At 43.2% G+C, this 288358-nt stretch overlaps 4 protein-coding genes across 7 annotated transcripts; 2 read left to right on the plus strand and 2 right to left on the minus strand.

The window, feature by feature from the left end:
* The first annotated feature begins 38839 nt into the window (after positions 1–38839).
* Positions 38840–56425, plus strand: TAMM41 (TAM41 mitochondrial translocator assembly and maintenance homolog). The gene is made up of 8 exons (XM_066195591.1): positions 38840–39029; positions 39833–40012; positions 41315–41407; positions 43734–43884; positions 46009–46154; positions 48211–48376; positions 50422–50484; positions 55206–56425. The coding sequence occupies exons 1-8, from the start codon at positions 38892–38894 to the stop codon at positions 55280–55282; spliced, it is 1014 nt and encodes a 337-aa protein (XP_066051688.1). The 5' UTR covers positions 38840–38891; the 3' UTR covers positions 55283–56425.
* Positions 56426–66595: 10170 nt separating this feature from the next.
* On the plus strand, positions 66596–143170 carry VGLL4 (vestigial like family member 4). 3 transcript variants are annotated; one of them, XM_066195593.1, is made up of 6 exons: positions 66627–66655; positions 73654–73730; positions 119153–119339; positions 134230–134452; positions 138004–138118; positions 140269–143170. In XM_066195593.1, exons 2-6 carry the CDS (start codon positions 73667–73669, stop codon positions 140547–140549), a joined length of 870 nt encoding a protein of 289 aa, XP_066051690.1. In that variant the 5' UTR covers positions 66627–66655; positions 73654–73666; the 3' UTR covers positions 140550–143170. The 3 variants fall into 3 exon arrangements, with proteins under 3 accessions (XP_066051691.1, XP_066051690.1, XP_066051689.1); XM_066195594.1 differs by lacking the exon at positions 73654–73730 and having other exon boundaries at positions 66596–66655; XM_066195592.1 differs by lacking the exons at positions 66627–66655; positions 73654–73730 and adding an exon at positions 98730–99201.
* Positions 143171–157787: 14617 nt separating this feature from the next.
* Positions 157788–229767, minus strand: ATG7 (autophagy related 7). 2 transcript variants are annotated; one of them, XM_066195064.1, is made up of 19 exons: positions 229706–229767; positions 228832–229022; positions 228449–228503; positions 227400–227517; positions 226614–226691; positions 226019–226135; positions 225323–225472; positions 224605–224693; positions 223565–223686; positions 222490–222580; positions 221074–221218; positions 220350–220508; positions 217978–218172; positions 215571–215774; positions 215231–215346; positions 214536–214611; positions 213319–213399; positions 200410–200532; positions 157788–158076 (listed from the first exon to the last, which is right to left on the minus strand). In XM_066195064.1, the coding sequence occupies exons 2-19, from the start codon at positions 228998–229000 to the stop codon at positions 158044–158046; spliced, it is 2121 nt and encodes a 706-aa protein (XP_066051161.1). In that variant the 5' UTR covers positions 229001–229022; positions 229706–229767; the 3' UTR covers positions 157788–158043. The 2 variants fall into 2 exon arrangements, with proteins under 2 accessions (XP_066051161.1, XP_066051162.1); XM_066195065.1 differs by lacking the exons at positions 228832–229022; positions 229706–229767 and adding an exon at positions 228743–228797.
* Positions 229768–233812: 4045 nt separating this feature from the next.
* HRH1 (histamine receptor H1) lies at positions 233813–237494 on the minus strand. Its single transcript, XM_066195305.1, has 2 exons — positions 237342–237494; positions 233813–236298 (listed from the first exon to the last, which is right to left on the minus strand). The coding sequence occupies exon 2, from the start codon at positions 236239–236241 to the stop codon at positions 234766–234768; it is 1476 nt and encodes a 491-aa protein (XP_066051402.1). The 5' UTR covers positions 236242–236298; positions 237342–237494; the 3' UTR covers positions 233813–234765.
* Positions 237495–288358: the final 50864 nt, after the last annotated feature.

A 288358-nucleotide genomic window follows, 5' to 3' on the forward strand; every position in this document is an offset into this window, starting at 1 on the left:
TTGAACTTCTTTAAGCATTTTTTTTTAAAAAAAGTTTTTAAGTTTTCAAACTCCCTCTGAAACCCTACAAAACAAAACAAAAAAACCAAACCCAAACCCTGAAGCACCCAACCCTCACTGCATGGATTTTATATTAATTTATCTTCATCATCAAGCTTTCATAACTGCAAATGTTGTCCTGTGAACCATCTCATGATCTTACACTATTTAAAGATCTGAAAATATTATAAAAATATTATTATTAAAATATTATTTAAAAATACCATTTTCTGTGGCACACTGGTTCTCATCCTCCTGTTTGGATGTTTGGTGGTGGTGTTGCTGCTTTTTAAAAAAAATAAAAATGAAAAATTTGGGCATTTCAATTAATTGTGTAAATTAATAATTCATTTCTTTGGTCATTGCTTGGAATAAATTATTGATTTAATGATAGTTTCCCTAAAGGTAATTATTTCGATCCACTTAGGCTTTGATGGAGAACAACTTAGTATTTATCAGTTTATTTATTGTGACTTACTGTCCTCACCAAAGGGGCTAAATAAAGAAACTCTGTTTTATAATGGCATCCAAGCATGGACAGAGACTTTCCTCACATCTCACGCCTTTTGTCTCATAAGTATTTATTTAAATAGAAAAGCTCATCCCAGCACTAATTTCCCCTTGAGGCAGATCCACAGACTCAGGTGGTTGAAAGGGACTCAGGTAAGCTTTCAAATTTATTTTATTTTCTCCATAAAACTAATAACAGGAGACAACACACTGGTTCCCATTAGCCCAAAAGTAAATTTGCTTTTGGAGGTAATTTATTACAAATGGGAGAGGTTTAGTGGTTCTTAAGGGCAGTTATTAAATATTTATTAAATTAAAAAACACCTCAGCCTTCATTTCAATTTGTAGGTATTGACTGATCCTTACAGATTGATATTTTCTCTTGCTGGTGTCACCATGAACCCGTGAAGATTCATATCCTTGCATAAAAATAAACCCTGAGAAAGGAATTGCAATGAAAGCAGAGTGTTTGCAGGGCTGAAGTCCAGCAAAGCACTTAAACACACATCCAAATTCTCATTTACCTGAGGGAAACTCCCCCTGTGCCTCGAGCACTCTGCTGGGGCCAGCCAGGAGAGGATTTCTGTCCCCAGGACTCTGCAGAGAAATCTGTGCAGCAATCAACTCCCTGTAAATATTTAATTTCCATTAAATCCTGTTCAGTATCTACATCATCACTCCCAATCTATTCCGTGGCATTTTCCTCTCAGGAAGTGTCTGACGTGGAAAGTTTGTTTGGGAGGAGTGAATGAAAGAGGAAATATTCAAAATAAAATGTGCTGGTGGAGCTCAGGGAAGGTGTGTGGGGCTGGGAGCCTCAGAGAGCTGCAAACAGCAGCACCAGGGAGAAGCTGCCCACAGGAAAATCAATAAAAAATCAAAAATCATTGACAAACCACCACAGTCCCATCCCTTCCTTCTTCAGACACAGTGAGAGGAGCGCAGAGGAATCAGAAATTTCATCTCTTTGTCTTTTATCTACAAAGGCACTGGGTACTCCCATCCCGCCGAAATTCTGGTCTCTGCAGAGCTTGTGGAACACAACCACAAAAGCTTCCCAGTGGCTCCATCCCATGATGCTTTTGAAAGTAATTCCGTTTACTCTTGAAAACATTCACTGTGTGAATGAGCTCTCAGAAATGCTCATCCCTGAGAGGGAAAGGGGGAAATTGTTAAGAGCTGCGATAAAGGTTCTCCTCTGTCCTTCCCTCACATCTCTACACAATGAATTCATGAGACGGAGAAGAATTATGGAGGCTTTGCTCCAAGGGAAAAACAAACGAAAACGCCTTTTACTTAAACTTGAGTACTATGGATTTGTCTTGGGTTACTGAAAGAATGTTTTTCTGTTAGTCTCAGTAATGCAATCAATTTCTTAATGAAAAGCAAAGCAACAGATCTTGAATTATTCTTCTGTAGCACAACACAGGAAACTGAGCTGAGCTGGGGAAATCAGTGCAGCCAGAGTACAGGGGAAGGGTGGTGAGGAAAATCTAGGGAAAACAGTAAAGATCCAAGGGCAACACCAATGCTAACTTCACCACTTTTAATTGCATATCAAGCCTGCCCAAATCACTCAGCACTTCAAGTCCGAATTAAGGAATTCAGGATCCCTGGGAGGAGAAAGCGGAACCCAATTCACTGAGGCACCAAGAGGCTGAAGCAGGATCATGCCCTGGATTTTTATTTTGCTCGTAGTTCGGGAAATAGAACTTTAATAACCTGTAGTGGCTTTGCACGGACTCATTCAAAACTGAGCAAGATGTCCATTTGAAAACACAGTGTGCTGAAAACTCAGCCGGGTATTGATGCAGTAATGCAGTTAAATGTAACTGATTTGTTTCTGTCCTAATAAATCCAATCTCATTTCTGGTGATTTCCCCCAAGATCTTCAACTGTCCTTGCAGAGGGAGGTTCTGTCAGGCAGAAGGGTGCAGTGAAAGTGTTTTGGTTAGGAACAGACCCACGTGTGCCACGTGACATAAAAATTGAAAGCAGGGGAGTTACAAATCCCAAAACCATCGGATCCAGTGAGACAGTTCCTCTCTCTGTCCTCCATCCTCATTGTCCATCATCCTACTCCTGTCCTCCCCTCTCAGCCCTGCTCCCACTGTCCCAAACACGGGGATTTTGCTGCTCTAAACTCCCCCTCATTGCCTCCTCCCTTTAATGTCAGTGCAAGCCAGCAAATGGCAGAGTTTGCTCAGGATCTCATCCTCTGAATGACCTCTCCTGCAAACTCTCTTGCTTTGCTCCAGCCTTGATGTGCTTTTAGTCCTGCCCAAGCTTGCATGGATAAAAACCCCAAAATACTCTCCCTCCCTTGGCTCTGCAGGCACAGCTCACCTCTCAGTTGTGTTACTGCCGCAGACCTTCCCCTGCTCCTTGTATTTAGGATTTTCCACATCTGGAATTAGCCCTCAGCTTCTCTGCCCCAGTCCCCAGATATTGGGAATTGTGGCTAATTCCAGTTCTGGGCTGGTTCCTCTGCCTCCAGCTGCTCTATGCAGTGTTTCATTTCAGGTATTTTTTAATCCGTCTGCTTGTCAGGCTACTCTTTGATAAGAACATCCTCTCATTTTGTTTAGGGTTTTTCTGGGGTTTTTTGGTCATCCTCTCCTTAATTCCTGGTTTTGTTCATTTCTTCAGTGCTGATTTTCCAGCGTGTACTTATTTGACAACCTTCCCTCCATATCAAAACACAGTTTCCTTACCCAAAGCTCTCAATATCAGTGTAAAGTGGATTTATATCACCAAATTTCTGTCTGTGGCACAGGCAGAGCCCCCTGCCTGCATGCTGAAGGGAAGGAAACCTTGCCAACCCTTGCATCCCAGTTCCTCCTCCCCAGAGGAAACCAAAACCATCTCAAAATTCCTCACAGCCTTGTTGATTCCCCATTCCTGCTGTTGCCCTCTGTGGCCAGTCCTCTTTCTTTTTTAAATCTTTGTACCTTTACATGAACAGAAATTGAAACAACCTAAAAATTGAAAAGTCTGCATTGAAGTGAGTCTGGAAATTTCCATCCTCTACAGCTGATAAAGTGCATTTTACCATTGGTAGTCCCTAAAAAGTCTGCGGTTCAAAATTTACCTGCAAAATTCTCTCTGTTTGTTTTTTTTTTTTTTTTCTTATGATGTCTTTAAACTGAATTCCTTCCTCACATACTGCATACATTGCACTGTGAGAAAGTGTCATAATGCTCATGTCTCCCAGGGTGGTTTTTCCAACCCAGGCCTGCCCTGTCCTGTGCTCTGTGGATAATTATATTAAGTTTTATGAGAGCTCTTGGCTTGTTAAAAGCCCCTGTCTGGAGATGCCCACCAGGCCAAGCAGCAGCTGGCAGCTCAACAAACCCTGGCTCAAAACTTCACACAGAGTTCTTAAAGCTATTCACACTGCCATGGTATCAACGAATCTGAATAAATGGAATAAAACTCTACTCGATCAAAGCACCCTCAGCCTGTCTCCTGATTTACACATGCAGATAAACACACCAAGACGGGCTCCTGGAGAAGACAGGTGTGGGTGAAAGAGCTGGACCACAGCTTCTCTTTACACAAGAAAAAAGGATTTTAAAACATTTGAGCATTGCTCCAACAACACAATGAGAACGAGGAGGCTGAAAGCTGCTTGCTCCCATTGAAATCTTCTGTGTTTAACTCCTGAAAGTATTGGTGTTATAGCATCCTCACCATCAGACAGCAATTTGTGTTCAGGGCAAGGACGGGTTTTGTTGCTTAGTTACCCTACTTTTCATTCCAAAAGGCAAACCCATGGCTTTGTTACATAAGCAGCAGTGTTCCATCCACCCCGAGAAAAACACGAGCAGAACCTGCCTGCCTGAGGGGAGGGGCTCACCAAACAGATTTCCATAAGGAACAGGGAGTTTTTTCCCCATTTTTCAGATTTGCTCCAGATGGTCTGAAAAGGCTCTGGATGTAAATGGTACGGCAAAATATGCAGCAGAAGAGGAGATTATGGAGCCTCAGAAAATTCTGTGGTCTCTTCTGCAAACATAAAAGGGATTAAAATGCAAAGCCTTCGGTGGATCCCATCCCAAACACTCCCTGCACACCAGGAACAACTTGGTTTCATTTCCCTTGCTGCCTGTTAAGGAGAATGAGAGAACAAAACAGCAGCAAAACCCCAGCAGTGAGACAATGCCAGGAACAAACGAACCTTCCTTGCTTTGTTGTTCTTTTTTTTCTGGTAAACAAACAGCTCATTGTAAATTAAATGGCTGCTTAATTACCATCTTCCAAGCTCTGTGCACAAAACAAGATTAAAATCTTGGATTTTACCCTGAAATGCAGGGAATTCAGCTCAACTTTGAGGGAAGAGAGGAGCAAGGAGCGGTGCACAGAGTTGGGAGTGTGGTGTTCTCCCTGCCAGGGGTCGGGATGGCTCTAGATGAATAAAAAGTTGTATTTTTGATGCTGTTGCAGAGTATTCCTGTTGCAGAACATTTCTGTTCCCTTCCCAGCTCACTTTCAGCTTCAGCATCTCCTCTGCAAACTTCCTGACTTGGGGAGAGGAGACGGAAAGTGAAACAAAACCAAGGAGGGTTGATCTGCTATGTCCAACAGGAGGAGGAGTATCAGAAATACTTAAGGGAAAATATTTTTTGGTCTAGTAGAATCTTTGGATTTTGATGCATGAAAAGGATGGAGTTTTTCTGTGACCACTGGAGATGTTGCTGTCCTAACTTGGAGATGTTGTATATTCAAATTCGAATCTACATCCAGCCTGAACAGTGGCAGAAAGTTCAGATATCAGTAGACACCATTTTTTCTCCAGAGTCTGAACAGTTCATTTCCTGCATAAGACACATTTTTCTCCATCTAGCTACAAGGAAAATAAGCTGAAGTAACAGCAAAATGAGTTATAACACTCTAATTTTAGGAATGATAAGAAGTGAAAGCTGCAAAACACAAACCTTGTATTTTTTCAGTATTTTCTAATCTAGTCTAGTCTAGTCTACTCTTCTTTTAAGTTTCCTTAACGACTTCTTGATCATTAATGGAATCTTCCAAGTACCAATGAAATGCCATGGCAGTCTTTCATCACTGGGTCAAAGACCAGCACATTTAGTGCAGTAGTTAACTCACATTAAAATTTTGCTACAATTTTTTCGACTCTGCTGGCTAAAACCCAGTTTATTGTTAATTAGGCAAAGCCCATCCTTTCTAGATTAGAGGAGGAGGTGTTGTTTTATAGGGTTTTTTTGTCTTGAAAGGATCTGTGACATCAGCTAAAGTGCAAGTTTAGATGGAGGAAGGCTCAGAGCATCAGAAATAATTTAGGAGTTGCTAAGGGAAGATTGTCAGTAAATCCTCATTTCAGTATTGTCTGTCTTGTTACCTACATGGGAGAATACTCAGACAACTTATGTCAGATAGGATCAAATACACAATGAAATAGTTTTGCCTACTATTCTATAGAAAAGCTCTCCTAAATCAGACACCGAGTTATCACAAGTGAAGCCTGATTTTCCCAGGAATCCCCTCTCTCTGTCAGCACTAGGTTTGCTAATCTGGGCACTTCATTTGCCAGATTCACTTTTTAGCACTTTGCAACCTGCTCTGTGTCTATTGAGGGAAATTTAATTGCATCTTTTAGTTCATTGCATTCGACTGTGGCATTATTGATGCAAATGGGATTTGTGCTGCTGACGTAGGAAGCCAGCATCTCAGTGCCTGCAGAGAAAGGAGAGCAACCCCAAAAGCAGTTCAGCTCTTTGCTTTTTTAGCAGACAAGCCCTCCACCAGTGACTTCTACTTTTAACCTCCTCCTGAAAGGTTAGATGAAGCTCAAGGGTGCATTATCTGCGAACTCTAAATAAAAGCTGTGTGCACTGTGAATTAATGCTGCACAATATCAGTATTATCAAAGGCTTCCACACAGGAATCCCACTTTGGGCTCTGTTTTAGAAGTGATTTCTGTTTTGTTTCTAGGAAAGCAAACCAGACTTTCTGCCTGGCTGATCCTCCAGGCCTTCTCAGGATGAAACCCAAGCGCAGCACAATAAAGGCAGCGAGATAATGAAGATACCCGAGTATTTCCTCTGGGTTGGGAGTGTGTGTGTCAGATGGGAAGCAAACACTCTCAGAAGGAGCAGCCCCCAAACTGTCCCAGCATTCTCCTGAAGGCCAGGAATAGCACTTGCATTGAGCCAGAGGCAGTTTGACTTCAGCCAAGGTTGCCCTGAGCTGAAAGCCCACTGCTGCTGCTGCTGTGATTTTCCTCGGAGGGGCATTCTGGGAGCACTGCTCATTGCCATTCACCCTGTGCCTCAGTCAGTCAAGCTCTGCACTTTAACAATCGGTTTCCATTTATTATTTTGAATGTTTCTCACATTCTCACATCAGTAAAAGATGAGCTAGCAGAATTTTGCTTTGAGTGGAGTCAGAGGGGCTGAGTCATGACAGGATGTTGATAGATCACAGCCACCAGCAGCACAGAGCATGTTGTCCAAGTGCCCTCTTGCTCAGGGAAAACACAAATATCTGGAGTTTAGCCAGTGAAATAAAGAAAGATAACTCTTCAAAATGGTGGCACCTCGGTAGCTGGCAAAGTGAAACAGGAATAAGTGATATCCAGAAGTAATTTGTGCATTTGATGGCAATAATCAGGTATGAAACTGGTTCTGTTGAGTGCTGCCACGTTCAGGTTTTCACAGAGGTTATCACCCCTTCACCCTGGGGTTCTTGCCCAGGTCAGATCATATTGCAACAGAAAGTCTCCAAAAAGAGGAAGGGTTTGCCAGCAAGTCAGTGCTGGGAGAGGAAGAGAACTTTATCACTGCCACAAGGTCTGTCAGAAATGAACCCACATAAATCAGATGAGCAGATTTCAGTGATCTGTCACCTCCGAGACAAACAGCACAGCTCCTCTGGAAAGTTCCTGGCTTCAGAGTGTGGCTGGGCAATGCTGAGCCCCAAAGGAATGCAAGATGGGAATGGCTCCCTGCCAGAGGGCATTTATAGCTTTAATCCACTTTCCAACACAGCAGGAAGAGGCTCCGGATCAGAATTGATGTGTCTGCTCCCAAAGACAGCTGCAGAAACGCTGCCTGCGCTGCTGGTTCCAGAACTGCCCAGGGAATGAACAGGGAATGAGGGTCTTTTCAAAGGGATTGTTTGTGCTGAACGGAGGGACTTCGGCTGCTCCTGCATTTCCACACTGGGCATGGCCCAAAGCTACAAAATTAGCACCTGACTCGCAATCCAATGATAAAAAAAATCAGTATTTCCCTTTAGAAATGGAAAGCCAAAGTACAAGACACAAGTGAATTTACCAAGGTCGTTATTCAATGAACATGGAGCATCCCAGTCTTCCTTTCTCCAGGTTTCCTTTCCTCTGTACGAAATTGCATTCCCATTTTTCACTGATTGGGAAAATTCTGATAAAGTGACCCAGGACCACAAATGCCTTTGCTATGGAACTCTCCTAATGATTCACCATGAAGTAATTATAAATAAAGATTACTAAAATCAAATGCTGCAGCAGTAGCTTCCCAAACTGTTTCTAAACTTTCTACAGAGAAATCCACAGTTTGCTGCGGGAAATGCTTCTGCTGTGGCTCTTCTCCCCACCTGCTCTGGCACAATGTCACTGCAGACCGGCAGAGCTCAGAGAAGGATTTGCAGAAATAATAGGCATTTTCATTTCCTTTCATCATTTCAAAAGATGACTAAATGGGTGTCAAGAAGTTTGAACGAGAAAGAAAATTTGATCTTTCCTTCTGTTCCACTGAATTTCTGCAGAGGTCAGTGTAAGAAATACTGAATAATCCCAAAGAGGGAGAGCACTTTGCCTGCCTTGCCTGAGGATTCCAAACTCAGTTAAAATTTAAGTGCTGAACAAGTGTTGGACAACATTGCCATATCCTTAATCAGTTTTCATGAATGAGAGAGATAAACCCATATCTTTCATATCTTTCCTTCTCAATATTTACACGCTACCCAATGCCTTGCCCATGGCTATTTGTATCCAAAAGCCTTAAATAATTAGCATTAATTAGATTTAGCAGAGCAGTAATATTCAATGATCTCTTTATAAAAATTGGATTGTACAATTCCATTTCTCAGTCTTCTTATTCTTCAGTGTCACTCCATTCACACGAGTGAGATCAGTATCCAGCACAAGCTTTCTTCTCCCTCTCCAAATTTTTCCTGTTAGGGAGAGAAAGTGTGTGTGGTTTCTTTGTTTTCAATAATTATTTAACTTGTATAACTCAGGTTATCCTATCAGGACAAGCCATGACATTTTTTAGTTACGATGCAAACCCACACGCAGCTGGTTACAAAAGCCTATGATGTAAATAAAAAAGTGTAGGAAAAAGATCTTAATAGCCGACATACTTTTAAACAAACACAGTTTGGAACAGTTGCTGATTCTTTCTAAAGGACAAATTTATTCTTTCTTCTCAGCTATTTCCTGATACCACTGTCACAGAGCAAGAGACAACAAAAATCAGAGACAGATCCAGTTCTTATTAATGAAAGAATCCTGGAACCAGCACTGCTGAGAACCTCCATGGGAATCTTGGAATTTGGTCTGGATCTTTGGCTACAAAGCAGAAATAGTCTTTAAATGTCCTGACTGAGCAGAGTTTTAATTATTTCATTCCTGATTCTGATATAACTGCAGAATAAATGATTGGAGAGGGGGAAGGCAAACTGTGTTCACTCAGTGCTCCTTTAAACAAGCTCAGTTTAACCTCACATTATTCAACTCCTTAAACAAGAAAAAATCATGGCAGGACCAGAGAGATAATATTGATCAGATGAAAGATCCACAGTGAGAGCCAGCTCACAGGACCAGAGCTGTTCCATCTCTGGGATTTCCTGAGGAGAGCCATCCAGACCCAGAGCATTCCACCAAAAAACCAAGCTGCTTTGTTAGTAAAAAGAATAAAAGCACTGGGTTTAGGTGGGCACAGCCACCCTGAGGAGAAAAGGGGGGAGAGGAACCACAGGACAGGGGTGGGAAGGTGGAGAGAGAGGTAAAAATACACAGCATTTATATTGCTTTTATTTCAGAAGAACCACTTTGATGAACAGGAGTTTTGTTCCAAGCAAAATTGGCATTCAAGGCAAATCAATATACTTCTGTATTAGCTTTGATTTTCTTCAGCGGCAGGTTCTGAATCTTGCATAGCCACATCCATATCTACGTCTATATTCATTTAGTTACAAAAAAAAATATATTCAGGAAAGTCTACTTTATATTCCTCTTAGACTTTCCTGATGGAAATGATGTAGTGGCCTTCAAAGAGATTGATGGAACACATCTGAGGACTTTTCCTATTAACACAAATTAGAGAATGTAGAAATGATTTTCTGAAGATAAATATGCATGAAGAGGAAAATCAATCCTGTTGTTTACCTTTTTCAATGGAAAAGATTCAACAGCGGTTTTATGTAAAAGAATTTGTAAAAAAGGCAATACAAGCAAAACATACAAACTGCTGATTCTGTTTTACACTTGGCAGCAAAAGGGTTCCCTCCCTCCCTCCCCACCTCCCAATAAAAGGAAAGGCTCAGGAAGAGCTCAGCTCCAATCCTGTGTTCCAGGAGCTGGATCCTGTTGGAGGGGCTGCTGGAACAAAACAAATCACAGGGAATTGCTGGGTCAGGGTGGCTGCAGAGCCCAGAACAGGCTGTTCTCACAGGCGGCAGCAGATGATTATCTGTAGGATGATGCTCTCTCCAAAGTGTCCCTGGGGGCAGGACAAGCTGCTCCCACCTTTCTGCTCACCTGTGCCGGGCTCTCTTCTCCCCTGGGCAAAGAAAAATTGATGCATTGGAGCTGAACAAAGAACACCCTCCATAATTCACCTCTACGGTCACTTTGGCTTTTTTTTTTTTTAAGCTTTGTGTTTCTTAAAAGCAACAACCAGACATGGAAAGGTGGCAGAGGCTACACCTATGACAAACCTCAAATTTTGAATTCATGCTGCTGTTTTCCCTCAAAGCTGGCACCAAAACAAGCTTATTATTCAAGTTATCTGTTGGAAAGAGCAAACTGCACCTACCCAACAATATTAGTGGGAGCCAGCCAGGTCTGTAGTTAAACTTTCAGATTAGCCATTGATAGATAAAACAGGAGTGAGTCTCCTGCCTTCATGGGGAGCTGGAATCAAATTTTATAATGACATTTCTGGCATTCAAATAAGAAAATTGAAAGGTGAAGGGCAACAATGCAAAGAGTCTGAGCTGCCAGGTTGTCTGAGGGAGGACTGGCACCAAGGACACAGAGCTGCTCACCTGAACCTTGGGAGAAGCAGTTACCCAGGGGTTTCCTGCATCTTGTAATTATAAAAGGCGATATAAGGCAACCATATAATATGCACCCTGCTTCTTTTCCAAAGGTATCCCTTTGCCATTAAGGCAGCCTTAGGTAACTGTGTTTTCATCTGGAAGCTTTTCTTGACACAGATGAATACTTCCTTTTTTTTTTTCCCTTATTTTATTTTATTTTATTTTATTTTATTTTATTTTATTTTATTTTATTTTATTTTATTTTATTTTATTTTATTTTTTAAATAGCTTTAAGACTGGAGCCCAGCTCTCCCAAAAACGCTGAGAAACCTCCCCAGATGAAATCCCCCATCTCTAGGGCTCCAGTGACACTCACTGTTTCTGGAATATTTTGTCAGCAGTCACATTCTGATTCACATGATGTTGCTGCCTTCCCACACTGCGTGCCACTTGAAGAGACAGCGATCTGTGAGAACAAAGCCTGGTGAAAACAATCTTCGGGGCCCTTTCGTTCGTGGAGATTGTGAATGACAAACACCAGCTGGTTGTGAATCAGGCCAGTGCTGCTGCTACGTCTGCTGGATCAATCCAGGCTGGGGATGACCAGCTCCAGATCAGCCCTGGGAGGAGGATTTGGGATTGTGTGGGTGAGAGCTGGACCTGTCCCGGCCCAGAAATCCCCATCCCCTGCATGGGCAGCAGGAAAGGGATTGGGATTCTGCGCCTGTGCCCCCTGTGCTCAGGTGAGACCCCACCTGCAGAGCCGCCCCAGCCCTGGGAGGACCTGGAGCTGCTGGAGAGAGCCCAGAGGAGGCTCCAGGATGATCCCAGGGATGGAGGAAAGGCTGGGAGAGCTGGGATTGTTCACCTGGACAGGAGAAGCTTTGGGATGACCTCAGTGTGGTGTCCCAGGGCATTTAGGGGCTACAAGAAAGACAGAGGGACTTTTCTGTGAAGGGGGAATGGGTTCAAACTGATAGCGAGTGGGTTCAGATTGGGAATTAGGAAGGAATTGTTTCCTGGCAGGGTGGGCAGGGCCTGGCACAGGGTGCCCAGAGCAGCTGTGGCTGCCCCTGGATCCCTGGCAGTGCCCAAGGCCAGGCTGGACACTGGGGCTTGGAGCAGCCTGGGACAGTGGAAGGTGGAACCCATGGCTGGGTGGTACTGGATCCGTTTTTGGGATCCTCCAAACCCAGACCATCCTGTGATTCCATAATAAGGCAAAAAACCTTCAGGCTTAGTTAGAGGTTATTGATATGAATTTGCCTTTTAGTAAAAAAAAAAAAAAAACAAACCCACACTTGAAATTGAAAGTGGATCAATGCTGTAAGTGTGCATAACCACCACACTCAGAGGAGGGAGGGGATTTTTGGGGCTGGAAGGTGCAGATTTCCAGCTGCTGGAGGTGTCTGCTGCACAGAACAGCAGCAGCATGCCCTCATGTGTAAGTTACCAGTGTGTGAGTTCTTTCTTGCCTTTCACATCTACAATTTGTTAAACTTGCTCACAATTCCCTTGTTGGAGCAGGTGTTTCTATTTCACAGTATCAAACGCATCCGAAGAAAAGTAAAAATTGGGGATCATGCAGGAAATTGGACACCGTGGTAGGATTTTTCCATATTGGTCAGCAGTGCTTTATTGATCAGAAATAGATCTCGGGGCTTTGCAAAAGCTGCCCTCCTTGCAAGGCTGTGACTGAGGCAAATCCTGCCCTTGCCAGGGGAAATGTGGCCCTTACCACTCAGGTTTTAGAAGGAAAATTGAGAGGTTGAAAATAGAAATAATGTCCTCCCTTTTGTGGCTCCTCTTTTCCTCTTTACGTGGGAATTTGTGCCACCGCAACGTCAGGGGTTTGGCTCTGGTCTCCAAGCAGCCACTAAGCACAAGTATTTTCATTTTCACATTTCCAGCAGCAGTCAATCAGTGCCACAGGTGTCACCCCAACAAATGGCAAACCCAAACCTTGGGGATGTGTGGCTCAGGAATTTAATTCTCTTGAACAAAGTTGGGAAAATCTCCCACAGGGAGTGATCCTTCCATTGCTCCTGAGTGAAAATCCCATCCACAGGCAGTGACAGAGTCACTTGTGTCACAATATCTGCTCCAGATGTAAATGGAGAAGCAGTGAGCAGCTGCAAAAAATGGAAGAAATGCAACCCTGAAAATTCACCACCTCATCTGTAAGACTGTGCACAGACATGCCCAGAGAATTTAATGGTTCTATTTACCCAGACAGAGCGAAAGAAATCTCTGCTGCTTCCAGTCCAGTCAGCTTCTGTAACATTTTCAGACCTTGTTTTGAAAGCGGCATTTATTAATTGGCTTCTCTTTAAAAACTACAATGACAGCTCTCCTATTCCCACAATCGAGCTCATTCTGTGCATCCCAGATTTGCTCAAAATGATCTAAGCTATGTTATTAGGCATAATAGCTAGTGGGAGAAAACCAAACAAATAAACAAACAAACACTAAAACCAGATGAGGACACGAACTTTAGGAGAGCGGGAAATTCTCTGGAAATAATGTGAGTTAAAGCAAAAAGGGAAGATGCAGCCATCAGAGAAAGGCTAAGTGAAGTCTTGGGAGCTCATAGAAGAAATCAGTGTATCAGCTAAAATTACATAAGTGTGCTGTAATGGGAGATGTCAAAGCTCTGACATCTCACCAAAGGCTCTTCAGGAAAATAAATTCCCTCAGAACAAAAAGAAAAGCCTCTGCGTGGACTAAGCTTTTAATAAACAAAAAAGGTTAGGAATAAGTGGAGAATTTTCACAAAGAAGGAATTTTAATATTGAGGTGACCAAGCCAAATTTTTGGGACTAGTGCTGTTAAACACTTGCAGGAATGTTCTACAAGAAAGGATGAAAAACACTGAGTTTTGCAAGGGTGAAAGCCAGAGTTTTCCAGTGTACTCTAAACTAAAGCAGGCTTCAAGGATCTCACTGTGTGATGAGAAAATTAAATGGACAACGTCAAGAATTGCAAAGCAATGCATAGTCAGGGAAAAAAATACTTTACTTACTCAATAACAGCTTTAAAATCAGCCGTTAGCTCACAGAAAATATATGGAAGATATTCTGATGGCTCTCTAAGAACACAGGATTAACAAGGAAAGATACTGAAAACGTAAGAAAGTAATAGGAAAAGGATTAAGAAGAAATTGGAAGATTAGAAGGTGTTCTGCTACTTAATAACTTTCTTATAATGAATACCTGGGGGAACTGTGACTTCTATCCCACCTCAAAAAACACAGACGGATTGGACATGATGAACAGAAGGGGGGAAAAAAACCCAGTGAAGAGTACAGAGAAGTTCTGTGGTGGGAAGGTCTGGAAAAGCTGGGATTCCTCAAGCAGGAACAGCAATGGTGGGAGATGGGAAACTCGAGGAAGTCCTGCAATGGAAGTGGGAAGCAGTGACATCCAAAACCAAAAGGAAACATTTGCCGTGGGAGACAGAGGGAAAGTGCATTTGTTTTTAATGAAATGGTTTAATTGAAGATCTGCCAGTTGGTGGCTGTGAAATGCAATAACTCCTGTGGCACTGAGTCTGTTCCTCTTTAAAGTTTTCTTAATGACTTCTTGAGGTCATTAATGGAATCTTCCAAATACCAAGGAAATGCCATGGCAGTCTTTTATCACTGAGAGTCAAAGACCAGCACATTTAGTGCAGTAGTTAGCTAAGATTCAAATTTTGCTACAATTTTTTCGACTCTGCTGACTAAAACCCAGTTTATTGTTAATTAACAATAAGAGGAGAGGGGACAGAGCCGTCTGACCCCAGGTGACAGCTGCAAACACAAAACCTGAGAGGGAGCACAGCCAGGGCAGCATCCACAGCTTGGAGCTCCCTTCCCACTGACCACGAAGAAAAAGATGCTCAGCAGCCCTGCAGCCCTGAGCAGAGCCCAGTATGTCCTGGAGTGGCTCCCTAGAACAGAGGCTGGGCAAGATTCACGGAATAAAGTGGGGATTTATTAAAAGCCTTCAATAGGCACAACCTTGGACAGTCAGGGGCTGCACCCAGCATGGACAATGGGCACGAGGTTTTCAGACAGTTATCAGTTTGGTCCATTTACATATCAGGAGTTGATTCTCCAATTACAGCTTCGGGTAATGAAGTCATTTACTCCAAAGTTCGCTCCTCCTCAACTCACTTTTGTTTATACTTTTTGGAGTGTGAAGCAGTGAGATGTCCTTGAGTTCCAGGCCTGGAGAGGAATTGTTTTGTCTGATCAAAACCTGAAGACAGTAACTAACACTCCGTATGGAGCTCTAGAGTTATCCACTAAAGCAGCACAGGATCTAAACACCAGAAAAGCTAAATCCCAAGGCATCCCCAGAGGGATGGAGTTCTGTCCTGGGCCAGCTGCTCACAGCCCTGGCTGGCTCATCCAGGAGCAGGGACAGTCCTGCTTTGAGTGGGAACTTCATCCAGGTGATCTCCAGAGAACCCTCCCAGCCTCTGCTCCTCTGCTGCCTCGCTCTGCAAAAATTCTGTTCCTTCTGGCTTTTGTCTGATGGCCACTACTGGCAATTATCTCGCTGGTATTATTTGATTCCCATGAATGTTGTCACAGTCTCTTTCAGCTGTGAGAAATGCCTGAAATCGAGTTTGGTTTGTAATCCCTTGTGCCTTTCCCTGGTGAAAACGCCCATTTTCAGCAGGAAGGATTTCCTGGAGCTGCTCATGGTTCTGGCACCTTGTTTAGCCCTGCTCTCGGCCTCTGCATTTTCTGCTGGATCTGGACAAGATGAAGCTCCTACAAATAGAAGCAACACCCAGAGGACAGACTCTGGGCATGTAGTCCCATTAATTACAATTACCAGGCAGCAAAAGCATTATAACAGGAACACTCAGGGGTCCTTTCCACTCTCTGACGCTGTGAGGGAATGATAAACTGGAGTGATATGTAAAGAAATTTCCTTTGAGAATATTAAGCTTTTTTTTCCCCCACATAAAAACCCAGAATAGTACCAAAACATTAGTTTTATTTCCTATAGAATGACTAGCCACAAGCCAAATTAGCCCTTGAGAGAAAGATTCTGGTTTTTGCTCATCCAAAACACCACCATTACTAGAGAACATAAGAAATCTTTCATTGTTTACCCTCTCTCAGGATAAGAAATAAACCGTGATGTTTTTATGGCAAGATTCTCTCATTAAAAGATTCCTACATCCAACAGTTATGAAATAGATTCTGTTCTCTCAGGTCCTGTGAAGGGCAAGTGGGAGAAGGCTCCAACTCACAAACCAGCAACAATTTCATCATCCCTCCTTCTGGAAACCAGTCAGAAAAGTGGGTTGTTTCTCCTTTAATTAGAATGTAAAGGGCAGAATTGAGAAACTGTGGCACATTTATCACTCCATATGCCAGTGTAAAAGAATGCCAAAGAGATTTGAGCATTTTCAAAGCTAAATGTGTCATATAAGTGTTTGGACTGAGCTAAACAAATATTTGCATCCCGTTTTAAATCAAAACACCTATGATCATAGAAAGGTGGTTTTCTCCATCTCTTTTCACCATCACTTACTCTGACTATTATGCTTTAAAGTAATTTTAGCCTGATTTTTTTCTGTCCATAAAAAGGCAGTTGTGTCTTAAAAATGCTCCCTTGATGTTTTCTCTTTTTTTTTTTTTTTTTTTTTTTAATTAATGGCCTGCATGACTCAACATTTTCCACTGTTTTTATCGGTCTGACCAGGCAGATTTTTTTTTTTTATGCTCTCAATATTTTCAAGCAACTGGTCTATTACAGCAGGGCTAAAATCCTTTTGAAAACCATTTCTAAAATTCCAAAGAAGTGGCTATTTAGACATAGGTGATATAAATTTTTTTAACATAGGAAGGGGAAATTTAATAGTCTCTGTTTACTGTACAGCTCTGACTCATCTTGTCCAAGCTGTCAGGGCTCTCCGTGAGGTGGAGGGAGGGAGAAGAAAAACAAAAATAAAACAGAGCGTGCACAAGAGAGCAAGAGAAAATGAATGTGCTCGTGTCATTAGAGACTGCATTCTAAAATATGCACAACAGGGAGCTGAATTAAGATCTTAAATCCCCTGTGTTAAGTGTTAAATTTGTCTTGCTCAGAGAGCAAACTCATGTGCTGACATTCTAGCTGGCACTTTCGGAGGGAAGTATGCAAAGGAAAACAGCATCACTTCCATAGGATGCAAAATATTCCTCTGGCATCTTCTCCAGGCCTGTCTCCAAGCAGCACATTCATGTTTCAAAACCAAGGCACTCAAAAAATCCCAGCTACCTGTATGACAATTTGCTAGAGTTTTGATAGAATTTATTGACATCCAGCAGGTGAAAATGTAACTGTGTGCTCTGTTCTCTTCCCCCAGTACCCTGAAATCCAAATCCATGATTTCCTCTGCACCCACATCCTTCACAGAAGGCAGAACATCTGCACAGGATCTGGGCTAAGAGGGAATTGTGTTGTTCTCTTTCAGAAGTGGAGCTGCTCCCCTGCAAAGCCTCACAGGGATTTGTCTCCTGAGGTTTAAGTGACACGAAGAATTCTGTAAAATTCCTGCAAACTCCCCGGCCCTGAATGCTGTTTTGGCTCAGGCTCCAGGAGTTTTTCACTGTCAATCACATGGTTTGTCAGAGGGAAGTGACAATATCGTTTCTATCCCATCTCATCCAGTTCATGGCTAAAGGCTGCCGCTTAACTCTCAGTGCTGTGGGCGATGGATGGATGGATGGATGGATGGATGGATGGATGGATGGATGGATGGATGGGTGGATGGGGAGAAGATTATTTGGGTCACAGAACAGATGAGTGCTGAATATACACTAGGAGGAAAAACTTCTGTATTTCATTTAAGAGCAATCATTAACCTATGGAGTCAGGTGAGCAGCCCAGGTTCCAAGTAAAAATATTCCCAATTCCCAAAATACTAACTCATTAAACAGGATTTCAATTTTTAAATCCCATCAAATGTTTTTGCATCTACATAGCAGGATGCTAACTTTGAGCCATCAACAAATTCTGGCTAATGAATTAATATTAGCAGCTCAGTTAAATTATGCTCTAATCATTAACTGCTGGGATAGGAATTTCTGGAAAAGGCCATTCAGGCTGTATTTACTGTATTTATCAGAAACACTCTACAGGAACACTTTTCACTCTTACAGGTTTAAGAAATGCTGTAATTTAACACAGCACTGTTATTCTTTTGCTAGTGCTATTTCTGAAGGAGCAGAGCTTGTATTCCTGAGCCCAGTTTACTATTCTGCCTTGATATCATTGTATTGTGGCTGAATGGTGAACTCTGCCTGCACCCAAACTGGTGCAAGCTCTGAATTTGCAGGTTTTATAGTGCCAAGGCCAAAAAATAATAAAAATAAAAATAAATTCTCCAAAAGTGGGTCTTGTCTTCTGCCAGTGCAGGGAGAGCAGCCCAGGGGAATGACTCCTGGGCTTTCTGTGGGAAATACCAGTGCCAGTTAGCCCAAAGAACAGATTTTATTTAAAGCCTTTACTTATATTTGGCCAGGCAGCAACGTCCTTCAGGCTTTGTAAGAAACACCCACTCCCTCCAGGGGACAATCAGCCTGTTTTGAAGAGAGCTCCTCTCAAAATGCAGATTTGTTTTCATCGTTCTAGTTGGGGGAAAAAAAAAAAATCACTTTGTGGGTGAAGGTGTTGGCAAAACTGCCAAGCAATTCATTGTGAAGTGGTTTTCTTTGTTCACCACCTAAGGTGCCCATGGTTTTGTTAAAAGGAGTATGTTAGCTCTGACTCCCCATCGTGCAGAACCTTTCCAGTGCCTGCCCGAGGTCCTAGCAGTGTAAATACAAGAACATTCTTATATATCACTTCGAGAAAGATAGAAACACCAGGAATAACTGGCAAAAGTAAGAACTGAGTCCAAAAGAACCAGGTTCCGACTTGTTTGCAAGCATTGTTTGACACTTCTCTCAACTTTCATCATCCTAATTAATTGTTATTAATTATGCTGTTCACTCTCCCACTGCCTGAGGTGAGAGACAGCCCCAGAGAGGATCCCAAACCCTGCACCCCCCTCTGCCAGAGCCCTCTTCACCTTCAGTGCGCTGACAAAAGCTCCATTTCCTCCCCAAGGATCTGTAAATGCTCCCCAAAACACTCCTATTAGAACTGAGCAATAAATAAGTACAGAAGTGATCAATGGATGTAGGGAGATCATTTTTATCTGCCTGACGTTTCTCTGTTCCATCACCTCAGTGAGTGGAAACATAATGAAATTGCCGAACTGATTTGTAACAAATCCTTCTTTATTAACTTCACAGACTCCTTTATTCCTTCTCCTTCTGCATAGATCCTCTCCTCCCCGGAGTGATTTAGTTGTAGGAACAGAAAACAAGCACTGTGGGACTGCTGGGAATTGGAAGTGATGTTCAGCTATCAAATCCCGAGCAGAAGGTTTCCAGATATTTTTATGAGTACATATTATGAATTATTTCCCCATCTAACGCCAGAATGAGGTAGTAGGTTCTGAAAGAGCCCTGCAAAGGAGACTGATTCTGAAATTAAAGATCCAATATCTTGTTAGGCCCACTTAGATTGTCACAGAGCACCATAAAGACGTAAAGTTCTGTATTTCCCTCCTCCTTTTGATGAGTCACTGCTTGTGACACAGAGACACTGTGCAGACTTGGTGTCTTCATGAAGATTAAGTAGTCTTATGAAACGCAATTAGAATAAATATGTACCTGCCAATTTGTAATTACATTCAGCGCCAACCTCACGTTAGCAGCAGAATTAGGAGCCAGCAATAGAGGAATACAGTCTGCATGGGTCCAGCCCTTTTCCCTGGAGCGGCAGGCAGAGATTCACAGACAGCTTTCCTTTCTGAGTGCAGCAGTAATCAATTTATGCCTCAGAGCACAAAATGGGAGGCATTAGGGCTGGCTCTAAAAACCCAGGGATATCTGGTTCAGATGGGGGCTGAATCAGAGGCATCTCAGTGGCTCCATGGGACGGGTGTCTGGATAATCCAGTAAGGGAGAGGAGCTGGAACAGAAAGAGCTCTGGGAAGAGCAAAGGATCTCCTGTTTGCTGTCCATTAGCTGAGGAAAGGAACATGTGTGAGGGGAAGAGCTGAAGTTTGGGTGCCACCCTACAGAATGCCCTGCTCAGGCAATGCCACCCACACCTCCACCCAGAGATTTCTCATAAACTGATCTTTAAAAACCTAAACCAAAGCTTATTTTTGCTGTTTGCTACCCCTTGTGCCTCAGTCAGCCAACTCTGAGCTTTCCTCTCACCTAATTTTCCTCGGAAGGCACAGCTAAAAAGCAAAACCATTTAGAGACAAAATGAAGTACCACTACTTTTACTGCCATTTCTACATTTCTGACACGATGATGGCTGTCCCTTGGGATAAAAACAAAGCAGGAAAGTGCTGCAAATGCTGCCAGACTTGCCCCCAGCACAGATTTGACATCCAAGCAAAAGACAGTATTTCAGTTCTCTGAATCAATACGAAGAAGCAATCAAAACCCAGGTTTGTCTGATTTTTTTAACCACACAGAAATAACGACTGCTAATTACCATGCCCAGCACTCCGTATGTTTATTTACAGAATTTCCTCAGGAGCTCTGCACTTCACCTTGATTAAACAGTGAAATAACAAAGTTTCAGTTCTTTCATGCCAAGACGAAAACATTCAGTGTCTCCACGTGGGTATATTCACTGGTGCTGCAAATTATGTGTACAGAGTGTCTGTGAGGAGCCTGTGCTGGGGAGAGCAAAAGGGGAGCAGGGGCAGGCAAAGAGCTCCCTCAGGAAGAGCAGGAGCCCTGAGCAGCCTGACGGAGAAGGGAATTCAGTGTTCTCACTCCTGCAGGTGAGTGGCCCAGCAGATGCCGCATGCAAGGCCTGAACAAGAAGAGCACAGTCAGTCACTGGGAAATGCAGAGAGGAAACGTCTCACCCTGTTTGATTTGTATCGACCATCACACCCACTGCTCAGGGAAAGTTCTAATTAGACCTGGTGGGGAGTTCGCCAAAAGAAACTCATTGGTCTGGCGACTGTGACAATTGGCTACAGAGTGAGAACCCTTACTTTAAGTCCTTGCCCTGTCCTTCTCCCATGCTCCCAGGTCATTTTCCCTGGCCAACACTTTCTCTGTGGCCAGCTCTTTCTTAATGCACATATTTAACCTTCTGTAAATATTCGCAATTCAGACAAAGGTTTTCCAAGCATAAGTACTTAAAAGCTTGGCAATATAAATAAATAGTTACACACGGTTATACAGCTCCAAAAAGGACAACTGGGAAAATTCAACAAAATGTCAGCCATAAAGGCATTCAGTATGATGGGAAACCACTGTTTCTGGAGAGAGGAAATATATTAATATTTCAGGTTATTTATTAATTTCTTCTTACTGTTCTCAGAAGTGGTTTTGAAAACCTTGGGATCATCCCAGTGAAGAACAGGGGTTTATATTTTCCTAAGATCTTGTAGAATGAAAGAATGTTTCTGTGAACAATTTTTTATATATTGTCCATCTGTGGTTCTGCACTTGCAAGAGTCTTTTGTTGGCTCACCACTCGTGTAGTAATCAGAATATTACAAGTGCTAAAGGCTACAGATGGTGTTAAATAAAAATGAAAGATACTCCTGAACTTAGCTAAACAAAACCCATCATATTATATGAACTGATTCTCTTCAACTGCAATGCCTCAAAACCTTTGGATGGAATCCAAGTTCTTTCCCACACAGAAATTTCAGCCAGGTTGGACGCACTCAGAGCTGACAGAGTTATCAAACTCTTGTTTCACTCAGAAAAAGCAAAGGCAAACAGGATTTCATTTTGCTCACTGTCTTGCAGGAGTTTGTGTCTATTCCTGTGTTCCCCTAAGAAATTCCAGTATTTACCCAGAGCTTGCAGCAAGTATGCACAGATGAATTGGCTGTTTAACAGGACAGGGCAGGGTGCTCCTCTTCAAACACAGTGTTACATCCATAACCATCAGTTCTAATGTCTCTAACTGTGTTCCACATTTACCAGGTATAGCTCCATGGTCTTATTCCTTGGGTTTTCTTGAGGGCCTAGACCTCTGATTGAATTCCTACAGCATTGGCTTTGGTTTCCCACAATTAAGCAGCTGAATACCACCTGCAGACCAAAACGTTTCCTCTTGCCTACAGGTCTGACATACAGGTGTGCAACCTGTTTTATCCTAACTTGTAAACCTGTACAGGAATGCACAAAATAAAATTCCTACAGAAAACAGACGTTCAAGTGACTTGAAACATTTCAAAAGAATGTTCTTTTTTCTATTTTGCCTCTACCGTCCTCTCCTGTCACAGAATACTTGGAAAAATAATGAAAGCATTGCACGATGGAAAATACATTTACTCGGGCATGCGAGACATTTTTAATGCTTCTACTGCCTGACATATCAAATGAGACAAATTAAACACACACCCCAAGCATCAGCAGACAAAAAGCACAAGTGACAAACACAGACTGGGGCTGCAAGGATGTGGCTGTGGGTTTTCACAAAAAATACCTCGATAAATTTATCAAGTCAACAACTCTATTCATGCTAAGAAGTTTTTAAGTGTCAATCTCTTCGTTGAAGCCTATGCAAGGCACTGAGGGCTTGGTGAAACCTTTCAGTGCCATATGAAAAATAAAGCAAATATGATATGATATGATATGATATGATATGATATGATATGATATTTATATTATATTATATTATAAAGCAAGTACAGGCAAGTTCTCTGTACAAGCAGAGGGAAGAGAACTCAGTCTCTAATGAAAGCACATTTTATTGCAAGGCAGTTTTGGAGTAATGACACCTCTAAACGGAGCAGTTTGTCCCACTGCCCTTCAAATGTGGGACTAAAAAAGCCTTGTGTCAGGGACATGGCTCAGCATTCATTGATTATCCAAATGATCCAAATTAAACCCAAGTTAAAGTCACCCAAGTCAACCTTGTCCAAGCTCGTGTCTTCCCAAAGTCATCCAAGTTGAAGCCAATGTTGTGATTGTCCCAGACATCATTGTTATCTGAGCTGTTGTCATCATCATCATCATCATCATCATCATCATCATTCCAAGATGAGGTAATCCTTCTCTGAGCTGTTCTCATCCAAGTCGTCCTCTGAGTCACCACTGGCCATGTCCAAATCATCATTTTTGCTGTGGCCATCCAAGTGATTTTTGTCCTCTCAGTCATCCATGTCATCGTCATCGTCATCGTGGACACCCAAATCATTTTCTAATTTACTGTAACACTTGTGCTACTTGAGGAACAAATAAGGATGAAGAAATCACAAGATTTTTTCCTTCAATAAGCAGTCCAGTGCATCTCCATCACTAAATTATAGCCCTCTTTAGTATTAAACTTCAGCTTTCCCCCCTGAAATTTGGATCCTATTGTATATAATTTAATCATGTGTGTACCAAACTGGAGGTTTTCCACTACCAGAAACCTTGTTTTCTCTCAGTTTCATACTTTTTTCCCTCCTCAGCTTAGACATATGTACTGATGAAATTGCTAATACAGACTTTCAACAGAAACTATAATTTGGCGACTGTGAATTGCACTGCAGCATTTATATGAAACTTTAGAGATGCTATTAAGAAAAAAAATCGTTATTCATTTGTCAGATATTTGTGTGTTTCCAGTTATTTCTATTTGCAGTTCTGACTCTGTGCTCTCTCCAGGTGAGAGCCCTTTCAACGCTTTTGCCTGCAGCAGGTTCATTCTCCACTGATGTTGTCCTATAATGATGCCCATGAGAAAAGAGAGTTTTTCCTTGTGTGTTTTGATGTACAAGACTGGCAGACAAAGCACTGTTCACCAGGACAGCTGACCACTCACAAGCCCTTCGAGTTTGTCTTTCAACAGGAAGTCATTTCTTCTCCCAGCTATAAAAATATGAGTATAAGAAGAGACCACCTTGCTTGGAATTCAAGGCTTCAACAAACAAACAAACAAATAAACACAAAGGTAAGTCTGACTTGTCAAGGAAAAAAAACCCCAGACAACGAACGAAACAACCAATCATTTTCTAATTTTGCAGAAGAAACCTCTTGCCAGCACCTGAGTGTTTAAACACATGGCTCATGCTGTAACCTCCCCGAGCCAGGCATGCTGCCACTGCCACCATCAGCTGCTTGGCACAGGCAGCAGTGAGGTCAGGCAAGCGTTGCAATTCCTGGAACTCCTGCCAAAACCAGGCAAAGGCACCTTAATAAAGGATAGTCTAATGCCTAACACAAGCTATGTCCTCCTATGGCTCATCATAGATGGGCTGGCTCAGAATCCATAGTTTTGTTTTTATCCTGTGGGGTTTTCTAAGGCTTCAGTATCATCTCTACACCATGGAAGCTCCTCCAGACTCTCTGTGTTGCTATAGGAACAGATTATTTCACTTATGCTGCTCTTTTAAATGGTCAAATTGGGTAAATGCAGAAATCATCAGCTGCAAAACTGAGCTGATTACTCTTTTCAAGTTCCTTCTGAGCACACCAAATTTTAAGAGAAGTGAATCAGCAAGACGTTTGGCAACTGAAAGCAAAAATCAGATCTTTATTGGGTATCTTAAAAAATTTCTTTAAATAAACTATATAACATATTCTGTTAAATGAAAATTAAATCCTCTTTCATTTCTCTTGAAGTCTGCTTGCTGCTCACTGTATCATCATTTCTGGACTGCTTGTAGAAATCTAGACTGAAAGAACACACATTTCCCACCCCTTCTTAGTGCTCAATATCTTTGATCACCCCCAATTTCCTGCTAGAATTCAGCAGGGAAAGGAAACTTTAGGAGGAGAAGCATTTTAACTATTAAATCATGCTGTAATAAGGATGACATGGACTGACCACAAGGAAAAAGGCCCAAATGATATTTCTGTTGTAGTGAACACAAAACCTTCATATAGTCATCGTTTGTGATATCGTTCATATGTAGTAAATAGAGAATTGATACTAAAATTGAGGAGAAAGGGAGGGAGAATGACAGCCATTATTCCACAGCCAGAAAGTTGAAACAATCTGGAATTCCACAGAAAACTTCATTTGCAAGCAAATCAATGTTTGGGTTTTTGTGATGGTGAAGGTTATAGACACTTTTTTCAATGGATAGGATTCATACAATTGGGATTTTAAAAAAAAATAAGGAAAGGATGTGTTTCTTTAATGCACAGACATTCATCGCCTTGACTGTCCTCATACACTGGAATTACTTTATGTTATCAGTGATATATCTGGATAATAGTGTGGTATATTTTTTTCCTAAAAGAACTTTGGACCTCTGAGTATTTTTTTCATTTTGCTGGTGTCGTTCATATATTAAATGGCTTTCTATTGTCATTTAAGAGCCAGATTGCTGAAACGATCCTGAGTGAAGGAATGGGAAACCTCAGGAATATTCTACTTGGACTTCGTGGCTCACCTTTCTTCTTGGAAAGAAGAGTGCAATAATTCCTTCAGAGCACAGAGCAGGTGGAGAACACCAAAGAATTGTTTTCATGCACAGAACAGCCCTGATCATTTCTCCTGCTTCACCTTGTGCATTAGCAAAGCGTCCAGAGGGGATGGGGCCAGCAGATGGTGATGCTGCATCCCAGGGAATGCCAGACTCACCACCCTGCAGGGAGTCGCTGGGCTGATGCCTCAGGATTTTAGCTTTTATATTTCTCATTTATTTGTAGTCCTGCAGTTCTTTAGTGTAGAACTCCAAACTCCACACACAGTGGGAGCTGCTGCTTCCCCATTTTGGGCAGACACAACAATTCCTCTCCAGGCCTGGCAGTCAAGGACACCTCACTGCCTCAGGCCCCAGAGATGGAAACAAAAGTGAGTTGGGGGCAGCAAACTTGGGGTGAATGACTTCATTAGCTGAAGCTGGAACTGGAGGATTAACCCCCAATGTGCAAATGAACCAAACTGATCAAAGTGTGAGAACCCGTGACCTGTTGTCCATTTTTTGGGTGTAGCTCCTGGGGGGCTTTGTCTGCCCTGAATGTACCTGAAGGCCCTTCAATAAATAGAACAGCTTTTTATTCCCTTAATTCTGTCTGGCCTCTGTTTTTAGGTAGCCCAGAAAGGCATCAGGATGTCCTTGGGCAGTGCAGGAGGCCCTCAAGGCATGTGGAGCAGCTCCAAGTGAGCATTTCCAAAATGTGCAGGGTAAGATGTGAGAGAGGGAGCCCAGGCTGGGCTCGTCAGAGCTCGGAGAAATGGCAAAAACATTGAGTGTTACATTCTGAAGGGGAAAGTGAAGTTTGTGATAATCCCTGGAGATGAAGGGTGGGTGATGGTACAGTGAGGGAAGAGGGGGAAAAAAATTAAAGGGAAGTCCTGAAATAAAACTCTGGGAACCTGATGTAATGAGAAGTGCCCTGAGAAAAATCCGTACATGAACAATCTCGGACATTTGATTGAATTAAAGCTGGACATTCTCCTGTGAGTAAATTTGACAGGAATATTCTTTATGTCTGTGTGAATCCCTAATCAGTACTTGCTACCTGCAGAATACACTAGACTTGAATTTTTGATGCCCAACTAAAAAATAAATCTGTGCCTGCATTTAAAATTCTGGTTGTGCTGCAGATGCTCAAGTTCTTCTGCAACACTTTGACTAATTCACCTTCCCGTCAGAATAACACAAGTTCTTTCTTACACATTACTTTATTGTTCTTCATCCTACAGCTGTATTAAGGATATGACTCACTAAATAATAGGTGGCTTCTCACACTTTAGTAATTTTCTAGCAGGTTAGATTTTAACTGTGTGTCCACAGGATGTGTCACAGGCAGAAAAGGTTTGCTTTGCACAGCCAGAGACAGTGCAGCCATTTGAATTCTCACACTCCGCTCCCCAGCAGGTCTCGTTCTTGCAGGCAGGATGAGCCCTTGGCTCCCTGAAACTGATGGGCTGCATCAGCCCAGCTCAGAGCTCGAGAAAAGCCACCCTGTGAGCCAGCAGAAATTTCTACAATCCATTAAGAGTCTTCTACTGAACAAGACCCTAATATACTTCCCTCTATTTGTCCTGTAGGGAAAATCTTTTGGTATTTTGCAGTTCTATTTTTCTCCAGTGCTCTCTGTAGGAGAAAAAAAAAATCATTTGCTCATGATTCATTTTTGTCTGAGAAGCTCTGCACATGTCACCATGTGAAAGAAAGCACTCAGTGCCAATCTGTGAAGTATCCTGCATTGCCAATGTGCTTTCATTATTTGGTTACTTGAGATATATATGCTTTTTTAAAATGAAAAATGAAATCTTTGCTTTGAAATCCAACCCTAAGATTGTCAGAAGGATCAGTCTGTTGTTAAAAGGGAAGGAAACAGGGTTGGGTTTTTTTAATAATGCCCAGAATGTCAACAGAAACACTTGACATTGATTCTTGCTCTGGAATGGAGTAGTCTTAAAGAAGTGAGATCTGAGCCAGCTTAATTGGCTTGGATTCTTTACAAATCTGGCCTAAAGTGGGTGAACTACTCAGTCAATAGAGTATTTTGGGAGGCTGTGCATTTTATTCTGAAAACATGAGTTTGAAGCGGTGACATTTCAATTCTCTTGGAAGACAGCAGAAAAATAGATCAGAGAATTAAACCTCCCACATGGCCAGAGACCAGCAACAGAAAGCACGAAGTGGCCGCTCCAACTCCTCCTGTGCTTCTGCCAAAGAACCGCAGAGTTCACCTTGAGAAATGCCTCCAGTGCTGCCATGTAAATATTCAGAATTACAGCAATAACCTACACATTTCATAGGGACAGCCTTTCTTTGGATGGACACAAACAGCAGGAACTAGTCATCAACTGGGCGAGTTCCACCTGAGAGTTGGTCCCCTGCCATGTGAAATGTGCTCCAGTCACTGCCCAAACAGGAGCACTGGCAGCTCCCTTTAATGACCCAGTTTATGTTCTACTCCTTCCATTCAGGGTACCTGGAAAGGTGAGGATATCTTTAACTAACACAGAAATCTTTTTCTCCTGAGTGTTATGTAATTAAGTCTGCCAAACAGACCTATAAAATTGTTTGCCACCTATTGAAATAAAAACCTTAAAGCACTTACCCTGTGCAACTTAGAATAAGTGTGGGAAAAGCAATCTAGCACTGACCAAATCTCTAAAAACTGCTGTGCAAAATTCAAGAATATCAGAATTTAACATTAAATTTGGGCATATATTGGCTATATAGTCACTTATATTGAAAAAAGGGTTTGCAGTAACATCCCATAGTCTGGGCTCAAAATGTATCCAAGGTTTCCAGCCCAGGTATGCATGGAGTAATTAAGTCAGTGTCGTTAATGAAGGCAGAATTCTGTGGTGAGGAGCTAGCAGAGCTGTACCTCCTTTCCCAAAACCTACAGGAGCATCTCAAACACACATCTAACCCCTGACATCAATTAGAGCAGAGAGTGACCCTTCCAAGAACTGCTGTTATAACATATTTATCTTCACATTTATCTACATCATTAGACCAAACTGTTTCTAACAGGGCACTCAAATACAATTTTTTCACTAAGAAACAGTTGTTATTCTCATTTACTACAAAGATAAACAGCCAGGCCAGGAATCATCTGAATTTTCACTGTGTTTTAAGACGCTGCTAATTAGAACCTAAGGAAAGGACTAAAAATACCCAGAGCTGCAGCTGACATCTCCCTGATTCAACATGAGAACCTTCTGTGCTAGCTGAGAGCAGTGACTAACACAACTGCTTCAGTGTGTGCTCTGCCATCAACACTGGCACATACTTTTGCCTAAATAAGACGGATAACTTAGGTGAGAGGAGGTTTTTTTTCCCCTCCTGAATGCAAGCAATTATTAAGTTATTCAGGAATTCAGTGAGCAGAGCAAACAGCCAAAATTTATTATATTCTGAAAGCAGTAGATTGAAGTTGCTGGGAAAAACAATTCCTGATCTGTATTCTAAGTCCATCAACTGTAAATGATATTTTAAGCAAAAGCTTTTTAGTGTTTTCCAGACTTCTGGTAAAAGTCTGTGGTTTTACTCTGACAAAAGAGCAAATGAATGAAGCAATAGTCCAAGGAGCAAACAAATAAATAAACCCCAGATAATGACATTAACACTACCAGCTCAGAAATTGTGAAACTTTTTGTTCTGCGTATCATAAAACCCTTCAAAATTGTTGTGGCTTCAGATTAAACTGAAATATTATCTCAAGACTTCCAAGGTTTTAGATTGATTAGAATGGCATGACACCACTTTCCCAATTTTTACTGACACACCAAAGAAGGGAATCAAAAGAACATCCCAAATTACTGATCAAAATTCAGGCACTCACGTCTATAGTTAGAATAAAGAGATGCATTAGAAAAAGAATTAACTACAAGTTACTGGGCAAAATTAATTGAAGCAAGGTCCCACTCCAGCAGAAGAAAATTTTAATATTCTTGTCAAAATTTTGCTTCTAAATCTATTATTAAATCTATGACAAGTAGATATAGTTTCTGACAAGTAAAAAGAGTTTCCCACTAACCCTAAACACGAGGGCAATAGAGCGTCACACAAGTGGTACTCAAATTCAAGTTATCCAATTCAAAAGTTGGCTTGGAGCTCAGAAAAAGATTTAAAACCACTTTAAGCTCCTTTAATAATCTTTTATTTTGGAATGAAATTAATTGCTTATCTGCAGTTTGTTTGTTTGGGGTTTTTTTGCTGAATGCATTAGGTGATCCTCAGGTTTTGGAACACAGAACTTCTGCAAAATAAGTAAGAATTTAAGAACTAGAAGTCAGCAAAACTTCTCTGAAATTCACCTTTATGTGCCTCCATCTCGGCAGTAGCTCAGTGCAGTTTGCACTGGAATATGAGCCCTTCAATTCAGAGAAAATCCAACAATCAGAAATTACTTTCATCTATTTTTAATAACAAAAAGAATATATTTTCTGTTGCTTTCTCCATGGCTGCATGCTTGCATTCAAACAGTTTATAACCTGAAGAAAAGTGGGAAGTGATTTAACTCCCTAGTTACACACAGAGGATATCAGGCCAAATTTCAGATTTTTGTATTTCTCTCCCAAGAAATTGTTGCTCCCTCCTGCTCCTCTCCTACCTCGTCTGAGAGAATTCTAAATCTGTGAAACAATACTCCTTCCACTTTTTCCTTGGGGAAGTTGGTAGACCTGTAATAAATCATTTATCCTGAAATGCATTCATCTCTCTTCCTTTTTTAATTTCAGTTCAGCGATGCTAAATCCCCCAACCACCTACCTGAATTAAAATTACATCTGTCCACACCGTTTGATATCGTTTCCATCATGAAACACTGATGAGGTTTGGTGAAACATCCTGATTTGAAAACATCATGCCAGATAATTTAATGCTTCCATCTAGAGCACCTCAAAGATTTGGGGTGAATTCTCAAAGTTAAGATTCCCAGGGAATTCTCTTTTTTCCTGTAATAAAAAGGTTCCTCCAGATGTAGCGATTTATGATTAGTGTTACTTTGGGTATGACACGATTAAGATAAATTTTACAGATCTACACTAATAATTTCTTGCTTCAGCACCTATGTGCAAGACTTCTTTCATCAGCTTAACACAAATTCTTCAAGGAAACTCAACAGTAATGTCCTATTTTGTTTTGGAATCTAAAGCAGGCTCGAAATCCAGAGAATATTTTACAAAAACATATGTACAAACAGAGACAGACAGCAAAGGGGGTTTTGAGAATCTCAGAGTATTAACAAGGCCAAGAACATCTAATAACTTCCCCTCTGGCAACAACAAACCTTACACAGCTCTAAAATCCAAACTGCTTTATTGGCCACACTGGGATGTTCATGATCTGCTTGTAGAAGCTACTGTTTCTATTCTAAATATATTTAAAAGACAAACAAATTCCAATAATTAATAGAAGTGTGAGACTTTTGGAAAAATAGCAATAGTCTGATTGAATTTTGATAACTGATACAGGGGACTTTTTTCAGCACTGAAGTGTCACCTACTTGCAGCTAATTAACCTGGAGTGTCTGGATAAGCAAAGCCAGGCCTCTCAGAGGATTTGAACAACACTGCAGAGCAGCAGTTACACACCAAAGCTTTTTTGTGGTGAATATTTTTTTTCTTTTGGTCTCCTTTGCAGTTACAAAATCTTCAAGATGCTGTGTTTAACACACATCTCCCAACTTCAGTGCGCTCATAACCACATAAACACAAAAGAGAAACGGTTGAATTTTAACATCTGTTGAAAAGGTTGCTCTTTCCTTTAGAGGTTCAAAAGTGTTGCAAAAATCCCAGTGATGAGTTTATTTTGCCACAGCTTTGCAGGCTGCCTTGTTTGTGTGTCTTATATGATATCTTTATGAGTGACTAATTATGTTCATTCTCCATCATGCTTTTTATAAGTCTAATTAACTGTGAGATTAATGTTATCTGTAACACCTAGAGTCAGGTAGCTCCACCATCCCAAGAAAAAGTGGAATAATATTCTTACAGAAGTTTAAAAAAGTTAAATTATATTCTTCTTACGTATTACCTATGGATTATATAAGATATTCTATATCATATAAGATATTCCTGTTTGTGTGTCTTATAGAGTGTCTTATGTGATCCATAGGTAACAGAGGAATATTGTTTACACAAGAAGAAAATAGTTTAACTTTCAGGCAGAACTACATAGGCACTTCCTGGAGCCTGAAAAGAAGAAAAAAAAAAAAAGGAAACATAAATCCTATAGGACTGATTAGCTACGTGAAAATGGCCTTTTAAATATTTTTCATTTCCACTACTGATAACAAAGTTCATGTGAAATGCAGATAAGCATGGTCATTTCTGAATTATTACAAAATGTCAGAAGATGCATATTCTCATTTTTCATGATCATGGCGCATTATTGCCATGACATTATAAACTGCATTCAGTATTAAAAGCTCCAATTTTCACAGAATATGAATTCCATTGATTGCATCTCCCACTATAACAATTTCAAATAAATCAGCTTAAGTAATGGAGGAGCAGCTAGGATTCCATTGATAGTATTATCACAAGTGAATATTTTTATAAATGAGGAGTTAGAATGACAGGTTTTCCTTTCATCTATGGAACACGACTGTTTACACCAACACAGACCCTCCAGTTGACTAGAACCTACAAAGGATAAAGAACAAAAGTTAACACATTTTACAAAAAAAATTCTCCTGATTAAGCCCAGCCTCTTTATGAAAATTACAGGTTTTTTTAATGACAGTTTGAAGAAATGGTCACCAACTGTGTGTCAGCCAATTTCTCAATCAACACCTTCCCTCATCTTCACCCCATTTTGCAACCCCGTCACCTCCTTGTCCTCCCTGCCTTGCCTCAGGACATGAAGGGCCCTGCCCAGCCCAGCCAGGTAAAGGGAAGCAGCAGAACAAACTCCTTGTTTAGTAGCAGAACTGCAGAAATGGTTGGAGGAGATAAACTCTTTGTGCTTTCGCACAGCCCACACAAGCATTAGCTTAAAATATCACTGTAATGTATTTTTCAGTGTCACTTGCTGTTTATTCTGCTTAATGATCCTTTTTATTCTTTCTTGTGTCTGCGCAGAATTTCAATTCTGCTTTGGTAACTCATCGTGGTGAGAATATGCAGTTTGGTGGCTATGATTATTAGGCTAATAAATAATGTCCTGTATTGAAGCTGTATAACTGCCTTCCTTAGGATTTAAATATATTAGCATATTAGTAATAACATAGGCAGTTAAATCTACTTTAATTCAGACACTTGAATTCAAGCTGTTGTCCAATAAAGTTCTTCCAACACACAAATTGCACCAGCTAACTACAAGATTTCATGAATTTGCATGCAATCAAATGTGGCTAAGCTGTAATTAAGTGCTGATCAATTAAAATACATGGGAATAGCACTGCAGAATCCAAGGGGATCATTCAGCAACTCAAATCATCACACCCTCAGCTTAAAACCCTTGTCATGATTTCCCACCATCTACGCATATCACAGGAACAAACAAGTATCATGGTTAATCACCCAATTACATTTAGGAAACATTCGCCAATGGAAATTAAAACTAAAGGGTGGTAAGGAAAAATCCTGTCACAGTCAGTGCCCTTGAAAGCATTGCCATCACGAAAATTATTTCTTTCTGAGGTCACCTTTAGACGGTTTCATCACAGAGCCATTGAGGAGCCACCATCTGCTGTGGCTGTAGGTTAATGCTGCTGGGAATGCAGCTGGGGTTCTGTTACCATTCCAGAGCCAGGGCTGTGAATAATTCAGGAGTACAGAGCTGAAATAGAAAGTATTGAACTGGGGATAACCTACGGCTTCTATTTGTTCTGTCTAATAATGGCACAAGGGAACACCCTCATTTGTTGCTGTTTGATGTCTCCACAGAGAGGGAAGAACCATAAAATGTGCTTTTCTTCCTATCTCTTATCCAGAATAAGGTGTAACTTCCCTAAAAGCTGGGAGGTGGAATACTGGTTTAAAGCATTCAGGAGGAAGAATGGGTGCTATTGACCACTTCTGCAGAATGGGAGCTCCCAGCTCCCAGGGGATTTCAGCTGCTCCCACAGAGAGAGGTCAAAAGTTTTTTTTCCTGAGCTCAGAAGTTGCTGGGAACAAAATAAATCTCCCTGGCCCGGGATGGAGCAGCCTGCAGTGCACCACCTGCAAGGACACAGCACGATTTTCATCTCCCAGTGCTTCACTGCATCCCACAGAGGGATGTGTTTCTGTGTAAAAATATGTTCTCTCACACATTGCCAGTCTGTCACAGAAATCCCTTCCTGACTAGAAAAAGCAAGGAGACAAGGCAAGAAGAAAACACACAAATTTCAGTATTTAACCAGCTTTTATGCTCATTTTTATTTCAATTATCTTGACCACTATTCTAGCAAAAATCCATTTGTTGCTGGATACTAACAGCTCCCGCAAAGAAACACCCAGTAAGAGAATGATGAGCCTGTGTGTGGTGATGGCTGAGCTGCTTTCAGCGACGGGTCTGGAAGAGACAACTGGAAATATCCAGCTGCTTCTCTGTCCTTGCTGGAAAATGATCCCTCGGACACTGATGAGTCACAGGGTCACAAATAAGCTTGTGGGGGTGAGGGGGAAAGCTATGCTACCAAAATGGAACACAGAGTGCAAATCCCCTAACGCTCCCAAGTGGCTGCACAAAGCTGAGGAAAAGGGTTGTGTGCCACCCCTCAGCCCTGGGGTTGGTTTAAAATGAATATTTTCCAATCCAGAGAAGGATCTCCAGGAGGTAATTCAGATCTGCTACAGAAACAGAGGACACCTGGTGGTGTTTAGTTGTTAGCATATAAAAACAGCAATCCAAGTCAGATGCGTGTGCAGCTGCACCAGCGACAATTAACAGAGCCCATGCTTTAAATAAATAAAAGATGGAGTGGTGGAGAATTTCAAATAGTGTAATCACAGAAACACACAGAAATTTCAAACAAACAACATGAGTTGCTGATTCCAGATGCTGCCACTACTTTATGAAAATGAATTTTTTTTTACTTACAACAGTTAGAGGCAAGAAGTAGCAACTCTACACTCACAGGAGTCTGCCACCTCCACCAAACAGACACATGCTAAGGGAAAGTGGGACAGATTCCCCACTACTGCAAAACCGAAGGGCACAAAGTTGTCGATTTTGCTGGAGAAAGATCCACGGAGGCAAGAGCAGAGGAAGAAACAACTGAGCAGACTCTGGGGCAGCAAAAGCACCGTGAGTGAGGTACTCAGCACCTCCCAAAGCACAGCATTCCCAAGCTGCAGAGAGGAGACACACAGCAGAGCTGAGCCCAGCTCCAGACTGCCACCAACTCATGGACTGACAAACTGTGAGTATTCAGATTCCCATATTAAGTCAGTGAAATTACTATTTTAATTGAAGATGCTGTTATTAAGATAACTTTACTGAGACCCGATCGGGAGTTTTCTCTTGCGCAATAGATACAGAGAGCAGGAAACATCTCCTGGAATTCAGACACTGAACAGAATCAACCTTCTGTGAGACTCCTTTACTGTAAAGAGCTGGAGAGCACAGGGTGGCAAGGCAGAAAAAAACCTACACATGCATGTATGTGGGGGCTATTCAAAGTGTGAATTTTATTGCCAAAAAATGAAATAAAGGCTCAAGGTCACACTGCTGTCATGCTCTCTGTAGTAAGTATTAGAACTTACTTGGCTGGGAAGGAATGAATAAAAGCAGAAGACTGTGCAACATGCAGAATATTGTTCCCTTCCCTACACAACTTTAATGCATGGACTCAATCACAGCCAAGATTTTAAGTGCGAAAATTCTGTTTAAAAAACCCCAAACAAGTACTTTTCTCTTTTGAACCAGCACTGTCAACAGAAGAAGAGATCTTCTCATCACTCCTGCTTATACCAACACAAACATGTGTGGTGAAGCACACCGGTGCCCTGGTTAAAGCTAGACTGGTTTAAAAAGGCCCAACAACCCCAAACAGTTGGTTTGAACCCACATCAATTCCCCAATCTGTTCTGATCTGCAGCCACGCAAACACCTACACTGATACAAGCGGGTAGAGGAAAACTGCTCCCTTCATCAGCAGAGCTGGCTGAGAGTGAAAATCAAACTGAAGACCTTCTGGTGTTTGTAGGCTTCCTCACCAAAGTTAGCAAAGTGAAACTTCCCCTGAAAAACAGACTAGAGGCCAAGATCAAAATCAGTGTGAGCCATAATATAGCTTTACATAAACTTTCAGATGAGCTCTGAGTTTTATCCCAGGTGACAATTAGTCTTGACATTGCCAGTGCTGTTGGAAACAAAATCAATTTAAAAGTCAGCAGTAGATGCAAGAAACAAACTTTAGATTTAGTTTAAAATACATAAAAGTCAGCTAAGGAAGAAAAGCAAAGAACAAGTTGTAGGGATGTTGAAAAACAGGGCCTTCAAGTTTTTTGAACAAAATCCACCTTGGAAGCCTCAAGGAGAGAATTTGAGCTGGCAAGGTAGAGGTGGAGCTGGACTATTCTGCATTATTTGAGCAACCTCTTCCCCAGATTTCTCTAATATACAAATATCCAAGGAAAAATGCCCCAGATATCATTAATTATACCTTAATTTTTAATGTCAGCCAACAGTATAACTTCCTTCTGAAAGTCTACCTGCCTGTTAATTTTCAAAGAAACTTCCCCTTTTTTAGTTATTTATTAGAATAAGTGTATTCTAGTTCCATACCATCCATAGCATAATATATAGAAAGGCCTTCAGCTTCTATTTTGATTTAATAAAATGAGACTTCCTTATAGCAGCAAAGAAGGAGAATAGAATTTAGAAAATAAGCTTGACCAGTAAGTCAGTACAGATATTTGAAAGCTTTTGCATTTTTTCTAAATAATGACAAAAAGAACCAGCCAAGCAATGCCAGTTACTTATATCATCAAAATGTTTCTCTGTGTACTTCCATAAATTGTTCTGTAGAGTTGGATCATTCTCTCAAAAGTAATGCAAAATCTTTGGCTAACCTAAGCAGCAGGAAAAAAACTTAAAATGTAAGCTCCAAATCTACTGCTCTTTGTATTGTGTGCCATTAAGTATTTCAATAATAATTATTAATTACAGCTAATATATATTGATGTAGCATTTAATATCAATGTGTTATTAATACCTTTAATAATGAAAATACTTTTCCTGAGGAAAGAACAAGGTCCATGATCTGACTTACGAGTAGTTGAAACATTTCAGAGACATTACTGGGCACTGAATCACAATCCTACGGGAGAACAAAAGTCTCCAAACCCCAGCCATAATTGGACCTTTGGGACCTTATTATTCGGAGTAATAAAAATTCATTAGTTATATAATGTGATTATTTCTAATGTAAACACATTCCTCCTAGCATGCTATGGTTTCTCCTCCGAAAGTGAACACTCAGAAGGGTCTCTGGCTGCATCACTTGATGTAGAAAAGCTCAGAAAAGTCGAGATCTGGTGCAGCTTTATGGCATAACGTGCCTCACACTGTTAAAGGTTTACATTGTTTACCAATACAAGATTGTGCTCTTGCTTCAGGTGCTCTCTCCCCAAATTCCTGATGCCCATTTATCATGTTTATCTGTCTTCAGAATAATGGTTGTATAGATGGTGACTTAGCTGCGCACATCAAACTTCCTAGGGTGTAACAAAGCTACAGAACATTTCATATTTGTTTTCAGCAGATATTATGAGGCCAGTGATGTCTAAAGATCTTACGGTGTTTGGAATTTAGTGAGAGCAGAAATTTATCTCCGACTGCCAGCTTTTCCTCAGACCTCAGGTAGGGAATTTGGAAAGCCATAAACCATAGCAAGACAAAATGTGATTTTTGAGTACCAGGTGCAGGCAAGTGTAAAATCATGAGGGAACAAGGCACGCTTCAATTTCATGAGGTACATTTATACATTTAGCTCACACGGAGCTCAGACAGGTTTATTATGTAGGACTTGAACATCCAAACCAAGGCAGGCTGAGCACAAGGAGAGCGTGAGACAGCCCTGAGCGCAACGGCGATGATTAAACGCTGTGGGTTTGTGTTTGTGTTCCCCGGGGGATGTGTGAAGAACTGTAACGCCGGCAACAAGTCTTGAGGAAAGCCTCAGAACAGGATAAAACATGAATTAAAAAAAATTAAAAAGAAAAGAGGAGGAAAAAGAATCGAAGAAGGGATGCAGAATTGTGATGACCTAAAAAAAATGAAGATGAAGCAGCGGTGGGGTGGAAGACTAAATGCCAGGCCCACATGCTGAACATCACCCCGCTGGGCTTGGTTTGGTGGGACAGCACGGCTTGGCGGGACCCTGAGGGGACAGAGGGGGAACAGGGAGGGGACAGAGAGGGGACCCCGAGGGATCCCTGGGGTAACCGTGTGGGGAGCACTGAGGGGACCCTCGGGGAAGCCAGGAGAGGCCATGAGGGGACTGTGAGCAGAGTCCTGAGGGGGCATGGAGGGGAGCGCCGAGTGACCGTGAGAGGAGCACTGAGGGGACAGTGAGCGAAGCCGAGGGGACCCTGTGTGGAGCACTGAGGGGACAATGAGTGGAGCATTGAGGGGACCCTGAGTGGAGCATTGAGGGGACGCTGAGTGGAGCACTGAGGGGACGCTGAGTGGAGCATTGAGGGGACCCTGAGTGGAGCACTGAGGGGACAATGAGTGGAGCATTGAGGGGACCCTGAGTGGAGCATTGAGGGGACGCTGAGTGGAGCACTGAGGGGACGCTGAGTGGAGCACTGAGGGGACAATGAGTGGAGCACTGAGGGGACAATGAGTGGAGCACTGAGGGGACAATGAGTGGAGCACTGAGGGGACAATGAGTGAAGCCGAGGGGACCCTGCGTGGAGCACTGAGGGGACAGTGAGTGGAGCACTGAGAGGACAATGAGTGGAGCATTGAGGGGACGCTGAGTGAAGCCGAGGGGACCCTGAGTGGAGCACTGAGGGGACCCTGAGTGGAGCACTGAGGGGACCTTGAGTGGAGCACTGAGGGGACAGTGAGTGGAGCACTGAGAGGACAATGAGTGGAGCACTGAGGGGACGCTGAGTGGAGCACTGAGGGGACCCTGAATGGAGCACTGAGGGGACCCTGCGTGGAGCACTGAGGGGACAGTGAGTGGAGCACTGAGAGGACAATGAGTGGAGCATTGAGGGGACGCTGAGTGGAGCACTGAGGGGACAATGAGTGGAGCACTGAGGGGACGCTGAGTGGAGCACTGAGGGGACAGTGAGTGGAGCACTGAGGGGACGCTGAGTGGAGCACTGAGGGGACAGTGAGTGGAGCACTGAGAGGACAATGAGTGGAGCATTGAGGGGACGCTGAGTGAAGCCGAGGGGACCCTGAGTGGAGCACTGAGGGGACGCTGAGTGGAGCATTGAGGGGACGCTGAGTGGAGCACCGAGGGGACGCTGAAGCGGAGCCGAGGGGACGCTGCGTGGAGCACCGAGGGGACTCTGAGCGGGCCCGGCCAGCGCCCCCGGCCAGGCCAGCCCCGGAGGCGCGGCCAGCCCGCCATGCCCACGCCGGCCTGCAGGGGGCGCAGGGCGGCGCCGCCCTCCCCCGCCGCGGCCTCTCCTGCCGCCGCCGGTGGGCGGGAGCGCCGGGCCGGGCGGGCCCGGGCCGGGGCCATGGCGCTGCCCGTGCTGTCCAGCTCGGCCGTGAAGTTCCGCCGGGTCCTGGCGCACTTCCCGCAGGAGCTCAGCCTGGCCTTCGCCTACGGCTCCGGGGTGTTCCGGCAGGCGGGGGCCTCGGCCGAGCGCGGCGAGGTGAGCGCTCGGGCCCCGCGGCGCCCCCGGCCCTGCGGCGTGTGAGCGGCGAGGGGCGAGGGTCCCGAATCCCCGGGGAATGGCGGCGGGCGGGTGTCCGCTCCGTGCCCAGCGGCTGCCCGCGGTGCAGTGGGGTTGTCGTGGTGGAGGGCTCGGGGTCTGTGTGTCAGGTTATTTACCCCTGCTTTTAAAGGGAGTTATTACAGCTTGTCCCGACTGCTGTGCGCCGTGTGAGGGGGATTTAAAATATATTGCCTCAGTGAAATGGCAGCCTGGAGGGTTTCCTCATCTTCTGAGGGCCAGCAGCTTGGAAATAATGTTTATTTTTATTTTTTGGGTTTTGTTGACAAAAGCGAAGGAATATACTGCAAAGGCATATCCTAGAAATGCAGTTCCTTGCTGGCAGCTCTGGAGTGATGCCTTTTTGTTCCCATATTTCCCCATTCATGGCCGAAAAGCGCCGCACATTAACACTTGTAAGCTGTTCCACTGAGCTGTGAGTTAGGGTGGTGAGGATCTCACACCTGCTGCCCTGTTTTGGAGGGTTCAAGTTTGGCCATGACCAGGACAGGAACATTTTGGACTGTCTGATATACTTGACTATAAACATACAACTTTGCTGGAACCTTTAAACTGTACCTGACATTAATACTTGCAGTTTGGGTTTTATTTTTTAAATTTTTTTTTTTTTACGCATGAAAAATATTTAGCTGGAAGTTTGATACTGTGTATATCTTAAATTATTATGATAACATTGGCTCTTCCTGACATTTAAAACCCACCACTCCTCTTGCTACCCTCAGACAAATATGCTGGACTTCGTGTTTGCTGTTGATGATGCTGTGAGCTGGCATATGACAAACTTGGTAAAGAACAGGAGTCATTATTCCTTCCTTAAATACTTTGGGCCCAAAAAGATAAGTACCATACAGAGATATGGAGCAGGAATTTACTACAACACCTTAGTGCCATGCAATGACAGGGTAAGTACAAGTAGTCTGAGTGAATGAAGTCAAATATTTATGTCTGTGAAGTATTAAAATGATTAGCTTAAAGCAGATTTCAGGAAGCAAATATTGCAGATTGTAATTGTAGATTAACTCTTGATATTTCAATATTTATGTCTCAAACTGTTTCACTAGCAGCATTTTAATTAAAAAAGCAAACAGAGCAGCTGGTCTTGCAGCTTAGGAGTGTGAGCAGTGTTTGGAACTTAGAGCTAAAGCATTTCAGGAATTGGATTTATATTCCTTATTGCTTTCTGTCTGCCAGTTTTGGTGGTGGTAAAGTTTTGGTGATGCTTCATTTCAGCAGCTGACCGTGTAAGTAACAGCAAAGTGGATTGTTTGATATGAAATGCAAGTTGCAAGAGCAAGCTGGAATTGGCATTTGTTTTGTTTAGTGTCACCTATCCTGAGCTGTGAGGTTTGGGTGTAATTGATAATTCTGGTGAGGGGTTCTTGTCCAGCAAGTGCTGTTCCTGCACCTCTGTCGTCGGTAGGGAGGAGTGAGGGAAACACTGGCAGTCATGCTGTTCTTGTCCCTGGATGAGATGTTGAGGTTTAAACCTCATTTGTTTGATATGAAAAGGGTTTTGGGATTTCATTTGAAGGAGCACTGCTGTTTGCCATGACACTGTGTCCTTGGCTCTTTATGCCCTGGTCTTTTGTTCTAATGACTCAGTCATATCACAGGCTGTGGTCCTTTGTCATCCAGAAGTTCTGGAGCTGGCTGCCTTGCTGTGGTGATAATCTTTGGAAATTCAGGTAGTGCAGATTGGTAACAAACTGTGGAAAGCCCCATTTCTTTTCCAGTTTCATAAAGTAAACTGCAAAATCGATTTTTTTTTCCTAACAGCAAAGAGCAAAAGAAAAAACTCGCTGATACAAACCCCACCTCCCAATAACAGGATACATAAATGTCCGGAGGTTTTAATTTAGGTCTCTGACAAACGACTGCTTGAGGGTTTTTTATATCATAAAGGATAATGTGGATTATTCCAGCTATTGTAATATTTGGTTGCTGACTTTATTGCAGCTTTGATTTTAGGAAGGATCTTAGTTTCATGCATTCCATTTTCTCCCTGCAGAAGTTTGAATGTAAATAGGAGATTTTTCTTTTGCCTCATGTGGTAATTAAAGCATAAAAATGTTTTCCAGTTTTTTACTGGAGTTACGTGTGCCTTAGAATTAAGCACAGTCATGGCAAGTAGTAAGTTCCGTGTAGGGAAAACGGTGCAGGTGTAGGTTTTCACAAAAGCCTTTATTTTGCTTTGTTTTTTCCAGGTGATAAAATACGGAGTAATAAGCACTGATGCCCTGATTGAGGATTTGTTTCACTGGAAAACTCTCTATGTGGCTGGGCGCCTCCAAAAGCCGGTAACTGCTCATTTTTCCCTCTGGAAATGCAGAAAATTACAGGGCTGGGAAGTAATCAGTTGGGGTTTGAACTTTATCTGTTAGGGCTCTGTGCAGCACAACTAATCTGCCCTGATTTAGGGGTGTAGCCCCAGAGGGACAGTCTCTCACAGAGGAGACGAAATGTAGCTCTTCATGATGTTTTGTGGAAAAAGAACCTCTAAAGGTGAGAATACTAATAACGCTTATCTGCCTGTAGGAAATCTTGAATAACTGGGCTCTATTAATGCCAAGTCCCTTTAATGTTAAATGTACTATTTGCTTTTTATAACAGATTATAGGGGTGGCCAAAATTTAGCACTAATAAAGAATGGAAATCTTTCCAGATGGAAGCAGCTTTGCTGTGCAGTTACTGTCTGGTTCATAACTGAATGAACCATGGGTTCTGCACGTTGGTTTTTCTCCTCCATATTTGGATCATAAAAAATAATCTTTGCTTTCCCCCTTGCGCCTGCCTGGGTGTGCTTTCAGCAGATGGCAGCAGTGCTAAGGGAAAAATTGTTACGAGGGCAGGGGGAGAATTAGAGGAGAAATCTCTTTGGGTCTTGGAACAGAAGTTAATTATTCTTTTAGCTAAAAAAGCTTGGAGTGAAAGTTTGAATAGATTGTCTCAGAGTACTGGCTTTATCTCCAGAGATGTATTACAGCATGACCCAGGTTAGAGCAGCTGTTATCTTTGTAAGGAATGAAACGTAATCCATTGAGAAAGACAACTGAAGGGAGAATTCTGGATGTCACATCGACAGTGAGTAGTGAATAGCTGTTTTCAGTGTAACTGCATTTGCTGCTGCTTTGATTTGTGACATGGTACAGTGAATATAAATTCTCTGTACTGTGGAAAAGCCTTCCTTAGCTGTGGTGCTCTGTCAGATTTACCCCAGGAATCAACATTCATGTTTTACCAGGGTGATAACCATTGCTCTCTGACTTCCTGGGAGACATGTAGCTCTCTGAACTGTTGAAAATTTGTTCATAAATGCTGTCAGTGTTTCAGGCATTCAGACTTTGAAGCCTGGTGTATTATTTTCTTTTGAAAAAATCCTGCTTTGTATTAGGGGGGATTTTTAGAAAGGGAGGAAGTTATCCCTTTTGCTTCCCTAAGGCAAGGCTGGTGTCTTCCATGAGGAGGAATAGCATCTCTGCTGAGTTTTGTGTTTAAAAAGGCTCTAACTGTGGTGTCCTTGGCATGTCCATAACTTGCTGATGTTTCCATGGCAATCCTAAGGTATTGCAGTCACCTGTGTCACTGCTTGAGGTGCCACAGATTTTCCTGTTCTGACTTCCCTTAGATTTCTCTGTAGCAACAAGATAGAAATGTACATGTGAGTGAATTGCTTGATGAGATTTGAGAACAATCAAGGGGGGTACCTTTGTTCACAATGGCCAATGGGGTTGAATTTTAAAGTGTTGTAGAGCAAATATTAAAAAGCTGCCTTTTATAAGCAAGGCAATATTGCTCAAACAGAACACTTGAAAAAGACAAACTCACACGGAGCAGGGATTCCTAGGGGAGTTGTTTCTGGTTATCCATCTCCTAAACCAGCTTCCCTTCATCTGCCAGTGTGTTTCTACCTTCAGTTCTTACCAAAGACCTGCTTTTTATTCCAGTATATTTCCATATCCTAGGCAATTGGATTCTCTAGTCAGTCTTGATCGGTTTCAATGTTTCCTAGAAACAAACACTTCTTGTGGCAGGTAGAGGCATTCAAGTGATCTCTTCCTCATGGATAAGTGAAGATCCCCTCGAGTTCACATTCTGCTCATGCAAAGTGCAAAAATAAAGCCTTGCTTCTTCTAGGACAACCACTGTGTGAGAAATTACTTGAAGCATTTGGCAGAGGAGTCCTCTAAAAAAAAAATAAAAAGAATGAAGATGAATAAAAAAACTTACTTCTGTCTGGGTGTTCTGTTCCCTATTAGTATAGTCTTTTTTCTTATTGCACAATCACATGTGAATTCTTTCTGTTGATGCATTCATATTTCCTGTTCTGATTAATCTTAAATTTATAAGTATGAGAAGTTGACTAGCTCTTATTAGCTCATGTCTGGTGCATGTAGCACTTCCAAACTTGTGTGTGAAAATTGCTTTTTCTAGCAGAGTGTTAATTCTTAAAAACATGTCCCTTTCTCTCACATAGTGGGGATTCTCTAGTACTTGTTGTACCATGCTAATAAGATCTAATCTTAAATTAATTTCTTACTCAATCCGGCACGAAAAATAAATAACATTTCTAGCTTCAGTAGCACTTTCCTGAAGTCTTGCTTCCAAATGGCTCTGCTTTTCCAGGTGAAAATCCTGGCCCAGAATGAGAACAGCAGGCTGCAAGCTGCTCTTGTCAGCAACCTGAAGAGTGCAGTGACAGCAGCCTTCCTCATGCTGCCAGAGAGCTTCTCTGAAGAGGACCTTTACATGCAGATTGCAGGGCTCTCCTACTCTGGTGAGTCAGGGGGGCTCAAGTGCCTGGCAAGGGCTCTGTGGGGCGCCCTTGGAGCACGGCTGGAGTCTCATGTGTGAGAAATCATCTCCCTTCTTGCTGTGGGCCTGCACTGCTGCAATCACCAGAAATTCTCTCTGAATGGTGGTTATGTAACAGCTCCAATGATTGGGCTTATTCACAGGAAATAGGTGCAGCTACCTCAGCAACGCTGCCTCTACCTGCTTCATTTATGAACACCTCAGTGTGAGTGATGGCATGTGATGAAATAGTGGGGCTTCTCTTCTGTTTGCATGGATTGTATTTTGGTGGAATGTTTCAAAACCTTGGGAAAAAAAAAATTCTTTCCACTCAGTGCAACGTTGAGTCATCTGATAGTCTGACTCATACCTTGTCATCTCTTTTGGAGTGTGCTGTGTTTAAGGTTCTTATTTAGTTAACGTAAAGATCCACGTTCTGATTCTTTGATTTACATGTAACACTCCTGGCTGGTATTTGTTGAGTTTCTTTTTTTTTTAAGGAGTTGTTAAGGAAAAGTATTGAAGAAACTGCTGCGAATGGTTCTTCAATATAAGATGTAATTGTTGTAGTTTAACTCAGCATTGCTTTTTAAATGTTGACATGCTTCCTGGAATTACTATGAAGGACTTTGGTTGGAGTTGTACTTCACACAGCACCTCCTTGGCTCAGCCAGAAATGCACTTTTGGCTTTTAAAGGAAGCACAGGGGGGGTCTAAGCTGCAGCTTGCCTGTACTGAGAGGTGTCACTGTTTTATGTAACTCTTCTCAGGGCAGTTCAGATTGCAAGGGGCTTTTCCAGAGCACTTCTTTCCTGCATGGTTGCCTGATTTAAAGCAGCAGGAAGAGGGTGCTGACAGTGGCATTGCCAGCCAGGGGTGTTCACTGCTTATCTGCCCCCCTGAAACCTGCCCAGCACTGGCACTAGTGACCAAGATACTTTTAATCGATTCTTTGGAACAGTGCAATTTAACAAAAAACAGTGAAATGCTGAGACTGGCTGTGCTGTGTGAACAAAGCTAAAGCAACACAGCTCCCAGTTGGGAATGTACAAGAAAAAGGCTGCTTGTGGATATTTATTTTGCTGCCATTTTGTTAAGTCTTTCAGAGGCTGTACTAGTAGACAAAATTGATTTTATGTGTTACTCTAATCAGTCTCCTTGGAGACTGCTGAAAAGAGTTGTTCATGCTTTAATTTAGAAAATGTTCATCCTTTATTTTCTCCTGCATTTTTTGAGAGCACTGAGTCAGTACCATTTATATGCGAAGTGTTTGTTTTGTGGCTTGGCATAAACTGAAATAAACGAAGGAAGGCTAGCAAGTTGCCACCTTTCAACAACATTTATCTCCTGAATGTGGGAAGTGGGAAAAGGAATTGATTCAGAATTTTGGTTGTTGATACAAGCTACATTGAGCATCTAACTGCTGGCTGGAAACCCAGGCTGGTAGCTAGCAGAGGTAGTGGAATGCTTTCATACAGACTGACTGGCTTTTCATTTATTTTCCTTGAAACTTTTCACTCATGTATCTGAAAAGAAAATGTAAAGGCCAGTAATGTAACAGTGGTGTTAAAAGGAGTTTCTGTTTGAAACTACTAACACAACACATGGCTAAGAGGAAAAGTGATCCAGTGATCTTACCATGACTACCATTAGCTGAACTCCAGGTACTGCCCTTGGAGTGTGGAAACAATGCAAATTATTGCCTCTCAAACTGGAAAATTTTCAGCTCATTTGCTTGCAGATGCAAAGTATGAGGACTGGACAATTTGTTTAGTAATGGTTGAGACTGAGGTATGTTTGCAAAGACTGTTACTGTTACTTGACAGCTGGAATTGTTTTGTTGTCCATGTGAAGATGTGGACAGGTGGGCTGATGACATTTGATCAGAGGCCACATAACAATATGTGCCTTCAAGGACTTTTTTTCTGTGCTGGAAGGTGTTTGAAGAGTTTTTTTGACTCTTAGAAGATGATTACTGTGGATTATATTAGCATATATAATATTGGTTAATAGAGTTTTAAATGACAGCTCTGTTGATTCATTATATTCTCCTTCTTCGTGGTTTTGGGATTTTCCTAATGGCTTAACTCTCTGTCTTCCTGCCTAGGTGATTTCAGAATGATAATAGGAGAAGACAAATCCAAGGTGCAGAACATAGTGAAGCCCAACGTTGCCCATTTCCAGAAGCTGTACAGTACCATACTCCAGGACTGCCCTCAAGTGGTGTACAAGCACCAGCTGGGAAGGCTCGAGGCAAGTGTTCTCCTTTAAGCAGCTTCACAACAAACAAGTGCTTTATCACTGACAGAAGGCAGGAATTGTGCCATGCACCAGGAGAGCAGTTGTAGTCTGTGCTTGCTGTTTGTTATGTTTCTGTTGTTCAGTTAATCCTGCAACCAGCAGACTTGCCTTAAATACCAATTTTTTTTTTTTATATGGAGGAACTACTGCTCATTTTCTCTGAGTATGGGCACAGAATAGACCCCAGCAAGGGAAGCAGAGCAAGATCATTGTAAAATGTGTGTTCTAATGGCTTCCATATGGGAATAACAGGCTAGGAAGTGAGGAATAAACAGATGGTTTGTGTTACAGAGATGAGACTGTAACTCAGAGGTGCAACTTTCCGCAATCAAAAACTGCATCTCACAAAAACACTCCTCAAGTTCTAGCTCTGCAGATCAGCCGACTAAAGCCAAGGGAAATTCTGGCATTAATACCCACACCAAACCATTTTTTCCTTAGTTTTTTGGGAAATCCAGAGTGACCAATACCTTGTAGTCCATCTTTCTGGTGTAACATTGCAGTTAGGAGAGAGATACCACAGTCAGTTGCAGTTTTTCCTTTTGTAATCTGCCTGTCCCTGTGTGAATATTCTAGAGTGAGAGAAGCTTCATGAAGTCCCAAATAGCACCACTTGTCTCATGGACGTAGGCAATTCTTTATCCTCAAGCCTTGGTAATTCTCTCCCAAATGCCACCTTTTAGGATGTGTCTTCGTTAGCAATTGATTTAACTGCAGGCTTGAGTGCAGTAAACAGTTTCACTGCAATGCTTTGGGATAAAACACAGGCAAATATTATCCTGCAGCTGTCTCCACGTTTTCTTATTGCTTGTGAACAGTTTGGTGGAAGCAATATTTAAATGAATTTGGGAAAGAATTGGTAACACTTCCTTCAAGAAAAAATTCCTTTAAACAAATCCTGGTAGCATACTGCAGATTTATTGCTGGATAATAAATCTCTCCACAATCTCATAACAGTCATCAAGACTGCTTCTAATCAACAGCAAAATGAGGCCATTTAATCAACAAGGTGCTTTAATATTTTATTGCTCTCACCTTCCTGTGGTTATTGGCAGTTATTGCCCAGCCTGAGGTGGCTGAGTGCTGTTGAGGGTGCAGTTAACACAGAATAGAACCCCCTTCTCCAGGATATGCAGAGCTACAGAGAAAATTTCCTTCTTCAAAGGTGCCTCAGAGGCGAGGGAAGGCAGAGCCCAGCGCCGAGTTTTGGTTCAGGCACGGATTCCTCCCACACAATGCTCAGAGCCGCTCGCAGTCGCTGCCTCTGCAGTTGTGGCTGACTCATCTGGAGATCATTTTCTCCACGCTGACAAAAGGGAGTGGAGAGGGCAACCAGACTTGTGTCTGATGTCTCCTTGAAGGGCCTAAAACCTTGTGTGGGAGGAATGAAGCTCTTCAGATTTTCCTCCACTTTCAGAGAGCTCTGCCCCATCGTGCATTACATTTTTGGAGAAATCTGTCCAGGCCTGCTTGTTGGTATCATTGTATTCAAAAAAGGCTCGTTGGATTTCTGATGTAGATTGGGAAATGTGGGATGAATGTTTTCTTCAAATTATCCAAACCAGATGTGCTTTGGAGTTTAAAGCAGAGAAAACGGTTCTCAAACTAAACAAGAAATGTGTGTGTGTCTGCAGTTTGATTATATTCAGGCAGAAGAAACTCAGCTGAGTGGTCTTTGGGGAACTTTTTATTGTCCTGGACTTAGGTTTCCAAAGGAAATTGGATACAACAGAAATGATACAGTTTCAATGAAAACTTACTTGCAGACACAGCAAGATCATGTGTGTCTTCCCTTGAATAAAAACCCTTGCATGAGTCATTCTTCAAGTTGAGAACTGAGATACTGCGTTTCCTTGTGCTTGGGAAGTTTTTATTGGCATTGTCAAGGACCTTTTCTAGTGAAATGGTTCAGGTTCTGGGAGATATTTATCAAAGGTCAGTTTTCTGACTTCTTTTTAAAAAGAAAGAGAACCGAATGTTTTTAATGTCTTATTTTTATAACATTCAGATTGATAAAAGTCCAGAAGGTCAATTTACACAGCTTATGGCTTTGCCAAAGACTCTGCAACAAAAGATAACTGCTCTGGTAAACCCTCCTGGAAAGAACAGAGACGTGGAAGAAATTTTACTGCAAGTTGCCCATGACCCTGACTGTGGATTTCTGGTGCATCAAGGTAGGTCTGGGCCAATGTCTGTAATCTCCTTTAAGTCATGATAGATACACAAATCTATTGCATATGTTCTCCTCTTTCAGAAGGCTGGGTTAAAGAGAAGGGTGAAAAAATCCAGGGGATTAATCATGAAATACATTCCTAAAAGCCTGGGTTGGATATGATTGCAGACAGGTTCTCTGAAATATTATCACTAGCATTCCTGGTGATACAGGAAGATGCGTTTTGGTTTGGGTCCTGAAAGAGGCAGAATTAAATGAATAACAGTGTGGCCTGCTTAGATCACCTAAATCTGATCTTCCATCTTCAGGCCAAACTTCATCCAGACTCTGAGCTTCGTATCCTCCCAGTCATAGATGGCCAGGCTGAGGTCATTTTGTGACTTGCTGACATTTCCCCTGGCAGTCATCGTGGTTAGCCCGGACATGTGAGCCCTGGCAGGGAACTGCAGCTCAGAGCAAAAAGGCTGAGGTGCTTCTCATCAGCACAACTGCTCTGAGGCAACATTCTGTCATATGAGCAAGTTAAAGCTGATGCTGCAGACACCAATGTTCTGGGACACTGCAGGAAAATGAAAAAGTTTACCACTTGGGGTCCTTTATGCATTTTAAGACCCTGACACATTTTCTGTTCCAGGTAGCAAATTTTGCAAGCTCCCTGAGCACAGCAAAAACTCCTAAGAAGCCTGAGAGCCACCAGATCCTCAGCAGGGAGCTGAGGGAGCTCTCAGCCTCCTTTCTGTGGGAGAAATAAAGCTCCTGGGGGCTGCTGTTCTCCATGGACAGCATGGGATGAACTCCACCTGGACATGGAGCTGTTCAGCTTCTTTCCTGGGCTGGGCTGAGCCAGTAAAGGGGTAAAAGCTGATTTGGGAGCAGGGGCTGCAGTGTCTGAGGTGCACACAGAGCTCTGAGCCCTCCCTGAGCTGGCTGTGCTGTGGTTGTGTTCTGTAGGGAGCAGCAAATTGGACACATCTTCTCAGGCCCTGCAGTTTAAACTCTTAGGAGAACAAATCAAGATACTCTTTCACGTTTGTGGCCCAAGCATTTTCCTAGTTCATCAATCTGGGTAAAGGCCAGGCCATTTGGGAATCCTACAAGACGGGGCTGATCACTCAGGGTGAATTGCATTGCCCCAAGAGAATTTTGCTACATCAGCACAATTTGTTCCTTTCCCTTCCCTATTTCTACCCCTCAAATGATTTTGCAGTGGAAGATTGTATCCTTACTTACACATGGATTATGCTGGGCTTTGTTCTTCAGTATTGAAGCAGGATTTAAAAATACCTGAAATTAAATTCTATGGGGCAGTGCAGGATGTGGCAGTTTGGAAGATTAGCTCTGAGACTGCTGCAGTTCTACATTTTTTTCTTTCAAGTATTTAGTGATGTGAATAGTTTTTTTACATATCACTGTGCTTTTATATGTGTTAGAACAAATATGAATTAATAGTTCTAAACAAAAATTTAGGATCTTTTAAAACTGTTCTGTCAAGAACCCCTGGGCAATGAGAACTGAATGTGCCACAGTGCAAAGTGGTAAAGAAGCCTTATCTCCAAAAGCTGTAATTTAGAAAAGCCAGGGAAGAACTGCACAATAGAGGTGTTTCTGCTTGATCAGAGAAGTGCCAAATCCCAATCCCATGTTGAAGTAAACAGGCAGTATCATTTGTTCTGCTCTAAAATGTTAATTTACCAGCGCTTAGGTGAAACAACTCTGAATCCTTTGTGATTAATCATCTTAGTGGAGAGCTAATGGGAACACTGAATAAATGGATTTGATCAATTCCCACTGCTTGTTGTCTGTTTTAATACTGATGTGGGTTTTTTTCTGTATGTTACATATAAAATAAATTAAAACAGTTTAGAGAATACTTTAATTAGTATGAAAAAGCAGAGAAAACTCAAATTTTCTCAGTGGATGTTTTACTTTCAGGCTAGCTTGATTGTGTAACTGGAACAACATTTAACTTGTGCATGGTGGAGGGGAAAAAAAAATCTCCACACAAGTGCTGAGATGGGTAACATCTGTGTGCTTTTCCCTCTGCAGGCATCTCAGGAATTGTGAGATCCTCCAGTCTAGTGCAGAGTGCTAAAACCATCCTGACAGCTGGTAAGAATGTGTGTGATTTCTGTCAATGTGGGCCTTCTGATTTCACACAGGAAACATGACAGGGCCTCACTCGTCACAGGAGTTTAAAGAATTCACTTGTTGTGTGTTTCATTAAAAGTCCCTGGAAAATAAAAGCAACATTTAAAGCAGAGACCTTGTTGCAAAATTATAAAATGCTGAAAGGGACTTAAATAAACAAACCAAGCAACAATATCAGTTTTCATTTTCTCTGTTCCTGGATCCCTGCAGAGGAGATTTTGTGGAGCATAACAATTGGAAGGGAGGGGTTAAAACCAGTTTTAAAACCTGTTGAATTTGAGTTATCCTGAGTGCCCCGTGGGGCAGAGCTGGTTAAGGGCAGGAGTAGAACAGGAACAGTTGAGCTGTGGTGATTATTTGTGCTCCCTGTTCTGATGGACAGAAAATGACCTCTGGGGCTCCTTAGCTCCTCTTGTGTGTCCTGCAGTAAGTCACTGGCAGCCTCTCCTGGCACTGGGACTTTGGGGCTCCTAACTTGTAATTTTTATCATGGTTTTTGGTTCATGCACCTGAAATCAGTTACTTGTGAAATGTCTCTATTTCCCTTGGTCTTAACTGCTTTTTGCTTTATATATAGTGGCTTTTTTTCCCTTTAAAACAAACTGAAGTTTCCTGAACTGAAGTTATGTACAGTTGTTATTTAAAAACTATTTTCTACTAGTGAAAACATATATTTGTGATTTGATTTAGGTAGAACAAAGCAATTTTGGTCCTTTGCCTCCAGCACGGGCCAAATTTGAGCAAGGAGGCTTGAGGGAGTGGATTTTCTTTGCTTTTTGCATTATTTAAATTTTTGGTTTTGGGGGGTTTTTTTACACTCTTCAGCCAGAATCTGGTTAAAGCCAGTAGGGACAGAATTCAGGAGTGAAATTTAACTGCTCAGGGATGTCACCTCAGTATGTTTGAGTTTGTGTGAGCTGCCCTGGATTTGGGGAGGGATGAGTGTCCATGGCTCTAGAGTTAGTTAGCAAAAACCTTTTGCCCTTTTTTATTTATTTATTTTTTAACATTTGTCTCCAAACACTTATGACTGAATTTATATTCAATCTGTCAGTATCCTCTAATGAAGATTTTCTCCCAGTCGTGGGTTTGTTAATTTAAGCTGCATCACTGGGGCAGCATTCCTGCCTGTGCCAGCTCTTGGGGCTCTCCATGTTCACAGAATTTACACAGAGAAAACAGGAATGTGGCTCCTGCATGGAAGTATTTGCTTGACTCAGGCAAGGAATGTGTTTTACAGGAAAGTGTGGAGCTTTAAATTCAGCCTCTAAGGATGCTGCCTTTCTTTCTTTATTCTTTCTCCAAATCTTGTCTAATATTCTGTTCCCCTAAGACCTATTTTCACGCTTCCTAGTGGAGACTTTAGGAAAAATATAAGGCTCGGACTTTCAGCAGTGCTTATGTCAGGAATAGTAGCTTAAAATAAAAGAATTATGAAAGAGAATCATGAAATCCATTAAGCTCTGACTTTTTATTGCTCTTCCTAATAACTGTACAAATAGTTTGCTGGCAAAAGAAAGTGTTTATTAGCTGACCATCCCTCTTTTTGAAGTGTTCTAGGGGACACAATCTGTTTTCTTTAGCTGCTTATTTTACCTTGAGAACACCAGCAAAGGTGAGATGCCTGCACTGGTCCACAGCATGGCAGTGCAATGTCCAGAATTTCTAAATTCCATGGTAAATCAGCAAGAGCTGTGCTGAGCTGCCATGCTGGGTATTAACATTCCTGGCAAGGAGCGCAAGAAGGAATTTCAACCCATTTTCAGAAAACTTTTTTCATCTTTCTCTGCCGGTGTGGTTTTCCAGTGGAGCTCCAGCTCTGTGTTTTTGTTTGTTGTTAAATGCCCTATTGAGTTTTCGAGAATGTGCCTGTGTGTTTCTTCCAGGCTGTGGTGAGGTCTCCTCTCTGTTTCCCATTAGAGATGGCACCAGGGCTGGGTTTGTTTTCCCACATAGCCAGAGCCTGCCTGGCCTTTGGGAACTCATTCTGCAACTCTTATATTTAGCTCCTCTGAGGGAGATGTTGTGACTTCTTCAGCTTCTTTATATTTTACTCAAGGAATGCTGCAAGCCTTGAAGATATTTCTATAAATACCATCTTACAGTTGAAGCATTTGTCCAAGATACTTTTAAGTTAGCACAAATATTCTGGATAGCATTTGTTTTCAAGGATTCAAGGATTTGTTTTTTAAGGAGCAGTTTTCATTTGTTCAAGGCCCTTTTAAGTTAGCACCAATGTTCTGAATAGCATTTGTTTTCCAAGGATTTATTTTTTAAGGAGTGGGTTTACATATAAAATATTCTGGTTTTGTGATAACTACTCTCTTCATCAGCTGCCTGAGCAGATAACTGTAAATATCTGTAAATATGCACGTGTCTGTGCATGCCACACGACAGATATGTAATTATTTGCTCCACATGACAGCTGTCTTGCTGTCCATGCATCAAAAGGAGATCCAGGATACTGCAGGCAGGCAAACCTAGCAGGAAACTCTGGGGGTTTCCCAGCCAGGTCGCTGCCTTACAGCAGGAACACTTGCACAGAACTCAGCGAGGATTGTGAAGTGAAAGCAGAAACGAGCTGTGTTTACCCTCAATCGCTGCGGGCTCGCTCCCGTATGCACCAGGGCTTTGTTCTGGGTCCTGGAGGGGGAGGTGGAACCCCAGAGTCACAGATTGAGAGCTGAAGCAGAGACATTTTCACGTGGTCCAGCTGCTCCAGGTTGTGGGAGCGAGCCGCAGGTGTGGGCATTGACTTCTCCTGCAGCAGCGGGATGGACAGTCCCGTGTCGTTGTAGGACTCGAAAGAAAGATGAGAGATTCCAAGTATTTCAGAAGGCAAAGAGCATAGAAAAAAGGCTTTTATTGTCTAATTCTTACTAGTTTTTTAAGGTGTTCCGATACAGATTTAATGTGATTGGTGAATAGCAGCGACACCTCTCCAATCCCGTTGGTTAAACCAGAGAAACAGCGAAACACCACCTGAAAAAAGACTGTTTTTAAAAAACATAGTTGTTTGCCAAAATTGTTTTGGAAAAAAAAAACAAAAAACAAACTTTCTTGAAAAATTTCTCCTTGGGAAAAAGTTAGCAGCTGCTAGCAGGCTAAAATCTCTCAGACTTGAAAATATCAAGGTCACAATCCTGTGCTGGGGCATCTCCTTCCCTGCGGTGGGAAGGTGCTTACACAATTTGAACTTCTTTTCATCTGTGCTGTGCCAGAGCTCGGCCTGGCTTTGTGCTGCTGCAGGAATTGTTGCTCTGTGTGCAGTCTCCACGCAGATTTGAGAGGCACTTCAGGATTCCCGTGGTTATTTACTTGTCATTTGAGATGCTGCAAAGAAAAGCCTGTCATGACTTCATGACTCTGCTTGCTTTTGCAAAAACCTGGTAAATATGAAGAAGTTGGAGCACATGGGATGCACATGGGTTTGTCAGTTCAAAATACATGTACAGATACTTTCCTACAAAAGGTGAACTTGAGTTTATTTAAATTGCATTTGGAGACATGAGAAGTGCACAACTGGTTTCTCTGCAGTGTTTGGAGGCTTCTTACTCTGCCACAGTCCTTCAGAAATAAGAATGTGCACTTTTCCTACTCATTTGACTTCCTGCAACTCAACTTTGAATAACTCTGTCACTTAAAATATTATATCTTTGTTTTCTTTCTTTTACTTTCCTTTCTTCATTTTTTTTGAGGTCCTTCCAAATCAAATATTATTATTCCCATCCCCTTCCCCCCCCCCCTCAAAAAAAAAAAAAAAAAAGAAAAAAAAGAAATCCAGTGCAGCACATGGCTAAACTTGGGTTGAGGTTCCTTGTTTGTTGCACAAATCTTTCCTTGTGCTCTGGGCTGTGATACTGTGTGGCTTTTGGCTAAATTCCTTGTGTGTTTTTAGTCAGGCTTGTCAGGTGTTCAATTAAATAAACATAGGGAAGGTTGTCGTAAATATAATCTGCTACGCCTTTAACCTGTGCAGGTGTCAAAATCAGAGCTTTTGTGCAGCACTAAAGAGCTGCCTTTTCATGAAGTTCTGAATTTGTAAGGGTGTGATTAGACTGTGCTGTAACCTGAGCGGTCACTCTGTGTGTTATGTTGTGCTTTTGAGTTGTTTGGTTTGGGGTGATTTTTGTAAACAAAAAAGGAAAAGCAAGTAGCTGCGGATCTCAGGATCCCCCGGAAAAGCCAAGACTAACAGTGTTTTGGTTTGAAATTGCCAAATACTCCACGACTAAAGCCAGCCAAAGGCTGTGGGTTTTTTATCTAGGTCTGTAAGAGAAGGCTCAGCCCTGCTAGAGCTTCAGAAATCCTTTAACTCCAAGGGTACATTTTACAAATTTTGTGGGAGTCATCCTCAGTCCCATCATACCTAAAACTCATAAATGCTCGGAGGCAATGATTGCTGCTGGGTCTCTGAAAACTGAGATGTCTGCCTTTCTTGTGTGCCATGGCTTGGTATTTACCAGAACTCTGCTTTGATGGCATTAAAAGTCTTTTTGGTGGCATTATTTACTGTGTCCTGACTGTGACAGGACGGGGTTTTTATTTGCATGTCTGCCTGCTGGATTAGGCTGTCGTTCCCCCAGGGAAATCCTTCATTTGATGCACTGAGAACCTTCTGGCTGAGTCAACCTTGCTAAATTTTTTTTTTCTCTTTTTTTTTTTTTTTTCTTCTTTTTTAGGGGCAAAGAAATCTGTAACTTACAGTTTGAAGAAATTATATAAGATGACAAAGGGAGGGTTAAAGAAGACATCTTGAGTTTCTACATACTGTGTATGGGTAAATAAATGGTACTTTCTCTCTAAATGTTTTGCAGATGTGACTTTGCATATTTGAGAAGATTACAGTGTATTTAAGAAGTCTGTTCTGATGATTTACATGCCCAATTTTCCTAATGAAATAGGAACTTTTTTAAATGGGAGTTTTCTTGGCAAATGGGCAAAGGAATTATGCTCTGTAAATACTGAAATGAATTTCCCTGTATATTTTGAAGAACCCTAAGTAGCAAAGATTGATTGTACAGATGGATTAAACCCAAAGCCACTCATTTTCTGTGTGTTGGTAGCTTTGCTTCCCTCAGAGTCTTTTTCAAAATGCTCAGTATCCCAAATTTAGTTCCTTCAGGGATTTACAGAACTGGGGAATCCACTGAGTTTTTAGTAGACATGAAACTGTCCTCTGACATTCCTGCCCTGACAAATTCATCCTTGGAATTCCTCTGAGGATCCTCCTGTGACATCTTGAATCCCAAAAACTGCCACAGTGACTTTCAGTGTGGGAGAGGGAAAAGGGCAGCTTGGCAGGTGTCACATCCTTTAGTAAGGATATTTAATAATATTAATAAATAAGGTTAATTAATAATAATAAAATTATGTGTTCCTCTCATGAGGTAGAGATGAAAAGTGCCCAATTCATGAGCATTGTCACAAAGGCCAGATTTGGAAGGAAAATCAGAATTACACTGATCTATTTGGGCAGACGTGTGAAATATTTGTTGTTTGGCAGAAGATTCCATCAAAACACTGGAAAATTGGGAATATTATAAACAAAAGCACAGATTGTTTGATTCTTTGATTTATTTTTTTCCCCTTAAAATACTGCCCACAAAGATGAAACTTGAACTCTCTTTGAATTAGCTAAACTAAAGAAAATTGGAGTTTTCCATGACTTATTAATCATGCCATGAAAGAATGGGCATTGCTGGCAGTATCTATGTCTGGTGCAATCAATTGGGAGGATCTTTTGTAAATAGAATATTTTTCACACTGACTCAGGTGGGTTTGCTAAGTTGGGAAATTTTCCTCAGGAGAAATAAACTCAGCCAGGATTTCATTTTGTTTGTGAGAATGTCAATGATTAAAAATAATTTCATGATAAAAAAAAAGGAAATAAAGTGTATCTTTCCTTGGCATTTTCAGAGCATGTTTGGTTTTTTCTTGTGTGTTTTGTGCTCATCAGGGCCATCTCTCAAGCTACATTTAATTTAGTGATCTCACTTTAAAAAAGAAATTATTGCAATGGAGTTGTCTACTAATTGTTTCCAGGGAGAAGTTCAGAGTATAAATTTAAAGAAATAGAAAATACATTGTTCTATGTAATAGGACTCATACAGGTTTGCTTTAATCACAGGGAAACTTTGCAATATTGATTATTTTAAAACATTTGAGCTGGAAATTTTAATCCAGACTCAGGAAATAATGGCTGTGAAATAGGAAATAAATCACTGGGAAACTTTGTAAGGTCTGAGGCAGGTTCCCAACACTTTGCATTATCCATTGGTGACAGAATGTGTGAACCAAATCCCCTCAAATGTCCCTTTGCCGATGGTACAACCTGATTTTATGGGGGGCAAAGTATGGCCTTGGCATTCTCTGGCCCTATTAGTAAGAGGGCAAAGTCCCCCAGTTTGCAAAGTTTAAAATATAAAAGTGGAACTAAGGGATTTAAGCCACTTCCAGGTAAATCTGGAATTTTTTAATGATGAAATGCAGTTGCTAGCATTTCAAAGCAGCTTTCTTTTAGAAGCCCTTAGCAATCCAGTTAAAGAGAACGTTCTGAATATTAAAGACACACTTAAAAGTGGGTTTTGGTGTGTTCTGAAGGTGCTGGCTGCTGAGATGGTGGTTCAGAACATGAGAGGGCAGTGACAAATCAGCTGGTGTGAGGTGAGCTGGCCTCACACCCGCAGGGAAACCCCAGTCTCCATCCTGCACCTTGCTGGCTGAGCATTTATCCCAGAAATAATGTTCTTGTGAGGGAAAAGAAAAAAAAAAGCAAAGTCCTGCTTGCTGCTTAGCAGCCAATGAAGTGTTTTATGTGCAGCAGATGCTGAGTGGCCTCAGGCCCTGCCCAGCTCTGTCCCTGTCACTGTGCCAGGGGATCCCTCTGTCCCTGCACAGGTGGGACTTTGCTGCACTCCTGGACGCTGAGCTGGCTCTGTTGATCTGCTGTTGCTGGAGACCCACTGCAAGGCTTCCTTGGGCTTTAGGAACTCTGTGTACAGCAATTTGAGAGGTCATTCCTGGCTCTTTGGAGTGAGTTTTGCAAATCCCAGCTCGACAGTTCCCAGTTCGCTCCATCTGTTTATGCACTGCCAGTATCCAAGTCTAAGCCTAAATGCACTAAATCTTTGGGAGACGTAAAAAAGTCCTTCCTCCTCATCTGTATAGGCTGAAAACTGGATTCTGCTCTGTAAATCATTCATCTTGTGCTTTTTAAAGAGTGGCTTACCTTTCCCCTTGGGGCCACTGGTCTTGAATGTATTTATTTTTCTGGCAGGGAGCCACGAATGAATCATAGCCCTGAGCTGCTCGCTCTGAACTCCTCGCCATTGTTAAGAGAATACTTGGGGCAGTTGTTACTGAGCTTTGCTATGTAAAACTTTTTAAGAGAAGAGAGATTGATTTCAGCCTTGTTAGCTGCTTTTGAAGTTCCCCACCAGTTGTGTGGAAATGATTTCTTCTGCTCATGCAGCTGTAATCTACTAAAATAACCGGGGATTGTTGCACGGGAAGTTGGGACATGGGAATATGTTACAGCCTCTTTGTCCTGATGAGGTGTGGTTGTTCTTTCAAAAAAAAAAAAAAAAAAAAAAAAAAAAGGCACTTCAGCCTTTCATTCCATTTGTAACTTTCCTGTTTATACCTTCCTGCTCCATTTCCATACTTTATTGTTTGTCTTCTTGACTTAATTCTCAAGTCTTTCATTCTGTTCTTCAGACATCCCTCTTTTCTGGCTTGTGGATATTGTTTCATGCTCCCTCCCCCTTTTTCCTGTGTAACAGAGCTTTCATTAAAGGCAACCAGGCAGATGATTTATTTCTGGTGTCTTAAAAGGCTTCTTTGTAATGAAGAGCCTGGACCCAATCAAACTCCTGAGGGTTTGTGTAGGTGAGTCAGCAGCATGGGCCTCACTGCCTCTGACATCCACAGTGCCAGGGGAGTGTGGAACAGCCTCCTGCTCCAGAGGGAATGAACTGGATGACACAGGAAGAAGGGGAAATCAAAAACAAATCAAAATTTTGACTGCATGTAAAATCATTTGGCTGCTTCTAAACTCGTTTTGGGGAGGGCACAAAGCTGAACCACCCAGGCTGCTGCCCTCCATCAGCACATACATGACGTGTTCTTCATTGCCTGCACATTTCCCCTTTTCCCCGGGGTTGGAGCAGGGACTTTCTCCGGGTGCCTGACTGTGGGACACCCCAAATTCCTGCTGTACCTGGAAGTGCAGAGCCTGTATTTCTCACCTGGGCTTCCCTGGGGCTTCCCTTTAGGTTTTTTGTTGAGCTTCCCTGTCAGCAGATCCTGAGCACAAGGAAGGTGCCCATAGGCACAGACAGCTGGGCTGGGATCCCTTTCTGGCCAGAAATACTTTGCAGCATCCCAGAGCTTCCTGATGTTTGCAACAAACATCTGTGCCAAAATTGGGAAGATCAAGATGGATACAGAGGCCAGGATTCCTGGGTGGCTGAAGGAGTTGAACCGTGTTCTTCACACTGAGGTGGTAAAGCAAGAGCCTGCTTTGACTTGGGAAAGTTCAGAATAAAAACACAGCCCTTGGTGAGTGGCCAGTGCAGGGGGATCTGAGCAGGGCTGTGACTCATGCCTTTTCCCAGCAATTCACTTAAAAATAGAATTGAAGTTGAAATATGCTTCGAAGGTCAGAATATCAGATCAGTGTGTGTCTGATGGTTGTTCCTGGGTAAGGTGTTGAGAGAGGATAAAGTATTCTCCATTTTCAAAGTCACTCTGCTGGCCATATAGGCGGGGTAGAAAATGACCTTTTTTTGTATTCCCTACTGCGGGGAAAAGAGACATTACCTCCACAGAGCCATTTTCTGGTCTGCTTTTTGTTGGAGTCAACAGTTGCTCTGTCACGTTTGATACTGTGTTTTCACAAAGTTCTGCAGTGACCTTATTTACCTGGTTTTCTAGATAAAAATCTCCACCACAGTTGCTAACTGATCCTGAACTTAATGACTGCCTTAGGGAGAGGCAGTAATCACTTTACTCCTGCATGTTTTAACCTCTTCCTCAGCCTGCTTCAATCAGAAATGTTTGGAAATGGATTAAGTTTTACTACATGAACAGGATGTTTCCAACTATACATTCTGAAATGATTCCTGCAAACTCCAAATATTTTATTTGCATTTTTAGTCTAAGAACTTTTGCCTTCATAATCCAGCATTCTGCCAAATCCTTTCCAGTAGTGCTGGGGACTGTTCGGATGGTTGTACACAATTTTTTTTCTGAGCAATGGAAGGTCTTGCAGCTGCAAAGACAGACTGAAAATCTGTGCAAGTAGTGGGTAAGGAAGGCTCTTCTTCGTTTTGAATTCGACTAAATTTGATCTTGAAGAGTTTGCAGCCACCAGGAGCTGTCTTTAAAAGCAAAACAAAGCAAAAACTGACCAAAAACAAACACTCTGTGCTTTGGTTCCTTCACTTCCCTTTGTCGTATGGAAACCTTCTTTAAAAGCCTTGAACCTGATATTTAAGATACCTCCCCTGCTCAATTAAGTAAGCCAAGTAAATAGTAAAACATCTCATTATTGAATTAATTTGTATTACATCTCTACATGGGATCTCTTTAGCTCCGTGGTGCACTTGGTAGATTTGAAAGCTTGTGTTCCCACACAGATTATTTGCTTAATCTCTGCCTCCTGCCAAAGCTTCTTCAAAACTCCTATTTTAAAATTCATAGCGAAGCATGAGAGGGGAGCATTCAGTGGGTATGGGGTTTTTTTGTTCAGTTGGGTTTTTTTGAGGTTTTGGTTTTCTTCTTTCAATGTCGCCATCCCCAAGTTGTCTTGCTCTCAGCAGTGAAGTGGCTGGCTCACTCTCTGTACGTCAGTGAGAGCCAAGAAGTTTTTCCCTTCCTAGGATGCTCCCAGCAGGGCTGACACAGAGCAGCTCCCCACCATGCTGTCACACTGCTTTGGCTTTACAGCCTGGGGCAAAGCTTTTTAAAACCAAGTATTTGCACAAGAAATTCCACACAATTTTTTCCCCCTCTGTTTCTTTCCCCTCGTTGCCTCTCAGGTCTGGGGTTGGGTGAGATTGTGCTCATCCTGCACACCCCTGATAACACTGTCCCTGCAGTAGATTCTTGCCAAGGAGGAGACCGAGTCAGCAGCACTTTGGCAGTTTGAAGGTGAGTTCCCTGCAGACAACAGTAGATGATGAAATCCATCACTGCACTTGCAGTTCTTACAGCATTTTTAAGTGGATGATATGTAAGGGTTGTACTCGCACGGCTGCTTTTAAAGCCAGGATTGGTTTGTTTCGTTTCATGTTTTTGTTGTTCAAAGAATGTCTCCTCTGTTGTTTGTCTGGTTTATCTGTAACTAATTTTAGCAGGATTCCCTTTCCAGAATGGCATTGAAATTTGGTGTATCGTTTGTATTAGAGAATCATAGGATAATTCAGGTTGGAAAAGCCTTCCCAGACCACTGAGTCCAGGCTGTGCCCAGTCCCCACCTTGTCCCCAGCCCAGAGCTCTGAATGCCACATCCAGGATTTCCATGGACACCTCCAGGGATGGGCACTCCAAACCTCCCTGGACACTTCCAAAGCCTGAGCACCCTTTCCATGGAGAAGTTCCTGCTGGTGTCCAACCTGAGCCTCCCCTGGCACAGCCTGAGGCCTTTTCCTCTTGCCCTGTCCCTGTTCCTTGGGAGCAGAGCCTGACCCCTGTGAGCCTTTTGGGGGAAAAAAAACCAAACAAACAAAACCAAACCTGGAAAGGGCCACAGCTGGAAAGCTGAGGAGAGAATCCACTTGTCCTGAGGAGATAACTGACCTTAGTGCAGAAACCCCCAGTCTGGAAGAATCCCAAATCCTCAGTAATCAGCAAGATCAGGCTGTAAGAGCTACAAAGTTGGCCCAGAGGAACAGGGTGAAAGTCAGGGTGGGGGTTTGCATCCAGCAAATGTTCTTGGTTCTTCCAGAGTGATTCCATCCTTGAGCTGATAGATGGATATTCCAAAGGGCTTTAGACATCATTTAGTGCCCACTTCCTTCTGTCCTGCTGCTGGTGGCTTTGGTTCAGAAGGAATCCTGGTGACCGAAGAACCTTTTCTTACAGCCTGCAGACGGATGTAAATTGTGTAGCTTGTTAGGAATTAATGTGGAAACTCTGAAAAGAATTTTTGCATCTCCTCTGGAGCTGCAAGCTGTTTGTGATTTTAATGATCCCTCTTGGACTGAAGTTCATCTGGTCCTGCGTGAGAGACAGGATACAAATCAAGTAGGGAGTTAAATCTATTATGTGGATGTTTACTGCATAAGAAGAAAGTGCATAATAAAGAGGTTACTCTGAATATTTACCTTCAGCTGTAGATCACTGACTTTTCTGACCTTTCCTTTACATTAAATCTGCCCTTTGGAGTTCTGCTGTGAACCATTCGTGGTCTTTTTATCAGTGTTTAACAAAACTTGAACAAATTAAAACCAGTGGGTTGTGGCCATGGGTTGCTTTTAATTTGTTAATCTGACACTCCTTTTGTATTTAATATTTTTCAGCTATCTTGTCTGTCTTCATCTTATGGGAACCTCCATGGGGCGAAATCTTTTCTGGAACAAAGCAAGCCAGAAAAGTACCTGTGGTTAAATGTCCTGAAAGAGCAGAGTTCGTGGTGTTCATGGTTCTGTTTGAGTCTGAAAGTGTCTCATTGTTTGCTTGAAGATGCTGCTGCTGTTCTGACCCTGCTCCAACTGAAATTATTCTGTTTCTTTTCATCTTCCCTTGGATGATGGGGCAGACAATTATGAAGAGGGCAAGCTTTGTCTTGAAGCAGGTAATAAATAACCATCTCCATCAACTTACAGTTTGGATCAACTTGTCTGGCTGGAATTACTGCAATTTAACACATTGTGGTGTAATGAATAATAAACTACCTTCAAAAAAAATATTTAAATCTTATGTATTTTGAATTGTGGGTGTGTTTTTATGTAAGGCAGCTTTGAGCTGCAGTGCAGCTGAATGTGGATTTGTGCAAGGAAGAGTTTTAGATTCAGAGTTTAGAAGTGTTAACGTTGCTGAAAAGATGTTTGCTTCTGAGGCCACGTAATTTGTGTGTGAGAAAACCTGCTTGGAGATGGATTTTAAAAGCTGCTGTCACTTGGTGTAAAATTCACCTGTTTTATTAAAGAAGGTGTGGATAGATGGAAGCATGCACTGTAATTGGACTGACAGGGATGGCAAAGCACTGCCATGCCTCATTAAACCTGTGACAAATAGTGGAGGTCTGTGATAGCTTGGAGAAAATGTTTGCTTTTGGCACCAACTGCAGCATCTTTGTGCAGAGTTTGGTGCACACTGAGCTTCTCTGCAGACTCCAGGGAACTTCAGGGATTCCTGGCTGATGGGAAAGGACTATCTGTATTGTTGCTGGTTGAAAACCAAAATGGGATGGCATTAAGAAACTGGAAGAACTTCCATAAATTCCTTTTTTTTTTTTTTTACATGCAGTGATGCCAGCTGGCAAATTCCTTCCTTAGATGGGCACCTAAGGAAAACAGAGCTTTTGGCAGCCCTGCACTTGCACTGTTGATTGAAGCCACACAACATCTGTCCCCTTTCTTAGGGGGGATTTCCCTGAAATCACTCAGACATAGTTCAGCAGGCCAGGTTTGGATCCCGTGGTGGGGGACACTGCAGTCTGTCCCAAAAGGGAGGTATGACGCTGCTGGGGCCACGTGGAGAGAGAAACTTGCCCAGGGCATTTTTAACCAACTCCTGTTACAGTGGAGATGCTTTATTTTCTTGGTTGCTCATGGAACAGTTGTCAGACAATTTCAGTAATAATTACAGGATTAATGGGTGAGTTGGGTCTGTAGGACCAGGCCAAGGGATCTCCCTGCAGACACCAATTTGGGGTTTTGCCCTTTGGTTTCGGGACCTTTCCTGCCTCTGTACTGGAAAAAAAATAACCCAAAAAAGTCCTAAAAGGTGGTCCTGAGGCAGCTGACATCCACGGCCAGCCACAGTCCCAGCTCCCTCACACAGGGGTTAAACCTTCTGTTGCATTGGCCAAACTTTGTGAGGAGTGTGAACAATTTTGGGTGATTAATGTACATCCGGAACTGGCCGTGGCATCCCAGGATTTGCATCACACCTTACCTGGGTGCTGAAGCATGACTTGGATTTTAGTTCAGCTACAAGTCCTCAGCTATCCTTGGGAGTTTTTGGGCTTCAGCAAAATAAACTTTTGCTGGTATCTGAGTCAGCAAAGAGCCTTTGATAGCATTGGGTTAGAAAGTTCCTGCTAAATGAAAACCAACTTTTAACACCCGAGCAAAAGAAAATACAGCTCATCATCCAAGACTGGGTTTGCTTTCCTAATCTGTGAATTTCCCTGGTGAGCAGCATGTGTTGAGTTCAGCAGCTCCAACAAGGTTTTCTTGAGCTGTGCTAAGCTCTGTTTTCCAGGCTTCCCAATGTCTGACAAACTTTCACTTCATTTTTTGTTTGTCTTTTACAGATGTTGACACCTCACTGCGGTGGAAGTCTGTGTGTAGGGAATGCTCGGGGTCACCGTTCCCAGCCAGCTGATGTTCCTCAGGCTCCTTAGATGTTTAGTAAATATCCTGCTCCAAAACTTCTGCTGGGAGCTGTAGGAGCAGCTCCAAAGGATCAAAAGCTGTTTTGACCTCTCCTTTCTCAAGCTCCTCCTCATCCCAGGAGCTCTGTCTGGTTAAACAAAGAAACCCTTCCCACCTCTTCCCTCCAGCAGTTAGAAACAGGAGTGGCAAACCTTTTTTTTCTCAGAGATATGTATTAAAAAGTCTTGTAATTAGTCTGCAGCAATTAATTCTTGTGATACGTACCAATGTCTAGTTCAGATCTTTTCTCAGTGCCTGTGGTTTTGTTTTCCATATTTCATGGTATTTTTCTTGTCCGGTGTCTTGTTTTCTCAAACTAGTTTTACATTACTGTTTTGACTACTTTTTGTCCCAAATATTAGATCATCAAACTCCTCTTCTTGCTTGCTGGTAATGAAAATAATGTCCAGCAGTCTATTAATACAACATCAATTTTTAAATTATACTATTATAGATGTCACAGATGAAGGTTTTGCAACGTGTATAAAATTATGTTCACGGTGGTTCTGACACTACGTGCATTTCATCTTTTTTTATCAAAAATAAAATCACTTTTATCTAAGTGTTCCTATTAGAAACCCTGAGTGCGTGGAGTCTGAATCTGGATTTAATTTAGGTTTGGAATGTGCTTTTGGCTAACTTTTGGTGGCCCGGAGATCTCATGACCTGTCCTTGCGAGGATATGAAAATACTTCAGCGTCAGCAGGATTTTGATGGACTTTTAAATGGGAGCTGGAGAGCCCAGAGCCTCCACGGGCTCGGGATCTGTCAAGGAATCCAAGCGCAGGGTGTGCGGGTTCATCCCCGGCCCTGCCCTGCCCTGCCCACGGCCCTGGCTGGGGCTGCTGCTGTGGCTGCACCTCTGCCTGTGCGTGGGAGCCTGGAGAAATGTTTCTGCACCGTTCCTTGCACAAACCCCGGCTCCAGCACCTCAAATAAACCCTGCTGTGCCCTGGTGCTTCTTCTCCTTGAGCAAACACGGCCGTGGTGCCTCTTCTGTGCTTGTGCCTTTCTTGTCACAGCCAGGCAGGAGGAGCTGTGCGGGAGAAATGCCCTCAGCAGGATCCCACCGAGACGCTCTCCGTTTCTGCTGCCCTGTGCTCTTTATTCGGGTTCCACCACAAAGCTGCAACCCTAAGGCTCTTCACGGGGCTCGGGTTGATTTACTGTCCCTTTCCTTCCCTTTGCAATGCACTCCCAGAGCCGCCCGAGGCCACCGCAGGTCCTGGCGAGGACAAAATGCTCCGTTCTGGGACCTGTCTGGTGGTGGCTGATGCTCAGTGTGGGCAGCAGGGGATCAGCGCAGCACTTTCCCGTATCCTCTCCTTCTCTGGAATTCACTTCTGCAAGCCTGGGAACAGCATTTCCAGATCCTTCAGAGTGCCTTGGAGAAACCTTGGCTTTGCTGCGGGGAGGTGGCTCCTCCAGCTGCACAAGCTGCCCGACAGCTTGATTTGATAACATTGCTAAGAACAGGCAAAATTTTAAGCAAGACTTGCTCCTAAATTGCTGTTAATGGCCCCCTCGGCATGAAGGCTGCCGTGGGAACGGCCGAGGCTGTGCTGGGATGGTGAGAACAGGTGCGATCCTTTTCCAGCCGCGCGGTGTCCAGGATGCTCTGGCCCGCTGGAAATCGGAATATTCGGGAGAATATTCAGATATCCGAGGAGCTCCTGCCCTGCAGGAGAGGAGCAGCTTGGTGACCATGAGGGCTCGGCTTTACTGTGGCTCCGATCTGGCAGCTCCTCCCCGGCGGAGTGAGTCACATCGGGAGAAGGGATCCTGTCAAACCCCGCTGTGGTACGAGCAGTAAACAGGAAAGTGCCGGCGCTGCCCACACCGATTCCCGTCACATCGTGCGGGTGACGTGGATGTGACCGCCACCCTCCAGCCGGGCACAGGCAGTGACAGCAGGCTCAGAAATTCGTCACTCGTGCGTGTCTCAGTGTGGCTGGGGACACCGAGCCAGATGCTTTAATTCGAAACGCGCGTTTCCGCTTTTAAAAAGTGTTTTGTTCTCGGGAGAGGTTTTGTCCTTGTTGTTGTTTTCCGGTAGGTTTAGCTCACTGCTGTTCCCCTGTAGTTTTTCCTGCGGGGGGAGGCAAAGGTTTAGGGTTGGAGCCGGGTGGCACAGGAGCAGCCTGGCCCGCGCTCTGCTGTCGCCGCCGGGGCTCGAACCCGCCCCCCTCGGGCCCCGAGTCCCTCCTCCCCCGGGGGGCGTGGCCCGCGCGCTCCCTACCTGCGAGGATGTGACGTCAGCGCCTCATTACCCTAATTGCGCTGACGTCACGGGCGCCCGGCCAATGGGGGCGGGCGGCGCTCCCCACCTGCTCGCCGCAGAATTCCATCATTCCTGGGATTCCTCGGCGGGCCCGCGCAGCCAGCGGGGCCGGGCGAGCCGCGCCTGCTCCGGAGCGGGCCCGCACCGCCGCCGCTGCCTCCGCCCGGCCCGGCCCGGCCCGGCCCGGCCCGGCCCGCGGGGCGCCGCGGCCGCGCTGCGGCCACCGGCACCGCCCGGAGCGCCGGTGAGTGCGCGGGGACAGCGCGGGGACAGCGCGCACAGGTGGCCGCGGGGGCGGAGGGAGCGGCGCTGGCGGGCGGGACCGGCCTGGGACGGGGCTGCCCCGGCCCGTCCTCTCCGCGTTGCCGGGCTTTCCCCGCGGGAGAGTCTGCCGGCGGCCGGGGAACGGCCCGAGCCTCCCGGCGGGGAGGGACCCGCTCCGCCCGGCCTCAGCCCGGGGCGGGCTCCGGGTCCCCCCTTTCCCCGGGGCGGGCTCCGGGTCCCCCCTTTCCCCGGGGCGGGCTCCGGGTCCCCCCTTTCCCGGGAAGGTTCCTCTCCGCACGCAGCGGGACCCGGAGGAAAAGCCCCGGGGGGAGCCCGGGGGTATCGGCAGCCCCGAATGCCCCGGGGGGAGCCCGGGGGTATCGGCAGCCCCGAATGCCCCGGGGGGAGCCCGGGGGTATCGGCAGCCCCGAATGCCCCGGGGGGAGCCCGGGGGTATCGGCAGCCCCGAATGCCCCGGGGGGAGCCCGGGGGTATCGGCAGCCCCGAATGCCCCGGGGGGAGCCCGGGGGTATCGGCAGCCCCGAATGCCCCGGCAGGAGCCCGGGGTATCCGCAGCCCCGAATGCCCCGGCAGGAGCCCGGGGATATCCGGAGCCCCGGGACGCCGCTGCTGTCTGGAGCTCGCCGCTTGGCTCCCGCCCGCCGAGTTCTTCCTGCGGGGAAATTCGCCGGCCCCGCTCCGGTAGCAGAGGTGAAACCTTCTAGAACGCGTCCCAAGGGCGCTGTGGAAGCTTTTGGCGCTGTTGCTTTTCTGTCCCGTTGGCAGAGGGTTTTATTTAGCCTTTAGCAGCGTGGTGTCGCGCCGGCTGCGTGTTCCCCAGATGTGATCGGCGGTAATTAATTAATTCCCTGAGTTAAGCTGTCCACGCTGTCCACCCCTTTTCTGAGAGTGGATGAATGGGAATTTAACACCCGTTTCCACTGGCACTGGAGAATCCCCAAGGCCCGCTCATTCTTTTCTGCTGGGTGGCTGCTTCACGATTATCAGGAACAAGAAATAATGGCCATTTTTTAAAATTACACCGAAGGGGCTGTTCGAGAGTTCCAGGGTTTCTCCGGCAGGGTGATTTCTCTGATTGGTTTTTCTCTGACTTTAGAACGCAGAGTTGTTCAGAGAGTTTTCCTCACAGAGAAACAAACTGCAGCTTGGGAAAGCTGAGTGAGGGCAACTCCGCAGGCAGTGATACAGAGAACCCTCGAATCCAAAACTCTGTAAAACTGGGCCGCAATATCCCTCTCCTGCCTTAACAATAAACTTTTTTAATGCTGTTCTCCAGACTTGAAGGCCCTTTCTTTGTATTTTCCTCTCTGTGACCTTGTGAGATTTCTAATGGGGAAGGTGTTTTGCTTGAATTCTCTACATCTCTTCTTACTGTTCCGTAGCTATAATCTAGTTTTTGGGGGTCAGGCTGTGAGGCTTTTTGGGTTCAGTCACAGGAGCTGCTTTGATTCCCAGGAAATAGACGTGACCCGTTATCTCTCGGTCGGATTTGGGCCTGCCTGTTGTACAGTTTGCGTTTTCCCGATGCAATGCCTGGGCTGGAGCAGTTGCTGCTGAGCCCCCAGCAGCACGCCCTGCGGGGCAGGGATGGGTGTTTCGGTGCAGGATGCTGTTCCTGCTCTCTGTGGGATGGGCTCAGCTTTCACACCCACCCTGGGACAGGAACTGGGCCAGCGCTGAGCTGATGAGCACCCAGGAGTGCTGCTGAGGTCTGGCAGTCCGCTGTGAAACAAGCCTGGTAACTAAAATAGGGTAGAAAATATTTGTGCCGCTTAATTAAAAGCATTCACATCACGACCCGTCAGTTTCTTATTTCCATGACTTTGCTAACCTTCTCCTCATTTCCATCTCGCGGGGGTCGTTCGCTTTGTTTCCAGGCACGCCTGGGAGTTTTCTGTTGGAAAAGGGAGCTTTGGTTCAGCTCTCTTTGCTGTGGTTAAACGTTTCATAATGTGTTTGCAGCAGATGGTGTAACGCGTGAGATGCTCTGGGTGCTCTTGTAGGTGCAAGACAAGGTCGCCTTGGACTTTCCCACCTTCAGTTTCTTAGCTTTCAAAAATGACTGCCAGCTTCCTTCTTAAAATGTTGCCTCGTTAAGGGGGATTTATGCAGCAAAGACAACAAAAAGCATGAGGGAAAATACCAAAGCTCTGCTTTAAGCTTATAATTTTCTGTGGGATGAGTTAAATCGTTGTTTCTGTTTGAAGACTTGCCTGTTCAAACAGATTTTCCACAGGCATAACGAGCACGGTTAAAAAAAAAAAAAAAAAAAAACCAACAACAACCCCAAAGTAAGGGATAAATACATTAAAAAAAAAAAAAAGAAGAAAAAGTGGTATTTAGCCAAATAGCCTGAACTTACTCTCAGAGTTTTGAGTTGTGAATGCAGGAGATACAAGCAGTGTTGCTTGGGAATCACGGTCTGAAGTGAGCACTTGCACATTTCACATGTTAACATTCACATGGCTGTCCTTATCTCGACACTTTTCTGTTCACAAGTAGAAGCTCTGGTCCGAGCAGAGCTGAAGAAATTTCAGTGTGTTGTGACTATTTGAGAAATTTGTTGGTTGCAGCGTGCTTGTCGTTGCTCTCATTCATGGGGCAAATATGCTTTACTCTCTCCTGTCATAAAAAAATAAACGAAATTTACCTATTTTCCAGCAAATTTAGCTTTGTCTTCCTTCCCTGTGTGGATTTACTGATTGTCCTGATGAGTTTTGTTTGGATTTCCTCTTCAGTTTCACTCCGTGCCGTTGAAGCCAGCAGTGTGTTTGTTTCTTTTTGGCGTTTCTGGGTGTGAATTTCGGTGGTTTGGGGCTTGTCTCTCCCCAGGTGGGAGCTGCTTTTGACCTAATCGACCACTCTTCCAAATTAATCTTGTTTGCCCTGCACTTGTGTTTATCTACGCTTTGGTCTTGATGGTTTCTCAAGTGTCTTGTTATTCGCTAATTGCTTTCTCAGCGTCGGAATTGATGGGCTTTGTTTATTAATCCCGCTCTTCTCCCTGCAGCCTTTATCTGTGGGGTTTCTCCAGATGGGAATTCAAGTGCCAGCTTTTTCTGTCCAGCATGGAAAGGCTCAGGCTCTCTCTCCTGGCAGGGACAGATGTGTCCCAGCAGGTTGGAGGCTGGTTTTGTGTTCCTCAGGAGTTTGCAGAGGCTGTCCTGCTCTTCTGTCATCCAGCCGTTGTCCTGCCCGTGAATTCTCTTTGGGATTTCACGTCCCCATTGTATCAAAATGCTTGTTTTGTCCTGCCTGCTCTCGTGTCTGTTCTCACCACCCAGTTTTGTCCTTGTTTTTGGCACCTGACTTGAGCTAAGCCCTGTCCTAGACCCAGCCTATCTCTGGGTGAGATCACTGCCCAAACATCATCTTTATTTCTCTTTCCTTTCCCTCCCTTTTCCATCCCCCCCTTTTTAAAGTCAAATGTGAAGTTCTTCTCTTCATCTCACGTTTTCTGCCATCCCCCACTGTGAATATGAACTTAAATTAAATATTTATTAAATTTTTAGATGATAATTAAATAATTGTGGGATTAAATAATTGTCTCTGTCTGGGCTGAGTGAGTGGTGCTCTGCTGCCTCTTAACTGAATTTCAAAGAAGCAGCCTCAGGGTTTTTTCCCTCCGTGCTCTTCCTGATGCAAAAATCCCTGAAAACACTGAACTGTTCATTTTCTAAAGCTTTCACTTCTCTCTAGCCTTCAAAACAAGAAAACAAACAAAAAACCACATCAGCAGGCGTTTGTAAAACTGAGAGTGTTCTGTGTGTTCCTGGATCTTGCAAAAATGTGAGGAGAGGGAAAAGAAAGAGGAGGAGAGGGAAAAGAAAACTGCTGTTTCTTTCCCCTAATGGGTACTGAGCGCTTCAGGTGTTGCATAAACAAATTTCAGGTGGATCAGTGCTTGGCTCAGCCGTTCAGACATCTCTGCCTTCACCTTTCATTTCTGTACTGTTTCCCAGGATGTTTCTTTGCTGCCGTGCAGGACAGAGCAGGGCAGCGCTGAGTGGGAGCAGCAGCTGATAAATAAGAGCACTTTGTAAGATATTAAACTAATATTTGGAATAACAGTAGATAAAAATAGCTTGAATGCTTGTAAAAGCGCTTTTGGCTCGTGGCTCCTGAATCCAACAGTTCAGACTTTTTAACCAGTGAGATTTCCTTGGGGAATGTTTGCAGGGCGTTGAAATCAGATAAATCCTGTGTCTCTTGTGTTTCGTTCCTCACTTGCTTTCCCTTACCAGGCACTTGCCGAGAGATTTTGGGGGGGACGCATTAAAAATTCCAGGTTTGGTTCTGCTGCACAGGCAGGTTTGTGTCACACTGAGAAACAGCTGGGTTTGCTCAGGAGCCTCCTGATTAACAGGGGGTTTTTGTTGTTGTTTTGGGTTGTTGTTTGTTTTGTGGGTTTTTGTGTGTGTGTGTGGTTTTATTTTTTTATTATTTATTTATTGTTTTTATTTCTTGGAAGCCTGGGAAATGTTTTTGGCCCTTCCTTTCTGGAAGGTGACTCGCCCGGGATGGCTGGGCTGTCCTCTCAAGGCAGCCCTGGCCCAGCTGCAGCATTTTCTGACCTTGCCTTGCTCAAATTTGGATTTTCAACTTGGAGCTAAGAGAGGATCCCTCCTCTCTCACACTCTCTCTTCATTTCTTTCCTGAACTGTAATCACTCGTTTATTAGTTTAGTTTAGAGATCAAGAGATATTTGACAGTATTTGAAAAATAACCCGGCAGTGTTTAGCTCCTTGCAGGTAATTTTTGTCTCTGTTTAAAAAGTGCCAGAATCTGTGGGATTTCACCCTGGGAATTGCAGCTTTTGAATGAACACAAGGCTGTGATGTCAGGGGAACACCTCAGCGGCTCTCTCATGAGATGAACTGTAGTAATACCCAGAGCTGCAAAGCTCTAGTGAGGCCACTTTCAGTCAAGTTGTTTTTAAAGTGTCTAATTTCCTGAACTGAATGAAGACTCGGTTCCTGTTTCCTTCTCCCAGTGTGGGTTTCTGTCACCAGTTAATTCCCTTACTGGCATCAGGGTCCAGAAGGGAATTGGGCATCTGCTACTCCCATCATTTGAAAAAAATAAATGTTTCTTAGTATAGTTAATTTGTTTTTAATGAGACATTTTGCCGTCCTTTGCATTGTTGTTTATCAAGAGTTGATTTTTTTTTTCCTAAGGACTTCAGACCAGAAATGTTTGTATCACTGTCTTTGAAGTGCAGCGTTGAATCCTGAGTTCTCTCAGTCTGGTGTGTAGCTGTATCCCCTGATCAGACAAGTCTAAATCATTCTTCCAATTGAATTTTAACTCAGTCAGAAGAATTTGTGTGAGAGGCTCAGGAAACTCCCAAGAAAACAAAAAATATGAAAGAAATGAAGCCAAGCTCTGAGGCACGAGAGTGGAATTGTGCTGAAGGCTTTTCAGGGAACATCCTCTTCCAAACCTTTGCTTTGCTTTGGAGGAGGATGTGGCCGGGTGTGAAAGGAATAAATATTTAATGAAGACAAAATAGTAAAATAAGCTAAGATCTTCTTTTCTAAAACCTCTTGCCCACAGGTATTGTCTTTAAATTAAAGAGTTAATTGACTTTATAAGTTTAGACCAAATATTCTTGAGTAAAAGCTGATTCTGGCAGGGAGGGAGAAACATTTTTGAATCCTTAATACATCTGGTTATTTCAAATTTGTCTCTTCTTGCATAGTTCTATGGAAATCCTGAAGTCATTATTTAAACTTAAAAGCTCAAAACTTAAAAATACATTTTTTTTTTTTAACTCACAAACACTTTGAAATCCTTTTTCTTACAGTTCAAAGTCTTTGGTTAGTTTAAAATCTGACTTATTTAGGAAGCGGGAGTGAGGATAGTGGGGATTATTGTTCCAGTGCAGAGTCAAGGAAATTGCTCCCCAAACATGTGCTTGTTGTTAAGTCCGTGTACATGCTGGACACGTGTTTGACATTTCTGCAGTTGCCGCTACCTTTGGTTTTTTTTAAAGATCATACTGTAAAGTTACAAGAAACAGTTCTTGTGGGAGAAGTTTTTGCTAAGTTTTTTATTTGTTTGTTTGGTTTTTTTTTGTGGAAAAATCTCAACAAAATTTAGTTGTTCTGGGGTGTTTGTTTTTTTTTTTAACAGCTCTGCTTGTGTGTTGCCTTTTTGTTTGAAAACACAAATATTGTGGTAAAAACATCTTGACACATGCTATTCTCTTCCTTCCTTTTTTCCCTTCCATGTATTTGGAATTCCATACTGAAACATCTCCTTTTTTAGTTTTGAAGCCGTTCCGGTGAAACTTTGAGGAGCTGCAATGCAATCATTGGTTTTGTGGGAGTTTGTTCCTTGGTGTAGTGCTGGAAAAGGCATTTTTAATGTGCTGGGAGTGAGTTTTTCATGGATGGGAATTGTGTGTTGTAAGGAGCAAGATCCAGGCAAAAGCAGCTGCTGAGGTGTGATGGTGATTGAAAAAATACAATTCTGTGTGTGGCTGTACACACACACCCAGAGTTCAACTGTGTTTGTTAATAAAAAAGTCTTAATAAAATTTGGATGATTCTGCTCTGGGCAGGGGGAGAGGGTGAGGAGGTGAAGTTTGTGGAATCCTGAGGATCTGAAGCGATCCACTGCAAGGACAGTATCATTGATACCATTGATATTGCTGTTTATCAGGCACTACAACAGGTAGTAAATGACCCTGTTACACCGTGTGGGAGCAGTGTAACAGCTCCAGCCCTTGGGAATTTGGGGTTCTGCTTTGTTTGGGTGGGAAAGGGCAATCCCAGCACTTCCCTGTTTCCAGCAGTAACACTTCTTACCAGTCCTGTGCTGCTGTAACAGGAAAAGAACTGCACAAAATCAGATTTTGGATTCTTTTTCTTACTCCTGCTGTAAACCTGGTGTGTGTGTGTGCGCTCTGAATGTTGAATTTACTCTCTGAAACTTTGCCTGTGGATGTTGCAGGATCCAGAGAGGAATGGAGACTCCCTTGGATGTTCTGTCGAGGGCAGCATCCCTGGTCCATGCTGATGATGAGAAACGTGAGTTCCCTGCCTTGCTGCATCCAGCTGCTCTGGGTTTGCTCTGTGGGTCAGCCTGCTTTGATCCAGACTGCAATTGTACTGAGTCCAGGATGTGTAAAAAACTCTCTTCAGGGTCATGTAGATGTGTAGGGAACCCTTCAGAAGTTGTTTCCCAACACCTTGGGTTCAAACTGCTCAGTGGGCAGGAGAGATTGACTGATTTTATTTTATTTTTTTTTCCCTTATCTTGGGACAAAGAAATAAATGGGAAAGGTCTTGGGTTCTGAATTAAGAGAGATTTCAGTCTTGCTGCTCATCCACGGAACTTTGGCTGCAGGGGTGGAAGGGAATCCAGTTCCCTTAAAAACCTAAAATTAAACGTTTTTAAACCTAAAATTAGGTTTAATAAGGGCATCCTGGGGATGTTTAGGGATCCTTTGACATCTGAAACGTGTTTGTGTCCTTCAAAATCCCTTGCTTTGGAGAGTGTTGGGTTCTGTTCCTTTACCTGGGAGTCATTACAAAGACTGATAAATAACAGAAATACGAATTTATTTTAAACTGTATTTAATTCATGCGAAGGTGCCTCTTTTCCCACTTGCATTGTTAGCAGGCAAAAAGTTGGGGTGGAGCTGCTGTCAAACTAAGGCCAGGTTGAGAACTCAGACTCCCAGATGGTTTTGGTGACATCTCATTTGAGAGCACATAACTGGGTGGGCACCAGTGGGCTGCAAAGGTTTCACAGCTGATCAAAACCCTCAGCCTGGTTGTTGTCGTTAGTAATGAGCTCTTCATTTGCCTTTCTCTGCCAGCAAAAAGGAATTACAGGGTTATAAACAGTCAGAGGCTCGTGTTGCCCGTTATTTGGGTAATATTTCTGCTTTTGCCATTCATGGTAAGAGTTTCAGACGGGTTAACTCACGTTAGAATAATATTTTCAATTCCGCCAAGCTGCAGTGCCACTTCACAGATCAGAGTGTTACCTGCGTGCTCAGTAACAAATGTGTTTTTTGAGTAGTGTGTGCACTTTGGGTCTCAGCCTCAGGAGAAACACGGTATTTTGGATTTCTGACTAGCAAAATGGTATTTTAAATTTCAAACTGCTTTTGCCAGTGGCTTCTGTGCATAAAATCACCTTTTAAGATGAATGCAGCTTTTCTTCTTTTGTTCCTTTGCTCTGTATATATTTTTGAAAATGATTAGCCTTGGATATTGAATGAAGTAATTGGTTTACTGCTGTGAATCTGCTCTGTAATGAATGTCGATGTTGCTGTTCTTGCACATTTGCTGCTGGATAAATACCAGGTTTTCAGTGGTGCCACTGCAGAGGGGTGGTTTGGTGGGTTTGCCCCAGCTATTGACTACTTCTGGCAGAATGAACAGCAGTGGAACTCCTTGAGGAAATCATTTCAGCCATCATTTTGGCCTGAGGGGAAGGGCGGATTTCTTTTGGCTACATTGAAAAAAGTAGATTTTGAATTTGTAATCTCAATTTTCTTGAGCTTTAACGCATTCTTTTTGGTTAACTATTGCCGAAGACTGTAGCTTGATTCTGAGCTCCACAGGGCAGGAATGCTGGATTTTAGAGAATCCAGAGGAAGTTTGATTCAGTGCAAGCTGCATGTGAGGGAGCTGATGTGGATCTGGTTCTAATTTACATTCCTTTAGTCTTACCACTTAGACTTAATTAGATTTATGCCACTCTGCAGCTTCTTGTGCTGTCTGCAGCTTGCCCTGCTGCTGTAGCACAGCCCAAAGTGCTGCAGGAGCTGCTGAGAGGGGAGAAAGGAGCTTGTGTCAGCTTTTGGAACTCATTCTGGGTAAAAAGAAGTTAATTTGGAAGTTAGTCTGAATCCAGAATTTAGCTGTTATCCTTGAGCCTTCAGTGAGGTTCTAGCCCTGGTGCTGTCTGCATTTCTCTACCCCCACTGACTTGGTTTAAAACAGAATTCTGCCGTGTTTCCAATATTCCAGTAATGACCAGGAGTGCAGCAATATTACCAATATTGTTAAATTGGTAATTTATTAATAATATGTGTTATTATAATAATTAATATTCAGTATTTATGAATGTCATGCTTTGAAATGTGGAGGATCCTGCACTCACTGCAGGGCCAAGTAATACTGGAGTGTCTTAGTGTGTGTACAAATGATGAACTGTTTAACACGAATGCTTTTCAATTCGGCAGCACTTAAAGAAATGAGTTTAACCTAAATGAGTTTAACCTCAGCCAGCAACCAAGTGCCACACAGCTCCTCACCTGCATGTCCCCAGCCCTGCTGGGCTGGGGAGAAAAGCCAGAAGAAAGGGCAAAACCTGTGAAAATTAGAAAAGAAAAAAAAAATAAGAACTATTAAATAATTGAAATAGAACGTTCTAATTATGGTAATGGAAAGAAAAAAGGCAAAGAGGGAGGAGTAAAGGCCAGGACAGACCCAGTGAGTGATGGTGGCCCCCAGGTGATCCCCCCAGTCTCCATCCTGGCTGTTCCTTGGGCAGTGCTGGGTTAACCCTGGCTGCTGCTTTCAGCCCCATCTCTGCTTTAGCTCAGGAACTATAAACTGGATTTCAACAGCTCCCAGCTGAAATGATCCTGCACTTGTTAGCAATGAAAATTTATGAAGCACATTTGTTTTAACTGCTGTGTCACAGGGAAAGATTAATTATGGAGCAGGAATGGCTCCTGCAGTTTGGGATTTTAACTCTTACCACGGAGATGGGAGCAGTTATTTAGGGTTTGTTGTATTAAAACATCAAAAGGAGGCTGAACAAAAGAGGACAGGCAGTGATGTCATTGTGAGTCAGGCGTGTTAAAGGCTGGTCACTAATTTCTGCCTTGTCAACAGTGGAGGAAAGGCCATTAAAAAATCACTTTCCCCTGATGGGGAGCTATAGGTAACGTGCAACTATTTCATCTATGAATGGCACCTGGAGGGGTTTGCTGGGTTCTTTTCAATCCCAGAAATGGCATTTAGAAGAAGTAACCATCCATCTCTGTGATGTGCATCCCGGCTGGATTTTGATTGTTATCACAGCCTTAAACCTGGCAGAATGTGGATTATTGTAAACTTGAATTCTGCATTTTCCAGTGAGATGTTTGACGCTGGTTGCTCTCCTTGCCCTGCGCCGTTCTTCCTGGGCTTGTTCTGATTTCTCATCTGCTCAGGGCTCAGTTTGGCTGCTTTTGGAAGAGCACAGGATAAGCTGGTAGGGTTTCTGCAAGTATTCAGGCAGTGAGGAGGATCATAATTTTGTACTGAACTGGTATAAGGGGTCTGGGAACTGGTCTTTCACTTATAAACAGGGTTTTAAAAGCATAATCTTGAGAGTAATTGAGAGAACAGTGAAGGAAAACACTAATGGCAGATTTTATTGTAAGCGCTTCGTACTCAGTCTGTGCGGATTTATAGGAACGCTTTTACACTTCCCTACAATATGTAAACTCAGTTTAAAAATTTGGGAATTAATGAGAAAAACCATGTTTATTCTCAATCTCTCAGGGGTGATACAGTGAAAAATCTGCTGTGGGCAAGCAGGAGAAAATACACTTCCAGAAGGAAATGAAAGGTTTGGGAACAGCTCATAAATGGCACCACCAAGTCCTGGGTAAAACTTTGTTTTGTAATGCCTTGGACTAAATGCATACCTGTTGAGTCTTGATTTATGTTTTACCAAACTGATAGAGGACTGCATTAAAAAAAAAAAAAATTCTCTTTGCTGAATCCATGCTCCTTGCACATGTGCCATCAGTCACATGTGTGCAGGGAAGCCTGGAAGTGCAATTCCACCCTCCTTGCCTGTGAACACTGTTATTGTTTGGCAACAGTTGCTTTTATGTGGTTTACTTTAATCCACTTCAAATAATAAAGGCAGACCATTACAGTTGATATTTCTGGTACAGAGGAATTATTGTGCTTTAAAATCCCTACCCTAATCCTCTTTGTAATAAAACCCTCGTGTGGACAAGAGCCACCAAGCAGATTTTGCTGCTCTCACTGGTAGCAGGAGTTCATTAGCGGCAGGAGTTTTGTGCTGGCTGCCACCCCCTCATGAATAAATGAATAAATATGCAATGATTATTTGTTTTGGATAGCTGATCCCCCCAAAAAAAATCCTGCTTCAAGACTGAGTTGAGAAGAATTGATTATTTTTTAGCACTTTTGAAGAAGATGGTGACTCTGTAGGCTTATTGTTTTAAATAAAAAAAAAACAAGCAGTATTTGTAGCAGAATTAGACTGGAGTGTTGTTTTTTGTGTTGAAGATATTAATGGTGAAACGTTTCCAGCATCACCAGGACTGTCCCACCTACGCTGCTGCTGTTTGCTGTGTAAATTTATGGCAAATGATGGGCAGTGAGCCTGAGGCAGGATTTAAAATCAACGTTTGCAGGACTTGGAAGAGCTTCCATCGCTGGGGGAACTGTTCCCTCAGCACTGAAAGTAGCCCAGATCCTGAAGGTGTTTGGATGACTGAAAGGGAGGAATTGGATGGAATTTGATGTGTGAATGAAGTTGGTACCGAGGAAGTCCTGAGGATCGTTTGCAGTTTGGTTTTGGGAGGACTGTGAAGTTTTTTCCAGCGTTGGTTGGGTTGTGTGGGGTTGGTTTGTTTTCCCTTTTTTCTGGAGATTCACCAGCTTCAGAGGAATGGGGAACAGGACATTTGCGGAGATGTGAAAGAGCAGTTTCATCTCACGGTCCTTGTTTATTTTCTGTTGACAACTTCTCCCCATTCCGAGTAAAAGTGGGAAGAATTGCAGTGTAAGGACAAGAAATATTCCGTAGCAAAGTATTACTCCAAACAAGGGAAGATTTCCAGTAGAACACAATCCTATCATGAGACTTGCCCTTTGTATTTTATTTGCACCTGTAGGTGCAAAATAGCAAATCTTGGGACCAAGAAATAAATGGGAAAGGTCTTGGATTCTGAGTTAAGAGAGATTTCAGTCTTGCTGCTCATCCACGGAACTTTTGCTGCAGGGGTGGAAGGGAATCCAGTTCCCTTAAAAACCTAAAATTAAACGTTTTTAAACCTAAAATTAGGTTTAATAAGGGCATCCTGGGCATGTTTAGGGATCTTCTGACATCTAAAATGTGTTTGCGTCCTTCAAAATCCCTTGCTTTGGAGACTGTTGGGTTCTGTTCCTTTACCTGGGAGTCATTGCAGAGATTGAGGAAATCCCTGTCCGGATTTTTCCCAGTCTAGCCTAAATAAGATTTTACTTATTTTTTTAATATTTTACATTTTATTACATTTTTTAAAGTGAAAAGATTGTAGATGATGCTTCTACTAAAAATCTTCCTTCCTGTGGCTTCCAGGCCTCCTCCCGTGATGACGTTTTTTGTTTTGTAGGACGGTACTTGCTGCAATCCTGCTTGGTCAAGGGCAACTCAAACCACTCGAATTCAGATTTTTATTTTGTCTTTTGTCTATAAATTTGACAGTATTTTGTATGTGTGTTTTTGGGGTTTTTTTCTGAGCGCTTTCAGAGTTTGAGGGTTTTTAATCAGGGTTTGTCAGCTCTTGGGCATCTCTTAATATCCAACCCAGCACAAGTTTTCATTTAGAGCTTGGCGACTTCTTCAGGACTTTGGTCCAGGGGAGGGTGAGAAGTTCTCCAGCATAATTTCTGATACGAATATAGATGGATTCACCACATGGACGGTTGTTTCTTCTTTTATGGCTAATTAAAATGTCGATTTGGTTGTCTTTTTCGCCAGCTTGACTGAGAGAAGAGGCAGATATTTGATATACGGAAAAAGTTGGTCTTAAAAATTAGAGGTGTGATTAGACTGGTGGTGTTCTGCAACTCCGTTTAATACCCTGGATTCTTTAATTGTGGAAATTAATCTGTAGTTAAGTAATGGAATAATTTTTAATAGTTTAGTTTTTATGATTTAGCAACTGTGCTTGTGCTCAGAGCTTATCCGTGCTGTCCAGCAAAAGAGAAACTGAAATTTTCTGGAAGAAAAGCTCGAATTTCTAAGGAGCAGTGTCAGCAAAAATCTACATTTGTAATCCCTTAACAGCCGTGAGAGGTGTTAAAAGTACATTTATCGGCTTGTCATGTAAGTAACGTTTGATCAATGGTGGAGGGAGTCCTGTTAGGTTTGGAGTGGAATTTCTGACATAAATCTTCCCCTTTTTTTTTGGAATGGAAGGGGGGAAAGTAGAAATGTCTTGTGTCAGCATAATGGTAATAATGTGATGGGAAAACCGAAGTGGCTCAATCCTTGAGATGCAGGCTGAATCGTCTGATGTTGTGTGAACACCAAAAGCTTGAAATAATAAACCTCTGAGTAATAACATGCAGAGCGTTCTGCTTTCAGATTGATGAGCCCCACAGAAAACACGAATATCTTCTGTTTTAAATATCGGTAGAGCTGGTTTTTAGTCAAATATCTGAATGGCTGAACTCCTGACCCTGCTGCTGTTTGTCTTTCCTAAACCTTTCTGTGTTTTGATCACTCAGGATCTCACGGAGTAGCTTCCTGTGAGTGCTGTCAGGGCCATCCCATTAATTTTAGGATTTTCTTGGAAGTACCAGCCTTAGGTAGGTCAACTTGCTTGGCTTGCTCTGTTTGGAAAAAACCCAATGAATTATTCTCACCCCCTGAAAGTTTCACCCTTTTTTTTTTTTTCTTTCTTTCCCTCCGAGTTTATTGTAGCAAGAAAACAAAAGGATGTTTTCAACCCGTTAAATAGGCTGGAAAATGGGGCAATTGTCCGCCCGGCGCCTCGATGCCTTTCAGGAGCAGGGGAACCCCATTAGCAGGGCCGGGGGAGGGATGGAAATTCCTGCAGGAACAAAAGGGGCCTGCGTGTTCCTTGGGAATGGATTTTTTAAAATAAGTTCGGCTGCCTGCAGTTTGTAAACACGTCAGAGCATCCTTGGGACAGCCCCAGATGTTCCTGCCCAGCGGTCGCCACACAATCGGGGCTTTTTCTTTCCTTCTCAGTTAATTTGGGATAAAAAAAAAAAAAAAGGGCGTTTGCTGAAATTTCATCCCTCTGAATGCTGCCTGGCAAAGCGGAGGGGGAGGAATCTCCTCGCTGGGATGGAATTTGTCATCAGACACCAAAAATCCCAGCTGGCGGAATACCAGGCTGGCACATCCCGTATGGAACTTGTCAGTGCACGTGCTCCTAAAACGATTGGCATTTCTCAAATGCTGGCCTTGGGATTTTTTTTTACCCCCCAAAAAAATCCCTGGTCTGTTTTACCAGAACTCGTGTTTGTTACAGCCTGAATTCCCCCAGCAACGCAGGGAAGTTATTCCTGATGCGGGGATGGAAACCACCGTGGAAATCTGCCCGTTCTTCCCGCGACACGTGTTATTTGGCGTGTTTAATTTGGTTTTAGAGAGAAAATAAAGTTCTTCATGAATTAGAAGCACCGCAGGCTGAGCAGGAAAATGCAGGATGTCCTTTAGGAGCGCAGAGAACGTTCCTGGGAATGGCAGTGCCACACGTGGAAAGGCAGAGCTGCTGAGAGGAAAGGAGTTCACGTGCTTCCGCTGCACTTGGGATTTGGCATGTTTAGCACTTTCTCTACCTTTTTATTATGTACTTGCGAGCAACGAAGTTGGGTTTTTTTTTGATAAAATTGGAGAAGTTGAGTAAAAAGACAATAGGAGACAAGAGAAAGTAAAGAGAGAAAGTGAAATGGCTGGGTATTTGGCATTTAGCGAATAGTACACCTATTTTTGGAGATATTCTTTAAATACTCTTTTATTTCATCAGTCCGTTGTATATTCATAGACTAGTAAGTATAGTCATGCATTTCCATAAACTAGCTTGTATATTTTAGGAGCTATTTTGTGTGGTCTTTTCTTGGGTCTGTTTTTTTAGAGCATATGTGGATTTTGGCTGTGGTTTTGGTCCTTTTTTATTATTACTTCCAGTTTGGGCTTTGGTCTGTACTTTCCACAGATGGTAGGTGCTGATACTTAACATTTTAGTAGAGTTGGGTCTTTATCATATGTTTGCTGGATGTTATTTTAGCTAAGTAGACAGTTCAATTCCAAGCGTTACTATATGTTAGCTATTTTACTACTATTCTTAAGTTTTGTTAATAGCTGGAAATAAATCTATATTTATACAGCAAAGTCATTCTAACATTATACATACAGCATTTATCTTAATATTTGTGAAAAGCCAATAATATAATATGTATTTCTAACAGATTTGGAATATTTAACACTTTCTCTATGGTTTTTATGTACTTGTTGCAGTACTTTATCAAGCACAGGACTTATTTCAGCACTTTATCAAGTGTCTGGAATGGAGCATTTAGCGATTTCCTCGTTGCCTCTAAAACCGTGTCTTAAACCAGGCTCAACATTACAAACCCAGTTCTTCCAGCTGCAGTTAAAATTGCCTTTAAATTAAAAGTTAAAACTTAAAATTGAGGTGGTCCTATGCAACCTTCACTCCTTGTTCACTCACACAGCCTCTAGTGAAATGATCATAGAAATTTTACAGTCTGCTGTAAAAAGCAGCATTGCAGGTTCTTAGTTAATGAGCATCTGTTTGGAGTTTTCTCTTTTCCCTGGCTGGGAACCCAGACTTTATTTATGGTCTGCCATTCAAATTCTGACCTGGGGGAGGAGGAGGGATGTGAACATGGATTTTCCTACGCAAGGTGAGTGTCCTGATGGAATGGCTTGTGAAACAGAGAGGATACAGGCAATTAACAGCCTGCTTTACCGACTTCTGCCTTTTGTTCAAGAAGGAAGAAGAAGCAGCAGTGCTTTGCTTCAGAAGCCTGAAGGAAAGCTTGTTTTTTTCTCCAAGAAGCAAACACCAATAATACTTGCTTTATTTTTTATTTCTTTTCCCTCTTCTGCTGCAGACTCAAAAAATCAATCCCCTGTGAAAGCAGAATTCTGGCTGCAAATCTGCAGGGCAGCCATAAACAATGTCACTACAGAAAATTCTGTCATCCATTAGCTTAAAAGGAGAAATCCTTCTTATTTAGCAAATTGAAGAGTGATTTAGTACTCTCCTCTGATTTTTTTTCCCTCTTTCTGTTCTGACTTTAAGCTTAATTCGTTGAAAGGTGCCCTAAAACACTTCCAGTGTTTTTGTGCATCCCCTGCAAGAGTGTTGTGCTGCGTGATAATAATTTCATAGCGCTGGAATAAATTTGCTTTGGCTACACATCTATTGCTGTGTAAGGCAGAGAAATTCCAAACAGTTGGGCAGAAATTGGGCAAATAAACACACAAAATCCCTTTGTGTGTTTTCTTGATTCAAAGGGAACTATTCTACTACAAGCACTGGGATTTTTTTTCTGGAATTATGCCAAGAGCAGTAACTGCTTTTAATTTCTGGGTCATGCCCACATTGTCTGGTTTGTGTGGAAACATCTGTGTGTTACAACTGGAACTTCATTACTGGAAATCTCCTGCCTTTATTTGCTTTTTTTGGGGGCTGGATGGATGTGGCTCCTGTCAGAAGAGTGCCCAGTTCGTCCACAGCTCCAGCTGTCCCTCTTCCCAATTTCTGCATCTTCATGCACCTCCTGCTTAGCCTGGCCTGGAATAATAATTGATTTTATAAACATGCAGAACTTGTCCTTTCCCATTTGAACTCACCTCCAAAACATGAGGTCTATTAAAGACCTCTTTCAGTTGTTTTTATCCTTAGATTTACCTCAGCAGCAGACAATAGAATGGTTTTCCAACAGTGCTCTGGAATTCCAGGATGTTCAAGTTGAGCAGTGTTGAAATCTGTGATCTTACTGTGCAAGGATCTGTGTTTGGGAGATTTTGGGCATGTATTTTTATTTGTACATATATTTTTATTTGTGGATGATTTTTTTTCAGAATTTTTTTTTCAAAATATATGTATTTTTTTCAGCATATATTTTTTTTCCAGGATGTATTTATTGCAGAATGCTGGTGCTTGCCACAATTGTATCATCTTATGCTACATTTGTACCTACTCAAATTATTCTCTTGTTGCAAAATGTTGAACTCCAATTTTAGAAGTGTATTTGAATAGTTACTTAGCTTTAAATACATCGACACTAGTAGTAGTCCCTTAACAGAATTATCATTGAATAATTTATTAGTCTGTTGAATACAATAGGTGCAGAGCTTATTAAGAATGTCTTTTGTCAGTGTTTGAGTATGAAGGAAAGTAATGGGCTTTGCACTGTTGTCTTCTGTGGAAAGGAAGAACTTGCAAAATTAAAAATAAAAAGAGATTTTTGATTATTGCGTGTTTTAGAATTGTATTTACAGACGTTGGAGGAAAGCTCTGAGCTGTGAGACTGTTCCTGAAGAGCCTCAGTGAGCTCCTGGCTCCTGCTGCTCCATGAACAGTGGCTCAGCTTCTCATGAGTCCCAGCAGATGTTTTGCCTTCAAAAGTCACTTTAACTTTGTGGCCAGGCTGTCTCCTTGCTCCCAGAGCTCAGAGCTGGAATGGGGATTGACATCAGGAATGAAATTTCATGGATTTCTCCTTCACTTCTGTCGTTATCCAACCAAATCTCACCACACCCGCTTGGACAAGGACAGGCAGAGCGTGATTTCAAATGGTAATTCCATGTCAGAACAGAGATTATGTGAGAAATTAGGACTTAGTGGGTTCTCAATGGCTTTAAAACAATCTCTGGAGTTCTACGGGCTTTGATATTTGCAATTTTTAAGAAAATTCTGCAATTTAAAGATAAATTTAATCTTCAAGATTAGATTTATCCATCTGTGGGCAGAGCAGAGGCAACCTGGCAAACCCATGTGACAAGGGCAGTCTCACATTGTAATAGAAACGGGAATATTGTTACCTGCCTGCACTCGATGGAGTTCATGCCACTTTCTGCTCTGTCATACTCAAATGTTAATTAGGAATGGGAGGAAGGCTGACAACAGAAAAATGTAGATTTTTTTTTTTTTCTTTTACCGCTGCTGGTGGCTGTTCCTTCCTGCCCAGCACTGCTCTGTTCCAACCTGTGCCCTTGTGCTCCCCTCACCATTTCAGTCATTGCTAACAGCAGGTTCTGGGAGCACTGCAGTCGTTTCAATTAACAGGTGTAAATTAATAAAGAGAGAGTTTTGTAAAGTACTTAAAGAGAAAGGAAGAACTTTGATTTATTTCTCAGATTGGATTCTGTCCTGGCTGTGGCTGGGACAGAGTTTTTTCTTTCTGTCATGACAGATTCCAGATATGTTTTTACAAACTTATTTCCCTTTCCTCTTTTATTCTGTTCTTCATTAAGTTGGAAAGGGATCATAATTTCTCTTTTTAATTGGCTGAAATTTCATGTTCATTGAAGTAAAGGGAAAACATGTATGCAAATGATGCGACCTTGTGACTTCTTTTGATTATTAAAACACAGAGAAGATCAGTAATTTCTCTGGTAGAATAACTGATGTTTGCTTTGAGAAATAGAAGCTCTAAATGAAGATTTTTGGTTTTTTAAGGTCTCTTTCACTTTACTCTCTGCATTCTCCGAGGTTTTATTTTTAATTTTCCTTCCACCTGCCATTATGAAGGCAGTGGTCTGTGATTAATAGATTGAAGGCTGCAAACGAGTGTGCAAGTTATTGGTGGAATTAAATTCCATGGGCCAGCTATTTAATTAAATGTTCCATGTGAATTGGAGTCCTTGATTTTGCATGGCCCTAAGGAAATCCACATAATGCTGTTTGTCAAGGAACAAACGAGGTTATTTTGATTGCACAGAAATTAATTGTTATTAATGTAATTAAACATTTAAAATATTCAATGCTTTTCAGCTATAGGTAATTTATTTTTTTCATGAGAATTTCTTCTGCATTTTGTTGAAATAGTAAGAAGTAATTGAAGGTGGTGGAGAATTCTACCAGTGAGTGAAAGAAGAGGTGAGAATGGTGAAAATGGGGTTGAAGGAAGGACAAGGCTGTCCTGTGCTAGAAAATAATCAGCATGATTTCTTTGCCATAGTGTTTTAGCTCATTATTCTTATATACATAAGAGTTTAGATAAATATTTTATAAGGTTTAATATCCAGGTGCTTCTGAAGTAAATGTATGTGAAGGAAACTGGTAAAGCACAGGGAATTCCACAGGGAATTAAGCTGGAGCTTGGGGAGAAAGGAATTGACGGCTTAAGAGTTCCTTTAAGGGCTGCAACATCATTTCTTGAAGTCTGCTACAATCATATTTTATCCCATAATTGTTTTTTCCAGACTCTGGGGTTTGGGTTTGTCACTGCACTGAAAAGGAGGTGTTGAATCTGTTGTGATTTAAATCAGCGACAGCAGTTTGTGTTGTGCAGGGTCGGGGATAAAATATTAATAAGAGGGATGAAATACCAGCGTGACAAATACTGGTGTGTCATCAGCACATCCCCTCCCAGCTTGTTCCCGGTTTTAGACTTGTATGATCAATTTTACTCAGAAACCAACACAGGAAACCCAACTTTGGGAAGTTATCATGACACGGTAGCATCAGTTCAGTGAGTTCACTGATGTAATTAGCACACAATGGATCAATAGAAACTCTTTTAATTGTTTCCAGTCTTCAGAGCTTTTACTGCAGTTCCCTCGGATCAGACCAAGAGTAATCTTTATAACTGGAATATTAGAGGGGAAATGTGAGTGTGTGAAGACAAGAATTCGGTGTTTCTATTGGGATTTCCGTGTCGTCTGCTGACACCCCGCACTGGGATCTGTTTGTCTGCAGTCACTGCTGTGCTGAGCTTCTCCTGAACAGCATTGCCCAGTCCTGGCATCCGGAGGTGCAGGATTTATTTTCAACCTTGGTTATGCAACACAGCAAACGGACTTGTCTCTCTTTTTTTTATAGTATCTTGTGGGTTTTTATCTTGTTTTCTGTCAGAGCCGGGGTTAAATGCTCGAGAGACGGATTTCATGTTCGGACTCAGATGTTTATTAATTCTTATCTATGTCACAGTCTCACAAGAGGTGAGTTCTGGCTAACAAAGTGAAAAATGGTTCTGTCTCTATCTTTCTACAAGGCTTTTTAAGCACAAACTGTCCAATTAAGGAATGACACCTAAATTCTTTTTACTTTTAACCCAATAACCAACAATGCCCACAATGTGGATTTTTCTACCCAATTACAAAATCCCACCCAGAGCCATGAAGAAGAAGGTGAAAACCAAGGACTGGCCTCTGCCCTAAATCCTCCATCTTGCTTTATATAAATATATATATTACTATATTCTAAACCCTTAAACTCTAAGTTTTTCCCCCCTGTGCTATCACACACTTGTATTCAAACCCCACACCCACAATCCCAGCGCTGTCACTCAATTTTGGAGCCTTTTCCACGGCCTCAGGTCAATGCAGTGTTTGCCTGGGGGTCAGTGCCTGTCAGCACAGAAAGGCTGAAATCCTCAGTGCCCGGGGTTCCGACAGTATCTTTTTTTTTGCTGTGAAACTTTGTGAGCTGTTGGGTATTTGATAACCTCTGGCAGTGCTGGGATATCACTCCTGATGCTGAATCCGGATGTAGCTAATTGGTTTCTTTGGGATTGTCTTCACTGCACAGACGTTGCTGACACAAATTCAATCTTCCAGGAAAGCAAAGGAAAGCTAAATCGAGCAGGCTTTAAGCTGAGCTGGTCTGGGAGTATAAAATACAGCCCAAATCAGCTCGACAGGAATGGTGGTGTTGAAATATTCTGTGCTGTGATGGTTGTCTCCAGAGCTGGTCTGGCTGGAGGGAAGCATCAGCACATTTTGCCAAAACTTCTGAGGCTGACGGAGCTGGGAGGGTTCAGCATTTGTTCAGTGTGTGGAGAACCTGAGGAGAAGGTGGGGTAGGAAAACCAATCCGTCACTGCCTGTCAGTAAATGAGGATGATCTGAGAGGGGTGACTGCAGTGGGAGCAGCGTCACTGCCAGGCTCTGAAGGTTGGGGTAAACTTTAGAAATTCACGTTCCACGTGTTCACAGAGGCAAAAAATAAAAAGGAGTGTTGAGATGGAATGCGGCTCACCAGAGATAGATTTTCCTGGTGGTGGCATAAAATTCCATGAAAAACCAAGGCTGAGATTTTGCCAGGGGTGCCGTGTGAGCTGTTCCACGCTGGCAGCACAGCTCCGCTCCTGCTCTGTGCTGCCAGCGACGGGAATTCACTTGCGGCAAATCTGCCTGACAAAATACCAAGGCCTTGAGTGCCTTTGGAGCTGGGAGGATTATTTGTTTAAGAAAATCAACAAGCACCTGCTTTGTTTTCTTTTGGTGTTCCCTGTGGAAGCAATGTGTGCACCGAGAGAATCTCTTGGGATATCTGATATAACAGAGGGAGAGTTTCCCTTTGTAGCTGCATCCTGCTGCTGATAACTGTGTGAGGTGAACTTTGATCTTGGCATCATCTGCACTGCAGATTTTTTTTTTTTTTTTACTGGGGCTGCTGCCTTGCCAATGGGCTCATTCCCATGAACAGTAATTAATTCTAATTATTGTGAGGTTCGTGGAGTGCTCGTTTTTATATTTGATCAGAGAAACTGTGCAAGGATGTCTTCTTGAGACCAAAGTCTGGCTGTGGGGTTTTTTTTAGCTGAAGTTAAGGAGCAGATTGTGCTCCCTGAGATGTTTGAAGGGTCACAAGAATCCAGGAATATCCAAGATATGCAACTCAACCAGCTTTTCCCAAATTGCGCCATTTCAAACAGCCTTTCCTGGCCCAAATTCCCACCTGAAAAAGGCTGTGGAAGGACAGCAGGTTTAGTTTGAGGTGGGAGACAAATGATTCTTGCTGATGAGGGCAGGTTTTAATTAACCAAAAAGCTTTTTGAGTTGATAAATACCTTGGAATTTTTTGATCTGGTATGCTGGGCTTGCAGATCAGGATGTACAGGAATTGGCTGCTTCTCTCTCATGCGCAGGGTAAAAAATGCTTCACTTTCCTGTGAGCTCAACTTTCCTTGTGGGAAGAACCTGAATTTCTATCCGAAGGTAAAGAGAGAAGTCTGCAGAGCCCAGTCTGGAAGATTTATCCATCTAAAATGGAGCAGAGGGAACCTGGCAAACTTATGTGACAAGTGCAGTCTCATGTTGTAATGAAAACTTGAATATTGTTACCTGCCTGCACTCTGGTGTGTTCCCACTGGGCTCTGTTCTATGGTCATCTCTTCAGGTTTTCCTGCATGTGTCTGTCTGATCATCTGGCAGCTCTGTGCTAAATCTATTTCGCTTTTTCCCTCTCAGAAATAGGGCACGGTGGCATTAGGAGCCGTTCCAGTGACCCCAGTGCAATCCCATTAATGCCACTTTCTGCTCTGCTCATACTCAAATACTAATTCGGAACGGGAGGAAGGCTGACAACAGAAAAATGTAGATTTTTCTACCACTGCTTGTGGGTTGTGGGTGATCCTTTCCAGCAGGGTCCCTTTCATAAAGCTTCTCCCCTGGCTGGTGGCTTTTTAAATCCCCTGTCAGTGCATGAACAGGTCAGACAGGTTCTGCCTGAAAGGAATAACCAGCCCAAGAGTTTTGATTTGTAATTAGGAGAGTGGATGAAAGCAAGGCGTGGTCCTTGCACAGTCAGGACCTGACTGGCTTCTGTGCCTTCGGGGAAATCTCATCTTCCTGCCTGAATTTCTCCAGCTGCCACAGAGGTGGATACTTGCCTCAGGTGAAAACCGAATATTCGTGTTTGCACTGCTCCTTGCAGACAGAAATTCTGCTCGCATAATATTTCTCATCTGCTGCTCGTATTCCGTGTTAGAAAATCCACATTTTAAAAGTAAAAGTACTGATCACGTGGCTTTGGTTTAGGTGTGTTCTTCTCTTTATACATAATAAAAAATATTATTTCTTCCATTGTGTTCCGGGTGTTTAAGTGTCTGACCTCCGAGAAAGCTCAGGGTGGTGAATTTTGAATTTATTCTTAGACAGAAGACATGGCTGAGTGCATCTGATGAATGGGTCACCAGGGGAGAAAATGGATTTTGACAGTCTTTATCCACCTACACTTGTAAAAAGTTGTTGTGCTCTGCCCAACCCAAACATTTTTGGCACTTCCCGATCAACCTTCAAAAATGTTCAGTTCAGAAGTTTTCACTCATTTCCAGTTCTGAACCTGTGGATTCAGCTTGATGCCTAATTTACATGATTTTTATTTAAAAGCTGAAAAAGAAAAAAAAATGTGTGCAATATCTGCAGGTGCCTTGAGAGAAATGAGCCTTTTAAGAAAAGGATCAGCATTGCACAACCGCAATATTACGGTGTTGCAACGTAAAGAACCTGGAGGAAAAAAAGGAGCAATACTCTTTCAACCGTTCTGTATTTTAAATATGATATATTACAATATTTATCCTGAAAACTGAGTCCTGAGACATGTAAGGTAAAGAGTGGAGTGTCTCCAGCTCAGGATTTTGGGCTTTTTGTTAAATTTAATGCATTAATAAATAGAAATTTATTATAGAAAAATGTGTTAACTTTATTAAATTATTGATTTTTATTATATAATTCTATAAATGACAAATGGTTTAATCAATAGTGTTAATTATGATTAAATATTAATTTAATCTAGAAATACTAATACATAAATATCAATTGAAATATTTAACGTCATGTTTTAAACTTATGATTGAAATGCCGCAAAGCAGCTGAGCAGGGAGCGCTGGCAGCAGCAGTGTGTGAATTTTGGAGCTGGCAGCCAGCCCTGCTCCGGCCCCGTCACCAAGGCTGACACAAACCCAGTCTGAAGGTGGTAAACTGGGCGGTTTTGACGTTGAGGCTGCCCGGGCGCTTTGGTTCCTGCCTGCGATGCTTGTTGGTGCACGCCGGGTCTTTTCCTCTCCGCTTGTCGCCCTTCCAGCAGCTCAGCCCCACGCAGCAGGGATGTGACTCCTCCTGCCCTGGCCTGGCCCAGCCCCAGCAATCATCTTCATCTGACACTTCAATTCCTCCAACTTCTGCAAGCAACAAGCCCGGAATTTTTGGCAATAATCTGATTGACGTAATTAGCCCAGTTCATCACCTACAGCTGATTTTTTTTTCTTTTCTCCCCCTTGCTTGGGAGCTGGGATTTATTTACAGGGGAATTTTATCTCAGTGGGATCATTAGGACTTTATTCTCTTTAGCCAGCAGTCCTGTCACAAAATAATGCCTTTTTTACCCTTTTCCCTTGGAAGGAGGTGGATGAGAACTCCAGTACACCAGGATATTTATCTTTCCAGCTTTTTGGAAAGAAGGTGGAATATTCACTGGGCTAGAGAAGCAAACATTGAGTTCATGGATCTGAGAGCACCTGTAGCTCAAGAGAAAAGAAATAAAAAGTCAGGAGGAAAAGGGTAGAGACAGGGAGAGATGAGGGGGTACTCTGAGAGTGTGATGTGTCCCTTCATTCTTGGGATTCCAGCATCCCATGACTGAGGATCCTTTGGTGCTGTGTGTGCCTTGGCCTGAGCTGTGGCTGCTCCAGAGGGAAACAGGGAATTTCAAAGCCTGGGTCACGAAGAATTAATCTTTGATTGGGAAATTGTGGTGAGACAGGATGGGGGCTCCGGGTGAGGTGGGATTGGTGGGAAAAGTTCTTTGTTCTGGAGGAGGGATGGGTTTAGGGCGGGTGGAGAACACAGCTTGAGGAAGGTGTTGAGACTGTTGGAAGGAGAGACAGGAGCTTGTGAGGTGAGTGAAAGGGGATGTTGAGGTGGAAAATATTTTAATATTTTAAACTGTTTCAAGGCTGAGGCAATGTTGGGAATATCTGGAATATTTGTCACGTTTGGGAAACGCTGAATTTCAGGAAGCGAAGGAGTGGTGGATGTGAGCCTTGGGGCGGGGGGAAGACCTGATATGTCCCCACAAATCTGCACAGCCAAGGCTTTTTTCTTTTTCTTTTTTTTTTTTTTTTTTTTTGGTGGTTAAAATCTGGTAGCTGTGATCCTTTCCTCTCTGCCTCTGGGTTAAAAACCAAGCAAGTGCTAAAACATGAAACATGACAAAGCTCAGGTTGTGGTCACTGCAATTTCCTGCAGCACCTGGGACTCCTCATGGAATGTTGGAATGTTGAGGACAACCTGTGGCGTGGGCAGTGCTCCCCAGAGGGAGATTTTTGGTGATTTTTGGTAAATGAAAAGCCAAAAATTGGCTTTAAAGAATGTTTTTAAAGGTGGTGAGTGGTGGTTGTGTGATCCTTAAGAAAACCGGGGTAGAGCTGGCGCAGGAGAAGTGATGGGAAATGTAAATGCAGACTTTACTGGTTTGTCAGAAAGCTGGAAGTTAACAACAAATAAACGTCTCTTTTAATCCAAAACATGAAGAAAAAAAAAAAACCCTTCTTTTTTCCATTTCTTTTTAGCATGAAGACAGCAGAATCACGGTTTAAAAAAAGCCAGTGTTGATTCCACTGAAAAATAGGTCTGGTGGGGACTTTTCAGCATTCTCTAGGTTTCATTTTTGGAATGGGAAATACCTTGTGCACCTGTGGAATTGGAAATGGTGACTTTGAGCCATTGAAAAAAGGGTTTCAGCTTCCGTTCACTGCCAGTCCTTGTCCTGGCTGGAGAGCAGCAATGTTGGAAGGCTGTGGTTTGGAACAGGGTGAGGGTTTGTCACTGATTTAGTGAAGTTTTTCACTGTTATTTCTCTATTTCTGAGACATGAATCTGTACTTCTGGACAGCAAGGACATCCTCTGCAGGATTTAGTGGGATCAGGACAATTTATAACATTCCACTTGTGTCCTACAGAACCCCTACACACATCCATGCGTGTGAATAAATAATGTATTATGTATTTATATAATAAGACTTGCTCGTTTTATGTTAATACTTCAAATAATGACAAAGGTGTTGTTCTTTTTCTTGTTTTCTTTGTTCTTTTTTTGCTTCTGTTGGTCCAGAGGACACCCCTCAGCATCCTGAGTAAAGTTGAGTGGCTGGGTTTTTGTGAGCTCTAAAATTTGGGATAAGTGGGAGTGTGTTTAAGATTGGTTTTGTGTTATTTTTGGGTGGGGTTTTTTTTTGTTCATTTGTTTGGTTTTTTGTTTTGTTTTGTTTGGTTTTGTTGGGGTTTATTTTTGTTAAAATTTTTTGAGGGGGGTGGGTTTTTGGTTGGTTGTTTTTTTGGTGTGGTGAAAAATATTATTAACATTAAATACTTTTGAAATAATAGAGAACAAGACCCTCAGTTGGAAAAGAACAGTCTTAGAGCTTGAATGAAATCTCATTTTAATTTAATGGAGTAGATTGCAAGTTATATAATTGGGTTTTGCAATAGGCACTTACTAATATTTTAATCTGCAAATTTAGGGTAAGTAATTGCTGTGATGTGCAGAAGCCCAAATTATTTTGTTTCGTAAGGAAAGTTGTGATTGATTTTAGTGCCTGGACAGCGTTGGGAATCCTGGTTTTATCTCATTTCTAAGGTGATTTTAATTATTGGAATATTCAACAAGCAAGGTCGGCTCCACACATTTACATGTGTTGACATCTAAGCTCAATTAGGCCCTATTTATATTTATATTTAAAAAAGTGTATTTTATGTCTTGCCAAGCGAGCTATAAGGGGAAATGTTTTAGCAATCTCAGAGCTCTCTGCTTTATTTCTAAACCCTGTAATTAGTGGCTTCTGGAAACTGGATTTGCTTCTTCCCAAAGCTGAGGGATACTCACAGTAATTTTGAAATCTAACCTCTAAACACGGGCTGGCTCCTCATTTTCCTAAGTTAAAAGTGGTTTAGATGCTTGAGCATCTAAAAAAAAGTTTGTTTTTTTTTTCTTTAGTAATCTCTCAATTTTTTTTTTTTAAATTTTTTTATCCTCTCGTTTCTCATATTGGAAGAATAGAAAGTAATTTTTTTACTTTGTGCCAACACAATGTCAGGGCATGGCATTTGTTTGCATCTGGAGGCTCTGGTGGTGCTCGAGACTCTTTGTAGTTCAAGTTGAATTATGTTTGTGATTATCATCAACCCTTCAGAAATTTAAATTAGTATGCAAATCACACTTTAAAGATTATCAAGTTTTTAATTAGCACATACCAATTTTTCCACCCAGATAAACTAGATTTATCTGTTGTGTGCTTTAGCTGCATTTTTGAAGTGTTCTAACAAAAAGAGAAAAACACCGGCAAAGTGAGAGCTGCAAGATACCAGGGAGAAATGGAAAATATTCTTGAAAACCAGAGGCCTCACCCAGCACCTCTGTGCCTATTTTATATATTCACCCAGAATTAAATGTGATTTTTGGCACAAAAAAACCCCCCAAAACCTGACAAGGGAAAGCTGTGTCTTTGCCTTGCCTTGGATTCTGCCTTTCCTGGCCCAAATTCCCACCTGAAAAAGGCTGTGGAAGGACAGGCGTGTTTAGTTTGGGGCAGGAGACAAATGATTCTTGCTGATGAGGGCAGGTTTTAATTAATTAGCTTTTTGAGTTGATAAATACCTTGAGAATTTTTTGATCTGGTATGAAATAGCTGGTCCTTAAGAGCTCAATATTTACAAACAAGTGATCTGAAATTTTTATTTACCGTCACAGTGAGATGCTGTTGAGAAATCTGTGTGTCTTTAAAGAAGTAAGTAGTACAGAATGAGAACTGAAGTACAGAATAAGAACTGCAGTACAGCAAGGCGTATTTTAAAAATAAAATTTTAAAAAAATATAAAAAATCCATCTGCCAGTGCAGACGAGCCATTACCATCTATTCCTCGGTCTCTCAAGTGCTTGCAACTCGGGACATTTTTAGGCATTGCTGAATTTTTGGTTTTCCTGGCATTTTGTTCAGTGGGGATTCCTGTAGTGAGTTACCCAGCACTTTGTGACACTCACACACTCATAAATTAAAAAAAAAACAACCCATAAATAAAATGAACAGATTTCCTCACTAGATGATGCTGCTTTTGGGTTCTTTTTAAGCTGCATTCCCCAAGTTTAGGTTATGACGAGAATGGTAGAATACACAAATTTTGTTACAAGTCAATACTGGGTGTAAGCTTCCTATTTCAGTCTTGAGAAGCTCCAGTGATAATTAAAAAGCATCGTTTGTGTTCTCTAAGGTTGTCGAAACCTTTAACTAGGGGACAGGTAAAACAGGAAGGCACCAGCGTGAGCTCAGATGCTGTCCCTGGTGGGGCTCTCTTTAATCATTGATTTATTTTAAGGGAACAGGTACTTTGGTGTGAATAAAATCTATTTGCAATGCAGCTTTAGGATTAAGGAAAAAAAAAGTGGAGGAATGCAGATGGGAATAAATGATGTGTGTTTTGATATCTTCTGTTCACTGGTGTGAGCGCTTAATGCTTTGTAAGAAGTGTGTAAAGTTATTTTCTGTGGTATCTGACTGACTGGGGGAAGAGTTGTGTTTGTGGGTCTCGGGCACAGCTGTGAGATTGCCGCTTGCCAGGAACTTGTAACCTCATTTTCCTTGTCATTTCCAATGCCATTTCTGGGCTTGCTGCGTGTTCAGTCCGTTTCAGCTCTATTTCCTCATCATATCTGCATGGATTTCAAAGCAAACACCCCGGCTTTCTTCAAGGAGAGTTTTCGTTTCGCCTTTTTCCTGTGCAATGTATGTTTAACAAATAAAAGAACAGGGATGTTTGGGGGCAGCTTTTCCCACACACTGCAGTGGAAAAAGAAAAGCCTTTTCCTTCAAGGCACATCGCCACCTAGCAACCCTCAACTTGAATCGGCCCTTTTCTTAGGGAAAGAAAAAAGGTAAAACGTGTTTCCGGATGTTCTTGCTTTACTCCTCCGCCTCCTCCTCGGTGTGCGCTGAGGTTTTCAGTGGGTGCCTGTGTGACCTGAGGAGCTGCGGCTGCTCAAAAACGGGATGATGCTGAGCAGCACAGCGTGGCCGCTCAGACATACCGGAGTGGGTCTCGCCTCTGTAAACGCCCTTCTGTCTCTCAGGTCCACGACTGGTCAGTGTCGCAGTAGTTGCTCTCTGCTGATGATCGTCACGGGTGGAATTTCAGTTGTCTCCGTCTGCGGGGTTGATTCTTAGCCAGTGTTGCCCATTTTCCCCCTGGCATACGTTGTGGAGTGCAGGCACCGAAGGCGTTTTCTTTTCTCAGGCTCTTCGGCATTGTGTGAGGGCAGAGGGAGAGGGTCGAGGAGGGCGACGAAAAGGCAAAGGAAGAGGCAGCTTCCTGGATGTTTGTAATGCTCCAGAGCAGCTCAGTGCACGTTCAAATGCTCTAAAACCCATGGAAACTCTCACGGTTTCTCACTGATCTCACTGAGATCATAGACTTGATTTATTAAGATTTTTTTTCCCTACAAAACCCCAGGTGAACAAATAATATCCAGTAATAAGTATTTATTTTTCTATCAAGTCCCGTTACTGACCGTGGTGACCCACCTGCTCTTTTTGCATTCCATACTTTGCTTTTTGTGCCTCCTGAGGTGGTGAGACTGTGTGCAAGGCCGAATGTGCTTTTTCTGTGCTGAAGTGAAGCAGATCCCTGAGAGGCTCTGGGATAAGTGGAATAAAATCCCATATAAATGCCCCCGGAGCCCGTGGCTGTCCCGTTGCCTCTAGAGGCTGCTGTTGTGTCACAGTTCGTGGGCTCACAGCGGGTCCCGGAGCAGGGAGTGTGCGGTCCTAGAGGAAATACTCCAGACGATGAGAGGCAGAGATACCTCAGCGCTGTTTGCAGCTATCAGGATGCAGAAGGAACTGATGAAAACCGGCTTTTTTTCCTGGCTCGCTGACGCGCGGATTATTGGTTTCAGTTCCGTGGAAGATCTCTCAGACTGAGGAGCAGCAATCCGGATTGAGGATTTGCTGACAGGAACCGAGTACTTCACGCTGACCCTGACAGGATCGGAGGTTAATGTCTCCTGGACTTGGATTTGTTGAGCTGATAAAATTTTCTTTCAAAGAAAGTTTTCCTAAGAATGGATTTTGGGTTTAAAATGCAATGTTAAGAGATAAGTTTACATTGATAATCCCTCGCCCACTCTTTCACTAGGCACTGCCTTGTTTTCAGCATAGATATTTTAATTTAGAAGTTCAAAAAGCTCTCGGTGTTTGGTACAGTTTATTATTATTTATTGTGAAGCATGTTCATTATGCAACATTTGACAAGTCCAGTCAGAGTTTGTACTGAAATGCTGAAAGCCATTCCCCTAACAGGGATCATTACTGCCTAAAAACCTGCACACCAGTGACTACTGGCCTAATAAAGAACAATTAACTCCTTTTTTAGTGTCTGGACAGCACTCCTGAGTAGTCAGTGGTTTGTGGACAACACCCAACCACACTTTTCCAAACAGCTTGAAGAATATAGAGAATATAGAGAATTCAAATTGCAATTTGTGCACCCTTGTCTCGCAGAGCACTGCTCTAAAGGAGTTTAAATAGTGTTTTCTTCCTCATCACCTGCCCCTCCCACAAAAACTTAAGTATTTGAAAGTGAAAAAATGGATTACTTATCTTCTTGTCCTTCCCAAGCACCCAATAAATGTGTTGCATTCGTGTGAACTCAGGGACGCTCTCTATGTTAAAAACGGCACGTATCAAAATATTGTCCCCAAAATCGGTGAGCAGCTTGCATTTCATGCTGAAGAAATGTGCCTCTTTTTTTAATGTTGCAGGTGTGAATTTTTATTGTTGTTTGTATCTTAGAGGGCTCAGACTTCTCTTGATGTCATTATTAGATGGCTGTTTCGATTTGATGGATTGGTGTAGAATATCTCTGAATATGCACAATATGCAAAACTTCTTGTGCCTTGCTTAAAAATCACCATACGCTACTCTTTATTAAAGATATTTCTAGAAGATATTATGGGCTGCTTTGGTCTGTGCGGTTGCAACTTCTCCAAAACAACTACAACTTTTTGTTAGATACCATTGAAGAAATGTGCTGTTACCTCAGCATTGTGTATCTCAAGTGATGAGGAACCTTTCCTATGTTCTAGGCAATCTTCCTTAGATTATTCAGTAGACACCAGCAGTAAATATAAACTACCTGTTCTTACTGAAATACCCAGAGCCAAAATGCCATCACAAAGTGACGTTGCCTCTGTCATGTCATCCCTTCCCCTTCTCTCGCAGAGGGGAGAAGTTCTCAGGGTGGAAATTAAAGTGTTTTGCTGGTTCTGCCCTTGTGTATACCATGGAGATTCCCTATCCCAGCTGGGGAGGGATGAGCTGTGCTCCAAGCTGAAGAGGGCAGAGGGAAAATTAGGATTCCATTCGCTTTCTTTATTTCTCTTCTCGTATCAGCCGCAGGAAATGCAAACTCTGGTGCCCATCAGGTTCGCACATGCTGCCACCAGCCCAGATGTTCTGCCCTCCTCTCAGGACTTGTGAACACATCTGTGTGAGCAGCTTTGTGCTCCGGGTTGGGACTGCAGAAGGGCAGCCCACATCCTGAGATGAGAGAGCTGCAGCAGCACCAGTCTCCATCGTCTCTGTCATCTCACCCGGCAGCTGCTAAAGATCCAGAGCCCGGAATGTTTAACCACTAAGAGCCCTTAAAAAAATCCGATCTGGCTGTGCCCCGATGGAATTGCAGCAATGCCTGCGATGCCTGTTTCTATGCAGAGAGAAAAACCTTTTTAAACTATTTATATATAAACTGTATACACGGGGAAATAGCCACTGCCTCACGCCTTTTATTTTAATTGTCTCTCTCATTCCTGCGATTCCATTTCTCATTCCTGCGATGCCATGCCGCGCTTCCATGTCTGCTGTTGCCGCAGAACCGCGTTGCTTCTCGCTCTAAGGCGCTGAGGCCGTGCTGGGGAGCGAAGAGAGGCAGAATTAGTTTTAAATAAAAGGAGCAGCACCCTCCCTCCCCCCCTCTCCCCCTCCCGAAGCCGCCGCGCTGCCGCCCGTGCCCGGAGGAGGCCCCTCAGCGCCGCTTCCTCCCCTCGCAGCCGCCGCCTCCTCCTCCTCCTCCTCCTCCTGCCGCCGCTGTTTCCTGTGCGAGCGGCTCTGACGCGGCCGTGCCCTCCCTCCCTCGCTCCCTCCCTCGCTCCTTCCCTCCCTCGCTCGCTCGCTCGCTCCCTGGCCGGCTCCCCGCCGCCGCCCCCCGCTCCGGCCGCGGAGCACAAAGCGGCCGCGGCAGCCGCGGCGCCTGCGCGGGGCGGGCCGGGCTCTGGGGCAGCGGGCTGGGAGCGGGCCCCGCCGGGCAGTGCCGGGCACTGCCGCTGTCAGCGCCGGCGCTCGCAGCGGGCTGCGCCCTCCTCCCTGCCTGCCCGCCTGCCTGCCCTGCCCCGCCGCCTTCGCTTTGCTTTTACGCTCTTTTTTTAAAAAATTTTTATTATTATTATTATTATTTTTAACTTGGAAGAACCTTTGGGAAGCCCCCGCACGGCTTCCCCCCGCCCCGCAGCGCGTTCTCCTCGCGTTCCCCGCGCTGTCGGAGCTCGCTCTCCCTTCCCGACCCGCTCCAGGCTGGGCCTCTGCTGGCGTTTGGAAGCCGGGAGCGCCTCGGCAGCGTCTGCCTCCCCCTCCCGGAGCCGCTCCTCTCCGCCAGCCCGATAAATGCTGTTTATGAGGATGGACCTGTTGAACTACCAGTACTTGGACAAGATGAACAACAATATCGGCATCCTGTGCTACGAAGGTAACAGTGCCTCGCCGCGGGAAATCCGCGGGGAGGGAACGGATCCCTCGATCCCTGGCGCGGGCGGGATGGATCCCTTCCAGGGATGGATCCTTCTCGGAGCGGTGCTCGCTGGTGTTCGTCAGCGGGGATGTTTGGGGGATCGCCGGTGCGGGACGCCCCGTGGGCTGTTGTCAGAGCTTTGTTTCAGGGCAGAGATTTCTTTCTTCCCCTGTGAATTTTTTCTATTTTTTTTTTTTTTTTTTAACAAGCCGTGTTTTCAGCGCCAACTTTCCTTTCCTTCGCCGGCGGCACTGCTGGCACTAAAGGCGGGGGGGGGGGGGGGGGCGGGCGGGGGTTTGTCCGTCTGGGGTTTGTATATTTGGGGTTTGTCGGTCTGGGGTTTGTATATCTGGGGTTTGTCCATTTGGGATTTGTCCGTCTGGGGTTTGTCCGTCTCTCCCGGCGCCGCGGGGCTGGGCCGCGGTCGGACACGCGTGGGCCCGGCTCGACCGCTGCCGGGAGCGAGTGTCCGGCGTGTCCCCGCGGGGGCCCTTGTCCGGTGTCCCCGGTGTGCGCCGTGTCCCCGCGGGGCCGAGGGCATTGCCCGGTGTCCCCGCGGGGCCGAGGGCATTGCCCGGTGTCCCCGCGGGGCCGTGGCCGGTGTCCGGCCCCCAGCGCCGGCCCGGGCTTCCACGGGGCCCGCTGTGTGCGGCGGGGCCGGGGCGCGCTGCCCTCGCCCTGTCCGCCCTCGCAGCCCCGCGGGGAAGGCGCCGGAGGTCCCGGGCCAGAATCGGTTTGTGAATCTCGGCGGAGTTCTCCCTACGTGCGGCTGCGAGAAGCGGTTATGGCTTGGCTTTGCCTGCAGAGAAAGGCACCACTGAGCTAATTCGGCTTGGCAGCGGAGCTGCTTTTGCTATAGCCACACACAAGCGCCGCGAAAAGCTTTTTTTTTTTTTTTTTTTTTTCTGATTCAGCAGGAACGTTTTCCATGTTCGTTCGGAAAATAAACTTGCTGGAGTTGTCAGGAAAGAAACAATGAGAAGCATACAGGGGCCAAGGAGATGTCTGTTCACGCTGCTCCCAGAAAGGCCGGGCCAGAACTCAGGGAGCTGAATCTCGCTTTGGAAATTCCAGTCTTTTCTGTCTCTAAACCAGCATGGCCATATTCCTGCCCTTCAGGAAGCGGAGGGGCTCCCTGTTGTACTGTTAATATCTTTGTTTCTCCTCCTTTCCTGCTTTTTCTTTCCTGTACAAATATGTATCTATTCATTTGGATAAAGCTCTTTTACAGAAGATTGAGCTGAATCTCTGAATCTGAATACAGAGCTGGGGTTCCATGGGGTTGAATTCCCAACTTCTTTCTTAAGCCATGCTCTCTTTGTTAGAGCAAGAAAACTTGTTTAAAAGAAAACAAAAGAAAAACAACTTTCAGGATCCCGTAACTTTTTCATTTCATGATCCTTTAACTTCTTCACTGCTCTCTTCAGTAATTAGTGTTTTCTTTGGAAGCAGTTGATAACTTCTGATGAAGATGATGGAATTTTATGCAAAGCTTTATTTGTGTAATACATCTTCTTGAGTGTTTTGTTGACTAAGTTTTTGTTGCTCTGTAGTTTTGGCTCATGAGTTCAACTCATTGTAATTATGCCTAATATTTATGGAAGACTCTTTCCAGCCCCCTTTTTTAATTCCCCACCCTCCTCTCCAGTAATTATGATTTAACCAGCTCTTAGCTTAAATAGTTCAAAAGCAAAAGAACAGCTTAAGGAATGCACTCTACTGGTGCAGTTTTTGTTTAGCTTAAACATCTGTTGCTATTTTCTTTATTCTGGAAGTTACCGTTTTTAACACTAAAATAAACACACATGAAATGGAGAGAAGAAAAGCAAAACTTCAGTGGTGTTTATAGTGAGGTGTTTATATCGCAATGGTTTGAAAAGCATAAACACTGGCAACATCTGCTCTGAACTCAGAGGGTGTTTTAGAGATGCCTACAGATCTTCGAGGCCTCTGCCATAGTATTTATTTTATAAGTGAGTTGTGTCAGCAGTGATGGATCTTGTCTTTCCAGGGACCCTGTTGCAGTAGTAACTATATTGACAACAAAACGCCCTTGCAAACTCAATTAATTAGGATTTATTGGAGGCCACACTTGAACTACTTATAAACTGATGCCTTCCTGAGAAGTACTTTTGAAGATGTAGGATGGGGTACAAACACATCGTGTGGTGGGAAAACAGGTTTGGAATTTCAGAGGGAAGAATGATGGGCCTACAGGCCTCAGGAAAGAGATGGGTTCCTTGTTCCTTTATATTCCCTCTTGAAACATTTGTTTTTGGTTTTTGAGATGATTTCTGTGCTGGTGAGATGTGTCAGTGTGTCTTATGAAGTTTACTGGTGGTTTTACTCTTCTGGCACTGGGACTGTTGGATTTGCAGCAGCCTGTGGATCAGAGATGTGTTGATACCTAAGGAATAGGAAAAGTTCCTCCACTGTGTGCATTTGGCACCTCTTTAGTTGGCCATGGAGCAGAGGAGTGTGATTTGCATCCCGAGAGGAGCCCTGCTTTTTCTTGCCCAGCATGAGTCCCAGATGGCAATTTGTTATCTGGGAGCTGCAGGCTGCTGAGTTAATGCCAGCCCTGGAGAGCCTTCCCTGGCTGGGAGGGGAAGGAGAACCAGAGAACCTCAGTGTCTTCATCTCAGCCTGCTCCGAAATTGTGCCGTTCATGGTCACACTCCAGCCACGGAGTTTTCAGCCTGGAAATACAGTCCAGGTGCTGTTTGCTTCATTAAACTCATCTCTGATTTTGGCCCCTCCTCTCTGGGGGAAGAGAAAAAACGGTGATAACACAGATGTGGGCAGTCAAGTGTCCTTCTGCTGGGGCTGGGGGGGAAAGGAAGAGGTGGAAGTTCTGCCATTAGCTATTCAAAAGTGAGGCTGTGCTGCAGGTTTGGCTCTGCGGGTGAAACTTCACCCGAGCTTGGCTGTTTTCTCAAATGTGGGGTGAGCTGTGTTATTTTTTGCTGTGAGGTTGGTGAACCACTGGCTCAGGTTCTCCAGAGGGGCTGTGGAGTCTCCACCTTTGGAGATACTCAAATCCCACCTGGAGCCCTGAGCATCCCGCCCTGCCTGAGGCTGGTTTTGAGCAGGAGGTTTCTAAATGACCTCTAAAGGTGCCTTTGTAGCCTCTTGCAAATTTCAGCACACTCATGTAATTAAAACAGCCACTGCCAGGAAAAGGATTATAACCAGAAACGCGGGGAAAGGGTTTTAGAAAGGGGGTCCGTAACTCTGAAGCACAGGATAAAGCCATTTCCTTTCCTCAAGGTTGCTTGGTTTACACTGATTATTTGTGTCCTCTGGAGGGTTTTCTTGATCTCGTTACTAGCTTTGAGCCCCCACGATGCCCCATGGTAATCTCACATCCACCTGATGCTTTTGGAGGAAAATCTGACTTTGGATGAGTTGGTGGGGTTTTTTAACAAGTTGCATAAAAAAGACATTTGAGTCTTGTCTCCCTCTCCAGTGAAAGAAAATTCTTAAATCATTCAAATGGGAATGCTTAGTCCTCACCAATGGAAAATGACAGTTTTGTTAGTGATGATCAACCATTTCAAAGAATTCATTGTAACAGTTTTGGTGCAATAGGAAAGAAAAGAAGAAATAATTAGAGAATTGTGGCCTTGGCATCTGGCTGCTCATCTTCAGCGTGAATACATCTGATATTCTTCTACTAAACATTTGCTGCCAGTGATCAACAATGGCAAGTTTAATGAGTCGAGCTTTCAGATCATTGTTTTCTTCCTTAATGAGCTCAGGGCCATGAGGGAGCTCCTGGGAGCCGTGGCTGAGGTGCAGAGGCCGGGGAGCAGCAGCAGCACGCTGGGGCAGGCTGGCATTCCCTATCAAATGACAGCCACTTGATCCGGGCAGGTATGCAGGGCTGCAACATCTGCATCTTGTTCTCGTGGTGGAAACTCACTTCACTCCAGCTCAGTATTCCCTCTCAGGCCGGGGCGTGAGGTAATGGAGTGCTCGGTTAAACAGAACAGAGCACAGGTGATGCTGCTCTTTGACTCCAGCGCCGTTTGGCTCCTGGTTTCCCACGGAATATGCATGAGGAGGTGCAGGCTCCAGGCAGATTCATTTCATTCTGTTTATCACAGATGGTGCTGTGTTGGAAGGCAGATTTCTGCCTTCCTTCCTCTCTCTCTCCCCGTTTCAGATGCTCTGAGTTATTGCTGCATTCTCAGGGCTGGAACTGCTGTGCTGGGAAAGGTATAAAGAAATGCAATAAGATGCTAAGAAATCCCCCAGGCATGTTACTTGGAGCACTCAAAATAGTTATGCAGAGTTCTCTGGATAGTCCAGAAGACTGGGATTTTTTTTTTTTTTTTTTTTTTTTTTTTAATGAAGAAAATTGGATCCAGATTTCTAGCAAAACGCCCCATTTTGGTTTCAGGACAGCTTTCATTAGTTAGTGGCATATTACATAATTATTTCAGTGACTTCCTGTAAGGCTGGAGCGTTCCTTGGCTTGCAGAGCCGGGTGTCCTCTCAGGGCACTGCAAGGCATCCTGAAAATGTCTCTGTCTTCCCCAAAAAGCTGCTTCAGATGTTTGTTACCACTCATCCTGCTAACTTCATTTGCTTTTTAATGAAATGCAGCGTGTTTTCTTCAGTTCTAGACAAGAGTTTCCATCAGCTTGCTCTGCTGACCTTGCATTTTTCTCCTCCTCTAACGTCAGTTTCTTTTCTCTTATTAACTGCAGAGTTGGGGTTGATTTCTCAATATGTGAAATGCCTTATAGCACCATTCTTCTGCTAAGAATTGGATAAGAATCTCCTTCGCGGCAAATTAGGTTTTCTTATTTGTAGTGCAGTGTAACATTTCTGTTCAAAGCCATGTAAATTAAGATGCACCTACAGAACGGTTCCCCATTTATAGAACTTTCTGTGGGTTTTGCATTTTCAATCTCTTTCATCTTCGGGGAAAAAAACAAAGGGCCCCAGCTTCACAGTTGGGCTTTCCTTGCTCGTTTCCTCCTAGCACAAAGTTGGGAATATCCTCTTCAAGACTGACATCAAAATTGGGTTTATTTTCCTCGTTCATCAAAGGCAGGATAGATTTAGGTCATACTTGAACTTTTTTTTCTTTTTCCCCTGGAGTTCTGTTGTTCTCACCCTGGATGCTAGTTCAGCGTTTATACTGAGAACTCAAACAAGGAAATTAAAAACCCAAATATAATAGTGTTATCCCACAGCTTTCTGTAGATAAGATAGGCAGTGTGGTTTTTTTTTTTTTTTCCTGAGATAAAAGGTAGTGAGGTTTGTAGCAGTAAGTTGAATTCTGTGTTAATGAGCAATTTGCTTAAAGGCTGTAACTTGTTACTCACAAGTCAAATTTGTTACAGTGCCAGGTCTCTTTGGATATAAATCCAGGGATTTTAGGAGACATTGAAAAAGCTTAAATTGCTCCAGAGTTTGAACAATGCACTGCATTGTATGGAGAGCTGTTAGAGAAAAAATAAAGCTTAAACAACAGTCTTCATTGTGTGGCATCTAAAATTATGAATGAAAAAGTTCATCCATATGTATTGGCTTTGCCTTTTTAAAATACCTGCTTTGCATGAAAATAGTTGTCTATTAATTTCTTCTTGAGCTTTAATACAGATGGGCCTTTATATTTGATTGTGGCTGAATAGACTACAGAGTCTGAACATGCTGCATGCAGACAGAGTGCCAAGCAATTCAGCCAAGTTGTTTACACTAACAATAATCCAAGCAGGACAGAGCCTATAATTTCTCACTGATAATAGCGTGAGGTAGTGGTGAACACAAGTTCCTGGAGAAGTGTTTACAAAAATGGCTTTCTGCTTCCTCGGCGTTAAAGAGCTGAGGGCTTTGGGGTTGGATTCCTCCTCCAGAGCCGGGCAGTTTTTCCTGCAGCCCGGCTCATCCCCTGGAAATGGCTCTCCAGAAAGCTGCACACACAGGGGCATTGTTTGTCCCTGCCTCGGGGCAGAGCCGTGGCCTGAGGCTGGGGGCAGCAGCAGACACCACCAGGATTTCCTGGGGGCACATTGGCCCCCGTGCTTCATCTCGCATCTCACAGCTTTTTTTAGATGTTCTCATTCTCAGGCTGTCCCTTCAAGTGGGCTCAGCGGTGATGGGGAGCTCAGGGAGCACTGGTGTGTGTCCTGGGATGGATGGGGGGAGATGGATCCTCCAGGGCACTGAACAGGCAGTTGAGCTCTTAATTAGGGTTATCTCTGCCCGCTTGGAAACCTCATGTCACACACGGATGGAGCTGGAAGAGGTTTGGTCTTAATAGCAGGAGTAGCTGGCACTGATCGTAGGGTAAGGCGAGCTTGGGGGACTTCAGCTCCCACAGTCGCACCGTGTCCTGAGCTGGAAGGGACACCCGGGGATCATGATCCAACAGCCCAACAGTCCAGCGTGGGCATCCCCGCGAGCTCCCGGAGCTCGGGCAGCCTCGGGGCCGTGCCCATTCCCCGGGCAGCCTGGGCAGTGCCAGCACCCTCTGGGGTAGAACCTTTCCCTGAGATCCAACCTAACTGTCCCCGTGATGCAACTTGAGGCGATCCCCTTCGCAAAGGTCGTTCCTTGTTAAGAAATCATCTCAGTGCAGCTTCTTGTGCAACCTTGGTGGAGCTGAGGTACCCGGCACCACCGCAGCATTGGTTCCAGCCAAAGGAAAAGTCACCCAGAAACCTCGGGGAGGTGATGGGACTTCACCAAAGATCTTCAGAGATCCACTTTCAACAGGAATGGCAGTCCTTGAATCTCAGGGTGATATGGGTGGTGAGGACAAAAGTGTGAAACTGAGGCTGGAATCATTCCTTACCTAAGTTTCACAGCACTGGTTGCTATCACATTTTTTTTTTTTTTTAAACAAGAGTTTAGAATGTTTCCTTGCCTAATTCCATGGCACTGGTTGGTGGCAGATGTTTTTTTTTAAACAAGAGTTTAGAATGTTTCCTTGCCTAGTTTCATGGCACTGGTTGGTAGCAGATTTTTTAAAGTAACACTTTTCCCCCCTTTATCTTTTAAACCTGGTTGTTGCTGGCGTTAAAAGCAAGAGCTTGTTAAACGTAGCAGCACTTGGTGCCGTCCAGCTTTTCTCCCCAAAAACGTTGTGTGATGCTTTGTGCCTCATTTTGGTTTTGGAGAAGGAGCTCGTGCCCACGTGGTGTTGGGGGATAGAAGTAGGTGCAACTTGGGCTCAAGTGGAATGTTCCAGCCTTGGTGGCACACAGGGAGGAAGGGAAGTTGCCTTCAGCAGGCTGCTGCCAGCTCAGTGGCCTCACAAACCTGCGGCTCCTGTCCTTTCCTAATTGCCGTTGTTACAAGAGCCTGCGAGTATTTAAAGACATGTTCCTTTTCACTCCTCGTCACTTCAGAGTGTTCCCTGTCAGCTGTGAGAACCAGGCATTGCAGTGTAGAACTTTCCTGCTCTTCTTCCAAACGTTGCTGGCGGGTTCCAGGAAATATATTTGCTCTCCCAGGGAAAGTTTGGAACCAGTTGTGTTTAAAAAGCAGTAGTTTTTCCTGGAAACCCATTTGACAGGGCAGGCATGGACTCAGCTCTGCACTTTTCCTGCTTTGTGAGGCTTCATATTTATTTCTCAGCATGCAGAAACAGGGGGATTTTTTTGCCTTTAAAAATGGGTCGTAGTTAGATGTGAGAGAGATTTGGTCAATTTTTATTTATTTTTTTTTTCCCCGGGGTAGGAATGGCACTGTTGTGTGGGAATATAAACCGATTTGGAACGTTCGTTGTGTTGTGTTTTAACTCAGCAGCCCAGAACAGCAGATTGGCAGTACCCTTTGTAGTTAGAACCCCCCAAGTGCCCAGCCCAGCTTCTGCATGACAAGAGCGAACCCCAAAGCTGCCAAATGGATCTTTTTGGGTGGCTCTTGTTCTTTTTGGAATGACTGGGGCTTTACTTCTTTTGCAAATGGTATCAACACACTGGGCTTGCACTTTAGAGATGGTATTGAGACTTCCAATTTTGTTATTTAATTGCTAATATTTAGTACTTCATTTACTTCTGGAAGTAAATTAAGATATTTGTGACAGTAGCAGGTTTGGACACTTTCAGAGCAGAACCTTTCAGAAAATTATGGCTCCAGATTACGACATTGCAGGGGTTTTTTTCTGTGATGCTCTGCTGAGTGTAATTCAATGTCCCTGTAAGGAAAATTAAAGTTGTCCAGGCAAAAGGAAACGATTTCTATGAATCTGAATGATCTAGGAAGATCAGTAAATGCCACAGGAGAGCTGGCCAAGTAAAATAGGACTATTTAGTTGTTCTGTTTATATTCTTTGGAAAGCAACATCTTCTAAAGCAGCTCGACAAGAACTGCTCTGACAGAGAGAAAAAGGAGTTGACACAACTGTGGCCCCTCCTTTGTGGTGCTTTTCTCCAGAACACATGAAATGAAGGCAGGGTGAGGAAAGTGCTGTATGATTCACACAGGACAAGTCTGAACTCGGCCACTTCCTTGGATTTAGTATAAATATTTATGGCATTGAAGGGGAATTTTTTAATTCTATTTTTTTTTTTTAAATATTCTTCCTGGTGCTCTGGATCTTTTTTAGATGTCCTCCTGCCCAGACATCTGGTGTGCACTGGTGCTTGTTTAACCCCCACCCTGCAGTTTTCCTGCTCTCGCAGCCACTCTGTGCTTGGCTGGAATTGCGTCTCCTCGGGCCAGCTGGGGCAATGCTGACGTGCACACTTTTCCTGCTGAACGCCCCAAAGCCAGAGGTGAACACTCTGCTCTTGTCCCGCTGCAGGCATCACACTGAGCTATTTACCAAAGGTGGCAAAAATAGGAATTCCAGCATTAGCGAGGATGTTTATAGAGCCTTGGCTGGGTTCTCCAGCTTCGAAAACGCTTCTCTCACTAATGTTACATAATGCATGTATTTAACTCAGCTCATCACAGAAAAAAGTTTTTAAAAAATTATTATCTTTCTTTAAAAGCTTCTAAAATATCTAAGCCTGTGACTGCTTTGAGGTGCATTATGTTTGCTTTAACAGCTAATCCGCGGATGTTCTGAGTTCTTTGCAGTACAGTAAATTGAACACTACTACCCTTTTTGAGTTCAAGTGTTTCTCAACTGGTGCATTTAGCAACAAGTATGACAACAAACATTTTCATGCTCACATTTGCATATATTTTTAATCCTCTCTGCAGAATCCTTGCTCTCACAGAAGCCCGGTTAATTCAACTTTTAGCCACCCCTGTGAGATAAACAATGAATATTATCCTTATTTACAGCGGGGGGGATAAAGAGCTGTAACTGGTTGAACTCACAGAAATCTGGGATAAAGCTGACAGCAGCATTCCAAGTGCCTCAGTTGGAATATTTTGCCGCAGCTGCTAAACCTTACTGTGACGTCTTAGTAAAGAAAATTGCTTTTACCTGTTTGAGATGTTCAGATAAAATATGTCATTCATCAGCTAAGCAGGTGAAAACAAAGATTCTTGGACTGATGCTGGATGGGCTTGAGCCTTACTTTGTGCTCAACAGTCACGGAGGGAAAACAGGAGCTTTTGGACCAAAATATCATGACTTTGGTCCCTCTGTAGTGGAGCCCACCCAAACTGAGGTGATGGAATCTCCTTCAGTGGATGTAGTTGAGTCTTTTCGGTTGCTGAAAGGAATGAGGCCTTGCAGACAATGCTGGGAAGAATTTGAAGTTCCCCTGTCTGAGCCACAGGACCTCCCCAGGTCTGTTCCTTTAGATGAGAGCCTGTTGAGTTGGATAAAAGGAATGTGCCCGCAGATGCTGGCAGTTAATTTTAATATTCTCTTTGCAGGGTGAGTTGGGATCAGGGACTTAATGAAATCGCAGTCCAGCTGTGCTCGTGCAGCGCAGGCCAGGCTGAGCCCATTTCTGGCCTGCAGCAGGGCTTCCAACCCTTTTAATTAATAACGCAGAGTCTCACTGCCCCCGGCATTGCTGTTTGGTTCCATTAAAAACTTGGCAGTTAATACAAGCCCTGCTTAATTACGGAGTGGAACATCTTCAGTGTGTGATAAGGGGGTAGAGATCTGCAGAAATAGTTTCAGGTGAGATGGGGAAGGATTTAACAGGTGATTCACTGGGGAGTTATATCATAGTAATGTAGTGAGAGGCTTGATTTCTGGCTCCTGGGGGGATGGTGTGATGTGAGAGGTGGGTCACAAACACGCAGCTGACATATTTCTGTTACCTTTGTTTTATCGTCCCATCTGCGCTTCCCTGTCTTTTCTGGGTTGTGTCAGGATTGAGTAGCTTCTGCAGCCCTGAAACAAACAGAGAAGGAGCCTGGAGTTGTTGTCAAAAGGGAGGTTGAGCTAAGGGCAGAAAGACCCAGCCCTAATTAAAGGTCTTTGAGCAGCAGAGTGTAACTGTGGTGGCTGCTCACCCCTTCCAAGCCCATGACTGTCAAGAAAACTTCAAAAATAAGATCCTCTGCTTGTTCTTTTTTTTCCAAGAGCTCTGGAAAACCTGTCCTCAATGCCCAGAAAACTGGGAGAAAGGCTGCCCAGGCAGCATGTAATTTCTTGGTAGCAAACACAATCCCTCCCTCTATGTGCCCTGCCTTCGCTTCCCCTTGGAGAGAACACTGATTGGAAGTGACCCCGCAGCTTGGCCCCACAAAGCACCCCCCTGCTTGTGCAATGAACAGCCGGGCTCTGAGTGCTGCCATCCATCCCCTGGCACCACGGGACTGGCTCCCTTTTATCCCTGGGACAGCCTCCAGCAATCCCAGCGCTGCTGCTGGGCTGGGTGGGAGTGCTCAATTCACATCCACCACCTTCAGTCCTTCCTGGGCAGGAATTCATTCTCTGCCCCCAGCTTTTTCACAGCTAAACCTTAGACTGGAGCAGCAGTTTTAAAGCTTTCGTTTAAAGCTCTGGTTAGTTATATTTTTTTCTGTCCATTTCTTCATAGCCATTCACTTTTCCCCCAGTAAAATTCATGTAGTTGTGTGTCACGAACCCAAGATTAAAAACTGCTCTGTCAGAGGCACAGATTTAGTTTGATCTTTTCCCTCAGTGGTGCTCTGTGCCTGTTTGCTTTGGAAGACGGTGCTGTCAGGAACAACAGGGATATTTTAGCTTTTGGAGGTTTCTTTATACCAGCACCCATATCCCTGGAGAAATGACATGGAATCCTTCCCTCGGAATCTCGTGAGCTGCAGTGTTCTCTGGGCTCTCCTAGAAGCCTTCACGAGTTCTTTGTTGGTAAAACACTGCAGGAGAGCAGCATCTGAAGGAGCGTTGAGTTGTATCTCAAAATACCACCAATCCAGAGGATTGAAGGTGCTGTATTATGCACTCTCTACAAGGCTTGCGCTGAGCTGGATGTGCTTTATTTTACCGTCTGAGGCTCTGTCTCAGCCTCAGCACAGCCCTGCACATGAGGAAGGGGGAGGCTGGCACATCCTGCTCTTTTTCCATGGCCAGAGCTGGTCAAAAGAGGATCTTGTTTCCCTGTGAGAGGCTCCCGTGGTTCGCTGAGGATCCCCAATGTTCGCCTGCCCCGCGCAGTTGTCGCTGCTCCCTCCGCACAAGGGATTTTGGAGCCTGTCCTGAAGGACAAAGGGATTTTGTTCTCCACAATGGATTCTTTGTGGGAGATGGGTTGGGATTGTTCTGCTGCTCAGTGGATTAAAATCTCGGATATTCTGTCCGGCTTGGCCGGAGGGGCTCAGTGTCTCTCATGTAGGAGATCGTGAGGCTGCTCATCAGGTAGCAAAACCAAAGTGGAAATCCAACTTTTTCGTGTGTTTGTGGGGCCAGATGTGATTATTCTTCTCATTTCACTGTGGTTTAGGAAGAGAATTTGGTCACTTAGATGCAAGTCCCAGAGATCCCCTCAGGATCTTGCACGGTGCCCTGCACAGTGACCCTGCTTTATTCCAGATCCATCCCAAAGGCAGCACCCACCCACCCGTGTGTGTCTTTTCCTACCATTTTAAAGACATCTGCTTTTCTGTTCATATTTGAAAACATTTCTGTCCTCTCTTGAGGACTGTTTTACCTTCCAGGTAGGGAATGTGGGGAGAAATAAAATGGGAATAAAGGAAACATTGGTGGAAAGTGCGATATCAGATTGCACAGCTCTTTTAGAGAGCTCATTTTCTTGATGGTCCAAGTTTTTCCACATGTAGCAAAGGAGAATGATGTGAGAAAAGGTGTTCAGAGCATGTTTATTTTAAGCTGCAATAAAAGCCTCTAGTACTTCTAAAAATAGGCTCCAGTTGAAATAAGTGGAATATTTTTTTTACCTTCAACTTTCGCTTCAAATCCTTATGAAGGAAAGCGTGCACAATTTATTGGGCTTACTTTTATCATGACTCCTTTGCAAGTGAACATCTCAGAATTAATGTCTGAAGCATGGTGGCTGTAGAATATCCTGACTGTGTTCCATGTCCACAAGGGACGCTGAACACCCAGAATTTAATTTGTGTTAGGTATCCATGGAATATCAGCCACTGGAGCAGGGAGGGATTTAAACCTGAGTATCCACTGACGGAAACAGTATCCAAAAAAACCCTCAAAACCAACCAACCAACCAGAGGGAAGGTAACAAATATTTTCTCCTATGGGGGAGTTATTCAAATCTGAGCTTTCACAAATTGAATTTCCCTCTCTTTGCCATCACGTCTCAATCCAGCTGTAAGGTAGGGTTTAGTGCACTGAAGTACTGCTTTTCCCCAGTCTTACAATTTCTCCTGTGGTGACCCTGCTGTGACTTGGATTTACTTTTGAAATAGATGGCAGGGCTTCTGGCTTTGACTGTTTCAGCTGGTCTTTGGTTAGTTTAGCTTTGCCGTCTTTTATGTAGCAAAGTCATTGAAGACTCTCAGTCTTGGTGACCAAAAAAAGAACACCTAAATCTGAAACTACCTTTGATCTGGGAAACAACATCTTCAACATGTTGCCTTAATTGTATTTCATTGACTAAAATAAAAAGAAAAAAAAAAAAAAAAGAAGAAGTATTGATAATGCTTTTATATTTTCAATAAAATCAGATGTGTCTTTTGCTGCCCAGTAAAGAGGAATGTCGTGTTGCCTAAGCAAAAAAGAAAATGGAATTCACTGTTTCCTGCAGGAAGTGTAGATGATTCTTTTCTCTTTATCTTCCTTTCTCCCCTCCTGTGTTTGGGATGCCCAAACTGCTCCCCTGGGCTGGGCTCAGGAGCTGGGCTTAGCCCAGGGCTTGGTTCTTCTCAGAGCAAAGACAAAACGATAACTGTGCTAATTTTTAGTCTCTCTTTTAACTGACTTCGGATGGTTGATGCAGGTTTTTCCTGGGAGGGCTGGCAGAAGGCTCAGAGGTTACTCCTGGGGTGCAGCCCTGCTCCTTGTGCACAAACCCATCCTCTGGCAGAGAAATCCTCCTCTGCCATCGATGGTAACAAGTGTTGGAGACAACCCTGGTGTTATTTATCTGGAGATCAGTGTAGGTTTAGCATTTAGCATCCAAACCTTGCCTGCCAGATAACTGAAATCTCGTTTTAGCCACAGTTTGCACGAGTGCGGGTACTCTAGGCAGAAAAAGCAACACTTTTTTTTCAGACTTTTGTAAGAATTACTTAAATGGGACATTATCTTAAGTGAGAGCTGTAAATTTATGAAGTCATCTCAGGGTCTAAAGTTAGACCCAAGCCTGAGTTCATTGTTGGGCTGGAACTGCACACGGCCTCACAGTCACAACTGTTGAGGTGTGAAAGCTGCAGTCTGACAGAGGAGAAATATTAGAGAGCTCTGCCAGACCACAGCATTAGAATTTATTCCACCCTGCTTGCTTTGTGGCAAATCTGCTGCCCTTCTTCTTCCTGTGCCATCAATTCTTGCCTCCTTTTACCAAGGAAACTCCCTCAGCTGGTAGCTGGTATTTTCCCTAGTACCTGAATTTTTCAGGGGAATTTCTTAGCCATTGTTTAAGTGTTCAGCAATGGTTTTTTTATTAATCTTACGTATTTGTGAAATAGTTTGTGAACTGACACGGTTCCCCAGCCAAGGCAGTTGATGTGGCAATGGTATTTTGTGCAGCTGTGCTTTTGCAGCATGAGGAGAGAGAATTTCAGATGAGTAGTCAGTTTCTTACGCTACCTATAACAAACAGGGCAGTGTTGGCTTGGGGGAGGCAAATTTACCATTTTCAACCTCTTGCACTGTAGTTTTTGGTACTTAATACAGCATTTTCAAGACCTATCAAGTAGAAATCCTCTCTAAATTTGATTACCAATATATTTTTGGAAGGATCCTCGAGCGAGCCTGCTGCAGGCTGCCAGTGATGCTGCTGCACCAAATTCTGGCTCCTTTGTGAGGCTTTTGAAGGGAAGAGGAGGAAAGTGGGTGGAGGTGATTGAATGCAGAGGTCACTATTTAATGTCCCTGCCTGCAGTGTGGAGCAGAACGTGTCCCTGCTTGGCAGGCAGGGCCAGCTGGAGGAGCCAGCACAGAGCAGTCACTTTAATCACTGGATTTTGGTTTTGGCCATGGGTTTTCTGGCATACAGATCTCTGCACAGTGGTAGCCAGAGCTGGCTTCCAGGAGCGAGTGCTTTTCATATGTTTTGTAAACGGAGGAGAAGAGGCTTTTGCCAATTTTTCTCCACATGTGTATGTGACTTTCTGGTTTCCTAAATTAGCTTTTTGTTATCATAGCAGAAAGTCAGTAAAATATGTGGCAGATAAAGGACTCACTAAGTTGGCTGCTGAAAGAAATCTGTCAATTATAATAAAGAATATTTCCAAGATCTGATTTCTTAGCAGCGTGTTTTAATCAGGCTGTGGCCATTAATACTTAATTTTTTGTTGTTCCGTAGTTTGCTGTTTTATTATGCTCTCCAGATAGGCCTGTTTAATGTACTCTCAAGGAACTACAGACTACTGTCACTCTGTTTACAGTGGTTGATCTACTACTTCCCAGAATTAAGTCTTATTTAAGCTCATCTTAAATCATATCTTCTGTAAAAGCAACCCAGAAATAAAGTCGTGGTGCAGAATGCTGGGTGTTGGGATAAGGGATTTTGTTTGTTTTTCTGAGTGGGGGTTGCCGAAATGCTCAGCAGTGATATAAAGAATATAATTTGTAATTCTTCTTGGGGTGTCTTTTTCATGGTGACCAAAGATTTCCCCCTGAGAATGGATTACTTTGTTGTCTTTGGTCAAGCAAGTGAAGCAAATGTGCCTGGAACTGCTCACTTTGCAGATTGCTTGCAGCCTGTTTCACACAGACCTGATTCTGGGGGAATTTCCCACTGCCAGGGCTGTCAGTGTGTCTGGTGTGAGATGAAATAACAGCCCGAGCAGGCAGCTGGCAACATCTGCACAGGGACTCTGCTGCTGCATTGCAATTCTCTGCTGAGAACTTGTTTTGATGATTTGTTGAATTGAGTAATTTGTGGTGACTTCCCTGCTTGGTATTTGATATCTCCAGTCATGTGATTATTTTTATTTGGTGCATGAATTGGAATTTTTATGCCATTTATCCCAATTTATGTTGGCACGTACTGACTTCTGTGTTTGCCATAGTGGAATAAAACATGCAATAGTTTGGAAATTCGTTCCAATCTATTTGTTATCTAATCTTCTAATGATTTTTAGAATGTAGCAATAGAAAATAAAATAAACTGTATTTCATGGTATCTTTTTCACATCTGTATTGCTTTGGTGAAGATCTTGGCTTGTCAGCATATGCCATGAAGTGAATTTTTGATCTTGGATCAATTTTTAAAACTGCCCTTGAAGATCTTCATGTACTACTCATTCCTGGGAATCTGGCCTTACGAACACGAGGCAACTCCTCTCACTGATGAGAGTTTGTCTGCAGGTATTGGAAAAGGTAATTAAAGGTGTGATGCCCGTTAATTAAAGTCTGTTTAATGCTCTTGCCCATGATTTTTTTTATTTAATAGAGTGGCCTGAGGTCATAGTAATTCAATCCAAGACCTTCAAGGTAAGGACCTTGATGACAAAACACCACAACTGAAGAATTTTAAGTTTGGGTTTCTTTTTTTCTAAGAGTTAACAAACTTGGCAAGAATTCACTCTGGTGGATAAATCCGTCTGTCAGATGCAGAACAGAGAACGAGGTTTTTGGGTGAGGGCAGTGCCGGGATTTTCTTTCGAGGAGTTTTATTCTGACCTGCCTAAGGTCTGCACCGTGTCAATCTTCAGCTGGCAGCACAAAGGCTTTCATTTGTGGGTCGTAATTAATGCTGAGACTTTGTGCATTAAAAGCGGCCAGCGGGGGAGAGGAAATGGGGAGGGGGGACAGGACATGGCAGCCCTGTGTCACCGCAGCCCATACCGAGTCACAGGAAGGAAGCTTGCTGCCAGAGTAGTGTATATTTTTTTTCCCCCCAGTCTTTGGTGACTCGTGGAGCTCTCAGACAGATTTCAGACCGCTCTGGTGTCTCCGTGTCAAGGCGCACTTGTCAAAACACGGGTTTTGCTGTTGGGGACGTTCCGCTGGGGCCGCGGCTCCCGCTGGCCAGAGAAAGGCAGACAGAGCTGGACATCCTCTGTTTACAGAGAGCCGCGAGGGGCTGGGAAGAGCCCGCTGCCCTGACAAACATCGCGTTGAGTGGAAACACTTCCAGGCAGGCTCCTAAGTGGTTAAAATAAAGCACATTCCTGCCGACTGCATGGGCTGGTGTCAAGCGGGAGCAGAGCTGCTCTATAGGCAGACACTACGTCACGGTGTTATCTTTGTTTAGCTTGTCTGTGCTTTATCATGTTGCCCAACAGTTTTAATAAAAAAAAAAAAAAAAAAAAGAGAGAGAGAAGGAGGAGGAGAAGAAAGGAAGAAGAAAAAAAAAAAAAGACTAGTATGAATAGTTGTAAGTAGAAGTATCTGAAAGCAGCAGATCTGGAGTGCCTTCCACCAGCTGCTGGCTGAAACAAAGAGGGGCATTATGAGAGGCACAATAAATGTGTTTGCTATCTCTGCTCTCAGTTGCAGGGCAGACACAAGCCGTCACAGTCATGAATTTTGAAGCCTGGAGTTTGGACTTGGGGAATTTATAAAACACAGTTGTTTTATCGGAGTGTTGTCTTGCCAGCTGTGTGATGGGAGTCTGGTTTCCATGGAGTGTGGTCAGCTGGGGGAGACAAATCTAGTCCCTAAAACAGCATTTGCGACCGGAGTCTCCTCTGTGGTTTCTCTCTCTCTGCTTTAAATTCGCATTTGGTAAGGAGGAAAGTACTGGGGAAGGAATTTTCTTTAAATGAAGAGCAGTTTTAGACCTAATCAAATGTGTGGGTCCCATGAGAAGTCATGGCGCTGTGCAAAACCAGTACAGGAATTTGCATTTTATCTCTCTAAAGAGATTTTTCCTCGTTTCCCTAATTTCCCCTGTTATCTAGACTCTTTTTGGCATCGTTCTGCTGCCTAGTGTGGGCAGGAGGGGCTGTACAAATCGAACTGTCCTGTCTGTCCTGTAAAGAGCCTCTCACTGCTCCCACCGGTTCGAAGTTTGGTTAATGTGATTAATTTTGGCCCAGTGGTGCTGGTCATACCCTGGTATGTTTAGCTGAAGTCTTGGTGTTCCCTGCATAATCAGGAAAATGCATTACCAAATTGGATAGGCTTTAAAAACTAGAAGCCCTTCCTTTCTTTGCTAAATTTCTTTAAAATAGGTTTCTTCCTGCAAACAATAGCATTTTTGCCAGATTTTAAACTCAATCGGAATGTTATTATATAAACGCTGTTGTTACCATACATAGAAGAAATGAGGTTTTTAATTTCGAAATAAAAACGTCCCGTTTTGGTAATTGTATAGTATCAGATCCTGTTTGGGGGAAAAGGGCAAGTTTCTGATTTACTGACTTGAATAATGTCTAGAGATTTTGGGGGTTTTTGGGTGAACACCCAAGTTAGCTTTGCATGGGGATGTAAACTGCCCAAGGCACTGTCAGGAGTCGCTCTGGAGTCAGTAGGAGTTAGGTGTCCACATGGAATTTGTAATTGCTGTTGTGGAATTTGGTGTTGAAGTCCCCAGAAGTGATTGGGGACGATGCAGGGAGAAGAGTGATGGTGCATGAGTGGGAGGACACAACCTCCAGCCTCAGGTGCTGAAAGCTTTATCTTTTGACATTGCTCTTAAATTATTCCTTTTCAAAGACAGGAGTGAGGGAGATTCCTCCTGGAGAGGAACTGGTGTGACGTGGTTTGCTTTGGAAGTCTAGAACATGAACACTCTGTAGGTGGGGGTTTCTATTGGCAAAATACAAAGGAAAAATGCTCAAATTTACTGATCTGAAAGCAAATTTCAAAAGATGCGGTGTTGATAAAAGCTTTCTTCGTGGCACTGGGGTGGCTGTGGGGGCTTCTCAATTAACGTTTAGTTGGAACAGGAGAGCTCTGGGTGTCTGCCCCAGAGCACTTGCAGCAGGGCACAGTTTTTGCTATTTAGAGCTGAGATGGAAAGTTCCTATTTGGACTTGGTGCCAGAGTCTTTAATAGAAATCATGGCTTGTGGTGTATTACAGGTCTGCGTATATTTGCTAGTTTATATTATGCTGCCTAAATTGGCAGAATGCTTATTTTTACTGGTAAACATTCAGGAGGTTTTCTCCTCGCTCCCTTTTTTTTTCCCCCAACAAAATGTTATTTGTCGTGTGTTGAATTTAGGCAGCATTTTATAAATCATCTGCCTTGGTGATGATGTGAAAATGCGTGGTGGCACACAAAGATTTCCATTGTCAGGTACCACAGGGCTCTAGATGGAGTGAACTTAGGCCTAATTTTAGGTCTGGAAATTATGGCTGTGTAGAAAACAAAAATGCTCCTGGCGGTGTAGGAAAAATACAAATTTTAAACTCTAGCAAAAGCGGCTATTTCAGGGATGTTACCGGAATAGGTAACCCTGGTTAATTTAGCTCCTCTCCAAGCCCCTGATGGAGCCCCAAAAGCACTTTTTAAACATTTTTAAATCCCTCTGAGGTCTAAATATGACCTGAGGATGCGAGTTGCAGTAAAGTCCATCGGTGGCGAAGTGCAGCGCTGTGCTCCCGGCTATAGGAGCAGTGAGCCATTGAATTGCAATGGGGAAAGCTGCGCTCACGCTTTAACGCCTGCTTCGCAACGATCTGGCCGTGTGTTTGTGCACAGCCAACTGGAGCATTGCTGGGATTATTTCTACACAGCTCCCATATGCTGGGAATGGCTTTTTCGGGGAGGTGTTAGATTATATAAAAACTTCTCATCTCCTCAATCTGCCGCCAGTTGGAAATCAGCATTTCTGTGATTCCTCTGCTGAAGAATTGGGCTCTTTTGTTCGCGGGGCCAAACTAGTTTTAAAGTATAGAGAAAGACATTTAAGGACATACTTAAAACTTGAATCAGCAAGTTCCAGTTTCCCCCCTAATTTTTCCCTCGCATAGTTATATACCAGACAAGCTTGTTTTGGACAGCTTTTTATAAAGGGAATCATCTGAGAATCTGAACGTTTATTCAGTTTTAGATCTGGAATATTTGGCATTAACGTGGACTGTAGCCCTGGAATTTATAACCGCGACAGTAAGAAGAGGAACAAAGCTTTTATTTCCCTGTGAATAGTCATGGTTTGCAGTGAGGTAATCACAGCCCGGCGCTGGGATTGCAGCCTGCAAGGGGAGAGGAATCTGAGCGAAAAAGCTGCTGCAGAGATGGGTTAGTTCAGCCTTTGGGATCATCCGGGGTGAGGTTCCCCTCTCCTGCTGCCTTTTCTCCCTGCTTGTTGCAGCATAAAGCGTGGTTTGGGGTAAAGCCTTGTCCGTGCTACAGCCGAGTCACACGTGTGCGGTTTGGGGGATGTTGCTGGGGGTTCTGGGGGGCGTTGCTGGGGAACGCCGGGGGTTTTGCTGCGTGCTCCCGAGGGGGTGGTTGTGGCTGCTGTGGCCGCGGTGGCGAGCTGACCCCGTGCCGTGTCTCCCCGGGCAGGTGAAGCGGCGCTGAGAGGGGAGCCCCGGCTGCAGGCGCTGCAATCCCCCGCGCTCGGCAACCACCGCACGGGCCCGCCGCCCATCAGCCCCAGCAAGAGGAAGCTCAGCATGGACCAAGGCGACGAGGAGCTGGACTGTGAAAACGACCACGTCTCCAAAATGAGCCGCATGTTCAACCCTCATCTGTAAGTGCCTCGCGTCTGTGCCCGCACGGAGCTGAGCTAAAATCCTGGCCTGGCTCAAACTTGGCGCTGGGGTTTGTTGTTTTTTTTTTTTTCCCTTTTGTTCCAGCTTGTGTGGGAGACCTGCACAAGAGCCGCCGCGATTAGATGGGTTTTCATGTTTTCTTTTGTTTTCGTACAGCGTGAAGTAACAGGAATTAGCTCAGCCTAACTATTTATAGCAAGCCATAGGTATTCGCCTTGCCGTTTCTGCGGTATTTATTGTTCCTTGGTTCTTTGTAGCGAGTTCCTTTCACTTCCCCCGATTCTGAGCTCTCTGGCTGGGGGTGGGGAGGCAGCAGCAGCAGCAGGAGGAGGAGGAGGAGGAGGAGGAGGAACACAAGTGCTTTGCATTTTTTCGAGGCCAGGAGCTCCGAGCCAGCTGCTTCCTGGGCTGCCTTGACAACTGGGCGAGCAGCAGTTGTTGCTAAACATTCCTGCTCTGACAGTCAGGTGTGGAATGTGCCGGCCAGGTAAGGCATTGGGCAATCACCAGATGCCATTGCTGGGACTGCGAGCCTGGCTGGCACTGCTGGAGAATTCCTGGCATTCCTGCCTGCAGGAAGCGAGGGATGGAGCTCCTGTGGCTGCTGCCTCAGCTCCTGCAGCCCCGGCATTCCGTGCATTCCACAGTCATGGGATGTGGACGGAGGGATTTATCCTCCCATAAATCACCAGCAGCCTTACTCACAGGCTGGGCCCGCAGTCTGCAGCCTTGGAATTTGTTACAAATCGGGAATCCAGCGCTGAAGTAATGCAAAACAATAAAAGCTCGCTTCTCATTTACAACATGCCTCCTCCTCTCCCCGAAAAAATTAACTGTTTACAGCCTTTCTCTGGGGCCAGGAGGGCTTGGAAAGAACCCTTGGAAAGAACAGTGTGCTGCATTTCTGGATGCGTGACACAACCTGAGGAGATTTACGGCATTTTTGAAATGTTATGTAACTTTATGGGGGAAAAGTGTGATTTTATTTTTTTTTTTTTAAGGCTCATTATCTACTGATGAAATAAAACACAGCTGGCAGTTACATACATTATAACACTTTATATAGCGGAGGCCATAAAAATAATGAAGTCTGAACCAACAGACTCGTGTGCAGCCAAGGTTCAAAACTAAATGGTGCAGGCAGTTATTTCATGTGATCCCATACCTATATGTCAGAGCTGTCTAATATTTTCCAGTGTGGCACATTTTTACAGTTTTTCTCAATAGATTCTTTCTGTGATTTCATATATGAAACATGCGACTTTTCTTGTAATAAAAAGCACTGGTTTTCTGCCCAGGGTTCATGTGACTTAATCTGTTTCAATTAAACCATCTGCTGCAGATGAACTAAAATCTAAAATTGCATCCATGACGCCATCTCTTTTTCTGCTTTACTTTGTAAGTTTGATCTGGACATACAAATATATGCTTTCAACTGAATGTTGCAAAAACTCAAACATTTGTGAGTCGTCTGAAATAACTGAATTTCCGTGTATTTCAGATATATCAGAAAAGTTCACAAACATTCTCTGAATTTTCTTCTCGTTTCCCTGCCACTACCTTCAGTGAAGTCATTTTTTTGACCGTTTTTCATGTTTTCCATCTTTTTCGGATTCTGACATTCTGGTTTAACAGTAGAATTGAGTTACTCAAACCCTGTGGATCTGTCCTAAGAATTTTGGTTGGGAGAAGGGAAGTGTGTTGTGGGAGCTTGGCTTGTTCACACTTAGGAAAATTAAAGTAGATCTGGGGAAGGAATTACTTCATGGAGCATGATAATGGCAGCCATTGAAATGCCTTGGAGGTTCTGGAAGTGTAAGGTTGATTTCAGTGTAGAGAACCAGATGTGTAAGACGTGGAGTGTAGTGTGCATGTGGAGTGTCTGTGACAGCAAAGGCATTTCTGTGACTGGGACTATAAAGATAAATTTGAAGCTGTGTATTTTGAACTTCTCAGGGCCAAGTGCCCTGAAAGCACAGGATGAAAGTGTTCATGACACAAAACCTGAGCACAGCTGCCAGAAGTCTTTACAACCTCCAGCAGCAGCTCTCGTTCAGACATTCGGGTCTTTGTGATGGTGCTGGTGGAACTGGGAAGCAGTTGTGTATTCATTCTCTTAACACCAGCATCTTGTGGCTGGAAGTGTAATTAAATAGGCCAGGAATTGTGTGTGTGGCTCATTGTAAATGGTGGAACCTTTCCGTTAGCAATTTGATCTTAACTCTGAGGTAGCAGCACCTCACTGTGCTGCGGCGGGAGTGAATCCATTGAAAGGCTTCGGATGTGTTATTAGAAATCCAGTTACGTCAGCCCTTTGTTTGAAAACCGAGTGCTTTGAGACATTCCCTGCTCAGGTGTAATTCCCTGAAGGATCGTTTGTGAGCTCTACTTGGGTATGTTTACTTTTATTGTGGAAAAACACAACTCTCGGAGTGCACTCTCTGGAGCGGAGTGGATCAAACGCCCTGGCAAGCCTAGCAGGATCCTCAAATGTGTAAGGGAATTAATGTGCAAAGAACAATTTGCCAAAGGTGCTTTTTCAAAGGAGAGAATTCTCAGCGTCAGGATAAAAAAATATACTTGAGAGCTTGTGGATTCATTAAAAAAAAAAAAAAAAAAAAAAAAAAAAAAGAAACGCAGCATGTGACGCTGCCTCCCTTTCGTATACTTTGGTTGCTTCTGTGTTTTTGTGGTGATGGAAGTCGTGAACACCCATAAACTCCTCGGCTGGGAAGAACAAGTACTTCCAAATTAAAATACAGTGACAGGGAATATGGAATTCCCTTCATTTGAATTTCACCCTTTCTGGTGCGTCCCTCAGGTGTTAGACTTCCAATGCACTCACTGAAGTTCAATCGTGCTGAAGTAAAAGGTGCCCTTGGCTTGGTGCTGCTCTGTGGAGGAAAAGGGAGCTTGTTTTGAGGCTCGCCTTGAAACGTGGCTTTGTTTCCCTGTGAATTTACTACAACCGCCGTGGTCTACAGCAGTGATTGGGAACTGGGATTACATGAGAATTAATTCTGTGCGGGGCAGGGGCGGGCGGCTCCGTCCTCACGCCTCCCTCCGGGGCGTGCTTGGGGCAGCGCTGCCGCCCGAGCCCCCTCCTTCCCCAGCTCCTTCTTTCCCCAGCTCCTTCTTTCCCCAGCTCCTTCTTTCCAGAGCTCCTTCCCGGCCCCCTCCCTGTCTCCCTGCTGCTCCCCTTCCCTATCTCTCCATCCTGCTCTCCCTCCTGCTCTCCTTCCTGCTTCTCCTTCCTGCTCCCCTCCCTCCCTCCCTCTTGCTCTCCTCCCTCCCTCCCTCTTGCTCTCCTCCTTTCCTCCCTCCTGCTCTCCTCCCGTGCTCTCTCCCTCCCTCCCGCTCTCCTCCCCGCTTCCCTGCTCCCCCTCTCCCTCCCTCCGGCTCTCCCCCGGGTTCTTTGCCCGGCTCCCGGCCGTGTCGCTGTTCCCTCCCTGTCTCCCTCCCCGTTCCGCGGCCGCGGGCACACAAAGGCCGCCTTGTCCCGGCCGCCCCGCCGCCCTAAGAGTCCCCAGCGCGGCCGGCGGGCACAGCGCTGCCCCTTCCAAAGAAATGTCCTTGGGAATTCAGCCGGCGACCATTATTTTTGTTCCCTTGTGCGGAGTACGTCACCCTGGGGGTTTGGGCTTTGGGTCTGCGCATGGAGAATTCCCCCCCCCCCCGCCTTGTTCCCGTTTGGTTTGGTGGCATTAGGATTGCGAGGGCAATTAATTTCTGTATAAAAATCTTCCTACGGCTAATTGTTCGCAGCTGTGAAGTCGAGGGAATAATTATCTCATGGCTTGTGTGTTAAATAATTTGGCTTTTTCTTCTAATAAGAGGTCTGCACATGAATAAGTTAATGTGTATTGTGTAAAATGATGTGTAGTTTCAAACTCTTCGAATTCTGGGCTGTTTTCAGTTTTGTTCCAGTGAAGAATGATGTCAGTCCCACCTAAAACACTCCTGAGGCTGCCTCGCACCACAAGTTTTTTTACTATGAATATCCAATGGCATTTGTCCACTTCAGTGATGCTGTGATAGAAATTAGTGGGGCATCCTTTCAAAAAAAGTGTGCTAAAAGTTCCCTGTATTTGAAGACCGTGGAATAATTCCAGTTGGAGCAGACCATTTCATCCAACCTCCTGATCAGAGCAGGCTCAGCTGCATCTTCAGTGAGCTTAAAGTTGCTCAAAGGGAGAAATTTTGAGTAAGATTTGAAATACTGAATAAATAAAGCTCCTCATTAGAGGTGGATTCTTGTCACCTTCCTCCTTAGCTTGGCTGAGAACGCAGGGTGGGAATGTTCTGCAAAAAATCAGGTCCCTGTTGTGGAGGAACGTGGCTCCAGCAGGGCTTGAAAAGATGCAGGACTGGCTCTCAGAGGTAGCCTGGCAGTTGTCAGGGAAGCTCTTTGCTGCTCTTTGCCTTCCAAACTTCAAGTGGTAGAGAGAAATATGTTTTCACCTTCATTTTATTGTGAAAAATTGCAGTTGAGGAAAAACCCCCAGCACAGAGTTGAGAACACCCGAAGTGTCTCTCGTCTGCTGAGTGAAGTGTCTTCACCCGGTCCTTGGCACAAATGTGTCCTTGAAGGATTTGGGGGTTCACCTGGGGCTCTCAAAGCAGTCATGCTGGAGCTGAACTCCTCAGTGGAGCTGAGGCAGTGTGGCTTTTGTTGATTAAGTGGACAAAGGATCACAGAGCCGGTTTCAAACTGCTTTTCCTAAATTTTTTTTTTCCCCTTTTCTTGTCTGCGTTGCTTGAATGATGGAGTGAATCAGACATTTTCTTATTTCTTAATGGAGATCACACACTGCACAAAATTAAATTGTTTTCAAGAATTTATGTTAAATTGAACCTTCAGAGACAGACTTGACTTGAAAGAGCCCCCATATCTGAGTTAATATTTAACAGCGAGTTCTGCAGTTCTTAGCCAAGGGGGAATTTCAGAAAGCACTCCAGTCCCTTTCAGTTGAAGCACATGTGAAAGGTTTGATAGGAACAGTTTCAGGGCTAAAAGCAATTTGATTGATAGCTTATCAGTACTTCACAAAAAGACCTATCTGTCAAAATTGGGGTCGATGTTGAGGTACTTGAAAAGCCAGGCAGTGTTAGCTCAGGTGTCTCCTCCACTTGCAAACAGAAGGGGTTTGTTAGCCAGCTCCAGATTTCTGCTTTGATATCATGTTTTCCACTTTCATTTTCCATCTTCAGTGGAGGAGCATGACCCTTCCATGGTGTGGCAAGGCTCCAGGCTGCCTCTTGAGGGGAAAAGCCGTGTTGGTTTTGCACAGAGAGGTTTGATCACCCGCTTAGGGAAGGCATCCGGGGTCCTGTGTGCTCACGGATGGAATGGGAACTGCAGAATCACAGAATATTCCTTGCTGGGAAGGACCCACAAGGATCATCGAGCCCAGCTCTTCAGTGAATGGAGAATCCCTTGAGCCCTGGTGTTGGATTTTTACCCCAGGGTAGAAACAAAATTTTACATTGTGCGAATCAACCTATATCCACATGGGGTGAAATTCAGCGCCAGTCCAAAAGCCTGAGATCTTAGAAAGAGACAGGAAAAGAACCAGTAACCTTTGCAAACATACTCTGGATGTATATCCAATCCCATGGAAACAAAGGTTTAATCTCCTTTCTTTCTATTTAACCATTTTCCCAGATGTTTCCTGCAGTTCGACAGATGTGTCTTTTACTAGAAAGCTGTGCTCTTGAGAATGGGAATGTTATGGACACGGTTGCTATAGACAATGAGTGTGTGAGGGTAAGGTCTGGAATAAAACCTTACATGAATTTCTGCTTGAATCAGTAGTTTTGTTCTCCAGGCTGGTGGTGCTGATGCTGTGGGATGGCAGGCACAGCCTGGCAGGTTTAACTCCTTCCTACAGCATTGCCAGGTGCTGGCAGACTGCTGGAATTCCCAAACAGTGATCTGGGGGAGGAAGCTGAGGGATCCCAGGGAATCCTTGAGCTACAGGGCTGGGGGTTGTGGGATGCCTCCAGGCTGGGCTGTGCAGGGCTGGGGCTGGGCTGGTTTAAGGTTTATCCTCCAAGAAAGAGGAGGGGAATAAACGGGTTTTGCTGCCATTGGGGTCTGGAGGGTTTGATCCCAGTGGGAGTTCTGCAGAGCTGGATCCCGTGTGGGTGGATCTTGGCGTGGATGGACCCTGTGTGGGTGGGTTACAGAACCACAGAATATCCCCAGTTGAGAAGGACCCACAAGGATCAGCAGGTCCAGCTCTTCAGTGAGCGGCCCATTCAGGGATTGAACCCACAGCTGTGGTGGTGCGGGTGGATCCCATGGACGTGGATCCCATGTGGATGGGTGCCAGTGAGCCATGTGGACATGACTGGCACCACTGACACGACTGATGCTCTGCTGCCCAAATGAGGCTTCATAAACCTTTGTCGTGTTTTTAATCAGTAACTGTCATAATTCACAAACCAATACCTTCAAAAGGCAGTAAGCAAAATCCCCAAACATCTTTGCTTGTGATTTGCTGTTCTAATTAAGTCTTCCCTAAACCAGAAGCTGCTGTGAGAGGAGACTGTTGATTGCAGAGTGTGGGATGCCTGAGCTGCAGAAATGCCCTCCGAACACTCTGCTGCAGCTGCTGGGATCCATTTGGTTACCAGCTTTCCAAGGAAATATTTTACTATATTGGTCTGAATCGTTGTGCAGTATACAGCGAAGCTGTTACTGTTTTTATAGTGCTTCTAGAGTTTTCGGTAATTCAGATTTTATTAGCAATTACAAACGGTTTCAATAAACTTTTAATGAAATGTTTATTCCTTCTTTAAAACAGCCCGTGAAAAAAGTCTCATTTCTTAAAACCAGTTGTTCAAACACTGCTCTTGGTCTGAAGGCCTAAAGAGCCTGGGGTTTTTTTGAGATTTTTTGAAATGTCTGGAAGTGAATTAGTGTAGTTTCTCAGCTTTTCCTGCTTCACCTCAGCTAATGTTACAGTGTGTATCTGAGGGATAGAGACCATAATTTGTAAGTCCTAAGGATCCCAGGCCCTTTTCCCTGTTTCTCATTAGACCCAATGAAGCTGCAAGGGAAGGCTGTGCAGTCCCATCTTCTCCTTGTGATTTGGCACAGTTAATTCCAGCACTGTGACCTTACTTTCAGAGCCTGGTTTGTGTTGTTAAAGCTCTTACCAAATAACCTGCTCGTGCTCGTGCTGTTGATATCTTTTACTTCCCCTATCATCTCTTGGAAGGAAATTATTAAGTGCCCTTCTGCTGCGAAATTCAGCCTTGATGCAGTCTTTTAGGTGGTGGAACTAGGGAAAACCCCACAGACTTGTGAGAATTTGGGGTTCTTGGCTTGATTTAAGCTGGTACCGACTTTTACAAAAACAGTTCCGTGACAGGCACTGGGTGATGATCAAAAATACTTTTTCCAAATACAAAAAATAAAAAATGTTGTAAGGAACAACCCAGTGAATCCTCCAAGAGAACATAACTGGCATTTTATTTTGTATTTTCTTTAACCCTCCTGCCAGGTTTCACCACTGCATTTGAACACCGGTCGGTTTTCCCAGAGCCTGCAGGACAGCCTGGAGCTCCCTGGCAGTGCTGAGTGCCCCTGGCTGATGCTGGTGCCCTGGGACATGACCCACTGCTGCATTTGATGTGCAGCCTTTCCCCTGACACTGGCCTGGGGCCTTCTCTGGGTGATCATAAATAGTTTTTATGGTATTTTCCAGTGACTGGGTATAAAAGGCTCCTTGCGTGTGCCAAGTTTGACTTCAAAAGGAATTCTAAAAGCTGCACATGAGCCCTCTGATGGATGGGTAGAGTGCAGGAGGAAATGTGTGCCAGAGCAGTTTGGGTGGGCACAAATGGATCCCTTCACAGACTCTGTCCCTCTGACCCCTCTGACCTTGGAGATGTTTCCATTAAAGCCTTCCTGCTCTTGCCCTACACTCAGGTTTTCCTTCCTGCTTGTTCGAAATTTGGAGGGTCTCTTTCACCTCATGTTTTTATCATTTGCTCTCCTGGAAGTTCTCCCCTCCAAGCATCCAAAGTGCCTTAAGCACTTGAAGCAGCTCAGAGTTCTGCAAGGATAGTTTTAGTTTCCCTTCCAGCAGTGGTTTGCTGTTCCGGATCCCATCCTGTTGATCGCAGTGCCTCCAGTGTCCTGCCTTGCTCCACTCCCTCTGCTTCACCAGCTTTGTTTCACTGCCTCAGATACCTCAAAAAGCACTGTGGTGTCTTCTGCAGAGTTCACTTTGGAGCTAGAAAGGAAACCGGAGTTCTGGGCTGGACTGGCAGCTGTAGGATGGAGTTTCTGGTAGATTGATGTGTCTGAGTTCTGCAGTTTTGCAGAAACTGCCGTCCAAACAAATGCTCTCCAAAGTGCAGCAGCAGCATGTCCCAAGGACAGACCACATCCTCTGCAGGGCCCTTCTCAGCTTCCCAAACACTCACATCTTCTGCCGTTTGCTCTTCCCAGCTGGCAGAAATAATTCTTCCATGCAGCATTTTTCTAGAGTGTGGTGCAGGATTTTCCAGAGGCAGCTGGAGCTCCTGTTGCTCTTTGCAGAGAGAGTTTTGGAGAGGTGGCTGAATCAGATAAATTACTTGTCCTGAGCCTTTCCAAGAACTGCTCTGCTCCTGGGCAGGAGCTGGGACAAGGAAGCCAGAGATGCCCTGGTGCAGGTTAGAGGATCAAAAAGTTTCTCCTCTTGGATTGATGGGCCAAAAACTTTTTGTCCTCAGTCCTTGAAAAGTAAGTTGGATCTGATGGGAGCTCAGCTGCTGGTTCCCACCCAGGAAGAGTTAAACAAAACACTGAAGGTGTGGAAAAGGGTTATCTTTATTCTCCAGAAATCACTGTGCATTTTAGGAAACTTTTTGTGATTGCTGCAATATTCATTTGTGCCTAGACGCTTGTTATAACACTGAAATCTGGAGCTTTCTCTTGTTCTAGCTCCACTTTTTGAGCCATTCATGATTTTTAAAATTTTCTTTACAGGCTAAATCATGTTAAAGCTACCTCAGCAGAACTATTGACATCAGTTACCATTTCAGAAATTTCCTGGGTATTTATTCTGAGTTAAATTTCTGTTGTTTGTGTCTCAGGAATGGGTCGCATAAAGGCTCTTCAAAAAATGATGGAAATTTAGAACGAGACATCAAGTGTGCCAGACAAAAGAGAACCCTAGACACAGGATTTTGGAGTGGGTTTGGAGTTGGAATATGTTTGGAGCTGAGCAAGGCAGCAGCAGTGCAGAACAGAGGGATTAGTGAATCATTTTCCTCCCCTTTTTAACAAGAGTTGTAACCTGTAGTCTGTACCTATTGCAGCGAGGTAACGTTGTCATTGTTTCTGCGTTGTATTTGTACACGTGTCCCAGCAGTGACAGAACTTTTATTTAATAAATCCCTTATAAAGCAACCAGTGCAATCTTTTAAAACCATCCTGTGAGTGTTGGAGCAAAGATGAGCAAACATTAAAAAAAGAATCCTGTGAGAAAAACGAGTAGGATCTGAGATTGTGTTAATTGATTTTACTGCACATTAGATTTAGATTTCAGTTTTGTGGCTTTGGCTTTGGACTGAGGTCTTACATCATGCAGTTCCCTTGCATTCTCTCATACTTGTGAATATGAAGGCTTCAGGAAGGGAAATTCATCTGTAGCTAAATATTTGTGCTTGGTGCAGGCTGTAATGGGACACTCCTTTGTGCATTTCACAGCTTATTGCCGATGTCTTTCTTCTGCTGTGAAATCTGTTCTCCTGCTCGATTCCATTTGCAAGTAACTGTCTGGTCCAAGGTTTATCTCTGAAAATCCTGTTTTGGTGAGGATAAATATAGAAAGTCTGCCTTGTGTTTGTTTATATGTGAGATTATCCCATTTCTTTTTAGTGTTTGTTCAACGGTTTAGACTTAAGTGTCTTTCCTTTGAGGGAGAGTATTCATTATGTTTCTCAGGAAAACATATCTGGTTCTGTGGCAGGAGTGATTCCTGCGAAAAACAAGGATCTCTGCAGGTTTTGGGATGGAGTACTGGGCCAGGAAAGGAAAAGGCTGCTCAAAGGAACTGGGAAGAACAAAGCTGCTAAAGTGGAGTGGAATGACATTATGTGACAGTCATTCAAGAAGGCATTGGCTGCTTGGAGTATTTTTTCATGTTCTGAATACTTCATATAATTGGCTGACATAGCAAATTGCTGCTGCTTTCGGGGTTTGTTGGGGTTTTTGTTCGGGGTGGTTTTTTTGGTCTTTTTTAGTGATTTTGTATTGCTTAAAAATTCTGAATGAGGAACTGTTAAGAATTTTCCCCTCCGGATGTATGTAACCTTTTGAAATACCACTTTAAATTCCAGTTTGCCCACCTGGCGGTAGCAGAATGAATGTGTGCAGGTCGAGCCTTTTGCAGGAACGATGCTCATCACGTGCGGCAGACATTGGGTATCGGTGGGTCGGAAAGCCTTTAACAGGAGCAGCTGCCCTCTTTCAGGCAGCGTTCGCTGTTTGGGAAACAAATAGAGAGACGCTGAAAACGCTCGGATCATATCAGAATTAAGTCGCCGAAGTAAAGTTTGCTCTTAAGCAATGCATTGTGTTTGTGTGAAGGAGAAGGGGTGGTTGTTCTTTGTGCGAGTGCAACTCTCCTCCGGAGCTTCCATTTCGAGCCAGCGCTCGGCTCCTGCCAAAGGGAGTGAGAAGCGTCTGGGATTTCTTGCCTTGGAGGTACAGTAATGCTTTTGGCAGCGTTCCTGCGGGCTCTGCAGCCTGGGAGCGAGTGCAGGCAGCGCTGGCCCCTTCGTGGGCCTCTTTTTTTTTTCCCCTTTTCCTGCAGCGAGCAGCTGGCAGGGGCCGCCCGTTGCTGTGGGCCGGGTGTGAATTCGCCCCTGGCGGTGCCAGCCAGCAGGAACAGCCTCGGGGGGAAGGTTCTGAGCACAAAACGCCGGGAAACGGAGGGGTTTACCTGGAATCGATCCGCCTCGGAGCCGCTCTGAGCGGGGCCGGGGCGCCGGCATGGGGGCGGCTTTGGGGACGGCCGCCGCAGCCCGCGGTGCTTGGTGAGTGCTCTGCTTCGCTGAGGAGCACTCGAGAGCCGTGGCTGCCTGCTGAGGGCTGGAGGAATTCGCTGGAGGTTGGGCTCGTGTCTGATTTTGCTAAAACGCAGCTGGAAGGAGCTGGGGGTAGCTGTGTTAGCAGGGAATGGGGTGGCGGGCGCGGATCCCTGGGGCTGCTCTGGGCTCGGCCATGGGAATTGCCGCATTTTACCCCCGGGATTGCCCTGGCATCTCCCCCGGCGCTCGTGGCCTCAGGGTTGATAAAATATGCTGATTTTAAAGACGAACTGGAGTCCAGGGATGGCAAAACTGTTTGGACAGCTGGATTTGTTTGTAGTGTATATTTTGAAGTTCTTTTTCAAGCTCGGTCAGAAATCCTTCTTTGTGATTTTGGGCCCTTAGGTTTGACTCGAGGGATGCATCTCCGAGCTCGTCCCGAGTGTGTGGAATGTTTGAGCCCGTGGACTTCAGTGAAATACAATTATTTTCACACGCTTCTCTTCTGATTGCCCCTTCAGATAAAGTCTTGAATAGCAAAAACAAGACTCATCATCATCATCATCATTGTGATAATAACAACAACAAATTTTCCATGGAAAATTATTTTTAAGTGATGCTCTAAACGAAATTACTTAATAACGTGAAATTGATGAATGCCCTATAAATAATCTTACAATTGTCTGAGAGATCTGTAGGATTTGCTGTTTCTGTGTGAACAGGAGGGACTCACAAATGCGGCTGTGTTTTCACGAGAGCAGAGCTTTCATGGTACTGTCCTGCACAGTGCTGGAACTTTTCCAGAAGAAATATTACTTGATGTGGAAGTAGAAATTTCAGGTGGTTTTCATATTTTCCAGAGACTGTGGGAATTGAAGGTGGATGAATTGAGGAGAGGGTTTGTAGGGAGTGGATTCTAAGCAGTTCCCTGCCCGGAAGAGGAGTTGTTCTAATTTAGGAAGAGGGAATTATTTGCCTACAGAAGGGCCTGGGGTGTGGTCTGCTGAGATTGCTGAGATAACTCAGTAATTTTAGGTGTCTTTAGGGAAGGTCTGCCTGCTGGGATTGATCCCACTGCCCAATTTCTTTGTCTCTTCTTCCAAAAGTCTTCAGGGAAAATTTTTGATGGGTTTTTCTGTGTTATAATTTTTGTTAGGACTGGGTTTTTGTTTGGGTTTCGTTGTTGTTGTTGGTTATGTGTTTTTTTTGGCAGAAAAACTGCCAGTTCAACAATATTTCGGGCCGTGACTCTTCATTTAAAGTGAGGATGAGTGAAATAAGCGCTGTTGTGTAAAATGGAAAATTTCTTTTGCTTGGGAACTTGAGTAAGTTTGTTCATCAGTGGTCACTTGACAGCCCCACCCCCCAGTAAATGCAACACTAGGTTGTTGAATGAAAAAGGAGTTTTAAGACAACCCCAAGTTACTGGTGTAGTAGGTACATGTTCTATTTCATTTCGTAAGGGTTGTTTTGGGGAGCGAGCAAAATTTTTGCTTTGAAAATCAGCTTGTGCTTACTAAAACAAAACAGAATAACTCTGAGTAGAGGTTCTGTTTTTCTTGGAGGCAGTGAAAAGTAGGAATCTCCTGGAGCTGTTGGTAGTTCTGCAGCTTCCAAATTGTAATTTTAATTTGTAGTAGGCCAGCTAATATTTAGTTGAAAAGTGAGAATTTGGCATGCAGCCACCAGAGGTTCTGCAGTGCAGCACCAGGACGGGGCATGTGCTGAACAGTGATTTTAGCCGTGGTTTGTGGTGTTGCTGTTTCCCAGGATGTCCCAGGCTTTGTCCAGGCTCTGGGTGAGGTTCCTGCCTGCTTGCTCAGGGCTGGGGTGGGATCATTTCCGTGCTGTAATCCAAGAGGAGCTCCTGTGCATGAAATACCGAGCCCCTTGTGCTGCATCAGTCATTATTAGCTCGGAGCGCTGCAATTTCAAACTTTGCTGCAACTGAATTCTCCTGGAAGTGTGCTGGGACAGTGATTCCTGGGGAACTGTGAGCTGCTGGTCAAATCCAGCCCGGAGAATGGGTTCAAGGAACACACAGGACCAGCTGTGAAACCTCCAGGGTTGGATTTTACGGTGGATTCTCCTGATCTGCGGCTGCTAATTTGTAATTAGTGCAGAGGGCCGAGGGGATGCAAAGGGTTACAGATTGTATTGTTGTGCTCTTGGCTCTTCCCTCCCCAGGCTGCCAGGGGGATTTGGCACAGAGTCCCTGTGTCCTGAGCTTCCCAAGTCACTGGTTGCCTGGCATCGCGTTAACCCAACTTCTACCATGAAAAATGAGCTGAGATTTGATTGAGCAGCACTAATTCCTCTCCAGCCAAGTGACTCTTGAGCAAGCTGAGGGAGGAATTGCACTGAGGAACTGTGAGTAGTTCAGCCAAGGTGCTGTTCCTGAATGCAGCAGACATCTGGATCCTCATCTCCAGAAAGGAGGGGGCTCTTAGCTCTTACCTGACAGGGGTCACAAAGATGACAGAGATACAGGTTTTATTTGAGGAAAGTATTGCTGGAATAAAAGGTTGATGAGGAGGTGAACTTGGGAGTGGCATGAAGATGATGAGAGGAGAGCAATGGCTTTGTGTCTCTCTTCATTCAAAAGTCGGGGCTAGAGCAATCCAAGCCGTTGGATTTTAGGTTGAAAAGAAACAAAAAGAGCCTTTGAAGAAAAGGTACGTTAAAAAGTTTGTAGTTCAAAGCCTGCAGGCCATGACCACGGGATGTTGAGGCTGAAGGATTTAGGGCTGGGCAGGATCCCCATGGGATACCTCCACACCCCGTGTGGGTGTTTCAGGGGCTCCTTATTTCCCTCTATTGGCGGAACTTTTTTCCCTCAGCCTTGCTTGTGGAGAGACTTGGTCAGACACTGAAACAAGCAGTAACTTCTTGGACTTGTAATTTACTTCAGCATTGAATATTGATTCCTTTTCTGCCTCTGCCTTTCATCAGAACAGTTTTAAAGATTGCTTCTGCATATTGATTTGCCATGCCTTTTAAAATGGTGGGAAAACCACCTTGAATTTCACACACTTAGAGACAGGACACAGAGGGCGTTTCACTGCTACTCAAGAATGGTCCAAAGGCAGGTCGTTATTTTTATTTTCCGTCGAGCCAGTGGTGCTTTTGCAGCTGGAATTTGCTGTTCCCCACTGCAGTGTGTGAGCTCTTTCAGCACTGCTGGCTTCAGGCCGCTGGGGATGCCCGTGTTCACTGGTGATCAGGGAGGTGCTTTTCCCTCCAGTCGCTGGTTTGCTTTTAATGACAATTGTGTTGCAGTATGGAAATTGAAATCCCTCATCCACAGATACAAACCCAGCTTGCTTTTCATTGCAGTGAATGATGGGCTCGTTCTGTGAGCACATCTACAGGGATTTACTCTTCAGGAGTAGCTGGAAATTATTCTTTTGAAAGAGCAGTTGTTAAATGATTCTGAAATAAGTGCAGTGTAGTTTGCTTTTCCTTCATTTTCTCCTGAAAATTTTGCTTCCTGCCTTGACTCCCTGCATTTTTGCTGATGCCAGCCGTGTCTTTTCAGTATAAAACTTTCCTTGAGTCTCAGTGATGCTTAGAGAATATTGCAGTGTTAGATGGAGTGGGATTAATAGTATGGTAATGAGGAGGAGTCTGATGTTTAAAAATGTTGTTTCTTGGTGCATCTGGATGAACATCTGAAGAAATTCTAGGCTGAAGAGAAATGTTGGTTGGCGAAGCTGGCAGATGTGGGGGCTTGGCTTCTCCTGGGGTATCCCACTGGGGGATTCCACCTCACAGAGTCTCAGGATAGCCTGGAAGCACACTAACCCCTTTTCTCCCTCTTCCCCTCCCTGCCAGAACCAAGACCGCCAACGGGGATTACCGGAAGGAGCACCGGGAGCGGAGCCGCAGCCCCATCGAGCGGGCGGCTGCCCCCACCATGAGCCTCCACGCCAACCACATGTACGCCTCCATCCCCAGCCTGAGCATGGAGCAGCCCCTAGCACTGACCAAAAACAGCCTGGATGCAGCCAGGACAGTGGGCATCTCCCCCAGCCTGAGCAGCGTGGAGCGCCAGCAGGTACGGCACCATCCCGCCCGGGGCACGGGGAGGGCTCCTGGCTGCACACACACCTGCAGCAGCTGCAGGGAGGGCTCCTGGCTGCACACACACCTGCAGCAGCTGCAGGGAGGGCTCCTGGCTGCACACACACCTGCAGGAGCTGCAGGGAGGGCTCCTGGCTGCACACACACCTGCAGGAGCTGCAGGGAGGGCTCCTGGCTGCACACACACCTGCAGCAGCTGCAGGGAGGGCTCCTGGCTGCACACACACCTGCAGGAGCTGCAGGGAGGGCTCCTGGCTGCACACACACCTGCAGCAGCTGCAGGGAGGGCTCCTGGCTGCACACACACCTGCAGCAGCTGCAGGGAGGGCTCCTGGCTGCACACACACCTGCAAAAGCTGCAGGGAGGGCTCCTGGCTGCACACACACCTGCAGGAGCTGCAGGGAGGGCTCCTGGCTGCACACACACCTGCAGGAGCTGCAGGGAGGGCTCCTGGCTGCACACACACCTGCAGCAGCTGCAGGGAGGGCTCCTGGCTGCACACACACCTGCAGGAGCTGCAGGGAGGGCTCCTGGCTGCACACACACCTGCAGGAGCTGCAGGGAGGGCTCCTGGCTGCACACACACCTGCAGGAGCTGCAGGGAGGGCTCCTGGCTGCACACACACCTGCAGCAGCTGCAGGGAGGGCTCCTGGCTGCACACACACCTGCAGGAGCTGCAGCATGGAGAGCAGGCTGCTCCTGGGGCAGGATGGGCTTTAGAGTGCACACTTCATGTCACAGCTGGCTGTGATGCTCATTGGGACGTTTCCAGGCTTGGGAATGCATGGGTTGTATATGGGAATGCATGAGTTGTATTTGGGAATGTATGTATTGGATATGGGAATGTGTGAGTTGTATATAGGAATGTATGTGTTGCATATGGGAATGTATGTGTTGTATATGGGAATGCATGAGTTGTATTTGGGAATGTATGAGTTGTATATAGGAATGTATGAGATGTATTTGGGAATGTATGTACTGTATATGGGAATGTGTGAGTTGTATATGGGAATGTGTGTGTTGCATATGGGAATGCATGAGTTGTATTTGGGAATGTATGAGTTGTATGTGGGAATGTATGAGTTGTATTTGGGAATGTATGTATCGGATATGGGAATGCATGGGTTATATATGGGAATGTCTGAGTTTTTATTTGAGAATGTGTGAGGTTTTTCTTTGGGAATACATGTGTTTTAAATGGGAATACATGTGCTTTAGCTGGAAATTCGGAGTGTGGTTCAGGCAGGCTCCAGCACCTGCCTGGCAATGCCTGGGGCATCCCCCGTGCCCCTCCTGGTGCTCCCTGTGTGCTCCTCTCCCCTCTGTCCCAGCTCTCTCCACCCTCAAGAAGGGGTACAGCACATAAGGGGAAATTTGACACTGACTGATCTTAGTTCTTTTAGCCAGCCAAAAGCATTTGCTGTGTTGCTCAGAGCAATGTTGTATCACTCATTCCCTTTTCCTAAAGCCAAGTCATTATTTTTGATTATTTTATGCCTGATTTCCATGTGCTGGAGTGGTTGTTAAGGTTTTTTTGTTGGTTTGCCATCTTGCACATGGCATTTGTTTTGCTGCAGAAGTGCTGAAGCTGAGCCATTTCTGTAGGCAAGAAGAGTTTTCTCACGTGTCAGACTCACTTTTATCCCTCCTATAAGTGGAGAGACAAGGCAGGAGAACTGAGCTGTGATGAGCTGCAGCACTGAGAAATTAAACTGGCCCGTGTACCCAAGCTCGCTCCTCCCTGGATCCCTCCCTTCTGTTCTCTTGGACATTTCGAAGCAGATTACAATCACTTTTCTTGGGAAAATAGGATGTTGAAGCTTCAAAGGTAGAAATCATACAAAACGAAAAGTCTACTGGAAGAAAGGAATCCTAGTTTGATGATGCCTTGTTTTGGGGTTGGTTTTTTTTTAACCTTAACATGTTGAATGAGATTTCATCTCACTCCATTTCTAATTAAACAGGTAGGGGAAAAACACCTTATTTGCAGCAGGGCAGGGTTATTTAGCTGTTGTAGTTAGTGATTGGTACGAAATTCTCAGTTTATATCTCAATATTTTTATAAAAGTTTCCATATTCTGTACACACAGAACCATAGCAGAAGATTCTGCAAGGTGCCTTATTGGGTTCTTCAAGGTGTTGGCATGTGAATTTCTGCGACACTGTCACCTGTCTCTACTTCCCACCTCCTGCATGTCCAAAATACTCTTCTGAAGAGAATTAAATACAAGCCTTTCTCAAAAACCACTTCAGAGACGCACAAAATCCTGGCCCATATGGAAAATAATTACTCCCACATGTGAACTGCTTACAGAAGAATCAAATAATTATTCTGTTTTTCTTTATTTACTTTTTTTTTACTTTGCTGCCAGTGCAGTAAGATGTAAATAACCTCATTGCTGTTTTGTCCTGGCAAAAATTGTGTTAGACTTCCTGGAAAGCTCAGCTCTTTTACTTTACTGGCCTTGCTCTTACTCTGCCTGAAGCAGCACCAAAGAAGGGAAATTCCCTCCTTTCTCACTGACCTTCTGTTGGGGTGATTTTTTGTAAGACGGTCAAGAAATTAAATTACATCAATTCTGTTAATCTTTTGAACACTTACTACTTAATTTGCATTGAGTACAATGGGCTTCTTGCATCACCAAAAATACGGAATTTAGTCCAATACCTCTGTTATTTTCCTTCAGTCACCTGGAGAAACTGGGACATTTCTTTTTCCAGGGCCCTGTGTAAATTTCTATAGTGAACAACTATGAAAAGAGTATTTTATGGTTACACTTCAAGTGTGGACGGTGGAGTTCTGATGTAATGTAGCTGTGAGCAGACATTTTGGGGAATTTGCATGTGATGTTAATTAGGTATGAAGTATAAATTAATTCACCTGCTGGAAAGGCAGGTGAATTCCAGCAGGGAAAGATTTGTGCTCTAGACTGGCTCAGAGTTCTTTTTTATTACACATCCCATGGGACTAGGATGCTTTGTGAAATACAGAGGTAGGGCTAGGAAAACTCAGCTTCTGAACAAAGATTAGAACAGCAAGACCACAAATACCTGGAAAATCTGCAAACCCCTTCTGTGTGTGTGGCCACAGAATGAAACAAACGTTTAATGTGGTGGCATTTAGTGCTGCATATGGAACTCAGTGCAATTGACACAATCAGTGTAAAATCACTTTTAAGATTTGCTTTCACACTGCCCTTTCTCTGTTCACCGAAATAACAAGAACCTCTGTGGAAATGCAGTGTGGATTTTTATTCTGAGTCAAAGCAACAGCTGAATATTTGGGGGTTGAATATGAATTGGATAGTTTATGGGTTTAATTGCCAGGGCTGTGAAGTTCCAACAATCAGTGTAAAATCACTTTGACAATTTGCTTTCATGCTGCCCTTTTTCTGTTCGCTCACATCAGAAGCGCTGTGGATTTTTATTTTTAGCCAAAGAAGCAGCTGAATATTCGGGGGTTAATGTGAAGTGGGTTTAATTGCTGGTGCTGAGTGTGGCCCTGTGCTTGTGTCCCCTGCAGAACCGTCCCTCTGTGATCACCTGTGCTTCTGCCAACAACCGCAACTGCAACCTGTCCCACTGCCCCATCGCCCACAGCGCCTGCTCCGGGGCTGCCTACAGGAGACCCTCCAGCTGTAAGTGCCCCCCCAAACTGCCCTCCCTGCCTCCCACCACAGCGCAGTGCCCTCCACACCGACAGGGAGAAAAGGAGCTGAACAATCCCTTTGTCTCCTGTGCCACAGCAGAATATAGTATAGAGCATGGGGGAGTGAGGTGTTCTTTCTTCTTGCTTTGAAAAGCTGATTAAAAAAAAAAACCCCAAAACCAAACCAGCACCCCACACAGACAAGTAGGTCATTATGTTTATTTTAGTCCAGCTGACAAACAGCAGGCAGGGCCAGCAGATCCCCCCACGCTCTTATTTTAGGAGCTGTCGTTTCCCCTGCTCTCTCAGTAGCCAGGAGACTCCTGTGAATTCAGCTGCAGTCGCAGAAATCTTTTCCTGCAGCCACAAATACCCTTCCAAAGGCTCTACCCTGCACCCCGCTCTGCATGGATAACACAAAAATCTTTGCAGGGCAGTTGCTACAGCAACCCAAGCAGGGAGCTTTAGCTTTGTGCCTTCTGTGCAGTTAGTAGCGCTCGTGAAATCTGCGCGGGCAGTCCTTGCTGGGAAAGCCGGGCTCTTTCTCTTCACTCTCGCTGCACAGAAAGCACAGGGCAAGCTCAGCCCGTGCCTTGCAAGTCCTTCATCTGCCGGGGCACAGCTGGAACTTGCAGCATTGCCAAAAGCTCAGGGCAGCAGCCAGGAGGTGTCCACGGAACAATACCGGCATGATGTAGGCAGGGTCAGTATCAGTATTTTCTTATCAATAGTATTTGTTTTGTTACTTTTACAAAGCTCAGTATACGGTTGATAACTGGACCTGGGAGCTGAAGGAGACCCTTTGACTCTTGGAGAAATCACTCATTGGGGATCTCAGATGTTACAAGTTTTCTCACAAACTGGTGCTACTGGTCCCAGGAGAGCTGCCCCAGTGGGCATGGGAACAGGGCTGGATGTTTCCAGAAAAGATTTGTCTCCTGTCAGGTGCAGAGGTGTCTGTGCGTGACCCTCATGTTTATTTTAGGATCAATCAAGCATAGCTTTAGGATCAAGCAGGGGGCCTGTGCCATGGGTCCCAAGAGTTCCAAGTATTTTTGGAAAGACAGTTCTTACTAAGACACACAAATACTGATTGTAAACTGTAAAACTGCAGTGCTCTTATATTTAGTCTGAGGAATTACTACACTTCTTGTTCAAAATGTGTCTCTAAAGGCGCTTGTAGTGCTCTTACAGCACTTACTGCAGTGCTGATGGTTCATTTAGTCCTGGCTGCTCCCAGCACAAGTGTGTGGAGTAAGATGAAAGCCTGAGCTCAGCTTTTGGCATGCTGCAGTTTAGGATGAGGCCTCCTCACACCTGACTGCTATCAGCAGGCTTGGGAGCTGATTTTGAACAACTCTTCATATCATTAATTCCATTTAAGCCTAAATATAAGCTCTGTGTGATTGTTTTGGGAGAAGGTTTCCATAGAATTGGAGTTGGAACTGTTAGTTGCCCGAGGGAGAAACACAATTAGATATAAATGCTCACCTGTTCCAGGTCACAGAAATGCAAAAATACTTAATTCCAGTTGGGATTTTTTTCATTTTAACTCCTTCCTTCCCACCTTCTTGCTCACCCCTTTCACTCCCAGGTCTGTAAGGGTGTGAGGGAGGCTATCTTTGTGACAGGGACTTGCAGTGACAGAGCATTACGCTCCAGGGGAGATGCTGCGGGGGCTGGAGGCCCTCTGCTCTGGAGACAGGCTAGGACAGGCTGGGTGTTCAGCCTGGAGAGGAGAAGGCCCTGGGGAGAACTTGGAGCCCCTTCCAGTTCCTGAAAGAGCCCCAGGAGAGCTGGAGAGGGACTTGGCACAAGGAGTGATGGGACAAGGGGAGAGGCTTCCTGTGCCCCAGAGGGCAGGGCTGGATGGGATATTGGGAAGGAATTCCTCCCTGGCAGGGTGGGGAGGTCCCTGGATCCCTGGAAGTGCCCGAGGCCAGGCTGGACAGGGCTGGGAGCACCCTGGGGTAACGGAAGGTGTCCCTGCCCGTGGCAGGGGGGCGGAAGAAATGGGATGAGCTTTAAGGTCCTTCCAAGCCAAGCCGTTCCAAGGTTCCAGGAGAGCAGCGGGATGCAGGGCAGGCGCTGGCACAGGCTGGGCTCTGGTGCTGACTGCCCTGTGCTGTGTCCCCGCAGCCAGCGCTGCGTGTGACCCGGTGGTGGAGGAGCACTTCCGCAGGAGCCTGGGCAAGAACTACAAGGAGCCCGAGCCGGTGGCGAACTCGGTGTCCATCACGGGCTCGGTGGATGATCACTTTGCCAAAGCTCTGGGGGACACGTGGCTGCAGATCAAGGCTGCCAAGGACGGCGTGGGCAGCGTGGGCAGCAGCCCCGAGCCGGCGTCGCGGCGGGGCCAGGCCTCCTCCCCTTCCTCCCACATGGTCAACCACAACCACTCGCCCTCCGTGGTCTCCTGAGGACAGGACCCTTCCCGGTGTGTGGATTTGCATGGTTTGACTGAGCTTTGGAACAAGTGCTTTCAGTAGTGCTGGGGGAGGGGAGGTTAGTTTTCAACACACGTGTTTTGTGTACTCACTTTGTTTGTTTGTTCGTTTGTTTTTGTAAAAGGGTGCCCTTAAAGACGATAGCAGGAACTATTTCATAAAGATTCATACGATGTAGCATCCTTTTTTTTTTTTCTCCTGCCTCAATTACCAAAGAAACCTCTGATGCAAATCTGCTGCCCCTTAAAAAAATAATGCACGCTAATCCACAAAAGCCATTACACTTAGATGGTTGACCCAAGTGCTTTTTTTGCTTTTCTTAGCTTCTCAAGACTAGAATTTGTCTGGTTTGCTTACATTGCTTTTTTTTTTTTTTGTTTTGGTTTTGTTTTGTTTTGTTTTTCCCTCTGTGAAGTAATTTTGTATGTATATACTTGAAAAGAACTGTCATGTATGATTTGCACTATTGGAGGAGGACTGAAGTTGCACAGCAACTTTCTGGAAGAGGCTAATATTTTGAGGGCAAACTGCTGAAAAAAGGGTTTAAGGATGACATTTCTATCAGTTTGATTTTTCTTAGAGCAAAACAGCTTTGGAAGGGGAAGTCTCATACAGGTTATAGGTCTTTCTCTCTTTAGATTTCAGGTGCTTAGTGCTTGCAACTGGACTGCATAACTTACAGAACACGGGCATTTTTTCCTAAACACTGCAGTTTGTTAGACTAGAGCTGAGGTTGGAGGGTTCCATAGTGCTTAACGATGCATGTTTTATGAAAAATAGCTGGTATCTATTAATGTATAGACAGTAAGAATCATAATACTTATTAGCTTCTCTTCAGAATTAGTTTATTTTTGTCAGTAACAACCCTAGATATACTTACTGCTGGTACAGTTGTACTCTATGATATTTGTATTTGCTATTCACTTTAGTGGCGGCAGCAGCAGCGAGGGCAGCTCAGGACAGGCCTCGTGCAGCACTGCTGCTTCACAGGGATCTGCTTCCCAAACCCCAGTCTGTGTAATCCACCCTGAACTAGCTGCAGGAACTGCTACCCTTACAGATCTTGGCTGGACAACAGATTGTTACAGTTTGTGAAAGACGAGCTTTCAGTTTGTTTATTTTGTTTTCCTTTTGTTTTTAAGCCTATCCATCAGCCTACGCCAAGTCGCAGCATACATTCCTCCAGTAGATTTTATCCAGGTATTACTGCATTTATTATCATTTGCTATATTAATAGCTACTAACTAGAAATTAGGCAGTAGAGGCAGGCATAAAACCCACGGCTGTGCTAGTGCTAAGAGCTTCTCTTCTTGTTAAGCGTAACTACTCTCCCCACTACATTCCATCTTCCCAGGACAGTTGCAGCCAGGCCTTGGCTTTTGCCCTGGGCTCCCTGAAAGGATGGGCTCGGGGTAGGAAGTGAGAACTGGTTGGAAGATGAACTCCACGTGATGTATTATGGACTGTGTTACAGTATTGGGTCCATTGTGGCTTTCATTTTATGCTTTTTGGTTTGTTCGTCTTGTTTTTTTTTTTTTTTTTTAAAGTTAAGCTATTTAATTTGGAAAAGGTGCAGGGTAGAAGGAGATCGGGAGATTGGCTCTTACTCTTGGTGAGAAGGTGGCTGCTCAGTTTTCTTTAAAAAAAACGGAAAAACCCACAAAAAAACCCCAACCCAACACCTAAGCCCCCCAGTTTTACACATTTCACTGCCATCTTACTGGGTAGTCAACGCTTCCTTGCTTTGGCATTCAGTACCCTACTCTCTGTAGGAAGATTGTTAAAAGAACACTTTTTTATATAGGTAACTTTAAGACCATCGTTACGCTGTGCGTAAAGAATGTACAGAGAAATTTGTAGGTATTTTTTGAGGAACAATTAATTTGTTAATGATATGTAGCTATTTAATTTTTTTCCCTTTCCTTTATTGTAATCATTCTTTTTTTTTTTTTTTTTTTTGGAGAAAAAAGTTGATCTTTTTTTTTTTCGTTGTCGTTGTAGATTTGTCTGTAATACAGTAAAAAGTGCAGGAACACAGTTATTCTATGAGGACACTGCATTAGCATTAATAGCCACTCGTTTGTTATTGCTACAGGCTACTGAGCAGTATAACAAGTCAATACTAATACTGTAGATGGACTCTGTGGAAAATGTGACTCCTCTATTTCTTTGTAAACACAAATAAGATAATGTTTTTAAAGCTAATATTTTCAATAATAGCTGTTTTACAAGGTTACATTTACTTATCTGAGATAGGTAAATGGATTTGAGGGCAATAAAGATTTAACGTGCTACGTCCAGTAAACCAGAGCCTGGACACGACGACGTCACGAAAGCCAAAGGGTTGGGGGGGAGGTGGAAGGACACTAAACTGAACTCACCATCACGAGACGTGGTGAAGTTTCTTCGCAGAGCCAGGTTATCTACAGTTCAGTTTGAAAGATTCTCTCTGTGTTTGTAAATCTGTAATATACCATTCTTTTGTGGCCTTGTTTCACCTGGAAAAAAAAAAAAAAAAAAAAAGGTTTGGCAGGCCATCTTTTTTTTTTGTACTTAAAAGTAGCCTTAAAGAACAATAAAGTGCTCTTAAATCACAGGTGTGTTCCTCAGCCTCTGTACTGCCTGGTGAGAGAGGGCTTGGTGCGTGTGAGGCAGAAACAAACCTCTGGCCACGTCCTGCTTCCCTTCCAAGCATCCCTACATTTTTAGGACCATAACCCCACTGGTCGGGCTGCCACAGCCTCAGTCTGGCCTTCAGGGGGCTTTTCCCTACCAGAGTTTGTCAAGGAATCCTTCACAGCAATAAAAAAATCCTTTTGCTGCCCCAGCAGCCATGCTGGAACTCAGCCGGACAGGGACTGGTTTGGAAAACACCGGCTGGTCCTGCACTGCTGTTGATGAAAAGACGAGTTTTGTGGCATTTTGTTTGTCCCTCAGCTCCTTCAAGGAATCCCTCCCTGGTGAAAACAGCTGAATTTCAAATGATGACATCCACCGTCCTCTGTTCCAGGTGAGCAGCGTTCCAATGGCCCTGCAGATGGTTAATCCTTAAAAAGTACTTGGAATTGCCTGAGTTTGGGAAAGCCCAGGGAGCCAGGCAAGAAAGGGGGCTCCAAAATGAAAAATAAAAGCCTCTAAAAGGAGCGAGACCCCAAGTTCCTGTTGGCTCAGCAGGGCCTGGAAAGGTTTGCAGACCTGGCAGACCTTGGAGTCAGGGACATGCCCTGAGAACGCTTCAGGAGGATTGGTTTGACACATCTGAAACACATCCCTGGCTAAATCCCTGTGGAAAGAGGCCCAAATCCGTGATGTGAGGGTGCGTGGGAGGCAGGCCAAGGACAGCACACCCCTCAGGGGAAAGGGAAAACGTCCCTGCACCAAGGATTCGGGGACTCCATACCACAGGCAGGGCAGGTCGCTGTCTTCCAGGTCAGTAACTCCCAGCAAACTCAATTTTCTGCATGGTAAAAGGATTTTTCTAACTGGCACAGATTTTTCTACCAGCCCAGACACACATTTCACGAAGTGCCCCAGAATTTGTCCTGGCATCTTCCGTGAGCTAAATGAGAGGCACCTTCCAGCTGTGCCTTCAGCCTCACCCCTACACACACACGTGAATTCTGCCAATTCCAGTCACGTCCATTTCAGAGAGCGGACCTGCCACCACAGACATCCTCAGGGACGCACAGCTCGGGGAGCAGTGCCCTCTCCTGAGTGCACTTCGGGTGCATTTTAGGCTGGATTGGATGTACAAATCACCCTTGCAGACAAACACGTCCAGAGCACAGAGAGAGCTGTGTCCTCACTGCACGGTGACCGCAGTGACCACTGAGCTGCCCAGCTGGGCCGAGGGGACCTGTGAAGCGTCCCTGTGAATGGAGACTTCTCTGGTGTCCAGACACTGCCACCAGCTCGTGTTCTAAACGTGATACCCGGGCAAGGCCCACAGCAGCATTTCCAGTGTTGTTATTTCTGCACTCCCCAGGGCTGGCACACTTAGGCTTGGCCCAGGGGAGTGTTCCCACTATCTTTAGATCCTTCCTGAAATTTAAACCCCTCTGCATCCTCCTGCTGCGTGTCCTCTGGCATGGACACAGCCCCAGGCGTGTTCCCAGGTCTCCAGCTCTCTCCCCTCGGCAGACAGCGATTCCCACAGCTGGATTACAAGGTATGGTAGAGCACATTTTATCCCTGAAGAGCTCTTGATAGAAATTCTATCCATTTCCTAATTTTTTAACCTCCCTGGAACAGCTGCCTCAAGTGCTTTCTCGGTATAAGACGGCCAAGATAATTTAATTGCACATTTTTCAGCTGCAGTTACACACAGTGTAAAACTCCAGCCCCTTCCCATTCCAGGCTGCTCCTGAGCTGCCCCTTCCCTTCCGTGGGGACAGTGTCCTGCTGGAGGCTCCATCCCCATCGCTGAGGATCCCGAAACGGGAAATTCTCCTCTTTTCCTCGGTGAAGGGTCAGCAGCCCAGTTGGGCAGACAGCAGTGGGCAGGCTGCTAATTGCTGTGTCACTTGGGCATCCGGAGCCAGGGACATTCCTCTCTGCTGGGAATGGTTGGCATGGGATTAGCTATACATGGATATTCACACTGGCACGCATTTACACTGCAGCAGGGCTGGAAAAAACAGAAATTCTTTTTCCACGGGCTAATTTCACATAATGACAAAGCAGTTACTGACTTCCACAAGAGCACATTTCACTGCAGTCACGTGAGAGCCTTTCAATCTTTGCTTGCTCGCAGCCCAGCCGGTTTCACTGCTCTGTTCAGTCTAATTTTACATTTTATTTTGCTAAGCAGCAGCTTTCTTAAATGCCAGGGAGAACATCTGTCTTCCCTCCATCACAACGAGACACAAAGGCATCTGTCAACACGAGGCTGTGTCAGCCAAATGCCTGCTACGTTTAATAGTCAAAAAGCTGCTTATCTTCAAACTGTTTGCTCAGTTTGGGGAAATACTCTGCACAAAGAGCCCTTCTGAGAGCCATGGGGAATCAAGGTTACCTTTTTTAAATCCAGGAAAACACAAAGCTCTGATCTCCTGCTTCCTGAAAATAGTAAAATGTTGTGGGTCGAGCTGTGCTAATGACATTTGGCTCATGTGTTAAAACATAAACAAGATACCACGGAGGTTAGAGTAGTTCTAGGGAGTTAAAAAATACAGGCTTTTTTTTTTTTTTTTCCAGAGGAGAAAAATGATTCAACACATTTAAATAATATTTCTCAGGCTAAGCCTAAACCTTTGCTCTCACTAACCTTTGCTCTCACTGCCACACCGCAATATTCGCTTACCTTTTTTTTTTTTTTTTTTTTTTGAGGGGGAAAGTAGAGATGAAAACAGTGGAAAGACTTAAGAATACTCATGGATCAAAGCCAGGGCTTTTCCTTTTTTCCTTCCAAGGGATGAGTTCTTGGGCTCCTGCTAGGAAAATCCTACAGAAAATCTCAGCTTATCAACTTCCCCAGGAGAAAGCGTGTGTGAGTTCAAACAGCACTATAGAGAACGAAGGCTTTTCATTTCCCTGACGTACCTGGAGTGAAGCTGATGCAAGTTTTACTCCTCACAGGCTCTGAGCAGTTCCTGGCCCTGTCCTGGCTGCTCCAGTGTCCTGGCACAGACACACCTGCTCAGGGAACACACCCCAAATCAGAGCTGCTAAAAATAAAATCACCCTCTGCTGGGAAGGTTTTCACCTTAATGGCAACCTTCTGTCCCCTGTAACTCCCTCCTTCCCAGTGGCTCTCATACCTCCCTCGGGAGCTGGAAAATCAAGATTAAAAGAAGTCATTTATTAACCTGCAAGTGCCATTAATAAAGTAACAGCAGAGACCACCAGACCTGGTTCTTAAATGTAGGCAACATTCTCATTTTTCCCCCTAGAACTCAGTCACACATAGGTCCATAACTCAGCCACATAAAGGTAAAATGCACTTCAGCTTTTTAAGATGTCGCCTAAATTGTCCTATTTCAGAGTTCCTTGTTTAGCTCCCTCCTCTGACAGCTAATTCAGCCTCCAGCTCCCTGGTCTGGGGAATGAAATTAATGTCATCAACTCAAACGTGGAGTTTTCGGGTGGGGAAATGAAGAAAAAACCCAAGAATTGCAAAGCCACCATTTAAAACAATCCCAGGGCTTGTTTTAAAGGTTTTCACCAGATTTCCTCGCAGCAGAAAAGAATGCTTTGGGTGCTGCCAGGCTTGCAAATGCAGCCCTGTGAGTCAAGCTCTGAGCTTTCAGCACGATGCAAAATCAGCAGCAGTAAATCAAATCACGACTTTGCTGACACGTCTGTACCTTTGAGCGATTAAGCCAACAAATCAACCATCTCTGCCTGGAAACGCAGGCAGGAGGAGTGTGGGATTCTCCTCCTGCTCTGCCCTGTGGCTGCTCGGCTCTGGAGGCAGTTTTGGTCCAACAATTCTCACAGGAAATGTGAAAAATACCTGGGCAAAGGCTGAGGATCGAACTCAACACAGAGATCATTAAACCAGGGAAGGCAGGAAATATTCTCCACTTAGGTGAAATTTTGTTCCTTTTAACACTGCCCATGACAGATCCCATCTCCTCTCCACGCTGTCCCAAAGCAAATCACACGGATTTTCCCCTCAGGAAAATGTCCATTTTACCAGCACAGCGAAATGAGCTCACACATCACTCCGGCCTTGGGAGACTTCTTTACACGACTCCCCGGCCATTCAGAAATTGGTTTTCTGCCTTTCTAATGCTAAAGAACAGATCCAGACCATTGCTTTTTTATTACTTGCACAAATCTCCGCTGCTGCGTGGCTGTTTGCCCTGCACAAACAAACAGAACAACATCGAAGCGCTGCAGTGCCCGGAAAAGCTTTTTTGCCATCGGTAATTTGGGTTATAACTCATGTGATCAATTGTAACACCGACGCCTCGTAACTGGGTTACGCTCTCCCAACACTCAGAAAATACTTCACCCGAATTTTTCGGGAGTGAAATTAAAATCAGGTTATTCTGAATAATGACATTTGGAATTTGTTCTGTTCTTGAGGCATTTAGCTCCACGTTTCCAAGTCTCTTTGACACGGCCGCAAAACAGATGGGTTCGTTTTGAAATGAAAGGAAAAAAGAAAACAGATCCTTGGGAAATGGAGGAACACAAAGCAACAAAACCCCAGCAACGTTCTGAGAGTTGAGAAAGCTGCAATTTACCCAGACTGGTGAAAAGCAAAGATTCTCCCCCAGGAAACCTCCAGTGCTGAGCTCTGCATCCCCAAAGTGGGCATCAGCTCCACTCCAGCCTCAAACCCAGACAGTGCCAGGAGTCCGGGCCAGGAGGGAGCCTGGGGAGCTCAGGGTTTGTTCTCTGAGGTCCAAGTTCCCCCAGGGAACCTCCCACTTCTGGATTGATTTCACTTACGGCTGGGGGCTCTGCTTAAGCAGATCTCTAATTGCTCTGCAGGTACAAATTCAGGACGTTTCTGCCCTTCCTGAGGGCACCCGAGGAGCTGGGGGAGGAGAGGGAGAAAGAAACACCACTCAGTTTCTGCCTCAGAGGAGGTGAACGCTGCCTGGGTGACCTGCGACCCTTTGCAGCCTTACAGCCACAGTTCCCTGTAACTCCCCAAAAATCTGGAAACCCCACGACAGTGTGGGAGCCCCTCAAAGGAAAAAAAAAAATAAAAAATTGATGCTGAGCCTCAGAACTCTCCTGGGCAGAAAAAGGGATGTGCCAAGGCCTGCCACAACCAGGGAGAAGAACTGGAGCTCCTCAAGCCATGGCAATACCTGTGCTGGGAAAATCCCCAAGTGGGGCAGCCCTGGGCCAGCCAGGCTCCATCCAGCTGTTTGTCCTGGCTCTCCTCCAGGTTCCTCTTCTCCTGCCCATTCCTATCTCCCATCTAGAGCTGGAACAAGGGAGGGAAGGAAAACATTAACAGGGAAGGACAAAAGAATTGCTGGAGCTTCACTACAACAGAGATTTGGGGCAGTGGGTGAGGCTTTCAAAGGATTTTTCAGTTCATTTGCTCTTCTCTCATAATGGAGGTTTTGTACTTTTTTTTTTTTTTTTTTTTTTAACTGGGGAAAAGAGCCAATGACAACACTGGGAAAGGTCTGTAAAACACAAAAATATCACCAACACCACTGCAGAGCCCAACAAATTACAGGTCATGGCAACTTATGTACACTTTGTACTTGGTTCATGAACACTGCTCTGTAGCTCACTCAGGAAGTGAACAACTCCCCCCCTTTTTTCCTCTCCTCTGGTGCTTATTTATAATATATGATCAGAATTCAGAAATGCTTCTTAATTAAGAACATTTTAAAAAGCCCAAGCCCATTATGTCCATCCTGGACACTGCCCAGAACACACCTGCACAAAAGGGCCAAACTGAAGCAGAGAGCAGTTAAAAGTTAAGAACAGATTTATTTAATCCTCTTTGACACACGTAGCTTTGAAAAATACATGCTTAGTGTAAGATTGTCTTTACATTTGACATCAGACTTCTTTCAGAACTCTGAAACCCAGTTTAAGACACCATCAGAGAACATCCCAAGCTGGGAATCCAAAGACTGAGGCAACAAATTCCAGCCCCCACTGTCCAAATTCAGCTGCAGGGCATTAACAGTGTGAGGGGTGAGGCAGAGCCGCAGCACCTCCAGGATCTGCACGATTGATTCTCTTGCCCAGCCGCCTGCGCTGAGATCGGCATTGTTCTGCCAAGCCCCGACTCTGCAGAGTCTCCGTGAGCCAGCTCAGCCTGTCAGGGCCAGCCCCGGGAATTCTGTCTCCATCCACCTTCCCATGGCCGTGACAGAGGGGACAAAGGGCTTTAAACAAGCAGTGATTTTAAAAAGCCCAGTCATTAATGACATCAAACTCCAAACCCTGAAAGCTGCAGTGTAACACCTTGGCTTAGAAAATTCTTGAAATCACCACCAACTAAAGCACCAGGATCATTGAAAAGCAGCGCTTTGCTCACAGTCTGGAACACGTTGTGCTGCACGTCCCCATGTCCTGAGTGTCAGCCCCTGCTGACGCCCCGGTGACATCGGTGTCCCATTCTTCTCCAGTATCTCACCATCACCAGGTATTTTGTTCTCCCGGGCTCCCAGAGGACTTTTAGGAATTGCCGTCTTGAAGTTATCTCTCGGAATCTCTTAATGACATTTCCAAATACCATCCACAGGAGAAGAAATGAACAGATCCCATTGTGGCTGGGAATGAAAGCAGAATCTGTCCAGCCCCAGGGCAAAGCTGGCCGTGAAGCAGAGACCTGCTCCAGCCCCCCCCTGCAAATCAGGGCTAAAAACCCCAGGCTTAAGTTTGCTTAAACTCGACTGAATTGATAGGGCAGAATTTACAGCTCAGCCAGCCCAAGGAAAAATCACAGCTAGTGGCGAAATGCATGCAAGAGACAAGCAACAGCAAATGTTTGAATTAGAGCAAAATTGCCTTTGTGAAACCGAGTAATTGTGATGTTGTCACATTCACACCACCTGCATCTCAGTGTTCCCAGCTTGGTGCCAGAAAATGAGAAATCACTGGGACACAGCTCACAGGGTATTTATGTATCTATATATCCTATGATATATATCTCCTATATCTCCTGGGATTTATATATATATCTCCACTGCGTGGGACCGGAGTGAGAGCTTGTCATTAAAAGCAATTTAAAAGGTAATTTAGAAAATAAAGGACTCAAGGGAAACTCAATAGAAACTTTAAAAAGGTAAGATTAATTAAAAAAAATTATCAGGAAAAGCGGAAAGAGATAAAAAGAGATAAGAATTTTTTTTTGGTGAGAACTTTGGTCTAACACATCATCTGAAAAACAATTTTAATTTATAACAGTGCCAGATTTTGACATGACTGGAAGAAAACCCATTACCTGGAGCAGCCACTGACCCCACTCCTTAAGAAATCATGTAAATATAATGACTGCGATGACAAATAAATAGAAATAATGGCTTTTTTAGTCAATAATGGCTATTTTTGACACTTGGTGCAAACCTCAGCAGGTTTCAATAAATCTTCTTTTCTGCTCAGAAGATGGGAGTTGCAGATATCCTTGACCTGCCTGAACTTCTTCCGATGAGAGAGAAGCTGGGAAATTCTCTTTAAAAAAATCTTCAGCGCTTATGTTAAGGAAGGAACTAAAATAATTGGATTGACCAACAAACGTTCATCATACATCTGAGAACTAGAGGCTGCTTGGCAGATAAAGTGATTTGCATTTTTTCTGAGTTTAACTCAGAAATCCCCCAATACACAGCTACGAAAGGGATCTCAAATTTCCTTCTCAAACCTACTCCAAGATTGACTTTTGCTTTCAATTTCAGGCTGAGCCTGCTCAGTGCGAAGGCGCCACGAGCAGAGCCAGCTCTGCCCGAGCAGCTCCAAAGCCGCTGCTGGTCGAGGAGCCGAAGGGATGCTCCGCACCGCAAGCACCGAGGCAGGCACTGCGAGCGGCCGGAGCCCTGGACACGCACACGCGTTCCTGCCATGGCCAGAATTCCTCCCCGGGCGGCTCCTGCTGCAGTGACGTGGCCCGAGGGCCGCTGGCCAAGCAGGGAACAGCCGCCCGTGTCCTTTGGGGACACCCTGCAGCGCCCCGGGGCTCGGCACTCAGCCGGCGGCTCTGCATTGCAGCCGGGAGAGCCACCTCCCCGCCCCGGAGTGGGAAAAGGCACCTTTTGTTTGCTTTGCTTCCAAAAAAGAACGCTGGAAAACGATGCTCAGAGCTCTCCCTCCCCTCATCTGCTCCCTTCTCCAGAGCAGGAGGGAATGGAGCCCGATTTCCACCAACAGAACCGCTGCAAAGGCCTGATGACAACGATTCCATTCATAAATAGCTGGTGCGCAGATCCGGATTTATGGGTCTCCCATTGTTAAGGGGCATTGGCAATTTCGGCCGTCCAAAAGCTCAAATGTGGATCCCGGGAATGGCAGGGCTGCCTTCAGGAATGAAAGCCCTCATCCCTCCCCTCTCACACACGGAACACCGCGGAGCAGGGCCGGGAGGATCCAAAGCAAAGCCAAGAGCTCTGTTTAGGGAAGCTGCAATTCCGGGGGGAGCTGCTGGTGATGTCACGGCATTTAAACGTCGCCTGAGTCACAGGTTCCTGAGGAAGTGGCAACACCTACGGAATTACTGGATAAAAGTCAGCCTTGGAAGCACGGAATGAAAATAAAGACACTCACAGACAGAGCAAAAACCTCAAGGAAAACGGTGCCTGCTTCAGAGAATCCCTCCCTGCTAATGCGAGGGAAGTGTGTCCCTGGAAAGGAACGTGCGCGGCGCCGCGCACGTGGGGAGAGAAGGAAAAAAGAAAAGAGGCAAGAAACGACACCAAACCCTATCAAAAGCCAGAGGCCGAACGCTTTCAGAGCAGCAGACAGGGAAGCTTCCTTCCCTCCTTCCCAATGAGGAAACAATTCCAGCAGCTCTGGAGCTGCTGGAGCAAGAAACGTTCCAGCAACTAGACTCCAGCTTGAGTTTCACACGCCTTGAACCCGGCAGTGCAGGATGCACCAGTGCAGCTGCTGGGAGATGCGGGGAGACCATCAGAACACCAGAAGAGAAATGAAGGCAAAAAACGACACAAATCCAGCTTAATGCCTCCCCTTTCCTGCTTCCGTAGTGCGGAGTAGGATTTCACTGACAAATCAAAGAGTGAATCATTCTGCTGAGATCCTGAGTCGCAGTGCCAAGGACTGAAGTTACACACGAGCCTGGATTTTTGCACGCTCAGACCGCTGGAGCAGCAGCCCGCAGCCAAGGAATGAGAGAACAGAAAGGAACTGGATGGGAGAGCAGGGAAGTGACAAGGAATAATTTCTGAGAACTCACTGATTTGCATTTGATTCGGCTTTTGATTCGGAGCAGCACAGCACTGTTGCTCCTGTCCTTTCCCGTTAGCTCACTACAGCCGTTTGTTAAGAAGCAATTTGACACTTTTTACATTTCAAATGAACGGCACGGGTGCATGTGACCTTGACTGCAAGAGACGAAGCCCACCGTGCTCCCGATCAGGGTCCCACACAAACACCCAGGCACAGAGCAGGAGGGAGCAGCATTTAGAGAGCTGCAGGAGATGGAGGGAAGGAGTGTGTGCTCCCCGCCAGCCAGGAAACACAACCCAGGCTGCTTTTACAACTCCTGATTGTCCCTTCTCTCCTTAGGCCCAAGGGAGCACTGGCTGGATTAAGCCGAAAGAACCCGTGCTGGTTAAATTCTGCCAAATAACTGCTGGGTGCCGAAAATCTATCCTGAATAATCCCACTGCATCTGAGAAAGCGCTGTGGTTAAGTCACAACAGGCTGATAATATAATCGGCGAGGCTGCAATCAGAGCTTGAGGATGGTTGGAGCAGTCATCCGCATCCTCATCCTGGGGCGACATCACCTGGACTGCGAAATGAGGGGAAAAAATTGCTGCCCGAAGACATGGAAGGTGCTGAAAGCACAACACTGCCACTGCAGCTTAGTGCTGGTCCTTCTTTTGGGAGGAGCTTCAGCCTGCTTAAAATAATCCTCAGGTGACCCATTCCAGAGATTCCTTTCCAAGCAGGATTGCTGCGTGTCAGGAAAAGGGGAGCACAAGCCACAGCCTGGTTATTAACCCTTCGACATGGCAACAAAACAACAGTTTTGACCCAGGATAACTGAGAATTAAGCCCAGAGAGATTCTTGATAAATTATCAATAAAAGTAAAATGAGAGATTAAAAAAAAAAAAAAAAAAGTCAATAAACTGTTAGGTTGGTTTTTTTTTTTTGTTTGTTTTTTGGTTTTTTTTTTTTTTTTTGGTTTTTTTTTGTTTTTACTTCCAAACCAGCCAAGTGTTGCACAGGTAAGAAAATGAACTTTTCAGAAATGGTTATACTGGAAAGCTGAAAAGACAACAGAAAGGGCAGGTCCAGATGAATTTCAAACCTTAAAGCATCACCTGCGTGGTGTTTCGAGGCTCTGGAGAGGGCCCGGGCAGCTGCAAGGGAAGGAGAGCTGGAAATGGGACAGGGTGGCTGGGTTTTCATGGCTTCGGAATTCACACCCTGACACAGTCCAGAGTCCTCCCAGTGTAGAATTTCTGCCTTTTAAAACAGCTCATCCAGGTGCTCTGCAAGAGCAAAGGTGCACAAGAGCCTCTGGGAGGGAAGTTTCGTTCTGGCAGGATATGCACGAGCACATCAGCTGCACTGAAAACGGAATAAAAATAAAAAAAGGAATTAACGAAGCCAAATGGCAACAGGCTGGAGACATCTTCCAGACTCTGCTTCTTAGGAAGTCAGCTAAAATTTCCCATGCTGCAAATACTTCTTTAATGGCTCTCTTTGGAGTATAAAACGTTTATTTGTTTCTAAGGAAAGCCTTGCATTGTTATTTCAAAAAGAAATTCACAATTTGCCAGTAAAATCCCAGCACTGAGCTGCTCCTGCTCTCTTTTCCTGTGTGCAAAGTCCCAGAGCAGCAGCCCCTGAGCCAGGGACACCAGGAATGGCCTGGAGCACGTGGGAGCAGCAGACAGGCTGGGGCTGTGCCAGCTTGAAATGGATTTTCTTCTGCGAGAATGGCAGCAATCCTAACGATTCCCACAAGAATCCCGAGCCAGGACTCACCTGGAACCCTTAAAATTTGGTCATACTTTGCAGAAGAACTAAATAAAAATAAACTCATGGATTCTGTGAGAGGCAGAGTGTCCTTGATCACCACGAGTGAGCTCACCCAGCCCTGGGCTCGATGAGAGTCCTGCACAGCAAAGTCTGGTCCCAAAAACCATCTCAGAATCTCACTGGTTTTATGGGGTGGCTGGAAAAAGGGGAAGAAGCTCAAAGGGAAACGGGGAGCTGGGTGAGCTCTTTGTGGTGCAGCAGAGTCCCAGAGCAGTGTGAGGATGGGCTGGGGTCACCCTTGGACTTGATGATCTGAAGGGTCTTTTCCAACCAAATGCTTCCCTGGTTCCATCACCAGGCCCAGTCATGCAGATACTCAGGAAGAATTTGTTCGAAGCGTTATAATATGATTCCACAGAGCAAAGCTCAGAAGTAAACCCCATCTCAGTGAGTTTTGAAAGAAGAGCACAAGTGAAAAACTAAAATAAAGTGCTTACAGGTGGCAGAGTCTCTCGATTTTGCAAGTACTTCTGTTGCATCTATTTAAGCAGCCAGAATTTACACAAAGAAACAGGATTAGAGTGATAAAATGTTAAAGGGTTGGAAAGGACCTTTAAGATGATTTAGTGCCACCCCCTGCCACAGGCAGGGACATGCAGAAAGTGGGATAAGAATATCAAAGATGACAAAATGGGAATTTCAGTTTACCTCACTGGGCTTCTCGGAGGACACAGGGAAGGGAAAACATTTTTCCAAGGCCAAACTCAGTGATTTTCAGGCCTGGAGCAGTCACTGCAGTTTCCTTTGCTGTGCCAAAACACCTCCAGTGCTGCTGCCTTCTGCTGAAGCAGAACCTCTCCAGTTCTTCGGAGCTGAACGGAACCGCTGTGGTTCCATCTCAAGCAGCCTGTCCGGGCCACCAGGAATCCTCCTCCTCAGTGGGATTTTCACAGCTGTGCCTTTCTCTCACAAACATCCCAGTGCTGAAGGCTTCACACTCACAGGAGCCACTGTGGGAAGGGTTCTGGCCACGGCTGTGGTGGCACCAGGACAGTCCCCAGGTGGAAATCCATTCCCCATGTCCGCGCTTCCAAGGAAGAAAACTCTCATTTGAGAATCTCAAATTCCTCCCTCTGATGGATCCTGTGACAAATCCTAAACCTCAGCCAGCAGAACGCACTGCAGGGGTGACACTGAGGCAAAATTCCAGCTGGCAGAAGTGTGAGATCACAACAGAAGCTGTCATTCCATGAGTTCCTTTAATGCTCAAGTCCAAAAGTGCTGTCAGAGCTCTCCACTGAGATCTTCCAGCAGAATTAAATGTCCCCAGATGAGGCCTGGGGGTGTCACAGCTGCGGGCCGCCATAAAATGCCACTATATTCCTATGAGATAATTCAGGAATATGAGCAGGATCCAATGAGGCTGCTCACTCCCTCTTCCCAAGAGATTTGGGAAAAGCCACCCACCTGAAAAGCCCTGGCTGGGTTCTCCAGTGGAAGTTCGGGTTCTTCACTGTTTACTGTTTAAATTTACTCTTTAAAAGGAATCATAAACAGCACTTTACGAACTGTTGGCTGGCACCAGTGGAGGAAATTCAGTATTTTTCTCTTCACTGGTGCCATGGTGGAAGAGCTCCCGGCAGCACAAATGCCATTAAAAAAATCCCAGCTCCTCCATGAGGAAAGGGAAGGTTCAGCTTTGTCCCATTAAACAGCGAGCACTGGAGCTGGGGTCTGTGCAGAGATCCTGCGTTAAGAGCATACAAGGCAGCAAAGAAATGTGTTGATCTGCTGTTAGTATTTGAAAGTTCATTCACTGGAATGGATTCGCAGGATTTCTCACTCAGTAAATGCCCAGAAATTCAGTCAAAGCCAAAGGAGAACAATTCTGCTCGGCAAGGAGAAAGAAAACACCATTTTGGTCAGACAAGGGAAGTTATTCCAGGTGAGAGGGAAGTGTTTGTGCACATCAGGGACAGGTGGGAAGCACAAGGACGGGAAAGAGCCCAGCCTGGGTGACACTGCAGTGCCAAAGGCAAGGAAACATGGCATGAACCTGAGCTCAGGGGGTTAAAACAATTATTGATGTTCACCAGGCTCACAACGATGTGCAGCTTTCAAGTCTCAGATAACCCCGCACTGTTCACACTCCATGGTCTGCAGCTCCCAGAGATGAAAAAAGCAGATTATTCCCTTTAAACTCTCCCAGGCCTCCAGCTGGACTACGGCATGGCTAAAAACATGGCTGCAAAGTCATCGTGTGTTTTCACTGCTTTAAAACTGTCGATTTCAAGGTTTCACTCTCAACCACCAAGAGATGATTTGCTCTCATTACCAGCCCTGATTTCCAAAATACATTGCATTCATATATATTCTTATATTACACCGAAGTTACCCAAATTAGACATTCCCCTAAGTAAGAAATCATGTAAATATAATGACTGTGATGACAATAAATAGAAATAATGGCTTTTCTAGACAATAATGGCTATTTTTGACACCTGGTGCAAACCTCAGCAGGTTTCAATGAATCTTCTTTTCTGCTCAGAAGATGGGAGTTGCAGATATCCTTGACCTGCCTGAACTTCTTCTGATGAGAGAGAAGCTGGGAAATTCTCTAAAATTTTTTTTTTTCAGAGCTTATGTTAAGGAAGGGACTAAAATAATTGGATTGACCAACAGATTTTCACCATATATCTGGGAACTAGAGGCTGCTTGGCAGATAAAGTGATTTGCATCTTTTCTAAGCGAGTTTAACTCATAAATCCCCCAAGACAAAGCTACGAAAGGGATTTCAAATTTCCTTCTAAAACCTATTTCAAGTTAAGACCAACAGATTCAATTTTGCAGCGATGCACTTTGATATTTTAAAACTCCTTTTTCCTCAAGCCACGTTTTTAAACTCAAGGATTCTCGAACTCCTCTTTGTGCTCAGCCATTATCTCTGAAGCCACTTGAAAACAATGAAATGAACCAAAAAGGAAAAGAGAATTGCTCTTTTTGAACACCATGACCACACCCAAGAGCAGCATAGTCAGAGAACAAATTTCTCATTTCAGTGAAGCCTTTCCCTACAGGTTTTGACTGAATCAATGACCCACCACCCCCTCAAGCAATTTTTTACCATATAACAGAACCTTCTCTGAGCTTCAGGGGAGCCTGATCATGATACAAATGCTTTTTCATCTTTCCTGGGCAAAAATCAGTCAAATCACTTCGTCTCCACAGCATGGGAAGGTGTGGGATCTTTACAGGGAATAACAATTCCATGGACACATCCAGAACTGCGCTCAAGTTCATGTTTGCAAATAATTCCTGTGGTGGGGGCAGCAGCTTCAGGTCCTTACCCACCCTTAAACATGAAATTTAACCGCCGAGAGCAGAAAATGATCAATCTTCACAAATCCCAACTAAAGTGCCCCAAATCTGAGAGAGATGGAAAAAACCCCATTCAGAAATCCCGCCTGGACGTGGCCATTGACAAGCAAAATAAAACCTGGCCCAAACCAACCACCCCAATTTACTTAAGCAGCATTTTTTATAGGTAAGCCATTTTTAGAAACTTAAAAAAACCCAAACAAAACCAAACCAAATAATAATAAAAGAAAAAAGAAATGAAGAGGGACCAGGTTTAAATATAAGCACACTGCTCCAGTTATTTACACAATAAAAACGAAAACGTGGCCAGTTCTGTCCATGAGAGACAGCTTTGAAATTGAAGTTATTCCTGGCCAAACGTGGGCTCCGTTTGTTTGTCTTTCCAGGAGTCAGGAGGGGAAAGCAATCATTAACTCCTCAAAGCACAGATAAAAGGCAGGGCTGCAGTCCAGAGCATCCTCCTCCTCCTCTTCCTCCTCCTCAGCACCTGATTTCAGACAGTTTCATCATCGCTCATGTCCCAGATCTGCAACAAAAAAAAAGAAAAAAAAAAAAAAAAAGGAATTTTAGCCTGTGGAGTTGAAATATGCTCTTAAAACACTCTTAAAAATTCACACTGCTGCTTAAAAGGAATAATAAATAGCATTTTATGAACTGTTGACTAGCAGCAATGGAGCTTTACAGAAAATTCAGTGGTTTTCTCTTCTGTTAACAACCTACACACCAAGAATTATTCGTCATCTTGGGGGTGTTTCAACATCTACTTTTCAGCATTTGTCACTTTGGCTACTTGGTATTTATTATCATTCACAGATAATAAATAAATTTGGTTATTTTCTATTTATTGCCATTTACAGATAATAAATAAATTTGGCAATTTAATATTTATTGCCATTTATAGATAATAAATAAATGTGGCTATTTGCTATTTACTGGCATTTACAGATAATGAATAAATTTGACTATTTGGTATTTATTACCATTTACAGATAATAAACGAATGTGGCTATTTATTATTTATTGCCATTAACAGATAATAAATAGATTTGGCTATTTGCTATTTATTGGCATTTACATATAATGAATAAATCTGGCTATTTGCTATTTATTGGCATTTACATATAATGAATGAATCTGACTATTTGCTATTTATTTTCATTTACAGTAAGGCTCAGATCAAGCCCCAGACATTTTGGGTTGGTTTGCTGACTCATTGGCATACACTTCACGTGAGCAATCACTTCCAATCAACATTTTTATTTTACCAAACACTGCAGAAAAATGTCTAGACATTCATGAAGAATTAATTGGTCATTTTACACTTAAATATTACAGCTCATAAACAGCAGCTTAAGGACAAGAAATTACATGGAAATTTGTACCTTTCTGCTGCTTGGAAAAAGAATTAAACTAAACCATTTTTTTCCTGCAGTGTAACAAAATTGTACTTTTAATTTCTGACTTGCCCTTGGCCAGTAAGTGGTTACAGAGTGGAGAAAAGTGAATATTTCCACAGACTATCAAGGTGAACACACTGAGGTGGAGTGGTAGAAATTCAGAGCAGGGATCTGCAGAGCTCTTTGGGAGGATATTCTCAATATATCCTCCAAGCCTTTTTCTTCCTGAGAAACAGGGATGCTCCTAAAACACTTCTGCTGATGTTTTAGAGGTTTAGCTCATGGCAAAGATCCTCCTGGCAGGGTTTAAGCTCAGGACTAACATGGCTACTCAGCTGAGATTTAATCCCCACAGCTGGATTTAACACCAGTAACTCCAAGTGTGCAATACATAAAACTCTGTCTGTGACTGGGAGCATTTCAAACTTGCCTGAATTATCTGCAACGCTTGTGGGCCGTGCAGATGACACATGACAAAGTGGTTCGGACGAGAAGGACAGAAATGCCATTTTTCCAGAGCCCCCAGAAATCCCTGGCTGGCCAGGACCTGACCAAAGGAGCAGCAGCATTTCCGTGTCCCAGGGGAAATAAAATTCAGTCCCTCTGCTCCAAAACACCACTTTGTGTGTTGGCATCAAGTGGCCAGCTGAATTATTCTCTCATTTTACATCCTGACCACTAAAATATATCAACCCTCCCCCCCCGGCAGCAGAGCATGAACAGTTACTTAGGCTGTAAATTCTGCAGGGCACAAAGGAGGATTTTACATGCAAGCAGTGTCTGGGACAATGGGGCACTGTTCTCAGTGCACTGGGCAGACAAATAAAAAATACAAATAGCCCCTTTTCTAGACAGGCAACAATGCTTATTGACCTATAGCTTTAATAAACCCTTACAGGAAAAAAAAAAAGACCATTTCTGGAATTAAAAACTGTTCTGAGAAAAGCTCTTCGAATCCCAACCCAGGGAAACACATAAAATCAAACATTTCTCTGCAGTGCTATGAGCTTTGTAAAAGGGAAACTCTGAATGGCAAGATTTGCTCCATTCCTAGAAGAGGCACAAAATGGTGGTGTAAATCCTGATGGAAAATACTGGAGGAACGGTTTGTTTACAAAAGGAAAAAAAAACAAAAAAGAGTTTTCATCCTGCCCTAGATGAGCAGCTCGGAGCTTGCCAAGGCAAACACAAATGTCCAGCTCGCCAGTCAGGGTCAAGGATGTGGAAAATAAATACAAAACCCAAAATCTTTAAATAGAGTTTAGGGTATGATTCAAGGCAGAGAAAAGCAGAAATCCTGAGTTCAGACAGTCCCCCTTCGAAAACAAAGCCCACAGACTGCAGCCCTGACAAGGAAATTCTCTCCCCTCTAAAGCACAGCTCTTTTCTAGGAAGCTTTTAACAAAAAAAAAAAATACAACAACACTGAAAATGAGGTTCCCAGGTATTTAATCAACACTCAAACATCCTGGATTGAAGATCCTGGATCGAGGAGGATGATTTTTAGATGTTTGGAAAGTGTTCTCCCTCCAGGAGAACAGAGAGCTTTATCGGAGTTTACACTTCGTGCAATCTCAGAGCAGTCAGAACCACTAAACCACGGAATGGCTTGGGCTGAAAGGCACTTACAGCTCATTCTATTCCACGGGCAGGGACACCTTCCACTCATCCCAAATTCAACCTGGCCTTGGACTCGTCCAAAAATTCCAGCGCAGCATTTCGTGTCCGATTTACCAAGAGGTTTATAAAGAACAAAGGAGTGGCATCTTAACAAAGCACACGCAGAGGGAAGAGCAAAACACGAAACAAAAGGGAAAAATTCACTGCAGAAGTTAACAATCGCAAATTACCTTCGAGAGAACAAGCTCCATGGGATCGTGCAAAGGAAGTTGTGTGAAACACTGACAGCTAAATTATCACAGGCTCCTGACTAAGAGCAATGGATGTTTTCAGATAAAGACATGTACACTTTAATAGATGATGACGATGCAAACTCTGGGGATTACTTCCAAAGACCGAACCTTTTAAGAGAGGAAATAAAATACAGAAAGCCGAGAAAGACAACGTGTGAAACGACTGTCAAAGCAGTCTGATTTCCAAAGCAAGCCGTGAATTCGCATTTTTTTTTCAGGTCTCCTCTGTCCTGCAGCACACCTGGGTGAGGCAAACCCAAACACAGCCACAGGCAAAGACAGGAGCAGCCAGAAAATGGGGAGATGATGAAGCAGCCGCCAGCCCCACCCCGGCCCGCACAAACCCGGGCGGATTATCTCAACGCACCTGTTCCTACAAATACCTGCTTTTAGAGCCCAGCTCCTTTGGGGAGCTTCTTAAATTTCACACGCAAACTGTGCCTCTTCAGGAGAAGAGAAGGATTCCCACACTTGTTTTCTTGCAAGTCCAACTATTATTTTGGTCGATAATAGGAAGAGTGAGGTGGGGGAAGCCCACAAATTCCCACTGATTGATTTTCCACAGCTCCGGAGTGTGCATTCAATAATAAATCCAATGGAATTGAGAGTTTTGCGTTTCCTCCCAAGCACAGTAACGATGGGTACCCTGCAAACTGAACTTCCACAAAAACAGCTCCAAAATTGGTGCTCACCATCCCAAGCTTAATTATTTTCCCATTTGATGACTGCTCCTATCCAACAAGGATCCACCTGTGCTCCCAGTGCAAGACCTCATCCGACACTCATTCTCCCCGATTTTCTTTCAAAACTGCCTTCTAACTTCCTCTAATTCAACTATACCCAGAATCAGGCCACAGTCTGAATAATTAACTGTCAGATACTTCTTCCCCCAGCTGACACACAGATTCTAAACTTAAACACACAGAAATTAACCTAAAAAACCCACTATCACACCCAAGGCTTGTAAAAACTGCGTTTCTTTCTTCAGTCTGCTTTTTTTAGGCAACAGGTGAGGAAAAGATGGATAATTTCTCCAGGTTCCTGCACACGAGGGGGCTATCCCAGCCGGCTGACCTGGCTGACAAATCCCTGGCATTCCTTGTACCTCCACAAATTCTCTTTTTCTGTCCCTGCCTCCACAACGTTCCCTTCACTATCTTGCAATCAAACAAGTCCATCAACCTCGTACCTTTTTTTTTTTTTTTTTTGGTTTTGTTCAGTGCTCATGGCCCTGACTGGTGCTTGTTTCACCCTTATACAGCCTTTCCAAAATTCTGTATTTTCAGGCCACAGCCACAGCTTGCAAGGTCAAGGTGATGGGGAATTCTCCTTTTAATCTCAACAAACAGCAACTCTTCGACAAGTTCCTCTTGTACGGAATTTTTTTTAAAATACAGTGATTAAAAGCACAGAATGGTTTGGGTTGGAAGGGACCTTAAAGCCTAAAGATCTTGCAGAATTGGCACGTGAAGGACTTTGAAAGCTATTTTTACGAGCAACACGGAAAAAAGGCAAGTAAACAACACAGGAAATCTTTCTTTACAAATAAACTTTTAGCCAGAAAGTCTTTTTAGTATCAGTTCCAAGCAGATACACAAACAGTAGCACCAAGCAGTAATTAATAAGTCCCTTCTGGGTTTAGAGCAGTTTTCCCAGGTATTCATCAGAAAATGACATGAAAACCCTCACAAAAAAGGGATTTTTTTTTTTTTTTTGGTCACGACTGACAATTAATGAAACAATACCCAAAAAAAGAAACAAACAAAAACTGCACACGAGGCTTTTTCTGGTATAAAAACGCCTCAGACAGATTTCCTTCCATTGTCTCTTGTTTTATGAGGGGAAAAAAGGTCCCAAAGCACAGGAGCGGCAAACACACACCCAATTTCTCTCCTGTCTGGAAGTGCTTGGAGCTGAGAAGGGCATTTTTCAGGGCTCTAAGAGGAGATCTTCTACTACTCAGCCTTATCTTCAGGTTCCCAAAAACTGCCAACAAGTGGGAAAATAAACAAACACACCCCCAAGCACGTCTGAGGACGGCCACGATTCTGTTTTGTGGGGGATTTTCGGCTTCATTTCAGTACCACCAACAGGCAGCTATCCAAGGAGAACGTCTGAAGGAAGCCACAATTAATGGAAATTCTGTCACAGGAATGATTAAATCTGGTAGAAAGCTTTTGACTGAAATGAAAATAAAACAATGTAGTGTATTATAGTGTGTATTTTTATTCTTCTATCTCCTTATCCCTTTGATGTGCCCAGGTTTTACATTAGAAATAAAACTGCAAGTTTGTATTCATCACATTTTTAAGTCCTGCAAAAAAAAAAAAAAAGATAATACAGATACAAAAGCAAATTTATTTTCAAGGCTTGCAGAGGAAATGTGGATTGGATACATAAATGGATCTCAGAATAATTAAACCATTTCTACACCTGAGTCTGTGCCACTCCAACTGCCCAGATTTTGTTTTTTTGTGTGAATCCAGCATTTGCCACATGCCACTGCACCTACTGAACTCCCAGGCGATGCAGAACTGCTGCCAAAAAAGGAGCTTTCAGGTCAGCACAATCGAACACTTGGTGGTGAGGGGTTAAAAATGAGCAGCAGCTTAACTCCACCACTGAACTGCAGGAACAAACAATCCAGAAACAAGCAAGAGATTACAACAAATGGGATTTAAGGGACACTCAGAGCTCTACCGTGGGGGCACAGAATCCCTGAGCTCCAGACACACCTCTGGAAATCATTCTGTCCACCCTTCACCCCAAGCAGGGCCAACAACCTCAGGGTGTCCAGGCTCCTGTCCATAGAATCACCACACAATTCCAGAACGGTTTAATTAATCCAGCTGAGTTAATTTTAAACGTTTCTGAGATTTCACAGCCTCTCCAAGAACCCTGCTCCAGTGTTTGTACATCCAAATATGAGATTCAATCATCTCTTGAAGCAAGGATCATCTTGGTTAAATTAGCCCATAGCTACCACAGACCCATAAATACGTCTTTTATCATCGTCATCATCATCCTCACCATGCTTCTTTACAGCTCCTGCCAGAGCAACACCCTCCTGGCAAGAGCAGCACACTCATCCGGTCTTTCCAACGGCTTAAAGGTGCTGAATTCTACAGTTCTGTTCACCTAAAAACCTGCTAATTTATTCCAAAGAAATTCCAGCTGGGCAGGCAGGGCACACATTGCTGTGGGGAGGAACAATCCCACCACTCCCCATGGAATCAGAGATTTTGGGTGGGACAAAGAACCTGGATTGGCATTTGCGAACCAGATCATGAAGGGACACTGTCCATGAGAACCGGGAAAATCTTCCTCTTTTCAAAAAACTCCCAAATTCTACAAAGGGAAAAAAAACCCCACAGAAATCCTTGAGGTTTTAGTGACTGATTGGAGCACAGATCATTTTCAGATGAGACAAAGATTCCCAGAACAACAAAAAGTTTTATTGCAAGGTCACCTAACCCAGATATGAGTCAAATTTCAGCATTTTCATGTTTGATCAACCACACTCCATCCTCACAAAGTGCAGCTGGCAAACACCAGCAAAATACGCATTATTCTAAATAATTCCAAACTCAACAACAACAGGGATCCTTTTCAGCTCAATTCCCATTATCAGAAAACAACATTTGGCAGAGAAAATGAACACATGTCCCGCATGCAGTTATGTCATCTTCCATGTGAAGTCTGTGCACAGCTTTAGTCTAACCAGACGTCCTCTGGTGCACTGGTTTTAACACACAAGTAACAGCAAACTTGAAATGCAATCAAAATATTAATTCATTAGAACTCTGATTTATCCAGTGACTTCACTAATCTCATCATTGCTTCCATGGAGATCCATGTGGTGTGTACACAACACTTCGGTCTTGTGGAGGTGGGGAAAACTTTCGCCTCTCTCCCCTTTTACTGGAGGAATGCTCCTCGTGTGGTTAGAAACTAAAACAATTCGTGAAAATAGAAATTGAGGGGACAAAAGAACACGGTTTGCAGTGTTAAATGCTCAGAGGGTACTGGATTATCAGGTTTATTTCATGTTATATATATTTCAGCAACTCAGGGAAGAGAAATCCATTTGTATTCAAATCTTAGGTGCCAGTTTCCCTCCTGATTAATCCTGTCACTTTTCCCATCAGGTTTATCCAAATAAATATTACCCAGAAAATTGCAAGTGCTGCTATAAAAGCACAGTGGAAAAAAAAAAAATCAGTAATTAAAGGTAAGGTAATGATGTTCTAGAAACAGAACAAGCAGATCAGGTTTCTCGTTGGTTTTGTTTCAAATGGACAGAAAAACCTGAAAAAGCAGAAGGTGCCTCAGCAGTGAGAGACCTCTGCAAGCACCTTGCCTTGCTCTGGAAACATTTGCTAGGCCCATGCAATAAATTAACAATAAATTAACAATAAATTAACAATAAATTAACAATAAATTAACAATAAACAACAGAGGCAGCCTCAACCTCACTCAAAAATGTATGTACTGATTTAAAACTGTATGTCCAACCCAGATCCAGCTGCAAACTCGTCCAAGTGTCAGATTTATTCCTGCAACACTTCAAGTCATACAGAAACAACTGAACAAACACGAATTCTGATGAGACCGTGCAGAGATTTTGGGCCTGGAGGGTTTTGCAGGGATCTGGATTCTGCAAGTCCTTTTAAAACCGCTTTTGATTTTCTGACCACAGCATTTCAACATCTGCTGGACCAACCAGACTGTCTGCAAGTAGCTGTGTCCCAGCTATCAAATCTTACTTAGTTCCCACTTTTCATCTGGAGCTGCTGGAACAAAGTGGGCGCCCACTTGCTGTACACTGTTGGGTTTTTCATTCCCAGGAACAAAGCAAAGTTTTCCCAAGCTCCTGATGGAGGGAGAACCTTTTCCCAAAGCTGCCGGAAGAGTCCACGACCACCCCCATCTATGAGGGCTGCAAATTGTTCAGAGGCCCCAAATCAAACCCACCCTGCTGCACTTGGAAAAAGCGGAGGGACAAACACAGCCCCTGCAATCTGACCCAGCCACAAACCAACCCTGTTAGGCCAGGTTTACTCAGCCCAGTCAGGCTCAGCAAAGCCCAGCTTCCATGGATCCCAGACCCAGAAGCTCCCCAGAGAGCTCTGGAGCTCCGGGGATGTCCCAGATGTGCTCCAGCAGAGGCTCCCAGTTGCTCACAAGGCCAACAGCTTGTTTTGGCTCACAATCCCCTTCCCTCCCCCATCTGGGGTGCCTTTGATCTTCTGGCCTGTTCTGTGACTGCAATTCCGAGTTTATGGGATCGCAAAGAACGTGCGAGTCCAGCTGAGAGCCACAGAGTGAGAAGCTACTTGAAACATTTGATGGCAGGCAGCAAACAGCGTGAGTGTGGTTTCAAAATGGGAATCCAGAACTAGGATGTTCACCGGATTTTCCATCAAATCCATCTTAAAACAAATCTCCTGTACTATTAGAACAAACTTTGCTTCTTCACGGCACTAAATCTGCATTTTGCTAACTATCTCATTTTTGTCACTTCACCTCTTCTTCCCCTGCAAAGAAAGATCTGGAATACACTTATGAGGTTTGTTTTGAATAATTTTGAACAATTAGGAGTTTTAAGTCAAACAGAAAATGGCCAAACACTGCAGGGCCCTCAGGGCCATCCCTGTCACGCTGGGATTCCCTGCAGGATGCACAAGCCAAGTGATTCCAGGCTGTATCAGCTTTGAGCAGGGCCATATCCCAGAGCACCCAGCACAGAACTGCCATCCCAGCTGCTTTTGCTGCCAGGAGGAACAGGCTCCAGCAGCTCCTGGAGAATAGAATATGCCAGCAGTGACACCTTCACAGGTGCCAAAAAAACCCCTAAAAACAAAACTAACACCAATAAAATAAAATAATAATAATAAATATATATATATTTATATATTCCCATGAAACCAGGTTTATATTCTTTTATGAACATTTAAAATCGTATTACACTTCTGGAATCACAGAATCCCAGGTTGGTTTGGGTTGAGAGGGACCTCAAAGCCCATCCCGTGCCACCCCTGCCATGGCAGGGACTCCTCCCACTGTCCCAGGCTGCTCCAAGTCCTCTCCAGCCTGGCCTTTGACACTTCCAGGGACGCTGGGAGCCGCATCATTTGTGGAATCATCTCATTCTCAGCCTGATTCCACAGCAAATCTTCATATCCCTTTTTCTAGCTCAGTGGAACATCCTCACCAAGTGCCAGCGCTGCATTCAACTGTTGTGTAATGCAGAGACTTCAAAAAAACCCAAACCCCAACCCAAACAATGCCACAAGAGACATGTAACACAAAGCACAGCTTTCCCAGGAGCAGGATTCCACCCAAACCTCCTCACTGGGAGCTCAGAAAAGTCAATTTTGTATCTTCACACCCCCCCCTCCTGCACTAACCTTTCAAGTGCTACCACTTTAGCACAAAACTTATTTAAGAGCTGTTACGTACCTCTGACATTTCTCTTCTGGTTTGATAAATAAAAACATCATTATCCTACGGAAGGAGTTCTTTGTCCTCAGAACCGTATAAAATTTTTATATTACAACTAAAACCTGAGGTTTTGATTTCCTCCACATCAGGGATGGCTGGTTTAGCCCTTTTTTTTTTAAATTATTATGAGTAGCAGAAGATATTTTCCAATGGGCGAAATCTGAATTAGGGACATTCTTCCTTGCCCCTCTGCACAACATTTAATACAGTTCAGTTGCATTGTGAAGATCAGGCAAAGTTTGCCTTCATCTTTAAAGTCATGAGCTGTTTCTTCCACAGATAAAAAGTTTGTAGTCACCAACACCTGGCCCTGGCAACCTTGAGAAATTACTGCAGACACACAGAGCTGTTCTCTCACAGGGAGAGAATAAATTTGTTTACAGCGGTGATTTTTACAAATCAGAGCTCTATCAGTGCCCTCTTTAAGATAAAGCAAGCTTGAAGAATCTTCCTGCTCACACAAAATTCACCTAAAGGAATAACCTCCTTTCAGAAAGCAATTTCTTCCTTCTCTAAGACAAACTATCAATTGAATAATTTAGGTTATTAAACAAATTAAGTTTATGGTGTTACTAAGATGAATTAGTCATGTTCATCATGAAAAATTTAATCCTCCAGTGGGTTTTGCACCCTAACTGAAACTTTTTTTTTATTTTAAAGCTTATTTCTTGGTGGCAGAGGGGGGATTGCAATGGGAAAGAGGGGTGGCATTTATTTTTCATGTGCTGCTCACTTCACTGCAGTGAAGCTCCATTTCCAGCTGAAAAACCTAAACAGCAAATTAAAATAATTAACTAAATACTGCCAATTATTTTAATAAATAAATCATCTACGATTAGTACAAAACAATGCTTTATAATTCTTGTTTTGAAACTCGAGGAGCTGTTTTCTAGTTCCAAAGGTTCCTGAAGGACTAAATGAAGGTGTCCCAGTGTGACTGTACTCATTTCCTACTGATCTGATCCTTGAACATTGTTTGAGTGAGGTTGGTGATGTGAGGAAGGAACTGCTCATGGAACCTTTTGTGTCTCTTTGTGCAGCCCCGTTAAAATCCCAACAACAACAACATCAACAGCAACAACAACAAAAGTTCCAATAACATGAATCAGCAATACCGAGGGGTTAAAAACCATCCAGCCTTGAACAATCCTATCGCAGGTTTGCATCTGCACGCTTCATTTTCTGGGATGAGGAGCAGTCAGGACTTGAGACTCGCTTCAGAAAACTCAGATTACCAGAGAGAATGAGAGCAATGAGAGCATGAAGCCCTTGTCTGAATTCCCTCTGTGTGTGTCCAGCCTGTGAGCCTTCCCCAGAGATGAAGAATCCTCCAGAAAACTTCTCCAGTTTCCAGAGAGAATGAGAGCACGAAGCCCTTGTCTGAATTCCCTGCGTGTGTGTCCAGCTTGTGAGTCTTCCTCAGGGGTGAAGGGTTCTCCAGCACAGCAGGGATTTGCTCCCAAACCACCCCCTCGGTGCCAGGGGAGCCAGGTGCTCACCCCATGCACCATGAAAAACCTCATTTGTTTCTGTCTGAGCTTTAATTAGTGATTTCCCTGCTCCTTCTCTAATTAATTATGCCAAAAGCCGCCCCCGCCATCAGTGTCAGGCGGAGACTCACGCTCAGGAGTCTGCACAGAGAAGGAGGATCTGAGCAGAGGTTCTCAGGGTCTTTCTGGGAGTCATGACGACAGAAAGCTGCTGTGGTGGTGAATAAACAGCACTGCATTTTCTGATTTAGTTCTCATCTAAAGCAAGGCCTTGCTTTTCGGCCGGACGAAGCGCTGCTTCCAGGGAATTCAAAAATCCCGAGGCTGGAAGGGAAGACTAAAACGTTCCTTGAAAAATTCAAGTTCTTGAGCAAACCCCAAAAGGAAGAGACTGTGAAGAGCTCAAACTTTTGTGCACAAACTGAAAAACTCCTCTCCCAGCTGGGAGCAAGCTGGAACTTGCACCAGGCCCTGCACACCCTGGCAAACTCCTTAACTGTTGGGAGCAGACAAAGTCTGTTTAGTCACGTCTGCTCAGGGGGAAGGACATTACAACACATCTGCACTGCCTCTTTCCACACAGGTCAAGAAATCCTCCAAAGTTGTTTTTCCACCCCTTTTTTCCCATTTAAAGGATTCCCCCTCAGCCAGGTTGGCCACACAGCTGGTGACAAAGGAGCTCACAAATGAGCAGTGGAACTTCAGAGGCACCGATGGAGAGAATTTCTTTTGTTGAACCTCATCTCTTAGGGTTTTTTGCTTGTGAAAAATCAATCCTCCTCAGTTCTTTAATGAGACATGAAGCCTAGACGAAGTTTTTTGTTCAGGTGCAAGGCTTAAGATTCTCCAGAACACAACATCAAGCTGAAGGGAAGAGTGGACATTTCCATATAAATCCCCAACACTGCCAGGGATGTCTGGAGGGATGTTGAGTTTAGAAACGGCTTGGAGAGATCTCCAAACTGACCTGCAGTGCCCGCTGAGGACAGCAATGGGAACTGCAGACCAAACTGGGACACGAATCCAAACTGGTGGCTTCATTTCTAAAAGGATGGAGCAGGTGGCAGGACTCTTTCTAAAATATTCTAGCAAGGCTTCTAATCCATGTTCCAAACCAGCCAAAAGCTCTTCCCGCTCCACAGAGCTGGGCTGATGTCCCATAACCAGCAAAATATTAAACCAAATAATATACAGTATACAGTATATAGTATATACAAAATATATAATAGATAAAATATATAATATAGAAATTAGGACACAAATCTTACTGGTTTGGATCTCTCTGTCTCATTGGGAGCATGGTGGAACCCAAAGGTGGATTGATTCTGCTGGAGTTTTTATGTTTATACGGAAATATCCACTCTTCCCTTCGGCTTAATTTTGCATTCTGGAGAATTTTAAGTCTTGCACATGATACAAGTAATTTATTTTACCAAATTCTTAATTAATATATAAAATACATTTAATAAATAGTTGAAACTTACTTGAAACTTCATTACTTCTGAACAAAAAACTTTGTCTAGGCTTCATGTCTCATTAAAGAACTGAGGAGGATTTATTTTTCACAAGCAAAAAACCCTAAAAGATCAGGTTCAACAAAAGAAAGTCTTTCTCTCCATCAATGTCTCCAAGTTCTAATCTGGAGCAGTGATAACATCAGTGCCATTAGTTTAGAGACAATTGCTGTTTGCTTTATTTTAGAGCAGCCAATCAAAAAGGGATTTTTCTCCAGACTAGAACTTTTCCCACACCAAAGAGAAATGAAATTCATATGGAGCCCAAGCACAAAGCTGGGCTGGCACATCCCAATTATTTCACTGGGGGGAATTTGGTTTCTAAATTCTGGCACTGCTGCTGCTAACACGAAGGAGTAAGTCAAACCCCAACAAATCATTCGAAAGGCAGAACAAGTAACAAGTTATTATCATTATAAAAGTTCATGCAGAGATAAGAAGTGCCATAAAAATTTACAGAGAATTATGCAGTGAGTCAAAGGTTACTAAAAGACAATGGGAAATGGGATAATTCTTGCATTTCTTCATGTTTGTTACAGGACTCAAAGGACATCAGATCAGCAGGATAATGGGACAGAACTGAGTTCCCTGACTTACTCACTATGGCACAATTACATTAATAAAGGGAATTTTTGTTACTCTGAGAAAATGGTGGCGTCACTTTGATTTACAATCCATACAAGAAAGAAATTAGGAGCATCTCCAGAAAGGGCAGCACCTGAACTGATGAAATCATGCAGCAGTGAGACTGAAGGACAAATGTGTTTAGGTTGTCTGATTACTAGTGACAGCTCCCTGAAAAATGAGTTTAAGGAGATTTATGGGATGTGTTTCATAGAAACGGAGATGAAAAATTTATTCACTGGGTTCGAAAATCATGGCAGAGTGGAAACATCCTGCAGGAGAAAGAAGGTGTCAGAATGCTGAGAGCATGGGAGAAGAGAGTTCAAAAGGAGATTGAAACAAAACAAAATCATTTCTCAGACAAGCTGAGAGTTCAGGCACGAGAAGCACGGATCAAAACACGGCCAAGCTTATGGTGACTGACAACACAGAGGACAAAGAGGTGCCAGAATGAAAAAATCCTTCCTGCAAAACATGGGTAAAACCCGGCGGAGAACAACTGTGGGGACGGTGCCATATGGGGCTGAATAAAAGAGAAAATCCTGGAGGTGACAAACCTTCAATACCACACAAAGATCCTCCTGGACCAGGAAAGTCATCGCTGTACTGGTGGCACGTCTGCCTGAGGAATTCATTTCCCCTCTGCAAGAGTCAAAACGATGATGTGGACCAGCATCTTTGAGAAATATTGGGATCCATGGGAATATTATGATTTTTGAAGTTTATGACTGGATTTAACAAAATAAATGAGTTTTAAATACTGGAATATATGGGAATATTATGATTATTGAAGTTTAGGAATTGGATTAAACAAAATAAGTGACTCTCAAATATTGGGACATACGGGAATATTATGATTTTTGAAGTTTAAGAACCGGATTAAACAAAATAAATGAATCTGAAATATTCTGATATATGGGAATATTACGATTTTTGAAGTTTAGGAACCAGATTAAACAAAATAAGTGAGTTTTAAATACTGGGATCTATGGGAACATTAAGATTTTTAAAGTTTATGAACTGGATTAAACAAAATAAGTGAATCTTAAATACTGGGATATATGGGAATATTGTGATTTTTGAAGTTTAGGAACCAGATTAAATGAGACGGGTTAATTCTGGCAGCTCTAACAAACCAGATCACAATGGTGCTCATGCCACGAGCTCGCCCCACCCCAGTGGAGCTCAGCTGACCAAGCAGGGCAGTTCTCATCACTGTGATAAAAACCTTCTCCAGCCTCCTATTCCCAAAGGGCTGCACGATGGGAATTCCAGCCTCCTGCTGAACCTCGTCCTTCCAAATTGCTTTGTCTGTTTTGGCCTTAGGCTGAGTATTAGAAATGATAAAAGTGCTTCTTTCAAACTCAAAGCAAGACAGCTCCAGTGCCAGTGTCAACATGACAGAGCGCTCGTGGCTACGAGGGGGGAGCAGGGGAAAGAGGGGCAGGAGAGAACTCTGCTCTTCATGCTGGGCAAGTAGGAACAGAATTTTTCTTCCTGGCTGAAGCCCAGGCTTATCCCACCGTATTTTTAACCTTCTCCAAGTTGACTAGGCTGGAATAGCTGCTCTGGCAGCAGTTAGCTGCAAATCAAACTCGCTAGAATTATTCCTACAACATGAAAACACGAAGAAACGTCCCCGGAAACGGTTCTGCGCCTTTGATACGAGTTCAGGGCTCCTTTAATCAGGGTTTGCCTCCTTCAGAGACACTGAAAAGAAACAACCAACCAAGGAACAAAGAGGATTTCTTGAAAGGAAGCCAAAATGCAAAGTTTTATGCTGACCTACACATATAAGGTAAGGAGGGGTTTTTTTCCCCCCCTCAGTGAGTGAACAAAAGTTCAGTTTCAGGAGGAGAATACCTTTTTGACAGCACATAAATTGGAATTTGGGACAGACAGACACACAACCCCAACAGACTGCAGTGCCTTGTCACAGCACTCAAGCACCACAGAACATTGCCAGCTGGAAGGGACCCACAGGGATGCCCAAATTACACCCAAGTAAGACTTTTCAAATATAATAATTAAGATCACAGAATCATAAAATGGCCTGGGTTGGATGCACACAAGTGTTCACCAAGAGCCAGAACAGAAAGTCTAAGCAGTCACTTATTTAATCCTGAAGAATTATTCCCCTGCCTAAGAGGAAATATTTATAATTGCAGACATTATAAGGTCCACAGAGAGTGTGTTGGAGGAATTTGCAAAATTCAAAGGGAGTTCACAGCACTGCAATGCCAATTTGAATTTTTCAGTGTTTCGACTCGCGCTGTTATTAATTTTTATGAGCAGAAAACACTCTAACAAACACAGGCAAAACATCCTGCAGACAAATGCAGGTAAGACTCAATTTAAAATGAAATACTTTTTATTTACATGATGTGCATAACCCCATGGAACGAGGCAAAATTTTCCACAGAGCACAAAGCCCAAACCAAGGCTGTGAATGCAAACCCAGCAAATTCCCTGGGTTGTCCCTTTAAGATTCTCCATGGCATGCAGGATTCTTACCTTGGATTTCTGTTTATGTACAGTAAGCTTCCACAGATTTTATTTATAAACTCTTGCTTGGAATTTTCAATTATTTTTTCCCCAGTGCTTCTCCTTTTATGGCCATCTGTTTCTTGCCATATTTTGCCCCAAGGCACATCAGCTGTCTCCACAGCTGAATGAAATTCCCATCTCTGGCTCAAAGGAAAACTTCTTAATTTTCTGTTTATTTGTTGAACTAGAAAGAAGCCACCCATCAAAAGGAGAAACCTTTGCCTATGAGTTGGGTCTTGGGATGCTGCATACATCCTCCCCACAAATATCTGTGTATTCTGACTCTGAAATGCAAGAAAATAAACAGGTTGTTGAGTGTGGGAGACCTAACTCTTGCTACAAATGTTAACACTGCTCCTAACTGTTTTATAATAGAGTTAATTCTTGAAAATTTTCCTCTGCAATCCATTGATTCTCAAATGAATAATTTCTTCCATGTATGAACTGAGTAGTGAACAGCAACTTGCAGAAGGAAAAATAATGATCTCAACCAGGGCAACTTAAAAAAACCCCTGGTGCCTGGCTTGGCATGATGCAAGAAAATGATGTTTAAATTAGAAAATTATAAATGGGCATAGCTGCCATCATTGACTCAGAAGAGAAAGTGAGACACAGGAGGGGAGAGGAGATGTGGAGGATTTGGAAGGAAGAAGTTGAAATATAAGCTCTATTTAGGCTTTTTATCTAACATTTTCCAGAAAATGTTTTACAGCCAGAAGCTTCAAGATGAATGAAAAGCTGCTTGGAATAGGAGAAGCATCCAGCTATCAACAGCAAAACAGTTTCCATCAAACCATCCACCAATCCCCACCAATTCAGCCCAAACTCACCAATCCCCACCAAATCTGCCCTAATCCACCAAATCTCTGAGCTCACACTCCTCATTTTGGCCTGATCACTCAATCCCCTCCAGTCCCCAGCTGAATTCCAGCCCCCAAACCTCCCCGGAGGGACTGGCACTGGGAAATGGAATGGGCAAGTGACCTGGGAGGAAGAAAACCCAAAGAGAATCCAAGACCAGTCCTAAAAGACAAAAAGGGGATGGAGCTGTGTAGTCAAAGTCTCAGAGCAAACGAGGGAGCTCCAGCCACCCCAGACTTTGCAGCTTTTTCTTGACATGTAAATATCCTACACCAAGAGGTTGTAGAGGTCGTTTTGCTTTTCCAGCTACTCAGTGCCCCAGACGTAAGGAGTTTTCTTCCCAAATACAAGGTACTTCCTTCCCTAATACAAGGTACTTCCTTCCCTAATACAAGGAATTTCCTTCTCTGCCAGCCTTACTGTGCTCTTTCCTTGCCTGCCACTGCTGTAGGACATTCGCTGTTCCACATCACCAACTCCAGCTGGAGAATCAGATGAACAAAGACTGAAGCAAGCAATAATTTGGACAGCTGGATCACTGGAGGAGTTTTCTTGCTCAGTGAGTGAGTTACATCCTGACTGCTTAACAACACATCTAGAGAGAGAAAAGGTCTTTAAAACCAGGCTCCAACCAGGCTCCAGTGATTGGGACACTGAGGAATCCCTCAGCTCCCAGCAGGTCCTGATTCCTGCCTGTCAAACAAAGCCTCCCACGTGATCCTGCTGCTCAGGAGATAAAAATCACTCCGTGTCTTTTGGGGACTGAGATCTTAATTCTGCTCCCTTTGAAGTCAGCCGGAATTTTGGCATTTATCTCAACGATGAAGGATGGGATCCCAAAGTGTTTGTTCAGCACTTCTGGAAGGATGCCAGCTTTCATAAAATCAATTGAAATGCATTTTTAAAGACATGGCCAATCCAAATATTTATTTGCAGGCTCCCAGACTCATCCCAGTATCTGGCATTTCTTTTCCAGCTGAAATGCACAGCCCATGCTCAGCTTGGCAGAAGCACTGACATGTTCGCCACGTTTCGGGAGCCAACATTCCTGTTCCTGCAAGCATTCAAGTCAGGAGCTTGTGAAGACTCAGCAGCACTGAAACACTGCTCACTTTCTCATCTTCACTAATGGAATCATGCCTTTGATAAATCTGGCCCAGCAAGATCTTAATCCTACTGTTGGAAGGAGTTCATGAACTTAGCAAGGTTTTCCCCCTTGAGAAAGAATCCTCCTCAAGATAAGTTATGATATTTGATTTTTCCCAAAAATTAATTCTATTGCTCCAATGAAAAACAAGAAGGCAAAAAAAAAAAAAAAAGAAAGAAAAATGCTGAGGGTGTTATTACCAACACTTTCTAAAAGTACTGAGCACTAATTAGAGTGGAAAATAAGACTTTTTTTCCATGGTGCTGGTTACCACTATCTTACATTTTCAGGACACCACATACTATAACGATTTGCTTTCCAGGTTTTTTTAGACTCACAGATAGAATCAGAACTGTGAGGACAGCTGAAAGCTTCCAGGGCAAAGAGAAAAGGCAGCAACCGTCTGCCACATCTGCACAATCTGATGCATTTGCTGAGTGCACAGGTGGAAAGAGAAATGAAAGCAAATCCTCAGCACAACCACTGCAGAGCTCGAAGAGGTCTTGCATGAACACATTTTTTAAAAAACTGACCTCCAGCATTCCTCGTAGTTTGGCTTTTTTTCTTCCTGCATTATTTACACGCCTGAATTCTCCAGATTTTCAACTTCTACAGTTTTTTGAAAGCTCCAAGTTTTCTATAAAGATCAGTTTCCCCATCGTGCTGTCTCTGTTACAGGCACGAAGTCCAGCACATATTCTCCATCTTCATACTTAATCCATCTTGAAATCTCCTTTCATTGTGTCAAGAATTATGAGAGTTTTTCTTAGAATCAGAGAAAAAATTAAGTTAGGGACACCTGGAGGTAATTTATTGTACGGGAAACTTATCCCATTTAAACCTTGTCCCTTTCACCTTTTTGCTTCCCAACCTCTGACAGCGTTTTCTGCCTAAAACGACCAAAATGTTGTGATCCAAGTGCAGTGCCTTAATTATGAGATTATTAAAAATGATTTAAATGAGATAAAAGTGTGAAAGTGTGGCATGAAACCACTTTTAAACCCTCAAACTCCTCAGGATGCTATGAAGTTCCCTCAGAATGAAGACTCCTCTGCAGGCACTGGAAATTTAAAATCAAAAATCTCAACCCTCACCACACTCCTGTGAAGGAAACTCAGAACTTTTGCTTTGTAAGATCACAAATATTTGTAACTAAAAGCTTTTCATTCACCACAGCAGAATGATTTTTGTTCAGCCTCACACAAATGAAGCCTGTCCTGTAAACTGCCCCTTTTCTTTGAGTCCAACCTCAATCAGAAACCAGGTTTCAGTATTAATGTAAGGATGTGACTTCCCTCTAAACAATATCATAAACAGCAAGGGAGACAACGGACAGGTGCAACCTCCCTTTTTTAACTAGGAGGAAAAATTCAGGCAAAACAAACAGTTTAGAGGTTGTTTTATTTAGTTAAGACTAACAAGTCCAAACAAGCTAAAGGCACCTCTCAATTTAGCATTATTTTCCTCCTGGCAAAAAAGAAAGAAGAGTATTTTTACAGTCAAACGACATTCGATTTTTTTTTTTTGGTTTTGCTTAAAACATTAAAATATTCCCCACACTTAATTATGAAAATCTCCCAAAAGACAACTTGGACACAAAAAAGAACAACAACCTGACTGCTATAAATTTTTTCTATTTAAGACACCTAAAACAAAGACAGCATGACAGCATAGATACTTCCAAAATCCAGCACTGACTGAGCCTTTGCAGAGAAGCCTTCCCCTGTTCATTCTCAAACCATCACATACAATAGCAGCTTGAGTTTCCATGTGCAAAAATATTCTAATACACTCAATTTTGGTCAGCGTCTTACATCACCCAGAGACGTATCTCTACAAAGCCAAGAACACAAAGAATTCCCTCTCTACCCCACATTCCCAAGGCCCAAAGGGGCACAGATCCAGCTCCGATTCACAGGGAGCTGGAAAAATTAACTGAAAAGCCAAAACAGAGCAGAAAAAGCCTGGATCAGATCCTGGCAGGATGGAATTACACCAGGACCCTCCAACCACGCTGGGGATGAGCAAGAGGAGGAGGAGGAGGAAGAGGGAAGGATTCACTCCACATTTGCTCCTTAGGGAACACCAGGCAGGTGCACCTGCAAGAAGTTTCCATAACTGAACGGCAAGCCTTGCACTGACTTTATCCTGGGTTGGTTTTGGCAAATCGCTTTCCTTGACTCTCCCTGGAAGTAAGAGAGGGCTCCTGCTGTGTGCAGGAGCTGGAAATGATCAGCCAAACCCCTCCTCTTCTGCTCTTACCCAAATACTTGCTGAGTAACAGCATCAGCACCCCACAAGTTGAATCCCCACACAGAGGGCGAGACAATCTCCAGCTCTCAGGTTTGGGTTATTTTGCCTGACATTTCTACATCCACAATTCTCTATTTAAATTGGGATCTGAGGCTCTACAGACAAGAAACTCCAGCAGTTTGGCTGAAGAATTAACAACAAAACCTCCCTTGGAATGACAGCAGCAGGAATGGCGCTGGTGGCACAGTTCGGGAGCTAAGTGCACACAAGAGCCACTGTCCAAATCCGCACTTAAGTGGTATTTTTATCCCACAACAAACCCCCAAATATCTGAAGACGAGCATTTTACTGCATCAGTGTTTTACAACATTTGACTGTTGGACGGAGAAAAATAGATTCCAGCCACTTCCAACAGGGTTTTTATACTTTGATTTTTCAAATCCTTTCCACAGCAACCGCGCACAACCAAGATAAATACCAAAGTGGATTTGTCACCTACATCTTCACTGCTAAAGTGGCTTCTTTGCTCTCCTAGGCAGAAAAATGTGCCAGATTTCCCTAAGGAAAACCATTTCTCAGTGAACTGAAGGAGAAGCTGGAATATTGGGGTCTCCCAGTTGCTGAAAGTACTTTTTTTTTTTTTTTTAAAATTTCTTTCTCTTTGGGGAGGGGAATGTGAGAATTTTGTGAGACCTCCGACACTGGAGACATGAGAACTGGGCTGAAGTGTGAGACAATGCAATTAGAAATCCAATTCTGTAATACCTGCACACTCTTGCCAACTTTGAATTTCTCTGATTTTTCCCCTACAGAAGTTTTCTGGAGGACAGCTGGGAAAAGTCTGCTACACAAGCAAGAGCTCTCAAGGCTTCATTAATTTCTGTCAAAATTCCATCATCTTAATTAGGAACTAATTTATAACCTGAAGATATTGACTGGAATTGAGTAACTTCAAGGAGTTCAAGAAAACTCCTTGTGTGTGAAAATTCTGATAGATCTTGAGAAACACCCCAGAGGCTTCACTTCTCAAATTAATCCTTCAAAAAGACACAATTGTACTGCAAGCATCACATAAAGACTTCAGATGTTATCTCCCCCAATTCCCTTCCACGGAACAAATCAAACAGAGCTGAATGTTGTAAAGTCATGTGCAGATAAGTAAATTGTTTGAAATGACTCAAAACACAGCCCTTGCAATGGGACAGTGGCTGCAAAGTTACTGCACCTTTCAACATTCAAGAGAGATACCACGAAATGTCTTGAGATTATAATTTTTCAGCATTTGATTGTCACTACAGATACCTGCATTAAATACGACTAACTTTGGAAAGAGCTGTGAGAATAAATTAACTTTAGAGTTACAATCATGAAAAGACCTTGCCCTGAAGCCTGACTTTATTATCAATAACCACAAGAGGAAAGCTTGAACGAGCAGGAGAGGCACAGCCCTCAGCAACTCTTTGATTCTGAGTTTTGAAACAAAACCCTTTCATAAAAGGGCTGGTGGTCCAAGCTTTGTGCAGAGACCCTCCAAAATCTCACAGTATTTGCACAGGAGTGCCCTTAAAATATCTGATTAGCACCAGGTTCCTATAAAAACATTCTACAATTCCAGATTGCCATGCACATTTCAGAGCTGAAAGGAGCCCAAGTATCATTTAATTCACCGTGAATTTTTTGTTGTGGTGTTGTCAGACTGGAACTGCCCGTGTCAAATCAAGTACAGCTGCATTTCCAACCAAGCACACAAAACACAGCAGTGCTGAAGTAGATGGGGACTGGAAAAATACCTCTCTTTGGCTGGATTATGGAAAGAAATGGCAAGAGAATGCATCCCCAACTCACAATAAGCAATTTCAATGCCATTAGTTTTCGGTTTGGAAATAAAGATCAACATTTGATTTTGTTTTGACATTTTGTTTTTCATTTTAAATTAGGTTTCGCTTGCTTTCTAGTTTTTTTCCCCCTGAAATTATCGTGTTAGCTGGTAGGATTAGGTATTTAAATCAACTTAATTAATCTTCGTTATTCTGTGAAAGCAGACAAGTAGGTATGTGATTAAAATATCTTAAGTGCATTTTTAGTTGTAATAACATAAATCCAACCCTGGAGTGAACGGCCCACACAGGGATCAAACCCAGAAATTTGGTGGTTTTTAGCACCACGCTGTGATAAACGGAGCCAATTATAAGATAAATCACCTCAGAATATCTCTGGGGGTCAGAGAAATGCTCTGGGGACACTGATTTGATTCAGTTTGCTTCCACTACAGGAGGAGAATATTCTTATTAGTAGAAATTGTTGCCTTTCGACTCTTGTCTTCTCCTCACCCTCAGCAGCTCTCAGGAGATGCCAGCTGTGTATAATATGTATATATCAATGATATGTAATATATTTATATGTGTATATATACACACATATAAATATATAATAAAATATATAATATACAATATATAATACATAATAGAAATAATATATAATATGTATAATATGTATGATATAAGATATATTTTTATAAATGAAACATATAATATCTAATAAATATAAAGATCAGAGAAAATATCTAATACATCAACCATGTATTTAATATAAATTTATTTATTTATTTGTGTGTATATATATTTTTTTTTTCCCCCTGAACCAGGAATAGCTCAGGATCATTTTTCTCACAATTCCCAGGGAGCCACAGGAACAATTTTCTTTCCTCAGCCAGAAATTCCCTGTGGGCCATGCACAAGCACCCAGTCCCCTGGACAAATCTGGAATGACAGCACTCAGAAACCCGAACCAAGCCCCTTCCTGCTCCCTTCCAGAGGAGCACACTGATAAACATCTGGGCTCTGGAAATCACTCGGGGATGTTTGGATTGTGTAGCAGCACACTACTCTCACACACTGCGCTACAGCATCACATGATCCTGCACTTTTCCAAGAAAAACCCAGTCAAGTGAAAAGACTTCATTACCATCAACTCTTTTTTCTCAAAAGTTACATAATTACCGTGCAATCTCTGATGAGATCTCATTTATTTGAGCTTTAATTACTCACTTCAATGAAAGGATTATTTCATAAAATATATCTTTGCACTTCAATAAAAAGCATAGGTCTCTCTTCTCTTCGCTGCATCTATTTTGTTTACCACTTGCCAAGATGTTATTTCACATACGTGAAAAGAAAACTGAACTGAACACATGTGAAAGAAACTCTTGGCAAAGGCCCTGCAAGGGCTTGCCATGGAGGAGATTAGATCCACAAGAAAAGTCTTCTACTTTTTCCAAAATCAACAAAGGTATTAAAAAAACCAAACAACAACAACAAAAATCCCTTCATAAAAAGACAAAAGAAAGGATTTTTCAGGTAACTCTGAATTTCCAAGGGATGAAGATTTTCCTCAGAAGATCTGGACATCTCTAACTGTGTGTCCACCAGAAGGTCAGGGTTCCCATGCTGAGGAAAGGCAGAATTATGAAGTCCTGGTTTCATTCCACTCTTCGTTCCTCACAAGAACGAAAACTCCCAATTAAATCATCAACAACTCTGATTGGAATTTCTTTGATTGATTAGAATTGTTGTTGTTAGAATTCTGATTAGAAGTGTGGGGCAGGACACATCAATCCCGCAGCCTTCCTTCATTTTTGCACCATCTTTCTTAGCCCACAACTCACATTATCATCTATTTTAGTCCATTAGAAATGTTTTAATTATTAATTTGATAGCTCCAGTTTGAGAGATGTTAAAAAGCAAATTTCTGACCTCCTGCATGCACAATTCCTGCAGACCAACACTTAATATCAAGACAGGAATTTGTTGCACACTTGGCGTTTGCATCTCTCGAGTTCTCAGCCGGGGCAGAGAATTGTTTTCAGCCAAAGAGATGCTTTTGTAAAATTGAAAATGAAATTATTTCATTTAGCAGCTTCATCTCACCAAATGTGCCCAAGTTCAGCTCCCAGGAAGGTTTTCCAGATTCACGAGAAGGTGTCTCAAAGATGGAATTTCAGGAGACACAAGTTCAGGGAAAAGAGTTTTACAAAGCTGCTACATAACTTCAATGTCATAAAGAAATATTTTCGAATATTTATTAACTTATCATGTATCTACTTTAGATTATCCCTAAAATACTGCTAAAATCAGGTTGAATTACACCATCAGCTATGCCACACTTGTCCATAACAGCTGGACTGTGCAGCTTGGACAAACTTGCATTTATTTCTTTCAACTTCCCGACAGCCAAAATAGAAAAGTAAATGCCACAAACACCCATGGAAAACTCCCTCTTAAAATTATTTTAAAGCTAGCAATTTTCTCACAATTTAAAAAACTTTCCAGTTGAAAAAAACCTAGTAAGAGTGAGACTGAGCTCCCTGACAAAAAAACCCACAAGAGCAGAAACGAAACTCGGAAAGGATTCGAGGATCCCTGACTGCTCCTTTTCTGCAAGAAATTCCCATTTCCGTCTAACCTGAAACAAAAATCAGAGATCTGAGGAGATTTATGGCAAATCAAACTGCCCTTTTATCCCTGTCACAAACCACAGATTTTGGTTCAAACCCAGTTATTACAGAAAAAACGAATCACATTTCCACAGTACAGCACAGACCACTGGCAGATCAGAGCCCTTCAAGGTCTTATTAGCAGAAATTGTTGCCTTTCAAGTCTGTTTTCTCCTCACCCTCAGCAGCTCTCAGGAGATGCTGGCAGGTATAAACATGCTTTTCTTTTAATTACAGAACTGGATTGCTGCTGTAACCGATTCCCAGCTCCAGCAAATTATCATCAAGTGCCCATTGTGCATAACAATCATTTAATGGCCGACAAACCATAATAAAGAGAGCTTTAATGAAGAAAGCTGGAGAGCTGCCCGAATTTTATGGCTCCACACTCCAAAAGAAAAGAGTTACAATCTGTATTTAAGATTAAGGGAGCCTTTTAATCCAGATGGCCAGAATTAGACGAGGCAGTGCAGGGAAATTTTGATCAAAAGCTGGTGCAACATGAAAGTCCCCAAAATTCCCCCAGTAAACCACGGCTAATTATTGCGAACACAGGCCGCACGTTCAAGTTGTCTTGGGAAGAACTCAGAGGGAAATAAAATGTGAATATGTTGCTGTGTCTGTGATAATTCGCTCACCCATTAGCTTTTCTATCATAAAGCAGCAAGAGATCTCTGCAGGCAGAACTGTTTGGACAGCTAAATAGAAATTTTCAAGAAGTTCGCCAAACAAACGACGAATTATTTCAGGTTTTCAGCTTTAAGATACAGCTGAGTAAAACTGAAGCTGCTGCAACTGAAATTTGAAAAGGTCCTTAATTCATTAATAAATCACACTCAAGTTTCACCCAAGTTTGCTCCCCTCTGCTTTAATTTTTCGGAAGTCTCAGCATTCCTCAGCACTGCTCAGGAGATGTTGCTTTCTCTGTGATAACTCACTCACCCATCAGCTTTCCTATCATAAAAGAAAGCAGCAAGAAATCTCTTTGCAGGCATTCGTTCGGGGAGCTGCTTGCACAGTTAAAAAATAACATTTTCAAGGAATCTGCCAAATAAATGACGAACTATATCAGATCTGCAGCTTTAAGATACAGCTGACTAAACCCGAATCCCTCTAATTGTTCTTTAAAAAGCACAAATACTGATTTTTAGTAGAGCAATAAAGCAGCACGGGGCTCTGCTTTCCAATGACTCCCTTCCTGCTGCTGGGGGATTTGGAGAAACCCCAGCGCGGGGAGGTACACAAAGAAGTTGATTGCTCAGCTCCTCTACAGTAAAAACATTTGTCTTTTGCACAGTGTTTTTCTGCTGATGAAATAAAACCCCTGTAAAATTCATCAATTAATTAGAAATCATAAGAGTCCTGCCAAGTTTGAACTTGTACAAACCCAGCTTCGTTTCACCTTCCAAAAACACCCAGCAAGAGCCCACGCTGGACACCTCCTCCTTCTTGCTCTGATGTTTCCATCCATTCCTTTGAGCTGCTTGCTGAACTGTGGCATAAATCACTTTGTCACAGTCAGAAATACTGATTCAGACAGAAAAATTCAGAAACCAGGAACTCAGGAACTCTGCTGAGGGTGGGTAAATCCCAGGGAATAATGATGTTGCTCCACAGCATCCTGCTCCCTCCCTGAGCCCCCTGAGGGTCAGAGCAGCCCTGGCAGCTCTGCTTTCTGATGCTCTGCAGAGTTCAGAAGTGTTCTGGGCTCTGCCACAGTGACTTGCTGCTCCTGCAGAGCTGGAAGGAGATCACTGACGGCATCTTTGATTCGTGTTTTTTTCTGTTTCATGATTTTCTGACAGCAGCAACCTTTGAAAGGGTGCCAGGCTCCTTCGAGTGAGGAAAGACTGACAAAATCGGATCACTGCTGTCACTGCTGTCCGTATTTGTATTTTGTGTTATTTATGTGCACACACACAGAAGGAACTTTAGGTCTCCCAGCTCCCAAACACACACCAAGGGCTGCTGCAAGCACAAAAGCTGCCAGATAATCTGGTTTTTCCTGTAAAAAACAGCAACATTTCTACCGCACGGATTAAAGGAGTCGAGGAAAAACTTGCCGAGAACATAAGTGACACACACAGAGGGTTGACAAAAAGGGAATTAAGACCCCAACATCTGAAACCCCAGGCGCATCCTGGCTGCACAACATCTTTAATTTTCTAAATGTTATCATTTTCGCTCTGAGCTCTCTCAGGGTGAACAAAATATTATTGACACGACTGAAAATCAGCAAAAACTCCTGCAGCAACGGAGCGTGAGCTGAATCTCAAACTGCGCTGCCAGTGGTAACAGCATCTCCTGGATTATTTGCAGATCGAGAAGTAAAAAGTAAATCCTGTCCAAAAGCAACAGCAGTGATGGAACCGCTGTTCCCTCTGGAACAAGGAGCAATCCAGGATTGCTCAGTCCCCCTTCTCCCAATTCTTCAAACCGTTTTTCTCTTGTGCAATGGTCAGGGCTTGTGCTGCTGCGGACACTCAACAGCACAGCCCTGGAACAGGAATTGAACAGTGCAAGAAAAAACCAAAGATTTTCCCTCAGTGAAAAGTCTCCCATATCTTACTGCCAATTGTGTTCCTTAAATCTGGGCAAACACACTTGGTGCTAATAATGTGGGGGGAGTTTTCATGGAAATTCGGCCTATCCAAAAAAATGCTGTATTTAACAGTCACTGTATTCTTGTGCCAGGAAAATCAGAACTGTCACTCACAAGGGTTTACACACAGGAAAAACCAACTCCAATGGAGCTGGGACTTGGTCAAATTCAGCAAAAACAGCCCTGGAAAGGAGAAAAATCAAACAAAAGGAAAATCACACGTGAAATTTATTAATGAACGACACGGGAAGAAAATCTAATTGAGGAGAGGAGATCAAAATTGCCCAAACAAGACACAAAAAGAAGCTGAGAGCAGCCGGCCTGAACTATTCCAGCTCTTCCTCCAGGACTCATGGAAATCAGGGAAAAACATCAGTCAGACCCGTGTCTGCACTTGGGAATTGGCTCCTGCTCCAAAGCTCTGGTCAAGGGAATTCTCAGGATAACTAAGTTTAAAATTACAACCTGCCATACTGAAATAAACACCGGAGAACAAATCATTATAAAATAGCCATTAAAATGCCCCTCCCCCCCCCAATCAATGTATTGTTTATTTGTGGAATGCCTGCAATTGTTTTTTTAAGGGAGTGATAAAAATTCCTCGCTCACCGGGAGTCCATTCATGAGGGCAATAAATTTCCAGAAAATCCCATTTTTTATACAGCTCAAGAGAAATATTTTGGGATGCAAACTTAAAAAAAAAAAAAATAGTGCTTTTAAATGAATAGCTTTATTCTTTAAAACGAACAAAGACTTGCCTGCAATGTAAACAATGAGAATAAAATTTAAAAAAAGGAAGACCACAAGCCTTGTAACCTAAACACAATACCCATTGTCTGGAGTTCCCCAGTTCCACGAAGAACATCTGATTTTCATTCCGGATTAGAACATCCTGCTAAAATTACGACTATACTGGGAGAAAACTTCATTGAAAATTTGCAGAGGAACAACTTCAGCTGCGATGTGATGGCTGCTCCATAAGTGAGAATTCCCATTTTAACTCCGATTAAAATCCAATCCTGAATCCCTGTTGCAGTAAGTTTGGATGATCTCAGAACAGTAGAAAAAAAAACACCACATGGAACTCAGATCCACTGGCAGCTTTTGTCACTGCCCAGCCAGGGAGAGCTTGGCTCGTGGCCTGGGATGTTTGTAATTCCAAGAACTCCCAGAATTTTTCACTGAAGAGATATTCAATTGCCAGGGATAAAAATTCGACCGTAAACGTGCTGGATTTTGAGAACAAGGATGACAAACTTCTCTCAGATTTTCACTTCCTTGGCTCTTCTGCTCAATAAAAAGCCATGGAGAGACCTGAGTTGGACAAAAAATGGGAATAGAAGGAGCTTCTCCTCCTTTTCGTTTGTGTGAGGGGGTGAAAACAAATCTGGGAATTGCTGGTGATGACAACACGCTCTGGGGATTGTAATGAAAACACACAAAACCCAAAAGCTGCAATACCAGAAATTCAGCCCAGCTCCTCCTGGTGCTCCACTCTTTCCATGGAATTGGGGGGAAAGCACAGCAAAACCTTCCAGTGGAAAGTCCAGAAAGAAAAAAATCCTGACAGAAAAACCAGGGGCAGAAAGAGATGGACTCACTCTTGTCTGAATCAGGGCACGCATCTAATTCTGACAAAGGAACAGAATATTTTTTTAAAAAAAAGGTATCTGAAGCCATCAGTATCCCGTGGACAGCCTTAAATTTCCAAGAAATTAAGTCTCAGGCATGAAGAAGATAAGAGGAAAAAACAGGATTAAAAAAAAAGCTTTTTAAAAAAATATATAAATATTAGGGTTTGAAGTGTAACTTTTGATGCTTAATTGTCAAATGTGGAGGTAACAGGCCTTGGCAAGAGCCAAGATTAGAATAATTCCCCAGGCACAGAGGGCTGAGGGAGGCTGCTGACGAGGGGCAATGGGCTGAAGGAATATTTCCCAAAAAACGCCTGCAAAATTACACCTGATGCTCAAAAGGCAGGAAAAACAGGTACTGACAATTTCTTATTGCTCAACGGGGATGCAAATATTGGAAGGTGCGTGTTTGTACAAGAAAATCAACCAGAATATGAAATTGACTTTGTAGGGAGAGCAGAATAAACGCTGGGCAAGGCAGTGAGCTCTCACTAAAGGAACAAACAGAAGAAAACACAGCACCTGATCCTAACCTAAAGGCCACTCTTTGTACAGAACAAATTTAAATATTTAAATGCAAACAACAACAACAACAAAAGTATAAAAATTAGGTCTAAATTGGCTAACAGCACCACAGGATTACTCCTAACCTAAAGTCCACTCTTTGTACAGAACAAATTTAAATATTTAAATGCAAATTAAAAAACATTCAGTATAAAAATTAAGTATAAATCGGTGAACAGCACCACAGTATTACTGATGCAATTCCTTTGTCCAGTAGCTGTTTAAAATGGAAGTGTCTGCAAGCATAAATTGAATAAATGCTGCATTACTCAACCAGAGGATTGTGAAAGAACAGAAAGACTGAAGAAAAATTATGGTGGGTTTTTCTGTTTTTTTTTTTAACATGACAAGGCTCAGGAAAAGTGCAAGAAAGGGCCAGTAATGAACAGCATTTTTGTAACTTTCTGATAAAAAATAAAGTCTCTTATTGAAAAGAAGATTGTTTAGAAGCACTCCTGTATCAGCTTACAGCTCCCATTAGAACAAAAGAATACAAAAATAACAGCAAGTGTTACAACAAGTGTCGATTCTGAGAGTTTACCACGAAATAACTTGAAGTCAGTCTGCAAATCAGGAAAGATGAAAAGATGAACATTTTTATTTAAAATCCAACACCCAGAGCACGCAAAGGCAACGCAAAATCAAAGCCAAAGCAGGCAGGTGTGAACCAAACAGAGAAATTATGGAGCAGAGAGGACGTGAGAGCAGGAGTTGGGAGCAGGGAATCCAAAGGAAACAAGAGATGGGATTGAAGGGAGTGAGTGAGAAAGGAGAATTTCCTCACTAAATTCCCAGCAATGACACATCTTGGAGAACTAAAGCAAAACTGAGAAAATGTTAAAAATAACAGGAATGGAGGAATGTTTAAACCGACCCCTATTGGATGGGGCTGGAGCACTTTTTAGTAAACTGGAAAAGCACAATAGGAGGATGGGAGGTTTTGAATGCTTAACACAAAACATTTGTGGCCCATGAATGGAATAGTTCCAGCTCCCAGCAACAATGACAAAATTGTCACAGCAAAAGGGAAACCAGGAAAGTACTTCAGAGCAAAAATAATGCCAGTGGTTTGCACAGCAATAACATCTGTGACCATGTCAATATAAGCACAGTAAAGAATGAGAGCTGCCTCCATTCAGCTTTAAAAATACCTTTGGGTGGGATACAGAGAGAAAAATGAGCTGAGGGCCTGCAGGGCTGGAGAAATCCCAGCTGTTGGGTTTTGTGGACTAACAGGATTTTCTTAATTGCCACTAATTTATAATCTGGGCAAGAGATTATTTCCATTCTTCCCTCCAACTCTCTGCCATCCAGAACAAACAGATCTTTGCATCTGAAGGTTTTGATTCTGTGATGGCCCTCACAGCACAGAATGAGAAGTTTTAAATGAAAACAGCCCAGTGCCACTTGGACAACGGGCTCTGCAAGCCGACACTTCAGAGCAGGGCACCCTTTCCCCACACGTGGCTCTGCAGACTCTGATTTACCCCCCAAATGGTGAGAAACACACCCCAGCACCAGGATGGGCTGGTTTGGTTTCCAGGCTGTGCTCCTGCAGGACGAGGAATGAGCCCCTGTGCTTCCCCACCTGTTTCCCGGCAATGGGAGCGCTCTGCTGAGCCGCACACGGATCACACTGTGTGTGTGTGAGGCTCCTGTCAAACCCCCCATGTGCTTCTTCACTTGGCTCCTCACTGTGTAAAGCCCAAGGGGCTCCCAGAGTTCACCCAGCTCCGGCAAATCCTCTGGAATGTGTCCAGCTTGTCAACCCCCCCGCCCCCAAAACTGCAACGTGCACCTGGATTCCTCTGTACTGTCTGCTCCACAGCCCCCAGAGAGAGACTTCAAAAGGTGCAAAAGACAACAGGTATGAGAAATTACAGGTTTTACTCTGCAGGGAAGTGATTTATTGATGCTGAGAGCTTAATTTAGTAATCAGACACTATCTGAAGAGGAAAAAAAAAACCCACTCGGCCATGGAATAGTTAGATGAGGAAGCTATTCCAGCTTTTGATGTAGTTTTGCTCCAAATTCAAAGTTAAAAAGACTGGGAGATAAGTTATCCAATTTACTGAAATCCAATCTCGTACTGGATTTCACCCAGGGCTCTATCTCAAAGGCAAAAGGGACTTAGTCATATTTTTACATAACTAAATTCCTGAGTCACATTACAGAGGGGAGAGTCAAAGGGAGCTCAAGAACGATTTCTGCCATCACATATTTTCTCTTTAGAGCACTGCTTGTAAGGAATTAATGTTGTAAGACTTACTTCAAAACTTAACAAACCTTTCATCATCGATTATGGCTCATTGCTCATTCAGCCTCCCATTAATTCCCACAGCACTAATTCTGCACCGTGCTATCAAGAGCAAACGATGACTGCTGAGCTAATTTTAAGAGAGCAATAAATAATTCGCAATTAATCATCTGTTCAAGCAATAATCCTTTGGAAACATCTCTGCAGTACTGTTCCTTCACAGAAAGGAATGGAATGCAGCTGTCTAGAAAGCGTTTCTGGATGTCACAGCACTCCCTGAGCTGGGTGAGAGAAGCAATGTCAAAAGGCTGCCAGTTTTATCCAGCTGAGATTAATGAAATGATCCAATGGATGGGAGATGCGCTGAACTCCTGATTCACAGACAAAAGAGACCTTGCAGCAGCCCAGCACACCACAGAGCTGCTTCCCATCTGCATTTCCCCTCGAAATACACTACCTGTGACTAAGTTTAGCAGGAAAAAAAAAAGCCAATTTCAGTCCTTTGTTTCTAAAGCCACGGTTCACCCCTTCCTCTTGCCTTGCTCACACCCACATGACCATTGCTGTCACTCACGCTGCTCCCAGGATGTTTTATCCCAGAGATCCAGCCCATCCCCAGCAGCTCAGGCCATTTCCTCCCCCACGAGCTGAGGAATTACCCGTCATTTCAGAAATATGATCTCGATCACATCAACTCTGCTGCACCTCGCTGCACTCATTAAGCCTCGTTTCTCCGTGCAAAAGCTGGGTTTGCTCCTTTCTGTACATTATCCAGCAATCCGGAGAGCTAAAGAATGCTCCCATAAAATTCATCAGTGGCTCGGTGTCAGTTCAGAGCTGTCAAACCTGCTGATTCATTTCGGCAGCATTTACTGTGCTTCATTAATTCTAGAGCTCAATGTTTTCAACAAAATAATGAAGTTATATATAACTCAAAGCAGCAGCACCAATAAATCCTTCAGGCCTTTGGCAACTCCTTTAATCCAAAGTAATCATGTTTCCTTGTATAACAAGTCTTGTGATGTCTGTAATAGCATCTCACTATAGTAACAACAGCCTTCATGTTATAGCTCTCCGCATGCCTCGAGTATTAATCAGATCCCAGATTTAAATATGAAATTAGAGAACTCTTGATACTCTTCCTGAAGCAGACATGATAATCAGAGCCTCCCCTTCCTCCCAAATTAAAAAAAAAAGGCCAATAAAGATCAGGCCTGTGGAGTTGTTGCTGCTGGAATCAAAGATTGCAGCTTGCTGGTTATTGCTGGGCTCTGTTACCTCATCCCTTCCCATTAAAACAACAATTCTAAACAGCCAGGCTGTTCTATAGGCAGTTTTCTCGGCCACAAGTTCTTTTTCTTAGCTCTTAAACAGAAGAATAAAACAAAAATCTCACCAGAGGGAAGGACTGCAGACTTGATACTGGAACTGGGAGTATCATTCGCCTTCGAATGCAAAGGGCACAATGATCAAAACATTTATTCTTCAATTTAGAAATTTCTCAGTGAAAGCAGCATTCCTCTATTTCCTAAGTGAGCTTAAATCCTAGCAATTTTCCACACACTCTGACTTTTTCCTAGCATTGTCCTGAAAAGTCCTCCAGCATCCTCCAGCAGCTGTTACTTGAAGGGATGCTACCACTCACCAACCTTGCCTGAATTTAATCTCACTTAGCAGAAAACTTTGTGACCTTCATGCCTCAACTTAACTTAACTGATATTTAACAGCAACACTTCCTTTCCCCAAATCTCCCATAACCATCTCTAATTTCCACCATGTATAAAGAAAAGTCACAGTCAGCTCCTTGAACTTTATCAACATGTTTGGCTATAATCAAGATTTTATTTTGTTGAGCAAGCCAAACATCATCTGCAGCCATAAATCCACAAATTAAATAATATGAAATTATCTATTAAATGCATTCAACAAGTCGATCCGAATACTAAAACATAGATTAAATCCAGAAAGCAGAAGTCCCAAATCCAAAGAAGTTTCTTTTAGAGACTGGAAATAACATCTTATTTTGCATTTGCATCTTCTTTGCCTGTTACCCTTTTCAGATCTAGTGAGAATTAAAATCCAGCCTCATTTCATGATTGCCTGTCCCTGACAAGAAGCCCAAGGTATCAGAATTTATTAGATGTGAGACTCTTGCCCGTGGAGGAAGAGATTAAATGAGTTTTAGTGCTCGAGTTACTCTTGCAGAAAGGTGAGCACAGCAACCCCAGGTACAGCACCAGCAATGTTTTCACAAGGCACCATGTGTGGCAAAGGCAGATCCAGAGATTAGCACACATAAATCACTCACCCAGGGAGAAAAAAACAAACCCTCCTCGACTGCCAGCTAAGACAACTAGCACAAAATGCATGTTTTTACAAGGGCCATTCAAAGAAATGGCATTAGTGGGGAGAATGAGTCATGGGCCAGCAAGATTCACACACTGCAGCTACTCAGAGGGAGAAGACAAAGGGAATTAGGACTCAGATGATTTATTTTTTTTTTTACATAACCAAGAAGCATTAGCAAAACCAGCTGCTGCACTGCAATATTTCTAAATAGCTTTGTTATGCCTTCATATTCTCTTCCAGTAGGAGTTTTCTCTTTCTGACTTGCACTGGGTTTGCTGTTGTTGGCACGCTGTCTCAGCAGACACTAGACAAATAAACTTTTCAACAACATAAAGACTTTTAAAACTGTATCTCTTAACCCCCTATCCCCTTGAGAGGCTGGAAAGTGGTTGCTTAATTCTTTACAGGTTTACTTGTGCCTCCCTTCTTCCATTTCTGTGACTTTCTTGAGTTCCCCAAAAACAAATAAGCCCCTAAGCAGTTATCTCCACCTAAATCACAGTTTGTATCTATTTCCTAAGCACGGAGTTTTTTGTATTTGTTGATCGACCCATTGGATTTCACACTTGACTTGCCGGGGATTAAATTCATTGCCCGGTGGGCTTGAAATTGTCACTTTACAATTACCGGAATTTATCTTGTGTGTAACAGGTTCTTCAGCAGAACCCTTATTTTCAGATGACAAAGTCCTGATGTACTTGCACACGCAGAGTTTTTCTCCAAATTTATTTCCATGATCTCCCAGCTTTAAGGCCATTCCAACTAGAGCAGTTTTAGTCTGTTCACTTTAGTGTTTTAACTGGAATAGAGTCAATTCACCTCTTGTCTTACAGAGTGCTGTGCCCTTACATGGCCATTTTGCAATATTTTACACTTCAGTAATCAGACACCTGCACATGCACCTTCCTGCACAGAGATGGCGGCACAGCTGCGACACGCGGACTTCAACTCAGCTCAGGGAGCTGATCCTAACCACATTTCAGCCATGAATTTCCTTCCTACCAGGGCTTGCAGCTCAGCCTGACTTTTAAAAAGTTCTGCTGTTACACTTCCAGGTGCAGCATTTTCTACTTTCCACCTATTTCTCCAGTAAAACTGCAGTATTTATCCATTAACTGCATTTGTTTATCCAGTAAAACTGCATTATTCTAAGGTTGCTGTGTAACAATTAAATGACTAAAAATCATCATCACACCTGTAGGATAACAAAAAGTTTTCCTGTATACGAAAACAACAACAAACTCAGTAACTCACGAGCACCTTTTGCTTTGTGAAAGATCACATGTAGGAAAAGCTTTGGTGTCCCGGACTCAACGCTACAAAATGCAGTAACTCATCACTAATTTGAAGCACATTATTTAATACCCAGAGTGGGGTTTTTAAAGGCTGAGAGACCAAGGGAACAGAAACTCACCCTGAAACTTTTTTTTTGTTGTTTTTAAAGTGAGACACTTTTCTCTTGGCTAATTTTTTATTACATGTAGAACAACGTAATAAAGACTTTTTGGATGTCTCTTCATGAGGACAGGCATAACTTGAATTTACAATGTACAGGATTTAACTTTCCAACTAATTTGACCTTAAATCAACTACAAGAAATCATTGCTAAGCAAAAATTATCACTGAAGAGATAAGAGAGAACCAATCCTTGTCTTCTCAGGCACAAAGTGGCTCATTTTGGAATCAAAGCTGGCTTTTAACAACAAGAATTGGTCATTAATTTTTATCACTCCTAAGATATCGGGTGGTTTCTCCAGGACTCCAGCCAATTCCATAAAAACAACTGTGCTGCATGGCAGATTTCAGCCGGAAGCCAAGTTTTAATGTGTTCCAAAAAAGTGTTGGAAAAAAGGAAACTTCAGGAGAACCTCAAGTAGAGTGAGGGAAACACCAGCACTTTGCAGAGATGTTCATTAAAGTGCAAACACCAGGAAATATTCAAACAGAAAGAGAGCTCAGGCCAATAAGAGCTCGGTTAGTAAGTATTTTAAAAGCTCTCAAATCTGCCTGTTTTATAAATCAATGTCAACCAAAATAACTGAGTTTTATAAATTAGTGTCAACCAAACTCCGCAGCAACATGGATCCAAATCTTCAAATGCTCACGCTGGTAAATTCACTCCGTCCTTCACAGAGGAAGAAACCCTGTGACACGGTGAAAATTTCAGCTGAGAAGTTGTTCCTGAACAGTTTTCCATATGAGATTTCCACACAGGAGCACGTCTTAAAATTGATGTTCTGTTCTTAAAATCTGTGGTGCTTCATTTCCTCTGTGAATTAGCAACTACTGGCCTTAAAGAGGGGCTGGGGGTTCACCCCCAGGATTTTCCAGCAGCTCTTCACATTTCAGTCAGCTCCATTTATTACCATTTCCTAGCTCCACCTATATTCACAGGAAAATCGATTCCAAAGCCGCAAAGAAGCCACTGCTGCTGGTGCAGAAAGCTTCTGTGGCGTGAATCAGATGGTGGCAATGACAAAGCACCAAGGCCTTTGGGGATGTGATAATTACCTGCATGGGCTCACCCTGACAGAAATGCCCTCAGCGAAGTCCGGGAGATGTTTCCAGAGGAAATCTCCATTTTCAGGAGGAGGCAATGAAAATTTTCTGGCGGGCAACGTTTCACAGGCTCCAAGATGAGCAGAGCACATTGATCGCTAATGAAGTAACTTAATTAACACTTGAGGGGGTGCTGAGGCAGCCCTGCCCCAAGGCATTCACAGCACCTCTGCGTGAGGCTACAACAGTTGGTGTTTATTGAAATCTGGCACTGATTTGGCCAGCAGCAAACTTTTCTCTCTTTTTTTCTTTTTATTTTGAATGATCTACAAGGGTTCATATACTCCTGGACCGAGATGCACATTGCAGAATTTATGGTCTTAATTAGAATTTTAAAAGTTCATCAGTTTGTCTGCGCTGTGTGATTTCTTATTCTACACATGAGAATAACAGAATGCATCCTGAACAGTCTATTCATTCTTCTTTGGGACAAAGTATACTGGAATGGAAGAGATTTAATCCCTGAATTATATAATTTCTCCTTTACTGGAGATTTTTCCTTCAAAGGAAGAGTCAACAGAGTTTGAAACTCCTTCCAGAAGAGAATTGCTTCCCCAAAACAAAGATTTTACAGCTTCAGTCTAGCAGCTCCCCTCAAAATTGTGGGGTGCTGTGTTCGTCATGAGCTCAAATTACTCTAAAATCTTCAATAAAGTACAATTTAACTTCATTTACTACCACGGCACAAATCAAAACATGACTTCATCAGCTCAAATACTCCTTGTTTAGGTGCTGATCTAACGAGGGCAATTAAATGAGTCATAAAGAACAGCAGAACAGCACCTTGGCAATTGGCCTGGAGGTGGAGTTCCTGTTGAAAGAGGAAAGTTTGGAGAGAGAATCACCTCCAGTGATCAATACTGCTCACAAAGAGCAAAACCAGGCAGGAACTCCGGGCTGCAGCAGCTTCATGAAGAACACAGAGGGCACATTAATGCTGCTGCAGGTTTTGTCCAGGGTTTTCTTGCAAAGCCTCTTCTCCTGACATAAAAAGTGGTGAGATAATAAATTTATTCCTATCAGAACTTTCCATTTTATACTTACAGGAGACTGACTGGGAAATTTTACTTAGAGATTTAAACTCCATCAGCGTTTTGGCACTAAGGCAGCAATTCAGTGAAATACATGAAAAAAATAAAAGAAACCAACCAAACCTGTTGCTAACCCAAATGCCATTATTCAATTTCTTCCAGTGGGGTTTTTTTTTCCCCATATATTTGACATTTCAAACAAAAATGATAACTGGATACCAACCAATTGCCCTTCCCTCCACAAAAAGAAATGTCTGCACAAGCCCCTCCCTGCCCTGGAGGGACAAACTCACATTTATTCAGATTTTTCATGGAACAGGAGTATTTGTGCACATCACTCGCTGACGTAAGCCCCAGGAAGATCATTTGAATATAATTAATGACAATAATTGAAATTATCAGGGAAGGTATCGGGGGAAAGGCCAGGAGCTCACGTTTTGGTAGTAAACAGAGGCATCACTTTACAGGGATTTCTAAACCCTTCCAAAAGCAGCAGCAAAAAAAATGATTACCACTATTCAAAGAGATAGGAAACATTGCTTGATGAATGAAGAAAAATGATGACACTGATTGACATCATGAGAAAACTCCAAAAGAAAAAAAAACCAACCCACCTCCTGAAAGAAAACAAATTAATCTCTTGATCTCTTAAGAAAGAAATTCCAGGGCAGGCCTGAATCTGTCCAAATGAATTTCTCCAGAAATGCACCAGATTAAAAACATGAAGGAAAACCAAAAAAAGCTCACAGTCACACAAAAGTCTCAAATATTAATTTTGGGCTCCCCATCGGTAATGATTTCTTTAGGAAGTTTTCATAACACCAAATAAAATGAAATTCTGAATAATACTTGGCTAACAGAGAGAAATTGTCAAGTTACAGAAATTACTGTTACAATATTGTTGTAGCTGGGTTTTTCTGTTTTGTTTGAGGTTTTGTTTGGGGGTTTTTTTGGGGTTTTTTTGGCTATTCATATGTTATTGTTCCAGCATCAAATACACTGCATAATATAATGCAGAATCACAAACAAGCAGGATATTTTTAATAGCAAAGCACACTGGAAATTCTGAATTTTCTTCCAAATTAGGACAAGCACAAAGTTCCTTTTTAATACCAGCTGCCTGTTCTACAGCTAAGCCTTTTTCCTCAAGAAATGACTGAAAAATGGTCAGGCACAAAGCTCAGATAAATGCAGGAATGATAAAATGGGATTGTCTCTGTTTTTTCCGAGTATTTTACCAGCATGAATTCTTTTTCTTTTTTTTTTTTTTTTTTTTTCATTAATAAGGATTGTTTGGGATACAGTAAACCAGCGCAGAAAAGGCATTTTGGAAATACCAAACAGGCCTCATTCGCTGACTACAAGAAACTACAGACACCACGCTTTTTGTGAGAGACAGAAATGTGAAATCCAACATTGCTGGAGTAAAATAACACAGACATCATGACCTGCTGGCACCAACACCTGACCTTTAAATTCACGTTCAAAAAGAGCAACTCCGCTCCAGATTTGACTCTTTTTTCCAAAGCTCTTTATGACCCTCTTAGATTGCAACTTCTACCCCATCTTGTTTCCTAATCAGAAAACCAAGTGACAATTTTATTTCTGCTGTGTGTATTTTATAATCTCCTTTCATCCTGATGAAAGCAGGAAGTGCAGTCAAGCATCCAAGTAATTCAGGAATTACTTGAAATCCAAAGGAAGAAAAGTGTATTTACACTTGTGCCTTATTACAGTGAGAAATGAGAATTACAGACAATTACAGAGAGAAATGAGTTGAGCATATCAGCAAAGCCGTGACTTAGCATGAGAAAACTTTAGACTGAATTAGGAATTTTAGAGGAAAAGCAACTTTACACCCCAACAGCCTTTGCAGGGTTCATCTGGAGCATGTGGAGAGCAAACCAGTTGGGTTCAGGGATGCATTGATATAAAACAGTCCTGGGCAGCCCAGCCAAGCTCTGACCTGGAAACTCAGTGAAATTATTCCCTTTTCTGCCTCCAATTCCACACCTCCAGCCCCTGATTAACAACCTAAGGATGCTCAGGCTGTCTCTATTTTAAGCCCAGCCATTAAACTCGAGTGCAGGGCGAGCAAGGGTCAAGTTTAAAAGTTGAGGTTTGCAGAAAGGAACCGAAGTGATGTGGAAAGCAGAAATTCAGAGCTTCCATCAGCTCCTGATCCAGATGAACTGGATCCAGTGGAAACAGAGCCTGAGTGCTGACATGGGAGTTTCCCACAACTTCTATTGGCCCTCCCAGCCAGCAGTGTCATCACAGGCTGCACAGAAACATCCAACTGGGGAAAAAGAAAAAAGCCCCAAATGTTCCTAAATTAAAGCCAGATGTAGCAGGAGCAGATGCCTGAAGTGTACTGTGGGTTCAAGATGGGATAGGAAAGCTTGCTGGTGTTATTATTTATTAATTGTCATGCTAAGGAAGTCACATTTCTGATTTCCTGATGCAGCTCATGTTGAAGAAATAGGTGTTCTATTGACTAAAAACCCTGCAATTTGTATCAACTTTAAACCACACTAAATCTGTATTGAAATATTTTGGTTGACAGCACAGCCCTCGAATTGGAATTGAACAGCGCAAGTAAAAAAAAAAAAAGGTTTTCACTCAGTGAAAAGTCTCCCATATCTTACTGCAAATTGTGCTTCTTAAATCAGGGCTAATAATGTGAGAGGAGTTTTCATGGAAATTCAGGCTCTCCAAAACTGTTGTGTTTAACAGTCACTCCTACAGAACATGCACAGCTTCTCCAGACTCTCTTTTAGGCAAACTCAAAACTTAGTAAAATATTTCTCATTAAAGCACTCTTACACACACACACATCATGAAAGCAGCTAAGCATTTAGGTGAATTAAAAATAAAAAATATTAATAAAAAATTGAAACATAAGAGCAGTAGGACAATTTTTCTGACCACAACAAAACGCTCTTGGCAAAATGTTCAGTGAAATGCTCTGGGTGAATTCACATTTTACCAGCGAACCTTTTAAAAGAAGCACAAGATTGAGTAGTTCCCCTATCAGATGCAGGTTTATTAGTGAAATTCCAGGGATTTATACATGGAATTACAACCCAATTATGATGTTACTGGGTAAATACAAGGTTGGATGACATCTAACTTTACAAGTCTATTTTCTTTATAGTTCTGGACTAGCACTGGGTAGATTTTACTAGACAGGAGGAAAGGAAAATCTGCAGTTACCAGAAGCCATTTTTATGGTCTCCAAACGCACCAATAATCCACAAAATCTCTCTGAAGAGTCTGAGTGGTGAAAAACAGATGACTTCTGGCCAGAAAAATGAAATATTCCCATGCCAAACCAGGCCATGCACACCTGATGAAACCTCTCACTGCCTTTGCTGCAGCCTTTGGAGTGTAACGAGAATATCTCAAATTAAAGGAGCAAATCTAATAATAAATATCAGCAAATCTAATGGCTCTATTTTAGGGAATCCATTGTGCCAGGAGCAGCTCCAAAGCAGCCGAAGAAACCCAAAAAATATCATTTTGCAGACCTCACCCTCCCCAGCTGCAGAGTGAGAAAAAGGAGTTTGAAATAAAAATGAGCTTGAGATAAGTGAGAGTAATTCTGCAGAAAAGATATTAAAGGCACTCTCTTGTGCACCTAAACAAAATCAGAATTGTCCCAGACGACGAACTGAGAGAGTTGTGGAGGAGCACAAAACAACCTCTTTGTTTTTCAGAGCCAACAGTGGCAGAACCTAACAAAGAACTGATTTTTAATCCAAAGCAAGAGTGCTCCAGAATCTACCAATAATCTGCCTGTCAGCCCTTGCCATTCATGAGCATAGATTCACCAAGACTCTTCAACTGGTCGACTGCTAAAAAAGATGAATTTTCCCCCAAAATGCAGCAATCCTACAGGGGAGAATCAAGCAAGCTTCCTGGCTTTATGGCAGTGTGCCTGATTTGAAAGCATCAGCTCTGCAAATCCTTTGTGTGTCAGATTTTACACCTCTGAGCGGTGATTTCCCTGCAGAAACCTCACTGAAGCACCCCAGGATCTTTGAAAAGTCACCAATTCCGGGTTTTCAGCAAAACTTTGATCTTCAGGAAGCTGCAGTAAACTCACACCGGACTCTAGATTTTGTACAGAATATCTAAAACTTCATTAACACACCTATTCTGAAGCTGCAAAAGGGATTTATGGATCAATACCTGCAAAGTAATACATTACTCATTTGAATTGTTTTTACATTTCACATTAGCAGCCTAGCCACTGAAAGTCAGGCCTGGCAATCAGCTTTTAATTATTCTTGCTGTTAGTGAGTGGCACGTGTTAAAGGGTGCTGGTTTTCCCTTCTTGGATCTCTCTCATATATATATATATATATATATTTATATTTTTATATATAATCATTATATTACTATATATAATATATATTTATACAATGATATTATATTATTGTATATCATATTTATTTATATTTCATATACTTATATATGTTTTTATATATATATAAATATATATATACTTTTAAATTTTTTTCTAGGTATGACCATTCTGATTTCAGAATGCATCAGCTATTTTACAGTTCATGTGTCCAGCATCTGCTACACTTATTTTTCAAAGGTTAAAAATGTGAAACAGAGAGCCAAGTCATCATTATCCACCCAAAACTGTATTCAGAAATGCTGTGGAGCCCTTTCCAGGAAGGAATACAAATCACTGTTAAATGCAATATTAGGAAATACCTGTTCCACCTTTTATGGAACAGTCTCAAACTCAATAATATTGAGTTAGCACCAGTGCTGCTGCCCAGGAGATCAAACACACCCCAGTTTCTGCCCAAATTCCATTTTTTGGTCACTGGGCAAGTAAACAGCATTGTTTCTCTCGTATCATGATCCATCAAGCAGCAGAATTATATTTTAATTGACCTAAAATTGCAATTGATTTCTTTACACCACATAACCTACCTGTTTCCTCTGAAAGTAACATTTAAAGACTCAGACACAGAAAATTACAATTAATTTAAGAGGATGTCTAAATCTTTGTGTCAATCATTCTGGAAATCAAACACCGCTGCTTAATTCTATCATTTGACCCCATGATTAATTAACAACCCAATTTTATTTACTTACCTCAGCAGCCTGGGTCTCCTGGTGTAATAAAGTCAGACCTGTCAAGTCTTCCAAGAAGGAATGTGAAGAATTAAAAACTTTGGCTAGGAAATTAAACCCTTCTCGTTCATACTGCTCAAGGACCTGCCAAATCAACAAACAGAAAAATATTTCAAATATAATACCCATAATCTGATTCATTTTCATATCTGGCTCACAAAATAAAAGCAGAATCTTTCTGTACACTCAGAAAATGACAGAGAACAGAACAATCATTTTCCCCAACTCAATTTCACCAGTGAGGAAAGGTGGAAGCAAGAGGGGAGAGAAGTGGGGTTTAGAATTTCCTGCTTTAAACACTTTTTAAAGCTTATAACAAGACAGATGACAAGGGCAAGAAGGAAAACTTGGCTGCAAAGCCATGAAAGGAGCATTTTTGAGTGCCACAAAACACAGTAGAAGCCTGTTCCAGTGGATCAGCTCAGGGAAAGAACCATGCTGGGACAGCTTGGAAAAATTCCCCGAGTAGGTGGCCAAGCCCAACATCCTCCCAGTCCCCAGAGAGTCATGGTTCTGAGCCTCTTGTATCTTGCTCTCTTTTTCTGCTTTAATTTGCCCAGTTTATCTTTTACTTGGACAATCTTACAGGCTCCTATGAGAACTGTGAGGTTTTAGTTTATGTTCCTCTGGAGCCCTGAACATGAAGAACTTTATTTCTTTATTTTTGTAACTTCAGCTTTAGGGAAGGATTTGTCAGGCTCATTTCAACCCAGTGAGATGCAGATGGAGGGAAGAGAAGATAAATATCAAACATGAACACAATTCCACACCTTTTGTGACAGCAGGCAGTGAGAAAATGGAAGGAATTGCCTGAGCAATCCCAGTATCCACTGCTCTCTTTATTTTTTTTTCCATGCTCTGATCATTTCATACCCTGCTCTCACAGACGAAGCAGCTGAGCTTGATGCATTCCAAACAACTTTTCCTGCAGAGCTTTTCCTACAGAAACAACTTCTCCTACAGAACTTTAAGGAGCAGAGCAGGATTCATGCAGGGACCCCAAAGCCACACAAATTTAATTAGAAAGGAGCAGAATGTGCGACAGGAGAAGGATCACCCGGACCCAGAAGAGGCAGGATTTTCACAAGAAGAGAAATACTCCTATCAGAATTCGTCAAATCACAAATTACTCTCAATATTATCTTACTCCTTCCTAGTTGAACAATTCCTAATGGTCTCAAAGACCCATTTCATTGATAGAACTGTGGGAACTTGCCCAGCCCAACAACATTCTTCAGCAAAACACATCCTGTGAGCCTTCACACAGAGTCCTACAGGAACTCAAGCTCATTAAAAATCCCATTTCTATTTAGCTGACTGGATTCGAAGTTTGCTGATAAAAATAGACCGGGATCCTCACTCAGCTCTTCATGCAAAACTATCTAACGCATAATTAGGTTTCAAAAAACCCAAAGAGAAACAACTGAAACACAGCTATGGAAAGGAAGACAGATATAGGTGAGAATCAAACACCCGGCACCTTCTTGACCACATTTGTTCTTCTAAAATAAACAAACCCAGCACTTCTGTAGATTCTCGTTCTGAATCTACAGAAATTGTTCTTCGTACTTTAAAGATTTATTCTGCCATAGGGGTTTGGTGTGTGTGCACAATGGCTGATAAACGTAATCATGAATTCAAAAAGAAAAAGGGATTAAAAGAAAATTACTGGGAGCATTTCTTTGTATTTCTCTCGGGTTTTTTATTCCCGAGATAAATGAGCTATTTGGAGTGTTCACAATGCAATCCAGAGAACTGAACAACTTCAGCATTTCGTTTGAGATGCAACCTCTCAATATTATCCACTAAATATGATGGGATTGCACTGTGGATTTACACATTTAATGAGAATTCTGGGTTTCAAAATTCTCATAAAATCACCCAAGAGGAGCAGTCCCTTGCACCTGGCTCTTTGGGGAGCACTGCACAGACACCCATTTCTAACCCTGGAGTTGCTCACAGCCCTGCCTGTGGGAATTCCTGACCCTGGCAGGGTTTTCCAAGATTTTTTGGGGAAACCACAACCCAGATTTTTGGTGCTGCAGCACAGATCAGGGCTCATGGCCCACTGAAACCATCCCCAGCCTGCACACAGCAAACCTCAGCCTTATTTTAAATTGTCTGGGAGCAGTGCATGGCCCTGAAAAGCAAAATTGGGTCGCAGTTTATTGTTTAAAGGGCAGTTACCCATGTATGATTTTATTCGATGTAGTTTATCATCCTGTTTTTGCAGCCTGCTTTAGTGGAAGAGCTGAAAAAACGAAGCAGCAGTACACTTCTTATGACTTACTGCTTAAAAGTATCGATTAAGTCACTACTCAAACATCTTCACTACAGCTCTTTATCAAAATATGCCTTCATTTGTATTTCTCACTTGAAAAAAGTCCATGAGGAGAAGGCACTGTGGCATTATTTTAGTCCCTATACATTTAAATTATTACAGCACCTCAGAGAAACGCAGGGACAACAAGAGAGAGATATTTTGGTCTCTTCCCAGGGGTCAAACTCAGTAAAAGATGTAAACCACCTTGGGCTATGCAAATATTGTGAGCAGAGCAGGGAATTGAGTGTAACCTTTCTGTACACGGCTCGTCCATCAAGCAGCCCTTCAACCTGGCTGCGTCTGTTATTCAGCAACCTCTGCGTCGATCCTCACTCCCAAAAACTGGGATTTGAGCCTGGAGTGATGCTGGAACCCCGGGCACTGAGGATTTCAGCCTTTCTGTGCTGACAGGCACTGACCCCCAGGCAAACGCTGCATTGACCTGAGGCCGTGGAAAAGGTTCCAAAATTGAGTGACAGCGCTGGGATTGTGGGTGTGGGGTTTGAATACAAGTGTGTGATAGCACAGGGGGAAAAACTTAGAGTTTAAGGGTTTAGAATATAATAATATATATATAAGGCAAGATGGAGGACTTAGGGCAGAGGCCAGTCCTTCCTTTTCACCTTCTTCTTCATGGGTCGGGGTGGGATTTTATAATTGGGTAGAAAAATCCACATTGTGGGCTCCGGGTGGTTGGTTATTGAGTTAAAAGTAAAAATAATTTAGGTGTCATCTCTTAATTGGGCAGTTTATCCTTAAAAGGCCTTGTAGAGAGAGAGATGAGGCTCCATTTTTACTTTGTTAGCTGGAAGTGCTGCAGAACTCACAGTTTGTGAGACTGTGACATAGATAAGAATTAATAAACATCCGAGTCCAAACAAGAAACACCGTCTGGGGCATTTAATCCCCCCCCGGCAAAAAGAAGATAAAACACAACCGGGTGAGAATTCCCAGGTGCTGCTCCCTCAGTCTGTGCAGGAACCCAGAGGGTGCTGAGCATGAGGAGCCCTGGGCAGAGCTTGCCCAGCCCCGGCCAGGAATTCCTGAGCCCACCCAGAGCCCCCCTGACACCCCCCAGGTCCTGCAGTGCCTTGGACGGAGCACCTGGAACAGCTCCCCCGAAATCCAAGAGCCCATCGTGTCGTCATCAGCGTGGACAACGCCAGGAAGTCTCTCATCAGTGCCTTGCGAAGTATTAATATTAATAAAACATTAATACTTATTAAATACTATTTATATAGATATTTAATTTTACTTATTAAATATATAGACCTTATTAAATAGTAATAAGGTTGCAGATCCAGGAGTTGCAGGTACATTATTTTTAGATTTTTTTGGTACTGGCACACATTACCGTGACCAAATTTATTGCTGTGGAAAGACTTAAACATTTATTTTCCCCCCGTGTGGCAGAGACCTTCCATGGTGCCACAGTGCCAAATTCAGGCTTGGCATTAATAATTAAATATCAAATTATTAATTAAACTATTAATTAAAATTAATTAATAAGTCTGACCATACACACAGGATCTTAAAAACCTAAAGCACAATAAAGAACTTTTTTTTTTTCTTGTAGCAGCAACCACAGAAGCCCGAAAAGCTGCATTAAAAAGTGTCCTTACTGATGGCAGGAACTTGCTTTGTTACAGTGACAGCCTGCCGAATGGAAGGGGTTGTTAAACAGGCTCAAATTCAGAATTCCAGCCGCGCCAGCCAACAAATGTCAGATCAGAGAGCCAAAAAATCACCGGCAGCACCACACTGGCTGCCTGAGCAGGTACCATTAAAGAAGATACCCACTCTAATGAAATCCTTTTAATACAGGCAGTGACTGGGAGAACTTTTTGTGAATTCTGTGAATATTCTGTCACCCTCAGGGATTTTATTTCCCAGTTGAGATGATTCAAACTTTCCAGTGCCACAAAAGGCAGGAACTCCCTGAAGCTGCCCACATCTAACCTTTCCTACCCAAATTCAGCAGCAGATTTCTCTGATAAATGGAACAGGGCACAGATCAGACCTCAGAGCTCAGAAAGGAAAAAGAAATGAGGCAAAATAATCTCAGATTCTTATGCCAGGAGACCACACAAGGAATAATCACACAGGAAAAAAACCAGTCTGGACAACAAATAGACACAAAATAATTCTAAAAAATGCTTCCAGATTTAATAAGGGACCAATCTGTTGTTGCATGGAAAGGAAATTTTCTCCTATTTAATCATGTCCAGCAGAGCCCAAAGGCCCAAGGCTGGCATGAATTTGCTTTTGCACTCCTGAACAACTGCCCACCATCCTTGGTCCCACTGTGATCCTCCCCAGGAGCAGCTTTATAGGATGCTACGATTTTTATGATTCTTGATCTCAAACCAGTTCATGTCTGACCACAGGTGGACAAAATCCCACCTGAACTTTTCCAGGGAATAAACCCAGTCCTTCAGTGAGGTGTCGATATGCAACAATTCATTGGCCAGGCAAAAAAAAAAACAACCCTCTAAAAGCACAACAAAAAGAACCAGAAATACATAATCCTTGCACCCAGCCTGGCAAGCTGGAGCAGGAAGGATTTATTAAGGAACTCTCTATCTTTTCTTCACCTGCAGGTCACTTTTCAGAGCTCAGGAGAGCTGGAAAAGCCCAGTTGGTTCTGGATTTCACGGCTGCTACAAACACTGCCAGGAGAATCCACATTTTCACACCACCCTCTCCTGACATGCAAATCTCTCAGGTTGATGCCACAACCTTGATTTCAGTCTCCATTTCACACAGCCAGAGCTTCAGGATTGTTTTTTTTTAAAAGTTTTTACATAATGGCATTTGAATAGAACAAATCAAGCTGTGGATGCAACATCATCGCAACAGGACCAAACCCATGGATTGCCAAAGCCTTCAGGGTAAATGATACCCAGTAACCCATTTCATGAGCAATCTTTTTATTGTGGCCTGTACACTGAAGTTAAAAAAAAAAACCCCAAATCTCATGGCAGAAGGGAAAAAAATACAGGCTTGGAGTAAAAGGACTTGCTTTGAAACGAGAAACAGATGTGCAGCCTTGGTGTTATATTCTTTTTAACAGCATTCTGCACAAAGTCCTCTCAGTTGCTGGGTACAAAGACATTCAGAAGGAGAATCTGGCTCCAGGACTGCTTTAGAGCAGAAAAAGTTAATATCTGCTTGAGCAAAAACACAAAAAACAAGCTCCTAACCCAAAGAAACTGGCTACTGATGCAAAAATTGGCTCATTTGATTTCTGTCACATCAATTTCAAACTTTTTTTTACCACTATTTACATTTGGTTTGGCTTTTTTTCCCCCCTTTTCAAAGCAGTTTGCATCTGAGGAGTTTGAACCAGTGCTGTTTACTTTCCAGGAAAAATAAAATAAGGAATGAATGCTACCAGCTGAATTATTTACACTAAATAAGATTTCTGGGGAACTTTCCCCCAAAACAGCTTGTCTCCCTCAAAGGGGGCAGATACTTCACGAAATATTTCAGAATCAATCTGAAAAAAAAAATTAAAAAAATCTCAATGTTCAAGGTTCTGTTTAGAAATTAGACAGGCCTGGATGTATTTTTACACTCCCTGCTCATCACAGGCCATGCAGCAAGGATAGAAAATTACTGTTCACCTGCCGAAAAGGCACACTTGAAAAATAAGACAGCCGTGAAAAAGTCTTGCCAGCTCCACTCTTCAAAATTCAATATATCTGCTGTTAAAGGAGCAATTTAATCTAAGTTTTATGCTGTGAAGAATCCTCCTGAATGAGAAGGGAGTAAGCTGAGCCATTGAGTTAATATTCAAAATTTTACCACCCAACTCATAATTCTGGTTTCCTTAAAAAAAATCCTCATTCCCAACCTCTTGCCTTTTCACAAAGTTCTCAATTTTTAGTGCCATCTGATCCTCAACAATTGTCAAGTCTAATAAGGTGATGCTGTAACACAGCTATGAAAAAGAAGGCAATAAAATCACATTTTTGTGAGGATCATGGAACGATTTTTCAGGGCCTCAGTTTATGGGTTTGGAACAGGAAAGTTGGCCAATATTACATGAAAAAAGATAATAGTCTAAAAATCACTGAAAATGAAATTACCTAAAACTTGTGCATTAAGTTGGAAGAACAAAGTTCTACAGAAAGCTCCAGGTGTGCACTGAGCAAGGCCATGCTGGAAGTACTGGAAATCTAAAAACCACCAGGCAAAAATGGCATCATTTTAGGCTCGTGTCCAAGGCGTGAACTCACCCTCTGCACAAACACAATTCTCTCCTTCCCTTCCCATAATCAGTATTAAAAATGAAAACAAATCGGTGTAAAACCCAAACTAATCCAAGTACAACGTGCTGAAAAATCATTTAAGGAAGGGACTGTTGTTTTAATTTAGGGTAGAAAAGGAGTGATACAAATGAGCTTTGCCTGTTGCTATTTCCTACCCTGAATTTGAATTTCAATGGGCAGAAAATGGAGAATTAACTCACTGAAGAGTCAGCTCTGAAAGGTTTCAACAGGATTTTTTTTTAGCTTGGGATTGTTCAGTCTCTTTTGAATAATGAGAAGAAGGAAAGCAGAGTTCTTAGAAATTTAAGAAATGCCAGTTTAAGCATGGCTTTGTCAACATTTAGTTCTTGGGAGATGCATGAATTATTTCCCGGAATAATCTTGATGTGCTTCCTCAAGTAACCATTTTTTCTGCTAAGAATTATCTGACAGATAAAACTGCAAGATTTTGATTTGAGCTGCTCTTTCCTTTCTCAAGCATTTCTCACAGCTTATTTTAAATGTAACAGCATCACCAGATTCCAGTCAGCCCAAGGAAGCTTCATGGCACAGCTCACAAGCTGAAAGCATTCCCTGCCTGAAAACAGGACTACAGAGACGTGAAAGAAAGGGATCAAGAGGAAATTGATCAAAAATCTGTTTTAGAGACTGAGAAAGAGGCACCAAAGGGGTTTTCTGGTAGCCAGCACCATCAGATTGTGCGTCCTGACCTCCCTGAACGCGCGGGCACATCCTGCAGTCCCCTCCCTGCTCACCCCATGTTTTCCACAGGATGGATATTTACACCTTGGATATTTACAACTTCATCTATCCCCACTCTGTTTCCTGTCCAGAATTTCAGCTGCTGAGCTCATCAGCAGCTCTGCCATGCTTGGCTCCAGCTCCTTCTGGCATCAGTCACCCTCTGTCATCCAGGGAGGCAGAAAACCCTGATCCTCCCCAGCCCCATCCCATGGGAAGGACAGTTTGGGGCTGCATCTTGTGTTACACGTGCACGGGCACCTCACCCCCCAAATTTCTGAAGGAACAATCCAGGAGCAGCATCCCTTGTCTGCAGAGAATCCCTAAAGCTGGGAGAAAACCAAGGGCACTTCCCAAAGTCTAAAGGAATGATTCTTCTCCCAGCAAAGCAACTGCCTGGTGCTGAATGATGCTTTGGCTGCCTGCACAAAATTTTGGATTTTATAAAGGCGGGAGTGGCCTCAGCTCTGCAGGGCTGGCTGGAGGCAGCCAGCAATGACTGGGGAGTGCCCAGGAAAAAGTCATTTATTCCAGCAGCCCTCCCCTGCCAGCAGCACTTCAGGAGGAGGCAGAGCTGTCACACGCTGATCACCCAAAAGTGGCTCAGCCTCAGGCAGAAACTGCAGCTGCTCAGCGGCTCTCAAACACAGCTCCAGCTTAAAAATCCACATTTTGTGGCTATTTCAGAGCAGAGGGGCTCATTATCTGGATGTGCCACAATGCCTGTGCAAAACAGCACTGGAGGAGCAGCAGCGTTTTCTCCAAAACTGTATTTCATCGATTTCTGCTGTTTTACCATCTCTGGAAATTAAATTCCCTCCACTCTGCCAATTTCAAACAAAACAATTCTGGAAGGAGATATATCAGCACTGCAAAAATGTGGGAAAATTGAACAGAAGTCAAACTTAGCTTAAAACTGTTCAAAGATATTTGCAAACGAAGACCAGCTTTCCAATAAAGCCAGGCTGATGATCAGTTAGGTTTAAGAAAATGGGCATCAGGGTAGACAGACCTGTCAAAGACTGCAACGAAAATGTAGAAAAACAGCTGAAAAATGAGTATTTAAAATAAAAATTATCATTAATATGAGAAACAACTTAAATAATTAAAAATCTTGTGTCTCCATGAATATGCACTGAATCCTTGGAATAAATGAACAGCAAATTTGAAAATAGAAAGCACTGGGCTAAAAAAAGGCAAAAAATCTTATGGAAAGAAAAAAGAACGGCTACAAATTGCTCATATCCAGCGAAAACCTGATCTTTTGAGTTCCAGAGGGAATTCTACAGTATGAGGAATGAACAACATCATCATCATCCGAACACCACACACTGAATATTCCTGAATTTTAATGCAGTTCAGTGTTCTCCAAGTTTCTTTTTGCAGTTCTGGTAGACAGATATTTCAAGCCCAAGTATTTTAGTTCAGTTTTAAGTGACAGAAAAGGAATTGTGTAAAAGCTTCAGAGAGATGACAAGACAGCACAGAGCTGCTGTTAACAGAAATAATTAAAATTTATATCCTGGGCACAGGTAGATATTGAACATGTTGATACCAGAAAACTGCAGTGATGCTGTCTTTTTCCTCATTGATAGTCCTTTGCTTTGTCCTAATTGTAGTTACAATTTAATAGAATTAGAAGAATAAGAAATATTGGGGGGAAAAAAGCCCCAAGAAAAAACCCTTTAGGACCCACAAAATTTAATTTAAATGCAACAGAAATCCAACCTGTCAGAAACACGATTCCATTGTCTTAAACAATGGCAGGTTTCTTCTTTCCCTTAAACCCTCCTATTCTGAAATTTAAATGTAACAATGGGAAAATTCATTCTTATTCATTTCTAAGAGAAGTCCAGCATTTAACTCAGAATGCTGAAAAGATGCCCGGGTGCATTAACGATGAGTTCTTCAAGTCTCAATGAAATCTATCCAATATTAATACAGAGGCTGCACTGTACAGAGGCTTGTCAAATGTTCACATAGGGGAATTCAGGAAATAAGGGAAGTTAGAAAGGGACTCAGTTTCACTGACTTCAAGTTACAGAAACAACTCTTTTAAAACATTCTCCTAAATTTCTGAAATGTTCATTCCTGAAACATTTCTCCCCACTTCCTTCACCATTTCTGCAAGCTCTGCAAGAGATTTATTCCCTCCCCCCCCCCCCGACTTTTACATCCACACAATACTTGAATTGAGAAATGTATGATCTAAAAAGATTTAAAGGAGTTTCAGTGACTGATCATCCACTGCTACTGGGAGAAAGCAAACAGGAATGTCCTGGTGCAGTCAGGGCAAACCTGAAGGGCCTGGAACCAAAACCAAAATTATCTCAACCGAAAACCATCAGTGAGTGAGTGAATCTTGCAGGTTGCTGTCGTAAGTGATCAGAACAATTATCAAATAAAAATGCAGGCCCAGCAGTCAGCAGAGGAGAACAATGAGAGCATTGTTGAGGCTCCACGATGATGGATTCCCAAACTGCAACGCTCATAAATAACTTACGCAACCCAAGCGCTCAGTAAATGTCACAGCAAAAGGGTTTAATGGGTTCCTGAGATGGTAAAAAGGGGAAAACATCTGCGAGGGCAGGGGAAGATCCTGCCTGAAAACAGAAATTGTAACACGATGCCAACAATACCATCCCTGCTCCCAGTGGCTGCCCCTTGCTGACACGCAATGAGACTGAGAAACAGCCAGCATTAACTCAAGTGCGTAAAAAGCCACTTCAGCAGCTCCAGTTCCCAGCACACCCAGGAGAAAGTTGGGAAAGAACCTGAAAATGAGCAGAGATCCTTGTGCTGAGTTTTATAAATTTCAGAGTGGGAGTAGTTACACATGAGAATGCCCGTAAGTACGGGAAGGAGAGAAACCAAGTCACATTTCCAGCACATGGGTGTTAAATCCTCACTCTGGAAGAAATGTGAGCTATGTGTAAAAACAGAGGGGGTTTACATCTTTATATTTTATATCAGTATCTTTTGTGACATTTTGTGATAGATCATTATCTTTTGTGACATTCAACTCTGGATCCGTGGGGTCTCTTCATTCGTTCCATGAAGTAAAGGGGAGCAATAAAAGGAAATGGAAACAGAAACACTGGCAGTTTTGCATTAAAACACATCCGTATTTTAACATTCATGATTCAAGGCTTTAAGCAGTTTTCTGCAGGGATCAGATCTGTTTTTCAAGGAATTGCAGCACTTCTCACCATAACAGAACGAACAAACAGCCTCATTTTGCTCCTAACAGGGTAAATAGGTTAATTAGCCCAGTCAGTAATAAGCTGAACAATCTCTCCTGTAAGGAAAGCAGTTGTTACCAATAAATATCCATCCTAAAGAGCTCTGGAGTCTCCCTTGTTGGTGCCAGAACACGTTTGGCACCAGAAGAGCTCTCGTTGCTCTCTCAGTGCCCTGAGCTCTCACAGGGATATCTGACATTCCAGCACAGCTTCTGCAGAACCAGAATAAGACAGAGGGGGAATCGTACAAGGAAAAATTGGCCCAGAATAAAAACAGATTGGTTTCCTGCTGTGACCATCCCAAAATTCCTGAACAATTGCCTGTGGGAAGCTTCTCTGGCACGTGGCCTGGGCAGGATAATTCTGGGTAAGGAAAAGTTGGCCGCTTGCATGTCTGGTCTCTGAAGCTTCAAAAGCAGAGAAGGGAAGGAATGACTGAGTCAAAATGAAAAGGACTCGAATCTCCAAACATGCAGATCATCAGCAGCTTCTCCTGAGGCCTCCAGCTGGACTGGAAGGCTGCAGGACGTACCGGAATTCTTCTAAAATTCCTAACTCATTGCTTTTGTGCTTTAGGAGTTACAGAGTGACAAGAGCTCAAGAAGAATCCTGACAAAAGAAATAACACAATGCCAGCCAATTCAATTCTATCTGTGCTGAAAGTCTGAATCCCCAGTAATTCTGACACAGAGCAGGACGAAACACTAAATTACCTTATTAAAACCCAAACAAACCCTCACACAACAAACCAACATACAGACTACAATTAAATCATAACTGGATTTGTCATTTCAAAGCATCGGCATCAGATTTCCACATAATGCAGGGTGACATACTCTTATGCCAATAAATAAAGTTAGCAAAGTAAACAAAGGCAGTGTTTCTACTGTAAGGAAATCCGTGAGCCAATGGAGCAACCTTTTCAGCACACAAGTAATTCAATGCCCAAACCACATGAAAAGTGATCTCTCTGGGAATAGCACAGCTGCTAAAATCCAAGGCAGTTTTTATTAAATCATCAAGTCTGTTTATGTAAAACGGGGCTCTCTCAAAATGACCTCCAAGAGGAAATGATTTGCTAAGGAGAAATTGATCCCTGCGTTGAATTTATCTGCGTGGATGTACATTTTTATTGTTTCCACGAATCAGTGTTTCCTGAATTGGAGATAAGGAGAAAATAAGAGAAAAAGAAGAAGGAAACAGTTCATTTTAACTTAGTTTAAATTCTCCAGCAGCAAGGTTTTATCTACTGCTGAGCTTTCAGCTCTTCAACAGGGCAGATAAAACTGCTGCTAGTTTTAGAAACACCCAACTTCAGTGCTTCAACTTTTGAAGAGAAAATGCACATTAAGAGCCCTTCAAAACTTGTCAGACGTACCCAGACAGCCCAGAGAAAGAAAAGGAACACTGGGTATGAAGATATTGTGCAAGTTCTCCAAAAGATGCCAGTGTCCCATTTGTTTTTTGATGGCTGCTTGAAAAGAGGACGAGCGCAGTCGGTGAAAGGAACAGAAAGAACTCCCTGCAGCCAGTCTCAAGGTACAGGAGAGTGAAATAAATTAACGGCACTCCAAGCACTTCAACACCACGAGTCAAAAACCCTCTGAATCTCCCTGCTGAGATATCCCATGGAAAACTTCTGGAAATTGCACTCCACGGCCAAAAAAACAACTTGCCAGAGGGAATTTTCAAGGCCACAGGAGAGGGAAACAATGCAAGAGCTGCCCCAGAGAGCCAAGAAACAGCTGGGAACTCTGAGGTGACTCAGGACTGGCAGCACCAGCAGCAAAACGAACAATCTGCTCAATGAAGAAATGGTAAGAAGTCTTTTTTTTTTTCTCTCAATTGTTCATTATTTGTCTGTTTTGTATCACAAACCAGAAATTTTGACCATTTTGCCTCTTTGGAAAGACGTTAAGCTCCAGAAGGCTGAAGAGATTGATTCAGCAGACATCAGAAAAGATTTCTTAAATAATATCAATCTCATTCCTCCCTACAAAGCTGCAAGATAAGGACAATGCTACTGTAATCAACTTTTCAGAAATGTCTTGGTCAATCTCTGCTTGGATCCTTCAGCTGATGGCAGCATTTATGAGGAGATAAACACAGTAAGAGGTGATGCCACAGAAATTTGAAAAACAGCTAAAAAAAGAAAGCTGTGAGGGAAAAAGAACTTTAGCTGAAGTGGGAACAGATTCCAAGCCTTAAGGAAGTCAGAGAAAATGTCAAAAAGTACCCCAAAATTGAGCTAGAAGTATAAAAATAACAGAAGGCACAAACTCAGCCCTACCTTGGCTGAACAGGCTGTGCACTTATCAAATGCCAGGCTGACTGGAAGAACATTATCAAATCTGGACAAAAATCCTCGGATCTAGAAGATGAAAAAGCCAAAAAATTACATTACTATTTGAAACATTTCCAAAATTGAACACGAACTGGACACGTACGTTCCATAAAAAAGAACACCTATCATTTATACTAAGCACATATTACTGTGCTTAGTATATTATATTATTTATATTTATATTTTATATATTATAAAACATTATCTTTTATGTACAGAGAATGGCACAACTGTCCAAATGCAGCGTCACTTCACCAGAAATGGAGGCACAGCACCATCTGCAGTTGGCCTTTTCTCAGTGCAAAGCTCCATGAAAAAGAAAAAGTCACGGTGTGACCACTGAAACACATTTTTTTCCCCATCTCTATAACCTTTAGTCTGAACATTTAACTGGTGCGCATTCCTCAATGATGATGTTAATATGATAGTATTGATAGGCAATTTTAAAATTCCAGACCACTGTTTCTGCTAATAGAGAGAGCACTGAAAACACTTTGCAGCAGGATTTGATCAGTTCAGTTGTGAACTCTTTGGAGAACTCATCATCCTTTTTATTCTGTTTATTACAGTGAAGAGATGGCACCAGGAACAGAACTTAACGAACTTCTGCAATACAAATAATAATACCTCAATTTTGAAGTTTTAAAACTGAGTTCTCGAAAAACTGTAACACATTTGTGAGGAGAGTTCGGGTTGAGTTGAAGAAAAAAGTGCTGTATGGTACCAAAGCAACATGAGTATTTTGTGATAACAATAGATAATAAATAATAATTAAAATGAGTCAACTGACATAATAATTGGGAGTTGGCTGATTTGAATTGTTTTCAAACTCTGAAGAGATTTAAAAAGTGAATTTTAAGATGCTCACATTGGGAGCTCTGATTGAGAAAAGTCAGAAATTGCTTTATTCACATAATTTCTGCTCCAAACAAACTCCAGCTCAGTGGGGAGCAGGAATTTTGTGTTCACGAGTAGCACAAACACAATGCCAGGAACACCCTGCCTGGGCTGTGTGATGGGTTAATATTATTTATATTTATTTATTAATAAACATGGAGAGTTAGTCTTCTGGGGAGTGGCATCAGCATTTTTTTTAAGGAGACAACATCTGTGATGATCAGTTCCCAGCTCGTCAACAAAAGCTTTTATCACAAATAATTTACCTGGTGAGGAACAAGCCCAAGAGAAGTGGGTGGTTCATTCATTCTGTCATCACTGCTGCTGGCCACAGCATAACCACTGCCAAAAACCCAACAGGGAAAATTAGAGCAAGACAACACAGTCAGAATTTCCAGTCAGCTTCCAGGCATTTTGCTACAGCTTAGAATGAGGCAAGGAATCTATGTGGAAAGTCTGTTTCATAGTCACCAAGATTCAGCAGGATAAAAATACAAATAAATCAGTCTGAGACTCATCTTCAACTCCTAAATCACTTTTTCTCTCACAGGTTTTAAAGAGAAAACAAGCCTCATGTTCATGGTGCAGAATTTCAGTGAGATTTCTGTAGCACACACTGATTTTTAAATAAGATTTACTGATCTTGAAGCCCTTCATGTGCCACACAGCTCCTCATCACACCCAAACACTGGCCAGCAAAGGAAAGCCAAGGTTACTAGCAGCAATGAAAGACTGAACTGAAATTGAAAGATTCTTAATCCTTTTCTGTGGTTAAATTCAGAGAGAGAAGAAAAACTTAACACTTGAAGAGGCAGTTCCCTCATACACTGCACAACATCGCATTAATTTACAGACAACATGACCCCCCACAGAACGTCCTTGAGCTGTGATTCCTCCTGCTCCCTAAATGAAACGTGTCTGATTTCTCAGAGAACCCCTGAGAACAGCAGCAATGGCTCACCCTTCTGGATGCTGCAGGACAGAAACCATTAACTCCACTGCCAGGGCTCCAGCCACCATGGCCAGTCCAGGCCGGCTGACCGTGCACTGCTGGTCCAGTGTCCGATCCCTGGTGGACTACAAACACAGACAGCTCTGAAGGGAAGCAAAAACAACTCCAAAGTAACCAGCTGCCCTGTACAAAACACCTCTAGGGCTGTGCAATTCACAGCTGGCATCTTCTTTACCTCACATACACCAACACAGCACAGATCCCTTAATGAAACACCATTAGGAACAAATAAAAAAGATTCGAGTCGCAACAAAAGAGAGACACAATCGCCATCTGAGGTTCCACTCACATCCCCTGGTGCCACAACATCATTGCAGAAGTAGCAGCCCAGTTTATAGCCAGGGATATTGGAGAAGAGTGAGGAGCCCAGCAGATCAGAAGAAGCAGAGGCGTTGCCGGAACGGGAATCACCAGATTCTTGCTGTTTTGGTTTCTTTAGGCCGTGCCTCATAACAACAAAAGTGTCAAATCCCAAGGCAGCATTGATGACCAACTGTGAACAATAAAGAGAGAACAACAGATTTTAAGTGAGCCAAAAAAGGGGAGGGGGAGAAAAAAGCAGCCTCCAGGTTTTTATTCACTATAAATGCCAAAACCCCCACACGCTGTAGATGGATGAGCAAACCATTAACTGCATATTTACCCCCTCAGCCATAAACAACAGAGTGTCTGAAAGGTGCAGAACTGCAGATGCCAAGCACTTAGTAAAAAACAACCCCCAAATAAAAGTCTGTTTCAGAAAGTCACAAGCCCTTGTCTTTTGCTGTGCCTTTCAGGGCAATCTGATCCCAACGAATGACTCCCTCTAGCTGTTACACAAACTTGTGACAAAAAAGCAACAGCAGCTTCAAGGAATGCAATGCCATCTGTTATCCAAACCAGTTTCTGCTCAGCAAGGAAAGCAATTAACGATCACTGATGGGCTTCATCTCCATCTTCTTAGTCACATGGAGAGCAGGAGCAGCTGTGCTGCACAATTCCTCTGTCCTCACGTTCCCCTTTCTCTCCACTTTGTGGCAAGTGCACAGAGGAATCTGAAGCTCAACATGAACACCATCATGACTGCAGCCAGTCAAACATAAAGGAAGATGCACTGCTTCATCTGCAGATATTATTGATAAAAGTTCTGGTGCAGCACTTCCTCGTTTCCCGTTCTTCCAGCCAGGAATTATTTAAAAGAAGAGCTCTGAGGGAAGCTCTCTCAAGAATTAGTCATCTTAATTAGCAAGCTTTGAGTCTCAGCATCATTCTCAGTATTTCCAATTATTTCTGCAGATCCTCTCTCAGCCTTGGAGTAGTTTATTTCTGCTCAGTCCTGAAGTGGAACCCTGCTGTTGAATTTATCCAGGGCTGCAGCAATTAAAAGATTGCATCTTCTCACTGCATCTACCTGTAAAAACTGAGTATGGTGTTCCTCTTCCAAAATATGAGTAAGAGCTGGTATTAGCAGAAATTAATAATATTGTTAAACAATTCCCACTGCAATCAACTGTTTCTCTCTTCTCAGTTTACTGGCAGGTAACTATTTCATTCTGATTGAGCCTTAATTAAGAAAATCATCTGGTTTTGATAAAGAGACAATGGGAAAGTACAAGAGACAAACGGAAAATTATCTTTTGGCATGGATTAACAAAAAGAAAAAACAAGCCAATTTTCACAAGTTCCAGTGCTCAGCAGGAACAGAGACTGAACATCTGCCATGAGGATTTAGCCTTTGAGGGGTTGGTTTGTCTGAGGTAATTGTTTTGGGGAAGGGCTGCGGGAATGGCAAAGATCATCCAAGCACTTGGATGATGAAGTGGGGAGAGCGACTCTTACTGCTACCCATGGAGCTGGCTCAGTGCGTTTTCCACAAATCATCACTCACCGTGCTCCTTCTTTCCCATGGGCCTCTTTGAGAGCTTCAGGACCAAACTGTGCAGTGCCTGAGACGTGCAGGTGCCACACAAAATCACATTTGAAGCAGAGCTCCCACTGAGTGTTTATCAACATCAAATACTGAGAATTTGTTTGGACACCGCAGAACTTCCCTGCTGTGTTTTTTCCAGTGACAGAGAATTCCATCTCCTCAGATCAAAGTGATGTTATCAAATCAACCAACTGTGATGCAGACACACTACATCACGGAGTAACAGAAATTTGTCACAAAGAAGTTTCAAAATTTATCCTCAAAATTATTTGAATACTGCAAGAAAAAGGGCAGAGAGGCACTGCTGGTTAAGAAAATGTGGGAGGGAAGTTTAGGACATCATAAAACCACTCAATTCTGATTGAACCAGGCAGGATTCATATAGAATATACACATGAAATTCCAGATATTGCTGGAAATTCCCAACCGTCAGACACATGGAAGAGCAGGCTGGCCCTGACACTTCCCAGTTCAACACCCAGCTTTGCAAATTTGCTGGTTTTTTGTCATTTCTGTGCTGGTTTTAAACAGCTAAAAACACTGCTGAAAGAGCACAGGTGCAAGCTGCAGAAAGGCCAGGAGGATTAAGGAGGAACTGATGAAGTTATAAAGTTACACACACTTAACCCGAGGTTGTAATTCAGTGAAGCCCTCACTAAATCTCTCCAATGCCAAAGGAAAGTTCATTGGAGCTACAAAGAAATAAAAGTCCATTTTTTCAGGGCCAGAAATGTATTTAAAGAAAGGAAGAAGGAAAGGAAGGGAAATAAAAGGATCAGTACAATACCTTCCTCTTGCTGGCTGCAATGACAGCAGGCAGCCAGCGGCTCTCCCGAGTGTCCATCAGCAGGAAAACAACATCGTGGGCATCAATGAGCTCCTCCAGCTTGGCCACATCCCTCTGAGCCTGGGCCATTGTCACCTCAGAAAAATTCACTGGGTGGCCTGGCATGGGGATGCTCATGTTGTAACCTTCAGAGCTCTAGAGGGAGGCAGACAGAAAATCACGAGTTCAGAAGGTAGCCCTGTGGATCGGTGTGAAATTCAATACAAAACAGAGTCCAAATTCAATTGCTGTTTGTCGGAATGGCAGCTCTGCTCTTTGCACCTCTCTGTGTGGCAGTGCTGTGCACTAAAGCCCAGTGCTGGAGTTTCTCAGACTCTGTTCATGCAGAACAGCCTCAGAAAGTCTCAGCAGTCCTAGCAAATCACTACAAGAACACGGTGCAACCGCTCCTGACGCCACGGGTTACAAACACCATCCCAAACATCACCCCAAAGCCAAGCTGCCAGCAACCCCTTCACACATCATTTTAAGAGGCTGCAGTTTGTATTTCTGCTGCTGGATACTGACTCAGTGACAGTATCACACACACTGCTCTTTATTCTCAGCTCCTGAGGAGAAGAACAGCCTCAGATGATTTCCCTGGAATTCCCCAGCCACGGGGGAACCTGAGACAGCAAAAAGCACTTCTGAGATCTGTCACTGCAGAGTTGGAGGCCTGCACTGTGCAGATGCTGGAGGAGTTTGCTCCTGTGGCAGAAACATTTCCCTCTCCCAGCCCCTCACTTGGGCAAGGGCACACTGAGAGCAATTAACTGGGCCAAATCAGCATCTACACAATGCACACCCAATGCAAACAATGAATTCGCTCCTTTGGAAATGTGTCAGCACAATCTGCCAGCCATCTGCTGCAAGGCAAGGATGGATCCCTCATTTATCTCACAGAAGGACAAGCCTTGCCAAAGCCTCCCCGCTTGGCACTGCAGGAAAAATTAAAAACCAAAATGTAAAAAAACCTGGATGAACCAAGCATGAAATTCCATGGGAAGAGAGGTAAGGAAGGTTGGTGGAATTTGCTTTTGCACAAACCAATTAATTACCAGCACAACTCATAAATCCAGGTGAACCAAATAACCAGAAGGGTGAATATACATAAATATCCCTGAGGACGAAAAGAACCAGGCTCACTTAGAAGCTTGGAGAAATGACTGTGGGAAATATCTGCATTAACCTTTTTTTCCCCTCTGTACCATCACCACAGACATCAGGAAATTACTGGGGCAGGCTTTCATTCCAGTGTCATTATCTCCTCCAAAAGGTTGTGGCAGGAATACAAAACTTAATCCATGCTGTGCCTGAGTAAAGTATTAATGGATATCTCATCAAGCCTGTGCTGCAAAGTGCTGATTGATTAGATCAGCTCAACTGACACTGCTGGTGACTTAGGAGGGCAATTTTTGTTTAATCAATTAAAATAAATAAGCTGGATGTTAGCTGCAGCCAAAAATGGTCAGTGAGGTGGTAAATACGAAAATTCTTCCAGAATTCAAAAAAAAAAAAAAAAGCTCAATCCAGGTATTGTAGCTGCAGGAATACAGACAAGTCTGGCAGCTTCAACAATTTTATTTGAATAACCAAAAAAAAAAGACAGCAGTCACCAGGCAAAGTGACTGAGGTGCATTTTGGCAGCCAAACAATGGCAAAAAGAGCTCAAAGGGCACATAGGTATTATTTTAAGGAGGACAAAACATCCATATATATCCCCAAAGACAGATCTTGCTCATTCCACAGAATCCAAAAATCTCAGGAATACAAGAAAAGTTTAAAAATGCCTCCAAATTATCCAAAATATTTAGTTACCATCTCATAAAATACTGGAATGACATTAAAAAAAGGGGACTGTATGTTGTTCCGTTTACTGCAAGTTAAAAACTAAGCTAATATCTTCTAATGTAGAAAATCAATTTAGAGAAGCTTGCAAATTTGGGGTCCAAAACAGAACAGGAAATCTCAAAAGTACATTTATTACTTCCCTCAAGACCTGCTCCCAGAGTTTTATGTCTGACCTGGCATGACTCAAATCTCCTTACGACATCCTAGACAGGAAAAATTCATTTCATTATCAATAAACTACTGAAAACTTCGTGATCCTTAATCATGTTTCATCACTACAGATATTTCCCTCAATAAAGTCACCAGGAACAGATATTTGAAATCAAACACTGACTTTTATTTTTGAAATAAAATCCGTAACCAACAGAACACCTGCGCTGCGTTTTTTAACGTTTAACTACCAGAACTTGGAACAGCAATTTAAAATTGCCTTTTTTTTTTTTAATTCCCCAGTGATAATAAGATGGAAATGATGATCTTACCACTCCTGGGAAGATTTTCTGCAGCCTTTCTGCTGCTGCCAGAGCCTTGGGCTTGCCCCCACTCAGGCAATCCTCGAACTCGTAGAGCGGCTGCCGCACGGGGTTGGAGTAGGAGATCTTGGCATTGTCCACAAAAGTGATTTTCCTCACCCCCCAGCCCTAAAGGAGAACAGAATTTAATAAAGGTCATGACAATAGCCTCGGGAAATCTTTTTGGGGAACGCCACGCATTCAACGTTGCTTTTTTAACACTTTTTTAAGCTACAAAAGGTTTTGCAACTATTTGAAGCAACTGAAATAAGGGAATACAAAATTTGGTAGGTCCAAACATAGCGTTTAGCAGAAATCCCTCCAACCCTGCTGAATTCAGTGGAATGGGGTGAACATCCCTGAAAGGAATTATCAGCACAGTTATTACAAGTACTTCACTGTGAATTTTGTCTCAATATCTCGTTAATTTGTTCCAGAATTTATTTTTTAATATAAACCCAAGATATTCTGCCAAGGTTCCCTTACTCTCTCATATTAGCAGAATATTAAGTTATTTATTGCCATTAGCTACAGCTGTCACCTCTTCCCTGCAATTTACAATATAACTAATGTGCATTCTGTGTGTTTTGATGCAGAGGATGCAGTCTGTCTCTGTTGGGCAGCTGGACCAAAAAAAACATAAATACAGAATTTATGAGACACAGGAGGTTTATCTATAAGATGAAGGGTTTACCATCAAGGTCCTTGCAACACTGCAGCCCAGGGTGCCAGCTCCCAGCAGCAGACACTTGGCAGCCACAATCTTCTCCAAATCCAGAGTAGGCACCAACCTCCAGCACATCAACTTCAAATTAAGATCCACGGATGATTCTGCCAACCTGTACCATGGAATAAATAACAACAGCTTCGGAACCCTCCTGTGCTTCTCCAGCAAAGACATTATTGGTAGTTCAGATGAAGGAGTTCATTTTAAAGGTTTTTTTAAAGGAGAGAAAGAATTCAGCAATTTAACACATAGGTAATACAAAAAACAGACAACAATTGCTGAAAAAGTAACAATCCAAAACTAAAATTTTAGTAATGAGTTTGATGCAAGCATGAGAATAAAAATGGTGTCTCAGCCAAGATTCCTGCTGAGCTCAGTGCTAAGACAGATAATTTGTCCATACACTTTTGTTTCTTTTTTAAACGACCTGGTTTCCTGTATGCAGTTACACCTGCCCTTAACATGCAATTTTCCACTTGTACCCTAAAGCATGGTGGGCACTTCTTTGTGGAAGTTTGAGAAAGAAGATGAAGTAGGAAATCTGTGTTCAAGCAAGGGGCAGATTTTTATATCCACCAGAACAGAGGGTGCTAAAACTCTCACCAAACCAGACCACCACAGCTCTAAGATTCCTGCAAGTTTCACTCCCTCCCACATCATAAAATCTCTTCAGCATTCAGTAAATTATTTGTGCAGCAAGAATTTAAACAGCAATTCTCAAACCAACACCTCTGTGGGAAGCACTTCAGTAATTTACATAAGTAAAGGATGTCAAGTTACCTAAAGAATTAAGAACCCTGAGACGAACTTTATTGAATATCTGTGAAGACACTGAGAATTTCCACAAATGCTTGACAAAAAAGGCTTTGCTTGATGGGCAAAATGGGAACCTGAACCATCAGACCAATTAAGTTTTTCTAAGGCAAAGACACAGGTGCAGACACTCTGTAACCTCATTCTTTTCAATCCACTGCCCAAACATTATGTACAGAATGATAAAAATTATTAAAGTCACATTTCCTGAGCTCTTTCCTGGTCCACTCTGACAAATCCCAAAGGATGAACTTTCCCCCGTGTTTATTTTCATTACACCCTGCAGGGTAGAGAATTCAATGAAATTACCACAGGCCTGTAACACTCTGACCTACATTTCACTCCATTTTAAATAAATGCATTCTGAATTTTCAACTAGAGGCCAAAACTGCCGAGATTTCTGCTGCAGGCAGTGCAGTGCTCTGTAAAGGTCCTGACCTCCAAAAGTAAAGTCCAGATAATACCCAGTGTATGTTTTACTGCATATTCTTACCTATTTCACATTTCAGTTCGCTGTGGATTTAACCCAAGTAAAGAAAACGATGTGACTTTAAAAGATAAAAACCAAACCTCTTTGGATCCATGCATTCACTGAGATTCACCATCCTTGGCCCCATGCCTCCCTTTTGGTTTTTCTCCCATCCAACAGCTTTTGGGCAATCTGTTTGAAATATTTAAAATATGAAAAACCAAATCAAACAAACAAACAAAAAACCCCAAAAACCTCCCAAAACCCAACCAAAAAACCCCAAAAAACCAACACAGCCTCCCTCCCCCCCAAAAAAACCTACAAAAAAAAAGGAAAGAAAGAATGAAAACCTTAGTATCATGGGACAGAAAAAAAGAAATTTTTCTGGATTTAAAGCTGTTGGGAAAAAACCTTACTTTAAACCTGACCTGCTATAAAAATTTTGCTCTTTACATCAACTGAATGTTCCTGGAGAATTTCTTTGCTCTCAGGTGTCCCGTGTGCTGCTTTTCAATTATCATTTCATGGTCCTTAGACCCCATCTGCAAACTCAGTGGAGAATTATATATCTTAATGATCCATAATTAAATAATTTGCAACAATGACATGTGAAGCTTCCAGAATTTTTTTGCCTGAGGTATGAGAAATTCTGTGATACTGTCCTGTACCTACAAATTAAATCTGAGACTTTCTTTCAACACTTCAAGTCTATTGCTTTAAAATACACCAGGATGTGTCACTATGGGATTAAAGGAACAGTTCCACTCTGGGGCAGGTTTTGATCATTTTAGAAATCCTCCAGAAATTTTGCATCCCATAAATTCACTATCACTTCTTTGCCTACCTGAGGGACTGTATACAAATTCAACAACAAAAAAAAATGAGCCAAATTGCTGTTGTATTGTATTTCCTATGACACCAGCAGGACTTTTCTTGCTTTTCAATTAGAAACACAATTAGAGGAGGGAGAAAATTGAGAGAGAATATTCCCTCTCCTTTCTTTGTCCAAAAAGGAACCATTTCCTTTAGAGACATTTCACAGAAAGTCAAACGATTTCAAATCCATTTGAAATAAATTACTTAAGTAACGATTTTGTAGCAGTAACTTATTTTGCCGTGCCAGCAGTGATGAAGAAGGAAAAAAAAAAAAGGAAGAAAGTATTTTGAATTGATTACCTGGGCCCAGGGGTGTCTCTGGCAGTCTGATTTCAAAGATGATGCTGTGTGTGATGTCTCTCACCCCTTGCATGGTCCTGTCTCTGAAGCAGAGCACTTCAACCCTCTGCAGAACGCTGCCCCTGCCATGGAAATAAAAGATAAATAGAGACAGACATGCAACTTCTTTAATAGAAAAGGGACTTGTTTTAACCAGCATTTCACACGGGTTTAGTGGATTTTCTGAATGAGGCTTTTTGTCAGGTATAGAAAGAGAAAGAATTGCTCAAGTGTAAGAAAATGACTGGTCTGGTGAGAAACAAAGCAATGCCACTGTCAGCCTGTCCTTGCATTCATCCAGCACCGGAAAAACTGCAGCTTTAGAGGAATAAAAAGCAGGTGACGTCAGGTGACACTTTGGGACTTTGCTGTGGTACAAAGATTCTCTGAGTTCTCAGTATTATTTAATTTTTCCTTCTCATGATTCAAACCTCCAAACAAAAAAAATGAGAATTTTAATACCTAAATCCCTCTGAACCCCAAGACTATGCAAATGTAACACTCAAAACAATGGAAGTGCAACCTAATTACAGTTTTGTGCCAGCAACCCAAATTTATTTGATCATTTAAATCCTTTCTTTCAAAACCCAGAGTAAAAAACTGTGTCTTGTCTTCCCATCTTCTCCCCAACAAAAAAATCCAAGTGGCACAAGTAGAAACCCTAAGAATATCTGATTTTTACAATGTCAGTCTGCTATTACTCGACAGTAATTAATGATATAAATTCACAGAGTATTCTAAACCAGATTTGACACATCTGGAGGGTGTTGGCAGGGGGTGAAGCTGGCATTTCCAGGTGAGGATTAGGATTAATAGGAATTGGTGACTGACAGAAGTAAAAAACCAGGAAAATGCACAAAATCAGAATCACTCTGACTGGGTAATGTGGGAAAGAACAAAATCTCAGGTGGGTGATATGAGTGAAATGCCATGGGAGGGAAAAATATCTCATTTAATATCAACCAAAAATTAATCTTTGTGGGAAAGAATAAAGCAGATACCATTTGTGAGCTGCCAGGATCAGGAAGTTTCTCAGTGGCCATCCTGGATACTGGGATAAATTACAGGGATCATAAACTCCAACTGTCACCTGCAAATCAAATTGTTCTGCATGAGAAGTCATCTCTGCACAGTCACGCCAAGGTTCTTAGGCATTTTAAAATTAAAATTCTGGACAGGGCAGGCCTAAAAACATGTTTGACATATTTATAAATACAAAAATACATATATATATATATATATAAATTTATAAAATTTTATCAATATATAATTAAATTAAATTTTATATAAATATATGTATGTATGTATGTATGTATGTATGTATGTATATAATTTATATTTATAAATATTTAATCCATAGTCAAAGTAGGTTTTACTCCAGCTTTTGCCACAGCTTTGAGATTTATTCAGTTTGGCCTCTTTGGGGACTCTGGATGTTCACTGCAATAAATGCGCCTTCATTACCTTAAAAACACAATTATGAGGGAAATCCAGCAACTGAAGCCTTGCTCCCAACCCAAAATTCTGCACTGGTTTTGGGACAATCAAAAAATGAAAGGGCGCAGGGCAGCAAGAGAACAAATCAAAGGGAAAACTGCATAAAAATCACTTTATAGTCCCCCTCAAGACAAGAGCACTGAGCCCAGCTCAGTATTGGAGCTTCAAACCATTCCCAGATTAAACATTCAATGATATAAAATTCTATAAAATTCTCATTACTTTTCCTCCTTGGTCTTGAAAGAAGCCATCCCACGTTTTCAGCAGGGATATCATGACAGAATTATCGTGATACTTCATCAAGAAATAAGGCAGGGCTGTCACCCCCTCCTGCTGGCAGAGGTCATCGTAGGCTTTCTGCAGGGCTTGGATCTGAAAGTGGAAACACACCTGAACCACCAGTTTTAACAACTCTGCACTGTGATATGAAAGAAATTAAACAGTGTTCAGCTTTTCTCCTAAAAATGAAAAAAATAACTTCTTTTTCTTGTCTCATCATGCATTTTATTAATAATTTTGTAGTTTTAATGAGTTGGCCCACTCAGGGGACGCCCCTTCATAAAGGTTTCTTTTCAATGAGTTTGAAAACCAGATCTATATACCCAATGACATATAAATTTTAATTTTCATATACAGCTTAACATATATTCTCCAAAATAAATATATAATATATAGCTTATCATAATCACCTCTTTAAGAACTGTTTGCCATATCTGCATCTAAACTGAGACAATTTAAACATTAATGGAACAAAAAGTAAACAAAAAACCAGCATAGAAATAAAAAAAAAAGTGAATACTTTAAAAGAAATTAAGAGTCTCCAATTAATTCAGTTTGTGGTAACAAAAAATACTGAGTTTTAAAGCTGACAGAAGTTCTCAGTATTGCAGAATTCACAATATTTAGGATTTTGAGTACCTGAGTTAGTGAGAACCTTTCCCCAAGACACACAGGTTTCTGAGTGATGTGAATTCCATCAGGGAAGCAGAGAGCAGGGTAACAAAACCAGTAATAGAAATGATACTTTTTTAAATCCTAGGGAAGAAAAAAATTGTAAAATTAGATAATAAAGAGATATATCAAAGTGCAATATATAATACTAATTAAAATTAATAATTTATGATTTTAACCATGGGAACCACACAGATCTTTAACCTCACAAAGATTTTAGAAGATCACAAAAATACCAAAAGACTTCCCTTCTCTGTATATGTTTTCATTTAAGATTTAAACAACGTGTGTGCAATCCTTCAGGTTTTGTTAGCTGAAGCATTTAGTAAAACTTTCAATTTATTAGACATGAAACAGCTGCCCTACTTTTACTGATATCTGATACTGATTTTACTGATAAGGCCATCAGGCAATTCTCTACGTTTGTAGAAAATAATATAAAAATATATCAATGCAGTGTTATCATTAATACAAAATATATTAATACTCCTAGAAAGAAACTACTTTGCTATTTCCACTACAAGTAGGAGACACGAATTATCTACAAATTATCTGTACTCACTGCAAATGTCAGCAGCAGGAACCTGTTCAAGAGCATTGGATTCTCCAGAGCAGCTCCAGACTTGATTGATTCCCAGATCTGCCACGGATTGTGGGGACAAGAAGGAAGAGAAAGGGCAGAGAAACACCAAGAAAACATGAGAACGGCTGCAAAAATCTGTAGTTCTTCCAGCTACCTTTAAAGCATGCAAAAAAACACTCACTGTGATCTTTTCTAACTGAATTCATCCATTGTTATCTGTGCCAAAAGGATTTTAAAGGTCAGACAACAGGGAATTACGAGGCCACAAGAATGCAAAAAATTCCTGGTTAGGAGTGAAGATATGCATGAAAATTTTGTTACTCGAGGCAGTGAATTAAAGCAATCAAGGACTGGTCAAAATAAAGCATTTTAAATTTGACTTTCACCTCTCCCCAGGCCATGAGATTAAATGAACTGGTGACAGTGCAGTCAGACCAGCTCCTCTGACACATCTTTTTCTTACTTTATCTCAGGCTTCTTGCTGCTGGGGAGCTTTCCCATCTCTTTGTCACACGGATAAATTGCAGTAATCTGAGGTTTAAACCAGGCACTGCTGGTTTTTGGGTAGGAAGACAAAAGTTAAAAATGTGCTCTACAGAATTCAAGACCCTGACAGGTCCGAGAGCATTGCAGAGTTTAAAATGTGATGGAGTTCTCCAAGCAGAACTCAGGACTGGAGTATCTCCAAATTTGGGGCAGAATGTAAAGCACTTCAAGTGGTAGAAAGGATTTGAAAACACTCTGGGATTTGATTTTAAACCTCACCTCATTTGCTTCCTTGTCCAGAAGTGATTTCTTATCACAGGATTTGAAAGTCTCAAAAGTGTTGGTGTTATACAGAGTTCCAAAAGCAGGACAGCAACGTGCTGGTATGGAAGCATTCCTGGAAAAAAAGGAAGGAAAACTCTGGGAATTAATACAGTCATCAGCAGCAGCAAGATCTATCTTAAGGTGTAAACTTCAATTACCAATGATGAGGCACAGCAACTGAATTAACACCTCATCTAATGAAAACATCTTTATGAGCATGGACTGATGGAATACATCAAAAATACATCTGGCATCTGTGTTTTCTCCAAGCAGAGTGACACTGAATCAGGGACTGAAGCTTTTAAATTCTGTTCAAATAGAGGCTACCTGTGACAAATGGGATTTGCACTGAGAAGAACTGATTTAAGCTGAATTTACATTGTCAGTGTTGTACTCACCTAAAGAGTTACTTAAAATTTGATGTTTAAAACACATCCAGACAAAAGATTGAGCAGCACCTACAGTTTGTAGCATCATCAGCTGGAGAAGCTGCTGTTTGCAAACAGCATCTTATTTTTGAGATAAGTTAGGTAAAAACCCTACAGTATTCCCTTAATTTACAGATCAGATTGATTTCAATGCCTCCTTTAACGCTGTTCTCAAAACTTGATATTTTTCCAGTCATAACAGATAAACACTTTGGAAGAGATTACAGTGTAACAACCAGGGACTGTAAAAACGATTTGAAATCCTAGTTAAAGCTATAAGGGAAGGACTCAAATGACTGAAAAAGCCTCTCTAATGCAAAAAGCTGAGCAAACAGGGAAAAAAGGTATTTTATATAAACGTACATGCAGAAAGTGAGTGAATTTGAGAATTCAGAATTTTTTAAATTCAGCCCGAAGGAGTTAATATTTTGTGACTCAAAGCAGTCTCTCCACTATTAAAAAATTCATTAAAATGCTCTTTATTCTCCTGTAGAGTTTCTCTAACTCATATACCAATCTTATACCAGGAAAGTGTCTTCACACACAAACGAAGGAAAAATAATAGCCTGTACTTACATATCAAAGGCACTAAACTCCAGTGTCAAGCGAGCTGGCAAACCCAAAGGATCACCTGGAGAAAAAAAAAAAAGCAAGCAGCAACAAAGTTCCTTTTAAACTAAAACACTCCAGCTATTTTTGTTGGCATCAATTACCCGGTAAAACATACACAGTACCCAGTGAAACATTTGTTTTTTTGTTGATGTAAATTACCCAGTGAAACATACAAAATTCACAGCCCTGCTTTCTAATGTTTCAGCAAAACAAGTGAAATATATCAGATACTGAGAGGAGTGTCAGGAGAAACCCGACCTAGTAAAACAGAGTTCGTACTGAAATCTACCGGATACTTAGAGGAGCGTCACGAGAAACCTAAACCAGCGAAAAGAGTCAGTACGGACCATTGTAGTAGTAGCCCTTGATGACTTTGGGGGTCTCATCCAGGCGGTACTCGTTGAGTTTCCTCTGGGTCAGCTGGTGCCAGAAGCCGGCATCCAGGGCGCTGCTGAAGGGAGCGAACTGCAGCCGGGAGAGCGCGGCGCCGCCGGGATCCCCGCCCGCCGCGGCCATGGCTTAGCTCAGGACCGGAGCCCTGGGGAGCGGGGAAAGCCCGTGAGACTGCGGGGAAGCCACGCGGGACACACAGGGGACAGCAGCGAACACGGGCACGGCACCGGGACCGCGACCGGCCCCGGGATCGGCCCTCTACAGCGACACGGGACCGACACGGGCCCGGGACCAAACACTGCCATGGGACCGGCCCCGCACAGCGACACGGCATCGGCACCGGGACTGACAGCGACACGGCCCCGGCCGCTCGGCACCGCGCAGCCTTCGCCTCGTCTGTGCGGGACCGCAGCCCCGGGGAGCCGGCCGAGGGCCGGACACACCGATCGCGGGGGCTGCAAGGGGCAGTGCGGGGACGCTGCCGGTGCGGTGACCCCGCGGGGCCAGTGCCGGGGCAGTGGCAGTGCCGGTACCAGGGGCCGGCAGGACCCGACAGGAGCCGACAGGAGCCGACAAGACCCGACAGGACCCGACAGGACCCGGCAGGACCCGGCAGGACCCGGCAGGACCCGGCAGGACCCGGCAGGACCCGGCAGGACCCGACAAGACTCGACAAGACTCGACAAGACCCGGCAGGACCCGGCAGGACCCGGCAGGACCCGGCAGGACCCGGCAGGACCCGGCAGGACCCGGCAGGACCCGGCAGGACCCGGCAGGACCCGGCAGGACCCGGCAAGCCCCGACCGCTGCATGCCCGCTCCCTCTCACCGGCTGCACCGCTCGCTCCGCACTTCCCGCATCGCCAGCCTGCGCACACCGGTGACGTCACCCCCGCCGCGCGCAGGTGACGCGGCGGGCGGCGCGGAGTGATTACGTCACGAGGCGCGGAGGACGGGCAGGGCCTGAGGCGGGACCGGTCCGCGTCTTAATCCCCGTCCCGGTCCTGATCCCGCTCCCGGTCCCGGTCCTGGTCCCGGCGGGATCCGGCGGTGCCCGCCCGCCCTCGGTAGCATCCCTCGACCTCGGTAGCGTCCCCCGCAGCCCAGTCTCCGGCTGAGGCGGGCCCGTGCCCCGCAGCGCTTGGAGCCGTGTGTCCGCAGCCGTGTCCTGCTCCACCTTCCCCGGCACGCAACAGAGCCCTCAGAAAATCGAATGGAGTTCTTTTAGATGGTGGGAAAAGGCCGAAATGTGCGCCTGCACTAATGTTTCCTTTTCTGAAAAGCTAGGGCAAAGCGCGATGAGGATTCCCTGCTGGCCAGGGGCTCCGCTGCTGTCCCGCCAGATGTCCCCACTGGCGCGGGGAAGGCTCCGAGGGGAATTCTGTGCCTGCAAAACCAGGTCTTCTCCCAAAACACCTTCCCAGCACATCTCCGAGAAATGCCCAGACTCTCCTGGTGGTCTCTGGAAGCTCCGTATGCTCTGACCTTGGCTGTGAATTGAAAATATTTTACAGGAAACCACGCCTGAAATAATTCTCTTGAGCTGTGGCCCCATGCCCTATTTCTTACCCTAACTTGCTTTCCTCTGCTTCCCTCACATCCAGAGCCACTGGAATTGCCTGTTCAGTGAAATAAAATGAGACATTTTCTTAGGTACTTGGAATTTAAAATAGGCATTATTTTCCTGTTTTATTGTTATCTGTTAGCTATAAAATGTGGCTATCACAAATCCTTGTCTTTGCTACGAACACGGTTAAAGATCATTGGTAAAATGATAAAAACTTGAGATAAAAAATATTCAGGCAGCTTTATTCTCCTGGGTTTAGCTGTTTGAATGTTCTTTTTACCAAAGGTTTTTGTTGTTACAGTCACCATCATTCTTGTTCTTGTGAGTGACTTCAACCTGCCAGACATCTGCTGGGAACTTAATACAGCAGAAAAGAGACAGTCCAGGAAATTTTTAGAGTGCATGGATGATAACTTTTTGTCACAGCTGGTAGGTGAGCCCACCAGGGGAGGGACTGTGTTAGATCTGTTGTTCACAAATAGAGATGGGCTGGTGGGAGATGTGGTGGTTGGAGGACGACTGGGGCAGAGCGATCATGAAATTATAGAGTTCTCCATAATTGGTGAAATCAGGAGGTACATCAATAAGACTTTTACATTGGACTTCCGGAGGGCAAACTTTGGCCTTTTAAAAAGACTTATTCAGAGAGTTCCCTGGGAAAAAGCCCTTAAAAACAAAGGAGTTCAGGAAAGCTGGGTGTTCTTCAAAACAGAGTTTTTGAGGGCACAAGAACAGACTGTCCCTGTGTGCCCAAAGACCAGTCGACAAGGCAAACACCCAGCCTGGATAAGCAAGGAGGTTTTGGATGAACCCGGGTATAAAAAGAGGATGTATTGTTTTTGGAAGGAGGGCCAGGTCCTCGGGAAGTATTTAAGGGGGCTGCTAGAGAATGTAGGAAAAAAATTAGGGAGGCCAAAGCTCAGCTGGAACTCAAAATGGTGACTTCTGTAAAGGACAGTAAAAAGTGTTTCTATAAATACATTAATGGTGAAAGGAAAGGTAAGGCCAACCTTTGCTCTCTATTGGATAAGGAAGGGAACTTAGTAACTGCAGATGAGGGGAAGGCAGAAGTGCTTAATGCCTTCTTTGCCTCAGTTTTCAGTGGGAAGACAACTTGCCTTCAGGACAACTGTCCTCCTGGGCTGGTAGATGGTGTCAGGGAACAAAATGATCCCCCCATTATCCAAGAGGAGGCAGTCAGAGAACTGCTGAGATGCTTGGACACTCATAAATCTATGGGCCCCATTGGGATCCACCCCAGGATTATGAGGGAGCTGGCAGATGAGCTTGCAAAGCCGCTCTCCATCATTTACAATCAGTCCTGGCTTGCTGGTGAGGTCCCAGAAGATTGGAAACTGGCCAGTGTGACACCCATTCACAAAAACGGTGGGAAGGAGGATCCCAGTAATTATAGACCAGTCAGCCTGACCTCAGTACCTGGCAAGATAATGGAACAGTTTATACTGAGTGCCATCCCGCAGCACCTACAGCATGGCCGGGGTCTCAGGCCCAGCCAGCACGGGTTTAGGAGAGGTAGGTCATGTTTGACCAACCTGATCTCCTTTTATGACCAGGTGACCCGCCTGGCGGATGCAGGAAGGGCTGTGGATGTTGTCTATTTGGACTTCAGCAAGGCTTTTGACACTGTCTCCTACAGCACATTCCTGGAAAAGCTGGCAGCCCACGGCTTGGACAGGAGCACTCTTTGCTGGGTTAGGAACTGGCTGGATGGCCAGGCTCAGAGTGGTGGTGAATGGTGCTGTATCCAGCTGGCGGCCAGTCACCAGTGGTGTCCCTCAGGGGTCTGTGCTGGGGCCAGCTCTGGTCAATATTGTCATTGATGACATGGATGAGGGTATCGAATCTTTCATTAGTAAATTTGCAGATGACACTAAGCTGGGAGCGTGTGTCAACCGCTTGGAAGACAGGATGGCTCTGCAGAGAGATCTGGAACGGTTGGGTCAATGGGCAGAGTCCAACAAAATGAAGTTTAATGAGTCCAAGTGTCGAGTCCTTCACTTTGGCCACAGTAACTCCCTGCAGCGTTATAGGCTGGGGACAGTGTGGCTGGACAGTGCCCAGGAGGAAAGGGACCTGGGTGTTCTGGTCAGCAGCCGGCTGAACGTGAGCCAACAGTGTGCCCAGGTGGCCAAGAGGGCCAATGGCTCCTGGCCTGGATCAGGAACGGTGTGGCCAGCAGGAGCAGGGAGGTCATTCTTCCCCTGTACTCAGCACTGGTGAGGCCACACCTTGAGTGCTGTGTCCAGTTCTGGTCCCCTCAGTTTAGGAAGGACGTTGAGATGCTTGAAGGTGTCCAGAGAAGGGCAACAAAGTTGGTGAAGGACTTGGAAAACAAGCCATATGAAGAACGACTGAGGGAGCTGGGGTTGTTTAGCCTGGAGAAAAGGAGACTCAGAGGTGACCTTATCACTCTCTACAACTTCCTGAAGGGTGGTTGTAGACAGCTGGGGGTTGGTCTCTTTCTCCAGGCAGCATCTGACAGAACGAGAGGACACAATCTCAAGCTGCGTCAAGGGAAATATAGGTTGGATATTAGGAAGAAGTTTTTCACAGAAAGAGTGATTAAATACTGGAATAGTCTGCCCGGGGAGGTGGTGGAATCACCATCCCTGGATGTGTTTAAAAGGAAACTGGATGTGGCACTTGATACCATGACCTAGTTGAGAGGCTAGGGCTGGGTTGGACTCGATCTTGAAGGTCTCTTCCAACCTACACATTCTGTGATTCTGTGATTCTGTGATCATGTTTAGACCAGTTTTCAATGATCCTGCTGAGGTTTTGTCACGTATTAGTACATGTTAAGGTCAGAAAAGGCAATTTGCACGATCAACAGGACAGATTTCTTGATAACTCTCAGCAGCCCTTGGGTAAATGTGTTTTTCAGCACTAATAACTGTGGCTGACTTGTATTTCCTCAGGCATCATCTAAATTACCATCCATTATGGCCAGAATTGCTGTTGCAAATCAGAATAGGAAAAAAACCCCACAATTTAATGGCTGTGAAGCTCAGCAGTTGTTTGTGAATGGCCAGGGCTTGGAGCACATGTTTCAAAAGGTTCTGTTCTCCAAAAAGGTGCATTTTACTACTTGTGTGGGTGTTCTTCCTGCAGGGAAAAAGTTGCCTGAATTCTGCAATGGATTTTGTTCTCTCTCTGCATTTTGCCTTATTTCTCCTGGATTTAAGTTTCCTAATTGCAGTTTTTCCTGTGTGCAACTTGAAACCAAAGCCAATTGATCTCTGAACCTTGCATGATACACTGAAATAGACTGAATTTAAGTGTATTCCTTTAGCACATTTCCCTAATTTATTGAAATGCAGATATATTAGGGCTTCATTTAGTACTGAATCCTTTAATTACAATTAAGAAAGTGTTCAGGGTGTGGGAAATTCATCAGCACAACAAAAGGAATGAGAGGACTTGCTTTTTAATTTGTAACATCAAAGCCGGCCCAGCTTTCAGTTGTGCTTCAACGTCTTCTTGGTCTCTTTTCCAACATCAGGTATTCTATTATTGTGTTTTTCTCCTGAAATATTTGACAGCAAGATTTATGAAATACATTTAAATATAAAGGGTAAAAAAAGGTAAACGTATTTCGTGTATAATCAACTACATTCTGCAAATCTAGAAACAGCAGCACACCCTTCTGGAGCAGATGGTGACAGTACATTGAACGTGGAAACTCTTTTGGGACATAAAAATTCTACTTTTTTTCAGCAAAGTTAATGTGCAGTTAATATAAGCATGATATCAAAGCGATACAGTAGGATACACATTAAGGCTTGACATTTGATGAAAGGTTTGTGATTTGGAGGAAGCTATAAATAAATAGGGGAGTTTTTTAAAACAGTTGGAAGTTCTTTCTTTGACTGTGCCAAGTACCTCCACTTGCAAATCTCACTTCACCAGCAATATGTTTAATGGAGTAAGATGGGAGAGAAAAATGTTTCTGGCCAATCACAGAAGTGTGGTTTCTTCCCTTTCTGTAGAACAATAATTTATGATCACTGAAGATGTCTATTTGTATCTCCATTTCTCTGATGGAAGTGGTGATCTCAAATGGTAAAAGTTGACAGCAGTGTAACAGTTCATACATTGACCTCGAGTTTTTCAGATTCTTGATCTGAAATTGCTCTTAAAATGTGTTAAAACTATTAAATACGTGTTTCCCATTTTATTAACACTTCTTTGTAGACTACAGTTTGCCAAAGTCTTTGACTGTACCTATCCTTTGAAACTGGAACACTTTGGTTTGGTTAAACTCCTGAGCTGCACTTGAGCTCCAAAACCCCAGACCAGCATCAATGAATGTGAAGGATCTTTTTAAAAGTCTTCTTGAAATTGTGGTTACAGAGAGGATAGAGGAATGGATTTAGGGTGGAGTTCATGTAGCCCAGCCATATGGTGAACTTGTGCAGTCCTGAGAGCTGCTCCTGGTCGCGGAACGTGATCACCAGGAAGAGCACGAAGTAGGGGATCCAACAGAGCATGAAGGCTGCCATGATCACCCCCAGCTGCCTGGCTGCCTTCCTCTCCCTGTTCCCGTGCCGGTGGGTGCTCCTGGAGGGGCTGTGCAGGGTGTGCCAGGTTTTCCTCAGGAATGTCAGCCCCCTGGACTCCCCGTCCTCTGTCCTTCCCTGAGGACAACGGGCTCCTCTGGGGCTGGGGCTGGGCTTTGCATGGGGGGCCACCTCAGTGAAGGTGTGGTTGTCTGATGCCACGCTGGAGTCACTGTCCTGGCAGCCAGGCTGCTCCTTATTCCCAGGTGTTTTGGTGGCACACACCCTTTTCTTCCCTGCTTTATCCAAGCCAGGCTCAGGCTTGGCTGTGCTGAGAGAGAAACAGCTCCACTTCGGGACCTTCCCATTACTCACTGCCTTTGAAGCCTTGTCAGGATTGCTGGAATGAAGCTCTGCCTCCACTTTTTGTGGCTCTGGGGGGCTTTGCTTGTCTGTGCCAGGGGCGTTCTCAGCTGAGGTTTGCTTCTGGAGGAAAATACTTTTCCCATCCTTTATTTTAGTCTGATTTTGCACAGTGGTTTTCTCCATGGAAGACCAATAAGATCTGTTGGAGAGCTCTCGGTGCTGGCAGTGCTTTCGGACCGCCCTGAAGATTTTACAGTAGAACCACAACATCAGCAGGGAGGGCAGGTAGAAGTTGAAGATGGCCGTCAGCACTTTAAACCAGGTGACCTTGGAGAACTCCGTCTCGCACTTGTCTTCTGCCACCTTCCTGTGCCCATTGTTGGCAAAAATGTGCCAGCCCAGGATGGGGATGACCCAGGTGAAGGAGAGCAGCCACACCCCCAGGATGAGGAGTGAGGCTCTCATCTTGGTGCGGTACTTGAGGTACCTCAGTGGCTGCTGCACCGAGCGGTACCGATCCATGCACAAGATGAAGAGGTTGAAAATAGAGGCTGTGCTGGCCACGTAATCCATGGAGAGCCAGAACAAACAGGCTTCCAGCCCCAGGGGCCAGCTGGTGCTCAGCAAGCCCACGATGTTCAGGGGCATCACGGCCGCCCCCACGATCAGATCGGCGACGGAGAGGCTCACGATGTATAAATTGCCCACGGTCTGCAGCTTCTTCTCCGTTTTCACGGCGCACAGCACTAAAATGTTCATGACGATGGTGGTCAGGGAAATGCTTCCCAGGAGCAGGCCTAGGACAACCAAGGGAGCGTTGCTGGAGCTCTCTGTTGTGTTGTTGGGCATCTTTCTCGTGGGTACAGAGAGCGAGAATCCCAGTGGATATCCAGGCCTTGGACATTCAGTCATGGTTTGCACTCCTGGATGAAAATGTGTTGGGTTGCTTGGAGATTTTTATTCCCAGAACTAGAGAAAATAAAGAAAACAAACCATACTCAATTGCTGTAGTAAGATAATAAAGCGAATTTGTGCCTCACCTTAGCACTGTCCCTTTTAGGGCTTTCCTAAAGAACAGTTTTTTGCAACATTTTACATACAGGTAATCTGTGTTTTATGAAACTCCATTTATCAATGCCAAACAGTTTTCATAGAGCCGCATCTATTTCTGGCCCCAGAATAGAAGAAGAAATTTGATTCCTCACAGTTTTAATTAATTATATCTCATTAAACAGCTGATCATGAACCATAACATAAACTCCATATTGGCAAACCAATTTAAAATATGGTAGTAAAAAGCAGTATTAACATATTCTGTACTAAATAATTTAAGCAAGCCAGTGCTTATTTACAACCTCCATCTAACAGTTTGAGAATCCAGCAGTTGGCAGTCAGTTGGCAGTTATTCAAATTATAAGTAATGAGTAGTCTCTTCCTAGATAATTTAGGCTCACACAGATTTCAAACATTTAAAGATGCCAAGCCTATTTGAGATCAAATGCAAAATAAAAGGATTTTTCTGGATTAATAAGCATCTTCTGCTTCCCAACTGCTAACTTCATGTGTTGATCCGCAGTGCAGAATTGATTAACAATATTTTACATCTTGGAGCAAATGATCAATTGACCAAATTCTGCCTCCAGTCCATTGATGAAAATTGTCTGTGAGGGTGACACACATTTTGTGCCATTTCATAGCTTGTCTGAGTTTATGTTCTGGTAAACGTCTCAAAGCAATAAGGAAGGAAATTGAGACCGTAAATATATTTGCTCAGAGTATTTACACAAGTAACACTGAGATATGCACGGGATTTCTCACCCTCATAACTCTAAACATGACCAGAGCAATACAATGCAACAGATTGTTCAATAATCAGCATTTCCTTTGGAAATTCAATGATGCAATACTTCATTTAACATTATCCTTTTCATTCCACTAATCAGGGTTTAAGCTCAAATGATTTGTGCTTCCTTATGAGAGGTCAAGTTCCTTCTTGCCTGGGCTTTACTCACAGGTGGGTGTTGGGAGAGGAGCTGTGCCCTTGGTGCCAGCAGCATCCATAGGCAGAGGAATGAGGAGCATCCTGGGCAGTCCTGTGATCCCGGGTTCCTTCAGGCTCTGCCAGCACAGCTGCTCTGTGGCAGCTGCTCACAGGTCACAGAGCCCTTGAGCATCTCCTGAGAACGAGGACACAAATTACTTCATGGATGTTTAGGACAGAAATTCCTCCATGGATGTTTAGGACAGAAAATACTCCATGGATGTTTAGGATAGAAATGACTCCATGGATGTTGAGGACAGAAGTGACTCAATGGATGTTAAACCAGCATGTCTGTAAGTGCTTACATCCCAGTCTGTGTTTTTCTCTCTGCCTCTTCAAGTGTTTTTAAGTTTAAGTGTATGGGGCATGGCCAAGGCAAGGAGTTGATGTAAGTACCTGGACTGATCTTCACCCCCACACATTTTCATTTAAATGTATGGTAAAATAAAGGGAGAAAAGGCAACTTTGTTGTGTCTTCAATTGAACAAAAATACCAGCAAAGAAAGCTGCCTGGTGAGGGAGCTCTCCTTGGTTGTATTTGGAATATATGAACTGCATTTGGGCTTGGAGTGGACGATCTGCAGAGATCCTTCCAACACTAACAAGTCTGTGATTCTGTGACTAAACCAGCAGAATGCAGTAAATGGTGTTCACTTCTTCCCAAACTTTCTCCTTAGCTCTGCTGTGGTTGGATGGGCCAGGATTTAGGAAGCAACTTGCAGAATTGATGTGGGCTACTTCTGCTCCAAAGAAGGTTAATGTGTCCTTTCTTCAGGAGCTACTGATGTAATTCCTTATCTCTACTTCAGTTGCCAGTAGAGGAAAGTAATAATAATAATGAATGAATGGGGTTTAATGTTTGCACAGTTTAATTACGCTGAAACAAAGTTCACTAAGAATGGATTTAAAAAAAACCAAACCAGCCGAAAACCTTGGATTGCTTTGTGGAAGTTCTAAACCCTGATCTTACCATGAAATGCCTCTTTAATTTTTGCTGTTTGTGAAGAGCTTTTTCTACAGGGAGCCTCAGCAATCATGCTTTGTTATTGTATTACATTTCCAAGGAACAAGAATCTACTGGGAGATGCTAAATGGATGCCTTGGTGCCTTATTAGTGCAGGTGCAATCTATTAAGCCCTGACTGAGTGGGAGTAAGTTTCTAGAAATTGGCACATCCCTTGCTGATGGATTTTTAAGAAATTACAGCTCCAAACAGCAATATTCTTGTTCATCAGACTAAATTGAAGGCAAAAAGTGAGATTTTAATTCAGATGGCCTTTGCTCACGCTGTTGTACTTAAGAGACTTATTTATTTCTATTGATTTTCCCCCCTAAATTATTCTTGAGTTGTTGAAAGTACGTTCAACATGTTAGAAGTTTGATTAATGTCCCTCTCAAAAACTCATTCATTCCTCTGTAAGGGAACAATCCCTATTCAATGCCTGCCAATATTCAAGGAATATTTTTGATAAAAAGTAAACAAAAAAAACTTGGTAAACCTGCCTGTTGTTCCCACTCAAATGACAACGTCTCAGTCCAGCCGGGACAATTTGGAAGTGTAGCTTCAGGATCCTTCAAGCAGCATAACCAGCTACTTAATTAAACTATTTTCTACACACCACTGTATTTACTTCCTTTTTTTTTCTAAGTAAATTTATTATTTCGAGTTTGAGCCTTAACCTGAAGTTATCACGAGGTTAGATACAGACTTTCTTGACTGTGGCTGGCATTTTTTTAACCACTCTCTCTAACACTTGGCCTATATTCTGTGAACATTTAAAAGAGCTAACAGGGGATGGACACATTCCAAAGAATGTTTTGGCCTTCCAAATGTAAGCTCAGACTTCCATGAAACTCCTCTTCCATTTTCTGGTTTAAGTTGTTCTAAGTGTCATTTTTTCCATGACAAAATCCAGTCTTGTTCTTGTGATAGCATTTCCCAAATATGGGTTATTTTTGCCAAGAGATTGGAGGAAAAACTCATCTTGTCTAGAATCCCCAAGCTTCCAGATATGGTTTTAATTTTCCCTGCTAATATAAACATCATCAATGTCAACTAATTGCTCATCAATGTGATCCCTAGGCAAAACAGTATTTAAATGTAATTTTCTTTAAGTATTGCTGTGCTGTCTTATATTCTTTACTCCATTACTTATGTGTAAAAAGAGAATTTGCTATAGGTGCCAGACCTGTGAAATCTCTGCTGTAATAGGAGAAAAGACCTTTGTGCTGTGATGCAGTGAGTAAACCCATGAGCTGTAAAATCCTTTATAAACAAAGGGGAATTTCCCAGGAATGTAGTTCCTTTAAAGCTGAACAGCTGCAGTGCTGACTTTCTATTCTGGGTCTGGAACCCACTATCCCAACTCAGTCTAACAGGACATCTTTCCTACAAGGAGAGCAAAAAACCCCTTGATTATTTTTTGGACTCCACCTCGTGCTACTACTGACTCCAACCCCTGACAACTGTGAAACTTGGTGGGTTTAATCCTTCTGCATCACAAATATAATTAACTTTTAAAAATGTAACTCACCCTGTCATTCAAACATAAAGATCTGGTATCTGGCTCTTTCCAAGTGGCTTGAAAAATCACTACTCACAAAAGTTAAAAAAAAAAAAAAAAAAGTATGTGAAGAAGACTTGGGAGTTCTTTAATTTGGAACCCATATTTTCAAACATCTGGTCACGTTTGAAAGTAACTTGATGAGTTCCTTCGTATTTTAGCAATAACTCATTGAAAATACAAGAGTTTTCCTTTATAGAAATACACATCTGACTTCAACAAACTCCTTTTCAAAAATTTTCTTCCAGGCAGCTTTAATGGTTTTTGTTCTTTCCAAGTGACTTGGGAAGTCACTACTCACAAAAGTGAAAAACAATGTATGTGAATAGGAGTTGGGAGTTCTTTCAGTGGTGAGGTTGATCACTGCGAAAACACTTTGGGATTTGCTTGAATTCAGCTCCAGTGAACTTTTGGTGCCTTGGAACTGTGTGAAAACCATCATAAAAATGTACAGATAGTGGGTGTGAGGAGTCACTGTCTCCTTGTACTGGGAATAAAAGTAAACTGTTACTGAAAGATTTATTTGGGGTCACTTTTTTTTTTTTTTTGTCTTTAATTTGGAACCCATATTTTCAGTCTCTTCAAGCATCTGGTGAACTGACTGTAGTAATTTGATGAGCTCCTTCATATTTTAGCAATAACTCATTGAAAATACAAGGCTCTTCCTTTACAGAAATACACATCTGACTTAAACAAGCTCCTTTTTCAAAACTTTTTTCCAGGCAGCTTTAGTATTTTGTGTTGGATTTAGCAGATGGCAAAGGGGCACAGGGTGAGAGAGCCTGATGCCTTGCAAGTAAAAACTTTAAAAACATCCAAGAATTCTGATTCCTCTTCATCATTCCTGTCTGTGAAGGAAAACTACATCAAGACTGGGACAAGGTTTAGGGCAGGTTATGTCCCTGCTGTAGGGTCAGCCCCCTCAGGATGTGCTGAGCTTGTGTTTGAGAAAAGATGTGGATGAAAATAATGCATTTATGGTCTTTCCTCGCAAGGACACCATTGTTTTCACAAGAGGGTGAGGAAGGGGGTGAGGGTTTAAGTTCTTCCTTTTTCTTCAGCCAAGCCACTGTTCGCCCTTTAAACGAGGAACCAGCCCCTCCCTGCCTGTTTTTCCCAGCCAGGTACCCTTCCCTTCCTTTCCCTCACCAGAGAGACGCTTGAAACAAGGGCATCAATATTTTGTAGGCAGACAGGAGCTCCCCTGAACCATCTTAATTCAAGTGTGGCCATTAAGCACAATGGAAAATCGGGACTTTATCCATCTGTTTCCCTTCCTTTCCCTTTCCATGGAAACATCCCCTCCGTGCTCTGGCCCTTGCTGGCCCGACCCGCAGCGATTCCTCTCTGCTCCGGGGGCAGGGGGCAAACCTGGGAACCGCTGGAGCTGCTGGATCTGCAGCTTGGACAAGTGTCCCGAGGGGAGGAGAGCTGGCTGAGCTTCCTGCACGGTATTGATGCACTTTGGGGATTTTTCTTCAGCTTTGTTTGCCCTTATTGGGAGACCGTCTGCTCCATGCTCCCCTCTGCTGCTCTGCGCCGGGTAAGGAGCAGCCAAAATCTGCCAAGGGACTCCCAGTTTATGCTGAGATGCTCTCAGAAGCGGAGTGTGTTTGTTGGTGAGTTGTGTGTGCTGCCCATGTTTGCTTTCCTCCCCCGCTCCTCTCGCTGCGCTCGGGCACCAGCCTCTGCCGGGACGGGCGAGCTCCGAGGAGCCGGCCGCGCTCCCCTAGCCTCCAATCCCTCCAATCCCTCCAGTCCCTCCAATCCCTCCAGTCCCTTCAATCCCTCCAATCTCTCCAGTCCCTCCAGTCCCTCCCGCTCCCCCTCGGCCCAGCTCCCTCCCCCCTCTCCCCGCCGCTGTTCACTCACCAAAGCGAGCAGGAGAGCGCGGAGCGGCGGCGGCAGCTCGGGCAGCGGGGCCGGGCGGAGCCGCTCCTCCTGCCCCGGGCCGGGCCGGGCACGGCTGGGCTGGGACGCGCTGGGGGCGGAGGGTGCGATGGGATGGGAGGCGAGGGGGTGGGATGCGGTGGGAGGCGGTGGGATGTGGAGGGAGGCGGTGGGAAGCGAGGGATGCGATGGGAGGCGGTGGGATGAGATAGGATGCGGTAGGATGCGATGCGAAGCGATGGGATGGGAAGAGATGGGATGCGATGAGAGTCGGTGGGGTGCGGTGGGATGCGATGGGATGCGATGGGAAGCGGTGGGAGGCGGTGGGATGCGATGGGATGCGATGGGATGCGATGGGATGCGATGGGATGTGGTGGGAGGCGGTGGGTGCGATGGGAAGTGATGGGATGGGAGGCGGTGGATGCGACGAGTGGAGGTGGATGCGATGGGATGCCCGGCCCCGTCCCTCCTCAGAGCTCCGGGACGCTGCCGAGGGATGCTCCCCTCTCTCCGGGGCAGAGCCCGGCTCCGCTCCCCGCCGCTCTGCCCTGCCCGTCCGCCGGAGAGCTCCGGGTGTGGCTGCGAACCTGTGGAAATCTGAGCCGGCTGCAGCGGGAGGTGACGTGGGGGTTCAGCTGAGGTAACCCCAGGAGGCTGCGGAGGATCAGACACCACATCCCGGTCTGGGATCGTCCCAGCCCTCATCACTCACAGGGCTGTCACTGATAACCGGCACTGCGGCTGAAGTAGCGGAGCCTGGAGTTTCAGTGGAGCTGCCTCACTCAAAGACTTTGAGAGCTGGAAAATCCCACATGTGTGACGCACTATTGCATATTTAGCTAAACTGATGTTTTTGTGATTCACGCAGGTTCAGTGCATCTGCTCTGTGTTAAACATGCACGCGGGGTTTGGGGGATTTTTTTGCCACCAACTTAGCAATTTTCATTCCTTTCTGCAAGATCATGCTTATTTCCCCCTCCTTTTAAAAAACGCTTAGAAATGAGTTGCACAAAACTCTCTGTGGACTCCAAGGGGTAATTTTGTTATGTAAAGTCATAAAGCATTTGTGCAACGATGTTTTTGCAAGCAGCGTTGTTGGGCACTCGATAACTTCATTGTTTGTGAAACTGGTGAAGAGGAATTGTAAACTTTGCACAATTCCCCTCCACCATGAGCAAACAGGAAAATACAGGAAATCCCCGTGTTCCTGCCCTCGGTCTGAGAGGATAATATCCATTGCCAGAAAGTGCAACTCTCAGCACACGAAGTGTTGTTACACCTTTCTTGGTGTAACTAATTCACTCCTTTTTGGGATTACTGAGGCAATCTTTCTGCTCTTCAATTCTTCCCTGCCCCATTGCAATTATGATAAGCCCAGTTTCTAAAGAGGTTTTAGCTTGGATGTCTCTGGGTGCCAGAGCACGGACCAAGCTCTGAGGAATAGAAGAAGCAACAGGCAGGAGATGAGGCCCAGGAAGTTCCACCTGCACAGGAGGCAGAACTTTTTTCCCTGGGCAGTGACCAAGCACTGAACAGATTGTCCAGAGAGGAGGTGTGTGGAGTGTCCCTCCCTGGGGGTGTGTGGAGTGTCCCTGTCCCTCCCTGGGGTGTGTGTGGAGTGTCCATCCCTGGGGATATTCTAGAGCTGTATGGACACAATCCCGTCCATGTGCCCTGGGATGGTCCCAGGTGGCACCAGCTGAGCCCCTGTGGTCCCCCCCAGCCTGACCCACCCTGTGCTGAGAGGATTTACCCTGGAAAATGGTTCTGCAAGAGATGAATGAATGTCTTTTCTTGCTCGTGCCTGTTACACAGGACTTGAAGCACAACTTGCGTGCCCAGCCAATGATGTTCAGCTTCACTTCTGCAGCAGTTTCCTGCTCAGTCTCCTTTGCTGTTTGACCTTTTTGCTGAGTGCAGACAGGTTTGAGGTAGGACACTGTAAATCAGGGATGTTCATAACTTCCTGTAACACGATTTGCAACTGCTGTGTGTGTTTATTCTCCTTTGGACTTCTTCCATGCAGACAATGCTTTCTGCAAGCACAAGCAGAGATGGAGGCTTTAACCTCGTGCTGAAGAGTTGCTGTGAGACGTTCCTGTGTCCCAGCAAAGGTGTTTGTTCCAAACTGGCGGTAACCTCCTTTAGAAGGGCAGGGGCTTTGTGCTGCTGAGGGTACCACTGGAATGTGCATTTATAGGAAAGGAGAAAAGTAAACCACAGAATCCCAGGATGGGTCAGGCTGGGAGGCACCACAGGGGCTCAGCTGGTGCCACCTCCTTGCTCCAGCAGGGCCAGCCCAGGGCACTGCGACGGGATTGTGTCCATACAGCTCTGGAATATCCCCAGGGAGGAGACCCCACAGCCCTTGTGGTCTGTGTTCAGGGCTGGGCAGAGGGGCAGGGTCACTCCAGATGTGCCTCAGAGGCTGAGCAGGGGGGCAGGGTCACTCCAGATGTGCCCCCAGGGCTGGACAGAGGGACAGGATCACTCCAGATGGGCCCCCAGGGCTGGACAGAGGGACAGGATCAATCCAGATGTGCCTCAGAGGCTGAGCAGAGAGACAGGATCACTCCAGATGTGCCCCCAGGGCTGGGCAGGGGGACAGGGTCACTCCAGATGTGCCCCCGGGGCTGGGCAGGGGGACAGGGTCACTCCAGATGTGCCCCCGGGGCTGGGCAGAGGGACAGGATTGCTCCAGACCTGCTGGGAATGCTCTTCCTGGAGTCCCCAGGATCCCTTTGTCCTCCTTGTCCCCAGGCCACCCTGCTGGTCACCACACCTGAGGGAGCTCCAGCTGTCACAGCAAGGAGCTTGGGGGCTGTGCCTCTCTTGCCTCATGTTCAGGGCTCTGTATTTATTTTGGAATTGTCATTCACACTGCCAGGCAAAGTTACAAAAGTTGTCATGACATGTGAACGAGCTCACAGAGGGTTATAAACCAGAATTTCACAAAATACCCATACAAATCTAGCAGGCTTCTCAATCTTCCTCCTAACTCCCAGCCCAGACTACTTTTGCTGGAGGGTTCTGAAGAGATCCTGTTTCAAACAAGCTCTGCTGGAATTTCAAACAAAGCAAATGGATTATGGTCAGAGACACGGAGCCCTCTTGATTTACACCACCATTACTTTTTATTTGGGAAGACTAAGCAACAGGCTAATAATAGTACAAGTGTTTGAGTGTTTGTCCGGGGTTTTTTAAACTTTGCTTTAATGTTCATGGAGTGTCTGCATGCCTGCTATCCTTGTTTTTAATTCTGCATATTAAACTTGAGAGCACTGCAAGCAATTATTCAAGTGGATTTTTGGTTTAATTTGCAGTTTCTTTATAATAATAAACAATAAATAATAAATTACCCACCCATGCAGAAGAGTAAATCTTTGTGAATTCTTTTTGGTGCCCTTTGTGCCAAAAGCAGCAATATGTGATACCTAAATACGTGCTGGCGTTGTTTTTCTGTATTTCCTTCTATTGATTCTTTTGGATGCAAGCAATCTTCTGTTGCCAGCATGTATTTGGAATATCTGTAAGCTTGATGTCTTTAATGATATCTATGACTTGCTGCTTCCAATGCACATAAACCATTAAGTTATTGTGCACAACTTGCCAATTTGGGAGATTACTTAATATCATTAAACTCACTTAGCAACTGTTTTTTTTTCTGATCGAAAAACTGCCTATTGAATTGTCTTTATCCCTCTCTCTCTTTTGTTGTCTCTCTTTTTGTAATTACTATAACGTTTACTTCATAGATATACTATTTATATTATATTATTTTATCATTTTTCTATATAATATACATAATATAATATACTATCTAAATATATAAATATACAAACATATAAATGCATAAATATATAAATTATCTAATACATGTGATGCATATATTATATTTATAAAAATATATTATATATTTATACATAATATATAATATATAATATATAGTATATAGGATATAGGATATAGTATATAGTATATAGTATATAATATATAATATATAATACATAATACATAATATATAATATAGTATAATATATAATAAACATAAACATAAAACATAAATATATTTATGTGGCTATTCCTGACTGAGCACAGTGAATGTGAAGCCTTGCACCTATAGATTGTGGGACTGGCAAATGAAACCCATGTTTCTTGGTCTCAAATTAAACACCTGCAAAGCAAAAGCTGAGGTGCAAAACCTCACCTCAAAAACATCCTCAGCGTTCATGGAGCTGGAGAAGGAGGCAGGTGGGTCCCAGCCACATTTGTGCATTTAGAAATGTCTTTAGAAATGAATTTATAAATGAATTTATAAATGAATTTAGAATGGGTTCAGCCACATCCCCTTTCCCTCAGGTCAGGGCTGCAGAGTCAGGCAGGTGAAGTTTGATACTCCATGCCCAGGAGTTCTGCATTGAGGTTTGAACTCAGACCCCACATTTGGTTTTGACTTTGGACAACCTCTGTGCTGGTTCATCATGTGCTGGGTGTTATTTTTGGCCTCAGGCGTTTGCTTTGTTATCAATGGGTCCATGGCATTGCTGAGTAAACATGAAGTATTTAATTCAGGCAAATTTTCTGGTGCTGCCTTTAATATAAGTCAGTGAATAGAGGTATAATGGATATTATGGTATCTTTGCTAATCAGTCTCCATTTTTTGTTTGTTTGTTTAGTTTTTCTTGGTTTTAGGGTGTTTTGTTTTGGGTTTGTTTGTCTGTTTTTAGGGTTTTTTCTTTATTTTTGGACAACTTGGTGGGTGTTTTGTTTGGACAGTGCTGGGTTCTGAGAAATGGAACTCTTGGGCTAGACATATCAAATTCCCGTTATAGTTTCAACACACCAGGTACCTCCGGGAAATCTTTTCAAGTGTAGGTGAATGCTCCATCTGTCCATTCGGGTGGTCAATTTTTCAGCCACAGCTCAAGCACATTCACGTGGAAAAGTGAACTCCAAGTTCCTGAGAATATGAACAGAAATGACACTTTTAGAGATCTATGATGTGGTAAAATTTCCCTAGAAATCTCAAAATAGTCGTCTTCAGAAAACACTTGGGAACTTGGCTGCTGGCACTGAAGTTGCCTGAGTTTTGTCTTGCAGATTGTGGCAGGCCTTTCTGAGAAATGGCGAGATTAATCCTATTTTATAAATATGCTGGGAGTTTATTTGCGCTCCCAGAGAGGGATTTATTCTGGAACAGGATAAAACGCTGCTGTCAGAGAAACTGCCCAGTAAAGATAAACACTGGAGATAAGAAACAGCTTTCTGCCCCTTCAAAGGGCTCTGTTGTGTCACAAGGGCTGAACATATATTAACCATAAGCAGCAGGGTGAAAAAAAAAAAGGGAATTTTGCTGTTTGAAAGCTCCTTGGTTCTGGAATAGGGGAGGGACAAAGGTTCTGTGTAATCACTCAGCTGCACATTCCCAGGCATCCAGAGCCTGCTGGAGGCAGAAAACTCTGCTCATTCCCTGTCTTCCACCTGCCTGTGGATTGTGGATGCTGTTTGAGCTGGGATGTTCCACCCCGAGCTCCCAATTCCAGCTTTTCCAGGCAGAAATCCTGTGGTTTCTGCTTTGCTTTCTGTGCTCTGCACAGTGGGAAAGGTCACCAAATCAAGACTCTGTCCCAGTGGGATTTGTGCCCCTCCTGGAACTGCCCAGCCCTGGCTTTGTGCAGTTTTAGGAAGTTTCCAGGGATGGGAATTCCACCTCCTCTCTGTGTAGCTCACTCTGGTATTGCACTGCTCCCCTAAGGTGAAGTTCAGACCCTGAATAAATGAGATTGTGGGGTGAAACACTAAAAAGGGTTGTGGTCATCCTGCAGGGGTCTCGTTGGGAATGGAGGTGGAGGAAGGAACGAGGTGGGCAGCCTGGAAATAGTTTGAACATTTTTTAACCCCATGAAATAAATCTATTATGGCAGTGCATATATTTAATAAACCTCCCCCCTTTTAACCAAGGGAATAAAGACTAAGAAAGTGTCATTACAAATGGCTTTTAAAATGCTATTTTAGTTACTCTGTTGGAATATGAAAAGATGAATTTTTGCTGTGGGAAATCATGCTTTGATCCTGAACTCACTGTTTCCATCTGTGCTTTAAATCTCTTTGCATGGTTTGGGGGTAGCTGCAAGCCAGGGAAATTATTATCAGCCTACAAATTATGATGGTCACAGGTATGGGATTGAGTCACAGGACAAGCCAAAAAGTTGGACAACATTTCATTGTCATTCATTTCTTTGGTGTCTTTCAATTCAATTTATGAGCTTTTCCACATAAGGATACAACGGGTAGAGACTGAATCTCTGGTGAAAACAAACCATTCTCCTCCCAGGCCCTCCAACTTCTCAGCTGTGGACAGAACACAATCCAAAAACTAAAGGGCTGCATCCGTGATTAATGACAAATAAACAAACCAGATTCAATTTTCTAATGCAATCAAAGTTAATATTTCCTACTGAAAACACTTCCATTTTTCCATGCATGGATGTTGACGTGCAGAGTGTTCTCCAATGGAGATGAGTTTAATTTCTTTTCAGACAAGAAAAATCAGTTTCCAAAACATGGAAACATTGTGGAAGCTCCTGGAAGGAAGAACTAAACTGACCTTGGTTTATTTCTGGTCTGTGACTATGCAGTTGTTTTCTTCTTATAGTTTTTGCAAATCTTGGAAACACTTTGTGGGGAGAATTTTTTGGGGATTTCTTTGGTTTATTTGTGCTTTGCGTTCAGCCACCACATAAATAGATGATTCTTATTTATGCTTCTGCTAAGGATTGCTCCAGCATCTCTGCTTCTGAGCTTCTAAGAGTTGGCTCTGCTGGAGATTTCCAGAAATTCTGGACTTTGTTTGCTGTTTCCCCCTGTCTTTTTTTTATTTCTGATGCTGTCAGGTGAATATTTGCTTTACATTGATGCAATTTCCAACATAAATGTTACTTCTATTCTTGTCTCCACACTGGTGCTGTTAAGGTGGGTAATTGCCCATGAATTTTAAACAATACTGACTGATTGTCTCTGTGGATGAACAGAAACTGGCCAGGAGGAGGATTCTGTGCTTTTCTGATTCCATCCATGGATCTGTTTTTAGCTGGAGCTCATTCCACACCAAGCACTGCTACAAAAATGCTTTTTAAAAATACACAAGTGCTTTTTGTAGTGAACCACAGAGCTCTTTTTAGCCATTAAGCCACCCATAAACCACATGAAAGTGCTCACAGGCCACTGTCTGGTGCTTACACTTTTAAAATATTCATTTAAATCTGTGTCTTATAGATACTAGAAAACTTGAGGAACTTCAAAAATCGAAATTTGAAAAGCAAATTTCAAAAATTTGAAATTTGACTGCTTGAAAAGATGTCTGAGGGAATGTGTGATCTTGAGAAACTTCAGTTTTCCTGGTGAAAAGTCCCAAGTTTTAGATACTGAGGGAAGTTATTGTTTGGTGACTGTGTTTTGAGAGGGAAGAAGAAAGATTTTCATGTTCAAGAGATGGGAAACAAAATTCTCTTCTGCCCCTCTGTATTGAAGGAAGGTGGTGGAAATGAGAACAATCAATTAGTTTTCATTGGCAGGGGGCCAGGGCCAAGAGGAAAGGAAATTATTTTTGATCCTGAAGAGACTTGAAGGAGCTGAAACTTGCATTTGGCCTTGACTGAATTCAGCAAGGAGAAACCGAGTTGTTTCCACAAATACCTTTGAGTTTTTAGGGATGAAAAGTTGCTTCTTCACCCTCCCTGCTTTTCTTCATTAAGAAGCTTTTGAAAAAGTTTTCATCCTGAAAATTGCCAGGTAGTCCTTGCCTCAAGGCAGTCCAACATATCCTGGATGTGTGTGTGTATGTGGGCAATGTATGTCAGACATATATAAATATGCACATTATGTGTAGGTGATATATTCAGAATTAATCATGTAGGGAATGGCATGGACCTGACAGGAGAGCTCACTGATTTATGATGTGTTTCAGACTCTGCTGAGATGGTTTTAGCAGGAAGGAACAGTGGCTGATTGTGTTTCCTGTGAAATACTCCACACAAATCCCGAGTTCAGCTTCTGGGAATTCTGGAGCCCGGTACTCTGAGGGAAATAAAAAAATAAATCAGTGTGAGGACTCACTCTCCTCTGTGCCTGCTGTGGCCACAGAAGTATTTCCTTGGAGGAGGAGCAGTGTAGGGAAGAGTTCACAGTTTTTCCCTTCATTGAGGTGATTCTCAGCAGGCTGTACCTGAGCTGTGCTCAGAGTTTTTGATCTCGGCACTTGGAGAAGTTCTGCTGATGGCAGTGAGGAGTTCTTCTGGTCCCCAGTGGAAAATAATGAGTGATGCTCATTTTGGTGATGCTGAGAAACACCCTGTGAAGTGGAAATGTGTCATTTTCATTGGCTAGATCCGTAATTCCCTGGGAATGGGTATTGGAACTGGAGCTGCTGGGGAGAGCCCAGAGGAGGCTCCAGGATGATCCCAGGGATGGAGCAGCTCTGCTGGGAGAGCTGGGTTTGTTCATCTGGACAGGAGAAGCTTTGGGATGAGCTCAGTGTGGCCTTGCAGGGCCTGAAGGAGCTGCAGGAAAGATGGAGAGGGACTTTGGACAAGGGCACGGAGTGACAGGAAAAGAGGGAATGGCTTCAAACTGCCAGAGGGCAGGGTTGGATGGGATATTGGGAAGGAGTTTTTCCCTGTGAGGGAGGTGAGGCCCTGGCACAGGGTGCCCAGAGCAGCTGTGGCTGCCCCTGGATCCCTGAAGGTGTTCAAGACCAGGTGGGACACCGGGGCTTGGAGCAGCCTGCGACAGTGGAAGGTGTCCCTGCCCATGGCAGGGGTGGCACTGGATGAGCTTTGAGGTCCCTTCCAACCCAAACCATCCTGGGATTCCATGGAAATAACCTCCAGCTCATCTGTACAATTGCAGGACTATTCCAGACTCCCTGGAAAAAAAGAAAATATTCTGAAGGTGTTCCTGCCCATGGCAGGGGTGGATTGAGATGAGGTTTAAAGTCTCTTGGTACCCAAACCAGTCAGTGTCTTGCAAAACAAGTTTTCTCTGAAGTTCGCAGATGCTGCAGAAAGAAACTGGAATGTGGCTCATATCAGGGATCTTAATGACCTTCAAAGTCACTAATTGCCATCCAGATCTACATTTGTTGTCTGAGAGGTGAATCAATTTCAAAGAAGCAAATGTACTGAAATTGCCTCACTTACAAGAATTGAAACCTTGGCTGATTTTAATTAATCTGAAGAGTGGAGAGAATATTATTCTAAAAATATGATTGTGAGTCTGAGTGCAGTTTTACGAGTGTTGTTGTGACAGGTTCTTAGTGCTGGGAATTCCTTTTTTCTTTCTCATTAGACATTTCCATAAACCAAGTCTTTCAGATGTGACCGGCTGAAATCAGGCTCCCTTTCTAAAAAATGCTTCTATGTGCTTCTAGTTCTTTTATCTGACAGAGGAAAGAGCAGGAGATCCTTGTCCTTGTAACACAGAAAATACTGGATTTCTTTGCAAATTGATGGGTATTTTAATATTCGTAAAATGGGACTCGATTCAACCTAATCTCTGCAAAAGTACTCAAATTTAACTGGACTTGCCAAAACAACTTTTACATTTGTTTTAAATACTGGATTTGATTCCAAAAACTTGCAGATATTTTGAGTGAGAAAGTGAACTCTTTCCACACTAAGAATTAAGATTAAAGGCAAGATGCCTTCCTAACCAAGCCAACAATTTTCATGAGGAAAATTATTTTATGCAACCTCCGAATGTGATCACTTGTGGGGAAAGGTGCTGTAGCTGCAACAGGATTGATTAAAAGGAAGCACTCTGGATTATGTCAGGTTTCTGCAGTTTCATAAGTGCAGAGTCTCAACCTTGAACCACTTAAACTCTGATTATTTCACCCCTTTCAAATTCCTTTTCCCCCCCCTAATTATTACTTGGCTCTGAAGAAGCAATAGGAGGAAACCTGGCAGCCAAGATAAAATATTTATCTTTTAATTTTTCATTAGGCTGTTTGTGACAGAGGAATAAATGTGTTTGTGCCATTTAAAAGGCAGGTGGCACTCAGGGACATGATTTTGTGGTGGACTTGGCACTTCTGGGTGTGACTGATGCTCTTAGAGACCTTTTCCAACCTAAATGATTCTCTGATCACACACTGCTCTCCTAGAAATGCTTTAAGGGGAGAGCGAAATGAACCAAGGTGTTTGAAATGTTTCATTAACGCTTCCTGAGGATGGGGATGGCACAAAAAGCATCTCAGGAACCTCAGTGCAGGTTTGGCATCAACTCCACCAGCACTTTGGAGGACGTGGAGTTGGAAAACATCTTAATTTTCAGCTTTACAGAAAATGCATTAAGGAATACTAAAGGAAAAGCTGATAAAAATTCCAAAATCCCTTCTCCACAGAATTAAACTTCAAAGGAAAGCTTGAGTTTCAGCTGTTCTCAGGATTAAGGTTATTTTGGAGCTTTTGGAGGGGGAGATTGTTTTCCTCGTTGTTTTTGCAGCTCTGAGAAGGAATCTGAGTCACTTTAAGGCTTGGTTCTGGCAGCATTTTGCATATTTCTTTGGGAAGTGTTGTCTTTGGGAATAATCTCTTCCCATCAATGAAATCCTCCGTGGCTGCTCCTCATGAGCTTTTCAGGGCTGCAAGGTGATAAAATGCTAAAATATTTCCAAAGTGGCTCCTGTCCAAATGATCTGAGTTCAGTTGTGGTGCATTTGACCAAAATTTGACCAAAAAAATCTGGTGACAGGTTTCATTTTTAACATCCTTGTTCGTTCTTACAAAGTTCTCGAAATGGGGAAATGTGGAAAATGTAGAAAGTGGGGAGAAATTTTTTCACGGGTCCTTGTGCTACAGACACAAATTCACTTTTCTAGGTCATTTAGGGCTCTTTCCAGTAAAGCAACTGAATTAACTTCAGGATAATATAAGAATAGGAATAGGATAAGATTAGGATAATTAGGATAATAATAGTAATTATAATATTAGGATTAATTAATTAGGATAATAAGAATAATTAGGATAATATTAGGTAACGTCCGTGTGTCTTGGCTATATCTGGGAATTGTTCTGCTCGTGAATCAGACTGATTTTCTGTGCCATGGGGAAGGGCAATCAGGCCACCCCAGAGAGTCTGTGGTAAACATCTTGGATTGTACTTGTGAGGGGGAAAAAAGGTACCCTGAGAAATGCCTTATACCCTTGAAAAGTGCAAAATAATAGCAGCAGAAACTTTTGCAGTCCTTTGCTGCTGTTTTGCGCGCAAGGCGTGGTGTTTGTGGAATTCGTTGCCTTTGCCCTAGATTTAAAAGTCTACTTAAAATCCACGTTGCCCTGGGTAGAAAACCTCTGTCAAAAAATCAATATTTCTGAGTGATAGAAAGGGTCCTCCATAATTGCAAGATGGATTCAGGGGGAGGGAAGGGCTTTCAGCGGAAGATTAAGTGCCTTTTCAGACGCTTTATCCATTTGTTTTTATCTTCTACTGCATGTGCTGTTTATTATTTTGCTTCAAAAAAAAAAAAAGTTGGTCTCATCTGTGCACTTATTCTTGTAGCTCTGGGCTGGAACTGGGAGGGGAGTTCAAGGTGAAAAACTTTTCTAGAGCAGCTTGAGCTGAGCTCAGAAAGGGATTGCTGGAACTCAGAATTCCTTTCCTCCCCTTCCTTTGCCCCGTCTGTGTATTTATCTGAAGTTATTTTGTTATTTCTCCGTTCATACAACTGACCTGACTGTTATTGTCCTCACAGAAGTTTGTTTTGGGGCAAAGTTCAGCAGAATTTTTGGAGTGGAGAACAGAGTGCTCTGAAGTGCAAGAAATGAAGCTAACACACCTAAGCTTGGCCTAGAAAGAAGTTTATTTTATATCTATAGTAAACTGAAACAAAGTAGAAAATGATCCCCGCGGGGGAAAGGGCTACTAAATAAACTCTTTGTCCACCTCGCACAGGTATCCACTTGAACATTTCTCCATTTAAGGTCCACCACGGGCTATGGGGAGCAAAATCCAATATTCCTCCGCTCTTCTGCCTCCCTGTGAGGCCTGATGCCATTGTTTGGCGCCTGCAGCTTTCGATAAATGTCTTGGGTTGTGAAGGGCTGTTTGAATTGAAGGGGTAAGAGGAAGTCGGCAGAGAAGAGAGACGCTGAGGCCGTTTTGTTTCTGCACAAACAAAGTGCTTTAGTGCGGGCTTTACCGCGGGAACCTTTGTGCCGTCCCAGTGGCTGTGGTGACATCGGAAATTTACATTCCAGCATAGAAATGGAATTTATATTCCATTGGTCTGAGCTCTGAGGGTTTAGGAAGTGCTTAGAAATGAAGGCCGATGTGTCCCCAAAGCTGCTTTTCTCCACATAAAATCATAAAAATTGGAAAAGAGGTCCAAGGCCATCGAGGCCCAGTCCCCACCTTGTCCCCAGCCCAGAGCTCCGAGAAACCTCCAGGAATTCCTTGGGCACCTCCAGGGGTGGGGATTCCAAACCTCCCTGGGCAGTTCCAAGGCCTGAGCACCCTTTCCATGGGGAAATCCCTGCTGATGTCCCACCTGGCCCAGCCTGAGGCCGTTCCCTCTCCTCCTGTCCCCGTTCCCTGGGATTAGATCCCAAATCCCCCCGGCTGTCCCCTCCGGTCAGGGAGCTGTGCAGAGGCAGAAATTCCCCCTTGAGCCTCCTCCTCTCCAGGCTGGGCCCCCTTCCCAGCTCAAAGTAAGAAAACCCATGGCCCATTGTCCAGTTTTTGGGTGTAGCCCCTGGGGGTCTTCGTCTGCCCTAAATGTACCTGAAGGCCCTTCAATAAAATAACAGCTTTGTACTCCCTTAATTTTGTGTGGCCTCTGTTTTTAGGCAGCCCAAAAGGCTCAGCCTCTCACGGCTCTCACATCATCATTCCACTTTGCAGCTATTGCTCTAAATCCAGAATATTTCCCGAGACCGTTTTCGATGAGGATTGTCCTTGCCCTCCCCCCGTGAATTATCAGGGATAAACCACGTCCATTTGCAGCCACAGGGCTCGAGGCTCCCCCATTAACCATTTAATGACATTGAATCACAGCTGTTTCCTTCCTGAGAGCCCTCCGGTGCCATTTTCTTCCTGGGCACTCCAGGGTGTGGCTGGGAATGAGAACAGGAGCAGAAGACAAATCCAAGCCTGGGTTTGCCCCCAGGGAAATCGGTGTGACCCTTTGACAATAAGCGATCTCTTCATTCTAGTGGGCCACGGGAAAGGTGGTAATTCTATTTCTCTGCAGAGATTTAGGCGGCTAATTATAGCATGCTCCCGTTTATCTCGGAGTCACTAATTGCATCAGGTGTTCACGAAGCACCATTACAGGGCAGCAAGCTGCCCCACAGCGTGCTGCTGTCGTTTCTTCTTTAAAACCACGTTATTTCCTAGGTAATTGTCACTATAATTGTATTTGTAATCCATCATCACCAGCCAACACTTTTTAATTATAGGCAAGAAATACCTCAGGTGCATCTCTTACAAAAGAATTAAATCAGGTGTATAAATCCCTTCTAGCTGCTTTCTGGGAACTGAGGCAACATCTTTGTTTTACAGGAGGATTTATTTTTTTTCCATTAGAAGAGAATTCTTTGGTAATGCTCTGTCCAGACTGAGATGATGTAAAATTTACAGAAGCAAATTACTTGTTTGAAAGATTCACACAATAAAGATATAAAATATGTCTGTGTGAGTGGATGTACATCATGGAAACAATCAGGAAAAAACTTAAATAAAGTCATTATCCTGCTCAGGACTGCGGGGAAGCAGTTTTGCTGCTGTTCCCACTTTTAATGGGAGCCATGCCCAGGGCAACACAAATCCTGTCCCAGAGTCACCTCAGGATCTGTAAAAATCCACAACTTCTCCAGAGATGGAGACCGTGGTTGACCTGAAGTCCTGTTTGTGTCCTTAAAATTGGTCATTTTTTGGTTACTTTTGGATGCAAAGAAAGAGCTTTCTGCTTTTTAATTTTTTTTCATGAACTTAATTTCTTTCTTTCCCCATTTGCTTTGTCATAATGATGAAGAAGACGTGAGAGGAAGGATAAATTCTGGGAAAATGGGGAATGGAAAGAAAGAAAACTACAGGAAGCATCAAGAAATAAAAATAGAACAATTTATTATTATTACTATTATTATTATTAGTCTCTGTAACTACGAGCTTCAATGAGGAGACAAATCCAAAAGAAAGAGTGGCTGAAGACTTTATTTTGAGTTTAGAAGAAGAAACAGGCCAGGTCTGTTTGGTTTTTAAAGTAAACAAACCAAAGTGCTGGGAGTGGAAGGAAATAATAGGATGTCAGCAATATCAACAAACAAGAACTGTGGTTTGCCACTGCTGCTTTGAGTCAAACAAAGAATATCTCCAAAACCTGCAGAACTGGAAGCCATTTAATGCTGTAACCTTGAAGTGTTGGTCTCGGGGAGGGGTTGCAATTAAAAACCCCTGTGTGAATGCCTTCCCCTTGTTTTTGTGGGGTCTGTTTGGTGCAGGCTGGCATAAGTGAAGGGCCAGCCCCTGTGCACAGAGTTCTGGCTGCCCTGAATTCTTTTTCTCCCCAAAATTTGTTCCTGCAATAAGCTGGTGACGAAAAACTGAGTGCAGGAAGTGTCTGGGTTGAGGCAGCAAACAGGTGAAGGAAAAGTCTGGCCGGGTGTCCAGAGGCAGCAGGGATTTCATCCTGGAAGTGACAGGAATTCACAGATTTCAGCCCATTTCCTCCAAATTTGCACAGAAATTCAACCCTGGAAAGCTTTTGGAGAAACAGCTTTAAAGGCTTCCCTGCTCACAAAAAGGGAAAATGGACAAAAGCACAAAAGCATGTGCAGGGATTCTCTTAATTGAAAACCTGGCTGATACTTTTTACACAGAGGAGTCTTCTCAGTGATGTTTCATTAAAAAAAAAAAAAAAAAAAAAGAGGAAAAAAGATGCAGAAGTGCCTTTTAAACACTCACTTTCCTCTGTTCCTGTTGATCTGTCATTTAGCATGGATTCACTGAGAGTTTCACCTCTCACTGCCTCTTCAAAGAGCTGCCAGTGTGAAGAGAGAGCATCCTGTTGTCCCTGCCAGTGGGACAGTTTATAGGGGTGACCAGAAAAAGGAGGAAATTGAACTCCAACCGCTGCCTTTGGGGTCAGTGAGAGTCAGGAAAGGCCTGTGAGGAGCTGGGCCATCAATAAAAGCTCATCCCTTGGCATTCGGGGAGCATCCTCCTCTTGGCGTGTGTAAGGGCCACGCTGTCCCTGGGATGGGTCATCCTTGGAGCTGTCCTCACGGCGCTCAGGGCAGGGGATGAGCTCAAAAAAAGGACTCTGAGCTCCTCTGGGGTTGATTTTCAGCTGACTTGGCTTCAGAATATATATGATAATGAAGGGTGAAGGGGATCTTCTTTGGCCATTTTCTGGTCCGATCCCTTACTCCAGATGAAAAAAATTCAGATCTGATCTTGAAGGTGGATCGGATTCTAAAGCAGAAGCACTTTGGATTCTAATCCACCAGGATACCCACAGAAAGATTGGTACTTGGATTATTTGGGCTTTATTGCCTTGCATTTCTGGGCAGCCTTTGCCGGTGCGGGGTTAACAAAGCTTTAAAGGGGTTGAATTATAGGATTTAACTGTGGGATTTAATGAATTGTAGGATTTAATTGTGGGGAGAAGTGCTTTGTGCAGAGGTGGAGGAGCCTTGGCAGGGTGACTTTTGGGAAAGCCTTCAGGATAACAAAGGAATTCCAGGAAAAGAGAAGGGACGTGGGCATCTGTAGAGAGGGGAGATAAGGAAAAACAACAGAGTCAAGAAAAAAATGTGCATTACTTGCTTCACACTTTGCTGCTGAGATGGGAGTCTGGGCATGTTCATCTTTCAGTGCTTTTGGCACCTCCAGCTCTAATTGCTAATTCGATTATCTCCAAAATATCCCTGTGAAGATCCACGAGGAGGCTTGAACAGGACATGTCTGTATAAGTGATCAGCTGAAGATGCAAACAATAGTCTCATCAATTTTTACAGACTCCCAGAGAACATGTGTGGCAGAAAATGTCTCGTTGACAGGTTTACATCAGCCAGGCACAGATTTGTGGATAAAAAAATTAAGTGTTTGATGCTTGTGCTGATGGCAGTCACTGAGAACAGAACCCTGAATTTATGGGGAAGTTGCAAAGGGTGGGTTTAGTTTAATACTTTACAAGTTTGAGCCTCATAATCAGGTTGTTAGTGGAAATCGTAACTTCCTAAATCCAGGCAGAAGCAGGTAGGGAGAAAAATTCTCTTCTTCAAAGCAGAGTCATGCTGGAAATTCATCGGTACATACACAAGAATTTAGAGCATGGCTCTGAGGTGAAAATGTGTTAAAAATAAGCGTGCGAGGAAGAAGGGGGTTTAAAAATCCTTCAGGATGTAGATGAGGAATTACATTCTTTTTTTCTTGTTGGTGGGAAGTTAAGGGGAATGAAATCAAATGAAGTTAAGAGGAATGAATAAAAAAACCCCCATGAATACATGGATTCACTTTCACCTTGCCGTGTTTGCTTCCCCATCTTTGCCTCCTGACCTGCTGCAGGATGGGCATTTTCCTGGTGTCTCTTACTGGAATTAATTAAGTTCATCACCTCCAAAGCTCCTTCCAGTACGTGGAATAATGAGTGCAGGTTCTGCTGCTGTGGTTTGTTTGCACGGATGATTCATCTGGGAATGTTTACAATTAAAAGCAGTATTTTCATGGTGATACTCGGCAGGAATAATAATGGAAGAATGTGGATGGCGATGTGGAAAATCACTCTAAGAACTAGAGTTAATTGCTAAAAGTGAAGAATTCTTGTTCCCTTCTGGTTTTTCCTAGGAAACATTCTGGGGAAAAATAGAATTGAGATCACGACCTTTGCTTAATGTACCGATCATACCCTCTTGTTCTCGTTTGACCGTGTTTTCCTGTGTTCCTGGTTACTGGTAATGAACCTCTGTTGTTCTCAGGAAGCATCAGCACATTTCGGAAGGAATTTCTTGAAGTGCTGAAAAAAAAATCCTTCTTCAGATGGTTTAAATACCGTGCATTATTTCAAATGCTAGTGAGACATTGTGAGATAATAATTTCAGAATTCATTCCGACAGCTCTGCGAGGAGAGCTTTCCCAGACTTCAAAAGACAACTCAGAAATTGATAAGGAATTGTTTGGAAGCTCTGCTGGCTTCAGAACTGCTCTGGCTACTGCCTGTGCAATTTTTTAGTGGTAAATGAGTGTGGATGGGCAGAGGTGGTGGATGGAGAGGACGAGGATCCAGCCCAGGGTTGGGGGATTTGTTCTGTGCAGACACCAGGGCTGGGAATTCTAAGTTTCTTCACCTCTTGCTGCACTGACACGTGAATTCCTGCTGAAAACTCCTCCCAAAACTCCCAAAAAGGACAGGTAAATAATCCCAGAGCCTGCCAGTCCTTGCATGCAAGATCCTGCAGGTAGGAAACTTTTAAGAAAATCTGAAATTTCTGTCAATTTTAAGAAAATCTGAAATTTCCTGAGACCTGGAGAGTTTCTCTTCCACCAGCTCAGTCCATTGTTAGCTGTGCTCTTTGTCGTGGGTGGTGTGAGGATGTTCTGCCCCACTACGGAGAAATTCTGCTGCTGCCCCCTCAGCAAACACCCCTTTTGTTCTCTCTTTGCGTTCCTGAGATTCACAAACACTTTTCTTTTTCTCCTCTGGACTGTCCAACTGACTTGAATCTTTCCAGGACAGTATAATACAAATACTGGCTCCTGCCACCTACAGAAAATCGGGCCCGTGTGAATTGGCTTTCTCTGGCCTCTCTTTAACCTTTACCTTTCACCATGAATTTGGTTTGTTGGAGCAGAAAGAAACATTTTCTGTATGCATCTTATACATAATTGTAACAACTGTAAGAATACAGGAAACTGGGTTGTTTTTTGGGTTTTGTTTTGTTGGTTTTTTTTTTGGGGGGGGGGTGAGGCTTTCTTCCTTCTCTTTTGGTTTGTTTGGTTTTTATTAAACTGTAAATGCTCTGTCCAGCTCTGTAATATCCCTCCCATGGAAGAAGAACAAGCAGAAGATTTGATTCCTCTATCGACTTCAGAAAATAACTGAATTTCCCTTTAATATCGAGAAAATGTTACCATTTCAAATCCCATTTTCCAGTCCCAAACCCCATGTTTCCAACCCTGAAGTGTTGTTTGCATGTTGCTAATCATCCTGCCGCCTAACTTCCCATGTTACTTCTAACAATTCTGCCGTGAACATTTCTCTGAACGTTTACCCCAGAATCTTTCAGCTTCCTTCTCGTGTGCCAGAAGCCTGAACAGTCCCTGCCAAACTCCCTGTTTTTATCCTGACAGCTCCTGATTGACCTCTTGCTTTTCCACCCAGACCAGGCAGTGCATTCATCATCCAAAATGTGATTCATTAAGGGTAATACAATATTAAATCACTCAGACAAAGGAACCATTTCCTTTTCCTTCCTGCAGGCTGCAACAAGCCCTCTCTGGTTTGGAATTCTCGCTGAATTGCCCAGGATTTTTCAGTAGTTTGGCACCCACAGCTCTGCTGGAGGATGGGAATTCCCAGCCTTGAGTTCCCAGAGGGAATGGGAAAGGTAAATATTGCACATTTATAATAATATATAATAAATAAAATATAACAAATATTACATAACATATTATAATAATATAATATAATACAATCTATTACTGTATAATACTATATATATAATATACAATATAATAGAAATAATATATAGATATTTATATAATAATGAAGGGTGAAAGGGGATCTTCTTGGGCCATTTTCTAGTCCAGTCCCTTACTCCAGATGGAAAATGGACAGGAATTTTCTCCGTGCTGCAGAGCTGAGAAAATAAGTCTCTCTTTCTCCTGAGGGGCATAAATTTCTCAGCAATAAATACTGTAGAAAAGGTGATAAATATTGCTGAAATTAGTATATTTGCAGGATGAAGTTGCAACTTTTAAATTCTTTGACCTGGATGAAATAAACAGAAATTATTAAACTTCTGCTGAGGAGCACTGGAGGATAAATGAGTGGGGTGGGATTTAGAGTAAACTACGTGTTTGTTTTCTTAATTTCAAGTGTTCCTGCTTTCATTAGAATGAGCAATTTCCACTTGATTCCCCGGATTTTTGTGTTTATGGGACTGGTGTGTGTTTTCTGAACTCAAACGAAAGAGCAGCCTCTGCTGGCAAAACCCCCAGATGACAATAACAACAAAAAAAATCAATAAAAACCTACACAGCCTTCTAGAAAAAGGAACTTTTAAGCTGCCTATGGCGGCTTGTGGGGCTGAAAGTGTGAATCTCAAGATTTTGAGGCTGCAGTGGAAGAAAAGGAGATTTTTTTAGCAGCACTCAATAAAGTGCAGTTCAAGTATTTATTCCTCCTTTATCCCTTCCTCCCTTTGCCCTCTCTCAGAGGAAAGTTGTATTCTGCCTTTTTTTTTTTTTCTTTTTTTTTGTGTGTGCCTGTGTTAAATTTTTGCTCACTCGAGGTTCTGTCCTCTGTGAGAGGTTTACCAGCACAGCATCCACCTCTGCCAGCACTGGGCTGGCAGGTAAAACTTCATTTGAACCTGTAAACTCACTTTCTGCTGTGTTTGGCCCTTGAACGTGCATTTTTAATCTTACTATTTGGAATAAGTCTTCGTGTATTTGGATAAGTTGCTGGTTCCATGCTGTGGCTGAAGACTGCTGATTATTCAGGATTTTTTAAAAATTAAAATAATGCCTTAATTTATTGGTATTCCACCAGAATGAGCACATTCATTGCGGATTGCATGCACATAAAAGGGAAGCCATTTGTAACTTAACGATAAATAGTATTTGATCTAATACACGATGGTAATACATTCTGTGTGAAAACTGCAAGCTTTTACCAAAATGAAATGAAACAAATGAATTTGCCAAATAATGAAACCAAACGAAACCAAGTTCCAAACAGGTGGAATTCCAGTTCTGTTTGTAACAGGGGTTTTTTGTGTGTGTGTATGAAGTAAAATAACAAGGCAAAAATCCCCCTGAGCTAAGATGTACAATGTGTATTGGTCTCCTAAAAAATAAAAAACAAACTGCCCAAAACTTACAGCTTCAACTGAGCGCTTCCCATCTTTTCTCTTGGCTAAAATATTCGTTCTCAGGAAAACCAACCACCGCTTCTTTTTAGCAGCAAAATGCCCCAGGAAATTTATTGTGAAGTGGAAGGAATTTATTCTTATCCTACGTAGAAAAAATCATCATCTGCAGCTGCTCAGATGGGAATTTGGAATGTGGGGATGATTATATGAATTATATAATATAATTATTATATCATGTCATATACTTATAAAACGGTATAATCATATATAATATAATATACTAAATCATATATAATATGATATACTATATATACTATGTAATACAATATACTTTAAATATACTATTTATTTTATTTTAATAGTATACTATATTAATATTATATTATATTTATAGTACATTGTATTATAGTATAGCATATTATATTATTATATTAATTATAATTATTATATAATTATTACTTTAATTATATGGAACTAATGGGTGACTTTATTTGTTCACTTTAATGTAGTGAACAACTTTGAGGATTCTAAGCCACATTCAGATTGTTAAAATGAGGAGAGATGAGTGAAGCTTCAATTATTGGGCTGAAAAACTGGATTTTGCTGCTCCAGAAGCTGCTCTGTAAAAATCCAAGCCAAAATGAAAATCCAGCCCTAGTTTCGTGCCTGAGATCTTTTGGTTTTCTAAAATTCTTTTCCCAGGGAATTTTGTGTAAACAAGAGACATGTTTTTGTACCTGTACCTATGTTTACATTCTTTTCCCTAAGGGACTTCTTGATGTCCCTCTGATCTAACCAGTGTGATTGAAAGGGTTTGTCTTCTTGTCACCAATCAGATTGGTCTGTGTAAAAAAGTATATAAGAGAGACACATCCCAAAAATAAAAAAGTCATTTTTCAGCCTTCTGAAGTCAGAGTCTGTGTCGTTGTGGTGTAAAACAGCGTCAAGTTTTGATGCCTTTCCAGGCAAACTGGGCGCTCAGAACGTGTCTGAGAATGTTTCTGAGCACCACGTAGTGGTCGGAGCCCTGCTGAGGGACATTAAATGCAAATTCACTCCCCGTGATCTTCCCTTAGCAATGGCAACGAGCATAATCAGAGGATTCTGCTGAAAGGTTAACAACTTGCAGAACTTCTGGGAATTTTTAAGCCTATGGATTTTTTCCCCCCTCACAGTTTCTAATTAAAAGTCTCATCTCCTGAATTTTTTTTTCCCCTGAAAATATCCCACCAGGATGTGACTCTGTATGCTAAGGAGTATGGATATCCTTGCTTAGCCTTTTTTTCCCCTATTTTTTTTTTAAGGAGTTATTTAATTTACAGCAGCCCTTTAATTAATGGCTGGTTAAATGTTCTGAGGGAAGGTTTTCTGTAGGGGAAAAAGCTGAGTTAGGCTTGCCTATGGCCACAGGAAACTGCAGGGTGGGCTGAGGAGTGGTTGGATCCTGGAATCTGATGGAATTGGATGAGATCTGATGGAATTGGATGCAACAGAAAGAAAAATGAAGGGTTCAGTTCGTATTTCCAGCTCGGAGTGGGAGCTGGGACAGACTCTGAACTGCCTCGAGTGCCAGGGTAGGAGAGAAACGTCTCAGCTGAGGTTAAACATCAAGGAAAATCTCAAAAAATGCTTTTCAGCTTTCAGCATTTGCTCTGCTGAGCTTGTAGAGAGGAGCTTTTTTACCTACAGAATCCTTCTGCTGTCTGAGGTGAAATGAGAGCCGAGTGTGGCAGCAGGAAATAAAATTACCAGCTTAATTTGCCTGTGTCGTTTTGAGGCCAGGTGGCGCTGGGAGCAGAGACCGGGTTTGTTATTTGGCGCTGTTCTTCCAGCCACTGGATGGCAATGTTTGACTTAAAAAATGACGTGTTTGCGAGGGAATTAAACCGATTCCCTCTTTTTGTGACACGTCTTCCTTTGGGTCTGTGGCTTTCTGAAATATCTGAAGAGGAGGAAAACACAACATCGCATCAAACCAGCTAAATTTCTTTGCTCTGTTTGTTGTTACTACCTCAACACTGCTCAGAACCCTCTTGGGCTCTGAACTTCGGTGGGTTGGACGTTGAAGAGAATGTTGGAGGCAGCAGAAAATTCACATTTTACGTAAGTGCTGCTTGCAGGCAGCTGTCTGTGAGCTCAGCCCTGTGGAAAACACAAAATCAGTGTCCCCTTTGCCACCCTGCCTCTTGCTATGAGAAAAGCAGCTTGATAATTAGCGCACATTAATTTTGCCACAAGGAATATTTAATGCTTCCAATTGCACAGGTGCTTTAAATGCTGGAACACTCTGGTGTGTCAGGTGAGGTTACAAGTGGTGTTTGTCAGACAGGATTAATTCGAGGGAAACAAATATAGGTTAATGGAGCTGTTTATTCCTGCTTAAATGGCGAATGTTTAATTCATGGTAGGACTCAGAACGAGTTTCATTGGGTGGGTCGAAGGGAGTATTTAATGTAGCACTTGAAACATCTTCAACAGGGAATAATCTGAGAGTTGGGTAAAAAGGAAACTGAGGCCTCCTCTTTTGAAAGGCTTCTTCCACAAATTTGTTGGAGGTTTTTTTTTTTTTTTTTTTTTTTTTTTTTTTTTTTTTATGTTTTTTTTGGGTTTTTTTGTTTGTTGGTTTTGGGGGGGGTTTTTTGTTTGTTTGTTTATTTTTAGTTTTTGCTTTTCAAGACTGAATCTCTTCAGAGGAGTTCCACAGCTCTATTACATTTTTGTGCAAACACCTGATTTCTTGTAGGTTTTGGACTTAATTTCGTTGTATAAAAAGCATATCAGACCCTTAGAAGAACCTCATCCTTTGCGGCTCTGCTCTGCCTCAGCCAGAATTTATGTGGATTATTCCGCTTTGGGCCAAGCCAGCAGTTGCTTGGGGACTCATTTTGTTTGATTTATTTGCAAATGGCCAATGGGGAAGGAAAAAGTGGATGGCAGTGAAGACAGAATAATATTCTGTGATTGTGTCTGGACTAGGTTTGTTGTATCATTACCCTGAATCACTGCTGTCTAATTAATTTAAGGCTAATCTTATCTTAGCCAAGCACAGAATTCCTTTCTTTCTTGAGCTAAACCCTCCAACAGGTTTAGGATCCATGCTCCAAGTGTAAAAGCCCTGGAAAATGTGCTTTTTCAAGATTCAGAACTCCTCTTTTAATCCCAGAGAAGCTCAGACCACGTAGTTTTAAATGCAGGTTCACCTCTCCACACAGCCCTTAGCACAGTACAGAGGTGAAGAGTTTTCCATGGCAAGGTCCTTGCCTGGAATTTGGGGGGAAAAAAGGTTTGGGGCGCAATTTCCTGTGGAATGTGGACTCCAGTAAAATCGTGCCAGGCTGACTCCCATGGAGGGAAATGTATTATTTTGTCTACACATGAAAAAATTACTCTCTTCTCACAGAGGGTAATATTTGATGAACTCAAAGCTCCTTTAGAAGCCGCCCTTTATGCCAGGGGTTTTTTCCCTTCCTTGCAAGAATCTGCTCAAAGGTAGAAGTGTCAGGGAGGTTTTGGACAGATAAATTGTCTTTAAATTCCATTGGGGCTGAGCATGATCCACTGTAAATGTCTGTGCTTCCATTTTCCTCTCCAGCTGTTGCACATCTCCTGGGACACGGAGCAGGAAACTGGAAAAAAGTGACGGCAAGTGTTAAAATTTTGATTTGCTGTCAGCTATGACACCATGGGAACATTTGTGTTTGAAATCAGAGGTGTTGGGAACACCACCAGGACACAAAAAGCTGCTGTAGCATGAAGGATAATGACCCTACACTCGTGGTTTGTGTTTTATTTAAGAAGTATTTAAGTGATTGACAGATACTATTCTCAGAAACTTTCTGATATTAATCCACGTACATCTGGACGTTTTGCAGCTGAAAGGCACTTGGTAAAACATCACAGATTCATGGGGCTCTCCTTGGTTAGTTGGTGGGAGACCAGCTCCCTTTGCATTTTCATTTAAAGCTCCCTTGGATTCACACTGCAACGACAAACCTCTGAAGGGATTTCTCTAAGGATGCTCCAGGATTCCTGTAATTATGGAGCAAGGAGGAGAAGATTCTTCTGCAGTTCTAGGCAGTGTCTAATGGAGATAAGGGGAATGTTACCCTTTGGATTCACTCTGATGTGCTGCTTTTTGTCCAGCTCCAAGTGTTCACAGGGTTTTATTCTGTTTAGATGCTGCTTCAGTGCTGTGAAATGGCATTTTTAAGGTCAGGTTGTCTCAGCCTGCTTGGGTCCCTTCCTTGGGGTACAGGTAGCACAAAGACTTTTTTCATTTTCTTTTTGCCTCTGTATCTAAGCTCCAACTGCATCTTGGATTTGGGAAGCACGAGGTGTTGGAAGAGAACATTAACAGATATATTTGATGTGGAGAGATAGCGGAGGCAGGATCAGACAACCGAACTGCTGCTTGTGATAATTCCATTTTCCCATTAAGATCTGTTTATTCTATGATGATTTTGACAGGTTTTTCTGCCAGCTGCATGTTTTCCCAGAGGCTTGGGGAACATCTGCCTTCCTGGCTTCAGCTTCCCAGTATCCTGGTGTTGTTTTAGGGGTGATGAAGGCACCAGGCTTCACTCTGGAGCTCTGGCCAGTCCATCCCATGCTCAGCAGTGCTGGATTTCCTGCTCCAGATTAATGGGACAAGTATAGGTCACTTTCCCAAAACTTTTCTTAAAGTTATTTGTCATTAAAAACACTGCACACCTTCCATGGTTTTGCTCAAACTTCCACTTCCCACCTCGGAGTCATTAAAAAGGCTTGGTGGTTAAGCGGAAAATTGATGCTTCTCTTTAGTTTTGGGGTTTCGTGGCTTTTTTTTTTTTCTTTAATTGGTTGGTGGATTTTTATTGGTTAGGGGCAGAATTTGTCTGAACGCTGTTCCCAAAGAGAGAGAGAGAAAAAATTTCTAAAATATTTTTGAATATTTTCAAAAATGTATTAATTATATATTGAAGAAGCTTTCCTAAGAAAAAGCTGAATTTGCTGAATTTTGGTCAAGACAAACAGACTGAAAGAAACCCCTGAGCAACAGCCTGAGCCCTTAGAATGGCACCACTGAACTGGGACATTCCTGCAGGTGTTGTCACTCGCCAGGATTTCCATCCCAGCTGCATCCTGAGGATTTTCTAATGTTCAAAATCATCTGAAACTGGTGATGAGTAAAAACCAAAGGCAGGGTCTGTGACTGTGCACGTGGAAAAACCTGAAGGGAGGATTCTGAGAGGATCTGAGCTCCCCGTGACCTGCAGCCTGTTGGTCACCAGCTTGGCTGAACTCTTCTTGATTGGTGGTGTAAGAGCAAAATTTTAATTATTCTATATGTAAAATAAAAAAATCTGGACTAATATTTTTAATCCTGGTGTGAATGTAAGAATCTATTGCAAAAACACTCCGTGTTAAGTGTACTTAATAAAAGCCTTGAACAGGTGAAACTACAGCACCGTGAAATTTTTGCCACCCTCAAAATGAATTCTTTACCTGTGAAAGTGGTTGTAACTTATCCCCTTTTGGTTGTTCGTGATCAAATGTCATCGGCTGTGTTGTTCAAACCACGCCAAGTGTTCGTTTCTGATATAAATGTATATAACATTCTGTTGTTCCTATATGGAGGTGGGAGGGATCTCCTCTTGGGAAGAGCTAAACGGAGTAAAACATTCCCCAGAGCAGCTCAGGCGTTGTGTGCGATGATGAGGCTGCCACAGAGGGGTGCAGCAGTGGAATTTTTCTCTCCATCACTGTCATCTCCGTGCGTGTGGCAGCTGCAGGAACAGCTGTAGCCCAGGTCCATTGTCCTTGTGACCACCCCGTGCATTGCTACAGCCTATTCATGGCACTCTCAGGGCTTGGAAGCTGGCTGGTAGGAATTAAAAAAAAAATTAAAAAAAATTGAATATTCTAAATGCCACTGGCTCATTAGGCAGCGCTTCCCACAATGATATCTAATTTTTGAGAGTTCACTTGGCAGAAGAAAAAGCGTTTGCAATGGGATAAGTGTTTCACAGCTTTACAAATGCGAGCAGCGTTTTCTCCGCGAGCACAAAGGGGGAGGAAAGCTCTCCACAGATGGGTTTAATTGCTCCTTCCCCTCCCTGGGCTTGGTTCCTTCCCAATTCCTGAGGGATTTGTGGCAAGGACAATAATTCCTGGCGTGGAGATTCAGCTGCAGGTGGAGCAGGAGGTTCCGCAGGGAGATGGGGAAGGTGGAGAATTTTCTATGCTGTGTCTGGTCCCACAGACAACATGAAATTAGATCTCTGTTGTATTTGTCACCCTGAACTCCTGGAATTTTAGGATTTAAGCTCCACCTTCCTGCTGGCTGACTTTTTCTGTTTGCTGATTCCTTAAGGGTTTTGTGCCTTGCAGAGTCTGAAGTTTTCAGAAAATTTTCAGAAGATTTCTGAAGTTTTCAGACAAAGAACTAGACTGTTCCAAGGCACACGGAATCCAGGCTAGTGGCTGTGTTGCAGATGGGATTTTTATTTAATTAAAGGAGGAAAAGAAGGTATTGGAGTCCTTTGAAAAGAAAGAATTTTGAAGGGGAAGAAAGAATGATTTTACCTCCTGTTCCAATCGAAGTTTCACAATCTCAGGAGGCTGAGCCCTGCTTTGCCTCCTTGCTCTTGCTCCAGTCAATTGAAGATATTTAATATATTTCAGCACTTCTTTTTCTTTCTTACAGGTTAAGCACCTGCTAAACTTTCTGTCGGGTTTTATTTTGGTCCTGCATCTCAAACAAAACTCTGTAGGCGCTCCTCCCTTTCCCAAGTTCATCATTTTGGTGCAGTATTTTGGCTGCAGAGTTCCTGTGGGTTTGATGAGTGTATTTTGCTTGGCAGTTGTAGGAGCCATATGGAGCCCTGCTGAAAGCAGAGACAGGCTCGAGACTTGGAGAGAGATTGGAAAAAAAAAATTAAAATCTGACAGCTGCTATTTCTACTTAGAAATTGGAGGGAGTTTCTTACATGGCACTGAACCTCAAATCTGCATGGCAGTAGTGGAGGATTAATTGAAATGGAATAGATTGAAATTTATATTTCAATATGTGGCAGAGCAATGCATTTCAAGTTCCTCTGGTCAAAGGTTGTTTCAGTTCTTTCTGTGGCTCTCACTTCATTTGTTATTACTTCACTTATTACAACTTCATGGCAACCTTCAGCATTTTCCTCCAGCAATGACAGAATTAGTATTTGTTTTGTGTAATCGTACAATGTGGAGAGTGTTGGTTAGCAGTGCTTTTCACTTATTTATAGCAAATTTATTTCCTCTTCCTCTTCCTTTCCCCTCCCTTTTTAAAAGTGTTTCTGGCTCAGAAAAAAATGAGAAGCTGCTGAATCTCAGGGACTCTTCACTAACACAAAGCTCCTTTTATGTTTATCTGTTCCACCCCTCTCTTCTCTGGAAATAAAGTTCTCTGTTCCACAATAAGGTCCAGTCTGAGGTGAGAGCAAACCTCTGATGATGTTTTAAGCGTTGAAGAAGTTTAAAAAAGGAGATGTTTGGATTTGAGGGACAGAAGAAGGAAGTGGTGATGCTGTGGGATTTCCTGTCACTGGTTGTCGGTGTCTCCTGCCCCCTCGTTTTCTTTGAATCTTCCTGAAAATTGGGCAGACGTGAAGGGTATATGTGAATAATGTATATAACCAAAATAAACTGAGAATTATGGTTGTATAGTATTTGCAGCTACTGAAAGACAGTAAAAACCCCGTTTTTATTTGGGTAAACTCACCCACATTTGTAGGATTTCACACCTCCCACCAGCAGGATTGCTTCTGTTGCATGTTGGTGCTGTTATTTTACACCCAGATCAAAACAACAATTACCATGTGTGCTCTAATGTTATGGATATGAAAATACAGCAGAATATTTTTGGTCTTCTGTAGTGATCTAGTGCGTGGAATAATTACAGAGGAATCAGAGTCACGGGTTAGGGCTTAACCTTCCAAATTTAGTCTTTCATTTGGAGAAGATAAATGGAATATTGGACTTGTGACAGCGAGGAAGCAACTCTAGCAAAGCTCTAATATCTTCTGAAAATAAAAATGTATGTGTGTTGTATCCAATTGGAGTGTCTGTGATCCAGCTTAGCTGAGAGCCAAAGGTGAGCACAGGGATGGTTGATTTTGCCACTTCAGAGGGTGATTATTCCTCTGAAGAAAAGCATATGGGACATGGATAGGTCAGATATTAGGAAAAATTCTTGAAGGAACTCATTAAGAGGAGCTGCTTTTAACAGATGTTTTTCATGTTTGGACAAAACCGGAGCTTAAAAAAGAGGGAAGTGTGAGTGTTACCTGTGAAACACCTAGGAAAAGGAGGGAATAATTGGGAATATTTATATGCACATGCCAGGGAATAATCCTGCTGATGGAAGAATGTCTGTGGTGTGTGCATTCACATATAAAAATGAGTTTTGATTTTAAATAACACTCAAAATGGCTGGCCTGTAGGCAGCTGCTTCCTATTTTTCTCTCTGTTGGAATGCTTGTTTTCCCATTTACAGACAAAAGGAACGATGCTCCAGCTCTCTTGTGGACAGCTTGAACGCGACACCTGGAGCGTTTAAGAGATAAATCCCCCTTACTTATTTTCTGTCCTAAATTTCTTTCTTCTGCTCCCTGGAGTTCTCTTCCTCCCTTCTTCATTCTCATCCCTAAAAGCTCACCTTCTTTTTCTTTCCTCCTTTTAAAAATTTTTTAAATGGAAAGTATGGAGCAGATTCCAAACTTGCATTGTACAATACCATGAAGTTTTCTCTTCCTATTTCACTGTAATTTGTGTAACTGTTTTCCTTCCCATTCAATGTTTTAAAAATGAGCACTTTGAGAGGCACCTTGATGAATTTGCCAGCCCTTCCCCATGCACAGCTGCATGTATTGACCAGAACATTTAACTGATGTATTTTGGTACATTCCAAAGACTCTCTAGAGCTCTGACCTGAAATTTTTGTGTTTCCTGAAACCAGGATGGCCAAGGAAGGTGTCATCCTTCGGCTCCAGAGTCAGGATGAAAAGTTCACCTTGTATTGGTCTGAATCCCTTCTGCTAAAACCCCTGCTTGAGTGTGCAGGAGAAAATTACCTTTATTAACAAATTACAGTGTCAAATGAATGTTTTTTTTTCCCCATTAAAACAGACTTTTCCCATCCCAAGGAGCTGAACCATCCCATCGTGGTCCATGGTGTCTTCCGCAAGTGGATTTTAGTGCAATGCATTCTCTCACCTCATTTCAGTTTAATTTCACCCTGATCTTGAGGATATTAACGATGATACATGTTAATTATGCACATTAGAAAGCAACGTGTCTTACTTTAATTAGTTAAGTGATCAGAGGCAGAAATATAAAAATATGGAGTCTATATTTACCAAGCTGCTTTACTTAAAAAAAAGCCTGAAAAACCCCCACAAGCTGATGCTGAAAGACACCCAACACAAATTAATTTATTTCCACGAGATAATTTTACTTGTAAATCCACTGCTACTGCTTCGTTTTCAGATTTATTTCCTGGCTACTTATTTCTCCTTGATTAAAATATATCCTGATTAATGCTGAACTGGGTGGCTTTGACTGTTCAAGAACTGACATCGCAATGAGTTTTTCAACTTGCAAAATCGCCTGGAGGAGAATCTGCTCCTTCACATTTGTGTTTTTCTCCCCATGGTAGCCTGATTAGAATATCCAAACACATCTTCCCTCTGCACAAGCTCTTCTGCTCACTTGGAAAAAAAAAAAAAAAGAACTATTATTCATCAAGGTGCACAAAATAGAAATATTTATGTGTCATGCCAGAGCATGGGAAATGTGTGTTCTGCTTCTCCCACTGAAGAATTCCATGGCTCTGGCCCTGCCAAAATCCATGTCCCTCATTTTCCAACTCAGCTCTGCCTGGTGAGGCAGACAGGATCACCTGGAGTGCATCAGCTTGGAGCATGCGAGGGGATTAAAAACCCCAAAGCCTCTGGATTTCAGAATTTAGTGGCATAGAAAATGCTGATCAGCAGGGAATTCATTTACAGTGGTGTCAAGGAGACAATATTAAGGCTCTTTACTGAAGAAATGTGTGAGAAAATAAATAGAAACTCAATCCAGAATGTAAATTAGGGATCAATTATACAATTTATTGTGTGCCACAAGTATTTAACTTGGTGGATTTAATCTCTGCTGCACTGGGTGTCAGGCAAGTCCTAAACAGTGAATAAATGAACAAATGATTTATTTACCAGAAGATGTTTGGGAGTGTTTCTCTTGGCAATCCTGCTGTGTTGTAAACCAATATGTTCAAATATCTGCAGCCCCCTTCCCGTTCTGGGGAAAGGTTTTTAGTTCCCCTTGCTTGGTTCTCTCTTTAAGAAGAGTCATTATGCCCCTATCACAACAAGAGTACTGAGACAAAGGAGATTTACAGCATTTCCAATTACTGAACTTTACTAGAGAATAAAGCAGCAGGAAATAATTTCCTAATAACTGGCTTTCAACAGTTCTGCGTTAAAGCTTAATGAGGTGATCCTTTACCTGAAACCACTCAGTTTTGCTTTAGATCAGAACAATCCTGAATTGAAACAGGATCCCACCAGCAGTTCTTGCCTCCCCTGATCTTTTTTAGGAGGCATTGGTTTGGGGATTATCTGGGGAAAGTCATTAATTTTGGGTAAAAGGACATCAATTTATGGAATTATTTGAGCTCTGATAGAAAACATCACCTGAGAATCTGCACCTTTTTATTTCAGTATCACAGGGATGTTTAAATCTGTTGGTCTGAAAGAAAGGCTCTTGCCTTTCTTATGAATAATTCACTTTCTTAAGGAAACTTCACTTTTCTTAAGGAAATCCACTAATTTCCACCATAGGAGGTGAACAGACCTGTTTGAACCCATCTGGGCAGTGAATATTTGGTTCAGAGCTGAACTCATTCCAGCAGAGTCTGCACTGGGCCCACAATATCACACAGAACTCACTGTTTATTTTAATTATCAGATATTCAGCTCATCTGTGCCATATAAAAAAGTTCTTTAAAAGTCTTGTGGCATCTTGACTGGAGCAGTCACAAGCCAGTCAGTGATTTACCTTTCTCAAGCTCCAAGTTTACCTTCCAGCCTCTTCTCAAGCTCCAAGTTTATCTTCCAGCCTCTCCTAAAATGTGTTGTCACTTTGACAGAGCCCTGAGATGCTTTGTAGGGTTAATGGGCTCCGTTTGGATGTGAATAAAGTGAACAATTAGTGAGGATATTTACACAGATGTAAGCACTGCACAAGAGATGGCTTGAATTTTTAAACACTCACGTGGTGGAGTGAGGGAGAGAAAACAAGAAAATGACAAGTATTTTGGTCTTTACGCTCGCTGGAACAACGTGATCTTAGAGAAAGGAATCCGTTCCTCACTGTTCCTGTCTTGCTCATGGGGCAGGGCTGATGCAAACTGCATCCCCTCAGCAGCACCCCCAGAAGGAGAGTTCCTGAAGATGGAATTTCTAGGAGTTCATGTCAGAGCCCGAAGTTCTTGGAAGATTGTTTTCCCTTGTGGCAAAGCTTTTGGGAGTGATTCATCAGATCAAGGTATTTTTTGAATCCATGAAGGCAGGTGCAGCTGGAGGCAAAGTCAGTTTGCTGTGTGTTTACAGGTCTCCTGTTACAAATGTGCTCTGGGTTTGTGCTCACCCACCCTCACCTCTGGAACAGAAAAATCCCAGCCCTGACACTGCCCTGAGTGCAATTTGGGGATGATAACAAATCAGAGGGCTCAGAATCTTGATAGGATCAGTTCTGATTTAATCCTGACACAAGAGCCCCGTGATGGACGGCTCAAGGAGCAGCCAGAAAATGGCTTGCTCAGTGCTGTTAACATGAGCCATCTCCTCGGTGTTCCTTCAACCCCTGACAAGAGTGGTGGGTTTGAAACACATCCTGGCTGGCCCTGCAGCAGTGTCCTGGCTGGGTGCCTTTTTGGTGGGTTTGTTTGTGCAGATTCTGAGCAGGCTGTGCAATGTGACACATCCCATTAGCCTGAGCCCTGCACGCAATGGGCACAGCGGAGCTGCTGCAGTGATGGTAATCACTTGGGAAGGTGTAGGGCACTGATGGGAAAACCACTCTAGGGAAATGTTCTGAGCTCCGTGTTGCAACTGATAGGCTGTGCTGTGTGCCCCTGACAAAATCCTGAGCTGATGGCTTTGGTGCTGCCTTGACTGGGTGAAGAATTGCAGAATTGCCTGAGTCTGGAAAAGCGTTTGTCTTAAAGGGTTGATTTCAAGGTCTGGAGAAAAGGGCTGCAGCATTTTAGCTGGGGCTTAAATCAGCTTCGTTTCAGCTGTGATTCGTGATTCCTGAGTAGGACAGCAAGAGCTCCCCAGTGATCTAAATATTGGCAGGAGAAGCCAGTGCAAGGAAGGAGGAAAATGTTTTCCTTTGCATGAAGTTTCAACTCCAGTTTCTGTTGTGTTCCCCCAGTAAAATGTCCCAACACGGTGCCAAGAGGCACAACTGAAAGCTCAGCAAGTTGGGGTTTTTTTGTACTTGGTAGTACAGAGGAAAAATAATCCCAAATTAAGAGCTGTGCTGTAGACAAGGGGAACAAGATGCCTTATCAGCAGCTAAGGAGTGATAAGGGAGGTGTGCATTTCTTCAGCTGAATTCCTGATGAGGAATTCTGGGGCTGCCAGCCCTGCTTGAGGGCACGGGATGAGCAGGCTCTGCTCTGTGACAGAGGATGGACGTGCTGGCATGGGAACATCACTGTCACAATCAGCAAAGTGGGATGCAGGAAACCAGACCCTGCTCCCAAAGAGAAGAAAAAGCAGTGCCTGTAGGATGTGTTGTTTGCCATGTAGAGCATCCAAAATCTCTGGGAGTTCCACCTGTTGCACTCAGATTCTTTCCTAGCTTTCTGTGGGGTCTGTGTGGCATCTCCTTTCCTCTAACAAATTCTCTGTGGTTCTGGGTAAGGTGAAAAATGCACCTTGCTGGACCTGCAGAGAGGCTGTTTGGATTCTCTTCCTCTCTTAAAAAGCAAGATAGAGGACAAACTGATTTAGGAATTGTGGGCCTCCTGTAGTGAGATAAAATTTTGGTTTTTTCAATGGGATTAGTGGAGGTGGTTTAGTGTCTGAGGGACGCAGGCCATGAACTGATGATGTTAATTTTATTCATGTGCATGTTGAAGGTTTATTCTCTGCTAACCAGGTTCTTCCTATGGTTTGGTAATGCAGATGTGTTGTAGGGCTCAGAAGAGCCACATGGGACAGGAGCCTGAGTGTTCTGAGTCGTAGGGAAATGTTTTGGCCACATCTCCCCTCTCAGGTGCTGGGGCTGCTGGAGCAGAACTCAAACCCCTGCAGTGCCTCATGTTCCAAGCACTTCCCACTGCAAACCTGGGCCATTGCACTGTGGCAGAAAAAACCCCCAACCAGTTAACAGCAAATCTCAGTAAGAATCCCCCTTCCCTGCCCCCTTTCCCCAAATCCCCAACTGCTACAACAGAATAAGCCAGGACTTTTATAGGTTTAAACACCTGAGGCTCTCCTTTCACTGCTCCCTTAGGCAAGGGAGAGATGGGCAGTGTTCCTTTCTTCTGGTATAAAATGTCCCAAGAGCTACAACAGTGTGAAAAGCAGGAAACCAAACGTGCAACCTGGAAATCATTGGACCCCGCAATTATTTTAGCTATCAATTGAAGTCGAGTGGCTGCAAGCTGCAGTGGGTTATTTTTAGATTGCTTTGATGGTTTGATGATTTAAAGTGCCGTCACTGCCTCCAGTATTTATCCCAGCAATCTATTTTAAATTTGATCAGAGACTGTACAATCCTCCAGAGTTTGTTCTTGTGTTATTTAGGAGCTGGCTGGGAAGGCAAGAGGCTGCCCACATTTCAGTGCTCAGCAGCAGTGTGTGCAATGCAAAGAGGAATTTTGGATAAATCCCTCCCTGATTCCTCACTTCCACCTGTTGTAATATTCAGGGGATACCCGTGAGAGCAGGAAACCTCCAGTAAAAGCAGTAGAGCTTCTTTGGCTACAGGCACAATGTAAAGCTGAAAGAAGATGGAATGAATGGGGAAAGGCAGGGAAGAAAAATCCGTCAGAGCTTAGGAGAACTCCTGAAGTTATAAAAAGGAGTGCCAGACCTCCCTGGTGGTGTTCAGGGCTGCTCTCTGTGATGTTCCGATGAGGACAGCAGAGATTTATAAACCTTTATATTCAGATGAACAGATAAAAAACAGCTTAGCAGTTTCCAGCTCTCATTGATAATGACTCAAGAATCAACCCTTAGATTCTTCTTATAATTATAAAAGTATAAAATTATAACTTACCAAGTTAAAGTAGAGGGCTTTTGCCTACTCCTTGCTGGGGAAGAGGCACATGGGGTTCTTTGTCCTGGATTGCGGATCCAGGCATTCATTGCAGCTCGCTGTAAATAAATTCAGAATCACTTGGTTGGTTTTTTTCAGGTTCTCTGTTTCTTAATTCATGCGGTGTAACCTGGAAGCATTGTGGGGACTGAGTGAGTTTCAGGGCAGACTTTGATTTGATAAATTTAATTTTATAAAAGAGCAAACAGGGAAGTCTTGCTGCTGGTGGGAGCTTTGGGTTCTTGTTTGCCAAAAGGACCAGGCTGCCATGAATGGTGTTTATTATTGATGGGGAATCAGTGCACAGAACTTGTTTTAACACAAGCCAATGTGAAATAATTTTTCAGTTCGTTATTAAATTAATTATAATTCATTATTAAATTTTTCCTTTATAAGTATGAAACCCAACAGGGCTGTCATAATTGTGAACTCCACCAACAGATTTTCTTTGGTTTGTTTTGTTGTTTTTTTGTTGGGGGTTTGGAACTCAGTGATCTTTGAGGTTCCTTCTGTTCCATTCTGTGGCTCCACGTAAATCCCACAAAATCATTTACTCCCACAGTGTTCCTGCTAGAAATAACCATCAAGCTGATGACGCTTTAACCGTTGCAGGACCATCACGGACAGCTCCTTTTCTCCAAAGCTGCCATCCTGAGCACCATCAGCCTTTCCAATCCGGCATAGCCAAGCCACCACTACCCCAAAATTGCCGTTTTTGTCATTAAGACCTGCTGAAGGTCTGTTCCAGCTGGGGAGCAGCTGCTGCAATATTTCCTTTCTATATTTTATGGCCAGTAAAGGGTTGACTTCTGCCACGTGCTTGATTTGGGACAGATTTGTATTCACTGCTGAAAAATGTACAAGGGAAGATTTGTGCTGGGCCAGTGAGAAAATCCAGGAAATAAATATTTAAGGAAGCATTTATCAGATGAGTTTAATGCTGGGTTTTACATAGGCTGGAAAACTAGGAAAATATCCAAGACCAGAAGGGATTGTTTATGTTCCAAGTGTACGTTCAGGTATGCTAATGTCTGTGTGAGCAGTGGGATTTGTTAAAAAAGGATGGAAGAGCTTTTTTTTTTTTTTTAAATTTTATTTTATTTTAGATTTTTTTTTTCTTTATGCCTTTTGGCTGCAGAAATTTAGGATTAGAGAGGGCCAATGGTTCTGGCTTAATTTTTAGTGTTCAGGGAACCAAGAATTGTCTTTTTTTTTTTTTTAACTTTTGAGTGAGAGCAGGTTGGTGGGAAGAAGACAGATTTCCAGGTTTTAATACACTGTAGGATATTCAGAAGCAAGTTGGGGTTTGATTGAGAAAACCCAGAGTTGGAAAACATTTTCTCTTCATTTTCTCTTCCATTCCTTGCTGTGTGAAATCTGTTCAGCAGCACCCAGGAATTTCTTGAGCCTAATGACAAGAACATTCTTCTTGGGTGGGTGCTTCGGGCAGAATCTGTTTCCAGCTTCATCAAGTACTTTCCACACTCAGAGATCTGCAATAAAGGATGAAATGTGACCTTCTGTTTTCTTTTTCACTCTACATAAGAAGCTGATGTTGAATGAAATAAGTTCTTTCCTGTCAAAGAGAGAAAAGGCAAATTTTAATGTAATTTATTTGTTTAATTGGAGCACATATTTGATATACAACATTTAAGCTTTTTTGTCTCATTAAGCAACTTAGTTTGGATTTTATATCTGAAAGGTTTTTCAGTTTTGCTGTTTAATGGAGGAAACAGACTATGACATCCTCCGGAAAGAAAAGAAAAATATTGGCACTCTGCAACTCAATAAATGTAAAGAGTAAAAATATATAGGGAATGAAAAGGATAAAAATATAGAATAAGAAAAAGGTAAAAATATAGAATATGAAAAAGGTAAAAATGTAGAATAAGAAAAAGGTAAAAATATAGAATATGAACAAGGTAAAAATATAGAATATGAGAGCTAAATGTTGCATGAGGAAAGCCAAGAATGGCTGTGCTGCCTAAGGGAGAGGACAGCTCCTTGCCCACCTTGTCCCACCACAGCTCTGATGTCTGCCCAGCAAATCTGATTGAGTCACGGCCTCGTTATTTCCCTCCCACCTCCCCATCTGTCTGTGAGGCCAGAATTCTAGCAGATTATTGCTTTAATTACCAGGCACATTCAGAGTTTTTCAGGAGGCAAACGAGCTCCTTGCCCACGGTGCCGTCGGAGCCGGCGGTGAATGGGGCTGTGGGGTTTTGTTTGCTGCCAGATCAGATGATCCCTGTGCAGGTCCCTAATGCTGGGGTCACGATCTGGGTGACATCAGGGGAGTGTTGCTAAGCAACAGGCAGCTACTTGCAGCCCACTTTTGGTTCCTCTTGATTTCGTGTTTTGGATCTGTCCTGGGAATGGGGCTTTGGTCTGGGGTGGGTTTCTCACATGCAGGAATTGTCCAGCTCCTCAGGTGCAGCCTTTTGGGATGGGGTGGACTTGAGCAAAGCTGTGGGCTGAGATACCAGCACAGACTGTGGGAAAAGAAGCAAAATAAAACGCTATGGAAAGAGAAAATGGAGAAATAAAGTGATACGGAGGAATAGAGAAACTCACTGAATCCTCTCTTGGGTAACATCCCAGCTGGTCCCACAGACACCTCTTTTAAAAACACATATTTATTTAAAGCTGCATAGTATTTGTCCTCCTCCACACAGAGCAGGCTAAAAATGTGCTTTGAATTGTGCCACGCCTAAGCGGAAAATGAGATTCACGACTACGTGCCCTACATTTTGCATTCAGCTTTGTTTTGAATTGTATATTCTCTCCATTATTAGTCCTTTCTGTTTAATTCCACATGAACATTCGGCAGCCGTTCGTAAATGTTAATTAAACTTTACTCCTCACCAGTGGGGAATTGCTCTTGTTTGGTAGGCATGGAGCACGAGGTGGGAATGGACGAGCATAACCTGTGTAGGTGGGGGACCAATGAGCAGAATGCATTTTTCCTGGTGTTTTTGGGGGTTTGAATTACCACTGCCAAGGCCAGGAGAATGCCAGGGATCTCTTCCCACAGTGTCTGAGGTCTGTGTGCCCAGAGCCAGTTAAAGCTGACTCCTGCAGAACAACCAGCTGAGGTCAAGCTGCCTTTCCCAGCTGAAGCCCAAAATTACTAAATAATTTTCCCTGCCTTGATGTGCTAATTTCAAGCACGTGAAGTGAGGGTTGTCTAGCCCCGACAAACACAACAGGCGGCATTTTTTTTTCCCCAGATATCAATCTAATAAGGCAGGAGGGGACTGTTGGCTCTGGAGGGTGAACAGGGACAGGAAGCAGCTGCGTGGTTGGGTGTTTGTTATGTCCTCACAACACCCAGAATTGGGGAGCAGCCACCCCTAAACCCTCCAAACCCCACTTGCCTCCCCCAGCTCAGCCTCTGGAGCCTGCAGCCACTCTTGTTACACCCTGAGGAGCAATGCCAGTTGAATTTTTCATGTTTAAACACCTCAAAAGAGAAGTGTCAGTGTTGAATGCTGCTGGCATTCATTTCTCTGGCGCTGGGGCCCTGCCTTGAGGCAGATATTCCCCGTTGTAAGGGTGAATCTTTGCACAGCAGCACTCTGCAGGCATTTCTGGTACCAACAAACATTCCTTTCCGTGGGGAATTTGCTTTCTGCTCCCACTTAGAATCAAGAAAATGCATCCATGTGCTTTATACTCACAGTGGTTTTGTCTCAGTTTGGAAAGACAGGTGTCTGCCAGGGAAAGCTGGAGCTTCCCTTGGAATGGAGAATGTAACCCCCCTCCCTCTGAATTATTGTAATTTTGAAATGGAGGGGCTTTCAGGCAAATATATGGGAATAGGAATAACAGTTCTTTAGTAGGAATATTAAAAATGTAGTAGCACAAACAAACAAAAAGAAAACCTTGACAGAGTCAGAATCCAAGCTGACACCATGTTGGTCAGGGTGTTGGGAGCAGTCCGATTAAATCCTCCTGCAGTGCCAGCTGTGGTTCTGGTGGAGCAGAGATGATCCTGTAGGAGGGTGAAGTTTTCCTCTGAAGGTCCAGTGGTGCTGAGATGGGTCTGGTTTTCCTCTGGGAATCCAGTGCAAACAGGCTGTGCTGGTGTTCTGAATCCCAGGTTTTATCCAGGTAGGAATGCTGGGCTCCTCCCCCTGGGTGGAGCATCTCCCCATGGGATGATGTCATTGTGTCAGCCCTGCAGTGAGCCTCAATGGCCCATGAACAGCAGATATCCCCTGCAGGGAGGATGGGTCCTGGAAGAGATAAAGAAACACTGCCCCAGCTGGTTTTAACTGCTGGCCCATTCACAGAAGATTCCCCCTGGAGTTATGAGGGATGGGTCAAGGAAGAGAAAAACATCTCCCCAACCTGTTTCAATGGATGGTGATAGAATTCATAATTTTGGTTACATCTTGCATTGCAACCCAAGACAGGTTTCCTTCTCTTTACCCCACCGGGGGCACTGAACCAGTGCTGCTGTATCACTCCACATTCAGCTACAGATTGTTAAAACTGGCTCTTGGGTAACTATTGGTTTCACTTTTTTTGCAAGGAACGTGCTGCAGTCACACATCTTCCTTATCAATGCCAACCAGGGTTCATCAGTCAGCCAGAAAGTAATATTTGGTTCCCAGGTTACAACAAATCCTTCTGGGGTAGTGTTCAAATCTAGCAGGGCAATATAATCCTATTTTTTAGCCTTCTGAATATCCCTCTTTCTCAGAAGGTTTCTTATTGTTCCATTCCATCTTTGTTTCAAGCAGATGGTTTTCTCTTTTCATATATTCTGCATTCTTAGTTAAATTCTAATTATTGTCTCTCTCCCCAAATGTCTCATACTTTGAGTGCTGACAAGCACACACTTGTGTTAACCCAGGAGTGATTTTAATTCTGTTTCCTCACAGCCAGTGTTAAGTTCAGTCTGTACAATTAATAGAAGATGTTGTACAGAGAATAAAGTTGTGTCTGGACTTCCAAAAGTCACTGTGTGTATTTGCAAAAATACCTGAAAAATCACAGCTAAAGGCATCAGGATTTTGCTACTGAAAGAAGGGCTAGATTAAAAAGAAATTATAAACCCCAAGGCCTTGGAAGCTGATGGGAAGAGTTTCAGAAGGTCAGTGCTCAAGTGTTGATGGATTTTGTGAAATTCCGGCTCCTCACATCATGTGCCTAATTAGGAGACTGGAGGCTTTCGGAAAATGAAGGCCATAAAGTTCAGTCTCCTCCAGAAGCAGCAAAAAAAGCTGGATTAGGATGCTGAGAAAAGACCTGCAGGCCTCAATTAAACAGACTAAAAAGCCACGTGTGTCTTGGAGGACTGCATGGAGGGAGTGGAGGTCAGGCGGGAGCACCAAGGGGGAAAAAATTCTCCTGAAAGGGAGACTACAGGAAATGCTCTCCAAGGGCTACAAAATAATACAGGACTAAAAGGAGAAAATGAGGGAATGTCTGGGCATGATTTTCAGCAAGTGGATGAGGAACAGGCTGGCCCTGTGTTGATAAATGGAGTTGTTCACAAGGCTGTCCTGAAACAGTTCTGGCTTCAGTTCCCAACAGAAAAGGCAACAAAGGGGTCAAAAGGAAAAGCTAATTTTCACAGGTTTAATCAAATGTAAATTTTGCTAAGTATGCTCCACCATTTTCCAAGAGAGAGGTGAAACAGTGAAGAACAAAGTTGTTTTCTTCTCGTGCTGGAGTGCTGAACATGCAATCCTCAATGGAACTGAGCACCAGAAAGGATAATTCCAGGGAGTCGACAGTTCTGGGAGCCTAAAGCTGTGTGTGGTGGAAATTTGTCCATGCAAAGCTTTTGGACATCACCTTACTGGAGACCTGAAAATACTGAAATGCGTGTACTGATTTCACAGCAAGAGCCCAGAGAAATGTCAATATCCAACGTTGTCAGTCACCACTGACATGGCTTGGTGCCACTGATCCTCACATGGACTTTGTGTCCTTGCAGGGCAGCCAAATCCAAATCCCACTCCTGATTCCCTTGGAGGGTGAGAGCCTCGAGGGTTCGTCTACATACTCTGCTGGTTTTGCTTATTTATTTGCTTTAATTTTATCTGCACCTTAAAAGCTCTTCTTGAATTAATTTTATGTTCATTTGAAAATAGCGTACTTAAAACATGTTACGAGCAAGGCTTCCTATGAAGTATATACTCATATGAGAAAGGAAGGTGATTCATTTCCAGGTGAAAATAAATGTTAAATTAATAATTTAATTAAGTAAATTAAATTCCCCCTATTGGGGAAGGGGAATTTAATGCGGTGAGGCAGCTGTCAAATAATCATTGCATGGTGCTCATTTGTTCTCACAAATCACTGGGAACCATTTAATTCTTTGGATATTTTTTGAAAGAAATCGAAAATACCTTCTAAAATATATAATATTAAAAAATGTGCTGGTTTTTGTTTAATGGGTAATTATGACCAGGTGATATTTTGTGGTCTCTCGCCATTTTAATTTGTGAAAACCCAGGAATTTATGCCATGAAAAATGTCAAAATCTGGGAGCTGGTGGCAGATGACGCTGGGAAGAAAAGGGGCAGTGAGGTGAAACTGAGGGACCCAAACACCTCGGGGGTCAGTCCAGAATGTTTGTAGAGCATTTTTGTCCCTTTTTTCCCTTTTATATCTTTTTGAGAAGCACATTCCCTTTGGAATGGCAGGAGGAGCCTTGCCATGAGCTCAGCAGACATTAACAATGCACCGGGTGTATTCTCTCACCTTTGGCACTGACATAGGACAGTGGAGGTAAATAAATTCCATATTTTCGTGATTCAGCTGAGGAATCAGTGGAAAGCAGATTTCTAACACAAGTTAAAACAATATACTATGAGCAGCAATATTATTGAATGCTGAAAATGATAATCATAACCATCTGTGGGGGGAAAATAATAATTTCAGAGCTCCAAAGACTCACCTGTACCAGCACTTTACGAGGTAAAGCAACACAGGAGGACAATCAATTAGCAGGACCAATTAAGTCAAGAATAAAGCATGGAATTAGCTGAGTGTGGTCATTGAAAATCTGCACTGTAAGGGCAGGCTGAATGTTGCTGTTCCCTGACAGCAACTCCCGTGGATTTCCACCTTAATAAACCCAGAAGTCACCACAGATACAGGCAGACATCGAAATGCCTTTGAAAGTAACTGCTGCAGGAAAATTTCCAATATTACAGGAGATAAATGTATTGTATATGCCAGGACTTGACAGAGTCCAAAGCCATCCAGAGAAGAGATGGAAATAACCTGAGACATGTCTGGGATGATGCGGAATTTGGGAGAACATGTCAAAGGAGCTGATTGAAGGGATCTATTAAATAACACTGATGGAAGAAAAACCCATTGGGTTTGTAGAGCATGGACAGCAGAACCTTCAGCCCTGGAGGAATTCCCAAAGGAATTAGCTTAAATGAGGAGACTTCTGAAAATCTTTTTCTGTCTTTATAAGCCTATTTAGAGGAGAAATTGTCTTTGCTGGTTCTTGAGGAATTGTCTGGGGTTTCATTTTTGTTTGGAGACCTAAGGGAGACCAGTGAGCAACCCCAACCCTCACTGAGTAGCTGCACCACAAGCACTTCCACTTCTGCCTTTTAGTAGAAAAATAAGGTGGGTTTTTTTTTTTTTTTTTTTTTAATTAGGAGTTATTTTTTTTTGGCTGTTATGAGGTTCATCTTTAATTTTAAAAACTTCTTTTCTTCCAGTCTTAAAGAAGGCTTTACATGTACAAAATGAGCATTTTTCTTCATCCTGACTCTCTTGGGCTAAACCTGAACAAAACCACACTTTCTTCCCCCTAAAATCCTTGCTTCCCGTAAATCAACATTGATTAAACAACTTTATTGTGTCAGCTTTATGAGCTTTCTACCAAAGAGGATCACATATTGCCAGTGTGCTTTTGAGGAGCTGTTGTGTACGAACCAAACCAAATCGTTATTTATTTAACTACTGATGAGCTTTGCACTTTGCTTTTCCAGCATCAAGGAAAACTTATTGACTGAGACCGAATCTGAGTTCTTTAAATTTACCTAAACTGCCAACTCTGGCAGCAGCTAATAACTCAAAGCTGCTGTAAATCAGTTATTTTTAGGCTTTATTGATTTGTACTTTGAAGCAAGCACTCAGTTATTCGAGTTATTTCCCCAAACTGATTTCCAGGCTTTTCAATATATTTTGCTGGTTTGTTTTGTCAGTTCAAGCCCTTAAAACTTCAGAATGAATGAACCTATAACTACCTGGGAGCATGATTTGGTTTTATTCGTGTGCCTCCTACTCTGTGGAGAGGAAAAGAGAGAGAAACTAATTCAAATATCATTAGGGAAATTTTTTTTACTGGTGACCAGAACAAAACGGATCCAGTTTCGTTTTCAACCACTTCATCAGAATTTCTTTTCTCTGTGGTTCAACAGTGGGTTCCCACTTTCTCTTCTCAGCGTTTCACACCACGAGGTGATAACAGGATGACAAGCAAGAAGTTGTGAGTTGGAAAGAGAGGTCACTCGGGCAAGTGAAATCAAACATGGGCTGCCAAAATCCCCATCTAGGCACTGAGTAAAGATCGGGTTAATTAGGTCAATAATGGCTTCCTCATTAATGAGGAAACCTGGAGGAAGAACAGTTCTGACACTGCAATTATCAGAATTGGCCATTACCTCCCAGGCTTTCTATTACCTTCCCGAGTTCCAGTCAGTGCTGCTGGGTGGAAATGAGGATTATCAGGGCTCTGGGGTTGTTTGAGGCTGAGGATGGGTCCAAACTTGGTGATGCTGCAGTGCAGAAATGGAAGTCACTGAGTCAAGGCTGAGTGACCTCTCCAGAAGGATGAGAAGCAATGGAAGGTGAGGGCTTGGCCCTTGGTACAAACTGTGACAATTCCCATGGCCTAGAAAGGACCCTGCCTGTTTCCCCACTGTCCTGCTGCCAGGAAAAGCCCTGCTCCAAGCAGCTGCTTGTGCCAGATCCCAAACATTTATATATTGTGGGATATGAATCAACCAAAGCTGTTCAGAACAGTCTGGCCTGTGAGAGCACAATTCTCTGTGGCATCGGAGGAAAACTACAGGATCTTGGTCAGTGTGTGCAGGGAGAAATCAGGGCTAGTAGTGCCTGGACTCTTACATCCACATGGAGTGGATTTAATTATTAAAGTTATTGAAATTCTGAAAGCCTCTCGCTCCTGAGAGGAAGGAGGTGCAGTCTTGCAGTGCTGGGTGTGTTACAGAGCTGATACTTGCACTCGGGTTTCCCAGGTGGGAAATCCTGCTGGCTGCAAAGGGAGCTGCTCTGATCCTGTGAGGAGATTCCAAATCCATCTCTACAAAGGGAACTGAGCAGAGTCCTCTGGAGAAATAAACTTTTTGCAGATTCCTGTCTGGTGCTCCTTTTTCAGGGAGACTAAAATCTCTTTTTCAGGATCTGACCTGGAGGATGCTCCTGTAGAAACCCTCTAAAACTCTGAATTATCTGCAGGGAGTTGCTTTGTACCCTCTGCCAAAAAGTGACATAAATCCTGTCCTCCCTTCCCTAAATTAGGAAAAGCACAGAAGATGGTGCCCAATTTATTATTTCCACCTCATCAGTGCAGTCTGTGTCCTCTCAGCACACACTTGGGGGCTGGAGGAGGAGCTGGCTGATGTAAATCTGTCAGCAGGACTTTCCCCTGCTCCCACAGCTTTAGGATCAATGCAGGAAGGAGTTGGATGTTGGGCACTGCCACACAGCCCTCTCCCCTGTCAGCCCCACCAGCTTTGGGAAGCAACTGAAAGAATGAAATAAAGCCCAAACATCTCATCTGGCACAACCCTGCCATAGAAGTTTATCACCACAATGGTTTTATTCACTGGCTCAGAAAGAAATCCACTGGTAAAATCACTTTAAATTTTTTTATCCTTATTTTTTTATTATTTTTTTGAGAGGAACTGCCCAGTTAGCAGCATTGTGCAGCAGCGCTGTCTTTGTAGCGGGGGCAAGGCACGCACAGCAGTGCCATGTAGCTCCAGGTTGTTTTCTGGGGTCACGGAAGGAGGACATGGATCTATTTGAAGATGAGAACTTAACACTTTCCCAGCTCCTCTGGAAGAATTAAACCAGCCCTCGAAAGGGCCAGGCTGGAGTTACATTTAATATTTGTTAATCATCAGTGAGTATTATGCTCTAAGATGTTAAAGGCTGCTCTTACACGGAGGAGGTTTGGGAAAGTGAAGTGATTTATGAGGAATAACGTTTGCATTAGCAGTTTGATGTTATAACTCAAGCAATCCATCAGATTTTACTTTGGTCCATTTATTTTGTACTTGCCTTGCCCAAGGCCTTGTTTCTCATTGCAATAAAAGGTCAACTCCCAGCACTGAGCTAAGCAAGAGCAGTGCAGAAGGGAGTTCAAAGACAAGGTAACACACAAACCAGAAGAATCCAGACAAGAGTTGATATTTAAAATACACTCATTTGAAATAGAAATACAGATAAAATCAATACTTAGGAATAAATCTGTCCTGGCTTTTCAAATCACCTGTCTACAGGCTTGCATTTGGTGTGTCATTTTGGGGACAACAACTGGTTTGAAAGGCATGTGTACACATCAGTGTCAGGCTCTGTCAGGTGCCACAGATCCTCCTGAAAACCTCAGAGGCTGCAAGAATCCTCCGTGAGCCCAAAACTCCTTCCTGAAACCCGAGCTGGGCACAGTGGTGGCATCAGCCTTTCACAGTGTCCCGTACCCACGGTCATGGCAATTGTCTGCACTGCTTAAAATGAAACCAGGAAGAGTGAAAGAAGCAGAGTTTGTGTGCACTGGGAGATCATCCAGCAATCCCAGTTCTTGTGGTGAGGATGCTGCTCAGGATTAGGATTAGCAGGTAAAACTGAGCCTGAATGGAAGAAAAATTCCAATAAGGCTCAATGGGAAGAGAGCGTGGAGAGGAATGCGGAGGGAGAGGTGGGGAATGTGTTTCATTTTTCACTGCAGGCGCTCCGAAGCCACGTGTGGCCACCAGAGCAGCTGTGGCTGTAGTTTCTGGACACAACCAAACACCAGGGAGAAAGGTTGTGTCACATTTGCTTGATTTGCAAGAGATTTTGTGCCAAATTGAATCAGAGCTTCACCACAGCGGCGAGAGCTCGTTTTCACCTGTTGGTGCAGCTGCCATCTTCCCAATAAATGTCTTTGCAGAGCAGCAGAGGCAGGCTTTGTTCCCTTGTGGGTTATTTTTTTCTCCTGCAGTGGTTGGATGAGTGCCAGTGCCAGAGCAGGGCAGAACAAAGAAGTCAGGAGGAATGAAATGTTGCCAAGTCTGGTTTTCAGGAGCTGCTCCTCCTCTTTGTTGAGTGCCCAGCCCTTGCTGTCCCAGAGTGTCCCCTCAAAGTGGCACATGCCACTTCCTCCATGTCTCCTTGGGCTGGTGGGAAACTGCAGAGCCCTTCTCTGGCAGCCTTGAAGGGTTCAAACCAGGCCATATTTAGACATCAAAAGGGGAAAAAATTGCTGCCTGTGGATTTTAGCTCCCTGGAGAATGGCTCTCCTCAGCACCCTGCCTCCCTTCCACAGTGCCACTGCGGCTTTAGATTTGCTTTTTCAACTCTAAATTCATCAACTGCTTGAACCTGACAATGTGTGGTGCACATTTAACAACAGAAATCTGTGAATTAAATTGCAAATTAATACATATTGACAGGACTCCTTTATTTTGCGTCAGCCAATTCTTGGTTTCCAGTTGCTCTCTAAATATTAAATACGTATTTATCTAAATATAAACCCCACAACTTGTTGTCTTTATTATTTGATCCATTATACACATAAAATCCTCATCTGAGAGAATAAGAGGAAGAAACTGAAATTAGCTGATGCATGAATGGGGATAAGCTGAGAAAAAACTGGTGTGGAGCTCACAGGAGAACATGGAAAGTGGCAAAAGAGGCATTCATGGTATTTATTGACAAATGAAAATAATAAGCAATTAAAAAACTTGGTGGATATTTCTGAGCATGAAAGGGCTGGGTTGGATTTCCGTTCTACACTTCTCTGATTTGCATATTAAGACATAATTGCTGCTCGTGATCAGTTATGTTTTGTTAAATTTTGGATGAATAACTGTACTAAAAAACTA

The sequence above is a fragment of the Chamaea fasciata genome, unplaced genomic scaffold (genome assembly GCF_029207755.1).
Source record: "Chamaea fasciata isolate MVZ Bird 193981 ecotype frontalis unplaced genomic scaffold, bChaFas1.0.hap1 SCAF_13, whole genome shotgun sequence".
NCBI classification, from domain to species: domain Eukaryota; kingdom Metazoa; phylum Chordata; class Aves; order Passeriformes; family Sylviidae; genus Chamaea; species Chamaea fasciata.

Coding starts and splice junctions, on each gene's coding strand:
- TAMM41 (XM_066195591.1), top strand. CDS start 38,892: ATGGCGCTGCCCGTGCTGTCCAGCTCGGCCGTGAAGTTCCGCCGGGTC. Junction 43,885..46,008: donor TGCAGGGCTCTCCTACTCTG/GTGAGTCAGGGG, acceptor CTTCCTGCCTAG/GTGATTTCAGAATGATAATA. Junction 50,485..55,205: donor TAAAACCATCCTGACAGCTG/GTAAGAATGTGT, acceptor CTTCTTTTTTAG/GGGCAAAGAAATCTGTAACT.
- VGLL4 (XM_066195592.1), top strand. CDS start 99,120: ATGCTGTTTATGAGGATGGACCTGTTGAACTACCAGTACTTGGACAAG. Junction 99,202..119,152: donor CGGCATCCTGTGCTACGAAG/GTAACAGTGCCT, acceptor CTCCCCGGGCAG/GTGAAGCGGCGCTGAGAGGG. Junction 138,119..140,268: donor CTACAGGAGACCCTCCAGCT/GTAAGTGCCCCC, acceptor GTGTCCCCGCAG/CCAGCGCTGCGTGTGACCCG.
- ATG7 (XM_066195064.1), bottom strand. CDS start 229,000: ATGGCCGCGGCGGGCGGGGATCCCGGCGGCGCCGCGCTCTCCCGGCTG. Junction 221,219..222,489: donor GAATGCATGGATCCAAAGAG/GTTTGGTTTTTA, acceptor TCCATGGTACAG/GTTGGCAGAATCATCCGTGG. Junction 213,400..214,535: donor TTGGGCTTGTTCCTCACCAG/GTAAATTATTTG, acceptor TTCATCTTCTAG/ATCCGAGGATTTTTGTCCAG.
- HRH1 (XM_066195305.1), bottom strand. CDS start 236,241: ATGACTGAATGTCCAAGGCCTGGATATCCACTGGGATTCTCGCTCTCT.